We start from the raw sequence: 288,358 nt of genomic DNA, 5'->3' as shown, positions 1-288,358 counted from the left end.
TTGGCAATTATTGTGACGCACACGAATGCATGCACATTTTCAGGTTGCATTTTCTTGAAAACATTTTCTTAAAAATAAATGTTTTTCCATCTGGGTTCAAATGCGGCCTACCCTGTGTGGAGTTTGAATGTTCTCCCTGCGCCTGTGTGGGTTTTCTCCGGGTACTCCGGTTTCCTCTGACATCCCAAAAATATGCATAATAATAATAATAATTGAAGACTCTAAATTGTCCGTAGGTGAGAATGTGAGTGTAAATGATTGTTTGTCAATATGTGTCCTGTGATTGGCTGGCAACCACCTCAGGGTGTACCCAGCCCCTTCCCTGCAGTTAGCTGGAATAGGCTCCAGCATACCCGCAATTCTAGTTGAGGATAAGCGGCGTAGAATATGGATGGATGGATAATTTTTTTCCCCTTGTGCTACGAGACGTTAGCTTCTATATTAGCCTGGTTTAGATGGAGTCCAATGTTCTGATTAGAACTGGGTTAGAAGCTCAAACTGAATAAACATGCTGCGTATAAACACCACAATAAGAATAAGCAGGCCGTAGACAAAAATAATTTAATTCGGTTTCACAGGGTTAGAATATTCCTTTCCCTAAACCCATCCAAAGTAATTTTTTGTCATGTAAATGGGGAATCGGAATGTTGTGAGGTTGCGTTCTGTCAGTGCATGCTGGGTCTTGATGTAAATGAGCAGTTACATTGTCGTTTACCCACTTAAATGTCGCGGCTTTCAAATGGAGCACACAAGACAGAGAGCTTGTTTTTGATACAAACTCTTACATAACTAAACATTATTGCACGCTTAGGTAGGAAAACAAGGAATATCAAGCTATTTAAAAAAAAAAAAAAAAAGTCCACGAAAAATTCAGTGAAGCCGGATAGACTGAAATGTTGAACAAACTCGGAACCCCTAAAAAAACTGAAGACTAGGTACTATAGGACAAAGCAGCACAACAACAAAATTGTCCATTCCGCACAACTTTTTGAATGAAGAGTGTGTCATCCGAACGTTTTGCTTTTATTCATTCGGAAAACTCCAGAAGTACAACTCGTTCCCACCAGTCTTTGTTGCGGACCGTCATCTTTCTGTTCTTCGGAGAGGGCATGGGCAAGAACAGGCAAACATCGCAAAGCACCAACAAAAAGGCCCACGTCTGTATGCCTTCTCCTCTTCAGTGCTTCCAGTAGGAATGCTTTAATATCAAGATATTGTCAATAAAAGTAAAAAACAAAAAAAAAACTTTGTAACTACTGTGCATAGATCTTCACATGTCACACGTATGTAAAATGGCTCATCTGATTAAATGTAGTGCCACATATAAACACCAGATCGGAATAGATCACATCAGTTGTAAACAGTTGGCCAGACAAAATGAATGACAAAAAAAAATGCATATAAACCTGACTACAGTCTACTCTAGGTGAATGGTTACCTCATTTTTTTTAGGATGCTATTTTGTTTTTGGATTTGTTGGGTGTTGGATTGACATTGTAGAACAAATCAAATTAGGAAGCATTTATTTCCTAAATGGTGATTAAAACCTAATTGGTATTGTGTGTCTTTTTAACAGCAATGAAGCTGATGACAGCCCTGGTGAATGTAGCTCTAAACTTGAGCATTAACATGGACAATACCCAGCGGCAATACGAGGCAGAGAGGAATAAAATGGTGGCTAAAAGGGCCAACGATAGGCTGGAGCTTCTCTTGCAGAAACGAAAAGAGGTATGGTCACTTTAATTAATAAAAATACAGTTTTGCACGATCAAAACGAAGCTGATTTTCAATTATCATAAAATATGGTTGAATATCTCAAATGCACAATATTTTCACTCTAGACTGCTGAGCAGCAACATGTCATTTGATGGATGCCATTTCAATTGTACCAAATTGTGATAGTAATATTCTCCCCTTGTTATTGTTTACCAATTGGTTGGATGTGTCAGTTCTCTGCTGTACTTCCCTCATGTGTTATTTTATGGAAACTGCAGAGATCAATGTGTCTTCTGGGTTTGGAAAAAAATCTGCTCTTTTTTTGTCACATTGTGCTATTGTAGCAACTTTCTCCTCATCACAAATGCTGGCTGGGTTAGCATTACGTTTTTCCCCTTAAATTAGTGACAAGCATTTAAGTAGGCTTTACATGATCAGGATTTTTGGGGCCGATTACCGAGCGAGTTTAAAAAAACGATAACCGATCCGATCACAAGATGGAGCAATGTGTCTATTTACATGAGTTGTTCATTTACTGTATATACTTGTGTACTTAATTGCTCCAAAAATTATATTTACAATGAATAATGTATCTTTGTTTGTCTATTTATGCCAGTGAGGCATAGTGACAGACGGAACAAATGAATGGTCTTCTATTAGATGGCAGGAAGTACATACAGTAATTAATGTATCCACTTTTTGTGACATTTTTGTTTGTTGGTATGCCGTGAGATTTTAAATAATGTATCTTTGTTCATGCCAGTGAGGCATAGTGACCGACAGAACAAATGGTCTTCTATTAGATGGCAGAAAGTACATACAGTAATTAATGTATCCACTTTTTGTGACATTTTTGTTTGTGGGTGTGCCGTGAGATTTTTCAATTGTAAAATATGTGCCTTGGCTCCATGAAGGTTGGAAATCACTGCTCTAGTCAGATCATGTATTCTAATCAGTCAGGTCAAACCAACATTACAACATGACAGAAATAATGGGTGCTAATTTACTCTAATTAAATTATTGTAATTAAATTACTTCACACATACCAAAACTTTAGAGCATGGTTTGACAGAACACCTGCATATTCGCTTACAACCGTTAGTGCTAGCACTAGCTTGCTAGGCTACATAATGTTTTGTTGCCTGCTTGCGAGGGGTACCGTATTTAAAGTACGTGAACATACCTCAAGCAATCCTTAAACGAACGTACTCTCCCGAGCACTGGTTACCACCAACACGTTTTTCCCCATTTTGTTCTTATAAACACAGTGCGCAATCCATTATTGTCATCGCCATGGTAACGAGTGTATCCGGTCGCGTTTGAGTTGACACGATGAAGCCCAGTGATCGTAAAAAGAGATGCGGTGGTATGGGAGTACAAGATTTTATTGCAGTAGTCGGACATCTTGTAATCGTGAAAGACCAAATTTGTCTTGTCGTCTGATCCGGGCATTACGTGTTGTCTATCTCAGACGTGTTGTCTGTCTCACACTGCTGACATGTTTTTTTAAATAACTTTATTGGTGTTCAGATATTTACAGTACTACATCAAAAGATACGCGACAAGCCTAAAAATAAACTAGCTTTTGTATTTGAATATACTGTACACGACGGAGAAGTGGAGTAAATGTCTTTTGCGGAGCCGATCAATGATGTCATTGATCAGATCGGCGAATTATGACATTAAAGCCGATCAGCATAAAATGCTAAATATCGGCCGATACCGATCAGACCGATTAGATTGGTGTACAGTCTAGATTTAAGTAGGAAGGATGTGACAGTAAATATATACTGTTTGGCATTGTCATTTCAGGTGTGTGTTTCGGCTGCCATGCATAACAGTTAAGCAGTGTGATTGACTTTATCTGGGTAGAAAATATGTGCCTTCCTCTTTTGAGGGTGTAACAATTGTTGGCGATTGAAATGATTGCATGATGTTAGTACCTACTGTTTTTCAGCTAGCATCTTCTGTTAACTGGGTTATATACCAGCAGGTCTCACCTGCCCACCATCTGCATTTTCACTGTGCAGCCTTACCACAGTCTAGTGGCATATTTGGCTGCTAACTACACACACTGGCAATTTTGATTGTGCTGTTTTGATAAATGAAGACAAACCCGTAATGGTCACTGAAATAACTGACGGGACTGAAGTGTCATTCCACAAAGCTTGGAGAATGTCCTTTGGACAGTTGAGACAACTGGTGCTTTTTGGCAAGTCACGTCAGCTCAACGCAAACATGATTCATAAAAAGGAAATCCATCATGCATATTGTGAACCTTCTGCTGCAGTACTCTCAAATACTGACGCTTTGTTTTTTTCAGACAATATTGAGTAATGTACTCATGTTTCCATTTCAGCTCCAAGAAAACCAGGATGAGATTGAAAACATGATGAATGCAATATTTAAAGGAGTCTTTGTACATCGATATCGGTATGGCACCACCCAATGAACATAGTTTTTTTGCTGCTGTACAAGACATATATGTTGTATTGTCTTTTTACCAATTATCATACTTTTTCAACAGGGATTCAATAGCAGAAATCAGGGCCATCTGTATAGAAGAGATTGGCGTTTGGATGAAGCTTTATAGTGATGCCTTCCTTAATGACAGTTATCTAAAGTATGTGGGATGGACAATGCACGATAAGGTGGGTTAGGTAACAAATTTACCTTAGCTTCTGATTTTCCTACAGCACATTATTTCTTTCTTTGCACTGGTAGTGTGGTGGTACATGTAAACGGTGCGGGTTAGATTCCCAGACAGTGCTGGTCCCAATCCCAGAGAAAAATGGGTAGAGCGCATCAGGAAGGGCATCTGGCGTAAATACTGTGCCAAACAAATCATGCAAGTGGCTCGCTCTGGTGACCCCTCACAGGGAAAATCCAGAAGTCACTTCTTCTATGTTCTTTCTTTTGCTGCATGAAAACATTGGCCCCTTAATATTTTAGTCAGATCAAATGGATAAATCAGACTACTGTCGGGCATAACTATGTAAATATATATTTTAGCAACCAAAAGTAAAAGTATTTGCAGACGTGCATTGTGGGACAGTACACGTATCCCACGGTATGGTCTGTACCTCAGTTTTTGGGCCATAGTTTGATACAATTTCGATAGGTTTTTAAGAGAACAACTTTTTTTTCGATTGCAGAATTATCTTTTAATTTAATAGTGAATTGCCTCTTATTCCTTGACTAATTTTATACGTGACAATACAGTAGTATAAAATATGTATAACAAATTAAAACACAAATGTCAACAACAACAAAAAAGCAGTACTACAATTGATAATGCATGCATCCCATTCTGCAGGCACGACCAACCGACCCACAGTTAATGCAACTGTTACACTTTAGTGGTGAAATATAACATCGCTGAAATGTGCACAGCAAGTAGTGACCAAACCACACATCTTCGAACACAGAGAAGGGCTGCAAAAATGTAACAATAAATGCTCCGAATGCACAAGTTATTTTCTTAGGTTTATCTTAAGTGGCACGGTAGGTGTGTTCAGAAATATTTTCAATAGACACTTGTTGTTTTGCCGGTGTTACCTTTTGAAGTCAAGTGTGTCCAGTGAGCATTAAATAAGGATACAAATACAGGAGAAGCTTGTGTTTCCTTAAAAGTACGGGACATTTTTCAAGCAACACTTGCAGACAGTAAAACAGTTTACCTCTGTCGTCATTGTATTCAACGGTGAAAACCGAAATTAATGAACACACAACAGGCATATTCACACACACTGCGTCTGTGAGTAGCAAACCAAAAAACTTTGATCTATAAGGCCGCATTATCGTTTCGCCCAATACTGTCCCATACCCAATTCAAACGCATGGTTGAAACCATTATCATTCATTGATGATACCAAAATATAAACAGCTTGATAATTTTTTTCTAATGCTTCAACTACAGTGGAACCTCGGTTTAGAAATGACTCGGTTTACAAACACTTCGGCTTATGAGATTTTTTTTAAAAGAAAAATTACCTCGTGTTACACACTTTTCGGTTCATGAACATGCAGAATGGTCTTGGAAGAACGTGGTCACGGAACAAATTAAATTTGTAACTCGAGGTTCCACTGTGTAAGATTTTTATACCATTTTTTTATTTTTATTTTGGCCCAAAACTTGCTCCAATATTTGTCTTCTTTGATGTAAATATATGTGGTTACTGAATATTTTAATTTTTTTATCCAACATTTTGCCGTTTTCAAACTCTTGATTTTAGCAAGGTGAGGTACGACTGAAGTGTCTGACAGCTCTACAGGGTCTGTACTACAACAGAGAGCTCAATGCAAGGCTGGAACTCTTTACCAGTCGCTTCAAGGTGAGCGCCACCTGCTGGACAACAGCTTAAACACAACATCTTTGCTACTTACACATCTTTACTAAAAGCTCAGGCACCATTGAAATGTCCGACATGGCTGACAGATTTTCTCAGATGGATCATTTTACTGAAAAGCTTAATTTGTCTATCCTTTCCCCCCCCCCCAGGACCGCATAGTCTCCATGACCCTTGATAAGGAGTATGATGTTGCAGTACAAGCAATTAAGCTGCTCACTTTAGTTTTGAAGTAAGTTCTAAGTGGTTGTCTCAGACGTCTATACCCTGTTTACCATTTATCAGTGGAAAATAACCTTTTCCAAATGGCAAGCCCCTTGTTCGCATGCACGCACACACACACACACACACACACACCACACACACACACACACACACAGTATTACATCGCGCAGCACATGCGAGTAACTTGTAACAATTTTGTATGTACCTTTTACTTGAATGGGTCTTTTTGTTTGTATCTGCAGTAGTACAGATGAGGTGTTAACCCCTGAAGATTGTGAGAGCGTCTATCATCTGGTCTACTCAGCACACAGGCCTGTTGCTGTTGCAGCAGGAGAATTCCTCTACAAAAAGTATGTCAGATGTGACAGGATTGAGCAATTCACTGCTGCGCTGACTTTCTTCATTTGGCGTGTGTCGTTAAACTAGTCTCAAGTTTTATTGTGTCCTACCAGCATACATGGAATATATTTTATGTATGCCCTGTTTACATTAATGGCTCATAACTCTCTTTTATAACTGTTTGGATTGCATTAAAGTTCAAAGGCTTTAGTTTCCTGATGCTACTGTAATACAGCGATTCCCCACTAGGTAACGCCAGTACACCAGTACAAGTTACAACATAAAAAAATTACTAACACAAAGTGCAATTTAAACTTGTGGTTTCTTTATTATGAATTTACGTAACACAAGCTGTGACATAACTGTAAAAAAAATGTCACAGGATTATGTGTTCTGCGGAAGAGTTTACAAAATTCAAACAGAGACAGTGACCTATTTCTACTTTTTACGATACCCTATCTTTTATACAGGCTAAAATGTATTCCTCAAATAGAGGATTATGTTGGAGTTTGTTATTTAAGATAACATACTACTCTATATTTTCAAAGATTGTTCAGCCAGAGAGAACCAGAGGAGGAAGGTGCCCCTAAAAGGAGAGGCCGACAAAGTCCCAATGCCAACCTCATCAAGACCACTGTTTTTTTCTTCCTGGAGAGTGAGGTACACACTTTATTTGAGTCTGTCTTCAATGATTACATGCAAACCATTAAGATACTCATCCATACTGTTTAAAAATCTCTTTAGCTCCATGAACATGCAGCCTACTTGGTGGACTCTCTCTGGGATTGTGGTCCTGAGTTACTGAAGGACTGGGACTGTATGATCAGCTTACTATTAGATGACCCATTGCCAGGAGAGGAAGGTACGTCAAATACCTCATCATCACATGTTACTGACAAGTGGCTCCAAACAAATGCGTTTATTTATTAACCAGGATTTCATCATTGTCTTGTAGCTCTTACAGACAGACAAGAGACAGCTTTGATTGAAATCATGCTGTGCACTGTACGCCAGGCTGCTGAATGTCACCCCCCTGTGGGAAGAGGCACAGGGAAGCGGGTAAGTTGCATGGTGGATAAAGATACAATCCAAGGTTTTGCCACTTATAACCTTGTGGTCATTTATATGTATTTGTATGGAATTGAATGGAACATTAGAGCTTAGATGATCACTCTAAGTGTTCGGCGCCTCCATGAATTGAATGAACCGATGACTGTTACATTAAACCCTTTCTGGGTTTATCAGTATCAGAATTTACATCATGATTTAAAAAAATATAATACAGTAGTTTGCGAATCCAGAGTCACAGAAACAGAAATTTCTTTCTTGGGCCTTGTAAGTGAATTATATTTATGTTTATAATATGCATTAGGTGTGTATATCTTAAATGGATCAAGATAACAAAGCATAGGACCTGGAACCTGTTAACTATTGCTGGAACCGGGTTGTTCTGTCTAATGCCTAAATTATTAGATGCTCTACCATGCTATGTTGAAGTTGTCTAGGACCATGTATTAATAGTTGCTAGTGTATTTTTAATCAATAAATGAATAGTTATTGTACATTTGTGTTTTTATTTGACTTGCGTCTATGTTCAGGTCATGACAGCTAAAGAAAAGAAGACTCAGCTTGATGACAGAACCAGAATGACTGAGCTCTTTGCTGTGGCTTTGCCCCCTCTACTGGCCAAGGCATGTCATTACTTAGATATTTTGGCTTGTATATTCCTCAGAAAAGAACATTTAGTTTGTTTGCCCAACAGTATGCTGTGGATGCTGAGAAGGTGACCAACTTGTTGCAGCTTCCACAGTTCTTTGACCTGGAAATTTACACCACAGGACGTCTAGAAAAGGTTACCCAAATTTTCTTGGATTTGAATTAGATCATGATTAAATTACACCACTCATGCATACAATACAAGCCAAGCTCATCCGAACCTCTAGATGACTATGAGCCTAAATGTTATAAATTTATATTATTATTTTATGCTATGCTATGTTATATACAGTGCGGTCCAGGGCTTTCCAGCGCTCACCTCCAAAATCACGCTTAAGATATTCACTCTCTCCACAAGTCACTTCCAAACATTAATAATTTTTTATCTACATTCTTTGGCTTTTTTCACATTCATTACTATATTTTGTAGGATTCCTAATTGCCATTTTTGTATTGTGTTGTACGGTGAGTTATCGGGAAGATGCCTACAAAAAACGTTATTGTTGTTGTTGTTATTGTACTGTAACCAGGGTCTGACATTAACGGTGGACCGGTGGCCCGGGCCCAGTATAACTCTGTGTCGGGCCACCATGTACCTGTCAGATGCTTGCCTGACCAGGCTAGTACAAATTCCATAAATGAATTCTAGGGGTGTCGCGATCCGATCTTTGAGATCCGAAATCAATCCGATGTCTGCAAAAAAACAAGGATCGGATTTTACTCATACAAGCAGTCCATTCCATGCTCCGAAATCAACACATTCTTGTATACGGGTGTGTGGTATATAGGCTTTTCTCAGTAGAAATTAGGAATTTGACCAACAGTGTAGATTTTGACTATACCGACCAATCGCTATCATGCTTGTCGATGATGTCATCACATCTGCATCACTTTAAATATGGCTTCAGGCACGTCTGGCCATGGAGCTGCTAGCAGTTTTCGTAACCAGTTCCGAGCTGATTAAAAAAAAAAAATGGTGCGTCCACATAAAACAGTCACTCATCCCCCCTGTTTTCCCGGCTGCTCTGGAACTACAGTAGGAATGCTATGCGGTACGCTATTATGTGTCACTCCAGCTAGCTACTAACTGCGGCTGGCTAGCTAGCGTGGCTAAACACGGTCGGTACTGCATAAATGTTCTCAATATTACATTTCACTGCGGTGAAAATTTATTTCCCACCTTTCTCAAATTTATTTATTTATTTTTGCTTATTTTCCCCACTTTCAAGTATAAGATCATCAAGCAAATGTAAATATCAGACAGAGATAACCCAAGTAAACATAAATGCATTTTTTAAATGGTGACTTTATTTATTAAGAGAAGAAATTTCCCCCAAAACCTAATAACTGTTTGGGCCACCCTCAGCAGTAATAATTTAAATAAGGACTTTTCTAAGTGACCACAACCTGCCTCCTGGTGGCTGCGAAGGTCCACCAGTCCCAAAGGGTTAAAGTCAGATCCCGCTGTATTTATAATGCCAATGAATCAGTACAAATTTATCAGTCCCACCTGTTAAGACTTTGTTGACTATCATGTCTGTTTACTGTTGAGTGCAGCACCTTGAAGCCCTGCTCCGCCAAATCAAGGAAATTGTGGAGAAGCACACAGACACTGAAGTTTTGGAGACATGCTCCAAGACCTACCATGCCCTCTGCAATGAGGAGTTCACAATTTTTAACAGGGTCGACATTGCCCGCTCCCAGCTGCTGGATGAGCTGGTGGACAAGTTCAACAGGCTACTGGAGGATTTCCTACAAGAGGTAGAAGAGTCAAAGTTGCCTTATTGTAACCCCTCTTGCCAGTTGTTCCTTTTATGCTTGTCTCTGTACAAACTCACGTTAACTAATAATTGAATGGTAATTAATGGGTTAATTGTCATTCCCTACGTTTTAGGTCGGGATGTGGCGATACCACTTTTTTCAGATAGAGTACGAGTGCAAGTACTTATATTTGAGTCTTAGCCAATACCAAGTACCGGTACTTGATAATGGCATTGCGTCTTTCAATTGTGAAGAAAATGTGTTTTATTATTTTAATCAAATATTGTTCAAAAACAGACAACAAAAGTTTTTCTTGACGTCATCATTACTGACATTTTAACGTCCAACAGCATGTTTTTCCGTGCCTAAGATTTCTTGGCTGTAACATGTAACACAAGGCATTTGTCTTAGTCTGAACACTAGGAAGCTCTCTATGTATAAGATGTCCATACAGTAGATAAGAGATGAAGAAGAAACAAGAGATGTTACCTCTGTGTGTTAACTGCAAAATAAATAAGAAATGAAATACTTCTTGAGAATACCACAAATTCAGAAGCACAACTGACAGGGCAACTGAAGTAAGACTTTATCACACCATTGCTTACTTCTCTACTTGTCATGCTGCGGTGCATTGGCTTTGTGACGGGTGCGTGACTGGCTTGGCTGGGGCCGAGCAGTGTAAGGCAGAGCTGGCGACAGGGCTCGAGAAACCTGGTGCTTGCCGGATGACCGCTGCAGCTCACAGGTGGCGGTCTACATGGCTGCCCAACTGGTGTTTATCATCCATTTTGCAGAGCATAATTTTCAGATATCAAAGTATATTCATCCATGTTTACCTTTAAGTATCTTCACATGGCTCACGTGTCCTACTCTACTGGTCTGGAACTTAGATGTCAGACTGGTAAAGTAGTATCAGTGTGTTAACATCTGAGCTTTTTTTCATTTCTTCTTTGGAAGTGGAAGTCCAAGTATGAGGACAGACATACAGTATCTGTGAATCCTTAGGCTTAAGCATTTTTTTCCTTAATAATTTGTATTTGTATTTTGAAGTTTAAGATGATCAACTTCCTTTGTTCATAGCCATATTTTACAATATGAATGTATTAGAATTATTTTCTGTAGAACAAGAATGTTTTTTTATATGACCATTGTTTTGAAAAGGTACTATATAAGTAGTAGTGTTTTGAAAGGTACTACATAAGTAATTATTATTACTATTTTAATTACTATTATTATTGGTGATGATCATAATAATAGTTATTATTATAATGACAAATACAATGCGACCATATGGACATTCTACAGTACAAAGGGACATTGGTTTACGACAGTACCAACCTACAACATTTCAAGGACACAAACTGCATACAATGAACTAGTTTGCGAACCGGCGTAAGTGTGTGATCACGTCAGACTCACTGACCGCCGTTGTTAGCATTTTTCATTTGTTGGTTTGTTTGTTATGGGCTGTATTTTTCATACAAATATTTACCTTAATCATGAGTTTACTATTGAGTTAGTTTAAGTTAACGATGCATTCTGATTTACAAATTCGTGTTACGTCGCTGGCATAGGAAAGGACACCCTGTATTGGTTTGAGACAAAACTTCACTGCTATATCGTTCATTGAACTAAATTGCTCCTTCCAGGGTGAAGATACTGACGAAGATGACGCTTATCAGGTTTTGTCAACTCTAAAGAGGATCACAGCTTTTCACAAGTATGACTTCTCTTTTTCGTAGTCCACCCTCTTTCATGTCTTTCCAGATTACAGGGGGTCCTTGGTCCGTGACGGTACCAATATACAATTTATTGTTTTTACTTAATTGTTTTACATTAATAGTTTTTCATAAAAATACTGTATTTACTATAATTATTGACTTTACTAATGTTAGTCTTAAACCGAGTACAGTGAAATATTTAATGTACTGACCAGGTCAGTGTAGTAAGTGTGTGTCTGTATGTGTTGTGTCTTCTTTTGACTTTGTCTTTCTTGTATGTCCTGCAGTGCACATGATCTCTCTGGATGGGACCTGTTCACCAGCAATTTTAAGTTGCTCAACACAGGCATAGAGAATGGCGATATGCCCGAGCAGGTTATTTAAAAATACTTTAAGATAAATTGAATGCATCGATGAGCATGTCTTCAGAATGAAATTCACTCTATGGCCGTTATTTTGTTAATTTCTTTTTTGAGCAGATAGTCATCCATTCACTGCAGTGCACCCACTATGTAATCCTGTGGCACCTGGCCAAGTTATCTGAAGGCAGCTCCCGAAAGGTGAGGTCCAACTCGGCCAGCTTCAGTGTATGTCTGTGACGCATGGCTATACCACTAAAACCCGTCTGACCTTTTAGGATGACATGGTTACCTTGAGGAAACAGATGAGGGCCTTCTGCATGATGTGTCAACGGTACCTCACAAATGTCAACACCGCTGTGAAAGAACAGGTGACATTTTAACCTCATATTCGTACCTTGCATTTAAATTATGAAAAATCCTGTACAAATTTGCTGATGTCATTCATTGTTATATTTGCCAAGAGCTGTATTATGTATAGAAGTGTATTTTTTCTTTGCTTTTTACTGCAGGCATTCACCATCCTTTGTGACCTCCTGCTCATCTTCAGCCACCAAATGGTAGCTGGAGGCAGGGAACACCTAGAGCCCTTGGTCTATTCCCCAGAGGATTCGCTTCAATCTGAACTGCTCTCCTTCATCCTAAATCATGTCTTCATAGACCAGGATGATGACACCAACAGCACAGGTACAAGCAGATGCGCATCCACTGAGACCTGTAATCGGCTTGTATGACTATCAGTTCACATTATTTTCAATGTTAAGCAGTTAATCTACTCGAGTGCATACAACTAGGTGAGGAATGTTTATAAACCAAGTGTGGATTAGGATAACATTGAAGAAACATATTTTTTAGGGAAGAGGTTAAAAAAAAAACATTGTATTGACACCACTGTTAATTGATTTAGAGTTCAAGCACTTTGCGGGACGGCCTGCATCAGGTGGTTAAAAAGTATATTTAGATCATCTTAGGTTGTTTTAAATACTGCTATTGCAGGTCAATTTATGCAGCTGATTGACAGACCATTCATAAAAATCGACTATTTATAGACAAAAAAAACATTAATTCGGGGTTGAACAACCAGATTTTTTTTTTTTTGTAGTCGACGCCAAAGTGATGAGAGTCGAGTCGACTTGGACTACTCGGATGATATTTTTTTCTCAGTCACCAACTCACTGTGTGCGCCTCCAGACAAACTTGCTTACTCACTCGCTGCCGTCCTCTGTTCCACAGGACCCACCGACTCGGTAATCCAATTACATTCAGACACTCGCTCATCCAATCATATTCAGATACCCATATGGCCTCACAGACGGTCAGAACTTGTAAAACTCAAACATCATCAAGTCACGTAACACATCTACAGGGTTGCTACTCGCTACAGTATATAATACTATATAAAAAAAATAAAATATACAGGAATGCTTGCTTTGCGATAATGTATTGTGGCAAACTCGCAGTTGTGTTCTGAAGAATATTATGAGAACCCACTGTCTGTGAGACCCCGAAGTTGTCTGTGATTTGTGATTGGAGGAATGAGTCGGGAAATTGGGCCAAAGAGCTGATTGATCGACCACTACAGTATATTGTCTCTTTTCACTGTTACAGGAGGGCGTTTGGTGGATTTGCTGACAGCTGACGTTAGGATTTAAGGCTGCTCGTCACTTAATGTTAGTGGATGCCTTTTCAGATAGGCGTGCATAGCACTTTTGCTTTTTCTTCCAGGATAGACTTGGATATTTATAGTTTATATTTATATAGTGTCTGTGCTACCGGTCTCACTTTTAGTAAAATATTGCCACATGCTTGAGGCACCGCTGCTAGTTTGCTGTGCAAACTAGTCATCCTTTTTGTTGCCGTGTGATTGGCGATAAGTCAACCTTAAGATTTAACCGTCATTGTGCAGTGGTCAAGTCGACGCGTTGACTAGTTGACTCATCAGTTCAACCCCTACCGTTTGTAGATATAGTCATAGACATTTTTCACTTTCTTTTTTGTGTTAATGGTAGCATGTATGGCACGGTGAATGACTGCTGAGCACATCTGCCTCACAGTTCTGTGGACCCGGGTTCAAATCCTGCCTCGCCTCTGTGGAGTTTGCATGTCCTCCCTGTGCCTGCATGGGTTTTCTCCGGTTACTCCGGTTTCTTCCCACATCCCAAAAATATGAATGATATGGTTAATTGAAAACTCTAAATTGCCCGTAGGTGTGAATGTGAGCGTGAATAGTTGTTTGTTTCTGCGATTGGGTGATGGCCAGTTCCGGGTGTACCCTGCCTCTTGCCCAGAGTCAGCTGGGATAGGCTCCAGCACGCCCAAGTTATTACAATAAATGCTTTTCACATTGCATTTTACCTTGTTTATGCCATATTACTTGTCAAGGAATAGTTTTTTTTTGGTTTATGAATATTATGCGTCTATGAATCGTGAGTATACCATTGTCTGGGGGCAAGTGATATTGTATTTGACATCAGTTTTTACTTTTACACTGTTGTATACAATCAACACTTCCTTTTGAAATGCCTGCATAACTTTTGGGCTTTTTTTTTTTAGGCCACTCTTTTCAAAAGTGTAAAGAAGCCTTAGCAAAGGTCTGAGCTAAGTGGCCTTTTAGTTTTTCATGACTTTTCACTGGCTGGCAACAGCCATGGCCAGAGGCATTTTGTTTTTAATTTCTGTATCCATCCTATTCTTCTGAAAATGATATGTACTACTGCCTTCAAGGAATTTCTCCAAAGAATCAGGGAAGACATGATTAGATTTTGAAAAGACCAAGGTCACTGTGACCTCCCCCAGTTTAATCTTTTTCCCATTAATTTCTAGAATGCCACATGGAAAGGTCATGACATCTGGAACAAGTGTAAACTCAAAGGCTAAATAAATAAATTGGCTACAACAGAAGAACAAACCGTCCTGATAAATCTACCAGTAATTTCTAAGAAATTGGTAATGTAATTGACAGCATTTATCTAAAAGTTTTATTTCACGTCACCCATTGGCCACTATTGATTATCATACCTGATGTAAAAGTGGGTTACTTTAAAGCTATAATCCACAACTTTTTTTGTATGGCATAATGCTAATTAAGCCATTCAGCTCCTCTAACATCTTGGTGTATTTGTCAGTATGTTTAATTTTTTTATATTTAATGAATGCCCTATTAATTTCTCACTGGCCCGGTTGCTGGTGCACTGCAAATGACGGCACGGAAATGACACATCCTTCAAACCATAGTAAAAATGTTCGAGAATCACATATAAGGGTCATAACATACATTGCCTACGTCATATTGAAGCGACGGCTCTGTTCTTTTGTTGAAATGCAGAATTCGAGCTTAAGGCGGCACCAAAAGTTACATACTATTTCTTTAAGGTGTGCTAACTGGTAATTAAAGAAAAAATAAATAAATAAAAGGAAAAAACTGTCTAAATGTGTGTGTTGTTTTCCATCTTTAGATGGGCAACAGGACGACGAGGCAGTGAAGATTGAAGCTTTACACAAGAGGAGAAACCTCCTGGCTGGCTATTGTAAACTGATCATCTACTGTGTGGTAGAAATGAAAACCGGAGCTGACATTTTTAAACAGTACATGAGGGTTAGTTTGTTTTTTTGTTTTATGACCATGTCACCACAATTTTCTCAACAATGTACATTCTTTGAAGCAGGAGCCCCACAGCCAGAAAACTACTTCTGTTACTATTTAGCATTTTAGAGTCACGTGTAAAGTTTTTTTTTTTTGGTGTGTTTGTTTCCACAGTATTACAATGATTATGGTGACATCATCAAGGAAACAATGAGTAAAACCCGGCAAATTGACAAGATTCAGTGTGCCAAAACCCTCATCCTCAGCCTTCAGCAGGTCAGTGTTCAGAGTTTTGCTCAGTTTCTTAGGCATTCAATTGCTTCCAATTTGTTTGTGCCGAATGCAAATGTCTCCTTTCTGTCTCTGTTAGCTTTTCAATGAAATGCTGTCAGAATTGGGCCATGGGTTTGATCGCTCCTCCTCTGCTTTCTGTGGAATCAAAGAGTTGGCTCGTCGATTTTCTCTAACCTTTGGCCTTGACCAAGTGAAAACCAGAGATGCCATCGCCATGCTACACAAGTACAACTTCACTCGTTTGCTCAACTTACACTTTTCAACTTGAAAACACTGTCTATAGAAGCAGAAAAAAAAGAAAAAAAACTTAATGTACAGTTCCACCAGGAAGTATTCGCACCCCTTCACATTTTCCACATTTTGCTGTTACAGACTTATTCTAAAGCTGATTTGAGTATAGTTTTCTTTAAAAAAAATTCTACATAATATCCCATAATGACAAATTTAAAACATATTTTCAGACATTTGTGTAAATTTATAAAAAATGTAAACATTCAAACATAATAGGTACATAAGTATTCACACTCTTTGCTATGGCACTCCAACTTAAGCTCAGGTGCATCTGATTCGCACTGATCATCCTTGAAATGCTTCTACAACTTGGAGTCCACCTGTGATAAATTTAGTTGATTGAACATCATTTGGAATGGCACACACCTGTCTATATAGGGTCTCATAGTTGGCAGCGCATATCAGAGCACAAACCAAGCAATGAACTCTAAGGAATTGTCTGCAGACCTTAGAGACCGGATTGTGTCAAGGCACAAATCTGGGGAAGGATACAACAGCATTGAATGGTCCCGAAAAGCACTGTGAGCTTGATTATTCGGAAATGGAAGTCTGGAACCACCAGGACCCTTCCTAAATCTGGCCGCCCAACCAAGCCGAGTAACCATGGAAGAAGGGCCTTGGTCAGAGAGGTGAACAAGAACCCTATGGACACTAAGACGGAGCTCCAGTGTTCCCTTACGAAGGTAGAACCATCCAGAAGGTCAACCATTGCTAACGCACTCCACCAAGCAGGCCTTTATGGTTGAGTCGCTGGACGGAAGCCACTTCTCACTAAAAGGCACAACATGGCGGCCCGTTTGGAGTTTGCCAAAGAGCACCTTAAGGATTCTCAGACCTGCAGAATTCTCTGGTTTGATGAAGCCAAAATAGAACTTTTTGGTCTGAATTGCAAGCATCATATCTGGAGAAGAAGAGGCACTGCTCATCACCTGGCTAACACCTTCCCTACTGTGAAGCATGGTGGTGGCAGCATCATGCTGTGGGGCTTTTTTTCTGTTGCAGGAACTGGGCGACGAGTCCACATAGAGGGTAAGATGACAGCTGCTAAATATAGAGAAAATCTTCAAGAGAACCTTCTCCAGAGCGCTCTGGAACTCGGATTAGGGCGTTGATTCACCTTCCAACACGACAATGACCTAAAGCACACAGCCAAGATGACAAAGAAGTGGCTTCAGGAGCAGCCTGTGAATGTCCTTGAGCGGCCCGGCCTGAGCCCGGACTTGAATCCAATCGAACATCTCTGGAAAGACCTAAAAATGGCTGTCCACCGACGCTGCCCATCCAACCTGACTGACCTTGAGAGGATCTGCAGAGAAGAATGGGAGAAAATGCCCCAAAACAGGTGTGCCAAGCTCGTAGACACATACCCAAGAAAACTTGAGGCTGTGATTGCTGCCAAAGGTGCTTCAACAAAATATTAAGTGTGAATACTTACGTACCTATTATGTTTATATTTTCAATATATTTGCGCAACTGTCTGAAAATAAGTTTTTACTTTGTCATTATGGGATATTTTATGTAGATATATTTTTTTTAAAGAAAACTGTACTCAAATCAGCTTTAGAATAAGCCTGTAACGTAGCAAGATGTGAAAAAAGTGAAGAAGAAGAATCACCTTTTATTGTCATGAACATGCATGCATGTACACGAAATTTGTTCTCTGCATTTAACCCATCACAGTGAACACGTTAGTTGAACACACTGGAGCAGGGGGCAGCTGAAGCGCCCGGGGAGCATTTTGGGGTATCAGTGTCTTGCTCAAGGGGACCACAGCCGTGAGTCCGGGGGATGTTGGTGGATGGTCCAGTCGGGGTCTTGAACCTAGGTCCCCCACGGTGGAAGGCGATGATCTTAACCATTGGGCCCAAGGGGTGTGAATACTCTCTGGTGGGACTGTAAGATGTATAATACTGCCACATAGCTGATTGTTGAATGACCAATTCCTCCATTTTGTAGCAACAATCTCCTATTTTTAAGTCAGTGAAACATTCCTTCTTCCCACCTCATGTTTTCATTTTCTTGTCCCTCTCTGCTTGTTTTCTAGGGATGGAATTGAGTTTTCTTTTAAGGAACCAAGTCCCCAGGGAGAAGGAGGCCCTCCCCTCAATCTGGCTTTCTTAGACATACTCAGTGAATTCTCCTCTAAACTGATGAGACAAGACAAGAGGACTGTGTATGTTTGATTTCTGTTGTGCTGTGGGGTGGGAGGGACAGGGCAATAGGTGTTTGAGACAACCTTTTTTTTTTTTAAATTTATTTATTTATTCTTTATTTTTTTTAAATGTGCCTTGTTTTGAATTTTTGGTCTTTTTTGTGTGTTAGTCTAATCTATATCACCTTCCCATTTTTCCACAGCCACATGTACTTGGAGCGTTTCATGACGTTCCAGATGGCACTGCAAAGAGAGGACTGCTGGCTCCCCCTCATTTCATACAGGAATTCCCTACAGGCTGGGGGTGATGATGACACTATGTCGGTGATGAGTGGCTACTCCAGCAGAGGCTCCTCCGTTCGTTCGAAAAAGACCAAGACTCCTGCTACTACAACTGGAACTTCTGCAGCAAAGCGGAAGCTACCAGAAGGTAGCAAACGTTTGGGATTCAGTTTAATCATAAAATTTTAAGAGCTGATTTTGCTGCATTGTTTAACACCAAGAACAAGCTCCACTTTTCTGTTACCTTAAATCTATAAACAATCCAGTTATTCATGAGAGGAGCATGGATTAATACATTGCTACAATAGCACAGTGAAAGCCCAGAAAAGCAAAAATGTCTTCCAACCGTTCTAATGTGTTCCAAGCATCTTGGCTATAGCAGTTGAGTTGGTGGGCAAGGAGATAAAACAGCAGATGGTGGAAGCCTTCTAATTATCTCAATTTCCACATCATTTCATCAACAGCAAGAAAAATTCATTTCAGAGCTGGATCACCCAAGGTGGTGATGGTAGTGAAGTTTGGATCAAGTTGCTGTCGTTACAGGAATGTTGATTGAATTGTCCACAAACACCTAAAGCCATCTGTGCAAAGTCCAGTATATGTAACCGCGATATAACTTCTGTTTGTGTTAAGTGTGTAGTTTGTCTAACAATTTGTCTCTGTCCCTTCCAGAGGAAAGCAGTAGCAGTGATGTGTGGCAGCAGGGTATTCAGACCCCAGTCATGTTGCCATCCCCCCACCTCACCTCCACTGCCATGCGAGACCCTAAACGGGGTCGTGATGACAGCTACATGGGTGTCTATGCCCTCCCTCACGACCAGCCTCAGCCCCACCAACACCCACAACAACACCACCAACAGCCACCTCAGCATCACCAGACCCCCATGGATTACAAGTATGGATATCTGTAGATAGACTTCACTGTCTGCTATAAAATGTCACTGTAGTCATTGAAATAGTTAGCAATTCAGCAAAACATTGACTATTAATTCCTCTTAGAAGTAAGTCAGTCCGTATATCCTTTTTCTTTTTTTTTCTTTTTTTATTTACCAGTTTAGTACAAAAGATATTGACACAAAGGCTACTTTTGGCTTAGGGCAGTCAAGATCTTGTGATGTATTTGTTTGTTTATTTAAGTATATATTTAAATGAATGCAACTTTCGCTATCCTACATTTGACCATTAATATATATATATATATATATATATATATATATATATGTATATATATATATGGATATGGATATGTATATCCTGTACTTTTAATACGCTACGGCTCACAAGCAGGCAACAAAACGTTATGTAGCCTAGCAAGCTAGTGCTAGCATTAACGGTTGAGCGTTAACATGCTGCTGTTCTGTCGAATCATGCTCTAAAGTTTCGGTGTGGGTGAAGTAATTACAATAAAGTAATTTAATTACAGTAAGTTAGCACCCATTATTTCTGTCATGTAATGTTGGTATGACCTGACTGATTAGAATACAGGATCTGACAAGAGCAGTGATTTCCAACCTTTATGGAGCCAAGGAACATATTTTACAATTGAAAAATCTCACGACACACCAACAAACAAAAATTAATTACTGTATGTACTTACTGCCATCTAATAGAAGACCATTCATTTGTTCTGTCTGTCACTATGCCTCACTGGCATAAATAGATGAACAAAGATACATTATTTATTGTAAATAAAATTTTTTTGATATACAATTATATACAGTAAATGAACAGGTCATTTAAATAGACACATTGCTCCATCTAGTGATCGGATCGGTGATCGGTTATCGTCTTTTTACACTCGCTGATCGGTGATCGGCCCCAAAAATCCTGATCATGTAAAGCCTAGTAACTGCTAATTCATGTCATTTATCTAGTTCCCAGGTGACGTGGATGCTGGCCCAGAGACAGCAAGAAGAAGCTCGCCAGCAGCAGGAAAGAGCCATGAACTACGCCAAGCTCAGGACCAATCTGCAGCATGCTATGTAAGATGTCCATCCAGTGGCTTGTCGGGGTGATTTAATGTCTCAAAAAAAAAAAAATTTCCCTAACTACATTTTGGTTCATTTGTGCAGACGTCGCGGTACCGGCCTTATGGAGGAAGATGAGGAGCCGATTGTGGAAGATGTAATGATGTCTTCTGAGGGTCGTATGGATGACCTTAATGAAGGCATGGACTTTGATACAATGGACATTGACCTGGTGAGAACCATTTACCGTTGATTTATTCAAAATTCCTTAGGTAAGAGCAACAAAGATTCCATAGAGATCTGTAATTTTACTTTTAGGTTTAGCTTTTGTCTGGAGTTTAGCAGTAGTGCTACAACTAACGAATGAATCGATTATGTTAATCGATTCATCTGTCGATTATTTTTATTTGATGAATCGGATAAAAAAAAAAGTACATTATTTTACATTTACAGTGTAGATAATGCACAAACATAAATTGATTATAATTCAGTTACTTTCAGTTTGGTCCATAACATGTCAGAAAATCGGCGAAAATGTTGATTATTGTTTTCCAAAGTAAAAACAGATTTTTGAAAATGTCTTCTTCAACACAAAGATAATCAGTCTGCTTTCATGGACGACGAAAGAAATCTGAGAATATTTTCTGTTGAGGGGATTCCGAGGATTTGGGAAAATTCACAGGTCCTGTATTTTGGCTCTTTAGACCTCCATAGAGTGACTCTCTAACATGGACTTAGTATAAAAGTGTCAATTTCATTTAAAAAAAACACCTTGGTTTTGTCATGCGAGTGTCCAGAAAAGGCCCCTCTGGCAGCTACTTCTGTTTGACCCAGTTTTGTATCACTTTGTTCATATTTGGCTAAAACCTGATTGGTTGCCTCTAGAAGACCCACTTGTGAGAGCACACGTGTTCATTATGTTGACAGCGCTGGCTTGGGAGCGAAACGGGAAGGCGGAGATCTTCGCTAGTGACGTAGGCAAATAAGATATATATATATATATATATATATAAAATGTAAAGAAATTTCTTTACATTTAAGCAGAAGTAGCGTTGGGCATCGAGAATGGAGAACTGATTGGAACCGGGACTAACGTTCCGGTTCTCCCGGAATTGTTCAAATTTAAAAATGTCGGTTTCCAGTTTCGATGCCTACAGTCCACCCACCCCGAAGAAGAAGCGGCAAAAACCAACAAAGAAGGGCCCGCATGAAAACGTGCTTGTGCAAAATGGCGGCGGCAAACAAAAGTCTGTCTTAACTTTGTTAAAATGAATGACCAGTCGCCTCAGTGCAACACTTGGAATAAGATTATATTGTGCAAAAGAGGCTTTTACGATGTGTAGCGTCTCACGATCTCCAAGCCTCAGCCTACACCGCGCGGAGCGTCAGTGAAGTCAACTCTGTCAATTGGGTGAGTGAAACAATAAAATACGTCTATGCCAACATTAAGACAGCTAACAAGGTAAACGGTTAGTTGCACTTTTGCACTTTTTAGCTTTTATTTTTGTCTTCAAACCAACGTAAGCACCGATGACAGAAAAAAACAGCTTAACATTGAGCTAAAACTTCACCGTAACAACTTTACATCACAATGAATTGAGACAAAATTCACATAAACGTCTCACAGTATCACAAACACTAGCTTTGTGCCTCATCGTGGGTAGGGAAAGGAATCAGCGTTTTATAGAATTTGGTTCCATCCATTAAAAAAATTAATAAATCACCGGTGCCGTGTGAAGTTACTTTTCATGCCAAAATGCTGAGTTCCGGTGCGTACCCTTCAAAATATAGGGCTACAAGCTTAAATCAGGAAGTCAAGTTAAAACTAGCACATATAAACCATTTGACGTGATGAAACAATCCCAAATAAGTATTTTAACAATGTTATATTTAACTTTTAGCCGAAACATTAATGAATATTAAGTCAATTGGGTTACTTCCACACACATTGCCTTTTAGTTCATAGGTTTGATGTTGATACTGGTTATAAAGAACCCCGTGTCAAATGTTCATTTTAGTCTATGCTGCGGGCTGATAAGAAAATGGATGTTCATAATTTGGACACCCTTTATTTAAACGATGCAAACTTTTTTGTCCCAGAATCGTTCGGAATCGAAATAAGGAACCAGAATCGCTCAAATTCAAACGATGCCCAACCCGAGGCAGAAGGCAGCAAACCTATAAGCTCTAACCATTTACTAATAGTGGTGCACATTATTCTTTTATTTAATCACCTTTGGTCTCATGCAAGGCTCAACTAAAGGCATCTATGCAGAGTAGGGGTGGGCGATATACAGTGGGTACGGAAAGTATTCAGACCCCCTTACATTTTTCACTCTTTGTTATATTGCACCCATTTGATAAAATCCTTTATTTTTTTCCTCGTTAATGTTAATGTTCTGGTCGCCCCAAACGTCTTCCATTTAAGGATTATGGAGACCACTGTGCTCTTAGGAACCTTCAGTGCAGCAGAAATTTTTTTGTAACCTTGGCCAGATCCTGTGCCTTGGCACAATTCTGTCTCTGTGCTCTTCAGGCAGTTCCTTTGACCTCATGATTCTCATTTGTTCTGACATGCACTGTGAGCTGTAAGGTAAACACAGCTGGACGCCAATGAAGGTATAGAACCATTTAAATGATGATCAGAAGAAATGGACAGCACCCGAGTTAAATATGAGTGTCACAGCAAAGAGTCTGAATACTTACTATGGCTGTGTGATATTTCAGTTTTTCTTTTTTAATAAATCTGCAAAAATTTCAACAATTCTTTTTTTCTGTCAATATGGGGTGCTGTGTGTATATTAATGAGGGAAAAAAATAACTTAAATTATTTTAGCAAATGGCTGCAATATAACAAAGAGTGAAGAATTTAAGGGGGTCTGAATACTTTCCGTACTCACTGTATATCAACGACACAATCGTGAACGTTGCCTTTACGATGTGCAATTTTACATATTGAGTATTTATACTGTCTCGAAAAGAAAACAACTGAACAAGTGAATTGACTTCATAGGATTAAGAGAGAAAGGAGGAAGTACATAAAGTCCTCATTTGCCGAATCAGCAGACATGATTCAGTCATGTGACTCAGTGGCAAGCAAAACAAACTCTCTCTCTCAAACTAGTGGGCCAACTCCGAACAACCGTCTCAGGAGTTTAGCAGCTTTTACAAGTGGTGAATGGTAGCTCAATGGAACGCATGTATAGTTTTTTGTTAGCCAATAGGAAAATGACACAGGCTACTCTATGTACGTGCTGGCTTCCCAAACACGGCCAGTTTAAAAGTGAAACGGAACAGTTCACTCCTGACATGAGCCAAATAGTTACAATTGTCGTGGTCTTAAATGTTCTTACATGTGTAGTCTGCATGTTTACGTGCAGCGCCATCACAAAACGGGCCTTTGAGGTCACTGCAGTGGTGGTGAATGGGCAATACAAATACAGTTGTTTTTATTTCCATCTCATTCAATTTATCGTCATGTGGTATTACATTTGAATGTTGCATTTTACACACATAAATCTGAGCATCCCAAGCAACAACTTGCAGTTGCCCATTTTCCTTTGGCAGCTGTTTCCCCAAACATAACCATTTCATCACCACTTGTTTCCAACAGACATCTTTCTTTCACGCAGACGTCACGAGAGGTTTACTGAAATCCTCAAAGCTCTTGGTGACTTTGAGGATCCAGTCAGTCAGAGAAGACTGATTTTTTTTAGGCCTGCAGCACTTATTACAGAGCATCTTTTGTTGATTGTTTTTTCTTTTTCAATGTCGTTTCCAAATGGAAAAGAAAAGAACCGTAATCATCAAAAGTTTTCTTTTGGCAAAGTGTAAAAGGACCTCTGTGTTTTGTTTAATGAAACATTGTGTTGACAGTGCATTGCAACATCATGACCAATTTATTTGACAATTTACACCCGCTCCACAAAACCATGCATGATGAGCGCAAAACCAGAACTAAATGTAACCTCAGACATATGTCGAGACTGCATACCAAATGTCAAGTTGATTTCACTAGAAAAGTACCTACAGTACATTTCTCAAGTCATTCCACCGATTTCCCATATTAAGACACACAAACCCGCCTATCCATGATTTTTTGTTGTTGTTTTTTTCCTCTAAAGTCACTTTTCAACACACTGCTCCTCTCCTCTAGCCCCCGTCTAAAAATCGTCGTGAGAGGTCTGAGCTCAAGCCGGACTACTTTGACCCTGCCTCTATTATGGATGAGTCGGTAAGATTGAGTTACTTCTTACACGCGTGAGACATTTTGCATGTTGACAACCAAGTTTCCACCCACGCGCTAACAAAAACTTGGGCCAGTGTCAGCAATGGTTCATTTGAGTTGCTGAAATGAAGCTCATGAAACGTCTTTGTACAAGTTCAGCTATTCGAGCTGTGTGTGCACTGCAGCCAAATTCCTTTAGCCTCGGCCTTGAAATCCAAATCAGACACCAGACGCTGAGCCCTGAACAATGTTCATGGAGTGCTTTGTGTCAGCTACACATGATTCATTACCAACATTTCTCATAAATGTTTCATTTAATATGTATTGAGCTAACAAACAGTCTGCCACAAATTACGTTTCACACTATAGTTTTTTTTTTCTGGAAAAATTTGTACAAAAATTAGTTTCTTTACTTTACTAAATATATAGAATGTTGAATGAAGATCTCTCTAACAGTGTCCGTTATCTTTGTAAAGGCATTACAGTAAACCGTGAACATTCGTCGCTTGGGATTCACAGATTTTTTTCAGGGAACCTATCCTCCGTCACTCAATGGAAAACTTACCTCTTTGCTGTTTTTGTGCTCAGACCAAAGCAATAACAGTATTTCTTTGGCGCCATCTGGGAGCTTGGTTACAAGGAAGTATGTTGTAGTATGAAGTCTGTTGAAATGAGTTGAGGTGTTGCATTTCGACATAAATAGTTAGGGCTGTCACGATTACAAATTTTCTAAGACGATGTATCTATAATCAGAAATAAGTTTTCACCGTGTATACCGTCATTCAGAATAGAGCTGGGAAGTGCTCTGTCTGTGCATGCTACATCTCGACGTGAATGCGCCGTGACATCATCGCACGCTGGCTCACCACAACAATGACCATTTATTGAGTCCGGAAAAGCTATCGTCCATTTTATTTATTGCACAATAAGTCGACATAGTAATTATGGTGACAGGTCTATAAGTAGTGCTTGGCCGCTATTTTGTGGAATCTATAGGCAATTACGTATCTTTTAGGGAGTGTTAATTATCTGTTGATTTTCACTATTCGTGACAGAGCTTGGTCCCTATCCCTTGCGAGAAGCTGAGTCTGTGTAAGGTTTTGTTAAACTCAAATACATAATATAAAGATGTTAAATTTAAACAATATAAATTATTCTGTCTTTACAAAGATCTGTTATAGGTATTAATTTAACATTATGTTCATTATTGTGGTTGTAGCTTTGCAGGGGTTTAGCACTCTGAGAGCTGTTCCTAATGTTTTTGTCTTGCTCATTTAACAAAATTTGAGGTAACCAAAATATGACACTGCTCCTGCGATCTACCATTCTACTCCACTGCAAACTACAACCACAATGAGCATATTGTTAAATTAACAACTCTCTGACAGTGTCAGTCAACACTGAACATGATGATGAAAAATTGATAGTTATCTAGGCTATCATTAGCACTTTGTGCTGCATTTTTTTATGGTTGCAAAGTTCATTTGAATAATTGTTATGCAAATGCTCCTAATGTTGTGGCTGGTTGGCATATAAGACCGACCTGCTTTTAAATTACGCAATCAAATGATTGCCTCTGTACCATTGGTATGACTATGAAATAATCATAGTTTGCTGAAATATGACCTTGAAAGAGCCATGAACCCTTTTAATGTTATGCAACACCCTGTATTTCTTGCCTTGCTATTCTGATGAATATATATAACTCTCCTAAAATCATTGTTTTTTGCCTGTATCTTAAATTACCTGCATCCATAGTTGGACAGATCGTGCAATTCTACCCATGAAATGAAATTATTAATAAAAAATAATCTGTATTTTCTTTAGTTTCATCAATATTTTTCTTGCATTTTAGATTTCATTTCAGTGCAGCTTTTTTTTTTTCTCTCTCTCTCTTCTAGGTCCTGGGAGTGTCTATGTTTTAAACTAATATCCAAATTATTTTGAAGCTGGGATACGAGAAGAGGAGCTTTGTATTTAAAGAGAATTTTAGATGCGAAAACAAATGTGTTTTCTGTAAGAAAAAGCAAAAATTAAAAAAAAAAAAAAAAGAGGTTTTGGCTTGTACTCCACATGGACCAATGATGACCCACACTCAGTGTTGCTTGCTCAGAGAGGACTTCAAATATATACTTTTATAATCTTGGTTCAGGTCTTCCTGTTCCTAAATAGTCAATCAGGCCACTTGCAAATCTATTAAAGACGATACGTGTCTGAGGAAAAATCCATAATAGCATTTTCCCTGTTTTCTTTTCTTTCCCAGCGGGGATGGATTAGTGTGTTTTAACTTAAGAAACATTGTTTTTTTGTCTAACCCTTTTTACAATTGTAGTAAGTTACCAGGTGTGATGTAGTAATTTATAAACAGACTGTAGTAGCTTGCCTGTACCGTGTTAGCCAACTGGATGGAGGTCTTTCTGTTCTTGTATCCCCCCTCCCCTTTTCTCTCTTTAGTTCATCTCCCCGCTTTGAGATAACCGCTGGTGGTTAAGATTGTGAGATGTCATGTGGAATAGGTCTCAATCCTTGTTTATGCTGTGAAGAGTCCCACAGTCCAGTAATGTCTTGGAGCTTTCCCCGAGCTTTGGACCACTCCTTGAACGCCATCTGTTAAGAGAATTGTTCCCCTGAACAACAAGTAGCCCAGTCCAAGGAAATCATTTTATTCTCTTTCTCAGTCTAGCAGCATCATGTCAAAATGGGTATCTACATTTTAAATAAAAATTATATATGAATTGGTGCTGATTTTTATATGTGCTTTGGTTTTCTTATTTTCAATCTTCAGTCACAAATGAAAGAAATGTGTAAGAAACTGAAAAAATGAAAGCATGTAAATTGATGCAGCGAGAAAGATTTTTAGATTTGTATTTTTACGTTTTGATTTTGTTTTCTTCCTTTTGTCTTGATAATGTCTCCGGGTTTTTACCTTCTTTCCTAATGTGTAAATTAGTTTGGATAAAACGAATGAAATTCAGCTTTAAGAGTTTCTCAGCTTGAGTCATGAAAATACTTAGAGATTTCAAATGTTAATAAACAGGAGGTCATCTTTCAGAAATTATTGAACACAAGTTATTCAGCAGCGCTGTGGCAGCTAGACAAAGCTTAGATTTTGACATATTTGTCACACGAGTTTGAATGAACTGTTTTGTCTACTGAGTTTTATTTTTTTTTTTGTAGTCATTCCATGCTAAAGCCTTAAACATGCTTCTTCTCTCACTCTAATCTTCCATGTCAGCAGATTGGTCATGTTTAAAGGTGGATAATTGGCTTCTTAGAACATGAAGTGGTCAAATGTAATGTGATCATGTAGATGAGCAGTCTTTGTGTTTTGCCTAATTTTATGAAAGTAAAAAGAAAGTTCTTTTAATGAAAAAGTACTGTTTATTGTTTGTTGCTTACCACTACATTGGTATAAATCCTTAATAGATATCGTGTATATATTCAAATTTTAATTTCTTTCCTTTTGGCCATTTTGTGTTCTTCACGCTTGCCTACACCCTGAGTTGTCTATTCACCCACCCTCTTTCAGTCACTTTGTTTTCTGATTTGTACTTGTCTGGAAACAGTAACTTTTGAATAAAAATCAACACACAATTTCAACTGTGGTAAATATTTACTCAATTAACTACTTAGTACCCAAACTATGAATAGATGAAGTGGATTTGTTTTATGGCTATTTTCTGGCTGGAAATAAAAAGATTGAGAAGCCTTTTTTTTTTATTTTTTTTTTTTTTATTTATTTTTTTACTTTTTCACATTCAAATGCCTGACAGTTGAAATGGAGACTACAACAGTCTAATACACTATAAATTTTGAACATTAAATATGCCTGAATTGAGAAATAGTATGTATATCTAAGAAAATAATTTTTTAGCACAATGTCTTGTATGCCCTTTCCACCTTCTCGTTTTGGTTTCCAAGTAATCTATACCCCCCCCCCACACACACACACACATACTACACACACACACAAAAAGAAAGAAACGTGTACTTAAACTCAGAATTATCAGAGTATGAAATATTTTGGACTTTGAAGTCCAGTACAGTTGGTCGATCCAGGCCTCACTCCGACGCCCCATTGAGGTTCACTTTGTAAACGCAAGGGGGCGATGTAAACCAGGCTGTAGTCAAACCACAGTCAATCCTGAAATGCTACTGAAGTGCTTTTTTTTTCCTTTTTTTTAATATACAAATGATGTCATTTGAAATCTTGAATTGTTTTCACTGTCCCTTCCCAGAGATAATAGCCTATTGCTCTGTTATGATAGCTTGTGTGGTATTTATTTGACTCGTGGTTGTCCCGTTGTCTGCACGATACTGAGAAGGGTTATATTTTGGTTATCTTTTGAACTGAGAGTGCAAACAATTACAAACACATTCTGTTGCTTTGCCGTTCTAAACTATGACGGGCTACCACCACAATGAAAAACATCAGTACCACTGACAAATTGTGAACATTATTACATTGGTTACATCTTTTTATTTTATTTTATTTTATTGGGTCTCATTACATTGTGCAGTGTGGATGTTGAAGGGTTCACATAAACTAGATCGCCAAAAGAACAAAGTGCTGCGTTATTGACAATGAGGATGGCCAACAGAGTTTGACTACTATGGCATCACCCCTCACGTTCTGCATGCAAAGGGTGTCTCATCCCTATCTGCTATCAGAATTATGTGCAGAAAAATCCTTATCACCCCCTTGGTCGTTTTTGTAAAAGTGAAACCAGTTCTTCATGTAGCTGAAGCTGGCAAACCAGTTTTCTGATAGCTGAAGGACTACTTTATGTCCACATTGCTGCTGCGGCAAAACAAGTTACACTTTCTCTTATTAGATCCTATACAGCATTTAATATGTTGGGTTGGGTTGAGCTGGAAGGTGGCTGCAGACCTAAATCTGAGCCTCTTGAGTGGCCTCTATTTACTCCTGATAACCTCTAGCCCTCCACAGGCCTATCAGCATAGGCCGTGTTAAGACCTCAAGAGGGTCAAGGAGGACTGGGAACCATACTTCACACATGTAGAGAGTTCACAGAGAAAAGGCATCTTATTGAAACAGCACTTTATGAAAATGTAAAATACACATAGTGTATGTTAAACATTGCCTCTCCTTTCATGTACTGGAAGTAAAATCTCAGGGGCTTCTGAACACAGAGGCTGAGAATTCCAGGCGTCTGCATGAAGATAAACCCTGAAAATGTTGAATTCAATGGATAAATCATTAATGAGAGCGCTGGTGTAATCTGCTTGTAAAGGCAGAGCAGCTGATCCTGGAAAATCATTCACTAGGACCAACTCCAGATTAGACACGCACAGAAACTCAACTGATTGCACTTCAAAAGTGTGTCACTGTGCAATAGGGTATTTCTATTCTCTGTTCAGGTTTCATTTTTGCATGTCTATTCATTTTTTTTTACTATTATTACATGGTTTTTGGAAACCCAAATGTATTTTAAGGGGGGCTGAAGACTATACAACTTCGGCATTAAAACATAATACAAAATATTTTTGGTGGGGCTTGAGAATTTTTGGGCCTAACAACGCAAACGGTTGTTGGAGAGATGCTAGTCTGGTTCTTGACCAGACCTTGGGCAAAGCACAGAACAAAACCTCTTTCCCTAAATTCCGCTCATGGGTGCCCCGCCACTATGCGGCAGTCGGCAGATGTGCTAACCACTACTCAGCCGTGTTGCCTAGATATACGTAACGTGCAATAATTTGTATAGGGTGTCCTCAGTTTATGATGGTCCTGACATATGCACTTTCGAGGTTACAGACTGCTTGTAATGAACAAGTTTGCGCAGAAGAATATGTTGTCACATGCCACATGAACCCAAACTCAGTCACTGCCTTACTGTTTTTTGTTTTATTTTTACAAGCTAGAAATGTTTTTTCATAGAATGTTTACTGCAATTATGACTTCACTGCAGCATTAGCGTAAGTTAGTGACAGACTACAGCACGACTTGTCTATAAATTCGGGTTATGTCACCACCATAGGGAAGGAATTGTCGGGAACTGAGGAACGCCTGTGTTGTTCTTTTGTTGATGCATAAAGGCCAAATTCAATGTAACCAATTTCTTGACAGTTTTTGTTGGGGTAGAGACACGATACAAGAATTAGTTTTCACTTTTCACAGTTACAGTCCACATGAATTGGGACCAAGTGGGGGAAGTAGAGAGAGCTGCACATGTAAGGAGTTAAACAGTACGACCCAATCAAAAAAGTCAGACGGACAGGTTAAAATATTTTGGCCTCGGCGGAGGTTTGCAATCTGCTGCTGCTCTTCAATTGTTTTGTTTTTTTCCTTGTTTGACATGGATCCAATCCAAACTCTTACACTTTAGGGGTTTGGTGCCTTGCTTAAGTGGGGTGCACACATACCGATGATTAGGCCAAATTTAAAGATTTTCCCTGACTTGGGAGCAAAACACGATTGCCCAATTTGCAGATGTTTGAATGATTACTTTGAGCAATTTTTTCTTGTGTGGTGTGTGTGTTAAGAGGAATTTTCCCTCCCCAATCTGCTCGGAAAACAGCCAGAATATTTGTATTTATCTTTCAATATTTACAATAGTAAATCCTTGTGTGTGGTCACAGAGTTTGGCCGAGCCACTAACTTCATGATTGTGATGTGAAACAGAAAAATTGTACAAGAAAAAAAAAAAAAAAAACATATTTTAAAACAAAACAACAATACAACGCTATATGAAGCCCGACACAAATAGAGGTGCAACTGGTTGAGTAGAGTGTTCGTAGGATGTCTCACAACTCAATCACAACAATAAAAATGACAAGAAAAAGAGTTTGCAACTGCAATGTAGTTACCAAATAAGCTAACAGCCTAGCAGCTTTTTGTATTCCTTCAACTACTATTTCTTCAACTTCGCATTTTTGGCAGTCTGGTTCTCACAAGTCAGTCTTGGTATTACAACAGACTTCTGGTTTGGGGGAGGAGGCTTGTGATTGTCAGTGTAGAGATCATTTTGTGCGATGTGATGTCAGTCAACTCTAGTAGGCTACCTCACAGACTGTAAGAACAGTAGGAACACACAAGGCAATATTTTCTTCCTGTGTGGGCTCTCACATTTGAAAGATCAGTTGAGCTGTTAAATCTGCTTGAAGCATACCTCAACAGTGCAACCAGTACGTGTCCTTTCTGCAGCTTCTGGCACAGCTTCTGTGGGCCCTTGACTGCAACAATCCAGTAAAATATGTGTTGAGCAAATAAAGTGAAGGAATGTGCTTTGGATTAGGGGGAGGAAGCACTGTTAATGTGACTGTAAAGTGAGTAAAGGATCAATGCCCTTCAATGACGAGGAGCAGCTTTCATGAGACAGGCCAGAACAGGTTGGAGATAATGAATAAGAGCGCCGTGGGAACTTCCAAACTGCGTCTTGTTGGTTTGCTATGCGCCGACACACAGGCGTCAACGCAGCTAAAGGTGTGCACGAGTGATAGCACTATTGACCTTAGAGCGCACAAGCAGCAGGATTAGTGCTGAGGTCCTAGTGTGTGGAGGGAATCTGTCATCAGCAGAGCTGCAGGTGGTCCAAAGGTCCAAGTGGGCCATTCAGCCCCACCAGGCGAGAAAACAAGAGCACTTTTTAGCCGGGACTACACGGATATTTACCCTGGAATCGGATTCTCTACAGCTTCTCACCTCACATTACATTATTGTTTTCGGGCCACCATCCCTCGTCCCAGTGGGTCTGAACTCGAGCAGCGAGGATTATAATGGCTTTTCATACAGAAAGAAGAACGACTACAGTCATTTTACAGTGGAAATCTTGCATGCGTGCGCACCTTCACTTGTACGCTTCCCTCTTCCCCAATCCCTCAAAGCTCATTCAAAGGTGACCCGCAGATGACTGAATGCATTGCTGGGCCAAGCTGCTCGGCTAAATCATGAGTCTCGCTAAGTTTGGATGAGTGTCTTATAAGGAGCGATGAGACGGGTTCCATAAAGATGACGAAGCGCTCACAGTGTCACTAAGCCCCTGCCAGGAAACCCCAGTGATTAACGAGAGCCGGGACACCTCCACTAATAAGACTCGTCTCTTTAATTGGCTCTATGGATGGTGTATGTGTGTAATGATGCAGATGTGTGTTAATGCAATGTCTCTGTGTGTGTGTGTGTGTGTGTGTGTATGGGGGCAGGGTGTGAGCTGCCCATGCACGTGCCAGTGATTAGCTTTTCACTTGTGTGTGACTATGAGCCAGCGACGAGGTAGGCTCGCCTCATTAGATCGAGAAGCTTTCGATGGCTGGCCGAGATTTAACACCCCTCCCAATATGAATTCATTCAATCTATTCTTAAGTATTGCATGGACTAGCAGACAGGGGGTAGATGATGCAATAGTCCAACTGTACTTGACTGTGATATGATGATGATTATAAATCCCTGGGAGAGGACAGTTGGTGAGGTACTTTAAAGGTTCGAGCAGGTATAACGACTCTGCAGCCGGACCCTGGAGATGAGGAGGGAGGGGCGGGGTCGAATTAGCCGGAGCCAAAGACAAGACGAGAGAGTGCAGGCACAGTAAAGGGAGAGCTGGTCCTTGTTAGCACACAATTCATCAGTCCCGTGAGGTCAGGGTTCACGCAGCCCTGAGGGGGCAGTGTGTGACCCCTCACTTTTCACCCATGACCCCAAGCCCAGCACCTGGAGCTGAGGTATTTCTTCATAACATTTACTTGTAACATTTTGTCTGCAAAAACACATTTGTGACCCAGGGGGCATTTTTGGGGCTGGTGTTCGCTTTGAACTGGGAAGTAACATTCTACAGTCTCATACTACGACATCATAGTGGGTACTGGTTTCCACTCGGGCACTGTGTGGCGGGGAGAGGAGGGAGGTAGTAAGAGTGGGGGCGTGATAAAGAGGTCACAATGAAAGACGCTGCTCGAGTGTGAGCAAAATAAACATCCCCCCAAAATAGTTTGGAGACTTGCTCATCTGTCACCTGGGTCGTTTCTGTCACGTGTGAGAAATGCGGCGCTTGATCACAGAGCAGGAAACAGCAAACATTGACCATCCAGCAAACTGGGTTAACAATGTAAAAAACGGTCCAGGGGCACTGATGGCAGTTGGTTGACACGTCATCAAGTCAAAATAAGTATTTTCGTTTGACTTATTTGTAAAGTGCAGCATTGTGAGCAAAGCTGAATGAGTCTGTTAGAGAAAGAGCTACTTTGTTGTTGCAGTGTCGTGGTGAGGATGTAAGTGATAATCCAACCTGGAGAGTAGTTTGCTGAGTGATCTCTGGTCCCTCACTGATTCCAATATTTCCATCTTCAGTCCCGTGATGTCATCAGCCTTAATGAGTTTATTCATTCTGTTTGCATCTCTGGCACTAATCTGAGCCTCCTGAGGAAATACGCTCTGCTCATTCCCTTCTTATAAACATCTTCCACGTTGGTGCTCCAATCCAGTCCATTGTTTAAGTGTACTCCCAAGTGCTTAACAGTATAGCACAATCTCAATTTCCTGCCCCCTGATGGTGATAGGCTGAGTGGTACTGGTCCTGGTCATCTTAAAATCCACAACTAGCTTCTTATTCTTAGTATTGCTCGTGTTGAGGACCAGATGATTCCGGATGCAGCAGTCCACAAAGTTGTCCACCAGCTCTCTGTACTCTATTTCTGCTCTTTCCCTAATACACCTCACCATCGAGCAGTCATCGGAGAACTTCTGCAGATGGCAAGATCCAGAGTTGTATTGGAATTCTGAGGTGTACAAGGTGAACAGAAATGGAGACAAAACAGTTCCTTGTGGTGCGCCAACATCACTGATCACCACATCCGACAGGGTGCTCCCCAAACGCACAAACTCGCACCTGTTTACAGGTAATCACTGATCCAGTAGACGCTGGATGATGAGACACTCACCTGAAGCAGCTTCTTACCCAGCAGAAAAGGTTGGATTCTACCGAAGACGCTGGAGAAATCAAAGAACAAGACTCTCCCAGTACCTCTGCTATCGTCCAGGTGTGAGTGACCAGATAGGTGACAGCATCATATCATATCCACGGCAACATGGGTCTGGTTGGCAAACTGCAGGGGGTCTAGGGCATGTTTCACCTGAGCGGTTGTCCTTATTAAATACATTGAGCTGGTGATAAACAAACGTGACTTAAAAATGTCCGGCAAGCTCGGTATCTGTCTGCCTGTGTCCCAATCACATTCACCATAATCAAGTTAAACCAGCGGTCAACCCTGCGCCAGGACTTGAGATGTGGTCTGAGCTTGCACAAGTTCAGAATGACTTTTCTGCCACCAAATTGTGACTCCGCCAGGCACATCTCCAAGGACACTCCTTCTGCTGTGCCAGAATGCCCAGCTTAGTGCAGACCGGTCTGCCAAATTGGCAAACAATAATCAGGATCCGCCAGCATTTTACCCCGGCCGCCGATGTGCTGTCATCAAAAATAGAGCCCTTGTTGTTGACATGGAAACAATGCCTGTGTTGTTGTCCAAAACTTTCAATCTTAGGCACCCTTTCAAATGTTTTAAGGCTTTGAAACTCTATTGTTGTATAAACAAATGGTCAAACATGACTTTTGTTTTCCATTTTCAGTAAAAGCGTTGTGTAAGCAGTTGCTTGGAAAGCAACTTCTCAGTTCAGCTCACAGATCGTCTTAGAGACAACCATTAGCTCAACCCCTCTAAAAAATTTGACACTGTGGCCTTCGCTTGCATATCTTCTTCCCCCATCCACTAACTGTTCAACTCTGACCTTTTACCTCAACCAAGTTTGTTGACCTTTTCCTTCATACTCATCCTTATTTCCTGTGAAGACTTTATTCACCTTTGCTGGCTGAGTCACAGATAACAGTTTGCGAAAAGCAGCTTTTAAAGTATTCTTTCTTGCTGATTGACAGATTGCAAAATCAACGAGTCAAAATGCTCCGGGCAAATAAGACAAGCAGGGGCACACCCTTGCGCCTCCCTCTGCCTATCTTTCTTTCACTGCTCCTTCTTATGCTGCCTTCTCTTCTTTCCGGTGCCCCTCCCTCCTTTATTTATGCCTGCAGAGCCACTTTGTTGTGCTTTTAGAGGCTGGGTTTGTAGTTTGCGCAGATGCTGAGGCTGATATTCCCAGATCCTGCAGCAAGCGGAGATAAGAGCAGATTTATGCCAGAATGAATGAGCATGGGAGTAATTGCTAATGCTTTGATGAGGAGGCCGAGTGTGCTTGTGTCGCCTCAGCTGCTTGCTAACAAGGACACCTTTAGATTTTAGGAGTTTAAAGCTTATTTTGGTCTCTATCTCTTCATCCCAAAGATGTGTTCATAGCCCAAATCTTCTTCTAAAGCAACACATTGCTCCTTTTTCCATATAAAATACAATGAATTGTATTTTTTTTAAACAAATAAACATGAGGGCCGTTAATCAGTGAACTAGCTCATTAATTAGTTGATCAAGGGCTGGGAGACACCCAATATCTTGTGGAAAGTCCACACAGAAAAGTGGAAGTTGATGTACAGTAGCTGCAATGGGAGGAAAATCCATACAGTGGTGCCTGGTCTGTAAAAATAATAAGTTAACACCAGTAAACTGTAATACTTAAAACCGTTAAGCTTTAACAACAAACAACCAGTGGTGGACCATGCTTTTGGTACCTGGGCCTTCACTGGGGACTTCATAGAACATTTGCTCTGGGAAAGTTATTTTTTCTGTGATATGTTGCCTTTAATTTAAAATTCATGATCATATTACTGCTTTGAATGTGATTCCACTTTGTTCACTTAACCTCTCTGTACAGTTTTTCGTCTGCGTTTCTCATACGTTTCTTCTCCTAACACCTCTTTAATCTTCTCCTTTTTGGAATAGATTACCTTGCTGCACTTACAACATAATTTGATATTTGACAATAACTAATAATTAGTGATTTGTCTCTTTCAGGTTCTACTCAAGGAAGTTTGGACATTAGCTGTGTTTCCCCCTCATGTTTAGCCATTTGCAGCGTGTGGGCATTGCTTTCAGGAATGTTTATGTCCATTGTATTTATAGCTGCACTAAAAACACATGACATCATCAGAGTGACGGATAACATATCTTACGATAAGGTTATCTCGGTGGGTATTTTCTATGGCTCAAGTACATGTGTATTTTCCCAGAAGCAGCTGACGGCTGCTGGAAAGATTCGAAAGAAAGGCACAATGGTAGGATTTTCTTTTTAAAGGAACATATATTCACGCACAGCCCTCATATTGCAGGTTGGTGGATAAATAATATGATCAAAGCTGCTGTGGGCCTCAACGCTGCACCTGCCAGGGTAAAATAGAACTCTGATAAGGCTACTTTATTCAGTCCTCAGATTAGAGGTGGACTATAATGGCTCTTGAATTGAGTTAAGAAGTGAAGTGAGACGAATCATGTGCTCCTGAGTGATGATGTCAGCGAGGACGTGTCGGTGACACCAGGCAGCAACAATGACATCCTAATCCCATGAGCGTTGGATCCTGACCTGACTCTTGACTGGTGCAAGTGGACTGGAGCTGGACAGATACACACACGCACGGTCTTGCATTTGCACGAACACACACACAACTCACACAAATCTTATCTTCCCTCTTTTGGCTTGCCCCTCACCCTCTGGTCTTCCTGTTTATTACCGCAGCCACTGGCAGAGCAGTGGGAGGAAACATTTTGAAGAGGAGAAGGTGGAGATACAGTAAGTGGATGTTCATCAGAAGCCCACGCTAGATGGAATAATTAGATGACTCACACCACAAGATCTTAAAACACAAGCCAAAATCAGTGAGGCGACCAAGATCAAATTAGATGCTAAATCCCTCTGTAACATTTAGCAGCAATCATGTCTTCAGCACGTTAGCTCTGTGGGCTGCTTTTTCTTCTGGTCCTGCCAAAGAGAGCCAAGCGCTCAGTTCAGAGGGAGGGATGTGGGGGGGCTGGGGGCAATGAGTCAGATCCTCCGCTCCAATTATTTCTGCATCCTGCAACACGCTCTTAAAAGCATAACAGCTTCATGAGTAAGAAAAATACAAATCCACAAAATAAGCGACACATTAAAATGCATGTTTCCCCCCCCCCCCCCCCCCCAGTAAATGCACGCGTAGCTAGAAAAAAGAAAAAAAACATGAGGATCTCACATACACGTGCGCACGCACGCACACAACACTTGATCAGGAACTTGTTGCCCATCACACTGCCGAGGGACCATGATGATGAAGAGGGGGGGCTCCGAGAGGTCGCTTTGAAGTTTCTATTCGGGTCTTTGTCCCATTCAGGCTGCTGGCAGTAGACATCTCTACTAGAGATCGACCCCTCCCGTCGTCACACCCTTCCTCCACACACACACTCGAAAAGAATAGCAGACATGTCTGCAGGTCCTGTCCATCACGTAGGGCGTAATTAGAGTGGATTCAAATGCACCCCTTTTGTACCCTTCTCACTCTCTCCTCTTTCTTTCACCCCGAACTCCATTCACTTCACTCTCCTTCACCAGCTCCCACCCTCTCTCTTTCTCTCTCAATCCTCCCTCACCCCCTTTTCTCACTTTTGTTGCCTTCTTTTCTTGGCAGGGAGCGAGGCACCTCTCCAGACATTTTCTTCTCAGTGCCTTCCATCCCCCTCTTCTGCGGGCGCCCTCCCACCCGTCTTGGCGTTTGAGTGTGACCTAATGTTTGACAGACAAGTAGCCCTGGAGAAAAGACGCATCTATCAGAAGCTTGTAATTCTATTAGAATGGACAGAACATCCCCCGGGCAAGCATTTGGCATATACTCTCCGTCAATTTAGCTCTTCCCTGTAAGCCCTCCAGGCCACAGACCTGCGAAATGCAGTTTACGTTAACAAATAATCAGCAAGTTAATAAAATGTGTTGGTTTGCCTGTGCGGGAGTGCATGCCATAACTGCCGCTTTTGCTTCATCGGATTTGTGATATTCAGCTTCAAAGGACTATTTCTCTTTTTGAAATCTCATCTGAGCCCTTTTAAGGTGTAACGGCGAGGAGCTGTGGTGAGCTAAGATTAAAGGATCACACCTATCTACTAATTAGGATTGCTATCAAGAGCACCCGTACGTTTATATGTAGACAAAAATGGTTACACAGAAAACATGTATTGTCTGGGCTTGCTATCAGATCTGACTCGTGATATGACGGGAGGAAAAGAGGAAACGGGTGCTCCCATCGCCTGCTGGGATGTTCCAACGAGCACATGTTTATCAGAGGTGATTATTTGTCTGTAATCAGCACTTCACCGTCACTCCTGAGATGATTGATGGGAAAGATGGAGAAGGAAGTGAGCGACGGAGCGAGGAGGAAGATGTCTGGACTGCAATCAGGCGCTGCACAAACAGGAAATGTACGTCTGCGGATGGCCCGGCTGTTTTGTTTGGCCTTGCTGCTGTTCCAGTTGAATCAAAGCGGAATGAAACAACTCATACAACAGTACCCGAAATAGCCCGTTTACATCAACAGAGTTTTTTTTTTTTTTCCCACCGTTTCAATGCCTTAGTGTTTGGAGAGAATCCATGTTGTTTATGGGCATGCGTATCCGCCGCTATAATAGAGAACACTTAACTCTGCATGAGACAGATGGCAAATGTGTGTTTAAGCGTGTGTTTTTGAGGATGTGTTGTCTCAGTGGTTAATGGCTGTTCGATATTGATTACAGCTGGAACGTTGGAGTCACATGTTCCTTGTCCTCTCCCAGATAACGAGGGTTAACCACTTGACCCCGTGCATGCCGAGGGGCTCGGCTCATACCTGCGTCCACACAGTCTGATAAAAGCCCGGCTCGCTCCGAGCCTGGCCCGTAGATCACGGCGGTGTCACGGAGCCACACCAGGGGGAAATGTGCCAGACTTCATTAAGAGCAGATTAAAAGCAAGAGAAGGCTACTTAAACTGTGATTTATTTTCACTTTGAGGTTGCTAGCCTGACTGTGGGCTCCCTTCTGCAGAAATGATGTCATGGTTTCTGTGTTTGTTTAGTGCATTGTATCAGATTGGACGGGACTTTGTCCTTGGTAGCAGAGTTCATCTTGAGTGAAACAAAAGACTCAAGAAAATTGCTCTGCTTTCATTTGATTTATGTTGTTTTAGTCACCATTATTGAAGTCATGGAAACACATTTTCAACACATTAACACCCGATTAAAATCATGTCGAGTTGTTGCTGCAGCTTCTAAGTTAATTCTGGCTATTAATAGAAGCACTAATCACCACCAACTACACATTAACATGATGACCTCATTACGGGGAAACGCCACCAATTTGTAGGTGACTCTTGCGTGTGTGTGTGTGTGTGTGTGTGTGTGTGTGCCACAGTGAGCAGCCTGAAAGCATTATTCAACACATTTCTTTTTCCTTATAAGCACAACATTCTCCGTTAAGATGTGTTTTTCTGTAGATCTTTCACATTCTTTCCATAATCCCCAAGAAATGGATACAACGACTTGTTGTTCTTGCCCCAGTGCCACACGTCATGGTAAACGCCGCTGCTTCGACATTCATTTTGATTGCTTCCCACAGCAAATCTGTGTAATATTGCGCTTGGCGAATAAAGTGCTTCTGATCCCTAGCTACGGCTTGATCATAGTAGTGTAAGATGTCGACTATTAACGCCTTTGAGTCGTATTCCTATTGGACTGTTAGCACTGGCTGTGGTAGACCTCAAGCTCTTCTACACAGGCTGCTTTCTGGAAGATCAGGTGTCAATCTGAGGCTCTGTGCTGCAGACGTATCAGGTTAAGCCCAAATGTCTAAGTCTTTGGCGGCAGATATAATTAGTTCCTGAGGTATTTGGATAATGTCATTTTTTTATTTTTACTTTGTTAAGAAACAAACAATATTCCATTAATTAGCCTTCAGAAAGTCTTGTTTTGCTATGACAGTATGTTTAGGGCCGTTACCCAACTACGCTGCTCTGTTGCATTTGGCAGCATTTGAGCCAAGCCCAAAACACCTCCCGATTGATCTTGTCACTTCTGTCACTAGTCACACCACTAATGAGCACAAGCCATTAGTTGCCATACATAGATGGCATGCCTCTACCATGATGCCGTATGCTTTGGATCATGAGCTGTTCCTATCCTCCTCGTTTTTTAATTTAAAAAAAAAAATGTTTTTTAGTAGAACAACTACATGTTACTAGTGAGGCAAACCTGTGCACTAGTTGATATCTGTTTGCAACTAGTCCTACTACTGAAATGCTAGATGTTAACTTGTAGAATTGTATAATTCGCTAGTTATACTAGTAGCACCCAGTTGTCAAATAGTGCAGTTTTGCCTCATTAGTAACAATTAGTTACTAGTGTGCAGAAATGTCATTCCGTAGTGGAAGACATATTTTTGTTACTAGTACACTGGCTGAATTGTCTTACCAGTGAGGACAAAGAGCATACTTCTATTACAATAGTAGCTACATGGACAATTCAGCAGACAAGGAGGATGTTGAATAAATGCTCAGACGGCTTTCCAGCGAGACAAGTTTAACAAACTCTGTCTTAACACAACCAGTAAGGGTTTCCGATCAGAAATACAGAACACGTTCACGTCGTGAAGGAAAAATGGGAATAATGAATCAGGATAATCTTTTAGAGCCCTTTTATAATCAGTCATTTGCTGACTTTCATCTGAAAGGGGGAAATTTGTTTCTAAATTCAGATTGATTATCTGTATGTGTCTGCTCCGCTTAAGACCGATGCTTAATTCATTTAGAAGAAAAAGAAAATCTAAAAAAATGACTTATCTTGCTATGTTTACAAAAAAAACAAACTAATTTCTTGAATCTGGATTCCTCCCAAAATGTAATTGGGTCTTTCTTGGCCCATCACTAGTTGTTCAACTGAAAGTGTATCAAAGAAAACAAACAAAGATGAAAACCCACTCGCCTTGATGAAGGTAAATTATGAAATGTGTATTACCTGAAAGCACGTGTGAGCTAAACGTGTTTACATTACTGTGCTCTGAGAGATCAACAGGTGTGCCTATGGAAATTCAAAAATCGAAAATTTCAAATCATGATTTATTTGTATCGTTGTTCTATGCCAACGGCGTATGGTGACAGGTAGAAGAATAACACGCTCTTCCATTAGAAGGCAGAGGGCCATCATTTTTTAATTTTTTTTTTTGGTGACAGTTTTGTTAGGTGGTGTGCCGTGAGATTTTTCTCATGCAAAATATGTGCCTTGGCTCGGTCAAGGTTCGGAAACGCTCCTTAACAGCTGCACGCTCTCCTCGCATTCTTTCCAACGGTCGCAGCCGTTAGGGGGCAGCATTGCTTGAGCTGACCACTTCAAAACGAAAATGAGTCGAAACTTTCTCCGAACTAAACGCACTCACAAAGGGGGCACAGACACGGACATGATCAATTATGTGTCGAGCATTTCTTCCTCAGTGAATGAATGGCCTGCAGTGACTGTGGGCTACCGGCCCGCTATTGTCTTGGAACACTGGAGTATAAGTTCTCATGCAGTTCATTATCCCAAAAGGGGACAACTCGAAAGAGATCCAAAGAGGCCATTAATCACCATTCCTTTCAAAGAGGAGAGAGACAGGACCAGAATAACTACCGCACTGTAATACTATACTGTCACTTCGAAACATTTGAAACACTCCCGACTGATACAAATTTAGACGTTTTGTTGACATAGAAATGATCGTAGTCAGGTAGATTGATTTCAACGTCAACACTGGGGATATGTTTATGGGCGAATGTTAAAGGGCTATTCCAGCGAGTTTTAATTTATAGGGGCCATAGTTGAAAGTCCACCAGGCTGTCGCATGACGAAAACACACAGCAAAGTCCATTTTGAAACACCCCCCCACCAATGCCGTGGCTTCCTGCCTGCGAGTGGGGACGGAGCGATGCGATTGGCCGGTACGTGCGCGGTGGGCGGTCCCCAAAGCGCATCTCCGGTTGCAGTCGCGCTGGAGCCGCCGGAGCGAGTGCGAATCGGACACGGCGAAAGAAACACACCGGCATGGAAGGAAGCGGCTGATGTGTGAGTCACTGGACGAGCTGACCTTACCTTGCTTTTGTATTCTGTCCACCCGCACAGGCACATACGCAAAGTCTTTTTTATTTTTTTTTGACCAAGCAGCGTGTCCGAGTTGCAGCACATAATACCCGGCGGGAACGCACGCCGAGCAGCCCCTGGAGACCGGAGGGATATTTACAATAGAAACTCAATTCATCCCCAATAAGAAAAGCGGGGAGTGAAAGGGAACCCAGGAATGAGATTTTGGATCCCCAACCGGACTTGTGACTGATGGACGGATGTGGAGGCAGCGACAGGTACCAGTAGAACCTCCCCCCCCCCACCCCCCAACCCCCAAAGATTTAACAAAGCTGTCTGACTGAGCGCCCCGTCCCTTTCACGTCTGCCATTTATTGCCGTTGAATTCTATTGACCAGAAGGTCGCTGGTTGTGCGTCAGCCACAGGTCAACCGGGACACTTGACATCATCCACCGAAAGCGAGGGTTCAGTCAAGGGCGAGTGGGCCACAAGGACATGTATGTGATAGCGAGCTCACATGCTCCCGACTGACCGACGCTCGCCTTCCCACCGGCCCGTAGTCTCCTAAAGGCTGTCCAGCTCCCCGCGGCCGTGCTGGGCTTTCTGTCCCGACCTTCTCGGCTCCCACTTTGTGTGCGTGTACATTTGGCAGCATGGCGGGTCTGGCTTGTTGGAAGTATTACCTCTGGATCTTTATCTTGACCTGTCGAACGGTGCGACTTTCAGCCAAATCCTTGGAGACCATCACTTGGAGCTCGCAAAATTCCAAGTAAGTCTCTTATTTCATTTATTTTTTGACTCGTTGGGTACGTGCGTAATGGGGGAAAGAAAACTAGCCAGTGTGCAGTTTGGGTTTTAATGTTCTGTGAAATGTGGCAATTATTCACAGCTCAACTGAAATATAGTTTTTTTTTAGTGTTGATTAATTTCACCCAGGCGCCATGATACACGGATCATTATAACTAATTGTAACATGCACATTCATACGCTACATTAAGAACATTTTTGCTTTAATAAAGACTATGTGGGAGTTCGAAGAATTTTTCGCTCATTTCCTACCATTTATCCTAATTGTTGTAATCAACAGGATCTAGATTAAAAGTAATGCCAACCATACAAGTCGAGCTAAATGGATCAAGTCTGGTCCAGGTGTTCTGAACACTGGCTCCTGGGAGGGCAACTTTGCACCCTTCCAACACTGACCCACAGAAATGTGTGAAGCCACGGTTTCAGATAACAGGGGAATAAGTGTTTTAAACGCTTGGGAGCTGAATTGCGCTTGGATCCAGGCTGACGTTCTGGTCATCAAATCAGGGAAATCAGGGGTTAGGTTCTCAAATGCACACTGCTGGGAAAAGATCCTATTATTCTCATCAATGCACAGTGTGAACCCAGACTGCTTATAATAAAATACATTCTGGTTGCAATTATCACTCTCTCAGTCTCGACTCCCGTGTTTGCGTGGTGTTGAATCGCATACGCTATGTGGGGAAATGTAGTTAAAAGAAACAAAAAAACAAAAATGGCGTTCTGTATTTGTGGGGGCTTAGAGCCAGAGACTGACCTTCAGCGGCAAGTGAGGCCAAAATTGATTTATCCCCCAACTATCACGTCATATAGGATCTTGTTGTACAGCTAGTGGGTAGGAATATTACAGTTGTGTTCAATGTGTATTGACTGTATGTATATGTGTACTAAATGTGTGTGAAGTCAGAGTCAAACACTAATGGCCACACGACGGCCAGTCGGCTTTTAGTCGCCCACGCCATCAGAAGCACTACAATCGTCGTCAGATATGGATACTGAAGTGAAACACATTAAAACAGCCTCAGCTGGTTCTAGACAAATAAAAAACAGTCTGACATTTATTACATTTATTGATTTATTGTCGATGTCACCTGAAGGGAATATCTTCAAAAGTTGCCACGGCGCTTTAGGGAGTCAAAGATTATTCCTCCATCTGTTTCTCCACTCTGCTCCGCATCAATTCCCCATGCTGACCGAATATTTCATAAAGTTCACAGTGGAACAATAAGGCGCTCGGCAAAGTGTTCTCCTCCAATCTAATTATCCCGCTGCTGTGTGCTTTGAAAACAATAGACAATTATCTTGCCGTTTGCAGGCTCGGGAGTAACAACAGACAAACCTGTTTTTCTTCTGAAACATATCCGTCAGCAGTGCTGTCTGATGACCAATAAAAAAGGAATACTTGTACTGCAATCAGAATTGTTTTTTTCATTTTTATTTTTTTATAAATCCGTCTGTGTCAGTGCCTATGGCGCTCCGCTGTGATAACACAGCAATGTACAATGCAGTACACTATCAGGTGACGTATCTCGATTTATGATGTCTTACTTTCTGTTCCCAGTTTGGGAAGAACTGCTGTCTCGGCTATTAAATTAATACAGCCCTCTGCTTGCACACTGTACCACACAGACACCAAATATAACAATACCAGTACCTCCCTGCAGGCCATGAGTTATGAGCCTAAGTATAGGAAACCAGCAGGGCTGGCCCTGTTATTTTTATTTAGGAGTGTGTCTGCATTTGTGTTCATGTTGCTTATGGGGCGCCATTAGTTATGGATTTTAATGTGGTAGAACACAGGCGCCAGTCTTATCAATAACTGAAGTCCACTTAATTGATTTCTTTCCAGAGTGTTTGAACAGCCAAGATACATCATGACAAAAGTGCATTGTGGGAAAGGGTCAAACAAACTTTTACTTCAGGATAAAGTCAGTAATCAATTAACTGATCATTAAAAATTCTGTTGACTCTATGGAATCGTTTCTGAATTAATCACGACGGCAACCGAGACAAAACAAAGTGCACTGGGTGGCCCAAACCAGCAGGGGTGCTGTTGATACAGTGTCAACTAGATTGTGGTCTAAAGACGAACAACCTGACGTCAGCTATAGGAAAAAATGAGTTAAATCCATGCTATGGCATGACTCCGTTGAGCAGAATTATTATGCTCCACACAACACTGACATTGAAGCAGGCGTTCACAACTTTCTTCCATCCCATTAAAAGTAAAGAACTGTATACAAAAAACTATTGAGGGTTAATTGATCATTGATTTCACTCACATTTAATGAAGGAAATTAAAAAAAAAATGGCCATCCCTACTTCAGGATGGATAGTTGATGTTTAATTTGGGCCAAAATGGAGGAGAGGCTATACAGAAGGAGGTTGGCTGCTTCAACGTCTTGGCTGGTTAAAAAAAAAAAAAAAAAAAAAAGAAAAGAAAAAAAACCTGTAACATTTGATCAGTGCAAATCGGATTAACTCTCATTTAGCTGAGTGGGATTACTCCAGAAAATGTCACTTTGTTATGACTGATCACGTCCTGTCGGTATGGCTAAAATCCACACAGCAAAACGCACGCACACACACACACACACACACGCGAATGCTTTACTGATGCCACTTTAATGATAATCTGACAATGTTGCTACGAGTGGCTCCTGCACGTCCTCTCGTCCAACCCTCCCGAGCTAATATTTACCTCATGACCCGCAGGCATCGCGGCCTGTTTGCCACAGCTCAGGAGGCAAACAGCATGATGGGAGAGGCATTCTTGCACACCTCTGAAATAATAAAGCAAAACAATGGCTGCAGGCTGGCCAACAGTCTGGTGCGCTGATGTTAAACTTGCATTTTGCTGATGTTTGGAAACATGTTTTTTTGGCCTTCGACTTGCATTTAAAGGCCACAAAATTAAAAAGTAGCATAAGAGATTTTTCTTTAGCGAGCCTCCCTTGCTATGACTCTCTTCCTGCGTAATGTTGCTGTCTATTGACCTTAGCTGGCTGACTCACTTTAACAGTTGACTGCCTTGGTTTAGAGCATGCTTTAATGCTTCACTAAATTTCATGACTGATGTGGATTTGATTAGCACTGGTGTTCAACAACTTATAAAAAGTAGCATTTTGATAACAGTTGTTGAAAGTCAAAAGAGAAAAGGGTGATCATTTTGTGGTTCGCTTTCTTTTCAGATAGGAATTCTATTTAAAGTTCAAGTTTTGCTTCCCTAATTAGCTTGATAAGGTAAATGGGGAAATGTTTTTTTACAATGTGGCAATTAGTTTTAAAGAACCTCTCTGTCTTATCTTTGGTTTTTGTCAAGCTCTCTTATTAAAGCACAATGTTTCAAGCCTTAACTTGAGCGAATCAATGTTCAAAACGCTCCTGTGTGCTGGCAACTTCGGGAGGAGCTTTCAAACAAAAAAACCCAACTTGTTCGCTAAACCCAAAACTGCCATAACCTGCTGAACAAGAAGCAGAAAGAGCACAAGCCCGGCAACAGGATTTGGTTCGTTGCATGGAGCGCTCCCCTCTGCTGCTCGCTGCGGTGTGGGTCACTGCTGAGAGGGTCAGAGGCCTGCTTGCCCCCTTTATCCCAGCGATATGCACCTTAGTGCCCCCACCTCACTCTTTAGACTCTGATTGTGTTTCCCTCTGATAGAGATCTTATTACATGCAGAGAGGACTTTAGAGCTTGAGCCCCATTCCGAGAGCTGGAGAGTGGCTCCAACCAATAAGAAATACTTTTGCAAAGCAACTGGTACACACTTCTGTAAAAGCACCCTGTGTCTCGGTAGGACGACAGCTGCATTTGCTTTTATGTGCGTGCACTTCTGTGTGGACACGTCTGTTGTTTCAGGGCCGCGTAACGACAGGGACACCTGGGCCTAGAAAAGGAGTAGCAGCTCCTCGGGATATTTCGGGAAATAATGTTTTCTTTTCCTTCATAGTTTCAATCCAGATGGAGTCACTTTATCCGCTGGCGGTTTGGCTGCAGCGTCACTGAAAACTGATCATACTGATTTTCTGTGCTATTGATGAATCATTTCTGTTTATTCAAGCAGTTGCACATTCCCAACTCAGCTCAGCTCAGTTCTGTTCTGTTCTGTTCTGTTAAATGAGTTGCATTTGCAACTCATTTAACTTTGTTTCCCCCTTATCCTCTGTACATACTCCATGTGTTCCCGCCTGGCCAACGTGACATGGTTTTCTTTGAAGACATATTAGAAGACTGATTCACAACTGGAACAACGGCTGAATAATGACTCAGAAAGGCAGACCTCTGCTGGCATGATTCATTGCACATGAATTACTTGATGGACAGAACATTAATTGAAATGATCAAGGGCCAATACTGAAGTCATTCATGATTTTGAGACTTGTTTTTTCCCTCAAAACACAGCAAATGGTTATGCAGTTGTTTAGGAACCAGAACGGGTTGCAGTGTTTGTCATTTAGCTTATTCTGTGATCATATGACGTCTGCAGGAAGCAACAATCCGGTTTACACGAACTGAATCCTTAGAAAGTTGCTACAGTGGCCAAGTTTAAAAAAATGTTTTATAATTTAGTCACACCTACATCTGGAATTTATACTATTACAAAAAAGTGTTTCCAGATTTTATGAAATCATTTTTAAAAGTTTAATGCAACAAATATATTTTTTATTTTTATATCAGAGAAGATTTAGATTGATTCAAAAGACTATAAATGGGTATGATTCATTCCATTTCTTTAATAAAATGATACACGATCTTGTAAGGTAATCACACCAAAGAAGATTCTGATATATTCACTGTCAGTTTGGTGATCGTGGTGCGATAAAATTTTAATCAACATGTTTTAATATTAGGAAGCCCTGAATGACATTGATAATGTTATGACAATTTCCAGTCCTTCAAATGGCCTTTATAGAGACTCCAAGCACTGATACTGGAGCACTTATGGGTTGGCTGTTGAATTTAACACATAAAACTACACCTCAACTCTTTACAATGCAGCACATTATTGAGAAGGTATAATTACCACCCAAAAATGGCAGTTTGATTTAATTGCACTTGGAGGACCACTTGGAACGACTGAAGTCAGTACAATTTCTGCTACTGTGCAAGTTCACACTCTTGCTAAAAACACGAAGGCTGCATCTGAAAGGGGCAAGTGTAAGCTTATGGCAGGCAGCAAACGAGTGCTTGAGAATGTCACCGTGCTATTGTTCTTTGTTCAGCCACAGTGGAACATTAAGGAAGTGTGAGGAGTGTGCCAGTGTGCCCCTGTGAAAGTGTTAAGGAAGAGTGTGGAGTGGCTCAACAGTGGCTGCCTTACAGGCTGTTAGCAAGCGGCCTTCATTAGACAGCAGCCCAGCTGGCAGCGAGTGGGAGAAAGTTCCCGTCAGCCTCGGCCGTGCCAAGCACCGGCACGGCCCCGGGAAAATCTTCCTTGAAGACTTTTACTTGTCTCCTTGTCTGCACTTGGGCTGAATTAATTGAAAATGTTGGTATGCAGAGTTACAGGAAGTAGGGAGAAAGTTGAATGCGCAAAGTCGGTCTTTGTTTGCCATTTTAGTTCTTTTTTTATAAGAGCAGATGAAAATGAAGGGGATTAAGTAGCAGAGGAAAGGAAGCTAATATAGAGCGTTGAAACACAGCCCTGGGCTCAACCACACATCCTTTCAGACCAGCATACAGCTCCCAGATTACTTCCATGTGTCAGTGCGAGGTGGAAGGCGAGGGAATAAAGAAGCAGGGGGACACGGCGAGAGAAGTTGAGCGATTGAAAAGCGAGCAGCTTTGGATTGCTGGAGATCAGTGCTGGTGTTGGACAGTGGAACGGATCTGTGTGACAGCCATCTCTAAAACCATTACCCCTCCGGCTCCGACTGGAGAACTCGTAACCTCCTCATTCGGACTGACTTCATCGACTTTCTCAGCGAGCCCCTCTGTGCGGCCGAGGCAGACCTCATCAGAAGCGGGGCAGGGCCGGCAACCTTCACAGGCAGCCGCACTGCACGTCCTTTAAGACGTCATGACTTGTCATGGGCATGCAGGCGGGGACAGATGTGTTTTCCTCAAGTTTGTGGCACCGCAAAGACTTTTGTGGGGACGCTGGTATTCGCTGTGCTTGGACTTGGGAGAAGGGGAAGTACAGCGCCCAGCAAGGAAGTATTGGAAGGACAATTTGTTTTCCAAAATGTTAACTTATATGGCCCTTCTCAGAAAAATACCACTGTCGTGGGAAAGCACATTCTTAACCTTTGGAAACATTGCAGTTCTTTTTCAAGGTCAGAAAGTTGATGTTGGAAAGGACTCTACATGCCTTACTTTAAGGCTTTTAAGGGAGATTTCTCCCAGGCGCACAATCAGACATGAAATAATGCAAAATTTCTATTGAAAGTAAATTATACAGAATTATGCTAGTAAGTTATTTGAACGAAATGCACATTTTGAAAAACTTACCAAAGTACAGATGAAAAGAGATGAAACGTTCATATAAAGACTATAGTGGACAAAATGACCACGGTTATCAGTATTATCAAGTACAGTACATAATTGTAAAAAAAAAAAAAATTATCATTTGTATCAGAATGCTTTAGTTAAAAATCTTTATGTCACACTGTCATGATATGGAATTTATTTTGTTTTGTCATATGAGAATAGATAAAATATTTTGTTAATATAGTCAGCCAGAGCTGCGAGGAATGCAAAGTTATCAATGTCCTTTCACCATCGTTCCTGTCATACTGTGTTGCGTGTTTTTGTTTGCACATTAAGGACAAAAGTCCTCTTTTTAAATTTGTTTTATTCTTAATTCCTCATTTTAAATAATAAACAATTCAAGCAACACGTTTTTGACATTGTAGGGTGAAAGCTGCAGCTCGCTACTAGTGTGGAACGAATGGGTGGCAACAATGGGAAAATGAAATGCCAGTATTTTAAGGGGAATAGCCCGTCAGCAACATTAAGAAAAAAAAAACAAAAAAACTATGAAGAAGTTCATTTTTGGAATGGTGAACTTAATTCAAAATCGGAATTATGACCTATGAACTGAACTCGTTCATTTTTGGAATGGTGAACTGAACTTTGAAGTACGCATAGAAAATGAACTTTCCCAACGCTGGTTATAGTACATTTTTGTGAGTTGACAAATTCAAATGTTTTTGTTTATCTATGTTTCAAACCAATACAAATATGTGCATTGTTTTTTTGTCTTGCAGCATAGTCTTATTACTCTATTTGTGTAGTGGCCTCTCCTTTCCTCTATTAAAAAAAAAAATACAAAAATGTGTTATTGTATTTATGCTATTGAGTACAAAATAACACAATGTACACTCATTGGGAAAACATACTATGAGGCGTCGCTAACATTTTAATAAGTAAGCTAAATGCATGCATACAGTACGTATATGTCGCAATCTGGTTCTATACCACTGCAACTTCCACACTACTAACCACACTAATGAATATATGGTTCAATGAATAGCTCAAAATAAAAAGACAGGATATTCAATACAGCTGTATTGGATGTCATTAGTTGTGCAAGTGATCATTTTGTTCAGAAAATATAATATAATGTAATATATGGAGCTTTTCTTGGTGCTTGTGCAGTGTTGAAGAGAAAGAGAAAGTAATTAGCACCAAAGCACTTCTACTTCAGATATGACTGTAAGTATTGGAAGACTGGATGAATCATGGCCGCACCAAACGAGCTCTGAACATCTCATCAATGATCATCATGGAGCTCTTTGTTCACTGTTATGAGTACACTAATGGAGTGACAGTGTAATTGAATGGAGTGGTAAGATAATAGAATGATAGAAGGATAATGTAATGGAATAGCATGGTATAGAAGCCCGCCTTTCCGGAGGGATCCCCCAGAAAAGTGTGTCAGCATGGCAGATGGGTGGTCTGTGATAGCCCCCCTCTCTCCCGCAACACACACCCACCCGTGTTAATTATAAAGCATCATAATCCATCTACGCCATACAGAGGCTGGAGACTATTAGGGGGAGCGTGGAAATGGTACAGTATATAATCGTCAGGACTTTACCACCATTAGGCTTCCCGGGCCCCCAGCAAAAAAACAGCCATTCCTTCAGTAATTTAGTGCCCTCTCGTTCGCCCTCTCTCCCTCTAAGCTCATTCGCTCTCACGGGCATGTGGCTAGAAAGGTTTCCCAAATCTTTAGATGAGATTTGTCCTTCTCCTCCACCATGCTCACAGGCGACAGCCCCAAAAGCTTTTGAGTGTGTGTGTGTGTGTGTGTGTTGTGTATATGTGAGCGTATGTATGCATGCCTCCGTTAACCCATTCTGCCAGGTCTTGGCTCAGCCTTTTCTAAGCAAACTCCCAGCATGAGGCCGCTCCCCCTTGTGTTGGCGAGGAGCTGGAAGAAAAGGCCTCTGGGTCTCCTGCCGCTCCCAGGCCCGGGGCCGGCCCATCTACCCGCGTGGGCCGGTCCTGGGATTTGCTGTGCGTCGGGGCCCCGTGTGGCAGCTGTGACTGACGCTTCAATCGGGGCTCCCCGGGACACCACAGCGCAAGGCCGCATTCCCTTTCACACCTCGGAAACGGCACAGAAAGACAATTACACACATATTCGGCAACCTCCTCCTCTCTGTCTCCCTGCAAGCATGCATCTGTGATATATGCCAATTTAGCAGACCTATGAGAAACATCTCTCAAGTTTCTTACGTTTTGCAAATAAGTCTTCTTCCAAAGAACTTCCAAAGAAAGTAGTTTAACTGTCCTGGCTGCCTTTCTGCAATTTCATTAAAGTTGTTCTTGTTTACTTTATCCCTTGAATTGTCCCCTCTCTGAGTAAACAGTATAACTCAACTATTTCCTTTGTATGTCCCTGGATATTTAGAAAATGTAAGTAATGGAAAAACATTTGAGCCTTAAAGTCGAGTTAATGCTATCATGTATGGATTGTCCGTAAATTGAGTTTGTCTCTGGCCTGTTGGAGCAGGGACTCGCAAGCCAGCAGGATTTAAGTCTCTTAATTGAATTATTTTGATTGCTGACTTGATTGATGGAGTCAGATGTGGAACGTTTTCCTTGAGTTTTTGTCCCACTAATTCTTCTTCCAATACAGCCATACCAGACAGATACAATAGGAACCTGCTATCAATCACAACGACAACCCGGAACGTTTTGTTTATAGAGAAATGGGCCTGCCATGAGGTCCGAGTTCCACAAGCCTTCCAGACAACGTAAAACCAACAATGACATCAGATAGCAGAGCACTCTAAAGTCTAATCTTCCCATAATGCCATGCTAAATCCCACAGAGACCTACGGCAGGGAAAATGTTTTTTTTTTTTTTTTTTTTTTTTAATGCCCCAGTGTTGTGCTTCCTCTCATGGCCTTTAGCGCCGTGTGTGTGTGTGTGTGTGTGTGTGTCCTCGCTTGTTGAGAGGCGCGACGAAGAATTCAAGAGTGAATGGAGATGTCACTGTCAGACACCGGCCTCCTCGTGAATCCGCTTCAGAATGCCCATATTGGCAGCTGTGTGTGTTGAGTGAGAGAGCATGTCGGGGGTCTGATGCTGACCCACCCCCCCCGCCCCCCTCTCCCATACCACCCTCCACCCCCTCACCTCCCACGCCAAGGCGCTTATGGCGGTGATTGCTGCGCAGTGGGGCACACGTCTATATTTCATCCTATTCATATGAGGGGAGGCTGCTTCATCTCTTGGACATGTGCTTCCCATTAGATGGGTGTTTATTCTCCCCCATGATGTGCACAGCCATGGAAGCCTCGCATCGCTCCTATATTGGAAATAGCAGAGAAGGCTTGCTAAAGCAAAAACAATATCTGCAATCCTTGCACCCGCCAAATCAAATATGCAGAGGTTTTACATCCAAAGTTGTTGCCTTGACTTGACTGACTCAACTGTGATAGTAATATACACACTTTGATTTCAAATAGGTATCCTATTATGTGGTGCTCTCTCCCTGCAGTCTCATCTTCTCCTGCACTGAAAACGTTGACTGCTTTTAACTGTTCTGCTCATCTGTTTCCCACTGTGAAACATGACAAGCCGCACCGCCACATCACTCCACTCCTCTCCTCTGCTCCTCTGTCTGCGAGATGAAAGCATTTCTCTGCAGATGGTCACTTCGTGCACGCTGGCCCTGGACCGTGTTGCTGCTTTTTGAAATGCCCCTTTGCTGCATTTTCTCATTTATGTACGCCGGATTTTTGCAGCTCCCGCATGTCAAGACTTAGTGTGTGCTTGAAGATCTGTTTTGAAATACAACCCCAATTCCAATGAAGTTGGGACGTTGTGTTAAACAAATAAAAACACAATACAATGATTTGAAAATCATGTTCAACCTATATTTAATTGAATACACTACAAAGACAAGATATTTAATGTTCAAACTGGTTCAAATTGTGTTTTTTAGCAAATAATCATTAACTTAGAATTTTATGGCTGCAACACGTTCCAGAAAAGCTGGGACATGGTCATGTTTACCACTGTGTTACATCACCTCTTCTTTTAGCAACATTCAATAAACGTTTGGGAACTGAGGACACTAATTCTTGAAGGTTTGTAGGTGGAATTCTTTCCCATTCTTGCTTGATGTACAGCTTCAGCTGTTCAACAGTCCAGGGTCTCCGTTGTCGTATTTTACGCTTCATAATGTGGCGCACATTTTCGATGGGAGACAGCTCTGGACTGCAGGCAGGCTAGTCTAGTACCCGCACTCTTTTACTACCAAGCCACGCTGTTGTAACACGTGCAGAATGTGGTTTGGCATTGTCTTGCTGAAATAAGCAGCATTAAAAAGACGCAGCATATGTTTCTCCAAAACCTGTATGTACCTTTCAGCATTAATGGTGCCTTCACAGATGTGTAAGTTACTCATGCCATTGGCACTAACACAGCCCCATACCATCACAGATGCTGGCTTTTGAACTTTGCGTCCATAACAGTCCGGATGGTTTTTTTCCTCTTTGGCCCGGAGGACACGACGTCCACAATTTCCAAAAACAATTTGAAATGTGGACTCGTCGGACCACAGAACACTTCTCCACTTTGCATCAGTCCATCTTAGATGAGCTCGGGCCCAGAGAAGCCGGCGGCGTTTCTGGGTGTTGTTGATAAATGGCTTTTGCTTTGCATAGTAAAATTTCAAATTGCACTTACGGGTTGCACTTCCGGCTGTAGTGCCGAATTGTATTTACTGACATTGGTTTTCTGAAGTGTTCCTGAGCCCACGTGGTGATATCCTTTACACATTGATGTCGGTTTTTGATGCAGGGCCGCCTGAGGGATCGAAGGTCACGGGCATTCAATTTTGGTTTTCGGCCTTGCCGCTTACATGCAGGGAATTCTCCACATTCTCTGAACCTTTTGATGATATTATGGACCGTAGATGATGAAATCCCTAAATTCCTTGCAATTGTACGTTCAGGAACATTGTCCTTAAACTGTTTGACTATTTTCTCACGCACTTGTTCACAAAGAGGTGAACCTCGCCCCATCTTTGCTTGTGAATGACTGAGCAATTCGCGGAAGCTCCTTTGAAACCCAATCATGGCCCCCACCTGTTCCAAATTAGCCTGTTCACCTGTGGGATGTTCCAAACAGGTGTTTGATGAGCATTCCTCAACTTTCTCAGTCTTTTTTGCCACCTGTCCCAGCTTTTTTGGAACGTGTTGCAGCCATAAAATTCTAAGTTAATGATTATTTGCTAAAAATAGCTAAAACGTTTATCAGTTTGAACATTAAATATCTTGTCTTTGTGGTGTATTCAATTAAATATAGGTTGAGCATGATTTGCAAATCATTGTATTCTGTTTTTATTTATATTTAACACAACGTCCCAACTTCAATTGGGGTTGTATAAATAACTATGTATTGTGGAGGAGCCCCAGTGTTTCCGGGCGAGTCTCATATCCTGCTGCTGCCCTTCTCTGGAATGGAGTGTCGTGATTCTTGGAGACGGCCCACATGTGGCCACCAAATAGAGCTGACTGCTGCGCCCTTTACACAAAGAAATTGCAGCGGGAAGGGAAATGATTTCTCTCCTATTGGAGCGAGTGCAGCAGTCGCTTCAAAGCAGCGTATCTGGCCGAGGCTTTAAGCGGCCTTCCCTCTGCATTAGATGTGCGTCCTGTGATGAGCCTTTGAAGGAAGTGAGGATTCCTGGCGCTGAGATTGTGCTGCACGGGTGTCGAGGTTCAAGATTGCACCCTTCGCTCCACTAAGAGTAAACGTGTTGACCCGAAAGCTGCAATGTGACAACCGAACAGTTCCCCTGTCACGTTTTGGATGTACACGCGGACTCGTATCATAGCGGAAGGTGGTGTGGATGCGAGCGCTCGCTCAGGAGTCAGCTATGGTTGGCTTGCGGAGATTAACATTTGAGTGTGCGCTACAGATGGTGGTAATAACGATCAGATAGCCCTTGTAATGGAGACGGCCCAGTTTGTAATGGCTTCCTAAAACAACACATGGAGCGTCTTTACGAGGCCACAATCCGCCCGACTATCGCAGCGCAAACGAATGGTGTGAAAGTGAATAGCGTCGTGTCAAACAAGCTATTTATTAACACATACACACTTTTCATTTTCATACCGACAGCCTGCTGAGTGTTATCAGACTACAGCAGTCAGGCCACCCGCCCCCTTTTGCATTCACTGTTAATGAGCCTAATGATGTGTGTCTGCGTGATTGCATCAGTCAATATGGTGTTCAATAAGGCTTGTAGAAACCCACTGACATCTTATGTGTCTGCTGGGATAAGATCTCTCAAGAAAAGATCAACTATAATTTGTATTGCATTGGGTAGGACATGTGTTAACTGTCTTTTACTATCACGAGTTGAAAGTAAACAGAAAATAGACCTGTCACTCAAATTTTCTGATAAGAGATTTCTTTTAAGACACACAAGGCGGCTGTGTATTAAAACAGTGTCCTAGTTAGAACACAGCCTGGCTATCTCTCATCTGCAGATTGAGTTGTTTGTTTCATGTAGTTTGTGGAAATAATCCTTTTTTATTTAAAATTGGCCTTTTATTTGTAATCATGTCAAGAAGTTTGCTTGAAAGTATGAACCTTTAGTTTAAGTTCTTTGTTGTGCTTTATGAGTCTCACAATTAAAGATTTTAACACACGCTTCCTTTATTTGTATAGTTTGCTCTCTCGACCAAAATAGGTCCCTTCCCACAATAAAAAATAGCGAGCAAATACCCCTGTGAGTGTGATAAAAGCCACTTCTATTATAAAGCACACAGCATTTGATTGATCTGTCCCATGGTCTTGATCCCTGGGCTCGCCTGATTAAACCTATCCATCAGCTTCTCTTATCAGCGTACTCACAGATCGACCGCAGGACACTGAACTAAACCCCCTCGTATTGTTGTTACACAGAAAAAGTCAAAGGCTAAGGACGGGGAAGGGAGAGGTTTACCAGAACTCTTCTCTTCAAGGCCAGAACAAAGCAAAAAAAAGTCATTACGTTGTTTTAAAGAAATGGCCTCTGTTAAAAGGGGTTTTAGATAAGTATCTGTCATGAGTGGCACACTCACATGCACACAGACGCACTTAGCTGCTGCACATATTGGAATAACCTTTCAAAAAGAGGTTGAACAGCAGCACTGCACATTGTGACAAGAGTGTTTCCCCTCTAGAGGGAAATCAGAAAGTAATGTTTCCTGTCCACAGTGTCAGCTCACCACGAGTGATGTGACCCTGCACCTGCTCGCCACTCACACACACATCACACAGATAATAACGTCTCTTTCACTGACAGGCTGTCATTCACACGACTGTGCGCGCACGGACACACTCGCACACACGCAGGTATTTGCTTGAAAATGAGGGCAGACAGTCGGTGTTATGAATCATCAGAATGATTTGCAAGTCAAATGCCAGTTTCATAAGACGTGCCAGTTATTTACTGAAATAAATTTGAATTTCCCATCTTCTGAGTGACTGTTAAAGCAAACACATCCAGGCTACTAAAATTGGGATGATTGCATGTCGCTTTGCTCTCATTTACGTGTGAAAATCTATTCCCATCATGTTGTCAAGTAAATGAAAACATGCTTTAAAAGCCTGCAGATGGTCTTTTATGATTTGTAAGGGTTGTTTTGGAAAAGATAAAACCAGTGGCATTGAATTCCAATCTGAAAAGCCAACAATTTCACAAGGGTCAAATCAGAACTTTATGGCAGATAACAATCATGTTGCATCGTGCATTAAATCAGATAGTAGTGGCACTAGTTGACAGGTTGCTTCCTCACAATCTAAACACTTAGTTGGAATCTGATGTTGACAGGAAATGGTTTATTGAAATGAAGTTGCAGCATGCCTCGCACAGGCAGGTGGGGACCTGCCCGTGAATTTGTGGGAAGGGGGGCAGTGTGTGAACTTTCCCCAAATGCAAGTCTAGAGAACTTGCCTGCATGGCACATTCATTAACCTGGGAGCCTAGCTAATCTCTTAGCCAATTCATTTAGTCCTCAGAGAACTCCTGTGTATTAATATCCTCTCTGTGTGGCTGCTCGTGAGATGCAAAAGAAGCGTAACCATGGCGATGATTGTGTCATTATTTTGCAGTCAGATGAGTGATATCCCAGAGGGTTGAAGCTGGGTTGTCCAGGCCGGTTGAGTGGGACTGATTAGAATTGCAAATGTCCGCCAAGTGTTGTGTTTATTGTGTGTCTCAATATTGGAGACAATCAGGCGAATCAAAGCCCTCAGCTGGAGAGATGGGACTGAGGCACGGTGGGCCTCTCTGGTTGGCACCGTGTCCTCACTGCTTCCTCCCCTTCCCCTCCCTCCCCTCCTCTCTTCACTGCTCCATCATCAGGGTCGTGTGTGATGGTTCTGAAGTATGTGGACACAGCTGGAGAAAGACAAGGAGACGCAGAATGAGCCGCTAAATCTTGCGTGCTCAATCACTCGTGGCGTGGCCGCCCTCTCACACGGCTCGGAAATATTAAATGCGTTTTATGATAATGAAAGCGCCAGCAATAGACATAAATATTCCCAGCAAAGTGCTAAAGAAATTTAATGTCTTGTACATTTGCTCAGAACACAAATTCGTCATTGATTTCATCGCTTTCTGAATCATTACAGGCGTAATTATCAGCTTTTCATCAGTGCAATTCCTTTTCCACCCCTCATAGGCCTGCTTGCATTCAGGAAAATGGAGTGAGTAGACATACAGACAGTATTAGGGGCTCAGGACACCTGTATGCAGTTCTGGAAATGAATCCTATTGGCAGGGTGCCCTTGTTAGGCTGGGTGACAGGCGGTGGTGCAAAGTGTCCCAAGCAAATCACTTGTGAATGGTTCTTCCTCAAGGATCGGCCATTACCTCATTATTGACTCAATGTTTGTAGACGATTCGACCAAATCCATCTGAAAGCTATCCAGCAGTGTTGTGTGAGTCAGGAAGCCCACTGTTTGGCTCCAGCTGTAATTGCCTCTGTCAGTTCCACATTTAGAGGCCCATCCTCTCTTGTGTTGCTACTGTTGGATTTTAATAAGAATGGAACTGTAAAGTCAATGCTTGTGCAAGAACACGTGTGAGGGTATAGGTGCACATACATGACTGTAGCCGTGCAACAGGATAGGTCCTCAGGTTATACACGCTCCTCTTAAAGCACTGCATGACCAGTCCCAACCGGCAAAGAAAGGTCCAGGTACGGGCATGTACAGTGTGCAGGTATGGCTACAGGGAAGTGACTGTTCAAAATATGTTTCATTGCACTTGTTCTGCTTAACGCAAAGTTAATGGAAATGTGTTTGTATTGCATAGAAATCATACGACCTTGAAGCGATATGATCAAGAGTCAGCAGTCGTGAAACACAGCAGCAACTGTAGCTTTTGGAGCTTGTGGCCTGTTTTGTGCCTTTGAGCTTGACAAGCAAAGAGTGAGTCTTATAATTTGCTCTGTGTGGGTGTTAGTGTGTGTGTGTGTGAGAGAGAGAGAGGAGAAAAAAAGAGAATGAGAGGGAGAATTGTGTTGGATCGCAGACGTGGCGGGTTTGCAAGTGTGTGAAACCGAGGAGAGAGTTCATGAGGTGACATCTCGTCAGCTGTTTGACTTTTCCCAGTTTCCCAGGGAGGCACTTTTAAGAACAATGCTGACGGGGGGGAAAAAACACCAACAAGCGACAAATCAAATGCCACAAAATGCCAGTTTGTCGTTCGGCTGAATTATTGGCATCCCTTAGGATTACCGGCAGGGGAAATGGGTGAGCGACTAGCCTGTATGTGTAGCAGTTACATATCACAGGGCAGACTCATCCAGCCATCTATCTCCTAGTGCTCCTCACAATAGCCGGAATACATTAAAAATAGTGTTTGTCTGTAGAGAAAGGCATACAAGATAAATATTGTCTTTTCCACCCTTATGCTGCTGTCCCTCACACTGACAGAAGAACAATGAAAGCATTTTGAACTTTGCTCTGTGCTGTTTTACATCTATCTTCAGTACAATGAAACTGATTGAGTCTGTGCACCTTGTCTTCCCTTTGGTATTAAAAGTAAACTTTGTTTCTCTTTAGTATTCCAGACATATTGACTGAATAGCAAAGTAACATGTCCCACAGTTCCCTGACACATTTTCACATTTGTTTTGAAGATTTTTTGGGGGATTTGATGAAACCAAAGTTGAACTTTTTGGCCATAATTCTAAAAGGTATCAAAAACAAAACACTGCTCATCACCAAAGAAGACCATAACTACAGCGAAGCACGGTGGCGGCAGCATCATGCTTTGGGCTGGCTGGTGCTCTAGACAATGTGAAGGGAATTAAGAACAGTTCAAAATAGGAGTCCGTGTTAGCGCAAAACCTTCAGGCAGGAAACACCTACAAGAACAACTGAATTTGTTTGGGATTAATCAGAGGCACTTTACATGATGGTATGGTGTACTGGCTCCCATGTAACATGAGTTTGAATGTGATTGGTTAATTCTGAACACAGCCACATTCCAGTTATATGAAGCTATGGAACATTATTTCATTTTTTTTTTTTTTTACTTCACCTCTGGAAAATATTAAAAAGACTTGAGGTGCACAGTTTATAGGTCACATTCCTTCGTGGAAAAAAAGTCATCAACATTGTGTGGGTTTATTACATGTAATGTATGTATACACACTAGTGCTCTGACAGTGACGAATGACTAACGAATCACAATCAAATTGTTACTCCTTGCACTATTCCAAAATAATAGTCCAACGAATGAAAAGTCCAACTGATTAATTGAAAACTAGACTTGACTGACGCATTTTAGCTGCCGTGTCTCCGTACAGAAAAGTTTTTCTTTTTAGTTTAAAATGGCTTACTTTAACGAGGGAACCTCGGCATACCTTGGCCACAGGTAGAATGACAGGTAGACAGGTGCGGTCTGTTTTGCGCTAATCAGGGCCATAAATCTTCACTGACCGGACCGAGCTGACACTTTTCCAGCTTGCCTGGTGCTACTAAAACCTTCTGACTACCTAGCAGCTCTAGCTGCGCCGAAAAGGAGCCATCGCTGGCTCTTTTTCAGCTTCCGTTGTTACACTTTCATGGTGTCCGTGCAGCTCATTGAAGAGCCAGGCTAAACGCAAGCCTCCTTCAGCGGCGTGCTTGTTTTTTTTAAATTTTATTTATTTGTTTTACACAAACTTTATGGAGAGTTTGGTGAAGCTACAATGCGTAAATGCGCAGAAGTCGTAATGCTAGCGGGGGTAAACAAAAGCATTGCAGCTCTTCTAGAATAAAATACGTACTTTGATTTGTTTTCACTGGAATGCGAAAATTATGATTTGGAATTTTTTTTTCCATTTTGATTTGCAATTCAATCCGAATTCCCACTGATTCGTTTGTAGCACTAAGACACACTACTGTAAATGAACTGTATGCATCTTTATGCTGTACAGCACAGGTGTCAAACTGGTGGCGAAAGCAAATCAAAATTGCTCATTGTGTTCTGGTGTAATACCATTGAGATATTTGCAAGCATTTTTTTGTTACCAATCCCACTTTGAAAAGAAATGTAATAGTCAAAAAACATGTTTTTATAGGCTTCTGATTTCAAAACTGGTTATTCATCAATGTATACTGTATGTAATTACAGTATATGAGGTAATCTTTCATTTATATGGGTTCACAGTTGTAGCGGCCCTCATAACTACGATGTGGCCCGTGACAAAAATGAGTTTGACACCCCTGCTGTAGAGTATCACATGCCATTCTATGGTGGAGAACTGACACATTCCAACAAATTACAGAACGTTAACTTCAAACTGTAGCTTTCTATCATTTTGCCCAAACATTACCTCATTATTCACTGTAAAACTGTGATCCCATGTGTTTGAATGAGCCATGCTGAAATAGCAGGGCAATTGTCAAAAATTGAATTAAACCGTGACTGGCCCTATTGAAGCCTAAAACAATTAAAATAGCTAGCACAAACGTGTGTGTGTGTGTGTGTGTGTGGCGGTGTGTCTGTACATGAGCGTGGGTGCTTTTAATAGTACAGTGATGTGCTGATTAGGTTGCATCATTTAATGGCTGGTTGCTGAGAGGTGGTTTGGTTATAATGGAGATACTGAGAAGAAAATGGCTGCTGGTTAACGGCCTATGCTGTCTGCTTGGCTTTGATGATGGTTATGATTGTTCCCCCCCAGGTTTCTTCCCTCAAGTGCGAGTGAAATTCAATCTTTTCGTACTGTGAGGTGCTATTGTTCATCTGGGAGGTCTTCTTGCCTGCTTCCCTCGTGCTGTGTTCAGTGCTGATTACAAGCTCACATGCACATCCAGCTCTTGACTTGGGCTCTGCGGCTCTTGGTCCTTGGGGGTCTATCGCTGTGTGACTGTCAAGAAAAGCAAACCTTCTCCAACCCCCCCCCCCCCCTCTCTTTCTCTCTCTCTCTCTCTCTCTCTCTCTCTCTCTCTCTCTCTCTATCGCTCTCTTTCAAACACATCTCACACGGGTGTGGGGCAGGCTAGCACAGAGCTGCTCAGACATGTTCGGGCACACGTATATCTACAAAGACAGTCACACATTCAGTGGGTTTGAGCCAGGCGGGTATTGGCACCCACTGTAGACTGGGCCTGTGGAGAGATCTTTACGGAGCAAGCAGAGCCCATCTGTGGCTGCTCCTCAGGGATGGAAGGCAGCTGGCTGTATGTGTGTGTGTGAGAGAGAGAAAATGTGTGATGACCAAGCTTATGTGTGTGGGGGTCACAGAGGAAGCTCAGAATGAGGCTAAACTTTCAGAGGAGGCTTTTGCATTGAAAGACAAAGAATACAGTGAACCCCCTTTTATCGTTGCGGAAATGTTACTGACCCACCTGCAAAAGGTAAAAATCTGTAATACAAAGGGACTATATAAAAAACATTTTTTACCGAGGGCTGCACAATTCAATGAATTTTTATCGTGATTGTGATTTTGGCTAGTAAGTCAAGATTTTTTTCCTAACATGAGGAATGATCGTGATTACAGTATTGAGCAAAATAATCATATTATTTTGGTCATAATCGTGCACCCCTACCCCCTGACATGCTTTGTGGGCAGCTTGGCAAAGAAAATAAGTGTACACTCTACAACCAGATCTCTGGCTGAGCGCATGTTGCCATAACTCTAAATCGTACTTGCATGTACAGTGTATAAACCCATTAAAAAGATCACTCACAAATCTGCGAGAGGCACGAACAACAAACTGCCATATAGTTGGGGTTCATTGTAGTTGGATAAATAATTACATTTTTAAATGCAATTATGTATCCAACATTTATATCCATTTTTGGGGATCTACAAGAAGCATCCATTCGCAACTTCTGTTGTATTACATGTTTTTGGAACGCGGGTACTCTGAGAATACCCAAACAAGTGAACATACAAATGCCACACAGGAAGGCGAGAGCCCAGAGTTGAACCTCAAACCTCAGAATTGTGAGGAGAATGTGCTAACCACTCAACCTCCATGCCGCCACATTGTAATGTATTCAATTTAAATGCAAAGAAAGAGGATAAAATCTGTTGTGTCATCTAACTTATGTTCAGGAATTGGTAACAGCATGTTTGAAAAAGTGTTTGCATCATTCAAAACAATGCCAACAAATGCTCAAGCTTTTCTTTCCCAATGGACTGAGGAACTTTGATGTTTGTTAACTGTAGAATCTTTTTTTTTTTTTTTTTTTTTTTTTATCTTATAAAGACGAGTTGAAAAATGTTGTATTTGCGTGACTGCACGATTGTTTCTTCATTTACGGAAGTATTCAGGGTCAAAGGTCTCACGGGACCGATGGATGCTAAGTGGAGACGCAGCGAGCGAGCGTCTGGGCCTCCTCCTGCTGTCACCGATACTGACGATGACGTTCAATCATGACCGCACCCGGCCCGTGTTTAACTGGCATGCTCTTAGAGAGGGATGGGCTCGGCTGGGAGGAAAACCACAGAGGCCATGAGAAGAACCAGATTATGATCCTTGGACTCTGTAATGACTCCTGACACTCGTCTCGCTCAGCAGTCCTCTTCAGCCTGTTGGTGTACAACCCGGTCCACTTGTTTCCTCCTTGTGCCAAGGCCATCTGGGTGTCATCTTGTTAGCTCATTACGACGCCATGCTAGCCCCTCCGTGTGACAGTGATCGAGCGCGAGCATGTACTGAGCTTGTTTGGTGAACATGGGAGGTGTGTGTCAACCCAGGCCTGTGTGTGTGTGTGTGTGTGTGTGTGTTGCTTGTCTGTGTGCAACTGTTATGAGTCACACCGAATGTGATTTGCTCTGCGTGCCAGCCTGTTGAATAACTCAAGTGTGTGTGTGTGCGTGTGTGTGTGTGTGTTTTTGTGTCTATGTGAGAGAAAGAGGGAGGGTGTCTGCCTTCACACGTACAAAAGCATCTCTCTGCAGGGTGGAAAGCGATTCAGCTCCTTGAATTCATTTATGCTTTTCAGTCGCTGTGGTCACAGCTTACCCATAATGCAGTTTTGGATAGATGATCCAATTCCGCTGCTGAGTTGAGTCTACAATAGGGATCTAGACGTTCCTGCTATGCTAAACAATTCCGGAGCCACATGGGGTTTTGTTTTCTTTAATTTGAGGATGCTTGTCTTTGTGGCCTGCTTCTGCACTCCCATGGAGGTGACTTGTTTACTGTGTTTAACGTGAGGAAATCTGTCTGTGTACGCTGAAGGCTGCGTGTTTATATATGTGTATGTGTGTGTTTGTAGTCCATGGGAACATCTGCCCCTGCGCCAGTGTGACACAATCCAGTTATGTATACAAGCTTATACAAGGTTGAATTTCTGGTTCTGAGATTGATGACCGGCATGCTTTCTTAAGTCTGTAAACACTAGAGGGAGACACCTTTGAGACTGGCAGCTCTCAGGACTCTTTAGCATCCACTCAAGCTTCCTGACACCGTTTGTATGCATGTCTTTCTCCCTAATATGAATTGATCACACCAAGTCAACAACTGTCAATGCATCTTAACCTCACATGAAGAGTGTAGACAGTACAGAACACTACCGCTTCAATGTTTCTTTTGTGTGAGCATCACTCTATCTTTATCTGGATCTCATGACAGTTTTTGGCTGAAACGGCCCCAACGAGGAGATAATTATTTCACATTGATCATGAACGAGAAGAGGCTGAACCCTGTGTACCTCATTAGAGCTCCCATGCCATCAAATCAATTTTTTTTCTCCTGTTTGATGCGTAACATAGGTCCAAATTAGTCTGTGACATGGTTTAAGTTTGATATTGATGTGGTTTGTCGATTGAATGCAAATGGCAATAAATGGCATAAGGCTTTCAAAACAGGTGGATTTGAAATCGCCGTCATTGTGACGTAGTTTTGTCAATTAATATTCAAGTACCTACCCACTTCATGGTTGGTACCCACCCACTCAACTCAGCTGAACGGCAACACGGCATTTCCGGGTGAGTCTCAGCCATATAAATGCTATACTATACATATGTTGTGTTTTACAACAACACTTAACTATATTTGTAAGTTTTAATGGAACTGTGGATGAAATAGTGAAGCTTGCATTCAATTGTTGCCACCGATGATTGTCGCGGCAGTTTCAATTCAAATGAATGGGAGCGGATGACGAACATAACCTCAATATCTCCCTCTCTTTTAATTTTCACCCACCTCTCCTTTCAGATCACGTTCCCTCTTAGTTGGCCAACATTCCAAGGCTTGTTGAATTGTGCTTCACAATGATAGTAGAACACCGAAGGGTCCAAACGCGACGTCGCTCTGATCGCTTGGCTGCCACTAGACACCGTGATATCTCCAATGACCAATCAGAGCAAAGCTGTTTTCCATATTTGGATGAAGAATAAGAGTGATCCAATCAGAGCAAAGCTGTTTTCCATATCGCAATTGCCAGGCGCAAAAGACCAACTAGAATAGCTTGAAAAAGGGCATCCTGGGCATTACCAACGCAAATTATCTTGCAAACCCAATAAAAAGGCAACAAACATTATGATTTATTTATTCTTTTGATGGTATGGGACCTTTAAGAAAACCCCTGGCTGCCATAAGCATCGTTTTACAACACTCAAGATGTGCACTGCAATGCACAACAGGGGTTGATGTGCTCTAAATACTGAATTTCATGATCTGCCGTAAAATAAATCCATACTCTGAATCTATGGAATATTGATTGAAATTATATGGTTGCCCTATCTGAGGGGTCTTCAGTGATAATGTGCAGGGCAGGAGTCAGAAGCCACACTGATTGTGTATGTATAATGTGAAAGAAAAATGGTAATTGGGTAGGGAAGACTTTTCCTGGCGCGATAATTACCACACTGATAGGGAGGGGAATGGAGTACCTGGTGTGGCGTTGATTGCGTTTGTGTGTGTGTGTGTGAGTGTGTTTTCACACTCTCGGGTTCATTTTAAAGGTCATGCAGTAATCCTGAAGCCATGTTGGAGAAAGTGTGATGCTTTTTTTTTTATTTACTGTACCTGCATCTGAGCTGTTTGTTTATAACCCTCTGGATGTGTTGTTGTGGATAATGGATTTTTATCGATATGTGTGACATATTCATGCTGCTGCTCAGGAGGAGCAAATCAATTAGATGCCATTTTGTTGATATGGAGTGTCTCTGGCTCTTCCTCTCCCAGTAGTTCCTGTCCATCTATTCAAGCAGCGAAGGCTGCCTGCCAGCGTGGCACTGGGGGCACAGGCTTGAGTTGACTGGACAGGGGCGGGGACTGGTTTGAGGCTCTGTGAGGGGTTCTGAGTGGGTCTTGCGTGTAGGCGCTGTTTTATATGAAAGTCGGCGAGGGCAGAGTGAATGAATAGGGGTGGCTGGGAAGGTCCAGGATGCACCCCACAGTGCTTTTGTGTGCTCTCCCATCCATGTGTGTGTATGGGAAAGTGGGAGGGTGAAGCATATGTGAGCTCATGTGCTCATATTCTCCAGTGGAATGTAAAAAAATATGTTTTTTGGGGGGGTTTAGAGGCAGGGGTCAGCTCTTTTCCTTTGCTTCGTTGTTTTCTGTTCTCTGTTCTGTGCTGTTTGTATAAGCTCTTTACAGGATTGAGCTCACATTCGAGCCATCCAGATGAAACAAAACCAGCTTTGTTGGGTTTTTATGAAAATAATTCTTTCTGTTTTGTTTGGTCCAGGAAGATCCACCTAATTTGACATTAGGGGATTAGGCTTGTCTCACATTGAGGGATCCCCCCCCCCATGAACTTTAGTTTGTATCTGGTCGTTGTTCCGCTCTGCACCAAAGCTCTTTTCATCAACATCTCTTATAAAGTCGGTCGACATCATGAATGAAAGATGCAATTCAACCTCCCTTTTTGAACCACTTTCCCTTTTGACCTCTTCAAAAGTACAATAATCTTCAGTCTCACAGCCCCTCCTCTCCACTGGGTGGTTGTTTGTAGCAATGGAGTGCTGCTGATTAAGCCAGCTGAGAGACAAACAGGAGACAAAGTCGCAGCCCCACCAGTTTAGTTTCACATCCTGGACACGAGATGGCTTGCAGTTTGCCAAGTGGAGGGCTTTTAAACTGGGCTAAATACTAATTGCTGCCCTATTTCTTTTATGTTGCTTCTTTCCCATCTGCAATGGTGCTTCCAGACCTCCACAGCAGCCAGAGCCTCATTACAGCAGACAGTTGACAAAGGCTGGGAAACAGAAGCAGGATAGCAATCTAACCGCCAACTAGAAGACTTGCTCGGAAAATTGAATCAATGACATGGGCCGGCTTGTGATTAAATCCTTCGGGGATATTAAGACATCCACATTTTGGAAATCTTAATTATTCATCTAAATGGGTTGTGGCTATCTTTGGTATGGGAACAAATGGTATGTAAAACTGCGTATTGGTGGCCTTTTGAATGAGGACACTTTCAAAAGGAATATCTTACACAAATGATTAGAAAGGACCTACTTGTTGAGGGAAACAATTCAAGGTATAATTGTGATAGTCTTTCTTTTCTTCCCTCTGGTTTCACACGTGTTTGCTTTTTTTGTGTCTGTACAAAAAGGGCAAGTGGGGGGGGGGGGGGGGGGGGGTAATGAGAGAAATGTTGAGAAGGTGAATGGGTGAAAGGATAAAGCAAGAGAGGATGGGATTGGGGAAAGAAATAAAGAAGAGAAAGCGTGAGGAATAGAGGGAAGGCAGGGAGTAGATGGGATGGTCAGCAACAAAGCCCAATGTTGCCATGGAAACATGTTTAGGCCTCACTGATGCATTTTGTAGATCCAGTTAGAGACTGATTGTGTCCATGTCTGTATAGACTCAGGCACGTGAACCTAGGTATGGTGTGAGCACGCACACACACACAAACACACACACACACACACACACACACACATGCGCTTAAAGGCCGGGTGTTGCTTCAGAAATGCAGAAAATTCTTAAAAGACGTTGGACAAAGGATTCCCTGTATTCTCACTCTTATAGGCCCTTGAATTAGCACAACCCCTCCCCTCACCCTCATGAGCACCGGACAATAGTGTCTCACCCTTCCAAGTTTGTGCCCTTATATCAGCCAAAAAAACAAAAAAAAAAGAACAAAAACGTAAGGTTGCATGCCCCTGTGTTGAACCATTTTGTCAATTCCATTTTGCATTCATCCTTTTATGTGATTGAAGGCATTTATTTGGTAATGTCCATCGAAGAGGGATCCTTATGAATGGTGAAAGGCTTTAATCCGATCATGTTCATTTTCATGGGGCGTTATTCTGTGAAGATGTGACTTTTTAAATGATTGGTTTTTTTTATGGTGGATCCTCTGCCAGTGTTAAACACAAGAGGAGGTATAATCCCATCAAATAGTGCTCACAGGCTCCTCTGTCTTTCCCATATTAAAAATACTATCCCCAAACCATCTGAATTGTCAGTTATTTAGTGGTACATGATGAAATATGGGATGTACAGTGGGTACGGAAAGTATTCAGACCCCCTTAAATTTTTCACTCTTTGTTCAGCCATTTGCTAAAATCATTTAAGTTACATTTTTCCCTCATTAATGTACACACAGCACCCCATATTGACAGAAAAAATGCAATTGTTGTAAGTTTTGCAGATTTATTAAAAAAGAAAAACTGAAATATCACACAATTTCAACAATTCCGTTTTTTTCTGTCAATATGGGGTGCTGTGCGTACATTAATGAGGAAAAAATGAACTTAAATGATTGTAGCAAATGGCTGCAATATAACAAAGAGTGAAAAATTTAAGGGGGTCTGAATACTTTCCGTACCCGCTGTAGATAAGGTAAGATTATGATCTCAGAAATAGACAGTGAGGGGCCCAGCCCCTGATGTCTTGTTAAAATGTGAGGGCTCAGAAATAACAACAAATGCATTGCACACAACTAAATCCTGCTTAAATCCGCTGGCATGGGCAGATCTTGCAGATAGGCTCGCTGCTGCGCTCACTGTCTGCGACCACAACACACACACACACACACACACACACACACGCACACACACACCCGTGGTCAGTCCGGCTGTCTGGGTTAATGCTTGGCTAACTGGGACAGCAGAGTTGAACCGTGTTGACATTTTAAGCCTCAAACAAGTTCAGAACAATGATTCAGCCCAGTCTGTCCCACCCCCCCTTCCCATCAGACCGCAACCTCAGCTGAAAAATTATCTCACACACACACACACACACACACACACACACACACACACACATGCACACACGCTGACCTGCATAAACATACACACCACTGCCCAAACACACTGAAATTCCTCGGTGTACCCCTGCCCCCACTCGTCACACACACTTACACACATACCCGTCTCCTGCTCACAACCTTTTGTGAATAAATGAGAATTGAAGCTGATCTGATTGAGTTGGCAGAAGTGAGCGAGGTGGAGTGGTACAGTAAGGCCAAATGGATTAATTTAATCCCCTAGCAGATGATCAGCCAGTGGGAAGATGAACCAGGAAGCCTGACCCCGCACACTGTTTGCTATCTCATAGTCGGACCTTTGTTGTCAAATAGATATCATGTTCACCGGCCTTATACTGTATGCAAAGGTGTTTACAGTATATTTTATACATACACACATATATATATGCCACTCATCCTCTAATCCTTTTTATGGCCGCCATTTCGTGTGTGGCCATGTTGTTTCTGTCCTTAAAACATTCGGTATGCTTTATTTCAGACCTGTGTATGAGGAGGAACCTCTGAGGATTTGTGTGCCTGAACACTGTCAAGCCGTAATGTGTCATGTGTTTGTAGGCCCAAATTAACGGCTCTGCCTAAAAGCCAAACCCAGAGAACATAAAAAAACATTAAAGCCCAAAGTATTAGGACTATATAAACTGTTTGGAAATTATTTGGCTCCTTTTCCAGACTTCCTTTATGATGTGTTACTTACAGTCTCTTTTTTTTTTGCCTCACAGATTTCTTGCTGGCAAAGGCCTGATTATATACCCAGACATCGGTGACAAGCTGGATATCATCTGTCCCAGAGGGGACCAAGGCCGAGAGTATGAGTACTACAAGCTGTACTTGGTGAAGAGGGAGCAGGCGGAGAGCTGCAGCACGGTCCTTGATCCGAATGTACTTGTTAATTGCAACAAGCCGGAGAAGGACATCAAGTTTACCATCAAATTCCAGGAGTTCAGCCCCAACTACATGGGCCTGGAATTCAAGAGGAACGTCAACTACTACATCACCTGTAAGTTTCCTATGAAATATGATGTATTGTTGTCACGGTTTAACATTTACTTAACCAGAGAAGCTTGACGGAACTAAACTCCGCTTCACCTTCTGTTGAACGCCGACATGTGTGGCCGAGGGCTCCTTAGTTAAACTGTCCTATAATAGTGACTGCAGCATCACCGTGGCAACAGTCTAAAGTGATGTACTTGGCTAATGTTTAAGGTAAAAGTGGAAGTGGACTTTCAGTTAGTTTTCCTGACATCATGGGAATGGGAAGATGAGTTTAAAAAATATTTTATAATGCTTGCAGGTATACTTAAATATACTGAGGTACTTGTAGCATTTAGGACTTTGCAGGAGGAAATATTGCAGTGTTTTTACAGCACATAAAGAAAACATGCATTCCACCACTGCCAGCGCCAGCATTTTATTACTGCTTACATTATAACCCACTCGTAATAAAAGCAATGAAATCTTACACAATGTTTTACTGAAAATGTCATGAAACTCTTGATTTATCAGCATTTAAGTTTAATGAAATCTTTAACGACTTGTTGTAAAAATGGCAACTAGTTGTTGGAGAAATGCCTTTCTGACCATTATCAGAAATCCCCCCCCCCACTTCCTCCCCCACTAACCACCCCCCACCCCCACACACACACCCTGCCACAAAACACACACACACATACACACAGACACATCTCAAGTGCAGCACTGTTTGCGTGCCCCTATACTCTGATATCTCTCCTTGCATGGATACATATGTGTGTGATCTGGTTCTCTGTAATATGTATAACACAAATATAGAGCAGTGGGTAAGTTGAATTTCCCCTTGAGTAATTATTATCACTAAAATAAAATTTAAATTAATAAGAGACTTGATAAAGATAATTGTTGATTAGTGAGACATTGTGCAATGGTACATACAGTATGACATTGGGGAGAAGGCGTGGGATGCTATGGCTTTATAGACTCATCGACAGATATTGTCAAATTCTCTCACACTCCCAATCAAAACTTAGCATTATTATCTTGATACATGCAGGCAAGTTGCTTCATGTCTGCATTTAATAATACTAAGAGCGGCTGAAGGATCTCTCCCCCATGGTGCATATATGTAGGATTTTATCACTGTTGAGTTGTAGAAAGTTGGATGAGAACAAATGTTTGAATTCTGAGAAGCAGTCAGTCAAGGCGGAAGGAGGAAGAGTGGCGGTGGGTTTTGAGGAGAGGTAGAACTGGGTGTCATTCGTCTAACAGTAAAACTTTAAGTTGAATTTACAGAAAGTATTGCCAAGAGATAAGATGTATGTGATAAAGAGGAGTGGGCCCAAGACAGAGCCTTGGGGCACACCAGAAGAAATAGGGGAAGGATGGCATTTGGTCGAGTTGAGTGGAGGACTTGGAGCGACGGATGATAACAAATGTAACAAAAATAAAAGTAACAAAACTTGAGGAAGGCGGTTCATAGTGGAAAAGTGATTTTTTAGTTTTAATACTATGTTCATTTCAATGTTATACCAATGATAGGACAAAATAGAGACTAAGAGGTGCATTTTTCTTTTTTATAGAGAATGTCAGTAATTAGGGCAGTACGGTGGACGACTGGTTAGCACATCTGCCTCACAGTTCTGAGGACCCGGGTTCAGATCCGGCCTCCCCTGTGTGGAGTTTGCATGTTCTCCCTGTGCCTGCATGGGTTTTCTCCGGGCACTCCCCCCACATCCCAAAAACATGCATGGTAGGTTAATTGAAGACTCAAAATTGAGGTGTGAATGTGAGTGTGAATGATTGTCTATGTGCCCTGCGATTGGCTGGCAACCAGTTCAGGGTGTACCCTGCCTTTCGCCCACATTTAGCCGGGAATCGGCTCCAACATACCCACGACCCTAGTGAGGATCGTGGGTATGTTGGATGGATGGATGATTTATATTTATCAATAATGAATAAATAATAATTAAATGTAATAATAGTTGATACAAATATAGATTATGTAGTATAATATTGTAATATATGTTCCTGATTTACCCATACTTTTGTTTAAGTAACATTGCAATAATGGACATTTACTCTGCAGGGCAGTAGAAGAGCTTTCAGACAGGTGAAGGATAAGAAGAAATAATTTATATTTTGTGGACTTGATTTGACAGTAACAACTTTATTGGAGATCTCTAATGTCTCTGCTGTGCAATAGTGTATTGATGTTAGCAACTAGGTGTACTTGTCTGCAGTGTTTCAGCAGACATGCAGGCTCCATTCAAGTGATGGTGCATCATTATTAGCCTCATATACTCTACATCTCTCGTGTCAGCAATAATCAGATGCTGTATTTGTCTTTGTTGTATGTTAATGCTGTTGTCCTTTGCAACAGGACTAGCTTGCTATATTTATTACACTGCAGCCTGTGCATACACCGTGGCTCACTTCATCTATCATGTATACTGTATAATGGCTGTCAGCCATATGTACAATATACATTTAAAGCCCTAGAGGCAGACGGTGAGAAGTGAGCACGTCTGCAGCTTTTCCTGTAGAGTAGAGCCCACTGTATGTTTATGAAAATGTGGTCCACACGCTCTGCAGTAGGATGTAAATCCAAATCTAAAGAGCCTGATTAATGATCAAACATGGCAGACACTGTGCGACAAAAAGATGCAATGGGAGAGCACATTCCGAAAGTCCACCTGGACTTTGACCCGGTGGCTCTGTATGTCTTTTCCTTGATCAACTCCACTACCTCCTTCACTTTATGCTCCATGACGAGGGCTGAACAAGCAACAAAAGGTTTGAGGTAAAGTAGGCACCAAATGGTGCCTGTTTATGTGGCTCTCTGGTGCCCTTCTGTCACTGCAGGGGATGTCCACCACTGGGTTCCGTGCATCCCAGGCAAGCTCTGACAGATGTGTGTGTGTGTGTGTGTGTGTGTGTGTGTGTGTGAGAGAGTGGGTGTGAATGTGCATGTGCAGGAGCTAGGGGATGGTGGCGGGGCTAAATGTCAGAACCCACTGACAAAGGGTCACAGAGGCACAACAGGGGTTAGTAATGATAACCCTGCGCTGATTTAAACTCCAGACCAGCTCCAGCCTGTGCTGTCCATCAGCAGACGAACACACACGCACACAGACACACACACACAGACACACACACACACACACACACATAACCAAACAAACTGGGTGCATTTCATTGTGTTGTCTAAACATGGGATTTGGAATGAGATGTTTGTGTGGAAAAGAGCTGTGCTGGGTTTAGAGGCTCAGAGGTTAGTGACTTAAGAATACATAGGCTTTCAAACTAAATTAATTAGGGTGGGGAAGAGGGGAGGACGTACAGTATATGCACGCATACACACCAGAGAAGCATCGCAGAAATCTGTATTTACATTACAGATATAATCCAGGTCACACGCGACACGACTGAGGATAAGCAGTATAGAAATAAGATGGATGGTCTACAAAAAATAACTGCCATGTCATGCACCATCTGCCTAAAAATGTCAGCATTTCAGCCAACAAGAGAAACATGCAAGAGGCTGTCTCCATCTGGGTTTGTAAAATGTAATCCTCTGTGGAAGAAAACCAGCAGGTCAACGACATCGCGTGAATGTAAATTGTAGCTCCTCTGACACAATCAGACCCGATGAAGTTCTCTGTTCCTCGCTGTTGAGAGGGTTGAGCTGATAAAATTGCAATCCGCAATGTACTATATGCACAGCCCAGAAGACAAAAATCGCATGTTATTTTTAAATAATTAAACAGATTTGAGCATTGCTGGTCACTGTGGGTTCCAGCTGCAGTTCAATATAATCAAATTATATATAGTAATTGTATGAATGTAATCGCAGCCTGGTGAGCCTATTGTGGTCTTTCATTTGTGAAGAAAAAAAAATGTTAAGGCAATTTCTTGTGGTGGAATTTGTTCTATAAAAACATTTTTTTAGTAAGATTAGTGGGCAATTTCTGAACTTTCCCACAAATGTAACCACCACATGTTTTGTTGTCTTCTTTATAATCTAGCCCGAAATCTCTTTTTACACATATTTAATGATATTACCCAATTGCTGTACAGCAGGTCTCTATAAAAAGTCAGCATTGGTCTGGTCTCAAACTATGTTTGTGTTTCTAGGAAGACATTCACTTTTTAAAACCATGACTGTTCTCATAAATCTTTTTTTCTTGGAAAAATAAAACTTGATAGGAATTAATTCTCTTGTGACATTGCAATTTATTCCCCCGCCACTGGAATTTTTTTCCCCTCATAGAGCCACACTCAAACCTCGAGGGAACTCACGTAGACTCCTTTATAGTATTGTGGATCATTATGAACGTATGGATCTTTGAATTTCATTACTATTGCTACGAAAATAGTATTCTCGTTTTCTTTAATATTTAATTGAATACTATGTCAATCTTGCCATGCCAGAATAATTTACACTATTAGATTGTATACAGCGGCACAGTGGACGACTGGTTAGAGCGTCTGCCTCACAGTTCTGAGGACCGGGGTTCAATCCCCGGCCCCGCCTGTGTGGAGTTTGCATGTTCTCCCCGTGCCTGCGTGGGTTTTCTCCGGGCACTCCGGTTTCCTCCCACATCCCAAAAACATATGTGGTAGGTTGATTGAAGACTCTAAAATTGTCCGTAGGTGTGAATGTGAGTGCGAATGGTTGTTTGTTTATGTGTGCCCTGCGATTGGCTGGCAACCAGTTCAGGGTGTGCCCTGCCTCCTGCCCAAAGATAGCTGGGATAAACTCCAGCACTCCCGCGACCCTAGTGAGGATAAGCAGTTCAGAAAATGGATGGATGGATGGATAGATTGTATACATGTGAGGTCACTTTGTTCATGTACTCTTTCATTGAGTTCTCTTGTAATAATAAAGTAGCATGAGTGCTGGCTATGACTGTGTGTTCTGAGGCAGTAAACAGGAGCAACCAGTCCTCTCCTTAGATTCCTTGTGTTGCCGGCAGGGTAAGCCTGATGGTTCCTGACAGCTGTCACTCCCCATCTCAGTGTGCCGTCGTGGACTCAGACATCCACAGACTCCCACACCGGAAAACTGCTGCAGCGGGGCACATGCTCCTTCACCCTCAGAAGACTCCCGCCCTCGTAATGACTTGCAGCAAAGACCAGAGATGTTTGTGCTCTTGTCACTCAGTGGGTTTGACGCTAAATCCCGGCAAACTACGAGCAGCGAGGGAGAGATAATGTGTGTCCAAGAACAAACCCGTTGCGTAAATATTTAGATTTACCTTTTTGTTTTTTCTGTAACCTACGCATGGTTTCTCAAGCCGTCTTTACACACAAGAAGACATTTGACAGCTGTATATGACACTGTGGGATGATCTCAGCGGTGCTCACACCTGACAGGATTAAGGTTACAAGTCATGTTGTTCATCACCAAACGTTATTTTCTTTAGTGTAGTTCCCCCCCCCCCTGTATTTATTTATGCTTAACAACCTACACAAACACTCTTGCCATTATTTCTCTTTCCTTGTCATTGGATTGTAGACATCCTACACAATCTTTTTTTATTTTATTATTTTTTTTTTTTTTTACAAGCGGGCTTGCCTTTGGGTTGAGGTTAAAGGTCAAGTTTGAAATCCCTGGCCAGGGTTACGGCAGATCACCAGATCACCTTTTACCCTACATTTACCAGGACGCGCAGTATATGCATGCGCTCACACTTACATGCTTACATGCACTTTCCACGCTCACATTCTGTTTCATACAAACTATGTCAGGCTTTTACTCCGATTCTGTAATAAAAGTTATTTCTACAAAAAAAATGTGAGCTGTCATCTTTTAGAGTTAACATGAAATTACCATAATCGAATCACAGCTCCCTATTCAAAAGACGTGCGTTTGTCAGCTGCGCTCTTGAAAAGACAAAGGCATTTAGAATGTCAGATTATAGAGATGCAAATGACTCACACATTTTCCAACTTGCAATTAAATGGGTTTTTAACATCTGGTAACCTCTCAGTAAAATCACGCAAAGATTTGAATTACAGCAAAGAGATGTTGCTGAAGTATTTTCTTTTTGTCTAAATGGTTGAGCGTCATGCATGCTTTTTAACAATGTAGAACAAAGGTCAGACTCTATTATTGAACATGTATCAGACTGTAGACATTTAAAATCCTTTACAGAGCCATCAGCATGATCAGAAGTTCTTACTTTTCACATAAACGCTTAGTAAATGGATGAAAAACGTTGTACTATACCTCCTATAAAAATGATTAAATGCTGTTTTATAGTCATCATCTTAGCGGCTTGTGTTTGGATATGAGGTTCAAAACGTTTAATTATCCTTCAATGCAAACATCACCTGAAGAAACTCCAAGTTGCTCATTGACTTGGGGTAACTGTCATTGATGTTACCGATTAGAGTTTTAAGCAGCTAATCAGTAATACTTAACGGATTTCCTTTTCAAAGTAAACCCCGCTAACAGCTCAGGTTAGCCACGGCGGAGCAGCACGGCCCGGGATAAGGAGATTTAACCCCCCCTGTCTGCGTGTTTATGGCGCACCAGTGTAATATGTGACTTTCTGCTTGCTTTGCAAATCTATCCAGGCTGCCTCTGCTACTTCTCCTTTGGATATTTCATCCGGAGGGGGTGAGCAGGCACAGCATTATTGCCTTTCGTTTATTACAGTGGAGTTTGTTTAGAGTGGGGTATGGTGGGGGCTGGGGGGAGGTAAAGAGGGGGTGGCTGTCCACGAGGACTTTGTTGCAAAGGCTCACGTGGCCAGACAAGTGAATGGTCGTCAATGGTTACGACTGAACCCTTCTCTCCTAGCTGATATATTCATGTATTCGTCTCAATTAGCTGGTTTTGAACATCTCCTAACACAGACACTCAGCCAAGCTCCACACTTTACCTTATTAAAATACCCCCCCTTCCCCCCCCACCCAAACTGAGGTCCGCCTTCTCCGTCGTGATTCAGCCGTTAAGATCTCTAAATGTGTTTGTGTGCCTTGCTAAGATTGTGTTTGTCACTCTTTTTAACTGATAGCTTGGATCTCCTTTCAGCGCAAAAGCACACAGACAGTACTCATATTCATTTTTTGTTTTGTATTTCTTCTCAACCACATTTGCCAACCTCTTACACAGTGTTCCTTTTCTCCGTGAGCACTTCTCAAAAGTTGAAAGTAAGCTTCCTTGTTTCATTAATTTCCATCTGCAATGTCAAATCCATCTTAGTGCTTTTAAAAACTCAAAATAGCTCCAGGCAAATAGAAGAGGAGACATTTCAAGACTGCTGGAAAGATTAATGTTTGGGGTGGTGATTGCGAAGAGTAAATGTAAGAGATGAGAATCGTGTTCCTGGATAACAAAATATAAGCACGATGAAACAATGGCAGCTTCCTTTCTTTTTAACAAATGCAAATAGATGTTTCCCTTTCCAGTTCAGATGTCTGAGGTTGTTTGCGCTGTGCTTTGCCAACAACATATATTCTTTCTTCGTGGGCCAATGGCTAAGCTGAAATCATAGCCCTCTGTCAGATGGGCCTCGCTTCCCCCCCTTCGAGCAGCCATAGAACAGCGGTTTCTGTTTTCCAAGGCGTACTCTGAAATGACTTTGTTTTCCAACAGCCACTCTGTTGCACTCTCAGACGGCTCCTGCCAAGAAGTGCTCCTCCTCGAGCTGGAACCTGAGCTTCTTTGCACAATCTCATCGGAGAAATATGGATTTATAATTTTGGTGACTATTAGTTTTAATGTCTTATCCTTTCTGAGGAAAACCACTGCGTGCTCCATATACCCGCAAATGAGGGGTGGTGTGAACATTTCTGCAGAAAGACAATTTTGGGGGGGGCGAGAGAAAAGACTCTCAGTGATGAAATTGAATCTGCTCTGAGCAAAGCAAACAAACATGAATCACAAGGCGGTGATAGAGATTGCTGTGGTTCTCCGACGGATAAATAGGGAGTATAAATACTGTCCTGCCGGCCAGGACCAAGCCTGTTTCTCTGAATTCAGCTCAGTGGCAAAATGTCCGTGCTCCATTCCAGAATGACCGCAGGCACACAAACGCAGCAACAGGAACAGACAAACGTGTGCGTGCAAACATAGGAATACATATCCTCAAAGCCACGATAGCGAATTCAAATCTATATAAAGTCATAACCTCACACTCACGTGCAAATAGAGATCTGGAAAAGAAAACAACAAACACCAAGTGCGCATGCTCTTGCCTATCTTCACCTGAGACTGCTGTATACATGTTGATTCAAAGCAAGTGTGGCTAAGAAAAGCTATTTTCAGTCTGATTTTGGGTGTGAATGCTGGTGACCACAATGTTTTCATGTTGATGGATGGATACTGTAAGTGTCATCAAATAAGTATGTGCGATATATCTCAGCCTCTCACATGATGATTTGATTAGAATCCAAACCCGCTAGTCCAATTTCTTTTCCTCCTTCTCTTCCTTTTCATTTTTTCCTGCAACATAATCTTGCTCAACTCTCCCCAGCCGCTCCACTCTTTAGATCCTACCCACCTCTCCTCTTCTCCTGCACATTGACAGATCCTTCAGGAAATTGTTTCCAATCTGCCAGACATTTTTGTGTTGTAGCTGTTTATTTGCATTGGGGGGGCTCAGTGGATCGGGGCCCCCGAGCCTCCTTCGCTCCCTCCTGTATTGGAAGCAAGGTTAAACTCCCAAACTCTTTAACCTCCCTGCGCTAAAAACACTGATCCTCGATCAGCATGGGTTTACTGTGTAACCGATACCGGGGATGAGGAGAGAAGAGCATCGGGCAGGACGTAATCAGTGTGTGTTTGTGCACCAGCTACTGGCTTTGTGTGTATTAGGATGTAATCAGCAGCATTTTCTCTGTGGTCAACTGCACTCTATGATTGAGCTTTTGTCAAATACCAAGCGAAGGGAAGAAAAATATTTTTCTTTTCACCCTTGTGTCACTGCATGGCCTTAGAGCCTCACGGATGTTCGGGTGCTGTGGTCCTACTACATCCCAACTTCATCATTGAATTGCCCCTCTGCTTTGGCTCTCATGTTGGCTGCAGTCAGCTTTGTTCAGTTTGTGCATGTTAGCAGGTACATGAGCATCACCTGGGTTTCGGCACTACGGTCGCATGCACATGCACGGTGACAGGGACCGTTACACGCACGGCCACACACATCTCTTTTACTCTGTCTTTGTTCTACCTCTCTGGCTATTCAAAAAAGTCTTTCTTATAATTCACACATTTTTTCCCCAAGTGCTGTCACTTCCAGTTGATCCCATTGGATTTTTAGTCACGCTCGCAATTATCTCTGGTCATACAGAGCAGGATTAGGTGCACCTTATATAATTAAAGAGACCTCTTGAGTGTGCATTTGGCGATGATGGTGAAGGAGAAACTCCCCCCTCCCAACACAAAAACATCTTACAGAACAAGACTGAGAGTGGAGTTAATGAAGCAAATATTTACTTATAATTTCAGCCTCCCAAATAGCTTTTTCTTATTTCATATGTTGGTCCCACTTTTGAAAATACCGTTCATTGAAGGCGTCAAACAACCAAGCATTGATATTGCCTATCTGTGGCAATCATACTCACAAGTATAGACAGTATTAGCTTGAAATACACTCTGTGGGACACACTTCCTAATCAATCAATGAATGAATCAATCATAGGTTCGACTGGACATCTCAGCTCTCCTTGAATTTGAATTCTTTATTTTACCACGACATTTTAGACAAATGTATGCTTCCAACATGGTCATACACGCTCCAATATCTTGGAGAAAGGAAAGTGAAAACATTTGCTGCAAAGAGGAGAAAAAGTTTGGATTTTCTTCTAGGGTTAGGAATTGCACAATTCGATTATGCATTCCACATTTTTTTGCTCTTCTGGTCGCCATACGTTATTTTATAACTGATTATTGAAAGGAATAAATTAATGGTGCACCAAGATGAAAATTCTTGACCGAAACCGAAAACCAGAAATGAGGAACCCAATGCCGAAAATCCAAAGCTGAAAGAAATTACTATGCCAATTATTATTAAAATTGCATTTATGGCTATGACTGCTGAGCTGCAAACCTATAGAAATTCCCCTCCAGAACAATTTGTGTGAATTTCCATAGTTTTAAAATTATGTCAAGAACATTACCACGGGACAGTTATTGTAGTATTGTGTAATAGGATAAAAATAATTCTGCATACTGTTCAAATGCACATTATCATTACTCTTTAATTGTAATCATGAATAGGTTATGGCTTCAATATTTGTTATTTTAACGTATTTATTGCATCAACCTTGTAATGGTGGATGAGTTGCAGCCAAATGTCTTCTCTTGCATGCTACTTTTGTATTTCTATGTCCACTACAGTTGCTGAAATGATGTAAAGTTCCCCATTGTGGGACTAATAAATGTTATCTTATATACTTATTATATTAATGTACTTTTAACCTTATAGGCCCATATTCTCATGTGATGTAGCGGACTGGCGGTTACGTCCTAATTCATTCCCTTCTTGATGACCATACTTATTAATAGTGTAGCTGATTAGTAGTTATGCTGCGTTGACAACGGACGCGAAGTGAACGTAGGCCCCCACGGCTCGGCATCACATTTTGCCACGTTAGCTGTAGCTCGCAGGTAGTTGGCGCGGCACATAATTGCGTGCAACAAGCATTCCCCTTATTACCTGAACACGGAAAGCAGCGAGGTTGGGCGACTGTTCAATGTGGAGGCGCCGTTTTTTTAATTCACTTATTATTATTATTTTTACAATATAGTGTACACGACTACTCGTTGGCCGCAGTTTTGGTTTGCATTATAACAGCATCCTCTTTCGATTGTCTTTTTTTCCCTTTTTTTTTTTTTTCGGCGACAAAGTCTTTCGGCCTGAATCCGAAAATGCATTTTTGGGCCATTTTCGGACGAATTTTGGTGACCGAAATTTTGGTGCATCACAAGTATATTTGATTACAAATTATTTAAGAATAAAATAATCTAAGAATGAATTATTCATCCCACCCCTATTTGCTTCCATTCCATATCAATGTGTGTTGTTGTTTACTTGTTTGTTTGTGTCCCATCCTTGGTGTGTGTTATTGCGGCGAGGATGTCCCGACTCGGTTGTCATAATTCAGGCTGAAAAGGTCAGTGACGATGAAGCACCCTTCTCCTCCGTGCATGAACAGACACAGTCTTGGAGCAGTGCACACAGATGAGTCATACACATACACTGACATCCAAGCACATTTGCATAAATGCACACACCACTGCATTCTTTTTTCATGCATAAGCACTTGTGGCGAGTGCGGATATTTTGTCTTTGTCTCTTTGTTAATGTCTTCCAGTCCCTCAGCTCAAGTTGCATTCAGGGGACGGGGTGTGGGGGGTCTTACTGCTGTGCTATTGCTCACAGATGAGCTCTTTAGTGCGATACATTTTTGGAGCCTTGTGGCCTTTAACATGTCAGTACTATCTCCCATCACATTCCGATCCATCCCACAGCTCCTTTTATCAGCAGCATTGGCTGATTTGTGGCTCATGGACCTTCAGATTAGAGGAGGGTGACTTCTTTTTGGAGTCCAGAATCCTAAACCACCTTTTATTTTGATGACAACAAAGGCAAGACAAAAGACCACGAGGATCAGTTTTATCATCTGGTGGGATTTACTGAGTGAACCAGCATTCATTTCACGGCATTATCAGTGCAAATGAGGCCCAAAGAGCAAAACTTCAGTTAGCCTCCTGCTGAGAACAAGCTCACCAGGAGACCCATTGTCTGCATGGAACTGCTGATTACATAACCAGACACAAGAAAGAAGGTTCACAAATCTGTAGTTTTGTTGTTGCAGAAAACAACATTTAGGGCCTTCAAAAGGAGCTTAATAAAATATCCATCCATCCATCCATTTTCTGAGCCGCTTCTCCTCACTAGGGTCGCGGGCGTGCTGGAGCCTATCCCAGCTGTCATCGGGCAGGAGGCGGGGTACACCCTGAACTGGTTGCCAGCCAATCGCAGGGCACATCGAAACAAACAACCATTCGCACTCACAGTCATGCCTACGGGCAATTTAGAGTCTCCAATTAATGCATGTTTTTGGGATGTGGGAGGAAACCGGAGTGCCCGGAGAAAACCCACGCAGGCATGGGGAGAACATGCAAACTCCACACAGGCGGGGACGGGGATTGAACCCCGCACCTCAGAACTGTGAGGCTGACGCTCTAACCAGTCGTCCACCGTGCCGCCCCTTAATAAAATAATCTGTGGCCAAATGAATTGGATAACCTAAAAATGTGTCGTGCATACAGATAGATAGATATGGATAGCGAGACATAGATTTATTTAATCGGGTGGTCTAATTGAGATGTAATTGCAAGATAGATCTGGCCAACATAGTAGCATGACATTTGAGACAATAACAATATTAAAGGAACATAAAGGTAACCAGTTAAAAATGAGCAAATAAAGGTTTTAAATCAACATTTCCACCCCTAATAGTTTTTCATACATCATGTGCCACGATTGGACACAGTAGAGATGTCAGCCTCTTGCCATAAGCGCCTGTAATGGAAGGTTGTCATAAGGAAAATAAGGATTTTCCATTCGACAGGAAGGCATCGTAAAAGATGAAGGCCTGGATTTATTCATGCTGCAATAAGAACCTGTCGCCTGCAGCCTGTCATCTCATCCTACGCTCACTGATATGCGCGCTAAAAAAAACGATAAACATCTGCATCGCCATATAAATCAGTGATTACTTTGTCCGAAGCATCTCCTGTGTCTGAAAGGGAATGTTTAAAATCCATGACACCTTTTTCTTACTTTTTTTTTATTCTTCTTAGAAAATGAGCTGCATACCTTTGTCTTCTTAACATGAAATAATCTTGGGGGGTGGGGGCATTCTTCAGTGAAACTGCAGACTCATAATACGTGGCAAAGGGTCATTTTGGATTTATTTTACGAGGTGTGCTAGTATCACCATGTAAAAAGGAGCACTTCACTTTACTGTAGCGGCTTTGTAATAAAAGAAGTGCATATGCTCGCTTGAAGAGCAGCACTTGAAAACCAAAATGTTCCTTTGACACAAAAAAGTGCTCCAGCTGAAAAGTGTGACATAGTAGTGTCAAGAGACTGCTTTCCCTTTCTCTTTAATAATCCCCCTGCTAAATTTGTTATATCAAGGCATTCTGTTTTGATTGGTTTTGGAAATATTTACTGCAGCCGCTACGAGTGGTTTAATTTCTTGAGATGACTCGCTCAGTTTTCCCTCAGTGATACTTTCTTTGGCCATCAATTTTCTCCCCACGAGCGTGTTTTTATGTTTAATAGAGAATGAAAATATAATTATACGCTCAATTTAACCGTGTTCGCCTTTTTATTTGAAGTGAGAGGGGGAAGATTTTAGGAATTTATTAGAATGTCCAGAAATGGTGCCAATGGCGATGACAAGCCAGTGAAGCTGCTGGAAGTAGAGTGCAGACAGGAGTAGCTGTCAGATAAACTCTTGATAGACTAACGTCTCCCTTTTGTTTGTTGTAAGGGATACACTGGCCATGCGATTGGATTATTAGGAACCCTATTTTGGACCCCCCTCCTCATCTTAAGCAGGGTGAAACAGTGTGTATTTACAGTTTGCTACACGTTCTCAGAAACAAGCCCTGTGCACACACGAGTTGAGACCGAGATAAACAGTAACTCAGCAACACCCAAATGAACAATATTAACCTTTTGCTCTTGAGTGTGTGTATACGTGTGCATGTGTGGGAGTGTGTGCCTCAACATGCCTCTTACTGTTTGCTCCAACCAATTGGAAGGTAAAATGAGTTTTTTTTTCCCGTGACCCAGTTTCTCCTCTGCTTATTTCTCTGAACACGCAACATTTCTATTGCCATTAGTTAAACCTTGTCACTCTCTGAGAAGGGAGTTTGCAGTCAAGTGTGGGCATTGGCTGTATTTTTGTCTTTTAGTGTTTGTTTGTGTGTGTGTGCTGCAGTCAGGGTGCGTTTGTTCACCTGAAAGTTTTATTTATTCAGGGGTACTAAAGAGGTGTGTTCTCACTAGGGCTGCGCCATTTAAAGAAAAACGAAATGCTGGCCATGTTGTTAGCAAGCAAAGAAAAAAAAAGGAAGATCAGAGGATATGCGAGGCCTTCTATTTTGAGGGTGTCCCGATCTTTCGGACAATTTGGGGGTAGCGTCATTCCAATTTGATATTGACAAACATGCAAGTTACATTAAATTTTGATGATATATACTCGTGATTCCTCACATCAGTCGCTAATGTATCATTTAACGATTTATGTGGGTGGCAGGTATGTAGATTATTGTCAGACATTTGCATAACATGGTCGCATGTTACCTGGTGGCGTAACCTCTCCACAACTGTCTGAAATGTTGTTTTTTTCCCTGACAAGAGACACCTTTTAGCTGCAAATAGATAATAAAATGGTGTTATTTTGGCTGTTCATTTACTTGACAAAGTCCATACACACGACGTTGTAGTATTTGCACTTCTGAAACTTCTCCAGTAAAATGTTTACTACACTGCTACTAGCAACGTGACGAAAGATTTCCCAAAAATCACAGCCTGTCAAAATGCTGAAACTGGTTGGAATGGCCACTTCAACCTAATTAGTACAGCCTAATAAGAATTTTGAAACACAGATGATGTGTTGGTTTGTGTTGGAAAATTAGCCCTTTTGGGGAATGTTTACGTGTGCCATCGTCTATAAAAAATGTGGTTAAAAAAAACTCTTTCAAATTAGAATAAAACAGTTTAACTTGATTATTTCTCAATCTGTCTCCTCGACCCTTTCATATGATCTGCTGTTGTGGGAACCCCTTGTACGATTGGCTCACATATTTTGGCTAAAAATATCCACCAATAAGCTTGAACAGGTTGAAATTCCGAGGGGTTCTCCAAGTTGATGCATCAAAATTACTGTCACATTTCAAAACACGTCACTTGTCTTAAAAGCCTGACTTAAATAGCGCAAATTGAACACAATTGGTGAGAAGAGCAGTGTGGGCAGTGGAATAGGTCATGTAGAGTACATAAGTAAGCAATAGTTTATTTCTGAATTTATTTGTTATGGAGGACTTTAGAGGCATTTGAAGTGCTCAGTCCATGTTTTTTTCCCCTTTTCCCTTCAAAGACGGGGGCCACATGTCATGTGGCTACTACTGGTGTATCCCTTATATACTGCACATCAAACTCTAAACTTTCTTGACTTTCTAAACCGACAAAGGTTTCGTCAAGCATTTTGTCAATTACTGTAATGGCCCGGCGTGCACATTACAGTGTTGAAGTGTTGTCAGTCATTTTCGCAGGTCCAGTTGAATTGAGATCATTTTGCCAAAGTCATCTGTATGTGAAACCTGACAATGCGTCGAAAATCCCTTTTTATTAGGTCATTGTCAAGTAAACGTACCCTTAAATTGCAAAGCACATTAGTGCATGTGAATCAAAATATCACTGCAAGCCTGAAAGCCTAGTTTTAGGCTGCACATGATGTGGATAAAAATGCTAAGGTTTTCTGCAGCTGGAGCTCAATAGTACTCAAATGTGCCATTATAGACAATTAGCTTCTCTGTCATTAGGGAGGCTTGCGTGGGCTACTGCCAATAAATTATATTATTGCTGAAAAAGCTAGTAAAGGTGAATTGTGAAATGTTCCGTGCAACACGGCCATGATGGACTTACATTTCACATTAAGGGTGATTATAATATTAATAGTGAATATTTCAGCAGCTGTCATTCTATTACTTAAATATTATGCACAAGCATTAAAGGATCCACACAGCCTCCTACACGATTTTCTGTATTATTGTGCCAATCGAGCATAATCAGAATTCCACTATCTTAACTCCCCTTGGTGCATTCCTGTCAAATTATGTGGGTATCAGGTCAGAGGCATGCATGCCCATTTTGAGCAGGTCTCATTTTGTGTGCTCGTGTGTGTGTGTGTGCGTGTGTGTTTGTGTGTGTCTAGGGGGCAGGCACGCAGGGGAAAGCTTGAGGATGTGATGTGCTCTAAGATGAGTGCGTCCACATCTGTCATATTGGAGTGGGCTCAGTCTGCTCCTATTTGAGACAGACGACTTATTCTACTCCCTGTGGTCCTCCCGGTATTCTGCATCCTTTATCCCCTACTGATCCGACAGGCGACCTGTGCCGTGTGCACATATTTTGTTTCCTTGTAGGCGTGCATGTGGAAACTCCAAATATGATATTTCCTGTGCCCCGTGCCCGTACATGCAGGACAACGCTTTCTTCAGGTGTTTGTGTCACGGATGCTTTGTGCGATGAATGAGAGCGAGCAGGCTTTTGCAGCATGCTGAGTTGGGTAATGGAGAGTGGAGTGTGCAATGGTGTTAAAGCCTCTTCCCTGCTGGATTCAGCACAAGGTGACACAAAGACACCCGCGGCTAAATGATGCAGAGTCGCTCTGTCTGCTGGCTGATTCCTGTAGTCACAGGCACACACACGCACACGCGCACAGATACACTCTCAGGCACGTTGGGAGGTGCTGACAGGTCCTCTGCAGCGGTTAAAAAGCTTTTATAGGCAGTCTTGAAGCACCAACCTGATGGGACTGACCCTGGAAGTCCTTACCTGCAATGCAGACACTCATGTAACCACTAAGATGAAACCATTACCAAAAAATATATATATAGAATACGCGCATATACACAGACGTGTCTATGCATAACTTGAAGTGCGTGCACACGCACTTGAACATACCGATGGATAATACACACTAGCACAACTGAATATAGCAACGTGTAAGTACACACACTTGTACACAGCCCAGAGTGGAGCCTAAGAAAATTGGTTAGTGTGAGAAAATCAAGTTGGCAGACACTTGTTTTGCACGCGCACATGCATGCGCAGACACGCACACGCACGTATGCTACCTCCGCCTCACAGAGAGATCACCTCCCTCTTCGTTTTCATTCCAAACTGAGCTCGCCTCCTCTCAACTCCTCACTTCGTCACCTCCTTTCAAATTTCCCTCACTGCCATATGCATGCACACACACAACACACACACACACACACACACACACACACACGCAAATGCTCGCACAAGCACACTTGACAGACAGATCAAGTCTCACTCCTCCCTGACTTGCACACTCTCTCATGCTAAAAAAAAAGAAGAAAAACAATTGCCAGCTTCCTCTCCTCTGCTGACGATTCTCACCCAGCTCTCCTCTTTTCAATCCATCTCCTCTTTTAACACCCCCAGCCATCACCACAGACTCACCCTCCCTCACCCTTCCACAGCACCTCCTCTCATCCCATAGTGCTCTGCTGGGAGGATTTCGAGGTACCCTGTAATTTTGGTGCCAGAGGGGCTCTAAATCCTTCCTGATCTTCTGGCTACACAGACAGCCAAGCCTTTGGTTGTGTGCATGCGTGGGTATATTTTACCCAGTTTACATTTTTGTTGCTGTTGACATTTCAAGTTAAGTTATGTCTGTGTGAGATGTTCATGCCATTTAAGTTGTGTGTTCATGCATGTGAGAGCGAGAGTCTTAATTAGGAGACCTCAAGAGTGGTGGGCACCGTCTGGCTGTATATTGAAGCAGTTTGCAAGCAACAGTTGCATACTTGTTGTTGATGTAGTGCTTTGTATGTCCCAGTATTGAGTATATGTGTGTGTGTGTGTGTGTGTGTGTGTTTTTTTAAGCCACTGCCAGGATTCATTATGGAGAAGAAACACAATAATGAAGTATTGGTTAGGCAGCGCATTCCTAATTTGTCTGAGCTGATATGAAAAGTCGAATGCATTTTCTTTTCGGGTGCAAAACCTGTGGAGAAGGCGATGGTAGAAGAGGCTGTAGGTTGATTGGATATCTCCATTTCTGTTTCTAGGACAAAGAAATGGAAGGCTGATAGGCTGGGACATCTATTTAGATCCATTTCATTCAGGCGTAATCAGGCTTCGGCCCCGCCCTAATACTCGGGATTATAAAAGGTTCAAAGTGCAAACATCTAGATCCTTTGTATTATTCCAGTCTGCCTACCCCACTCTCGACATGTCATGTGTGTATGTGTGTGCGTACATGCTTGTATGCATGTCAGGGCTGCAGAGGGGAGGGTTATCTTTGGAATCATGCCCATAAACCTAATCTAACCCTCTCTGTGCTCATTCATGAGTGAAATATTTGTGCAAATAGCTTCTATTTCCCTCCTCACCCGCTCCTCTTTTGCTTTGTGAGCGTAAATAAGAATGAGATGGAAATATTGCAGGTATGAGAAGTGGCCATTTCTGTTGTGATGCCGTGTTTAATGCACACTCCACACACCTGAGAGCGCCGCCTGCTATGCCTGAAATGTTCGATGTTTTGCTTTTATGCTAAGTGTGAGTGATCAGATTGGGGTTTTGCCTACCCCACTTGCAAATATAGACATTATAACTGGCAGTGGCTATAGCCTGTGACTATGGGGTGCCTGCATGGCTGGTCTAAGTGGAAGTCTGAATGCTGGGCAGGGTAGCACTGGTGGTGATGGGAGGGAACGGGGGCACTGTGTGAAAGGTAGCCAATGAATGTCACCTCTCATCCGCTTTCTCATTAAACAACCTGTTCTATGTCTGTCACATGGGCTGTCTCTGTCCTCTTATTCTGTGCTTTGGGCAGATGCTACACACACAGGCTCACAAGAGTAGATGTACACACCACACACAAGCACCCACACAGACACAGCCGACTACGCTGTATGGAAGTGAGCCCCTTGGGCTGGACAGGAATAATAAGCAGCAGATGATTCATGATGGAGATAGGGAATGTATTCAGCAGGACCACCTGAGTGACCTCATTTAGCAGACCTGAGAATAAATATAGAGAAGTGCGTCGCACTCTGGCCTTAGCTGGTGTGGTTTGGGTCAGTCGGCACAGCATTTCTTGCACGTCGCCCACTCTTCTGCTTGGAGCGCCCCAGGGAGCAGTCCCCCAACACCCAGCCTAAATATCTATGTGGAACATATACAGTACTACTGTGCCTTAAGCTATCATCCCATGTGATGTTTTAGCATCGGCAAAACTAAAATGACAACAAATTGCAGTACTATGTCATGTTGTAGTAAACTCAAATTAATAAAATTGGTAGCATTTGTATATTTCCTGCCGTTTTACGATAATGTCAAATTTACTGCTGCGAAAACATTTTTAAATATTTTTTTATCGAATTTATCATGTTGCTCCGATGTATACTTTGTGTTGCACCCCTCACAGAGAACCAGCTTACACACATGCTGGCATGTAAGGAGAGATTCAGAGTAAAAGAGCTGCGTGAAGAATGCTGCACTTAAACTGGGCTGGTGAGGATGATGCCTGGCTCAAGGGCACCTCGACAGTAGCCAACAAGCACACTAGCATCTCTCTGACTGCTAGTTGCCATTTTGGCATTTTTAGTGGGACTTGAACATGTGTCCTCCGACTCCAAAGCTCAAGTCATTTGACTGAGCTACAGTACTAGAGTTTAACTTTATGGTTCAAAACTAGCCATTGCGAAAGGCTAACTGCTTTGACGTTCTGGAAATGTACATATACCTTCTGATGCATATTCATCTTTTCTTTCTTCCTCTCAACCTTGGATGTGTAAAGGTCCTTGTTTTGGAATATATAAAAGCCACTAAAACAAATCAAAAGCAAAGTAGGCACAAAGCTAATCCTTTGATCCTCGCTGATCTGAGATCTCGCTCGATATGCTGACAAATGCCAAATGTACGACCTCAGGGGCGTTTGCCTTTACAAGTTCCACTGCACATTATATGTATGCATGTCAATCCAAAGTTATGTGTGTATGTGTAGTGTTGGAACAGAAAGCTTTGTTCAAAGCCAGCTTCCCCCCCTGTAAGGCTGTCTCTTGGCTCCAACGTGACTTTAGATATTTCCCATCATCGACATTTGGCACCTGGTTTCTCTTATGACTACAGCAGCTGTAGATCTTTTGTTCTCCCACCAGTCACTTTGTGGCTAGCCGTCCACACCCACAAAGAAGGCCTTAAATCATACTTGCATAAACAGCTTTGGAGCCCACTGCTTTATTTTAAAAAGCAATATTTCTTCACTTCTTTCACTATTCCGGGCTGTTGATGTTAATCCGTTTTTCCCTGTCATTAAATCATTAGCAGAAAGCTGGGACTTTCTTTGTTCTTCTCTTTATCCCCTTGTGTTTTTATCTCCGTGGAGACTCAAGAAGACCCAATTCCCCACTTTCCACTTTCCAATGACCAACGAACTGCTAATATCTGGAAATCCCGATTTGGATTAACATCAGTGTGCACGGATGAAATGAAAGAGCGAGAGAGGGTTAGACGGAGAAGAAAAAATGGAGTGAGAGGAAGAGGAGATGGAGTGACTGAGAGGCTTTCAGATTAAATGAAAAGCTGACAGCGTGTCCTTGTTTTGTAGTCGGGTTGGTGTATCTGAGAGCTGTGGCTGGCAATCATCTTTTCCTGCGCAAACTTTTGACATGATCGATGTAAATAGTCTTATATCTGACAGGTTATAATGACAAACACTGTTTTAACAGTCAGTGAGTTTTTGTTTTTGTTTTTTTCATGTAAGCTTGTGAAGGGTGAGCATGCACTGTTTCTGCCTCCTACCATCTTGAATAATACTCAAAAGGGGCTTCACATGGAATAACGCACAAGGAAATGTGGTTAAATTTGGACACAGTTAATCAGATTATTATTTCCAGCGGCACGACTAAAGCCTGGAATTATTTGACGTTTGAAATGGTCTGAACACCAACAACATATAAAGTGATCATCTCTTCATAAATCTGCCCTGCCTCCAGCTGTTGGCCCAAAAAGAGGCCTCAAAGGGCAAAGCTATCATCATGCCATATCAGTAATGATGGAACCTGTTCAGCCAGCCTGAAGGAATAGTTAATTTAGATGACAGACGCAAGTTAACACTGCAAAGATTTGCTCTCCCTGAGTGGATATAAAATTCAGAGCATGACGCTCAACTCTTAGTTTGATTATTCAAGTGCCTTTGAGCTCATTCTTCAAAGAGCTATTTTTTTTTGGACTAACTTGGCTCGTGAAATGCAAAAATTTGAAAAAGCCGAAATGGGTTGGAAAATGGATGACTAAGGTCATGGATGACTAACCTGTCGAACCGTCTAAGACATTAAGACTGTGTAGGAACCTCACTGTCTTTATCTGTTGTCCTGACAGGCTCTCTACATGGCCTTGAAACAAATCATAAAAATTCCACACACAAAACAAACAAAAAAACAACTTTAAGGGAACAATGGCTTATCACTCCTGTAGTAATCTTGACTTTTTCTACAGCAAGGAAAATTACATGTATCTTTTTAGCCCTGGAAAAGCTATGAACAGTTAACTTTTTTTTTTCTACCAAGAAGTGCAGTTATGGTTTGTTTCAACATTGTACAGGTTGGATACGTAAATCCCATTTAGGTACATTTTTCAGACAGCGTTTAACTCAACACTTACATTTGATGCGGTAGTCACGAATAAAGCACTAACTTAGATGTGTATCTTATATTCGGTCGTGGTTCAATTAGCGTTCATACTGGCATTTTTTAATCATTGCACCAAAGGCAGCAGCAAAAGCAACCCCACTGGACTGGGTTTGAGACAAAATGTAGAACTTTCCAGCCAATAATGCCATCTGCTGTGTTGCAAACTCTTTTTATATGGTGTTACTTTAGAAACTGAGTTGTCAAGAAGCATTACTAAAGCGTAATCTCACTAACCTGAAAGAGGTTGTCTCTATTTCCTTATTTGGTCTACACCAGAGTTCAGATAATAGAAAAATAACAGCTAAAGGGTAAATCAAATGCAATATCAGTTTGTTTGAACCGAACCCAAATTCACAAGTGTGAATTTTTTTCATGCCACTTATTTTCTTCCCATTTTATCTTACAATCCATTATATGTTTCTGATTCTTTGTTGTCTCCCTGCTGTCTTCAAGAGAGAATTTGCTCGTGATGTGGTGTTAATGCATTTAGTTGCACACATTATCACACACTTTGGCCACACTAATAACTAAATGTTGTGGCTCTCTTCATAATTTAGTGGCTGAGTTAAGATCTGATAATGTAACACAATAGTCCTCCATTTTGCTGGAGCCCAAAACAGAAACTCATTGGAGGAACAAAAAGTCTACACGAATTGTACTTAAGAACGATGAGGCATGAATTAACTGGATATGTTTTTTTGTAAAGCAGCAGAGGCCCATTTGAACCCTATTTCATACAACTCTCGTTAAACTGCCTGTAGATGCAATGACGCGTGTGGGAGTCGAGTGTATTGACCAAGCCTACAGCCCTTCTGTAGCTTAGGCTATGTTTACGCTACGTTCCCGGCCGTTTGCCCAAAACGTAGTGTGCCGTGTGATATTTGGCCATTTTTTTCTCCATATTGAGGTCTCGCTATGTTTTTTCCAGGTCTATCTTGGTATTTGTGATGGGCCGAGGGAAATGGGGCTCGTTGAGTTCTGGAGGCTCAAAAGCGCATTATGATCTACCACGAATGCCAGTATGTTTTCTCCTGGTGCGTCACGTTCTGATGAGGTCCCCTCACATTTCTCACATTCTGTCACGGATGAAACGTGGGCACCACGCAGCTTTTGTGCACATTTGTGGGCAGGGCAGAGTTGAAGGAAGCTCCTCTGTGGGGCCCAGCTCCAGAGTCGGCGTTAGCGCATGGGACACATATACTGCCGCTCAATAAATGTTTAATAATACAGCGGAACCTCGATTTAACAGATTAACAGGTGGGAGTGGTTGTACCTTAAATCTGATTGTCCGTTAAATTTAAGGACTTTTTTTTGTGGCCTAAAAATACCAATACAGTACTAAATTATTGTTTTGTCCTTTTGTCATGGGCTAGTAGAACCCAGTACAGTAGAGAATTAAATAAATATTTAAATAAGCTTGAATTTTTTGGGGTTTTTGAATTAATTGAGGTTCCATTCTATTAGTTTTCTGACTAATACACTAATCTATCTCTCTCTCGTGATCTCCTTAGTCTTTGTCTGCTCAATTTCCTGTTCCTGTCTGCCGTCTGTCCAGAATCCAGAGGCAGGGTACAGTCATGCTTTCGTTTCAGCCCTATGAGCCCAGCCAAGCAACAGCTGTCCACACAAGCACCCAGAAAAAAAATGATCTAAACTACATATTCTAGATAGCTAAGATTTTTATTTTAGTTGTGAGATTTTATAATGAATGACACTTTTTGTCGTATGATTTTTTTTAACACACTTTTGGTAAAGAAATTAGTATTACCCACCTCAGACAGTAGGTAAGAGTACTTAATTTTTCTGTTGTGTGTGCCATTAATTAGGTGTACCCCACTTTTTACGTACTGTATATCTTTGCTTAACTTTGGAAATCAACAGAAGTGTGTGCAAATTTTTCCTGTGAACATTTTTTCAATATTTTGTACTGAAATGAACCAAACTACGCTGCTGGATGGCAACATCACCCTCTGCTTGTAACAATGCGGTCATCTAAAGTCCCTCAGGGAGATGACAGTGAGGGAGGGATATTAAAAAAACAACAAAAGAAATAATTAAGTGGACAAAAGGGAAGAAGAAAAAAATCCAGAGATGTTGAGGTGGAAGAGGAAGAGAAACAAAATCATTTCAAGGGAAGGGAGTATGTTTAAACAGCAGACTAAATGGAGATGGAGATAATTTGGGGAATTCCAGACTGAGAGCTTCCATGGCATATCACACACACACACACACACGCTATGCCTTGGGCATAGCCGCTCAGTGTTAAGGTCAGCGCTGCACTCCGTCTCCCATGTCATTATCATGGGTCCTAAAATAGACAGCCAATTGTGTCACAGTCTGCGAAGTCAGCGTGACATTGAATAAACAGCCCTCAACCCTGAGCCCCTCGCTCATGTCAGCGCAGAACACACACTTGAAAAACAAACGGCAAAGCTGATACTCACGATCGGCACAACTGGACACACATGTCCACAGACAAATATTATTGCACGCATTTAGTGCTCAGCGCTACCAGCCGGTCGTAGCACATGTGGCTCCGAACGGGGACGCTGGAGGAGCTGGAACTCTGGCTGGCGTGTCTCACGGCTACAAATAGACAACCCCGTCCGCCAACACCACTACACGCACACACACTATAGTCTGACCACGGCCTCCTCTTCTAGCTCCCATCCACTGTCTCTAATGTTGTTCCATTCATTTAACTTCACTTTATTGTGTTAATGAGAGATACGGGATAGACGAGCTGGCACTTGATTGAGAGTGAGAACGGCTAATCACTGAAACAGCTAATCAGTGCTTGTTGTAAATATTGATCAGTGCTGTGCGTTATGGACGTACTCATTAACCAGTGTGTCATCTTCTCTCCCCTTTGTCAATCTTCTTTAATCCCCCCCCCCAACAACTATCCCTTCGTCCCCGCCCTTGCCCTTCTCCTTATCTCCTTCTCCCCCGTCAGCAACTTCCAACGGCACAGTGGAGGGCCTGGAGAACCGCGAGGGAGGCGTGTGCAAGAGCCGGGCCATGAAAGTCATCATGAAAGTCGGACAAGGTAAACGTGTGCTCACCTCCAACGTGGAACACAATGCAGCGCTGACGCCTTACAGCCATGTTTCACTTTGCTGTGACATTTTCATTTATTGCCACGTGTGTGTCAAGCGTGACCGCCTGCCGGTGGCCTCCAACAAGACCTCTCCTATTTTATTTATTTTTTTGTTTATATGTCAGTGTGCACACTTCGCCTGTTGTGACACATACTCAATAGCTGATCTATCAAGCACAACCAGGTAAAGATCATAAAATATAATACTCAACAATAAATAAATAAATCTAATCTTCCATAAATAATGCATAAAATGTATAACATTTAAAATACAAAGAGCATAATTTATAATACACATGTACTGTTTTATTTTACAGTATACTGTATATATAACCTTCTATATTGCTTGTATTTATTTTTCCATTTTAGTTGGTATGGGTTCTTTTTTAATTGGACAGACACGACACTGCATTATTTTTAAACTAGTTTTAACTAATTAAATAATTTGAAGGACTTATATGAAAACAGACAGAATTACAAGAAGTATTTTCAGAAAAATGCCATTAACAAGTAAATGTCAAGATATTGTTGTTACAAAACAATGACTCCTTCATTGTTTCACAGACTTATTCCAAAGTGATTACACTGTCCTCTTCTTAATTCAAGTATATGCTGCAGCTTGTAAAATTAAGTATTTTTGTCCCACTTATATTATATAATCATAATATTTCAGTTTCATTATTAAAATTTACCTATCTCATGCAAGACCTTTTTAATAAAGAAAAAGCTATTTAATATTTGTGTCATTTCAAATAGTTTGTTTGATCAAAATGTACACTAAATGCAACATGTCAGAAGACGGTGTACATTGTTATGCTATAATACCGGCACAAACATAGTATGTATACTCAGTAAATTTGTACACATTCCATTCTGTGCAGCAATGAAATGTAAAATCACGATTTATTAGCATTTAAACCCAAACAACGCTTTGTTGCCTTCAAATTTAATCACACATCATTAGACAAATGAACACTTACTTGTTGGGACAAAGTAGGATTCATGATTGCATGCAAGTCACCCAAAATAACACAATTTATATTAAAATGTGCATGAATATGATGAATAACTCCAATTACACAACAATTTTCTGTAAAACACAACATATATATATATATATTATATATATATATATATAATATATATATATATATATATATATATATATATATATATATATACACAGGGATCTTGTTTGATGGGCATCCTGAGTCTGAGACTCGCAAAAATTAGCAGGGACGCATAAACTAATTTTAATCTGTGTCTGTAGACATATGGCTTAAAACCCCATGTTACGTATGTGTGTGTGTGTGTGCGTGTGTGTGTGTGTGTGTGTGTTAGTGAAGAGCTTCCACACACAGCGAATCAAAGGAGGAATACACTAAAAGTACATGTCCAGTGTTGGTGCTCGCCAATCAGAGGCAGAGTAGGGGCGGTTATCGTTCGATAAATACAATAGACAGAAGATTTTCTGGACTCGATACATTTTTATTGTTGTGGTAACACCCATCGTGCCGCTCACGACGCAGCAAGCCGCTGGCAGAACCAAGTTTGCCCCGCAAATGCACACAACTTGGAAACTTTAGGGAAAGTTAACTTTTAAAGTCACTAGCTTGCAAGATAACAAGCGAGCAAGCTAAGGAGCTAAACAGCTCACTCGACTGGAGCGACATCGTTTAAAATGTCAGCGATTGGACTTGGGTGTGTATTCCCCACATAATACACACACACACGTATGCGCACACACACACACCGATTGGAAAGTTAACTGTTTATTTCCCATTAGCGGCACACATTATTAATATTCAGGCAGTAGTTGACTTCAGCGAGCTCATTTTTAATGTCATTTGATTTCCACGTAAAGGTCTCACAGTCCCGCAGCTCAAGGGGGCGGGGGGAGGCCTTATTTTGCATTTTATTGAGATATAAAAGGCCGCAGAAAGTATACATGTAGCAGAAATTACAGAGTACATAACACAACAACATTCATAGAATAAGTAAAAATAACAGTGATATTAAAATGTATGACATCTGATTTAAAAGAGATGACAAAGCCCGACTGCTTTCGAGTACATACATTGTTTTTTGTTTGTTTTTTTTTAATTCTAAGAGTTTTTTGGGGCCTCTTTGGTCGGTTAATGACTCTGTACTTCTGTGTCAAATATTTAATATTTATTTAATTGCAATTTTGGTGAACAGAGCCTGGGTCTGTTTTATGTATATCTTTTATTCATCTAAGATATTTTATTTATTGTTCTACATTATTGCGAATGTTCAATATTCTTTAGAATTCAAAGTTAGTTGTTCTTAAAAAGGATGTACTTGAATTATTATGCTCTAATATCATTATATCAGTGGCATAAAAAAAACCATCCATACTATCGTTTATCGTGATAGTTTTTGTGAAAATGTAACTTCCTAAAAAATGTGCTGTCATGGCAGACCGAGACACATAATATAGACCGGAGACAAATTCCTTGTGTGTTTTGGACATACTTGGCAAATAAAGATGATTCTGATTCTGATTCTGATTCTGAGGTAATCAGGCTTGGGTGTGGTCATTGAACCAAAAAATGTGATTAGCCACTGTGAATTCATGATTTAACAAGGGGGAATTCCTTTTTCACACAGGGCCAGGTATATTTGAAAAGTTTTATATCCCTTAAGAAATAAAATCACCTTTTCAACCAGCATTTTATGTTTACTTGGGTGAAATTTGTCTGATATTTACATTTGTTTGATAATCTTCAACATTAAAGTGGGGAAAATGAGAATTTTAAAGGAGGCAAATACTTTATATATATACATGAATAATTATTGTATTGACTAATTATTAAAAATGACTTAAAGGAATATCTTTGTCCCAAATCTAATAAACCAAATGCAGATGCAACTGAACTTGATTTTTATAAAGTGATCTCAAAGCTAAGATGTGTTTGTGTGCAAGTGGCCAGGTGAAGCCAAGTAAAAATACTGGACGTAAATAACTGAGTTTTGTTTGGCTATGTTTGGACACATTTGCTTCGCACAATATTTTACTTACTCAGCACATTCACATATCCTGAATTTGACAGGGTGCTGTACTCAGATGTGTAACATGAACAGTCTTCATAACACACACACACACACACACAAGCACACACAGTCACACTAATGTCTATCTCAGGGCAAGATCTGCTGGCAATGATGATTTGGGAAAAAAACAAAAACTGAATAGAAGTTTGAGTGTGCGTGTGAGTGTGTGTTTGAAAATTGATATTTGAATGCTGGATAGCAGGATGAGAGCAGCATATCCTGGCAGTCGATTGGAAAATAGAACCTAACGAGCTGCTGATGTTAGCAAGGTTGGAGTCGGAGCAAATTCAGCCAATACAGTGAAAAAAGGCCCACAATCATTTCACAAACAAGCAAGGCGTTGCATTATTCTTCCATATAGGTCACTTCAAGCATCCTGGAGGCTGCGCTCTCACCACCAAAAGACAACACAGCTGCATGAGTGCAGGCGAGTGTCAACTTTAGGGCTTTAGCAAGGGGAAAACAAATTTGTGAACTTAATGGGAGTCGAAAGCAAACATCTGACTCAAGGAAAGTTTTAAGAAACTTTTTCACAGTTCAAGTGTGTTCATGTTGCTCCCGGCTGTTCCTCATCTTCGGTAGAGTATGCGCTTATTTCACAAAAAAGAGTCTGAAGCGATCTGTCACTCACAATCACTGTGCCCTGAAAACCTGGTTAAAAAAGATGCAGTCTTATTTAATTTAAAAAAAAAGTTTTTTTTTTTTATATACAGTCGATAACGTGCCTATCCAACCCAGAAACAATTTGACAATGGCCTGTAATTTCAGCCCTTTTACTTGGTTTAGTTTAACTTTCAGTGAACCAATATGTGGAAAGTAAGTAGAAAAATACGATACCATACATTTGTTAATTTCCCCTCCTTTTATTAGGCAAGGAACCATATACTTACTTACTAGATATATGAATGAATGTTGTAATATATATATATGAAATTGTATTTACTTTTGATAGTAACTAAACAAAAATCTGAATGTGAGGCTGCATTAGTTAGTGCTTACTGCTTCACTGGGCACTACTTTTCTTCTATATGTGTGAACAAATATGAAATACGTTCTTTATTTGTAAGTTTTCACATTTCTAAAAAATATTTTGATAATCAAACTGAAGTTTACTTCATTTCATTCATTTGGTTTAAAATTATTTTAAAAAATAAATGCAAAACACAATTGCCTGCTCTCTGAAGGGATAATATAAGAATTTGCCTGAGTTAGTGTTTGGGTGCACTGTACTTGACTCTTTTCCATATGTAAAAACTAATTTAAAAAAAAAAAAGAAGAGAGAGAGACATTCACTATTAGATCATTTCATTAGTTGTGTAATGTTTAATTGTCAAATGTACAAGGCAAGGTAGACAAACAGCTCCTCCCCATTGCTTCAAGAAACTCGGTTGCCCTGCGGCCAATTCCTGCTATGTGGTCTGACGTGCTCATTAAACACTGAGATAATGTAGTTTTTGAGTCAGGGTCGTCTTCACTGGAGATGTCAGACTGTAAAGTCTAACCCACTTCCTCAGCCATGCATCTCGTTGGTGTGACATTGAACATTCATAAATACAGGTAGTTAAAGGCAATTGCACAGTTTGGAATATGTCATTAATCATTCACTGCATTTTTAAGAAAATTAGTAGTCGACCTGTCGTTGCTTTATATCCAAACCTTAATTGAGCAGCATTATTAATGTGTGAGGCAGCACACAATTGTTTAGATGCCACAACTAATGTGGATGTTTGTTCCAATTTTTCCACTACAATAAAATCTGTTGTCAAAGACAACAAAGAAAACAAGACTTCAGTAGTAAATCCTAAAAAAATTGTGCATTGGCATGTTGTAAACGGGAAAAAAAAAATCTAATACGCACATGACATGGCTTTTTGACAGATTTTTGTCACGTTCCTTGATAAAAAAAAAAAAAAAAAAAAAAAGAGGAAACCAAATATAAAGCATTTTCTTCTAATTACAAAGTGTTACTTGAAGTACAAAATCCATCTTAATTCTCCTAGGATCGGGCTCCACCAAATCATAGCAGCTATCTCAAAGCACGTTTGATTTGGGCCATGGTCTGAACCACACTTCTATTTTTGAAGCAGGCCGACTAAAAGTAAGTAAGAAAAAAAAGACAAACAACAACTCCTTTTTATCAGGAAGGAAGAAGCAGACGAACCCGGGGTGGGGCAGCCTTCTGCCTCCACCGGTTGGTGGACAATTTATGAGCTTTGTGTCATCTGTGTTTTCTATTTTGTTATATGATGGAATATAAATCAAACTCCAAAATGGTGGGCCCTGCTTGGCTCTGACCCCAGATGTCATTGTGTTTAATCCACATTCCCTCTGTCTCTGCAGCCTGATGCCAACACTTCCTTTTGCCAAATCTCCGAGATCTCCCATATGTCCGCTCCTCTGCCTTTTGCACTTTGCTCTCGGCTTGCAGTTTGGTGACCCGTCACAGCGTACAATATGTGCATTGTTTTATCATGGGCCATATGACGGTGAATCATCCATGATTAAATGAGTCATCCTCTCGAGTCATTTTACCTCCAAACACTTTGTTTTTTCCGTCTGTTGTGTTGTTTGGAAGAGGAGGTGCCCAAATTGTGGACTTCCATTGTAGTTCAATTCGCTTTTGTCTGCCACCATCACGCCGCCGCATTCGTTCGAAATGTTGACTCACCTCCTTGCATGCAACTCATTGCCTATCGCTTCCTTCCTCCCTCCTTCCTAGCCTCTGCAGCTTTATCATTGTCTCCCTCAACCCTCCGCTCCCCTCCCCTCCCCGCTGTCTCCCTCCTTCTGGCGGCTTGGCACTTCTGAGGTAGTTGCTGTCTTTATAGCTAAGGGAAATGTCAGCGGTACACACGGAAAAGTGGGTCAGAACATGCACCGACGCAGGCTGCATATGCTCAGTGGGTAACAAACAGTATTGGGCCGAGTGAATCGGATCACTGTGTCGCCTCATGTCGACGGTGATGTGCGAATGTTTCGAGCCCTTACCGCTGTCTTTTCTCATAAATTATTGACAGTCCTCCACGGCTCACGGCAACGCTCACGAGTGCTGCTCTCACGGTGAAGTGGTGGCCAGAGCATTAGGAAGACAAATGTGTTTAATAGTGTGATTGGGCGTGTGTGCTCAAGAAAACGGAATATATGCTGCAGCAAGCCAACGTAACTGTTTTTCCTCCTTTCTTGCTTTCCACACTATTCATTACAGGTCGCACTGGGTCGGAGACAGAAAATACACGCATCCTCGCTACACACATGCAAAATCTGCCTCGAGGGAGTTGCCTGCTCACAAACACTAGTCCTCACACATATCCCCTGAGCAGGCCCGGAGGGGGCACATGCAGATAAAAGGCCACATAAACGCGAAGCATCAGATATTGTAGCGTGGAACCCGTGCGAGCGGCCCGGCTAATAGTTTACAAGCGTCTGCCGCCCGTGCCCTCGTAAAAGCCACACTGCCGACCCGCCAGTGCTCACCGCACAAAGACTTCAAAGTGCGTGTGTTGAAATCACTACAGACAGACTGATAAACTATCTGTTTCCCTCACGTTCCCCTCGGAGCGACCCCTCCTCTTCCTCATCTCCCTCTCGTCTTCCTGCCCTCCTCCTCAAAAGTGTGCCTCTTTTCAGGCAGACTTAAAGCCAGTGCAATAAATAAGACATATTATGGCCTTTTAACGTGATGAATAATGTAAAGCAATAAAAAGTTAATATATAACTACTTCACCCTCATTCTGCCATGCCTAAGTGTATCATAAGTAGAGTCTAGGATTTTGCTTTCGTGTTTACCCGTGTGTGCGTGTGTGTCTCAGTGTTAGAAATGTCTGCCGATGTAGATGTGAGCTCATTTTTTACGACAGGACAGGGATTCTGCTGTTTCGCAGACGCTCGCTAACTCGTCCTTCCTCTATTTGTTCTTTCATCGTGACTTGTAAGACATTCTCAACACGTGCAAAGATAACCTTGTCAGTACATGAAAGATATATCAAAAGATAACACCAACTATTCCTTTCTGTAACAGAGGAACATGTCATCGTAATGCAGTATGAGAACTGCCAAAGACTGACTTTTTTTTATTTCCCGTTGTTTCCCACAGTCCCAAATGCAGTCAACCCTGCAGTGCCAGAGGATACAGAAGATAACGCTCTACCAGAGTCCAGTCCTAAACCACCAGACCAGGATCGATTGGGACCTGAGATCCCGGGAAACCCTGGTAAACACACCTTTTGTTCTTTAAATAATGCGCCAATGTAAACATTTTATGAAAAGAAATATTTTGACAGAATACACATTTTGCTCAGATTTGAAAGGTTTATTTCATGTAAAAAAAAAGAATGATTGCAGATTACAGGGTATTTATTCACATTGGCTTCAAAAGACATAAGACGTTAAGTCTCTCTATGTACATATTCTCTCATATTGTTTTTTTTTCATGCCGTTGGCAATTTCTAGGACTTCAAAAGGTTAATACGTCTAAGAGCTGTTGAACATGTGTAGATAATAATAATTATTAAAAATACAGCTTACATTTTTTGAAATCTATTTTGCACATAAAGGGTGTGCCACATCCAAGAGGGCTGTTGCATGCATGCATAAAATAATAACGCTTGATTTTAAAAGCCACCATAACAGATTTTTAGTTGTGCATTGCAGTTGTGCGGAGCTACACTGCATCACACTAAGTGCCTTATTTACAAAGATCCCAGATAGTGGGAACTAAATTTTGCATGTTCACTCACTAACAAATTGTCTACTGGAAACCGCCATTTTAAAAGCTTTTGTACTTTATGTAGAGCTGATGGTTTTCATCACAGAAAATTTGGAAAAAATGAAGTTGGAAGTGATGGAATTAGTAGTGTTAGTGGAAAATGCAAACAAACACATTTCTGAGTTACAGAAAATAAATCGATCGTGCTAACAATTGTGGGGAGGCTAGCAACTGCATGGTTTTTTTTTTGACATAGCTCGGCGGGAGTGTGTCACAATTGGATGAACAGGTATGTGCCCATCTTGCCTAATGTTGGGTTTAAAACTTGGAACAAGAACACCTGGAAAACTGCTCTGGGAGAGGCCAGCACTATTGTCGCAGTGCACTGAAATGACCCAGACGCAAAGAAATGCAAATTTGAAAGGAGTTTTTTCGTGATACCGCTTCTCATTTAGAGGAGGTATTTCAAGACGCAAAATTAGCCAGCACAATTCTTCTCAGCTATGCTAAATCACATTGCATCTACTAAATTAATGAATTTGCATATACCGGTACTCCTCCCTCAATGCGTCACATGAATTGCGCGGCAATTTAGTTAGCAGATGCAATCCTGGTTGCGCCCAATTAGTATACCGGTATCAGCTTCCACATCAGTTTGGCGCCCATTCTTGCACGCGCAAAACTTTAGTCAATCAGAACCTAATTGTTGTTACTAATAATTACCTTATTTGTCTACATGAGCGAGGCAAAAATAAATAAATAAAAAACATAAAAAAAATAAAAAGAGAAACACCCCATTAGATTTTACTTTGTATTGGAGCTCATTAGATTGTGCAAGTATATCCATGAGAGCGTATATATTATTAAATTAATGAGAACTGCAATTAAGATTGCATGAAGGGTTTGTTGAAGAAGTCGTTTGAGCCTCCACGGCTGCTCGGAGCCCTTCTTGTTTGCCTTTTGGCCTCTTTCATCAGATGCTGCCCTTTTAAGATCACTACCACTAACTTTTTGACCTACTCCACAACTTTCAATGGCAAAAAAGAAAGGGGGAAAAAAAATCATATACAGTTTATTCCAAGTTCAGACTGTTCCATCTGGGCCAATGTGATAAGCCACCCCATTCAATAATTGCTTATTTGACATTAGCTGCTCTATAAAAAGATTTCCTAATATCCCATTTCCGTATACTCAGGCTTTTACCTGTCTACCACTGTTAGATCAGTGATTATGTCAAGTGAACAGGTGAAAGGTGGAATGAAGGAAGTGTCACCGCGGCTTGAAGAGCTGATATTTCTGGAATGAAATTTCTGACAGCCTCTTTCCAACATTGCCGTGTGCAGAATGTATGAAATTCCTCGTGCCTGTGATTGCAAAGATAAGGCGAGGGATGGCTAGCTTTCAGTCGTGTCATTTACTTGTCATTAGCTCAAAGGCGTGGTGTTCGGCTTCTCTGCCAATGGTTAAGTGCAGAGCGGTCAGTCGAGTGTGCAGACAGAACCATTATGTAGGATGGCAATCTGCAGCGTTATCGCTGGAGAGGCACCTCGACATGTTGCTGGAGCGGAGGCTCGTGGACAGTGAGGAGCTGGTGCTCGTGGTAATGGGGTGGGGGGTTTGCCAGCAGCTGCATGCATGCATGGAAAAGAGATTTGCGTCTCAGATTTCAGTCACCGGAGGAGCCAATCATTCTTTCTCATGTCCAGTAACAACCCCCCCATCACCAGGTTCCCCTCCCTTTTGAGGTCTCTTCCGCACCCCCCCACCACCACTACCACAAACACCTCTTTTAAAATAAATACAGAATACAAATCCCCTTCTCAATTTGTCATAATACATAATACAAATTTTTGTGGCTTTTATTCAATGTTTTTTTAATTTTTTTATTATTATTTTTTTTTAGCAGAGGCAAAAATAGTTGTTTTGTTTGGTTAGTTAGCATGGTTACACAAAAACTACACATTAACTTTTGGTGAACATCTGTTTTAACACTTTTTACTCTTCAGAAGATTATCAGCCCCCCTCAGCTTTCAATAAAAATAGTTATTCTTATTTATGAGTTATTCTCCCCAAATAATGAATTTACTTCAATTAAAAAACAAACAAACTATTTACTACTTAGTTTTTTTTTCATCTCTCCTGTCAAAGTTGGGAATTAAACTAAAATATCTGGCCCAATGTATATAGGGCACTTATTGAATTAGTTAAAAACCTTATAAATTGATTGTAGTACATGACTATATTGTAATCTTTAAAAATTTTAAAGATTTTAATTTTAAATTTTTTAATTTTAAAAATTGTTACTGTATAACAATGATATACCAGTATGATATACTTTTTTTCTTTAACTTCATATTTATCATTACTATTTTTATCAGTACATGCCTTCCTTTGTTGCGCTCTTAAACTCTTAAAATGTTTATTTTTTTTTGTCATGGTTGCATACTTGATTATTGCTAAGTTACAGCAGGTCCTGCAGATATACCATAATGTCACTACCAATCCTCAATAGGATTTTTTATTTTTTTTGATCGTGACTTTTGTTTTGTAAATGTTTTTACACATGTAACCCCTCTCTCTTTCGTTCTCTCCTTAGACACCATGAACCAGGACCAGTCTGGTTCCACCACAAACTCGGACGGCATCCTGAGCTCCAAAATGGCCGTGTTCTCCGCCATCGGAGCGGGCTGTATCATCTTCCTGTTGCTCATCCTCCTCCTGGTCATTCTGCTCATCAAAATGCGCAAACGGGCCAGGAAAAATGCCCACTCGCAGCCCCGCCCCTCCGCACTGTCCCTCAGCACCTTGTCCAATCCCAAAATGCCCGGAGGCACTGCCGGCACGGAGCCCAGTGACATCATCATTCCGCTGCGGACAGAGAACAACTACTGCCCTCACTATGAGAAGGTGAGCGGCGACTACGGGCACCCGGTCTACATCGTCCAGGAGATGCCCCCACAGAGCCCCGCCAACATCTACTACAAAGTCTGACACTCAGCAGCAGAAGCAGCCCAGAGGAAATTCAGATTTATGTTCTTGGAAGAACACTGCTTTGTGTTTTGGGGACTTGATTGTTGCTTCAAGCCCGTGCTCTTTCTACCACCTGCTGCACAAATCTGGAGAGATGCGCCCGGACCAGAATCCGGTGATCAGACTGATGAGAGACGTTTATTCTGTGGGTTGTTATTCTTTGGGTTGTTTGGAAATCCCCACCCTTCCTTTCTCCTTCCTTCACCTCCCACCTAGAACGTCTCCCTGCTGTGCTCCGATGAGGGCTGCCGGGGGTGCGGGTGGCTGGAGTGAATCAAAAGACAGAACTTCCTGGTTTGCTGTCCCCTTTAATGGACCGGATATAACACTAACTGGCTCCCTGACGCTACAACACACAAACCTTGCACACTAGCCAGGAACAGGCAATTTGCGTTGCACGGATGAAATTTGTGTGTGCCCGTGTGTGCCCGTGTGTGTGTGTGTGTGTGTGTGTGTGTGTGTGTGTGCGCGTGCACCTGCGTGTCAGAAGGGGCTCCATGCGTGGCCGGGAAACTCTCCAGATAGCTCAGGTATCAGACACAGTGTATGACATATTGTGTTCCTCTCCCTTCGCACCTCGGATATTTGCCTTACTTCCCTGACTCAGTTCACAAAGCAGTTGTATTTTGTTAGACTTTTCCTACAAGTGCACAATGTATAGAGTTGAATAGATGATCATTATTATTACTCATCATACCACTCATGTCATCGATTACAGTAGAAACCTGCACTGGTGGTATCAAGGTGTGTCTTTGCTCCCTCTAATACGCCGTTACTTTGGTATTTATGACCTACCAGGGTGTGTCCTGTCTGTGTATGCGTGTGTGTACGTTTGGGCATGTTAGGACTTATTTGCTTGGAGAGTTAGAACAGCGAGTTACTGTATTGGAAGCTTAAAAAACAAAAAACGACAACAGAACACAAATGTTCTCCAGCATTCCACATCTATTTGGAGATGTCATTCTTTCTGGTGAGCGTTAAGGATTTTTCAAAAGGCAACAGACATGTTGCAATGTGTTTGCTGCAATTTGTGGTGCAACAATGTAAGTAAGCAGTTTGGGATAGACGGGAGGTTGGCCTACATAGTTAGGTTATCCTATATAAGTCAAATGGCTTACCACAGATGGATGCACTATTGTCTGTAAATGGCTGCCATCTGTAGATGAGTCAGTGGAGTTCACACTAATATGTGCCATCTCCATGCCCACATTGCCCACATTCACCAGCCGGGAAGTAGGAAATGTCTCTGTGAGTTGGCTTTAATGTGCGAGGAAGATGGTAAGCTTTAGGTATTTTTTTATTTTTACAGGCTCACACTGGTTCTGATGTGAATTAGGGAGAGGGGGGCATTAAATTCCACAGTGTAGGTGCGAGGATTCTGCAGCTCACTTATCAGCAGCACCGGGAGCTTGGATTTGTGCGCACTGCAGCTGTAGATCACATGTTGTGTGACAGCTAATTGCTTATAGTTGCAGTTTGTGGGTGTGACTTTGTGAGTGTGTGTGATTGCTTTTGTGGTCTAGCAGACCAGTTTCGGGACAGGAAGTAGGTGCTCCACACAGTGTGGCTGCCAAAGTAAGGTGCAGTCTCACGTAATGATGTGTAAGAGGAGAGGACAGCCATTCCTCAGCATGCAAGCTGACACACACGCACACACGGCACACGCACACACATAAAGACTGACGGGTCCAGGTTGCTCTCCAGGTTAGACTGCCGCTTGGTGTTTACTCACCGTCAGAGACACCTATCATCTCCAGTCACATCCATGGATGTTCGCTGCTGAGTTAAAAGGCAGCTCCGCTTGAGGAGCTCGGGAAAGACTCTTGCGTGTCGTTAACCTCAGAGTTAACAACCTAAACAGCTGCCTGAGCTTTCGTGGTCCTGCGTTTTAACTCAGCATGCAGCCCTCATCAGTTCCTCTGCGATAAACGTCGACATCAAATATTTTGCTTTCGGATCAGCGTGCCCCCACCTTCACCAACCAAGGGAGTCATTATCACATCACCACAAAACATATTTCATTTTCATCCATTCTTGTGACCACTTAATGTTATTCAAATTGGGGGAGAAACATTAAGAGAGTAATGTAAATATATGCATAGAGCGCAATTTAAGATGTAATTTCACCTGAACACTGCTCATAAAAAAAAAAAAAACAACAAAATTAGAATTTTTTAATGGAGGATATTTGTAAATAGCTGTCTTTATAAGGTGTTTTGTATCAATCCTTTTCATCTCTGTTTGCAATATGTCTATTTTCATTTCTTTCAAAGTCCAACATATTATTGCAACAGAGCTGTCTTCTTTTGCAGTGTCCAGTATTGTGTTTGTTACCACAAGTGCTGCAAAAACCGGGGTTCCAAGTTTTGACGTTGCCGTTCAACATGCTTCTTGTTGTCTGCGACACTGAGCGTCTTTGAAAAGGAGTATTCATTCCCACGACGAATGACAACATCCTCCCTATGTTGGAAGCAGCACTTCACCTTGCAAAGGATTTTTTTTTTTAATCCACTCTTTCTGAGTAACCTACACTTCCACCACTGGTATAAAGTAAGACAAAACAATGAAAGATTAAACTTTTGTCTCACACACACACACACGGGTGCGAAGAGGCAGGGGAGGAGAGGAAAAAGAAAAGGGGCCACGTATGACAGTGTGACCGCTCTCCAATAAATCATCCGCTTTACACCACTCATTATCTCCCAGGCTGTCCTTTGTTTTACTTTTTCTTTCCCGCCACCTCCCTCAGCCCCTGTCATCCTTCTAATTTAGCACGTGGACGTTGCTCGCGCTGAGCCTCGCCGGAGGGGGATTTCTGCCATTGTTCAAAGCCACAGTATTATTTTTCAGTGTGCATGTATAAGCAAAGTCTGTTCAAATTGTTTCCCTATGTTTGAATCATTACTGTCACGTTTTATTATTTGATATCAGTTTTTATTTTGCCTCCTCCTTTTTTCTCGCCGCTTCTCAGCGTAACCTATCGGCACCAGCTACAATGGAAATACAACGTTCCACCAGTTTGGAAAATACTGCATATTGATAAATAAATTTTTCCCATGGAACTTGGCCTTTCTTTGTTGTGTCTTTTGTTTTTCCAGCAAGGTTTAAAAACATGAGATTCTTTTCTCGTCTTGCTGACCACTTCATAGTGGAGGCAGGAACTAGCCCGCCCACTCTCGCAGTGCTTCCCGCTCAACCAAACTCCCTTCCCCCCCAGCTAACCTCAGGGGTCAGCAAGACACAGATGGGTTCGTTCTGATTGATTAGTCAGATTGAAATCACAAACTGGCTTCATACATTCATATTCGCCGGGTGTAGACACGCTTTTTAGCATAGTAACTAATATCCGCATCGAGCCGCTCTGCCGTGTTGTCTTCCCAAATTACATTTCTTCATACATGATTACATCTGATTGGCTGCACTTTGCCTTTCCATTGAGTTTGTCTGGAATTACAGTCTGTGTTTATCTGACCGAAGAGCGAATTCTCCGTCCTTGGTGAAAGCAGAGATGGCGTGAAATATTATTAAAGCGATTGGGCATTATTTTCTGACAAACACATTAGTGTTGGTGCATATATTATTTTTTTGTGGGGGTCTGATGATGTGATCCAGGACAAGAGTGGGCGTAGAAGAAGAAGAAGAAATTGATGGCCGGAGAGCAAAAGAATCCGGAGAGAAGAAATATGACATGCCTGTGGCTCCAGTGCCCCCCAACACACACACACACACACACACACACACACGCACACACACACGCACACACTGTTGCTTGCTTTCATGGTGCCTCAGGCCAACTACATTCATCTGCCTTCCTGGCTCAGTCCTAAGACGCCCCAATAGATCCACATTACTGTGTGTTTATTAAAACCTTCCCCCCACTGAGCTACTGTGTGTGTGCTCGTGCGTGTGAATGTGCGTGTGTGTTTGTGTGTGTGTGTGCATTTGCCACAGGCTTCCTCTGTTGTTCCACTCAATGTCACATAAACTAGGAATTTTTACTGCAAAAGTATACACTGGAGTCTATTTTTTTCTCCTTTTTTTGGAACAGGAATGTATTAGATCATTTTTGAATTAACTTACTCCACATTGACTTGTCCAGTATGTTTAAACCGTACAAGAATTTGATTTTCTTTATATTTAAATAGTATTGTGTCATTGAAATATTTTAATGATTAACAAATGTTTTCTCTTCCGTTTTCAGCATTTTCATATTTCAAAACGTATGTATTTAATAAAACCTTTTTTTTTTTTTACACAATTCCCTTGTGAGTTTTCACTTGATGTGAGCATGTACAAATCCCCAAGCAGTTTTTTGTCTTTGTCGTGTAACATGTAGCTTCATGCGTCTTTATAGCTGGAACAAGTCACCTGGGAGAGCAACAGCTGCCAGGAGCTTGAAGTGGCTTGGGAACAATTTCATGTTTTTTTTTTCCCCAAGCATGTCTTTGAATACAAATTGTGATAGAAGCTTACTTTACATTGATAATGTGGATTGAAAAAACAAAACAATGTAGACTATGTTTTAAAGCAAACAGAGAAAAAAAATGCACTTTTTATTGTAAAATAATAGTCTAACAATGGGAGTTGTAACTATGAATTAAGTGGGCTGACGCAATAATCACAAACTGTTTCAAGCCAAATGTTTATCAAGAAAACAAATAATGCTATTTAGAAAAGTAATGATGCAGTTAAAACTATTATAACTAACTTATTTGTGTACACTGGCCACATTTTGAGTTGCATTTTGACAAAAAGAATTTATTCATCCTCTTTTTCAATACAAACATTTTCAACCTTAAGTTAATTAGATTGCTCTAAATTGTTAAGTATTGCATTCCCTTAAAAGTAGGGTTACAGTTAAAGATTATGGATATGACGTACTCTCAAAATGTAAAAATAAAGTTCAAAACTATAAATGAACTTATAATATATATTGTTAGATAGTGTTTATTAAATACATTTCATTTTCAAAAACTACGTCAACTGCTATTTCAAGCTTCTATTAGCATTTTATTATTACTTTCCTTAGTACATAGTTTAATTTTGGCTGCCATTATTATCCAATTTCTGAAATCTGAAAAAGAACAAAACGGTTGTTGGGCGTACATATCTGTTTCTGCTAGTAAGCGTGTACGTATGGTATAATGCTGAGCAAAAAGGCTTGTTATTTAAGAAAACAGTATCACAGTACTGTGGCACAAGGTTTGAAGCATACAGTTGTCCTGAATTTTAAGAATGAAGATGTGGGGATAAATAAAGGGGTCAGCACAGTGTTTAGTGGTACTGTGTCTCCCTCACAGTTCAGAGGTTCGGGGTTCAAAAAAATCTTGCTTGCAGCCTTTCATGTTCTCCCCGTGCTAGTGTGGGTTTTTGCCGGCTTCCTCCTACATTCCAAAAACTTGCACATTAAGTGAACACTAAAATTGTCCTTAATTTAAATGAGTGTGAATGCTGTATTGTCTATAGTTACACTGTGATTGGCTGGTGACCAGTCCTAGGTGTACCCTCCTTTCGCCCAAAGTCAGCCGGGAAAGGCTCCAACTCACCCGCGACCCTAATGAGGATAAGTGGTACTGAAAATGAAGTTGAGGCCAACTCCTGACTGATTCATTATCTGATTAAGAAGTGTTTCTGAATCGTTTTTTTTTTTTTTTTGTCTTCTTCAGTGCCTGCAAGGCGAGTTGTTTTCACGTTTTGTGAAGTGCTGCCAATGTAGGCTGTAGGGAAGCCACAAATGGAAAATAAAGTTGTCAGATGAGGGTGTAACATGATAGCAAACCAGAGGTGGGAAAGAATTCAATAACTGGTAGAATTCCTTTGACGGTGTTCGTTGGCTCAATCTTTGTGTTTCAACACTGTGTGTGTCTTTGTGTTATTTTACACAGTCGGCTTCCCGCGCAAAATCTGCTTCATGCGCACACGCTCTCCTTGATCTGTTTCTGCTAGCAAGTTCAAACTGGTCAACTTCCCTACTGTGACCCAGAGAGCGAGGGCGTCAATAGCTCTTAAACCAGTTGGTGCACCATCTCCAAATGTTTTTTCATATGGATCGTGCGGGAGAACTGTAACTTACACCGGAATCAACGTGACATGCCATGGGAATTGTTCTTTGCCATGTAATGCACATATACATATTTAATGAGTTAATGCTTCCCTTACCGTTCATAAATAATGCACAAACGCTAATGCCTGGCATCAAATGCTGCTCATCAAATATCAAGCAGATTTTAGGTCGGTTCTTCAGCTTTACAGGAAATAGGAGATGACACAATGGAGCTGAGAGAAGGGAAGCCACAAAAGGAGAATTAATTAATCAAGGACTAACATTCGCACCAAAACAAAAATCAAATGGTGTGAATGCAGAAATTCTCAACTTTACTAATATTTCTGCCAATTTTTGCCTTTGTACCCCTTCCACATTTCTCCACCAATCCAAACCATTCTTAACTGCCATTGACGGCTTTAGAAGTCCAATATACATGTTAACTGGGAAGGCTGGCAGTGAATGAGTTAATTTCAAAGTATTCACCTCATTCAGGACATGCAGAAAACTGTTTTCACATTCCCCAAATTCCTACTTTTTCCACAATTCCCACAAAAATACATTTCTTAGATATTTTACACATTTAAATTCTACATTTCTCAATGGATTCAAACCATTGCAACTTCAAATTGTTAAGCTCATTCAGGCATCCTGGATACTAGTAATCACATTTCCCAAATTCCCAAATTTCCAGTCTACAATACATTCCTCAAAAGAAGTGATATTTTACTCATTTACCTTCTCTTTCCACATTATTGGTCCGATTCAAACCATTGCAATTTCTAAAATATTCAGCTCATTGGAAATAATCGGGAACTATTCCCAGTTCCCAAATTCCCAAATGTTCACATACAATTCCCAAATTAAGAGATATTTTACATATTTACTTCCTCCCTCCACATTTGATCGATTCAAACGTCAAGTCTCGCATCCTACATTTCAGTAATTCCATTCATTCCACAGCATTTCCGTTCAGTGTCACATTTTCAGCATTCACACACAATTTCGACAGAAATTACATTCGCTAATTCAGGGCTCACCAACATGGTGGTAGCCCCCAAGGACCATATGGGTAGCCCGGTGGGCTTTTCTAAAAATAGTTTACCCGTGATTGAGCATTGTGATTTGCTATGAACGTTCTGCAAGTAATCATTTGAAAAATGTAAACACTTTATCAAAATAAAGTGTTCTACCTTGTTTAATCATTATTGAGAATTATTGTGAGAAATCATTAACATGATTAGTGTCTTCACATTGATGATTATCATTATCAGTAGCAACATAGTTAAATGTAATTTGAGCAAATGCGTTAGTTCAGAAGTGTGTGCCAAACTGGTAGCGCTTCGAATTAATCAGTACCCAAGAAGTAGTTTTCAGTTTCAAAAAGGTTGTTGACCCCTGCTCTAGTGACTCTATTGGGAATTAAACTCTAAAAGCAAAGCAAATGTATTCATATAGCGCAAGTCAAACACAGGGTAACGTTACATGATTAAAGGCATTGGCGGGAAAAAAAAAACGTTTATAAAAATTTAAAACAATTAAAACAAAAAATTTTTAAAACAATAAAAACAGCGTACAGTGTAAGCAAGATAATTTCAAAATGGAAATGCTCTAAAAAAGCCTGAGAACAAAGAAGAGTTTTTAAACATTCACACTTGGGGCTGACGTCACTTCTGTTGGCATCTTATTCCATTTGTGTGCAGCATAAAAGCTAAATGCTGCTTCACCATGTTTGGTTTTGGACTCTGTGCTCCACTATTTGACCCGAGTTTGTAGATCTCAGAGCCCTGCTGGGTTTATATTGCATTAGTAGTTCTTATTTTATTCAGGACCTAAACCATTTATTGATTTATAGGCTAGTAGCATAACTTTAAAATCTCTTCTAGTAAAGTTCAGCGAAGGAAATCTAAAAATGCTAATCTTGGAAGATGCAGGAAGAGAAATTTCCTGAGGTTAAACCCCATCTTCTTATGTTTTATTCCATGCTCACGCACACACACACACACATTCACACACACACACACACACACACACACGCACACAAATGTCAACCGCAAACTGATGTCACTGTTATGGCCACAACGTGACGGATCGGGCCTATAATGCTGGGGCACTGTTCTCAGATTCATCAATCATACATCGAGTGACAGAACTTGAAGAGACCTAAACACACACACACACACACGCGCGCGCACACACACACACACGCACCCACACACAGTTGCATTACAGGTGTGGAAACCGCAGATGGAAGTGGGAATAATTCCATCTCGTTCTTCCGCTCCACCCCTTTAAGAAGGAACAGCTTGCTCTCAGGCTTCCTCCCGCTCACATCCCATTTCCATCCACATGCCCCCCCGCCAATCTACATATCTTTCACCCCACCCGCCCCAACATCACCACCTCCCTCCACCTCCATCTTCTACTCTCAATTAGGCCATGTCTGGCATCATAGACATTATCTCTGCTGGCCATTTATATAATATGACTCCAAAATGCATTTGCACAATTTTCCAATTACAGTATTATGCCTTGAAGCTTTGCTTCCTTGTGACTTTCTCATTTCCCTCTCTGACTGAAACTGCTCTTCATGTTTGACACCAGCAAAGAGTCACCTTGCCAATAAAGTCGTACACAGAGGAATGGGAGTTTTCCTTTCGCACATTGTTGATGTTACGCTAATAAAAGGTTTGTCTTGATAAATGGAAGCGAGGTGAAGGGCAGCGAAGATAGTCGGGATATCTGGACCGCACCCGTCATGAAAATGTCGACTTGTTTACAGTAGCATCTTTGAGTGAAACAAACTTAGGGAGACTAGATAATAGGTAAACTATAAAACTATAGTACTATGTGACTGATTTTTTTTAAAAATTCCAATTTGATGAAAAACTTATTAATCACACACACAGCAAAAATAATTTATGATTCATCATCAAATTGAACTGGAAAGTGAAATAATGTTCTAGCAGCATTTGGGTTTAGTTATTGCTCTGATTCTTTTTTTCTCTCCCAGATCACATTAGCCCCGCCCTTTCTGGCCAAGCAAAGTTAATTGGGATGGACCTTAAGTGTCCCGTAAGCCAATATAAAAACCTTAGCCTACTTAAAAAACATGCTTATTGTAAGGCATATTTATGTATACGAATTAAATTTCCAATGAAATCACTACTCATTCTTTTATACAGCATAAAATACATATTGGAAAGAAAATATGATGAGCGGGTCTGGTGCAGCACTTACTCACAACTCTTATATATTATAAAGTACAGTTGTTATTTACTTCTGAAATAAAAGCATCAAAAAAACAAAAAAAAGTCAAGAATATCGATGACTAACGAATAAGTTTTAACATTCATAATTGAACTTACAAATCATTCTCTCATTTGGTTCATTTAGAAAAATCAGATAAATAGAGAGCTAGTTAAAGGAGAAGATTGTGAAGATTGTGTCAATTGTCACAGCCACTGGCTTCTCGAGTAACCTTACCTTAGACCAGGGGTCACCGACCTTTTTGAAACTGAGAGCTACTTGTCGGGTTCGGACTAACGTGAAGGGCTACCGGTTTGATACACACTTCTAGAATAACAAAGTTACTCAAATTACCTTGAATTATATGTTGTTATTAATCATCATATTCATCAGTGTGAAGACACTGATCATGTTCATGTTCTCTCACAATATTTATCAACAATGATTTAACCTGGTAGTAAAATAAATATCAATGTGCAGCAAGTCAAGTCAAAAGGGATGAGAGAACAATTGGCTCACCAACAGCGGTATCAACAACAGCAAACATTTACAATTTTTAATGATCACTTCTACAACATTCCTAGAAAATCACAGTCAACCCTCCTTTGACTAGCATAGCAAAGTTGCACAAGTCACCAGTAGTAACATAAATAGGCCACAACCTTTTCTCTACAGTTACAACATTCATCATCACATTACATTTTCCCCGCAATCCAAAACTCATAAGCTTTGTGTTAGCACTGTAATGTTGACGGCGTCTGTTTGGATTATAAAGAACTGTGCTCCGGGGTGGCCCGAATGCTGAGTGGCCTATTGTATCAATTCCTGGAAATCCAACCCAACACACAAGCACCGCTGACCACCCATCTGCAAAATAACTGACCTAAATACTGGCAAACATCTGTGGGGGCAGAAGTGGCGGATGCTAAGAGACAGCGAATGTGAGAATCTGAGTGTGCATGCTTGTCTATTTGACAGTGACGGCATCAGAATAATATTGTGTACACTAACAGAGCTTTGTAAATGTTTGAGGCCTTTTTGCTGAGCTGAAAAAAGTCACAACAAAAGATGTTGAAGGTGAGAAGAGCACTCAGTACACCAGTAAGGACATTTGTCAGGTTGCATTAGACAACGCCTCACTTGGGTGACTGACCTAAACATGGGAGCCCAGGGCTGCCCTAGATTCAAAGGTGCCACATAAGATTGGCTGTGTGTGGGTACTCTGCCCAGAGAAGAGCAATTTGTCCATTGGGAATCAAATATTGTACATTTTTGCAACAGCAGAAAAAGCTTTGGGGGACTGTTGTTACCAAGGCGACTACTTTTTCCACACGCAAGAAGCTGACATCAGTCGAACTTGGGGATGGGGGGATGGGGGTGGTCGGGTGGGTTAACTGAATATTCATGAAGGGCAAGGACTCATTTCAGCCCAGTAATCACACACACTTATTCGCATACGACACACACATGCAAACACACACACACACACAGATGCAAACACACACTCAGAAGAAGCACACAAAAAGTACAAGGACTTTTTCCATTCCAGCAGGCACATATTCATCTCACGCCTCACTGCACTCATTCATATCAAAAGCGTGCGCTCGTAACATACAACAACTGAACACGCACTCACACACAAACACACACCATCTAACTTAACTTCCCTCGTAAAGATTACGTCTGATAATCATGAGAATAACATCTCGGTGGCAGTTGTTTCTGCACCCATAAGCTCAATTAGTGTGTCTCTTGTTTCGTTACCAAATAAAAACGTCTCCGGGCTAAATCTGCCATATGCAAAAGAAGCAATGGCAAGAAGTAGCGCTGCTTTGAGCAGATGGTTCCTAGATGCATCGACAGCTGGATCCGTGTTCACGCCGACATTGTTATACACCATAATTATTAAGCAGACCAATTACAGGATTTTTCCTCCTCTCCATTATACTGGTACTGTGGAGGCAGAAGTGGTTGCAAAGTGGGAGGAGTGGGTGGCGTGATGAGAAGATGAACTTGGATGGGATGAGGGCAGTCAGTCAGTCTGGACGTTTGGCACCGAGACAGCAGATTCCATTTCCATGCCAATCTGCCTTGTCTCTCGCGGAATCGGACTTGACCTTCACAGGCTGATGACTCTAGAGACCTGCGCCTGGGCTTTTTACCTCAAACCAGAAATGTTGCAGCAGCGCACAAGCGTGCACAATGGGAAAAACATTTGGGCACTCTGCAAGATAGAATGCACGCAAACTCAAAAAAGTCTCTTTTAATTTAGTGTAAAGGAGTGATACAAAGGATTGAAGAGACCAGATTGTCTTTAGAGAGCCAACCCTCGGCGCAGATGGCTCTGTTTTTCATCTTTGCTCTCATGAGATCTAATTTTCTGAGCTCTGTTCAGCAGTTTCCACCATTTGAGTTTGTTTCTATAAAACACCAGTGCAATCCAGTTTTAAAAAACAAATAACAAACAGAACTAATTACTCTCCGGGGCTGTTTTTTGGTCTTATTCTCTTAGTTCGTTTGAAACCTCCCCCCGTTTTTATGCGGAACAGAACTTTAACCACTCTAGGTCCAGGTACCCAGCCCCCATCCTGTCAATTCCCCGTCACTCTGTTTAAAGCTAGACTGAAATAGACCTTTACAAGTCCTCTAATGAAAGTGACTCCGGGCCCTCTGGTTAATTGACCACCTTTAATGAGAGTCAAACTGTGTCGGTCTTTAGATTGGGGGCTGCTAGGGGTCACCGCTGAGGTGAGTTGAGAAGAAAGAAAGCAAAGAAGACAAAAAAAAAGAAGGCTGTGAAAATAGCAAAAAGGATTCATGTTGTTGTGAGCTCTGCCATGCTTCATATTCGTGCTTCTGTGCCTGCAGTGTGACGGATGGTGTGGCAGGATTTGTTCATGTGCGCTGCCTCAGGGCACCACCTGTCCTGCTAAGTATGCCTGACATAACAGTAGCCGTGGATATGCTTTCATATCTACCACATCCAGATTTGCCCTACTTCATCATCCCACCAGCTTCATTAGTTTTTCTGCCTCTGCAGCAGCTGGCTGCTGCTTCGAGACAAAATAAATCTAATAAACAAGTCAGGGGAAATAGAAAGAGCTCCAGTCGTTTGCAGGACCCTGCTGGGCCTTCTGTCATTTTCCATCTCCCCCTCAGTCCACTGATTTCAAAACCAGCGGCAGTAAATGACCAGGATCATCGAGTCTGTCATCGCTGATGACATTTTTACTTTCTGATGATCACGGCTCCCTCCTGAGAGGCGTGCATTTAGAGTCTAATTTCCAAAGCATATTGCAAACAAACACAACGTCCTTGTCCCTGGATTTGGTGTTCCGTGCAAAAGCTCCTCAAGGGTACGTGCACACTTGCTCATACGTGTGCAGGCACGTGCACACACCTAAAGCCATGTTATTGGATTGAAATGGAGCTCACAATTCATTTCCTTGGAGTATTGATTTAATCAACAGCGTATCATGTTGGGGCCCGTATCATTTGATGAAACACACACTGAAGGCGGCCAAAAGAAGCGATCCATCACCATTTAGTCGGACAGGCCTATGTAGTCTAAACACGGAACCATTACGCATGGTTTAACATGGACACTTTGACCTCTGGGAGGTGACAAGGTCAATGACATCATTAGAGAGGAGCCAGTCCGTGTGCTGGAGTGAGACTAATTGCTATCAGACCTCATTCACTACTAATAACTTCTGAGATTTGCTTCGATACTCATATTAACCACTTTTAATGTCCAGACAGATTTGTTGTCCCTTCCAAACTGCCAGTGCAGTTTTCTGCTATACGGTAGCTCGGCGGATCCCTTTATCCTAAGGCTATGTTAATCTATTCAAAGGTGGCTAAGCTTACAAAATAGCTCCAGGGTGATTTCCCACACACAGATAAAGCCTACACTTGAAAATCACTTTGAAAGCAGGCGCTCCTCTCCAGATGCTTTGAAGCCCAGAAGAAGAGCTTGAAAAAAAGCGGCACATGGGATCCAGACATCTCTTGGGTTGGACCAGAAATATTAAGAATGAGTTATCCCTCATTGGCTCCTGATTCTGAGCTTCCATCTCTTAACTCAGTCTAGTGACACCAACCTGAGCTCGCCCAGGAGGCGCCACACGCCTGCGCACGCACACACGCGCACGCACACACACACACACACAGCGTTGTCAGCGACCTCACTGGACCATGAACACAGTCAGAGCACCAGAGCACTCCGGAATGTCAGCAGGGTCAGTATTGACTTGGTGCTCAAATGGACGTAGACGAGCGCACGCAAGCATACGCACACGCACGCACACACACATGAGCAGAGGAAACTTGATCCAATGACACAAGAGCTGGCCCAGTGTGCAGCTAACCGCCTTATCTCCCTCTGGCCGCACTCTTCTTTCCTCTCAACATTCTTTCAGGTATTTGGCCGAGACCTTTTCTTTTTGTCTGCCCTTTTCAAAGGCCTACTTTATGTTCGGAGTCTACCAGCCGGCGTCCTCGCTGCCCCTCTCGTTTTCGTTCCCTCCGTATCGCTTTCTCTCTCCACAAACTTGCTTCCTTGCCATCACATCTTCTCCCCCCCCACACTCTAATTTCCTCCCACTATCCCATCCCAGGACTGAAGAGCATTGCCACCTGTGTTATATCCAAGCGGTGTGTGTGTGTGTGTGTGTGTGTGTGTGTGTGTGTGTGTGTGTGTGTGTGTCCAAGAAAAAAAGAGTCACGGGCCTACGCTCCACCACAGCGTGAGGTTAGACTAATGAGACCTCTGATTGGTTGTTTGTAATGGAGTGAGAACATCTTAGTTTGCAGAGGCAGGTGGAGTGTTCGCGGATACATATGTGGGCGGATCACAATCAGCTTGCATCTGTGGAGGGCTGCCCAGTGGCCTCCAAAAGCCCCGCAGTAATCTGCCGAGGGATAACTGCGACTATCGTGATCACACTTCAGAAAGCAATTGCACCCTGCTACCTACACATATGCTCTTTGCTGAGATGATCTGGAGATTTTTTCTCCATGCTGTCCTACGTGAATACAATCAACACAATACCTGTGCAAATTTTGGAGAGCTTTTGGACTAATCATCTCTGACAGGTGGAACAAAACCATTTAATACAGGGCTGATTTCACATCTGAGCGGCTCGTCATTTACATAAGCCTTCACAGTCTGCTCACTGAGCTGCAACAGGCATGTGGTGCACCCAGAGAGACCGGAAGGCTGTTCCAAATATTCTACCCCTGACCTCATCAAGAAGGCTACGCATGCTGCAGTACATGCAAAGGCTCATTAGGGTACACGTGCATGTCTCAGCTCACACTCACCCTGCTTAAATATGTGTGTGTGTGTGTGTCTATATATATATATATATATATATATATATATATATATATATATATATATATATATAGACACACACACACAGTCTGTGTAAGTCTTGAGTCACCATTAAATTTCTTGTAGACCTTAACGAGGCAAGAATCATAGAACATGCCTCACGACAAGAACCATGGAACCACATGATTACTCTCAGCCCCTGAGCAAAGAAAAACAATAATAATAACGATAATATGTTATAATTAAACAAATGCCATCTAACTATATTATTACTATAATTAAAAACAATTCAGATCTTTGTCACCACGTTCCTTCTGGCATATTAAAACAGGTAATATTGGGAAAGCTATGTTAGCAGCAATTACAAGGCTTTCATTGCATTTAGCTTCGAAAGAGCAACTTTATGTGGTTGTGAAGTATTGAAACGTATTGTTTTAACAACACCGTTGAATGATCTTTTCAACTGAACTGCTATATGGCATTCAAATTATAAAATGTGTTTCTTACCCTTTTAATTTACCCAAACTGAGATATTCTTACAGTGTAAAAAATAAATACATAAAGCAACTTCAATTAAAAATTGAAATAAATATATAGCAATTCCATCACATGGCGAGTGAATTTTGAATTTCACCGGGATGTCTACATTTCAACGCAGAATGCCATTTTCCAATGTCTGTAACACTGCACAATTTGACTAATTATTAACTCTGTACTATGTATCCTGCTCATCTAAAATTACATTGAAATATTTGTATTATAATATTTCATTTTCATTGTTCAATTTTTGTCTTATTCAAGGTGGCTCAGCTGAGTGGAAGGGTGGTGCCCTCGTGCACTATATTGACCAGCCGCCACTGGTGTGTACCACTGTTGTTGCTTTTTCTCACTGCAACATTTTCCATTTCTGAACTGTGGTCATCATCACAACACACTGTGTTATGGTTTCATTTCCAAAACAAAAGCCCAAGCCACATCAAGAAAAAGCAAAACACACTGGTACACTTAATATATCACGATATGCAGATGTCTCACATGATTGATGGTTTTATACGTCTGTGACTTTTAGGGTGTTCAAATTTTGAGGTATTGGAACAATAAAGCAATGACATACAACTATTTGGAATACCCTGAGGAAGAAAGAAGAAGAAGAAGAAGTGTACTAAGTAACAGAAGCAGTTCCTGACAAAAACATTGTGAGAGCTGTTAAGAAGGCCCAAAAACTATTACAATAAACCACGAGTTCAAGGTCAGCGCTGTTCGGACAAAAATAGAGCCATACCCACTCGCAGACTGCCTATCACGGCATCATTCAATGTTGCATTTCCTAACCCTGCAATTCCAAACAACTCCTACGAAAAACCAAATAAAGGTTTCATTTCAGAGACTGACAAGTGCCATACACATTTGACTACAGATTGACTCAACTCCAACAAAGGCAATCACTTGCCCATATGTACAGTATTTACATCATCATTAACTCGTCCTTCCTCACGTACATCCTCAAACATGTTTACGTCCATTATTTCTCGTTAACTCTATGGTAATATAGGTTTGAATTTGTTTGAAGGTGAATGTAAAATATGATACCTGCATAAAACAGTCCTATAAACAGTCCAATAAATAAATAAATACATCTATGAAACTTAATGAAGGCTTGCATGGCTTCTTCTGGGACTGGCTCATTAATATTCATTGATAATATGTCACACGATGGCAGCAGCAACATGAACTCAGATGTCTTCAGAAACAGTTTGTCTGCCGATTAAAAGAAAGATGTTGGTTATGGCATCATCATAATGACCCAAAAATAACAAAGGAGTTCATCAGAGGCCAGAAGTTAAAAGTTGGTGACAGGTCATTTTAATCTCCAGACTTATACCCTATAGGGCATGCAGTTTACCCAAGAGGAGATTGAAGGGAGTAATGTCTGAAAGCCTGGAAATTCATCACAAAAGTTTGGTGATTTCAGAGGGTCACAGGTTTGATGCAGTTGATTTGGGTTGGCAGTAGCTCATCTGGAAGGACGGCTTCGAGTCCTGATATGGACAAAATGTAGAAATGGCAACTAGTTGTTGGAGAAATGCTAGTCTGCTTGCTGGCTACTTTCGAGGTGCCCTTGAGCAAGGCATCGTCCCCACGCTGATATCTCTCCTTGGATTCCTGCATGTGTTTGATCTGGTTTTCCGTATACAGTATTACCACAACATATACAGCAGAGAGCAAGTTGCATTTCCCTTGGGGAATTACAATGATTATAAAAATAATAATAATAAACTAATGCACGATAAGTTTGCAACATAGGAATTTGTCTTATTCATTTCATTATATTATAACTCTGTGTTCCACTGCTTTTGTTCCATTAAAACTTGTAGGCCTACTGAAAATTGGTGTTTTGTTATAAGTAATGCTATCTGCTAAATTGCATGTCAGATCTTCATGGAAATACCTGGAAAAAAGCTACATTGTTGATGTCTTATTTTCATCTACATAATTTTTGTTTGCCTCACTTTCATATACTATTGGAGAGGACTGTGTGAAACCCAAGCGTATCGTAGGGGGGGTCACTTTCTGCCAATGATAAAAAAAAATTAATTCTAATGAAGACATTGAGAAATAATTAGATGTGCTCATTATAGCAATGCCAAAACAACGAAAATAATGATGGTCTTTTGCACAGCACTGCAAGAACACACACGCACGCACACACACACACACACAAACACACAAACACTCACAAACACACACACATTCTAGTGTCCTGTGGTTAGCGGTGAGAGGAAGCAGCGGTGCGTCTCTCTGCTGACTTAATGTCTTTTAACAGTTTGGCTCCTGGACCAGGGCTTGGCCAGAGCTGAGCTGAAGCCAAAACTGGGCCTGATCATCTGTGACGGCAAAAAAAAAAAAAAAAAAAAAAAGCCTGGAGGCGGAATCTGTGAGCGAATGTGTGTGTGTGTGTGTGTGTGTGTGTGTGTGTGAGCGAGATGTCCTTTATCTCACACTACTTCCCTCATTTTCTCTTTTTCAGTCTCTCTGTAGCTGCACGTGTGTGCAGATGTGTGTGGGAGAGTCTACTAGCTGGTGGAAGCCAGAGGGGACAGAAATACCAGCAGAGTGAATTTCACCAGCCAAAGCCATTGCGGGCAGCATTAAAGTGACAATAGAATATTTACGACTCACACTGCTGATTCACTGTAATCTGTAGCACATCAATAAATATCACACAATAGCACACTGCTAGCACAGCGCATTGGGGAAATTAGCCAGGCGCACAGCCATGCTGCTGACACACATTTGCACGCACACATAGTAGAAAGTCCTAACTGGAAGTGACTTGAAGGCAAACATGGAAGGATTGGGAGCAGAGCAGAGGACAAGCAAGAGTGGGGAAATAACTGCTTCTATGCTTGAGTAAGTTCCTCGCAGTAGTGAGAAGAATAGATTGCTGTGTCCCCTTGTGGAGCGCTACCTCTCAAGTGACCTTGTCTCTTAATTTCACAAGAGATGCACCTTATGAGTGCTGGGGATTAGAGGTAAGAGTTTGTTCTTCTGTGTGCTCAAGTATATTTGAAAATCATTTCAAGTTCATAGCCCAAAGGCTGAGGGTTACTTACTCCCCCCATCAAAGGGTCACAGAAAAATCTGCATCCGATCACACAAACATGCCTTTGGGTTTGCTAACTTTCCCTTCCAAACCGCCATTCACAGCCAGTTAGATCAACGCTCACATGCAAGACAGACCTTTCGTCCTGTCTCGCTTTCACAGTGCAGAGCTGCCAAAATGGCCAACATATGTTTGAAAAATGAATGTGCTACAAAGAGGTCAAACAGCTATGCAGTGCACAGCTTTGGGTTCCTTTGGTTAAGTACAGACCACCTCATATTCACCCCGATTATGGGCTTCTTGCTGTAGTTCTCTGCTGCTTTTTAAATATTTCATATCATTCATAATTCACCAGCTCTGGAAAGTTAAGAGCACTTACAAAGTTTGTAATTTGAGAGAAGAAACAAGTGGAAGTGGGGGGCTGGATGGCGACAGTGATAGATTTAAGCAGTGCTGATTAGAAATGTACAAATGAATGTTACTTGCATTAGAGACGAAATGGAGACAGATATATTATGTGTTGCTCTACAACCCAGTTCACCAGAGAGTTGGAAAACATTGATATGTAATTAATTACGGAGTGTGGCCTTTATCAAATGAGTCACATTCTTGATATTTGGCACACAATGTTAGGATCTCAAGAAAAAAGCATGGCGTCTTTCTACAGCTGTGAGTTAAAGTACGTGCTATAGATGGAAAGCTCGACAGACAGACGTTATTGACTCCATGTGGGAAATTGTGGTTAGAAATGATGAATGTAGCTCAATACACAGCAGATATTCATTCTCATAACACAAACAAGCAAAAGTCATAAAAATCAGCAAATAACAAGACAACAACTTTACAACCTTACAGGTCAACAGTGACTCAACAGTTAGTACACAACAGATACAGATGCCTTTTGGAATTTGGATTCCCATTTGTTGAATAAAAAGTAAAAAAAAAAATATATATATATATATATTGAAATGCTGAAATAAAACATGGAAGACATCAATCATAGTTATACAACAAAGAGCGACAAAATGTTTGAAGACGGCATATCTATAAATATGTTTTTGTCATGTCTTTAAAGAACTACACTACATCTGGCAAACTTCAATCCAATCAATTTCTTCCTCTAAACAGAGCAAAGCATGAAAAAGTAATAGCATGATGAATGAACTGAGATTTTGTTGTTCTGGTAAGTCCCTATTATAAAAATATTCTTATTATAAAAATAAAATAATATTTGAACATTTTGAAAAAAGTTAATTAAATTTTTTCTGTATTTCACTGAGATCATTTTAATGAATACTTCAGTAGTAGTAGTAGATGTTTTTTTTCTCTTGTGTTCATATCAGATAATAATGAAATCACCCTTGCAGCTGAGTGTGAAGTGGCTGGGATGAAAAATCAGCACCTCCAAATCTGAGGCCATGGTCCTCAGTTGGAAAAGGGTCAGGAAGGAGATCCTGCCCCAAGTGGAGGAGTTCAAGAATCTTGGGGTCTTGTTCACGAGTGAAGGAAGAATGGAGCGGGAGATCGACAGGCGGATCGGTGCAGCGTCTGCAGTGATACGGACTCTGTATCGGTCTGTTGTGGTGAAGAAGGAGCTGAGCCAAAAGGCAAAGCTCTCGATTTACCGATTGATCTACGTTCCTAATGTCACCTATGGTTGCAAGCTGTGTGCGAAACATCGCGGATAGAAGCGGCTGAAATGAGTCAGCGGGGTGTCCGGGCTCTCCCTTAGAGATCGAGTGAGGCGCTCGGTCATCTGGGAGAGTGTCACAGTTGAGCATCTGGTTAGGATGCCCCCAAGACGCCTCCCTTTGAGGTGTTCTGGGCACGTACCACCTGGAGGAGGCCCCGGGGACGACCCCTGACACGCTGGAGAGACTACCTCTCTCCACTGGCCTGTGAACACCTCAGGATCCTCCTGGAAGAGCTGGACGAAGTGGCTGGGGAGAGGGAAGTCTGGGCTTCCATGCTTAAACTGTTGCCCCCGAGCCCCGAAATACATATATATAAACAGCATTATTGTTGAGTAAGGGAAAACAGCATCCGAAACAACACTTCTTCAAATACAACAGAAAGAGAGGGTGGAGAGAGGGTAGGAATAATTATTCCTTTCTGCATGGGACCGAAACAATAATGAGGAAATGTGAATTGTTCGAAGCATAAGTTGAGTGGGCACTGTGGCACAGTGGAGGTGTGGATATTGACCAACAATGCATGACACATGAAAGAATCCAGCCCGCTGTCTGCTGTCCTTCATTAGAACTTGTCCGGGATGCAGATGGCTATACTTACCTTTAATAGAGATGATAATTAGCTCCGCCATTCGACATTCTCCTGACGTAAACACACTGCCACTCACACGCACACAACCACCACACACACACACACATACACACACACAGTCATCCATCCACCCACACATACACGCAAGCACAACCACACGCACAGACACGCACAAACACACACCAGATATTTCTTTTTGTACATGGAAGGGAATCATTATCAGGGATAATTTGAACACAATTTTGAGGCTCACCTATTACCTCTGTTTTGGTTCCTCCTGGTCATTAGCAGAGCTGTCAGGAAGATTGAATATTACACATTTAGAGGGGGGTCCCTGACTCCAGGTGTCAAGAGAGGTTAGGTAGAGCAAACGCAATGACAGACTATCACACATTGTAGCCACTGCCTGTCTCCTCAAGTGCAACCACATTTAAGTTTCTGCTTGAAAAATGAGTTTGGTTAGTAATTTTGCAATTTTGTCTATTTATCAGCAGAAGTTTTATGGTTCTGGTTGCGATAATTCTCAGTTCAGTGAGGTAAAGTAGGCAGTTCAGCACGTCTCGCCAGTTCTTTTTTTTTTTTTTTTTTCCCCATCAGCAAAATATTAATTACTGTTCAAGGAGCTGCACTGAGAATATCAATAACGGGACCAATTATGAATTTGAGAGTCAACCATTGTCTGTGCAAAACTTTCTCTTTACAGGATTAATTATGCAGCTGCCTTTTACCTGCTGATTTTACTAAAGCTTTCATGTCCCAACGTCTATCTGTTCTTTAGGTATTAATATGCAGATCAAAAAAGAAAGTGATTTTCCATGGCAAACAGCGAGGTCATACTTCTAATTAGCATATTATAATTCTACATAATCTACATAAAATTGCTCCAAAGACACACACTGCAGTCTCGTTGAGTCCACTCGGCAGTGACAAGGTTGATTAAGCTTGTTGTTATAAATGCAACACGATTAATTTTACAGTGTTACATTTCATCTTTATGACACCCTATATTTTGCCTAAAAGGTAATGTGTTCACAGTTTGGGATTTACAACATTTTCATTGGATATCAGTCTTTTTTTTAAAAAACAAAAAACACTTGCGTCACTCATGTTGGCTATTAAGGTGAAATTGAAAGGCACAGAGAGACATCTCTGCCAATGTCTGAGGGCTCACAGAGAGATAGTGATGGAAAAGATAAGACCGGAGCAATGAATAATATGCCTGACTGTTGTTGATATTTACAAGATGAACGCGAATGGCATTGTCTCAATAGATCATCTCTGGTCCTTCTGTGCCAGCTGCTTGGGTCTGTTTTGTATTCTCTGAGCATGTTAAGGGTAAAGCAGAGGAAATTAATCATGAAATCATTATGGAGAAAGGTCAGAACATAAATATTTCATAATCTGATATTTTCTAGATAAGATTGAGTTTACGATTGGTGATTTTGAGGGTGTCTGAATAGAGAAACATCAGGATGCTGAGTTTTTATCACCATTGGGAGCAGTCACAATGCCGATGTTGCACATAATCTCATACAAATGTTTGGCTCTTGATGGCTGTGCTACAGTGGAGCTGTCTTGAATTTATTAATATTTTTTAACCCTTCAAGCAGATCAATCGGACGCTGTATAACTTTGCATAAAAGGTCTGGTAACCCAAGTGTTCGCAGCAAGTCTTGCGCTGCTTCTGCGCTCTGGTTTTCCACACCCTTTACTCTCTTAATGATCAGGATTAGAGAGGCTGGGGCCTCTACTGTAGGAGGAAGCAGCTGCTTCTATGCTCATTATAACCTCACAACTCCATAGAGTAGGAACAGCTGGAGCACACGTTTTGGAGTTAGAGAGCTGAATTCGACCAAGTTCTCATGTGGGAATAAACATTCCACTGTGCGCTGCAGCAGATGACAAGCGGAATTTGGGGAAACTGACTTGTGCATTAGCAGAATCATTGGTTTGATTTTTTTTTTTAAACCCCTGCAAGCACAAAAGCATGTGAGGGTGAGGTAGTTGTGAATGTCTTATGTCATTCTCCATGAAGCAGAATGTAGCCTGTTAACTAACAAATGCAGAGACAAAAATATAGCACTCAAGGACATTTTTCATTGGCATCAACTGTGGGGTGCTAGCTCATTTGCATTCCCTAACCCATGCACCTGCACATGCACCTCTTATCAGTGCAATATTGAACACTGTACTACAGCTTAGTTAGCAATGTGGCTATTTTTAATTTGTGTTATTAGTCTTGTTTTTCATTGGACTATCACACATTTTCCCACCAGCGGTTGGGAGATTTGAAGTGTGATTTTGCAAAATTTTTGGCCATACTCCCAAAAGAAATATTTGGTGCAAACACAACAGTGCTCATCACCAAAAGAATGCCTCCCTAAAGTGAAGCATAGTGGTGGCAGTATCATGCTATTTTCAGTTGGGACTGGGGCCTTAGTCGAGATTGAAGGAATTATGAACAGTTCCAAATACCAGTCAGTTATCACAAAACCTTCAGGCTTCTGCTAGGAAAGAGAGAGGAAAAAAAACAAACATGTATTTGGGGTTTATCAGAGGCATTTTAAATGGCGGCTGGTGTGCGTTTACTCACATTTAACAGTTTGTAGTTTGATTTTAATTGAGTTGTACAGGTTACAGGTCATATTAATAGTGGAAATAGGTTTTAAATGATTCATCTTAGTCTCATTTTCTTATATGAGAAAAACCTGACAACCTGAACAGGGGTGTGTAGACTTCACATCCACTGTATGGCTGTACAACCTTGGTAGAGGTCTGCGCTCCACTGAGTGCTATTCTAGTTATTTCTGTTTTCATCCGATTGCTTGTCATTAATTCTGCTGAACCTTTGATTACTTGCACGCCGGCCTCTAATCAAGCGAATTCTCTGAAGAGGGCGAGGTTGATTCATGGCCAAACAACATCGGCGTGTCACCTAATAGGACACTTTAATCAAGGGCTTAGTGGTGTAGCTGCATGACAGTTACCTCCATCGTGACTCTCTCGGCAGCTGATGATCCAGGACGAAGTGGTGAGAAAGTGGCGTTGAAGGCGGGCAATGGACTGATAAAGCTGTTAAGTCGGAGCTCCAGATCCCAGAATTTCTCTAATGACTTTGATCGTCCTTTGAATTCTAAATGTATTCACTGGCTTGATGAAAGGATCGGTGTATGACAGGGGCAGGCCATTTTCTAACAGAGCTCTCACCTGCACCGTGCATGGGGAGCTGTGGCAGCAGTGACACAGGCAGACATTAGGTTTGACTTAATAGCGGTTTAAAATGTAATAACCACAGCTGTCTCGGTGGACATTCTTTAAATATACGTAGAAATTGAGTTTGCACCCATTTAAGTGCTTTGGAAGCTATCTGCCTGCAGGCGGCATTGCAGGCCCTCTCCCCCGCTGTGAGAACGCAAAATACCCATGCTGCCAAGCGAGGCCAAGACGGACTCCGTAAATTACCCAACACCTTGCCTTCCGTAATTCTCCACTAATTGTCTGGAAGGCTCTGCATTCAGGCGTGGAATAATACTGACCGGGTGGCGTATTGAAATTCCACTGCTCTGCTCCCCCGGGGCCACATTTACAATATCCAGCTCTACAGGGCTGTGAATCTTGACTTCAGCCTTCAGCATGAGGTAATGAACCGCTGTATGCATTCAGAAGAGCTCTTCCTCCACTCTGATGAGGCACTGGCACCTTTGGGACCATTATCACGCCACTGCTATGGCAGGTACAGACGCTCACAACAAGACACCATGAACTTTCATTTCAGAGAACCGTTGAAGAGGCACCAGAATCATAACAAGGACTTTTTATGTCCCTAGATAGATTCCATCAAGCTTGAGATATAGCTCCAGTAATACGGTGAGAGGGCATAATGAGTGAAAGAAAAAGAAAACAAAAGCAAGTCAAAGAAATGATGGAATAAATGACTGTAAGCGTGGATAAGGGAAAATCAGCAAAACAATGAGTGAGAACAGAAAGGAAGAGGAGGTTTTGCATGATAAAATAGCACTTAACAAAAGCTCCACAGTAGGCCTAAAGCAACTTCATTGGAGTCCCCTCTTCTTTGTAACCCTTCTATTGAAGGGATGGGCACCATGTGGACATGCATATTTCCTGTACCACAACCCCCCTTTACAGACTAATGAAGTTGACACAGAGCTTTCAACTATTCATGACTTGAGGCTTAAATTATTTGTTGGCTTGATGGGACCAGGCAAATAGTATTTTAGGCCATCAAGCCATGAAAAGAAGAAGCCGCTTTCCTCTGTGGGAATCCTCTGACTAGGCAGGACTTTGATTCCAGAAATGTCTGTTTCCTGCATCAAGCCCAAGACGTTTGCAGCGGCTCCTTGGGAGGAACGCTTCATGCAGCTGTGGGCATGAGGGATGCTGAGACAGAGAAGGAGAAGCAAAGCTAAAGCTCATTATGTCTCTTGCTTACAGGCGTTGTGAGGATATTCTATTAGCAATATCTGAAAGAATAATTGTACCATTGGGGGGGTGGCATTGTCGGGGTGCCAAGCTTTCTCTCAGCGACCAGCGAAGTATGGTAATCTCACACACCATCTCATTACAGTTTAAACCCCCAGCAGCTGCTCGCATTAGACTTTTATTACATGCTGCTGCACACAGCTGTGCCCGCCGTAGACCTGGACAGGATGGCGAGAGATGGCAACAAAGACAGACAGAGAAACAGACAGACACAGAAACAGACTCTGGGATTCCAGCACGTCATTTGGCTCCCTCTAAACAAAGTGGAAATATTGAAGCAGAGGGTTATAATGACCATAACAGCCTCGCAGTGTGATAACGCCGCAGTCCCCTATAGTTTCAACCTGGAAACGAGGCCAAGGACAGTCGCACAGATGGACTAAGTCAGACCCGCTCAGACTGGGGTTCAATCAAACCTGCTTGTCCCGTGGTCATGCTATGCCTCATGCAGGGACACCTTCCAGAAGCATTTGTTTCATTCTCAGCACTGCATGGGGCAAATGTTGGATATCACATCTGTTTTATGCGACTGTGTATGACTATGTATTCATAGAAACAATGAACCAATACATGTAGTAATAAACCCCCTTACTACTTCATTAGGTACAATGTTAAAATGCAATCCATTTGTAGGGCACTGTAATGAGTTCTGATTGTCTGTACATATCATAAACATACTGTTTTTTAAAAATATTGTTTCTGTAAACATGTTCACAAACAGTACTACCACATTAATACAAAGGTCCATATTGATTATGTGTTGTTTGGACTACATTATATTGTAATAGATTGTTACATGCGAAACAGCTCTCAGTATGATGATGCAATAGAGTTCTACATCAGTGCAAACAGCAAGCAGCAAGCACAATGATATTATATGTTGTTAAATTGCTACCCCTCCATCGGTATTGATCAAAACTGAGCATTATCTTTAAAAAGGCACGATGTTTATCACAGCTCCCGTATTGCATATCATTTGATTGTGTAGGCGTACCTCATATTGTGGTTAGTGAGTTCGTACTGAGTTTTTGTTTCATATGAACCAGTAAATAGTGCCAATGTGAATAGGAACCGCTGTGATAAGTGTTTTGTTTACTGTGCAAATGTCTTAGTCACCATTAAATTTGTTCTTTTAGCAACGCTATAATGATTGCAGTACATCAGTGATTCCCAACCAGGGTGTTGTAAGAGATCAACAGGGCTGCCAAGGGAAGTCATCAAATATCACTTCATTTTCCTACATTTATTATTTATTGATTCAAAATATGTCCGTGTTCATCTGTCTATGCAAGCAATGTATAGTGATACGCAAAACAATTAAATGCTCTTCCATTACATGGTAGAAGGTATATTAACGCTTCATATCTACCTGTTGCCATTTATACAACAGAATAAGCCGTGGCTTCCTGTTAATTTATCATCTTTGTATTCAAACAGGCCCAGATTACACATTGAGTAAGTAAATTGCAGAGTTTGGGGACTCGAGTCACATATGACTTGACTCGATTCGGCAATTTGAGGACTTGGGCCTTGCTTGGCTACAATTATGAAAGATTTGACTTGAGTTTGACTTGAATAACATGACTTGACAAGTCGTCCTTTTACATGAGAAAATCTGAATTTTCAATTTGGTGTGCCTTTTGTTTTTGATAGAGAAGTGAATTTATTTATTCATTTATTTTTTTGTGCTATGCACCCTGCAAACCTGGCAACCTCGGCAATGCTGAGGCCACCTCATTAAGCGATTATCACAGGATCCAAAGATGATTACATTTAGTTTCAAGGAATATGTTTTTGATAAAATTGGGAGAAAGACAATGTTAACATGCAAGGTTTGCAACTCAAGGACACAACAACTATGACATCTACTGTAACGTCATCTGCCACTATGAAACCAACAGATGCAGGTAAACTAGGTTAGTGTCTCAGTCTAGCTCACCGATAGCTGGTCAAACATGAAGTAATCTTCATGACAGTTGGGCATGTCATTGAGAGGACAATAATGTGATAGAGAATATGAAGACTGAAACTGGAAACTATACCATTAAAAAAAAACTGATTGTGAATGTTTGAGCATAGATATATATACAGCACGTAGATGCTGCGTTGAGCGGGTTGACTTGTCGCTGCACTATGTCAGCGCGTCCGCCATATTGATGTGGCAGATCCACTCGTAAACTAAGACGAGTAAACGGACTGAATTTCATAACGTGACAACTTGCCAAGGGCACAGAGGTAATGACTTTCATTCACATACAGACTAATATATTTGGGGAACAGGTAGACACCAAAACAATGTACATTGGTAGCTGTGAACACTCATGCAAATGATCAGAAAAAAGAAAATATATATTCTTCTAGGTAAAAGTACTTTTTTTTGTGCAATGATGAGTGAAAAAAAACATTTTAGTAGCATCCGTAATATGTTGTGACTGAGCAAGATTGTATGACTTGACTGACGACTTGCTTAAACCAAGTAATGACTTGTCTTGACTTGCCTAAAATTTAGTGGTGTCTCCATTTGACTTGCTTGACTTTTCTTCTTTTTTTTTTAACCACAGTAACTTGAGACTTTTGATATTTGAAGGTTAAGACTTCAGACTTGCACATACAGTAAATAGCTTTCTCCCAACTCTGATAAATGGAAACAAGGTCATCATTATTTTAGTATTAACCCTATCTTTGTTTCATGGTGGGCTATGAGTTTGTTTTTTTTTAATATAAAATGGGTGTCCTAGCTCAAAAATGGTTGGGAAACACTGCAGCACATAATGAGAATGTCATTCAGTAGAGTAGAGCCCTCCACCAAGGTCAAACTTCTGGCTTTGTTCATTGAGGATGATGAACAAATTGTTTTGTTTTTTTTTTGAATTCCTGTATGCTCCTCTGCAAAGTCCCTTGAAAATCACGTTTGGATTTCATTTCATTTTTTACTATTAATACATATTTACATTATGACCAAAATCCAGGGTGTAACCTGCCTCTCACCTGAAGTCAGCTGGAACGCGCTCCAGCCCACCGCGACCCTTTAATGAGGATAAGTGGTAACCACTAGACCGTGGTAAAGTAAAGTACAAGAAAGGAAACTAGAGCATAGGACTGCAAAGCCAAATATTCATCAGAACATCACAAGCCTGTGCTGTGAATTGAATTAAGGGCTCTTTGACGATCAGAACTGTGAATTACAAGTAAATTCATGTTAATAGGTGGTGAAGGATGATTGAATTAAGCTTTGTACAGCTGTTCATATTATTGTGTCTGCCTATATTAATTTGCCCATGCATATACTGCGTGGCTGCCTGTCGGTGTGTGTGTGTGTGTCTCACCTTGACTTGAGTGTGAATGCGGCGTGCTGGCAGAGGACACTGGGACATCGAGCCCAGCTGGGGAGGGATGAAGCACAGCTGGGGATAATTAAACCCAGCACTGTCTCTATGAAGGAGCTGGACAGGCAGGACAGGCTGAACCCGTCCGATGCGGCCCAGACGGAGCAACTTGGATGAACTCCCCTGCCCCCCCCTTTGCTCCTTCCTACTGCGTCTCCAGATCACGGGAAAGCCATGAGTCCGACTGCTGAATGTTTTTTGGATACCAACCCAAAGAAACAGGCAGACTTTGTTGTGGCTCCCTTAGAAGAACAACACTTTGTGATGGCCTTCAGACCCTCTCTTGTGTACATTGCAGTGACACACAATGCACTCATGGAGGCATCTGAGAAGCAATTTGGCCAAGGGAGGTTAACCTGTAACAGACCTGGCCAATTTCAGCTCAGAATTTTCCTTGGCTCCATATGAGACGTGGATGGCGGCCATATCACAGCCAGGGCTCGCCTGCATCACGCTGGGGCTGGGGTTTGTACAATTTGAGGAGTGCTGTTTCCTGTTTCTCCTCCAAAAGGCTGATTAATTTACAATGGCACTGCTCTTACTCCCTCCCTTCCCACCCCTCTCTCTCTCTCTGCCTCACTGGTTCTGTATCATTTGAAATGAAAAGGTTGACTTTGGATGCTGCTAACAGTCACGGGAAAGTGAGCCCTTCTCCCAGTTGCCTAAATATCTTTTTAAAAAGCTCAACAGCCTGCCAACTCAAACAACTTTTGACTGGATGAATTGACCTGTCCTATAAAGACTGCACTTGCTGGGATGATAAAACGACTCTTTCCAAGAATCATCAAACTCCGTGCAGTTGCCAAATCTGCTGGGGTGAATGACCTAGAACGAAAGAAATTGCAGTGTGATTACACGGGAAAAGGCCTGAGGGAAGAGCAAGCTGCTGGATGTCTACCTGTGCAGTAAACACCATTTTTACTCCCCACCGTTAGTTTAGACACCGATGAAAACCAAAAATTTGATTACAGGAAATGCATCAGGTCATCAGGAATTCATTTAATGGCATCTTTCATCACTGCGGAATCAAGATGTTGCTACAGTCAATACAGCAGTCATTCCAACTGCCTTTATTAAGTTACACTTTAGTGGTCTGTAAAGTTTGACTGCAGGCATTTTATTTGCCACTTCTTGACAGCTGTCTTTAAAATATGGTCTGCTTGGATCACCGAGGGATGTCCATCTTGCTCTTCACTGTAAGTTTATCTTCCCCTCTGGCTGGTAAATAATGCAGGTGTCCCACCTCTTTATCTTTTATGTTGAAACCTCATATGCCACTGGGGTCATACAATTGGAATTCGACGAAAATCGGAAAACCAAAGATAGTCTCCACATAAAACTGCCATCATGCACAATGTCTGATTGTTGTGTAACACCAATGACCATATAAATGATTTATGAAGAAAAAGAATCATCATAACATACAAGGTTTGAGTTCATCATTTATTTCCAACTTTAATTAGCAATTAGACATGTTGACTGTTTTTTACACTAGTACAACGGCTAAGTCAAGTAAAATGTTCCTTAAAATGTGGACTGTACATTTAATTAAAGACCCTAATTTGACACACCACAGAGAAGAGGGTTGATAACAACACTGCCAAATTTCGCTAAGTATATAAAATGAGTCTTAAAACTGAAAAATCAAGGCCTTGTCTCTGCTCTCCAACGCTGTGGCCATGTCCGCTGAACGTGCTGAAACCACGCCCCACTCAACTATCAACTGTCAATCAAATACCACCACTGAAGATCTGGCCTGGCCGAGGAAGACGCAGACGCCCGCTTGGGCTCGCACCTCCGCTCATTAGTGGGACCGAGTCAGTCAGCTGCGGACCTTGCCGCGGGGGCGGCAGCAGAACTCTCCGCGAGGCCGTGGCCAGGTCCGCCGCCGCGAGGTCCGCCACCACCACGCTTGATGGTGATTCGAAGTTTTGCTTTTCAATGTATTTTGATCCTCTTATTTCGAGCCTCGTATAACGGTACATCCAGTAATGGCGGCTCTGTGAATGAAAAAGTAAACGCCTGCAGAGGTCTGTCAACCAATCGACGTTCGTCAGCACAGCCTGACCCCTTAAAGAGTTCCTGGTAGCTCTCAGAAGACCCTACCTGCCAGGAGGAACGAAATAATCCAGGGGGAACCTTCCGTATCCTGGTGTTTTTTTCGGTGGGTACACAGGAGGAACTCAAGACAGCAGGGTAGCGAGGGAAGTTCCTGCAAAGGTTCTGCGGTTCCTGCAAAGGTTCCCCTAAAGAAATCCATCCACACGGACTTTAAAATTTTATGGTGACAACAGTTTGCTTGTGGAACAGATGAATTCTATTTGTGTTATTTACTATGGGAAACATATATAAACAATTTCAAAACAAATCCGAGGCGGACCAGTGTGTTGTCCTTCTGATCCAATTAATCTGGCTACATTACTCCAAAGTTTGCCTATTAGTACCTTCTGTTGTGGGGAGTTTGCAATAAAATGAGCAAACAAGGCCAATGGGATGCTATTATCTATGGTTAGCTCAGTCATTTTTCTTATATGCTACATCAGCCGCTCGTTGTCTAGTCTATGATTGTGCAATACATCTTCATTACTAAAATCATTTCAATGTATCCCTAAGTAGTAGAGGGGATTTCTTAATAAATCCCAAAGTGCAGACTTAAATGAAAAGCAGTTCATTGGCGGTGATCTTACTGTCTGTCCCTTCACGTGGAACCGTACTTTATCAATTTAAAGCGTCTTCTTCCATCACAGTACATTTCCAGGATGAGCGCCGATCTTGCATTAAGCTGTCAGCTGTAGCGACGCTGCTAGAAACACGCAGATAAAGACACGTGCACAGGGCGTAATGAGTCAGGCACGCATTTGCAAAATAGACTGTGGGTGCATTACCGAGCGGATTAGGGGCAAAACTGATAAAGCGTGTTAGTAGAGCAGCACACTGTTTGTTCATTTGCCCTTTCCTGTTTGCTCAAGTCACTGTAAGCGACACAAAAAGCAGCAATGACACTCATTTCATATTAGATAACTATTGAGATTATAGTTCTGGCAACGCAGGACTGATAATGCCTCAGGGAGACACACTCATGAACGCATATGCACGCATAAGCCACACATTTTAATTTCAGTGCATCTTCATGTCTGTAAATGGAGGTTGCGGATGGTAGTGCCTGCCATGCTTTATGCACTGTGACATCTCATGTTAATGAGGAAGGAGGGAGCCCCTCTCAACGTTGAAATCCATCACACTTTTGGAGGATGGCTCCGAACAGCTTGTTAGAGTAACACGTATGAACATGTAAGCGCACTAATGAGTGGAGCACTGGCTGGGAGAACAGAGTCTGGACAGCGGAGAACATAAATCTCCTGTCCTGCTCTGCACCCTGGAGACTGCACCAGTACAAAAACTGTGCTATAGGCGGCCTGAATGTGCATAACGTGTGTGTGTGTGTGTTTGTGTGTGCTGTTTGTGTCTGTGTGTGCAAATGCACAACTAATGGAGATGAGCAGCGTTGTATCCTTCTGAGGGTCTCATCCACCACTGTTGAAAGAAGCAGGTTGTGTGAATTATGATCCAACAATCGTGTTCTTCTTGTGCTCCACATAGATGAATCCAATTCTGGCTTATACAGTATATCATTACCACAGGACTTGCTCCCGGTTGCCTTTTTTTTTTCATTTGGACCCAGTTTGCAAATCAATCCAGTCACACTCCGCTTTGCACAAACTACCCTGCAGGTTATGATAATTTCTTTTCAGATTCCCAGTACATAAACTGTAATTGAGTGTGTGGCATTGATCTGATTTAGTGCATATCACTCCCTTCCTTCCTTCCTTCCTTCCGTCCTCATTCCAGAGAGAACTCTTATCATCTGTGCTTGATTAAATATAGGCTGCTCGTCTGTTTTCCAGTGACATGCCGCTGGACAAATGTCTGCGGTAAAAGGGGTCAAATGAGGGTTTGAAACTACCATTGACTTATGTGTAAAGGCTACCTCTTACCTGTGTCGCTGTTTATACTATAGAGTACAATTACACGAAAATAATAATAATAATAATAATTGGGTTTTTTGTTTGTCTTTGAAAAGTTCTGCGAAACGTCATTAAGTCTCATTCACTTACCGTGCATATGCACACATTTGTGCGTACCCTCGTTTGATGCACAAATCTGTGATTCATCAATATGTTCGTACTTGTTTTTGTTCGTACTCTGCAAACAAATTTAGAACCTCCTCAGATCACAGATCACAGTAAATCTACAATTTGGTCTTTGTTCGCGCATGACATTCACATGCATGTAGGGTTGGGCATCGAGAATCGAGAACCGATTGGAACCGGTACTAACATTTCGGTTCTCCCAGAATCGTTAAAAAATGAATAAATAAAAAATCTGTTCCCAGTTTCGATTCTTACAGACCGCCGACCCCGAAGAAGAAAGTGGCAAAAACCAACTAAGAAGCGGAGAAAACCAACGAAGAAGAACACGCACAAAGACATGCTTGTGACCGACAGCAGCGGCGAACAAAAGTGTTAACTATGTTAAAATAAATGACCAGTCACCTCAGTGCAACACTTGGATTAAGATTACTGTACATTGTGCAAAGGAGGCTTGCACTATTTGTAGAAGTCTGACGCACTCCTTCCCGCTCCGAGCCTCAGCCTACACCGCGCGGAACTTCAGTCAAGTCAATTGGGTGAGTGAAACAATAAAATACGTCTATGCCAACATTGAGGCAGCTAACAAGTTAAACGGTGGGTGGCACTCCTGCATTGATGGTTTTTAGCGTTTATTTTTGTCTTCCAACCAATGTAAGAGCTGATGACAGACACAAAAATAAAATATATATTAATTTCCCTTACTGGAAAGAAAGTAGTGACAGTCACATTACAAGCTTAATATTGAGCTAGAACTTCACCAGAGGTCAAACTAGCAACTTTACACCACAATGAATTGGGACAAAAACCACAAAAACATTGTCTCACAGTATCACAAACACTAACCTTGTCTCTCATCGGTGGGTAGGTAAAGGAATCAACGTTTTACAGAGCATTTGGTTCAATACATTACTCTTTTTCTTGCATCTCATTTTAAATTTGTTTTTACTGGTGTCGTGTGAAGTTATTTTCCATGCCAAAATGATGAGTTCCGGTGAGTAGCCTTCAAAATAAAAGGCTACATGATTAAAACAGGAAGTCAAGTTAAAACTTGCACACACAAACCATTTCATGTGACAAAACAGTATTATATTATATCCATCCATCCATCCATCCATTTTCTGAGCCGCTTCTCCTCACTAGGGTTGCGGGCGTGCTGGAGCCTATCCCAGCTGTCATCAGGCAGAATGCGGGGTACACCCTGAACTGGTTGTTAGCCAATCGCAGGGCACATACAAACAAACAACCATCCGCACTCACATTCACACCTAAGGGCAATTTAGAGTCTCCAATTAATGCATGTTTTTGGGATGTGGGAGGAAACCGGAGTGCCCGGAGAAAACCCACGCAGGCACGGGGAGAACATGCAAACTCCACACAAGCGGGGCCGAGGATTGAACCCAGGTCCTCAGAACTTTGAGGCTGACGCTCTAACCAGTCGGCCACTGTGCCACCTATTATATTATATATATATTACATTTAGGCGGCACGGTGGACGACTGGTTAGACCGTCAGCCTCACAGTTCTGAGGTGCGGGGTTCAATCCCCGTCCCCGCCTGTGTGGAGTTTGCATGTTCTCCCCGTGCCTGCGTGGGTTTTCTCCGGGCACTCCGGTTTCCTCCCACATCCCAAAAACATGCATTAATTGGAGACTCTAAATTGCCCGTAGGCATGACGCTGAGTGCGAATGGTTGTTTGTTTGTATGTGCCCTGCGATTGGCTGGCAACCAGTTCAGGGTGTACCCCGCCTCCTGCCCGATGACAGCTGGGATAGGCTCCAGCACGCCCGCGACCCTAGTGAGGAGAAGCGGCTCAGAAAATGGATGGATATATTATATTTAACTTTTAGCTGCAACAATAACTAATGAATATTAAGTCAATTGGGTTAATTCCACACACATTGCCTTTTAATTCATAGGTTTGATATTGATACTGGTTATGAATAACGCCGAGTCAAATGTTCGTTTTAGTTTATGCTGCAGGCTGCTAAGAAAATGGATGTTCATAATTTGGTCACCCTTTATTTACATCTTGAAAACTTGTTTGACCCAGCCCCCTAAAGGAATTGGAATTGAGAATCGTTTGGAACCGGAATCAAAATAAGGAACCGGAATGCTCAAATTCAAACGATGCTCAACCCTACATGCATGCCAGACACTTCCTCCATTTTTGGAAAATTGCATTTTTCAGTGTTTATACAGGAACAATAATGCTCTATATATATATATATATATAAATAAATAAACAACCACTTCACATTTTCTGTCTACAAAATGCTATTGTTACCTAAAGTGGCACCCAAAACAAGTTTTTCATTTTAGTCTCAAAATGTCTTTTGTAAACGACTCTGTAACTGTTCAAGTCTGGTTGTATGCACTTAAGGGTCCATGTCTGGACAGTTTGCATATGTGCTACAGGAATGCGGAGCAGAGTGTGTGTGACAGTGTGTGTGAGAGTTATATAGCCCCAGGGAGCTGCTATGGTCATATTTTAATAACTCACACTGTGTTGGATTATGTACTGTGGTCTTGTAATATCACACCACCAGAGCAAAGCCCGAACAGACTCTGTTAGTTGGTCCATGGCAGCAAAAACATCGAGGGACTCACCAAAACATTGTTTCCAATTCTGCAGTACTTGTGAAAAAAGCAAGTTCCCAAATTATTCCAGTTCAAAGGTATGCTCGCCCCCTTTCTGTCTGACTCAGCATTCACTTTCTGCTGGCTACAATAAACAGAGCTGCAGGTTTGATGGGACTTAAAGTACATAGCACACCCTCTCTATTGCCTTTTGAAGAGCAAACACTTACACACAAATGCAATGCATAGATGTTACGCTGTGTGTGCAGTAAACAAAAAGTGGCTCATTCAGTCACATGAAAAGTGGAGGTGAGGGGAGTAATGTGTGGAAATTGTCTCAAGGTTGGGACGCCATTCAAGGTTGTGTCGTTGCGGTTATAACTGCTAGAACATTGAAGGCTATGGCAGGCAAACACTTTTCTACTTTAGTCCAATATGCATTGATGTTTGTGAGGGTCAGTTTATTCAGAGTAATTTGCTTGTGTGTCTTTTCTTTGAATTTTAAACAAAGTATATGCATGATGTCATGTGCTTAGGAGAATGTCAGGAATATCACTCATAAACGCTCCATCTATAAAAGCAGTAAAGAGCAACATCCTTTTTAAAAGGGAGTGAAAGAGAAAAGTGTGCACACATCATGAGTGCATCAGCGTGCATGGAAAGACTCATGCATGTTCATTTCTCAGACTACCAGCTATCAAATAACCCAGTCACTGCAGTAGAAGGGGAACATTGCAATTAGCCCGCTGCCGAAAGCATAGCCCCATTCGCACGAGACATGTTTACTCTTCAGTCACGCTATAATTACATATGTCGTCTTTTGTTTTCTATTTCCCCATTAAATTGGGAACATGATGAGGGGGAAAAAAACTTGCAACGAAATACTCTTTTTCAAGCTCATTTAGGCCTCAAAGGACGTCTAAGGGCGAGGACTGTAAACATTACAGAATGATGCAAGCATGCTTGACAAATGCTCCTGTTTAGAATATGAACCCTGAAAACATTACAGTAAGTTTCTCTTGCCTGCTATATTCTCCACACTGTATAACATCCATTTCAAAGTGTACCTGGAAGCGAGGTATATTTTTGAAATGTCCGGGTTTCCATTTACCTTCTTTTAAAGAGAAGAACAGGCAAGTACAAAAAAAAAAAAAAAAAAAGCAGAGACACAGAGGGCCGGCTGTAAATGGGACAGTTTTCAGCAGCTGCATTAACAAATCTGTTTAGGTTCCGTCTCCTAAGTAAAGTTGTCAGCCTGTGTCCAGCCAGCTATGTTTAGGAAAGCTAAAAGAGTTGTGTTTTCTGGCAGGGGCACATAATAAATGCTAAAGCAGTGACCTTACGTCTCTCTCCCTGATGTTGCTCTACCTCCATTCTCAAAACAGACTGTGAAATCCTCCTGAGCTGAGGTCAAGAATCCATCACCGGGGATTTGCAATAACACACATTTCCATACTGGCTCTGTGAGAAAGGGCCTGCGGGAACAGATGAGAGCCAGTGAACTTCTTTTGAAAACATCAAAATGCAATTTATACAGATTACTTTCAGTTTAATCTCCAACGTGATAACGAAGGTTAAAATGCTCACACCTCTCGCAGTGTAGTTCTTTACAAATGCTAATGTGGCTATACCGTATTTGTCTGTTGACATTTACATAATGTGAGTCATGAATGTGAATTAGAATCGCTTGGTTGATTTCCAACGACGCTCAGAAGCAAAATCCATATTTGGCACTGCGAAAAAGAACCAAGATTGGAGTTTTGTGACTGATGCCAGATTACACACAATAACGCAGACATACAAAGACACATAGACACACACACACACACACACAAACATTTGCCTGGTTGAGCGCGTTGTGAAAGACTCCCATGATTATGAATTGCTCTACTGTACAAGCTCTTCTGATGAAAATGTATTGCTTTGTCCTTGGAAACGATGCACAGCAGTCGATATAATTCTGCAGACTTAATAATCCTCTCCACGAAAAGGGAAACTGACTGAAGTTGCTTCTACTGGTGAAACAATAGAAGAGGGTGTGCATGTGCGTTGAGGGGGATATTTTTGCACACTCGGCATTATTGGATTTGGATTGTAACATGGTAAAATCCAGTTGGGCTGAGAGAATGATCATGTTCGAATCACAATAGACATGGCTGATTGTTATTGCAGCGCTCTTCCATTAATAATTCAATCATTTGACCCATGACATGGTTTCCCGCAAAACAATCCGATCCTCTGAGGGCTGGTAGAAATATGTGAAATCTTTAAGTGCGTGCATTTCTTTTGACCTTCCTTGCATGACACACATCCCATGTCTGAGGCAACAGCTACAAATACAATTAGGAGATTTCGGGAGAAGAATGATATATAGTCAAGACAATATCAAGTTGAATTTACAATTGATGTTGTCACGTTTGACATTACATAGGCATTACTTTCAAGCTCAGAAGTGCAAATTACGCTCAGTGACAAAGCTGCAGAATTCCATTGACTCAGAATCACATTTGAGACATTTTCCGAGCTAACACTTTGCAATCCACCTACATACTGTAGCTTCCTGATGAAAATGTATATTTATTTCAGAGACATCTGCAGAAGCGCTAACTGTTATTATCTATGGCTACAATCATCAGATGATTTGATTTATGTTTGGTGCAAACGTTTGTTGCCAATGCAATATGCAGCTTGCTAGCTATAATAAGAGATAGCGTTTATGTCGCTAAGATCTTGAAATTCTACATGCTTCGTGATCTGTGTCCAATTTTTGACATTGTTGTAATTACTTACTCGGCATTTAATGTTTGTTTTACAATTGCAGATGTGTTAAAATAACATGCAAAATGTGCGTGTTACTCTTCAGTGGTCGCTGTAAAAGGGCCAGAAGTTTTACTTGAAATGTAAAAACCTCTAACTTGGATGTCTTGGAGTGTGACAATGAAGAATGTTGAAATGCTATTAAACAAATTGCCTGTACATACAACCCCAATTCCAATGAAGTTGGGACGTTGTGTTAAACATAAATAAAAAGAGAATACAATGATTTGCAAATCATGTTCGACCTATATTTAATTGAATACACTACAAAAAATATAAACTTTATTGTTTTTAGCAAATAATCATTAACTTAGAATTTTATGGCTGCAACATGTTCCAAAAAAGCTGGGACAGGGTCATGTTTACCACTGTGTTACATCACCTTTTCTTTTAGCAACATTCAATAAACATTTGGGAACTGAGGACAATAATTGTTGAAGCTTTGTAGGTGGAATTCTTTCCCATTCTTGCTTGATGTACAGCTTCAGCTGTTCAACAGTCCGGGGTCTCTGTTGTCTTATTTTACGCTTCATAATGCGGCGCACATTTTCAATGGGAGACAGGTCTGGACTGCAGGCAGGCTAGTCTAGTACCAGCACTCTTTTACTACCAAGCCACGCTGTTGTAACACGTGCAGAATGTGGTTTGGCATTGTCTTGCTGAAATAAGCAGGGGCGTCCATGAAAAAGACGTTGCTTGAAGGGCAGCATATGTTTCTCCAAAACCTGTATGTACCTTTCAGCATTAATGGTGCCTTCACAGATGTATAAGTTACCCATGCCAGTGGCACTAACACAGCCCCATACCATCACAGATGCTGGCTTTTGAACTTTGCGTCCATAACAGTCTGGATGGTTCTTTTCCTCTTTGGCCTGGAGGACAACGACGTCCACAATTTCCAAAAACAATTTGAAATGTGGACTCGTCGGACCACAGAACAGTTTTCCAGTTTGCATCAGTCCATCTTAGATGAGCTCGGGGCCAGAGAAGCCGGCGGCGTTTCTGGGTGTTGTTGATAAATGGCTTTTGCTTTGCATAGTAGAGTTTCAAGTTGCACTTATGGATGTAGCGCCGAACTGTATTTATTGACATTGGTTTTCTGAAGTGTTCCTGAGCCCATGTGGTGATATCCTTTACACATTAATGTCGGTTTTTGAGGCAGTGCCGCCTGAAAGATCGAAGGTCACGGGCATTCAATTTTGGTTTTCGGCCTTGCCGCTTACATGCAGTGATTTCTCCAGATTCTCTGAACCTTATGATGATATTATGGACCGTAGATGATGAAATCCCTAAATTCCTTGCAATTGTACGTGGAGGATCATTGTTCTTAAACTGTTCGACTATTTTCTCACGCACTTGTTCACAAAGAGGTGAACCTCGCCCCATCTTTGCTTTTCTACTCAATGATGCCACCCACCTGTTCCCAATTAGCCTGTTCACCTGTGGGCTCTTCCAAACAGGTGTTTGATGAGCATTCCTCAACTTTCTCAGTCTTTTTTGCCACCTATCCCAGCTTTTTTGGAACATGTTGCAGCCGTAAAATTCCAAGTTACTGATTATTTGCTAAAAACAATCAAGTTTATCAGTTTGAACATTAAATATATTGTCTTTGTAGTGTATTCAATTAAATATAGGTCAAACATGATTGGCAAACCATTGTATTCTGTTTTTATTTATGTATAACACAACGTCCCAACTTCATTGGAATTGGGGTTGTACATGTTTTATGATGTGTGACCTGCCACTGAAGTGAATGTGTCGGATCAAAGATGTATCGCGGCAATGAGCATACCACAGGAATGGAAGGCCTCATACACACACCATGCACTTCAAAACCCAAGTAATAGTGACTGTAAGAAAAAGCAGAATATGTTTTAAGAGTGTGTTAAATGTAAAAACAGTGCGAGGGAAGGAAAGCAGTGCCCACTAATATTATAATTCATTCGTTTTAGGGAGCACTACTGACAGAGGAAACATTCCACTTCCAAGCACACACACACCTGCAGACAAACATAGATGAATGGGGAAAGCGAATAAGGCCTGGGCAGCTACACAGACAGAAAACAACAGCGAAAAAGCATATGTCCCATCAATCAAGCTACACACTGGAGCCTTGGAAGGGGAAATCTGTCCTGTGATGGCTGTAAATGAGTGCTGTGGCGCTGCTGTCACATTGTGTTTGGCTGGTACACGGGAGCAACGAAGGGTGGAGCACAGACACGGTGTACAGAAATAATGAAGTAGAAGACGGCTGCAGCGCCATGAAGGCACACCTTAAAAAAAGGGGTCGAAGGGAAGAGAGAGACGGCGTATATTGAGTGCACAAGCAAGTAGAGAAGGTCAGCTAGTAAAGCTGAGAATGGATACTAAGTCTGTGGAAAAACACATGGCTAATCACTGCTAGCTCGGTGAGGAAATACTGGAGAGAAACATTTACACTAATTAGAGCCTGCTAATGTGTCTCCTGGTATGAAGGCTGTTTCTTGACAGCAAGACAAAGCACAGGGCATGCAATGTCCATGAGAGCGCTGTAGAGCTCCCTTCGTAGATTATTAACACTTCAACGACAAAAAAAAAAAAAATAATAATAATAATTAATAGAATATAATGTGGTGCTTTCACACATCCTGTTGTTCAAATGGTCATTAGGGGAAAAGTAGAACATTCATTCCTTCTGTGATTTCACCCAAAACACAACAAGGCCTCAAATTTCCCATGCACTGGCCTCTATCCAGAGGTCCTGCCTCCATGTTCTTCTTCTTTTCCCTCGACAAAAACTTTTTTATCCACTGTCAAGCACATCAATATGATAAATGTAATTTCATGCAACCATACAATCATCACTTGGTAAAACACACAAAATCCCCTAAAAAAGACACATTGCGCCTCAGACAGAGCCAAATGTATGGATTTACAATTGCACTGTCGACTTCCCAACCATGTTTTAATGCATCATAAACACTTTGGTGTTTTTGGTCTCTGGTCCAATAAAAACAGGGAGCGCGGGGGTGTAATATCTGGAGCTGGGGGAAATTAAAGCTGAAGTTCCTCTCCTCCTCAGTGCACTCCCTGCACACAAAAACACACACACACACACACACACACACACACACACACACACGCTTAATCAGCCAGAGAAAAATCTAAGACTACATCTACACCCAGTGGAAGGAACCCGATACAACCACATCTCCCCCTTCCCACATTCCCCCTTTCCCCTTAATCATCCACACACAGATGCTGATAAATTACAAGCAAGGTTCAGGCAACATATGATTAACTGGAGTTAATGAAGACTAAGAGAGATCTTGAACAAGGAAACCATAGCACTCTGACATAAAGCTGGCATTAGAAAACCAGTAGACATTCTTTTCTCTCCCTTTCTGCTTCTGCTGCTATTTCCAAAAGTCCTTTCAGTGTGCGGTGACAAACATAACCCTTCTGACTGGTGGAAAAATAAATCATACTTTCAAGCGAAGACAAATGCCTTATCCGCTGGGAGTAGCCCGAGGCTGCAGGCACATAATGGCCTCTCTCCCTATCGCTTTCTCTCAAGGCAGGGAGTTTCCCCGGACTGGCCCGGAACATCCAGCCACACAAGCCTAAAGAACACAGTTGGTTCACTACAGAGCACCAGAAAAGTGGAGATTATGCTTTGGAAGGGTTACTTGAGAGAGGATGGTGGAAAGCCCATAGGGTAAGACTGCTGTTCTGCTCCAAGAAAACAAGACGAAACCCATCAGTCACGTCTCTAAATATCAACACACATTTATGTTCAACACACATGACATGAGGTCATTATTCATGCCTGATCCTGTGACCGAGCCATAAAAGTCAAGGATTTCCTAACACTGCTTTGGCCCGGGCTCTGCAGGCTTGGCTCGGAGCGGGCCCAGGCCAGCTGCAGGAGCCTGTCTCCTCTCCTCTCAGTGCTATCAAGTTGCCACTCCTCCTCCTCCAGCCCATTACACAGGCCTCTTTATGCTGCGCTAAAAGCTGCTCATGTTCAAGCACTCCTGGGAAAAAGCTCCTTAAAACACATCAGGATGAGAGGGCCTGTCTGGTAAAATATTAATAGGAACTTAATTGGTTGTTAATGGACTGCTACTTGAGTAGGAATCACCTTGCATTAGACAGGCCAGCGAAACAAGCCGTTCAACAGTGTCGTCTTACCACCTTCACATTCTAATTGTGTCGTCCACTCACTGTAACTGCAAATTGAAGGATCCTGAGGCTAAATACATCATTAGTTTTCCTGAAAGTGAAAATATGAGCTTAATATTGTTTGTTCTGTTATTTCTGCATGGTAGTTGAATCTAAACCGAGCTCTATTTTCATACTTTTCGGTCATTTTCTCAACAAACACGTTTCTTCTGTTCCAACATAAGGAAGTAGTTTTAACTTTTGTTTGTGACCATTGTGTTTGTGCTCTCTGCGGTTCACATTAGCCAACAGGAAAAATCCCTCTTCTGCTAGAGTAGGCATGTAATATTGATGCAGAGCAGACTAGGAAAAACACCAAAATGAAATGGAATCTAAACTGAGTTCAAATGTCGACATCAACACATACATTTTTGATTATTGCATCCCGACAAGACGCCATTCCTTTTTGAGAAAGCCACAAGGACAAGAGTACCAAGGAATATATTCACAAGTAACCAATGTCCACATCAGACTTTCCAAAGAATTTGATTTGGATGGAAGTTGTTTAAAAAGTAAATAAAAAATAAAAACATTGAAAGTGGTGGCTACTGAAGAGTAAGTCATTTTCAACCTTACTCTTTTTCTGCTAACAATTATTGTAATTTGTGCTACTTCTGAGAGATTTCAACGAGTTATAATTTATATTTGCAGTACCACTTTTATGTGATTGACACTTGTCACGTGACTGTAGCAACGCAATGGCAGCTTCCTCGGTGAATACGTGTCCAGTTACTTTGCAAGGCAAATGTCAATGGATCCAACAGATGGCGACTTAACAGTCAAGTATCATTCGGCCATTGCACTTCCAGCCGCCACCACTAGATGGAAGTAAAATTGTAGATATACGGTACCGGAGATGAACCATTTTCTCCATTGACAAGATCTCACAGGACTCAGGATATTGAGACACGTGGCATACATGAACTAACATGGAATATGCAGTTTCCACTGTTCTGTAAAGACTTTCTGCAAGATGTTGCAGCGTGTCTGTAGGAATGTTTTTTCTCTCGAAACGTCTGATCGAATAATTCATATACAGTGGGGGCAGTGGTGATGTGAAATGTGAAAATATAAATATACATTGTTTTTGTTGTTGTGTTTTTGTGCCACAGCCCCCCGGTTTTACCCTGCTGTGTTTAATGTTAGTCATAATTATGGTACTTGGAGAGCCAGGTATTTTTTTTCACGTAGTATTGGAGCAAAAGGTTTAAGAATCACTTGCCTAGAGGATTTTAAATACAAAGAGGTCGTAGCCAGATATTTCATTGACATGAGGGCCTGTTCGTGAACTAACTGCTTAGAACTACAATTTACAATGTCTTCAGCTTCCCCTTGCTGAATCTCACAGTCCTACGTCACTGCCTGTCCTCCTTGGCTCAGGACTGGGGCGAACGTTCCGAGGTGGTGTCTCACGAACATGTCAAATGTTTTCTAACAGGGATCTGGAAACTTGCCTGTCTTTGGAGGACGCGGCATTCGACTTCCTCGAGACTCTTTGCACAGTGCACTCACTGGACTGCTCTTGGCCGGCTCTTAATAAACTGACGCACAGATATTAATAAGTAGATACGACGTGCCTCTATAGAGCTACGTGCCGACGTGAACGCTAAGCTAGGGAGGTCAAAGTCGTCAGCGTATTACAAGTGTGTGGACCGCAAAACAGCCAAAAGAACAACGATATCAGCGCATTGTGCTGCATACGGTCGCGCACAATGCTGTGACCCAGCAATGGAAATGGGAATAACCTCTTACAGGTGACATTTAATTTGTGATCATAAAAATAAAAAAAATAAATGATAGCACACTCTTTGGCGTTCGCAAAAAAAGTAAAATCTCGTGAAAATCAGTAGAAAATTGAGACTTATTTTCAATGTCCATGCATTGCCTTTAATGGGAACGTCGACCGCCCCAACATGGCTGACACGTGGGCATGTCACATAGCCGGGCTGCTAAAAGCACACTGGTGCATCTACTCTTCATATCTATTATATGACGTCAGCGGTTAAACCATCTAAAGCGACGTGATTGGCCCAGCAGATAAAGTGTTGTCCAATGCACTGCTGTAATCGGAGGGAGTTTTCCTCGTGGTCCTAATGCTTGTGGTATTGCCGTTCATTATCTCGTCCCACCCATAAATTACGACTATGATTGCGGGACATCGGCACCAGTCAATCCGTGGAAGCCAGGATTTAGACAGGATTCTGCACTTTCTTAATGCAGCCCTATAGGGGGCACAAACCAGTCCAAACTGTAGGCCGGTCCCAAGCCCGGATAAATCCAGAGGGTTGTGTCAGGAAGGGCATCCGTCTTAAAACTTTGCCACACAAATATGAGAGTTCATCCAAAGAATTCCATACCGGATCGGTCGTGGCCCGGGTTAACAACGTCCACCCCCGGCGCCGTTAACCTGCAGGGCCCCGGTGGAAATTCAGCTACTGTGGGTCGAAGTCAGAAAGAGAAGAGGAAAGCACAGAGCCGAGAATTGAATGTGGGGACTTTTACTGTTGGGACCATGACAGGAAAAGCTCGGGAGTTGGTTGACATGATGATTAGGAGAAAGGTTGATATATTGTGTGTCCAGGAGACCAGGTGGAAAGGCAGTCAGGTTAGCTGTTTAGGGGCAGGGTTCAGATTATTTTACCATGGTGTAGAGGGGAAGAGAAATGTGGAGGTGAAAAGAGAATCAGATCGAGTGTTGAGGCTGAAACTTGAAATTGAGGGTGTATAATGTGATTAGCGGCTATGCCCCACAGGTAGGATGTGACCTAGAGGTGAAAGATCAATTCTGGAAGCAGCTGGACGAAGTAGTTCTGAGCATCCCAGACAGAGAGTCGTGATTGCTGCAGATTGTAATGGACATGTTGGTGAAGGAAAAAGCGGTGATGAAGAAGTGATGGGTAAATTCAGGATCCAGGTAAGGAAACTGGAGGGACAGATGGTGGTAGACTTTGCAAAAAGGATGGAAATGGCTGTAGTGAACACTTTCTTCCAGAAGACGCTGGAACATAAGGTGACCCACAAGAGCGGCGTTAGAAGCACGCAGGTGGTTTACATTTTGTAATCTTGTGCAGACAATGTAATCTGAAGGTTACTGACTGTTACCTAATGTGTGTGACTTCCCCTTACACTACACCTTTGTCACATGCAGTAAGTACAAAGTTATACTTGTATACTGTATCATAAAGCGAAATGTGTCTCAGAGCTACCTTTTAGACAAAATGCACCCAATTTGCTCAACAGTGTGAAGTTAAAAAAAACCTGCCTCTCTAAAACCCTAAATGAAATGGAACTTTAAATGTGATTGCTAACCTTTAGCTTGCATACTATTTACTACTGTTTTACTAGATCAAAACACAACTAAACCAAGAAAGCTAGTAGTAGCCTCATACTTTTGCATGGTACTGTATGTTGCCATACTGTATGCACAATTTCCCTCCCTCTGCGTCATCCAAACAAATACACTTTCATGATCCTGTTTTTATTACGTTGTCACAGAAGAACAGATTGTTGGCTGGATCTTTATGCCGCAGCACCTATACTTCACAATCAGAAGCTACAATGAATACATGGTGTTTGACAACAAAGCACTTGCAAGGAACACTTTAAGAAAGCACACTTGTAGAAAAGTTTCAATAGATAAAGTCTAATTACATTCAAAAACTAGTCAATTGTAAAATATACCTCGTCAACTAGTAGTCATTGTGGCCCCCTTATGTTTTTTCTTAACCATCAAAATTATACAAATGCATGGACAAAACATTGCCTTCAGACATGTTTTAAAAAGCTTTAAGCCTCTCAGCATGTTTGCTGATCCATAAATGTCAGTCATAAATTTTCATTAGATAAGGTGCACACAGGAACATCCAGTATGGGAGGGGGGGAAAAAGCTAGTGGGTAACGCAGTGTACACAGATGAGTTAATTCTGCAAACAGTATCACTCACGACAACTTATGTACCTCTCAAAATTAATGATTGTGTTGCTATGGTAGGCCACAAAAAACATTTGATTCACTTGACATAGAACAGCCACAAAGAAGAGTATGTATGATTACATTACATTGGACAGGAAGAAGGAGCTCAATTCCCAGTTTTTATACAGATGTGGTACCTTTGTGCACCACTACCATCCAGTGGGCTACAGCAGGCTCTCAATTCTTGACATTTTTACCACAGCTGTTCAAAGGAGGGTGTGTCAGAGCTCAAGTGACATATAGCACAATCAAAGAGGCTCCTCTCTAGGTGGAATTATGGAATAAAATGGGTTTGACCATGCCTGAGAGGATCTTGGGCACATGGACGCTGACAATCTCTGAGATCATCTCCGGGAAGTTAACACGAGTTTGCAAGGACTGAGCTTCGATGAACAGCTCATAAGTGAATTGATGCAACTTCCTCACAACCTGCAAAAGGAAAGGCAAATAGTAACGTTGACTATACAAACTGTTTCAATCAAGAATTAAGAGTGTTGCCTGTATTGTGACGTAGGGTTTGGGAAAGGTAGGTTCGAGAGAATTTGTGAACTGTCAAGTTTTGATCAACTGGGCTTCACTGCCCTGTCAGACAATGCAGTGTGTATAATGCAGCTCATGAGACTCACTCGACGAGGTGTGCAGACAATGACATCATTGAATCTTTCGGCATAAACTTATGATGAAAGACAGGAAGGTATTCATCATACTATCAAAAAAACCTTTGTTCTTCAAGGTAAAAGCTACACAAATGTGGACTAGTTCATCTACAAGGTAACTTTTTTATAGCCGTTTTCTGTAGTTTGAAATTTTCTGTAGTTTGAAATTTTTTTCATCTTTGGAATAGTACTATAACTCAACTTATATACAAGACTGCACATTCTTACTTCACTACAGTATTGCTAATAACAGTAATAAATAATAATACATCTAAAATGATTTATTTTTCATTTAGCTCCCTAAAAATCTTTTGGGTTATTAAAATCCAACATTTACTCAACTCAATTGTCTTTATATAAAACACTTTCTCTTTGTTCCATAGTATTTTAAAATAAAAAACAATGGTCACACTGTTACTGATTATTATTAAATAAGGTAATGTAATATAACATAACCAAGATTCTAATCTTGATACACTACTACTACTTATAATGATAGGAATAATAATTTCATGCTATAATACGTAGTAGCAGAGAAGGGGATATTTGTCTACATTCTTTTCTCACTAAGGCTGTTCAGTTCGTTGGGTGAGATATTGTTGATCTTCGTCCTCTAGTGGTGGCATCTTCACCAAGAATTTCCATTCCATTTTTCATGCGAAAATACCGTGTAAACATTCACAGGACAGGGAGGGGAAAAAGTAACTCTTGGATTTAATAACAGGTTGACCCTCCTTTGGCAGTAATAACCTCAACCAAACGTTTCCTGTAGTTGTAGATCAGACGTGCACAACAATCAGAATGAATTTTGGACCATTCCTCTTTACAAAACTGTTGCACTTCAGCAAGATTCCTGCGATGTTTGGTGTGAATAGCTCTCTTGATGTCATGCCGCAGCATCTCAATGGGGTTGAGGTCAGGACTTCATATATACTGTAAACTTGTATAAAGCTGGAGGTTACAAAAGTATCTTTAAAAGTGTGGATGTTCATGAGTCTACTGTTAGACAAATTCTTTATAAATGGAGAAAGCACTGTTTGTCTTCAGAGGAGTGGCACAGCGCAGAATACTCAATGACTGTCAATTAACTGTCTGTTGTCGTACTAGTGCGGCTCCAACTAGTGGGGACAAATTCCTTGTGTGTCGTTTGGATATGCTTGGCAAATAAAGATGATTCTGATGACGTAATAAAGAACCCTACAATGTCAGCTGAAGACTTACAGAAATCAGTTCAAGCAGACTAGTTTAATTAATTAAGATTAATATATAGAAACCTTTGCTGGACTCCTGAAGATACAACTGTATATTGCAATTAAAGGCCTATTTCTAGTACTAACTGGCATTTGAAATAGCTTAAGATCTGTTTCATTTTTCTGAAAAATTATTTGTTGCACAAAAAAAGTCCATTCTCTTTACCACTCTATCAACATTTTGATTTCGTATACATTAAGCTATATAAGAGGGGTAAAATAAACGCCTCCTAATGTGATACTGTATACTGTAGTGCAGGGATTCACAAAGTATGGTATGAGTACCACTAGTGGTATGCCAGCTCTCTGTAGTGGAATGCAAAAGAATCACTAATTTAAATACAAATAAAACATAAAATGTTTAAAACATGAAATACTGTTGTACATATTAGAATGAAGCTACATGTAGCACCACATATGGCCTGTTTTTTTTCCCAGTACAGTACATTTTTTACTTTAACTGCAGTAAATTTTTCAAGTACAGTTTAGTTATATTTTACTTTTTAGTAAATACATGAGTATTCAAGCTTTAAGAAATCTTTGTAAAAAAAATAAAACATTTTAAAAAATGTTTTTTTTGTTTAACTATTATGTTAAATACTTCTTAATTCAATAATTAATTGTTTTTTATGTTATTATATTTCGCCGGAGTGTTAATGTTCAAACTGTGCATAATTTGACAGTGGCTTACAATAATACAGATTTTACTTTTTAGGAATGAAACTGCTGCCTCCTTTTTTTAACACGTAGGCCTACTACATTACTGTATTTTAATGTTGGCCATTATGTGGTACTTGATATAAAAAAAAATTATTTGAGAACCACCAGTGCATTTGTACACCATTTTATTTTATACTGAGCAGCTGTACCTCATGTAGGGGTCAGTCAGCTTATACTTGATCCTGCTACATAAGCATAATAGAAAAAACTTGGAGTCACATGAACTGTTTGTAATTGCTGGCGGAAGATTTTCTGAACCATGTGGAGTTGTATTCCAGAATAAGCAGCAGATAAATTACAAGCTGAGAGTTTTTCTTCAAGTTTGGCTGTAATTGAACAAGGGGAAATGTAATGATATAAAGACTGGCTATTAGGGATAAGGCACTGCTGGTGGATGTTAAAACTTTGATGCACTTTGATATACACAATTTTCCACTAAGGCAGCTTTGTGACACTATCTCCAATGACATTTATACATCAGTTCAAAGTCACAGAATGGTGTGTTTTGGTGTGTAAAGTGGAGTTGTGTGTATTACCGACTGGAGGTAGTCCAGCAGCTGCGTGAGCTGAAACAGCCGTTGTGTCCGGGTGGTCTCCCCACGGTGGCTGGCCAAACGGTCCAATTCCTTGATGTAGGAGTTCCGCAGATCATCAAAGCAGCGCTGGTTCTTCAGGCCCTCCACTGGCACTGAGACCACAGATCCATAGCACAATAGCTCAATAACTCTCAGAAACTAAGTCCTTTCAATCACTTCTCTCAGGAAATCATTTCAGTTGCTGAATTGACATTTTCTTGTACTATTTTAGACTTTGCCGGACTCACTGATACTGAAGAGGACCAGTGCCTTCATGCACAGGAACTCCTCTTGAGTGACCTTCAGCATGCAGAACCGTTGGGACAGAACCTTCATTCGCACACAGTGCTCATACATACTGGATACCTGCATCCGCTGGCTGCATGGAAAAATAAATAAATAACGCAGGATCAGAAAAAGGAGCACAAGATATGAGAAAAGAAGATGCATGGTGGATCAGGTACAGAGAAATATTTATAAAAAAAAAAAAAAAAGCACCTTTAAGAGAACGGCAGAAATGAGAGGTGAGAAAGAGGAGCGAGATGGATAATGGAAAAATACAATGGGAGAGAAAAATAGAGGTCAGAAACAGGGGCAGTCGTATCCATTACCATGCAGGTTAGAGGCAGCCCAAAAGATTTGCACCAGCACAATGACAGTGTCGTTGTTAAGGTTGACAAGTGAAGGCTGCTTGTGGCAGGCTTACGGCCTCTGAGCCACATGCACCTTCAACACGTTCATGTGGATTGTGTTCACAAAAGAATACACAGGTCAGGAGAAAACTTGGCAGAAACATTTGGACAGAAATTAAAGTTGTCACTGTGCAAGAAAAGAAAGCATTTCCTTTGCACTTATGCTGGGATTTAAAAGATGAAAAGATTTAATCAGAGGTGATCCCTCTGTGGCCACAAGTACTAGATTCGTAGCTGTGTAGCAAGATCATAAACATGTTTAATGTCTCATTTAAAAATCTGATCCCCCCCCCGATGCTTTGTGATCTCCTAAACAAATCTGTCGCCAGAAGGATAATGCACCAAGCAAAACTTTGTATGAGGGTCTACCTGCTTTCACAAACTTCCATTCATACATTCTGCAACAGGTCTCTGCAATGTGTAAGGGTGACTTACTCATTGAAAACAAGGTCTGGAGCAAAGTAGAGCATGGAGCTGTTGGTTTGGGTGTAGGACCTCCAACCCAGAGCAAACACCATCACGCCCATCCAGGACAACTGAATAACTGTCATCTGATCATCCACATGTAAGTTGCGGAAGCCTGTTAAGAAAACTCAATTTCATTACATTTGTTGTTTTAACAATGCTATAATGGCCATATACTGTATATTGTTCAGTTATCATGTTGTCACTCAGTATGCCACTACTAATAAATAAAGTGGAGATAATCTGATTCTTAGTCAGCAGGTTACTTGCTGGTTCAGAATGGGCTGTGCTATTATTATTACGGGAGCGGGGTTAGTCATATAGACAAGAAAACATTCACACTCAAATTCACATGTATGGACAATTTAGATTCTTCATATAACCAGTTGGGTATGTTTTTTAAACTGTGTGAGGAAGGTGGAATGGTGGGAGAAGACCCACGCAAGCATGAGGAGAACATGCAAACTCCACGCAGGCTGAGGTTGAAGCCCCACCACCTATGGAATGTGAGGAAGGAGTTCTAACTGCTAGACCACCATGCTGCCAAATCTATTTTGAAACTGTATCTGTCTTACTCTTTATTTCAAAATCACAATAACACAAAGGTAGTGGCCTCCAAAATCTTCATTTTGTTTTTTAAGCCATTCAAAAGTTGACTTGCTGGTGTGTTTTGGATCGTTATCCTGCTTGAGGTCACAAACTGATAGCTGAACATTGTCCTTCAGGATTTTCTGTTAAGGAGCAGAATTCATAGTTTCATCAATTACAGCAAGTTGTGCAGGTTCTGAAATTGAAAAGCAGCCCAAGACCATCACATTACCACCTTCATGTTTGACTGTTGGTATGATGTTCTTTTTCAGAAATCCTGTGCAACACTTACACTAGATTTAACGAGACACACACTTTCCGAAAAGATCCATTTTCATCTCGTCAGTCCATATAATATTCTCCCAAAATAATTTTTTTGTAGTCCGGCCAATCCTGGGAAGGTACACCACTGTTCCACGTTTTCTTTATGTAAGGATAATGGCTGTCCCTATGGTTCGATGGAATCCTAAATCTTTAGAAATGGCTTTTGTAACCCTTTCCAGACTGATAGATGTCAATTACTTTATTTCTCGACTGTTCTGGAATTTCTTTGGATCGTGTCATCTTGTTGCAGCTTTTGTCCGACTTGATTTTGTCAAGACAGATTCTGTTTAAGTGAGTTCTTGACTGAACAGGTCTGGAGGTAATCGGACTTGGGTGTGATCAGTGAAAATGAACCAAAAATTATGATTAGCCACAATTAATTCATACTTTAACAAGGGGGGTAATAACTTGTTCACACAGGCCCAGGTAACTTTGTTAGTAAGTTTTTTTTCGCTTAACAAATGAAATCATTTAAAAACTGCATTTTAAGCTCACTTCGGTTATATTTGTCTGATATTTACATTTGTTTGATGATCTTAAACATTAAAGTCGGCAAACTATGCAAAATATAAGAATTTGAGAATGGGGCCAATACATTTTCATAGCACTGTTCACTCAGTGTGCCTTTCTTTGCTTAAACATGAACACATTGCCCTCTCGTGGTTAATATTTGAAGCGCTGGATTGGTTTAGAATCATGTGGCACCAACTCCACATGATGAATAATATTTGGTCTGTCAATGGCTAAAATCAAGTCGTATTTTGCACTAATAGTTGTTCTGAGTTGCAGTGAATTACCTGGAATCGCCTTGGCCCAGCGGACAACCGTGACAAGTTGTCTCTCCCCGAGCTCATTGAGGCTGGTTAGCAGGGAGGCGGCACTGTCTGGGACGGCAGGGTCATGCCCCGCATTCACGATAGCAGGCTCAATGGCCTGGAGCACATTGAGCAGGGATATGCAGGTGCGTAGAGTTGGAGGGATGCTTACAACCAGACTGTCGGAGGCTGGATAGAGGAAAACAGCAATATATGACAGGCAGAGAGAGAGAGAGAGAGAGAGAGAGAAAAAAAGAATTCCATCGGCAAACGTGAGTGTGGCACTATTTGGAACCACCTCCAGCTGCGGCGACTGCACTTTCGTGCGCCAAGATCACGTCGCTCATCCCTGGCCTCTTTCCTCCTCCTCCTCCTCCATGCCCCCAGGCAGCTGGAGGTTGCTCCTCTTCCCCGCTCCTCGTCTGGCTGACTCCCTTCAGCCGGCGACCTAGAATCCGCCACAGGTAGTCGTAACAAGCAACAGAAGAAACAATAAAAGGAGGTAATGAGTTGAGGTTTTTGGTCTGACTGCACAATAAATAGCTTCTATATGGCACATTTTCAAACACAGACCACTTCTTTATTACAACCATGTGGGAAAGGTTCTCCGTCCTTGGCTGCTGTGCAACAACAACAAAAGACACTTTTGGCCCATTCTATAACAAATTTACAACATTTTATGATTAATTTCTGATCTAATGCACGTGAGGTACATTATCTACATACAATTCCTCTCCTCTTGCTTTGCTCTGTGCTGATCTCCAGTTCCTCACCTTTGAGGCTCATTCCTGACATGAAGCATCGCTTTAAGCGACACGAGGCGCAGTTTTTCCGCCTCAGCTTGTCAATAGTGCAGTCATTCCGGCTGGCACACAGGTGGTTCTGTTTACCTGAAAAATGGCAGGTGGGGGGCACACAGATGTCCAATGGGGGATGAAGCAGCCAGTTCAACAATGCCCTTGCTTAAATGGCAAGCAACAATTACTGTATATGGATGTTGGCTGATAAGAAATGGCTGGCTCTCATAATGTCAGGTCGTTGTGCCCTGGTTTGCCATGAGAATGAGTGGGTGTAAGAAGTGGAATATTGTGTGTAAGTGTGCGTGTGTGTGTGCGTGCGTGTCACACCCACCAGCAGCTGCCCTCTTGAAGAATACTTTGCAGCTGCCGCAGGTGACTGCTCCATAGTGGCAACCTGAGGCATCATCCCCACACACCTGACACACCCGCCGGTCTGACAGGAACACACCTGGAAACAGGTCTTCAGGCCTGAACACACACATAAAGGTACCGTTTAAACACTGGATTTCGGTCAGCGTGCTTGACCTCTACCGAGATTTAGTATGCTAATCTGATTATAATGAAAGACAGCCTTCTATTATTATTGTGTATATAGCAACACATTGTATTCCAATGAGCAATGGCGCTTTTGGGAGCTTAAAAAAAAAAAAAACACCGTACCAACCACAGGATGAGCAGCAGGTGCTGTATCTCATGTTTACTGGGACACTGATATATTAACCTGTTTTCCACAAAGAACACTGCAAACGTTAAGGAAGGGGTGAGCTTTGACTCACGCAAGCACACAACAGGGCCAAGGCTGAGAGCTGCACATGGTGTTTTGACACAAATTGTGTAATACTGATAGGCAGCTGAACTGAGCCAAGTACAGATTTTGGAGACGTGTGCGTCTGCGTGTGTTTGCGTGGTTGTGCTGCACGACACAGCAACTTTAAAGCAGTGACGAAACAGAACAAAGCGACCAAGTTCAAAAGGACAAACCAGAAGAAAGCAACTCATTAGGATTAACTTTGAAGTCCCCAAACGAGCCGTTCACGCTCAATTTCCCCTTTTGTTTCCGATTAGGAGAAACTTGGTGGCGGAATGCACAGTAGACTCAAATTCCGTCAGCGGTGCCCTTCAAACAAAATAATTGCCGCGAGTGCGTTATTGCGGTTACCTGAAGCCCCTCTCCGTGCAGTCCATCCACGCAGGGGGCTCGGTCTTGACTGCTGGATAAGTGAGTTGCCCGTTCAAATGTTCACTTTGGTAACGCTCCACTTGGCCGTAGCCCTGCGCCATCGTTGCAGCGGCTCTCACGGCTTCTTTGGTCTGCCACACGCAGCGGCATTCCCGCATGCGCCCAACACCGGCTTGCCCGCAGTTACAATATTTACACTCCAAATGGTGTCCACCTGATTCAACCCGACCCGGCACGCTGTACAAGCGCTCATTCGCGCGTAACATCCCCGGGATGTCTCGGTACAAGTTCGGGTCGCCAGAGTAGGTGGAATAGGGTTGGAGTGCCACGAGACGGTCCATTTGGGAGGGCGGTTCCGTGGGCGAGTTTGCAAACAAGTTGGTCTCCTTGCTCGCGAACGTGGATATCACCGAGCCCCGGCTCGCAGCCGGGACGCCGTCAGCTTCGCCCGACCGCAGCAGGTCCATGCAGCTCACCTGCTGGATTCCGTGGCGCACGTCTCCGAACTCGCCCCCTCTCGGGTCCGTGTCCGTGTTGCGAGCCGCCGGCCGGGAACTCTGACACACAGCCGACTCGCAGTCAGCGAATGCGCCGACGGCACCGTGAAGCGGCGAGGACAAGGCGTCCAAGCCCAGGGACACGGACACGGCTTTGCTGAGCTCGGCCGTGGTCGGACATGCACAGCTGTCGAAGCGACCGCGCTCGTTTCTTGTTCGGGAGTTAGCCGGATCCTCGAAGTCGGACAAAGTGGAGCGAAAATCCATTCCGAGCACAAACGTCCCAGTCGATGAAGAAGTGTTCGGGTTGCTCGGGACGAATTTACATCAAAAAGCCCTCCCGATGACGCGAGACTACAACGGTCATACCAGGGGGAAGGAAATCCAGATGGGCCGCCGACGACCGAGCTCAGCTCGCCACAGGGAAGAAGGGAAGTCCTGATGATCGAGTCCGCGGGTTGGACAACTTTTTCCCCCCACCCTCCTCTTCCTCGTTTTTCAGTACAGCAAATCCTGGTGCAACACAACGCGTCAAACGTCAACGGAGTCGCCCAGCGCAATTTTGCAGCCATTCGCCGAGCAATAACTCCAAATGATATAATAACGCCGTTATTTTGCAGCTCGTTACTTTCCCAGATCTCGCGAGAGAAAAAAGCCCTTCTTTGAAAGAAGTCACTGAAACTGCCACCTAACACTTTGAAAAAACAGAACTGCATACTGTATTCTTTTCATTCTTTTCAACAACACAGCTACACTGCAAAAAAAAAAAAGTCATTTGAATTCATTAAATTCAAGCATTTACACTGGTTGCACATGATTTTAAACCTGTTAAACTGTTTTGGATGTCGTGGTCTGTATTTTGGTTTGGGTTGTTTAGTTTTGTTCCATGTTTGTCGTGTGCTCATTTAGTTATTGTGTCCACCTGTTCTCGTCAACCCACCTGGTGCCGACCAATCAGCTCCCTCCAACCATTCGTGTTTTGTCCAGGTGTTCCTCGTTGTCTCGCCAATCTGTTTGTATTTAGTTCCCTGGTTTCTTTTGTTTCTTGTCAGTTCATTGTCATTGCAGTGTGTCATTGTCCCTGTCTGGTCCACGTCTTACTCACCAGTCATGTTTTGTTACCATTTTTTGGTTTATTCAAGTGTTTCTTTGTTACTTTGGTTATCTGTTGTGGGACTTTGTTTAATTTGCTCTTTCCATGACACTTGTTTACCTTTGATTTGGAATGAAATATTTTTGAGACTCCTGCCTTGCCTCCCTGCTTCCCTGCACTTGGGCCCTCCACGTTTTGGCCTTGCCTTCCTCGCTTTCGAAAACCCCAATCGTGACAGAAAGTGTAGTTCGCTATGTCGCAAAATAAATACTGCTTTTTAATACAGTTAAAAAGCCAGTATTTTGAGAAATGCAACAAACATTTGAAAAGCAACACAAATCGCCTGTGAGGAAATGTCACAAATGGCAACCCCACAACTTTACAACAGAGTGAAAGATGAGCTATTAAAAGAAATCAAAACATGTACATGTGTAAAATTTGAACTGATATACACAAGACCAGCGTTATCAGACATATCTTGAAATAAGTATCATTTTCCAGTGACAAATATTTAAAAAAGTTACAAATCTTTAAAAGAATTACCCAAATTAGTCTGGACATTGTTATACCCCTTTTTTTGTGGTGTATTATAATTTTGAAGATAACATGGAATAAAGACAGATGTACATGAAAGTCCATGTCAGTAAGGAGGTCAATGTGGTTAAAGCAGTACCATGTACATTGATGAGTTATGACTTTAAATATGTAATAAAGCATCCTTGCTCTAAACTATGAAGAGCCCAGATTGTGAAAGCAATTAAAAGATATATTGTATTCTATCACCAGTAAAATCCAGCACACGCAGAAAAGTAGCTGCAACAAAGTGCCTTTTTTTGCCTTGAAGGAAAGGAAAGATTTAGTTCTATAATAATAATAATAAAAAAGCCAGTTGGAGTTTCAGCTTTGGACGAGACAGGAATGTTTTAACCATCCATCATTTTTATTTTTATTTTTATGTTGGAACTTTCACCTTGACTCAGAATAAAAGCTTCAACCACTAACATATGAGAAAATATTGCACACATTACACTAAAATAGACAAAGCATCAAGGTTAAGATCAGCTGAGCAATTCCACTGACCGACTACAGGAAGTTACGGATGCTACAACACCCCTAAACCTGATTTTATTCTATTCTAGCATTCACACTTCAAAGCAGGCTTTTAAATGAAAGCAACCCCTTCATTGTATTTCTATGATTATTTGTAGTTTGTATTTTGCATCTGTCTGAGAGGAGATTTACAAATGTAATAAGGTTGCAAATCAGGCAAAAGTTTGAGCACCCACATACGCCCATCCGCCTGCCCACCCACAGACATGCACGCACACACAGCGTTGATGTGATGTTGGGGCTGCAGGCCTTAGCTTTCTTTCACTTGGACTTGACATGCGGTGACCTAATGCAAGCTGTCTGCTTGAGTAATGACATTTTGGAAACTTAATTAACTGGAAAACTATTGTTGAAAATATGATCCACAGTTAAAAGAACTAAAAACAAATCCAAGCTGCCTTAAAATGTTATTTACATGGAAACCCAATGGAGGAACACCTGCTGTTCTGAATGGAGTACTGCTTCAGTGACCGTGTATGCATGATTCCCACTCACACTTCATCAAGAAATCAGTGTCTTCATTTTCAATTATTACATATTGTAAAAGTTTAAATGAGGACAAATATCAGTTGAAACATCATGACTAAGCAGACAATACCAATATTGTGTGTTGAGTGTGTCATGATCACATGGTTGTAGTGTCACACAAGATTTATTATTTTTTGCTCCAAATGTTTTCTGAGCAGATCTGGGATGGAAAGAAAATAAAAACGATCTCAACACACCCACACCACAGGATAATCGTTGCAGATAATCTTTTAGACACATCTGAAAATCTGGCCATTGCTGGCTTTGATCAGAAGAGAGCAAAAATGCTAAAAATTAGGCCCAATTTTCCTTGCGTGTGTACCCTGGTTTAGTTAGCATATTTTCCCTTAAATCATTACAATTTATAGCATTATTAATCTTACCAAGACATTTTGGACAATTCTATTTTTCCATCTTTGGCCCTTTTATTTTCCAACATAACTGGAATGGAACTGCATGGGCCACAATGTCATGCGTGAATGAGTTTTGGAGTGAAAAAAAACATGAGAGGCCAGACCTCAACCCCGTCAAACACCTTTGGTATGAATGAGAACAGAGATTGTGAGCCAGGCCCTCCCACCCAACATCAGTGACCTCTCATCTCACGTTTTTTGAATGACTGGACAACACACTCCAGTTCCATCCTGCAGATAGTCTTCTCAGAAGGGTAAATGCTGTTAGTCGACAAACTGTCTTCTGTGAGTGGAATGGTCAAACACCCCAACTCTTTTGACAGTATTTTTTGTATTTTTTTTATTGTGGTAGCACTCTAATCCTTTCTGGTGGTCTGTAAAAAACCCCAAAAACATTTCCTGTACTTTAGCAAGTTATTTATTAACACTCAATGAAGCAGCTTTCTTTGCTCTTCTCCATGTTTCTCTCTTTAAAAATGTTTGACTGATGATTTGATAAGACAAGACTTTATTTATCCCGCAGCGGGTGAATTCATTGGTTACAGCAGCAAAACAGATTTACGAGGTGCACATTATATGAGAAAGAATTTTGGTTCATTATCAATGAACCACATGAGAGGAAGAAAAATAATCATCTCGAAAAGATCTTTACACCATTAATTTAATAGAGCAACATTATGTTACACAAGAGAGGACATATAAGATATATCCCTCATTGACCCTTATGTCCTCTTGGTGAAGTGGAGTTTGCAGGTCTATGGCCACTCTTCAGTGGGGAAAAATAGGATATATAGCAATGACATCAGAATGTCATTCGGACAAGATAAGTTTGGGCACATGACTCTATATGTCAAGGGAAGATGATCACAACCGAAGGGATTGAACTAGCATAACAGATGTGCAGGACAGGTACAAATACCTTGGAATTCCACAAGCAAATGGCAACCACGAGGAGGCAGCTCGGAGTGCAGCTAGATCCAAATACCTAAAGAGGGTGAGGCAGATCCTGAATAGTCAGCTAAACGGCAAGAAAAAGATCCAGACCATTACCACTTATGCCCTGCCAGTAATCAGATACCCCGCTGGCATAATACCCTGTCCACTGGAAGAGATGCAAGCTCCTGATATCAAGACAAGAAAGCTCCTTACAATACATGGAGGCTTCCACCCTATCTCCAACATCCTGAGACTGTGCACAAAGTGGAAAGATTGCGGGTGAAGACTAACGAGCGTCACAGGCACTATCCAGGAGGAAACAACTTGGGCTTGTGTAGTAGGTATATTCTGTAGTTCGGTGCTGGTACTTTTCGAGGTGCAAGGTGGAGGTGGCGAAAATTGTTTACTTTTCAAGACAAAAAGATTGCTCTTCCAGCCAACACTGCAGTGTGTCACTTGTTATGTTGAGCGATTCAACTCGGCTTTTTATTTGACATTTCTCAGTGACCCGGTTCTCCAAAGGACATGGTAAGTTAACATTCACCGAGACAATATTACCATTGCAACAACAAGAGTCGGCGGTGGGCGAAGCTCTCTCACCTTCCTCTTTCTCCCCGCTCAGTGCTGCTTTTCTGCGGCTGAACGAGCAATTGCTGTTCACAGGTGTTGGAGAAATTCTCAAGCTATGAGAAACATTGATCAGCCGATATTATATGCTTGTTGTGGTTATTGTTTTATTCTTGGTTGTTTTTATGTTTTCGTGACTCCAATTTCATTGTATTTGCACCATACAATGACAAAAAAGGGTTTCTATTCAAACATACTCAAAGTATGTTCACTAATTATGTATAGCACTAACTAACAAAGTTGAGAGTTGATTGTCTCAAAGATTAAGTAAGAGAGTAAGTACACATGAACATGTACATGTATATATGTACTATGAAACTGCAAATGACTCATAAAATCAGATGGATATGGATCTTGCAGGATCTACTTGGCGTTGCTTTCTGCATCCACTTCATAAGGACCATCTCGCCGTCCAGTTTCAAGGTACAGTGTTCCCCCGCTGTTTGCGAGGGAGAGGAACTGAGCCCTGCCGCAAATTGCGCAAGTAATCGAAGCCCAACTGATAGGGGTGCACACTATATCGTTTGAGCATCTTCAGCGCAATGTATGTGTGCGCAATAATCACATCGCTGCGCAATGGTGGTGTATTAATATGCAGTCAATCAACTGGTATAATAATAAGTGACCAGCCGAGGGAGCTTGTTGGACAATGTTATGGTAAATTATAACTCATGAAACAAAACACACAAAGCAGCCCAGTGCAATGACAGTAAAGGATAGTGTTTTCTGTTCTATTCCTCTTCAGAATGTGATGAACGAATACATGTCGAAACAGATTACACTTGGAGGGAAGGGGGAGAGTCACGGCATTATTGGAGAGACAAACTTCAGTTGTACATAACGTGTTTTGCTTTACTAATGCACTCAAATATAGAAATACTCATAGATAATAGATCAATACTAATGCATATATTAAAACAGGTGTAAAATAATAGAATGTGAATGTGATAATGACTGGTAGGGTGGTCCCTATTTTTTATTTATTTTTTTACTTTTACAAGTTCATGCTCTCACCCCACCAATATGTATGAATATATAAAAAATAATTGGGAAGAATGTTATCTATATTAATCAATATTTGGAGGTTGAGCAAGACCTTTGAAATTATGCAATATAGTCAGGATTCTTTACCATATCATGTGATGCATTGTGCTAATGCAGCCCTATGGGGGGCAGAAGCCAGTGCAAACTGTAGGCCGGTCCCAAGCCCAGATAAATGCAGAGGGTTGCGTCAGGAAGGGCATCCGTCTTAAAACTTTGCCAAACAAATATGAGCGTTCATGTAAAGAATTCCATAGCTGATCGGTCGTGGCCCGGGTTAACAACGTCTGCCTCCGACGCCGTTAACCTGCAGGGTGCCGGTGGAAATTCAGCTACTGTGGGTTGGAAGACGAAGGAGAGGTGGAAAGCGGGTTCTTAGGCAGAAAGAGAAGAGGAAAGCACAGAGCCTACAACTCCATGTGGGGACTTTGAATGTTGGGCCTATGACAGGAAAATGTCGGGAGTTAGTTGACATGATGATTAGGAGAAAGATTGTTATATTGTGTGTACAGCAGGGCAGATGGAAAGGCAGTAAGGCTAGAAGTTTAGGGGCAGGGTTTAAATTATTTTACCATGGTGTAGATGGGAAGAGAAATGGAGTAGGGGTTATTCTAAATGAAGAGTTAGCTAAGAATGTCTTCGAGGTGAAAAGAGTATCAGATCGAGTGATTAGGCTGAAACTTTAAATTGAGGGTGTTATATATAATGTCATTAGCGGATATGCTCCACAGGTAGGATGTGACCTAGAGGTGAAAGAGAAATTCTGGCAGGAGCTAGATGAAGTAATTCTGAGCATCTGAGAGTCGTAATTGGTGCCGTTGTAATGAACAAGTTGGTGAAGGAAACAGGGGTGATGAAGAAGTAATGGGTAAGTCTGGCATCCAGGAAAGAAACTTGAAGGGACAGATGGTGGTAGAGTTTGCAAAAAGGATGGAAATGGCTGTAGTGCACACTTTTTTCCAGAAGAGGCAGGAACATAGGGTGACCTACAAGAGTGGAGGTAAAGCACACAGGTGGATTACATCTTGTGCAGACGATGTAATCTGAAGGAGGTTACTGACTGTAAGGTAGTGGTTGGGCAGAGTGTGGCTAGACAGCATAGGATGGTGGTATGTAAAATGACTCTGGGGGTGGGGAGGAAGATTAAGAAGATAAAGGCAGAGCAGAGAACCATGTGGTGGGAGCTGAGAAAGGAAGAGCGTTGTGCGGCTTTTCGGGAAGAGGTGAGACATGCTCTCGGTGGATAGGAAGCGCTTCCAGGAGACAGGACCACTAAGCCAAAGTGATCAGAGAGACAGGCAGGAGAGTAATTGGTGTATCTTCTGGCAGGAAAGGGGAGAAGGAGACTTGGTGGTGGAACCTCAAAGTACAGGAAATCATACAAGGAAAGAGGTTAGCTAAGAAGAAGTGGGACACTGAGAGGACCGAGAAGAGGAGAAAGGAATACATTGAGATGCAACGTAGGGCAAAGGTAGAGGTGGCAAAGGCCAGCGAGACAAGAGGCATATGATGATATGATGGCATGGCATGTGGTGTAGGTGTGACAGAGGAATTTAAGGTGGAAGTGGGACTGCATCAGGGATCAACCCTGAGCCCCTTCCTGTTTGAAGTGGTGATGGACCAACCAGCCCAGGAACTTTGAGTTCCAGGTAACAGGAATTCCTGGTAGCAAAAGGTTCCCATGGCCCATCTGGTTTGTTTTTCCATTGCACTAATTAGTTCAGGGAAGCTTAAGCAAATGAGTCTGATGCTGCTTATTACTGACACCTACTGGAACTAAAAAATACTGTTATTTCAAGTTTTGAATGTCTTATTTTGTATATTAATCTAAATTTCAAATCTTTTTGATACATTTAAAACCTAACACTTTATCCAGGTGAGGCAATTGAGAACTGATTCACATTTGCAATGCCAACCTGGCTGCAGACAGTCTTTGAGGTAGCGAGTTTTATTATATACAGGTACATTTCAATAAATTAGAATATATTTATTCTATTTTACTGAGATGATATACCTAAATAGAATCAGAATCAGAATCAGAATCATCTTTATTTGGCAAGTATGTCCAGATATGCAACAGACGCTTACAGATGACTATAGATGTGATTTCTCAGCTGTCTGTATAAATATATATATATATATATACTGTGTGTGTGTGTGTCCATATCGTGTCATATCATGTGACCATAGCAACTGCGCTAAAAAGTTTGGTAAAGTTAGGTTTTGATTAAACTTTTCACCTCAAAGGTCTGCCACTGAGGTACACGATATAAACCAAGCCTGAGACACAGAACACTGGACCTTTCTATAGCGCCGAGGACAATCTGTGGCTCAAAGGAGGAACAGAAGACCCATTCTACAATTGATCTAATAGTGCAAACATCCACGCCGTGATAGTGAGCATAAGAAAGGTAAGAAACAATATATTTTTTCTTTACCTTTTGCCATCCATATAATGTAATGCATCTTTTGGAAGTCTCTCAAAGTTTCACATTTTTATGAACTTTATTAGGTTCATTTATGGCATGTTATGTTTTTTTCACCATTTTTATTCCAACACCTGGCTGTTTGAGGTCTCCCTTGATGTGTGCAAAAAAAGTGTTTCACTTGGTAGCTCTTTTTACGTTCCGAAGAAGACATCTTATTTGTGCTCACATTCAATAAGCAATTTAAACACTTCTCTAAGTATATGATTTGTGTCAATAAATCTTTTTCTGATCATCTTCCAGTGTGCAACCTCAAGTGCGCAGCCTCTTATGAATTTGCAGTAAATAAAATTAAAACTGACATTTTGCACACAAAAATGGGAATACTCAACATGCTTTGTACAGAATGACCAGGATTTCAAGAACTTTATTTACAGTACTTTATTTAAGGAAAAATTAAATAGTGATATTAGTATATTATTACATTATGGGCTCAGTTATTACATTTGTAAATATTATTTTTTCTTTTTTCTTTTTACCAGGCCAATAACATAATAACTAGCTAATAACGCAATAAGTTATTATGTTATTGGCCAAGTTATTATGTTATAGGTTCAGGACTTTTTTTACGTGACATTTTAAAAAGGGCAAATTTATTAAATTATGGGCCATTATTACTTTATGGGCTGTTATCACATTATGGGCTTCTACAAGCGGCCTGTGGGAAATACTTCCTTTTTTTAACACCAATTGACTGACTTGATCTGGACGTGGACCCCCGCCTGTCATTTGAAGATACCCAAGTAGCAGAACTAAGAAGATGCTTTATTAGAGTAGTACATTTTTTTTTCTATTCAATAAATTTTCATTACACCATTTGCCTAGACTCTTCTACTTTGCTCACTTCAGTGGTGCAAATTGAAAATATTATTATATTGAGCCACTGTCAATCACTGACCCTTAGAATCATCATCACTTATCTCCCCCTAAATGTGCCCCTGACTTTACTGCTTTTGGGCAATTAATTTCCAAGTTTCTTTTTCATTTTGTTGCGACCAACTGTACCTATATCAGGTCTGGAAAGCACAGCGGCAAGATGTGCTCATCATCCCAGTCCCCAAGAAACCTGGAATCTCAGGTCTGAATGACTACAGGCCTGTCGCCCTGACATCTGTGGTAATGAAGTCCTTTGAACGCCTCGTGCTGGACCACCTCAAGAGCGTCACAGGTCCCCTGCTAGATCCCCTGCATCTGCCTACCAAGCAAACAGGTCTGTGGATGATGCAGTCAACATGGGACTGCACTTCATCCTAGAAGACCGTGACGTTGCGGGGACCTACATGAGGATCCTGTTCGTGGACTTCAGCTCTGCATTCAACACCATCATCCCCAAACTCCTCTCCCCCAAGCTTCTCCAGCTCAGCGTCTCGGCTGCCATCTGCCAGTGGAATTACAGCTTCCTGACGGGCAGGACACAGCAGGTGAATCTCTACACGAACGACTGCACCTCAACGCACCCCGGCTGTCAAACTCCTGAAGTTCGTTGTACCTTGTTGTCACGTTCCAACATTCCTTGTTTTTACGTCACCGACTCATAGTAAGACCCTGTTCTGATTTGTACTGTATTTGTAAAATTTTTATGTCTCAAAAGTATTCTCTGTCAATTGACTGTTGTCGTACTAGAGCGACTCCAACTACCGGAGACAAATTCCTTGTGTGTTTTTCACATACTTGGCAAATAAAGATGAGTCTGATTCTGAACTGCAGGTTTCAGAACTACCTACAGTAATACCTAATCATTAAATACACAGGCTGAGAAGCTTGATCATCTGGGAGGGGCTCAGAGTAGAGCTGCTGCTCCTGCACACCTACAGTGCCTCTGCCTATTGAGGCTCTGAAATTAGCATGGCAGCAGTGAGTCTCTCACAGGATTACAAAAGTAAAAGAAAAGCAGTGAGGAAGGCCTCGTTGCAGGCAAATGGCTCTCAGTGGATTATGGGAGCGACAACAAACCCTGTGGGGGATGTGACAAATTTGCTGTAATTGTCAATAAGTGTGAGCTCGCTTCATTTATAGTAGATGTGTTAAATAACTCACCACTGATGGACAGAGAGACTGAAAAGAAAAAATGACAGTGAAATGAGATGGGAGGCTCTTGGAATGAAAGCGGCAAGCTCAGTAACATGAGCTGAAATTAGGATCACAGTACCAAGTAAGGCTTCCAGCTTCTCTTCGTCATCCTTCACTGGAATGAAATGCGTTATTGCAAGCAGAATTTGAACAGTTCTGTCCCAGACTCACAGAACATGTAACAGCTGTATAATAGTAATAATAATAATAATAAAGGTTTGAAAAGAAAGAAGCATAATGACGACCTATTAAAGTGACCCATCAAACATGCTAAGCTTTGCAGAATAAAGGTGGACAGTGTTTATTGTATTTCTTATAGAAAGGATACTACATTACACATTGTAACCAGATGAATGAGATTTAGACTTACTTATTGTTTTTTTTTAAAGCTTTGAAGCAGTCAACTGTACAAAGTTATGAGCAAGATCGGAAAAAGATACATCAACGATGTGGGGAGCTCAATGAGAAGTAAAAAATCAAAACAGAAGGGACAGACTAGACAGAAAGAAAATGCATACCAGACATATACTACCAGTCAAAAGTTTGGACACACTTTCCCATGCTATTGAATGACACACCCAGTCATGTTCTCTTAACACTTTTCAAAGGCACTGAGCATTTTCCTTCTGATTGAACTGCAGCCGTTTTTGTGAAGCATTGTTTTGCACGTGGGCGGCACGGTGGCTGACTGGTTAGAGTGTCAGCCTCACAGTTCTGAGGTGCGGGGTTCAATCCCCGTCCCCGCCTGTGTGGAGTTTGCATGTTCTCCCCGTGCCTGCGTGGGTTTTCTCCGGGCACTCCGGTTTCCTCCCACATCCCAAAAACATGCATTAATTGGAGACTCTAAAATTACCCGTAGGCATGACTGTGAGTGCGAATGGTTGTTTGTTTCTATGTGCCCTGCGATTGGCTGGCAACCAGTTCAGGGTGTACCCCGCCTCCTGCCCGATGACAGCTGGGATAGGCTCCAGCACGCCCGCGACCCTAGTGAGGAGAAGCGGTTCAGAAAATGGATGGATGGATGTTTTGCACGTTGAAGGTGATGATGCAAACCATGAAACAGAACCATGCACAGTCAAACAAATGGTGTCTCTATTTTATTTGGATAAAGAAAATAAAAATTTGCTTTTGTTGAAAACAATATGACAAACCTAAATGCAATGACTGCAGTTGTATCATTTATAAGGATATAAAAATAAGAAGTCAATAAACCAGAAAAGACTAAAGAAGATACATCATATACCACACACCCATGTAAGCTAATGAGATCCAATACAAGAGCTGTGTTAGAAATTCCGTCTGCTCAGTTTTTTCTGACACTATCAGAATAATATTTATTTAACAATGTGTTTATTGTTGGCGGCACGGTAGACGACTGGTTAGAGCGTCTGCGTCACAGTTCTGAGGACCGGGGTTTAATCCCCGGCCCTGCCTGTGCGGAGTTTACATGTTCTCCCCGTGCCTGCGTGGGTTTTCTCCGGGCACTTCGGTTTCCTCCCACATTCCAAAAACATGCATGGTAGGTTAATTGAAGTCTCTAAATTGCCCGTAGGTGTGAATGTGTGTGCGGATGGTTGTTTGTTTCTATGTGCCCTGCGATTGGCTGGCAACCAGTTCAGGGTGTACCCCGCCTTCTGCCCGATGATAGCTGGGATAGGCTCCAGCAGTCCCGCGACCCTTGTGAGGGTAAGCGGCTCAGAAAATGGATGGATGGATGTTTATTGTTGTAATTATATCAGTCTACCCCTGAAATTTGCTAAATAAGGAAAAACAAAACATAATAAACCCCCTACGTTGTAGTTTGACAATAATAATCCAGTAATGTAACATTAATTAATTAATACCTCTCTGATACTGTCAAATATTTTATTTGAAAATGCAGAATAAATTTGATGAAGATCTTGTATTGACTCTTATTAGATTGTGCAGGTGTACCCAATGTTATGGTAAATGTATGTTTGTAGTAAGTAATGTAATGTTCGCATAGACATCTCAGATGAAACATTGAAATTCAAGAACAGTAACAGTATATTATTTGTTGTTATATTAAGTCTCTTCATCCATTCTTAGATTCAATATTGGTATCAATTAAATATTGCACTACTCTGTTTCTCTATTTGAACTAATTTAGTTAATCATTCAGTCTGTCTGCAGTGGATTTTTCTCACATGGACTCAAATTCATCAATGCGCTGTTTGGTGTTGCCCTGACGAATCTGACGTAGGGTCTTGTATTTGTCACGGCCGGCCTTTACATTGTCAGCATGGATCAGGTCATTTGGGGTCTTTTTGCTTTCGTCTATAGCTCGAGCAAGCTCAGTGCTCAGGAACTGAAAGAGAACACAAACATACAGAGAATGAAATCCTCATAGCTGAGACTATTCAGAAGCCTCAGACCTCTCCCCACACCCCTGTTCTCCCCTCAGTCCCAATCTCAAATCATTTTGTTCATAGTTATTAAATCAATTTTTTTCTGTTGGAAATTCTATGCAACATCATATCGTATCTTGTTTTGCTTGGGAAATAAAGTCCAATTTTATTACAGGAGTAATAGACTTTGTGGATGACAAATGAAAATAAGCACTTGAATGGCAAGGTACCTGCAACAATGTTTAATTATGTAGAGTGCACTTAGTTCCTGGAAAAAAACAAAACAAAAAACCCCATCCTTTTGGGGGGTAATTAGGCTGTCAATTAACCAGCACAATCAAAACCATATACAGTGTGTATTAAAAGAAAACCCACCAAATAGAGCAAACATAATGGTCACCAGGAACTGCATAAGAGGTGGGATCAGAGCGGGCAAACTAAACTACTTGACATCATAGCATCTACTGAGACTGAATCCAGTCAGGCATAAACCATAGTAAATTGCACAAATTATCATTTGATTGCAAATATATGAAATGTTTAGAACACATTGAAGTCAATGTGGTCTATCGGTTAGTAGTAGTAGCAAAACCTCTGTAAAAATCCATGAGATTGTTGTCAAAAAGATTGGTAAATTTTATGGGTACGTGCACGGATCATCGGGGAAACATAAATAGTTTACCTCCAAGTTAGTCTGGAAGTCCAACAATTATTTTTGAATGGGTTACATTTTGAGTGGAAAAGATTAATTCTTTTTGTGACAAATTTCAGCGATGGACAGACATACTATATTTAATTATCAATAGATTGGTGCCAAACCACTGGAGATGGTTCTATATTAATTTACCGTACCTTTAAGTTTTTCTGCAGTCTCTGGTTCTTCTGTGCCTCTGTTACTCTTTCCTCTTCACTGCGGTCGCGTACCGTGCCGGGAGACATTAACTCAGCACTCGCCTCCGCGCTGCTCTCATCTGTCTCGTCATGATCATGCATGTGAGGGTGGACAGAATCCTGAATGTGGATCCCCATTATTTTAGATTTCAGCTCTTCTTTGGTTCTCTCTAAATCAGCTTCTACCATCATCGCCTGTCAACAAAGACATTTACATATTTAGTGGAGATCTGTTGTAAATTTTTACACCCTCAGCAGCCATTTATGCAAAATTGTTACAGTAGGTACTCAATGACACAATGTTACAGTACGTTATTTTTTGACAATTGTTTTTAAAGTGTTATTGTTTTTATATATGTTTAAAGTTTAAACAATTACTCGTTAAGTGAATATTTTCTTTACAGATAAAATTGTTCTCATTTTAGTTTGTATGGTTCAAGAGTCAATTTAAGTTTTGGAAGTTATTAAGCACATGTCAAAAAATTGAGTGAAAACAATTTCTAGATCTTTATGAATTGATATCATCGAGCTAACCCTTCGGCGAATGTGGGAGAATGGCAGAATATAGGAAGAAAACCCACACAACAAGAAGATGCAAACGCTAAAGCTGAGATTTGAGCCCTAAATCTCAGAACTCTGAGGCAGACGTATTAACCACCAGGACACTGTTCTGCCATATAATTAAGTTATACAACCCCAATTCCAATGAAGTTGGGACGTTGTGTTAAACATAAATAAAAACAGAATGCAATGATTTGAAAATCATGTTCGACCTATATTTAATTGAATACACTACAAAGACAAGATATTTAATGGTCAAACTGATCAACTTTATTGGTTTTAGCAAACAATCATTAACTTGGACTGAATTGGGAGTAAATTAATCTTCTGGTATATCAAAGATGACAAATTTCAATGTGAGCATTTGAATCAAGTAGGGCTGTGAAAAGAAATCGGCTAACTCAGCTAACACAAAAATTGGTTGATGCAAACATTTCTGCCTCGAGGCAATAAAAACTATTAGTATAACCATATTTGTTCCACCCGGAATAATTTGGCCACTGTCCATGTTTACCACACGGACATTTATTGCAGATGGACGCAGTGTTGGACCACTGATAAACTTTGCCAAAAATGACAGAGGAGCGTCTGTATGTGATTTTTAAGACACAATTAGACGTGTCATGTACACATGTGATGGTGTAGTGGTACACTCGCCTCAGTTTGGTGCGGGCAGCGTGGGTTCAGTTCCCACTCAGTGAGGGTGTGAATGTGAGTGCGAATGGTTGTCCGTGTCTATATGTGCCCTGCGACTGACTGGCGACCAGTTCGGGGTGTGCGGTGTTGAAAATGGATGGATGGATGGTAATCTCTAGCATGTGAATGCTAACTATTTAGGAAAGGCTGATTTTCTTGTCTCATATTCTTTACAGAGTTCATACCATACAGTACCAACATATGCAGTTTAAGGATAGAAGTTCAGCCCTCATAAATGAGAGTAAAACAATAAATAAATAATGTATTTTTTTTAGGGGTCGGCGGCGATTACTCGACTCGACTAAATATCTAGAGGATAATCGATTCTAAAAAGATTCGATAGTGACAGCCCTCGAATCAAGGGTAACGTTAAATCCAATATGTAGACTTACGAGGCTTAGGTTCATATTAAATGCCAATAAATTCTCAGTCTTGTGATATTCTTGCCACTGTTGGATTCTTTGCTCCTATCTATCTATCTTGGCTTATACCCTGTTCACTTAGTAGTGTCAGACATCCCTCTGAGCTCATTTTTTATTCATCCTTTATCTGGCTCTTGCTTCTTCCGTTAATTCTCACCCTTTTCTGCCATCTCATTGCCTCCTCGTCCTTTTTCTTCTTGGCATCTTCCAGCTGGGAGATTTTCGATGTAAGCTCTGCCAGCTCAGTGGCCTATCCACATGGGCACACAAATGGGGAAAGAGTTAAGAGTGCTCCTGATCTAAGGTCACTGTGCTCTGTTTGTCATGACAATAGGTGTGTGCGTGTGTGTGTGTCTGTGTGGATGCAATCTCGTCATTTCTATAATGCTGAATCAAACTTGGATTCATTTAGTTTCATTTCATTAACCAAAAGTAATACCTACTTTTTGCCATTTCATACAATAGCTCTATTTTAATTTGAAACGAGTAACAATAGTGAAGTAGTACAAGGTAGAGAGACTAGTTAGACACGTTAAGGTGCTACATGCTCTCAAAAGAGATGCATTTTCAAGAGATTCTTCAAAGTAGAGACAGACGACCTTTCTCCGACCGATAGTAGGAGTTTTTCCACCATCGGGAGCAACAAATGAGAACCACACGTGTGGGGGAATGACATACATGAACCAGCGTCATTATGTTTACATTAAAGCAGACATACTTCAAACCATAGGATTCCATAAATGAAGGTTTGTATATAATCCACTGTTGGCCTACTGCTGAATTGTGTACATGTACCAGCTCTTCCTGACTCTTCATCTTGGACTGGGGATGTTGTAGCAGGGCTTCTTTTGCCTGCATGGCAGCCCTGTGGTCATTTTCCAGGCTCTCAGCCTCCTCCTGCGCAAGTGTCTTCTCCTTCTCTAACTCGAGCGCCCTGCGAGTCTGCTCCTCCAGCTCTGAAACACAACATTCAGCACACACAATACAGAAGACAGCATATACAGTACTGTTACTGTAGACTTTATTGGGGGAAATTCCCAAATCATGAATATTTCAATATGTTTGTAAGCAGAAAGAAATATTGTATTCAAAATGTTGTCATACCATCTTGAGCTCTCTTTGTCTGCTCTTCAATCTGTCGCAATCTCTCCATCAACTCCATGGTCTCACGAGCGATCTTCTCTGTTTCCTTCTCAGCATTTTCACGCTTTTTTTTCTCACTCTCAAGCAGAGCCCTGACAGGAGAATTGTGCATAAGTACACATCTGGAACAACTCCATCCCCTGACAGTTCTTTCTTAACTACAGATCACACACTGTAAACTGTAAAAAATAAAAATAAAAAAAGAAGAAGAGAGAAGTCCTTATCTTTGTCTTTTACCTCTCTAGCTGCCTCTTGTTCTTCTCCTCTCTCGCCTGGGCCTTCATCTGCTGCACTTCGATGGTGTCCGGTTTTCGTCTGCGCATGTACAAGTCGTGGTTTCCCATGCATAGTGCCAGTATACGTTTGTTGATGCGCAGACGGGGTACATAGAAAACAAAGTCCTTTAACACAAAAAGCATCAATTAACTATGGTTTGATTGATGAAACCACATTTTAGCATCTAATTCATTGTACCGTTCTGAGATGTGAATTTCCTGGACATGTGCCCAAAAAGTAAAATTAGTGATCATCACTGAAATGATCTAATTTCAGTATAAACTGGGATTTATGCATTTAGGAAAATCATAATTTACCCTAGTATCATGCTACACTTGTTTACAAGCACAGTGAAGAGATCTGAATTAGCATGTCTGTGAAGTAGTCATTAGTTTCTTGTTTGTAGTTGTGAAAAGCTATTTATATTAAAAATCTCAATTCTCAAATAATGAATACTAAACATTCAGTGCTGGGCATTTAATAAAAAGCTATCTATGAATTCAATCAAGCTAAAACAGCTAACATTTTGACATTCAATTTATCTACATAAGACCAAATCCATTTCCCCTAAATAAACAATGAACTGGCCTGTCAAGGTGTACATAAAGTTATTTTTAAGATATTCCATACCGGAGATTTCTTGTCAATAGGTTTGATGACAAACTTCTTGTCATTGAAGGAAATATTTCTGATCTCACTCCAGGGGAAGCCAATCTTTGGGGTCAGCCTGCAGAATATTGGAATACTTTGTCACAGCCCAGACACAAATACATGAAGTAAAATAATACACAAATGTGTGTACTGTATATCAGTATGCTAAAGTAATTATGACAGGTCGTTGGTTTCCCTTCCGATCTGATACTGAGTAAAATTCAAGCTGGTATCGGCTATAATTTGTGCAAATACACTTACTTTCTCTGCTAAATCTAAATACAGTAAAGTAGTGCATTTTGAATCCATCCATCCATCCATTTTCTGAGCCGCTTCTCCTCACTTGGGTCGCGGGCGTGCTGGAGCCTATCCCAGCTGTCATCGGGCAGGAGGCGGGGTACACCCTGAACTGGTTGCCAGCCAATCGCAGGGCACATAGAAACAAACAACCATTCGCTCTCACAGTCATGCCTACGGGCAATTTAGAGTCTCCAATTAATGCATGTTTTTGGGATGTGGGAGGAAACCGGAGTGCCCGGAGAAAACCCACGCAGGCACGGGGAGAACATGCAAACTACACACAGGTGGGTCCGGGGATTGAACCCGGGTCCTCAGAACTGTGAGGCTGACGCTCTAACCAGTCGGCCACCGTGCCGCCTATAAATCATGGCGGAATCAATAATCCCTCCATCCATTTTCTGAGCCGCTTCTCTTCACTAGGGTCGCGGGCGTGCTGGAGCCTATCCCAGCTGTCATTGGGCAGGAGGCGGGGTACACCCGGAACTGGTTGCCAGCCAATCACAGGTCACATAGGAACAAACAACCATTCGCACTCACAGTCATGCCTACGGGGAATTTAGAGTCTCCAATTCATGCATGTTTTTTGGGATGTGGGAGGAAACCGGAGTACCCGGAGAAAACCCACGCAGGCACGGGTAGAACATGCAAACTCCACACAGGCGGGGACGGGGATTGAACCCCGCACCTCAGAACTGTGAGGCTGACGCTCTAACCAGTCGGCCACCGTGCCGCCCATTTTGAATCATAGCTTGATAAAGAAGAAAAGGCAGCAGAGTAATTAATGTACAGTGTTTATTCATCTTAAACTTGTATTTTATCTATCTATCTATCTATCTATCTATCTATCTATCTATCTATCTATCTATCTATCTATTGTCAAAGGCAGCAGAGTAATGTATTTATTTTAGACTTTTAAATTTTTAACTCCTGCCCGATGATAGCTGGGATAGGCTCCAGCACGCCCGCGATCCTAGTGAGGAGAAGCGCCTCAGAAAATGGATGGATGGATGGATGAGAAAATTTGTGTAATTTGATGGAATAACAAAATGTGTTCCTAGCACTTGGGTCCTTCAGCGGGTGTATTACTTGTAGGTTCAAGGAAAAATCAACTGCAAAAGGGTGATTGTAGTTATCTCTCAGCATTTACAACTGCAAAGCAGTTTTCCCCAAACATAAAATAATGAAATACTGGTTTATCGCTACAGGTGGCAAGCACCAAGCCCACTCTGGGTAATATGTGGCGACAAGCTAGGAAATTAGGTAACAAAGCCTTCAAAAATAAATAAATAGATAAATGAATAAATAAAATCGGGTGACAGATGTGTTCAAAATAGTTGAAATCCAATTTGGTTCTAAATCTGACATCATTTTGTTTTACTCTGCTGTCTGCAGCCAGGCATTGCAAATGTGAATCCGCTCTCATTTGCCTTACTTGGACAAATAAAGATTAAATAAATAAAAATCAAATAATTCAGTAACTGATAAGTAGAAATGTGCATTTTATATGACAAAGACTATGGCAGAGATTTGAGCATTAAAGATGGATTTTAAATTCACAACTGTCCCAGCTGGGAGTTGAAGACGTACTTGTCCTTTTTGTCATATATGTTGAGCCCCAGGGCATCCACTCCCAACCACAGCTCAGTTCCTTTCTTGTTCTTGATGCTGAAGTAGTTGACCCCATACATCTCTAGATCCTGTGCTATCTTCAAGTACTCCACCATGGCATCCTCCCTGTGACAAAGAGTCATGTCATATTTTATGCGATGAAACACTCATTTGCAGAGAATAGTGCTAGGGTTGGGTCTTCGAGTATGAGGCTCGATTGGGATAACATTCTGATTCTCCTGGAGTCGTTCAATTTTAAAATCTCGGTTCCTAGTTTCGATGCCTACAGACCACTAACCAGAAGAAGAACACACCGAAAACCAACGAAGAAAAATTGGCGAAAACCATCGAAGTGTGTGCCCAACAGGGGCTGCAGCGATTAAAAGTGTTTCTTAACTTTGTTAAAATAAATAACCAGTCGCCTCAGTGCAACACTTGCTATAAGATTATAGTGTGCATAGACGTTGCATGATGTGTGGTAGACGTTGCATGAAGTAACGGATGCCGCCTTTGACGTGCATAATGTGTGCATAGACGTTGCATGAAGTAACGGATGCCGTCTTTGACGTGCTCCCCCTCGTGCCGAGCCTAAGCCTACAGCGTGCTGAACTTCAGTGAAGTCATAGTAGTCTGAGTGAAACAATAAAATAGTTCCAAAATTGAGGCGGATAAGTTAAACTGTGACTTAAACAGTGCAAAGATTGAGAACAAATGTTTTCTTCTCTTCTCCTTCCTTGTCACTTGCTGTAGAACATAAGTACTGTAGCTACCAATGCAGGCAAACAACACAGGCCATATCAAATGTTCATTTTAGTCTATGATGTGGCCTGCTAAAAAAATGGATGGCCGTAGTTTCGACACCCCTTCTTCACACCATGCAAACTTTTTGGACTGTGCCCCCTAAAAGAATCGGAATCGAGAATCATTTGGAAACGGAATCAAAATGAGGAACCGGAATCAGAACCGGAATTGTTTAAATTCAAGCGATGCCCAACCCTAAGGGGTACATTGACTTTGGGTTACCTTAGCGTTCCCTTGTGCTCTCGATGCCACACTTGAATTCTTTCCTCCCACTGATTCGTATTCAGTTTGTGTTGCTCTAAAACCCTGGGTTTATCATGGAAGATGACACTCCAGTTAGAATTCCGATGACTGAATAAAGTTCAAGTTTGTATCCAGAGGATGGAACGTCTACCTCTGGGGAAGCAGCTTCTCTCTTGTTAGGTAGCCCGGTACGTGATAATCTTTCCTGTAGTCTCCATGTTTGACCTGAACCACATATGAGGCCAAAAGCACGGCAGTCTCAGGTGGACAGTAAATGTCGTCATTTAAGATGCTCTCTTTTACCTAAAGCAAAAAGAATAGCAGTTGCTCATTGTTAGTATTCATATTATTATAGCGCAACCTATAAAAAGCCATGTAACTTCTGAAGTTTATTTGATGCACATGGATAAATGTTTTAGTGCACATGAACTCCCTTGTGAAAAACCTGTGAAAATAACCTTTTGCCTCAGTCGTTGGGAAACCCCCAGAGGTTTTTGTGCCATCTGTTTTAGTTGTTTTCCTGGTTTGTCTGTGCATCGGTACCACTATAAAATTTAGACTTGTTAGTTGAAAGTGTTTTTTTTTTGTCAGTGTTGAATTGTAGTTTTAATGTGGATTTAAAGTATTTTAGCCATACTAGTCATTTGGAATACCATATAAGGTAGGAATATTTTCAAAAGATTTTTCCAACTTTATTGAATTATGAAATAGTGAAGTTCAGAACCTCCATTTTATTGTTTGCTTTATGCCATTGGTTGTGTATTCGCTAACCTGCAGAAAGAAGAGACGCTGCGTTGCCTCCTGGATGAGTTCTTCTGCAACATCCTCAGGGTAAAACCTTGCTCTGAACTTAATCAACAGAGGATTGTCCCTCCTGACATCTTGAGCGGTCACCTGTGATTGGCACCCCGCAACAAAAAGCAAGCAGCTAATTAACCTCAATGGATCGACAGAGTCACGTTCATTTGTGAGCATCTATCAAGGGTGCGGGTTGGGCGGGTCATTTGAGAGATATGTCAACAAGTTGATAAGTAAACTTTCTTTTCACCCTTTTGTTGAGCTTAAGCCAGGTGGAGAAGCCTTTGCTGTCCTGGTACTGGAGACCAAAGAACCAGGTTTCCCTGAGGCCGATTGTTTTCACGATCTAAACAGAACAATTAATGGTATGATATTACTGTTGAAAAACGGTCTATTACCACGTGTTGTACAGTGTACCTGATCAAAAAGCTGTTTGCCAGTCGTGCTGGGCAGGATGGCAAATTCCAGCTCAGCGTCCATGCTCGTAACCCGAACATTTATCTGTCGGAAAACACAAGTAACAGGAGGAAAATATTGTGGTTGTGCAATAATCTGTGTCACTGCAGAAGCTTTGAGGAACATGACAAGCAACAACTGAGTGAAAATAAACAGTACTTGCTTTCTAATATCTTTGTATGTTCTTTGAAACTGAGATCAATTTGTTGGTTCTTGGACAGAAAAATTACCAAAAAGAGAGTTCCTTACATTCTTCTGTTCAACCAGGAGCATCCACTCACAAGAGGTCGGTGGAGGCTACAATCAAAAAATGAAGCCCACAGTATAATGAATGGGTCAAAACTAGGGGTGGGACAAAATCTAAGTTGCGATGTCTTATGATCCCATTTTACGATACAATTTCAATGCACCAGCATATAACACATTTTGATATGATCCGGCGATGTATATACAGCTGTGCACTTCCTGACAATTTGGATATGATGTGAATCGTATTGTACTGTACTGTAACTGTGAATATCTATCTATCTATCTATCTATCTATCTATCTATCTATCTATCTATCTATCTATCTATCTATCTATCTATCTATCTATCTTTTCATCATAAAACATTGTATTTGATTTTATTTCCTTTTTTATTTATCAGTTTCCTCGTTTTTAGTTAGATATCATGATGCATAATATACTGAAGATTATTCTCGTCCAGAATAAAGATGATCACACAATTGCTGTATTGTGATACTATCGCTATTATTGGCAAAATATCATGATATCATCAGCAATTTCCACCCCTTGTCAAAACAATGTTGCCAATTCAACTCTGTATATGTACAACTTGTAATAGAACAATGTACAGCGGAATAGAAGAAAAAAATTTTGCTCAAAGCAAGACACTTCTGTCAATAACAACAATAACATCCTAAAATATATTGCAAAATCTACAGCTACCATGCAAGTCTTGGCTAGCACGAGCATGCATTATTGCAATGTATTCTACCTTGCTCCATTTTAGATTACAGGGCCTTATTTTAAATCCAGCATGTGAGTGTGCTAATTCCTAACCATTGCTAATACAACAAAAACTTCCTTAAACATATATATGCACAATATACAGTAGATATAAACAATGAAGAGTTGCTACTCACAGTTGACATCTCTCTTTTTCTCTAGTCAGTAGTAAAACAATTCTTCACAGGGACGCTTGTCACCTTTTCTCTGTGGAGTCATATGAAACTGCTTGCAATACCAACAAGGATTAGACGGAGTGAGAAAAGACCATTGTATTGTTCCCAAGCACCTCTCTCTCATTTAATCCATTGGCAGCCTGGGGCCCGAGCATTGCTCAAAGGCAGACTTAATCTGAGAATACTTCTCATCATGTTTTGATCATACATCACTTCAGGGCTGCCCCTGACCAAATTTATCGCATAATTCAGACCAGTGATTCCCAACTGGTGGGTCAGGACCCAAAAATTGGTCAGGGACTCATTTTGGGTGGGTTGCCGACAGTTAGTATAAAAATTACATTTATTCTTATTCAGTTTTTTTTTCAGTACAGTACAGAGGCGTACCAAGTTCCCACACGGAACATAAGATGAGAGTCACAAGAAATGCTTTTCTTGTGCTCTAGCCACTCGTCTACTCTGTAATCAAATACAGTGCAGCTCAGCCTTTGGTTGGCATTTTGGAAAGCAATACACCTTTGACCGTACAGCAAACACATTTGAAACGGCATTTTAAAACAATATACTGTACATGTGTTTTCAGGTGCTATTTTTAAACAACAACAAAAAAATGTTTCCTCTCAACTTTTGTGAAAGTGGGTCACGACTCTGCAATAATAGGAAAATGCGCGTTCCAGGGTGACAACAGTTGAGAACCACTGATTGTTTGTTTCCTAAAAAGAAGACAAACTATGCATGTTGCACTTTCCTTAAAGGAAGAGATCAGTGCCAAGATATAAAATGTACAGTTATGTTCCTCAGTTTCCTTATAAGGTGCGGCATCTTGGCGCAGACTGGTTTGCCAAATTGGCAAACACGCCAGTGAGCCTTGCGCTTGCACGAAGCTCATGATGCAACAGTTTTTACGGTTCAGCGCACGTTGCACAGTCTATGAAGATAGAGCCCCCCGCCCCCCTCCCAGTGCTTGAAATTAGATTGCGATGCACTTCTTGACCGAAACTGATTGGTTTCTCACATACTAACTTTATTTATATATATAGCACCTTTAAAAACAAGTTTACAAAGTGATTTAAAAGATGCCACTGATTTTGCATGCCTCAGCTCCATAGGCAGGTGGAGACGAGTCGCCCTGATGGAAAATGTTCTGTCAACTTTAGTTAAGTCTCGACTTTGGAACAACCAGAACGCCCTCACCCGAGGATGTGAGACCGTGCGCTGGTTCGTACATGGTTAAAAGCTTGGTTATATACCTCGGAGCCAGGCCCATACGTGCTTTAAAGGTAATGAGTAAAATCTTAAAATCATTTCTTAAACAGACTTGGAGCCAATGAAGTGAAACTAAAATTGGAGTGATGTGGTGCCGTCTATTTGAATCACTGAGTAGCCGAGCTGCTGCATTCTGAACCAGATGTAGGCGAGATAGCGATTAATTTTTTTATTTTTTACTAATACTGGGGAGGATTGGGTTGCACTAATCCAGTTTGGAGAAAATTAGGGCGTGAATCAGTCGTTCAAGGTTGGGCTTAATAATTTATTGTATTTTGGCTATCGTGCATATATGAAAGAAAGATGACTGAACAACTTTATTGATATGTGTTGTGAAGGTGAAATCCGATTCGAAGATGACTCTTTTAGGTTTCTTGCGGAAGTGAAATTATGTGTAAAGGGCCCAAGGCTAGATTTAATAACGAGGGTAGTATTTTGCAGGTTGAATAGAATTATTTCCGATTTTGAGTTATTTAGTTGGAGGAAGTTTTGTGCAGTACAGCGGCTGATGTCAGAAAGGCAGTCTTTTACAGCAGCTAGGCTTCTAAGGTCCTTTGCTCTCAGTGGAAAGTATACTGTATCTGTGTGTCATCTTATGTATTACTTATTTACTTCTTCTCAACCTCTATTTGTTGTACTTTAATGTGTTTATTGAGCAAACAATGTTTTTTCAATTTTTATTACGGATCTGTTTGGGTCTGTTTTTATTACTCCTCCATTCTTCCTCTTTTATTTCCACTGTATTTTATGTATCTCTATTTTGTATTTTTCTCGCTACATATTGTTTTATCAATATTTTTTTAATGTGTTGATAGTTTTTTTTATTACTCTTCCTAATGATTTCCTTTCTTATCTCTTTTTTACTCAGCAACGTTTTTACTCTTTGGGGTCAGCCGTGGCCCGATGGTTAAGATCATCATCACCTGCCACCATGGGGACCCACGTTTAAGACCCCGACTGGATCATCCACCAACATCTCCCGGACTCACAGCTGTAGTGTCCTTGAGCAAGACACCGATACCCCAAACTGCTCCCTGGGCGCTTAAGCTGCCCCCTGCTCCAGTGTGTTCCACTAACAAGTGTGTGTGTTCACTGTGATGGGTAAAATGCAGAGAACAAATTTCGTGTGCATGCATGCATGTTCATGACAATAAATATAATTCTTCTTCTTCTTCTTCAAATTGAGCCACTGAGAACTAGAGTGGGCTAACACAATTTTTTAGATGACTTCTGAACTAAATCAAGGGGTTAAGTCCAATTTTGACATATAGAGAGCTGTCCATTATTGCATTCAGCACTTTTCCTGATTCATCAGTGCAACGACTAGGCCAACTCTTGTATCCAAGAAGGCCACACTCATGAAATCAGGCTTCACCTCCTGCAAAAAAATCCCATGTGAGAAAGTGCAGTTCAGATATTGATAGACTCAGAAAGTGAGTAGTGCTTTGGCTTGGGTGTCAGTGCATCGGCATTTAGTATAAGTAAATGTTATTGATCATCTTTCATAAAATATTGATAGATTTGATGGACGGGCGGCACGTGGAGTCTGGTTAGAGCGTCTGCCTCACAGTTCTCCCCGTGCCTGGGTGGGTTTTCTCCGGGCACTCCGGTTTCCTCCCACATCCCAAAAACATGCATGGGAGGTTAATTGAAGACTCTAAATTGCCCGTAGGTGTGAATGTGAGTGCAAATGGTTGTTTGTTTATATGTGCCCTGCGATTGGCTGGCAACCAGTTCGGGGTGTACCCCGCCTCCTGCCCGATGATTGCTGGGATGGGCTCCAGCGATCCCGCGACCCTTGTGAGGATAAGCGGTTCAGATGATGGATGGATGATGGACGTTTGGAATAAACTACAATTTTAGGAAAACCACAAATTTCTGTAAAAACAAGCAACCAGAAGTAATCATTGCTGTATAAATCACCGAGATACAAATCGACCAGCTTTTATTGCAGCAATAAGAGCTGTCAGGTTCAAGGCACATCTTTTGAGATTGGGATACTTCTGCTGTAGTACACCTGTAATTTCCAGAATATGCCAAGCATGCCAATGCCCGCGATCCTAGTGTAGATAAGTGGGATGGAAAATGGATGGATGGATGTTAGTCAGTTCAAAACATCAGTAAAGCTATGTGAATATGTAGTTTTGGTAGCATGCCAATGCTTGCTAGCAAACCTATATTGTTTGATATTATATTATCAAAACAGGCACTGTGTGTAATTTGCAGTAAAAATGAATTTTTGCTTTTGGATTTATACGTACAATCAAGAGTCTGTACTATTTTAAGTTTACTTAAAGGACTCAAATCACTAGGGTACTTTTACTTTCACCAGTCTTCACCAGTTTTTTTATTTTTAAGTATCTGTACTTTCAGTTCAGAGTGTGACTTTTGCCACATTTTAATGTTTTACTTGCCTTGTGTTTAATCTGTAAAATAGACTAGATTATAGTAGTAGAACATCACAACATCACAACATGCATTCCCTGTACGAGCCATTGTGTATGTTTACTTGGGTGCAGACTACTTACTGAACCCTTCAGCCACTGCCTCACCTTGAGCAAGCGCGCTCGTGTGCGCGGTCACGTCGACTATTTTATTTATTTATTTATTTTGAATAATCCCAAGAGGAGACCACCGGGCAACACGGCGGCACCAGCTGGTCTACGATTCAAGTATTCATTCAACATGACGGACGAACAAGAAATCATGTGCAAGTTAGAAAACATCCTGGAAGTACGGTAAGGCTTTTGAAAATACGTAAAACAATCAACAGCCTGATGTTTGAGAGAGGTCAGCGAATGCAACACTAAGCAGCCAAACGAACCCCCCGCTCCCCCCCTTGGCTGCTTTGTTACCCAGCTAGCTAACATTGGCTAACAGCGTCTATGCTACTACTTCGCTAAACGAACAAAGCTAGCCTTTGTTATTTTCAGCACGTCTTACATAGATGCACATAGGCTGTAGCTGACGTTTGTCATCATTCTTGATGTGTGGGAAAATTCCAGTTGTGGGTTGCGAAGCAGTGCTGTGGTCGAGCTAGCTAATTAGCCAGCAGCAGTCTGTCAGGTTGTAACTGCACATTCACGGCTGGCCGGTTTATTGGTGCGCTATATTATTTTTTACAATATATATATTTAAGAATATTTGCAAGCAATGTTTATATATGGACAGTACGATACCAAGACACCTTTACCTGCATTTCATTTTTCTAATGACTGCCTAATACCAGGCTAAACATGACAAAGCCAGAATTGCAATAATCTTTTTGTCTTGTCTTATTACTGTATAATAAAGCGATATAGTTTGACCGATCCATATGCTGGTGAACCTAAAGTTTTGGCCAGTAAGTTTTTGTAGTTCATATCTACTCTAGATCAGGTAGGCTATCCTCAATTAAAATTCGTAGGGGTCCGGTTTCAAAGGTTTTCCAAGGGCGAAGATCCGAACAGGCGGCACGGTGAACAACTGGTTAGCACATCTGCCTCACAGTTCTGAGGACCTGGGTTCAAATCCCGGCCCCGCCTGTGTGGAGTTTGCATGTTCTCCCGGTGCCTGCGTGGGTTTTCTCCGGGCACTCTGGTTTCCTCCCACATCCCAAAAACATGCATTAATTGAAAACTCTAAATTGCCCGTAGGTTTGAATGTGACTGTGAATGGTTATTTGTTTCTATGTGCCCTGCGATTGGCTGGCGACCAGTTCGGGGTGTACCCCGCCTTTCGCCCGAAGATAGCTGGGATAGGCTCCAGCAGGCCTGTGACCCGCATGAGGATAAGCAGAAAGGAAGATCAATGAATGAAAAATCCGAACATCATAATGTTTTCCATTTGCGTAGCCGACCTGTCAAACAAAATGGTACAGTTCCTTTTCCTTTTCCTTTTCAAAACATTTGGCGTGACAGTAGCTAAGTCAGTTTTGGACCTGGGCTTTGGAGTCAGAGAACACGGGTTTGAGTCCAGCTATGGACAAAAATGTAAAAATGGCAACTAGCTGTTGCAAAGTTGCTAGTCTGCCTGCTGGCTACTTTTGAGGTGGCCTTGAGCAAGGCATCATCCCCACTCCCCAGCTGAAGTTGTACAGCACAGTTTGCACACACTGAAAGTCTCATTGTATGCTTGCATGTGTGTAATCTGGTTCTATATGTGGAATGTGTGAATTCTTTGGCCAGTCCCCCAATAGTCATGGTAACTACAGTATGTGTGAATTCTTTATTTCGTCTAATTCTAATTCATTTATTTTTGCATTAACTTACATGTTGTAACGTAAACTACAGTCTGCTTTAGGTCTCCCTTCCAAGCAGTTTCAAAATTAGCTTTATTGGCCAAGTACTTTACGTTACAAAACAAAGAAGGAATTTGTCTCCGGTATATGGAGCCACTCTAGTATAACAACAAACAGGCAGTATGATGAAATATACATTTAGGACTTAAAAAAACCTGTTTACCAATAATTAGCATTTTATGCTGTTCGACTTTAATGTCATAATTTGCCAATCTTGATCGGCTCCTCAAAAGACATTTACTCCACGTCGCCGTCGTGTACAGTATATTCGAATCCAAAAGCTAGTTTATTTTTAGCCTTGTTGTGTGTCTTTTGAAGTAGTACTGTAAATATCTGACCACCAATAAAGTTATTTTTAAAAAAACATGTCGGCGGTGTGGGACAGACAACACGTAATGCCCGGATCAGACTACAAGACAAATTTGGTCTTTCACGATTGACTACTGCAATAATCTTTTATTCCGATACCACCGCATCCCGTGTTTTACGATCACTGGGCTTCATCTTGTCAACTCAAATGCGACCGGATACACTCATTACCATGGCGACGACAACAATAATAGATCACGCCGTGTGTTTGTAAGAGCAAAATGGGGAAACAGGTGTGTTGATGGTCACCGGTGCTCGGGAGAGGACTTTCATTCAAGGATTGCTTGAGGTATGTTCACGTACTTTTAATACGATATGGCTTGCAAGTAGGCAACAAAACGTTATGTAGCCTAGCAAGCTAGTGCTAGCACGTTCTGCCGACTCTAAAGTTTTGGTGTGTGTGAATTTAATTAGAATAAAGTAATTTTATTACAGTAAGTTAGCACCCATTATTTCTGTCATGTAATGCTGGTTTGACCTGACTGATTAGAATACACGATCTGACAAGAGCAGTGATTTCCAACCTTTATGGAGCCCAGGCACATATTTTACAATTGAAAAATCTCACGGCACACCAACAAACAAAAATGTCACAAAAAGTAGATACACAGTAATTACTGTATATACTTCCTGCCATCTAAAAGAAGACCATTCATTTGTTCTGTCTGTCACTATGCCTCACTGGCATAAATAGATGAGCAAAGATACATTATTTATTGTGAATATCATTTTTTGAGCAATTAAGTACACAAGTATATACAGCAAATGAACAAGTCATTTAAATAGACACATTGCTCGATCTTGTGATTGGATCGGTGATGGGTTATCGTTTTTTAAAACTCTGTGATCGTCCCAAAAATTCTGATTCTAATTCAAACAATGTCGGTGGAGTGTGTGGAAAATTATAAATATCTGAGGACAATTTTTGACAGTAAGCTAAACCGTGAAGCTGTGTACAAGAACGGGAACCAGCGTTTACATTGTCTGAGAAATTTAGAACCTCTTTTCACATTGACAGCAAACTGCTAACCATGTTCTACCGCTGTTTCATTGAATCTATTATATGCTGTAGCCTGGTGTCTTGGAACAGCAACCTATCCCTTAAAATTATAATAATTTAATAATAATTATAATTTCCAAACTCCTCTATCAATTTGTTGTGTATATGTAATAACATGATGAGGTGATTAAACATTTTATGTAGGTTTCACAATCATATACTCCCTCTGAGGCTATAAATATAAAGAAATCCCATAAAAAACAGTAAATGGTGTTGACTGACTGGTTACATGTAACCATGTATTCTTACACCACTGTGCAAACTAGTTCATTACGCACCGTTCGTAACCTCAATACGTCATATGTCGGTAATGTCATAAACTAATGACCCCGTGTAATTTGTAAAACTACCTGTCTGCGTCCCACTTTTGGGCCCGATCCACCTGTTAAGAATCCCTGCCTTAGAAGGTGTTGTTTACTTGTTACCGGTCCATTGATTTTCTACTGTGAATAAGATGAGCTAATTAGCTTCTTCTTGTGCCAACAGGAACAAAACAGTCCAAATGCAGAAGATCAAGTCTCGTCTGAAGATTGAGTTTGAGGCTCTGGAGTCTGAGGAGAAGCATCTAAAAGAGTACAAGCAAGAGATGGATCTCCTCCTGCAGGAGAAGATGGCACATGTGGAGGAGCTACGGCTCATCCATGCAGATATCAATGTGGTGAGTGTGTGGTACAATTACAGAGCAGCACCATTATTATCACATTTATAGCATGTGCAAGTAGAATCTTTCATATCTTTTATATGGGTATACAAGAAAACAAATTATTTTGTATAAATAATTTAGATGCAAGGGTTTATTGCGGCGTATTCAGACAAAAAATTTCAAAATATACGTCTTGCTGATTATTGAGTTAGGGTTTTTAGGTGTATTTTTGTTTTTCCCCAAAGATGGAAAGCACAATCAAGCAGTCTGAAAATGACCTGAACAAGCTGTTAGAAACAACTCGCCGCCTGCATGATGAGTACAAGCCTCTGAAGGAGCATGTTGATGCCCTGAGGATGACTTTGGGACTACACAGACTCCCTCACCTCAATGAAGAAGAGGAGAAACTTTCCTTGGAGTCAGTATAAAATACACACACAAACACACACACACACACACCCTCCTAGACAATTCTAGTTTACACTAGCACTGTCTAGGCGGAGACTTTGATTATAGGATTAAAAAGAAAGAAGTACAGGGAATGCATGTTGTGATGTTCTAACTTGGGGTGTCCAGATCTGATCTTTCAGATCAAAAATCGGTCCGATGTCAGCAAAAAAACGAGTTTCGCATCGGATCTAAAATCTCCAATTTTACTACTCTTGTACAAGCAGTCCAATCCATGCGCCACTCCAGCACTTGTATCCAGCAGCGCCCTTACGGCATGCAGAGCCCACATGCTCACAACAACAGCTTGCTAAGTTGGTAACATAGTAATAAGCAAGGAGTAAGAGTGAATGTTGCTTGCTTAAAGTTGTTTATTGACATTCCAGTTGAAGTTCACTTTAAATCTAAACTTGCATCACAAAAGAATCACACCTATTGAATGTGCAAATAGATTACAGATTTTGTTTCTTTCTTCGTTTATGTTCACAAACTCGCTAGCTCAAAGCTAACACACAATGAATGCAAAACACCATTGACAAGCTAACAAAAATTAGCATTGAACTCACAGCACTTATATCTCTCAAAATAATGAATATTGGTACACAAACACTGTATAAAACATAACAAATAGGCCATATAACAATGCTCAGGACAGGAGAGGACCTTCATTTAAGGCTTGCTTGAGGTATGTTCATGTACTTTTAATACGATACGGCTCACAAGCAGGCAATAAAATGTTATGTAGCCAAGGAAGCTAGCGGTAGCACGAACGGTTGGATGTAAACATGCCGGCGTTCTGTTGAATCAAGCTCGAAAGTTTCGGCGTGGGTGAAGTAATTTAATTAAAAATAAAGTAATTTAATTACAGTAAGTTAGCACCCATTACTTCTGTCATGCAATGTTGGTTTGACCTGACTGATTAGAACACGATCTGACTAGAGCAGTGATTTCCAACCTTTATGGAGCCAAGGAACATATTTTACAATTGAAAAATGTCACGGCACACCAACAAACAAAAATGTCACAAAAAGTGGATACATTAATTACTGTATTTACTTCCTGCCATCTAACAGAAGACCATTCATTTGTTCTGTCTGTCACTATGCCTCACTGGCATAAATAGAGGAACAAAGATAACAATTTTGAGCAATTAAGTACACAAGTATATACAGGAAATGTACAGGTCATTTAAATAGACACATTCCTCCATCTTGTGATCAGATCGGTGATCGGTTATCGTTTTTTTAAACTCGCTGATCGGTGATGGGCCCCAAAAATCCTGATCGTGTAAAGCCTAATGTGAATACAGTTGAAGTCATGCTAACTTCCCTAGCCTGCCTGCTACCTTGGTTTGCCCAAGTAAACTTATTGTATTCACTTCCTATTAGTGTGGAGGCTTGCAGTCAAGGGGTGAGAGAATCTCTCTTCAAGTGTTCTGAGCTCCTGTTTCTACGCCAGAGTTGTATTGAGAAGATCAATGCTGTCTGGACGAGTTGTGCCATACCGGATGTCTGTGTGGTTATTGGATGGAACAGTTTGTTTGCAGTCTGATTATCTCAAGATTTTGGTTGTTGATTGGCTTAATTAGGAACATTTCAACGAAACATCTCCTGCAGAGATGCAAAACAGTAATTGAGAGGCTGTCGAACAAATCGGTGATCTTTGCTTACTTGTTGACTTGTTGTTTGTAACAGGGCAGCTGACCATTACTCTTATTCTGTTCTACGTGCCACAACGCTGTCAGACTCCTCAGTGGCACAGCTTACTGCTATAAAAATAATTCTGCAGTCATTTTTTTACCTTTTAGTAAGTGCCTAATGAAATTGTATTTGAAGGTGTGATAGAGCAATCTTCAAGCAAATTAAATCACACCTCATATGCCTGTTGGGTGTTAGGAACATTTTCAAATACTCTCTTAGAGGGAGTGACGCTTCCACATGAGATGAGCTCTCGTTCAAAGAAAATCAGCTTGAAATATAAATTTAGACACGAATACAGACACATTTAATGAACATGCATTGAACATAAAATATTAAGATGGGTTGTGTTAATGGAATGCATTAATATGTGGTACGTTGAGGGATGGTTTACAGGAAAGCCGAACCATTAGATTTGTTTTGCAGTGAATTGTACTCCATAATAAAACTATTCTTAGAGAAATCTGAGCGCATTATGAAATAGGATATTATTTTTTTTTGGGGGGGGGGGGGGGGGGGGGGTGCGCCAGTCAGACATAAAACCAAGGCAGATTTTTTCCCCCCCCCCTGCCTCTGCACAAAGACACTCACATTAACTCAGACAAACACTCTCACTATGACTGTACTTTGGCCTGGAGTTGTACATTAAAACAGGGGGAAAAAGAATGTGAGCTTGTTTTCTTTGTCTCGGTGCTCCTGATGTGTGATGGGATGACATTTGTAAGATCCTGCAAATGAGACTCACAGCCAGCCCTTTTGTGTCTGTCATGTCTTTCCCTTCAATAGTTACTTTGAGAAGCAAAAAGCAGAGTGGCAAAAGGAGCCACATGAACCGGCCATCCCAGAATCCCTTGCTGCCGCCGCAGCAGCGGCACAGCAACTTCAGGTGTCCCGGAAACAAGATGCCCGCCAGACGGCCACCTTCAGACAGCAACCACCCCCCATGAAGGTACACTTTAATCTAGGATGTTAGGCGATGCTTTTAATTTCAAATACAGTGGTGCCAAGATTTACAAGTTACTTGTATATTAAAACAATAGTCGCCATTGAAATTATTTGAAATGCCATTAATTCGTTACAGTCCCTCAACAAACATGTTTTAACAAAGAAAAATAGCACTGCATTGTATGAAAACATAATAAAAGATTACAAAAGAAAATAAATAAATAAACAAGGTTTTAAAAATTAATCTACGTTGGTATGTTTTTTCCCCCCTGTAATTAATTAATGTCAATTGATGCATTGTCCCAGTTCAGGTTCTAAACACCGGTTTGATTACCCTCTCAATTAGAGTTAATTGGCTTGTGTCATTCCGGTTAACAAAAGAGAACTCACTGTGATTTGCTACATTTCAGCAACTTGTGCTATTCATTAAAAAGACAAAGTAGATGTTAGTAAATAATTAAAACTAAGAGTACATTACACAACGCTGACAATTGTTTTTGAAAAGTTTCTAATACGGACAACACCAAAATTGATTTTGGTGATGAACAAGGGTAATTCTTTATTTACCAATAGCTCCAAAAACGGATTGATATTGTGACTTCCACGCTGACTCTTTTTCTCTCCCCCCCGCTACGTCTCTCTTCATTCTTTCTGTTTGGTCTGCGCCCAGTCAGTGATTATCGCCTGAGATGAAGACTTGATTGCCTGAGTAAGGTCACGTAGGATGGCTTAGCTCGCATGTGATTGTTCTGTACGTTTATTCACTACCGTCAAGCCTATAATGCTGCGCCGCTTAAAATAGAAGTGCCCCGTATGTCTCGAATCATACCCTTTATTTTTGGGTTATGGGTGTGGGTCCGTATGGGACTGCTTCCACCAGTTAGTTACCTCTGCCTTAGGGTTGTATTGCACGACAGATGTTTTTATATAATACTACGAATCACGTCGTAGTATGATCGTACAGCACATCAACATCGGCACGGGAAGGAGCAAGCTGTGCCTTTTGTGCACGATGCTGAAGTGGGGCTCCGATACTTCCGAAAGATGAATATCTGAATTTAATTGCAAGTTAGAAACTAGATCAGACAGGTAAAAGGTACAAAAAGTAGATCAGAGAGGTACAAGGGGCAAAATAATGTCCATATAGCTTAAATAAGTATGAGTAATTTCTCCAATACCGTTAACAGAACTTATCGTTACGCCAGTCTTTAATAATTTAGCCCCGTGACCATCCCTAATTATAGGTCCAAAACACAGTTGTTTTCCATTGTTGTTTTGGTCACCACATAGTTGTGCTAACCTGCACTGAACATAAAACTTATCTGTTAGGGTTTTACATGAAAACGGATGGATAATGGTGTTTTGCATTTTGAGTCCCATTTTCAGATGTCTGTGTTTATAGACTAAACACTGTCTCCTTTATTCTCACTCCAGGCTTGCCTGTCGTGCCACCAGCAGATTCACCGCAATGCTCCCATCTGTCCCCTCTGCAAGGCCAAAAGCCGCTCGCGCAACCCAAAGAAGCCCAAGAGGAAGCCGGACGAGTAGATTCTTTACTCTATTTACTGCAAACTGGCCCAGTGTGCTGATCCTGAATCAGTCATACACACAGAAATGCCAGAACTACGTGTTAGGAAGACTCCCACACACTTCGACTATACACATTACTAGTACTGTACCTTATTCGATATCAGTCTACCATTGAGCCAGGATTGGGTTATATCAGTACAGTACGTTGTGTGTTCCTCCTATCTGTGCTTTTGCTGTGTTAATATGTAACTGTGTGACTTCCTCATTAGGTTTATTATCCCTCAATCGTGTTCCTGCAATAACATAGTTAACCAAAATCGTTTGTATTCATCATGATTATTGCCTTAGATAATGTACTGTAATATTGTTTTTTTTTTAAATTCAGTGCATGCATGCTTCTGTGGTTGTCAATTGTGATTTGTGCCAAAAAAATTAAATACAGTAAGTTTAATGGCTACATTAAATGAAATAGTGTTGTTGTAATGTTTACAATGTTAAGCGTGACCACTGACTCATATGGAGAAAAAACAGCCAGACTGACTTGCTTTAAATTGTGTCATAACTTTTAATACAATGATATGAAAATAAATGTCTTTTGTACTAAAATGTACAAGGTTGTGTTATTTTTAGTCAAGGTAAATATTCCCATCCTCAAAATCTCTGAATCAAACCTTAACCTTTTGGACTCAGGTGCATCGTGTATTCTTTTTGATATACATGTGGCAGGGCCACCCAACCAAAGTTCTTTTTCGAGTAGCAAAGCACCAAGACACGTTCTGTCTGCAATGCTAATCAAAGGTAGAGTGACTTAACAGACCCATGTTCTGTATGCTCGTTTCATCAGCACTGAGCAGCTGACAAAATTTAGCCACGTTAAATAGGATGGTCACAATATTGAACAAATCTGTCTACATTTAGGTTATATGCCTGTTACTGCATTTGCATGTTTGACCTGTTTTTATACTTCTGTTATAACTAATGCATGCAGTTCTGTTTTGAATGGGCATATTTTTATGTAGCTCTTTGAATGTTGGTAGGGGTGGGTGGGGTGACTCATATGGAGGCAAATTAGTTTGTACGGATTTGTCGTGTTGTTTAACAGGTTGTGTTTATTATATCTGTGTGTTGGACCCTCTTTTAAAAAAGAGAAGACTCTTAAGGGGTCAACCCTGAACAATAAAGTTTTTTTTTTTATGTGGATGTAAAAGAACAATGGTCTGTGAAAATCAACAACTAGAAGGGTACGCTTGCAGAAAGTGAACCTCCGCCAAAGCCACTTCCTTTCATGGGCATCAATAACTGAATTTAAATTAAGAAATAAAAAATCCTTACAAAGTAAATCTGTATAATATATGCTGCCTGGTGAATCAACACTGAAAGTGCATAGGACATTGTGTGAATAGAATTTGTGAAGTCAATCCTAATTTAACAAAACTGCTCTTTGATACTCCTCCACAATAACAAGTGTGTATGGGGCTCCATCCTCATCACCCTTCAACCAATATACTCACTATCTCTCCTCTGGACGTCTCCAAACCATTGAAGTCTGCTCTCTCTAACTTTGTCTCCAAAACATATAACCTTGGCTGTCCCTCTGATGAGCTCATTTCTAATTTTATCCAACCTGGTCACTCCGAGAGCGAACCTCAACATCTTAATTTTCGCCATCTGCAGCTCTGCTTCCTGTTGTCTCTTCAGTGCCACTGTCTCTAATCCGTACATCATAGCTGGCCTCACCACTGTCTTATAAACTGCCCTTTATCCTAGCAGAGGTTCCTTTCCTGGATGTTGTACTTACCCATCACTTCTTCATCACCCCTGTTTCCTTCACCAACATGTCCATTACAATCTGCACCAATCACGACTCTCTCTCTGTCTGGGATGCTCAGAACTACTTCATCTAGCTCCTTCCAGAATTTCTCTTTCACCTGTAGGTCACGTCCTACTTGTGGGGCATAGCGGCTAATCACATTATACATGACACCTTCCATTTCAAGTTTCAGCCTCATCGCCTGATCTGACACTCCTTTCACCTCCAAGACATTCTTAGCTAACTGTTCCTTTAAAATAACCCCTACTCCATTTCTCTTCCCATCTACACCATGGTAAAATATTTTAAACCCTGTTCCTAAACGTCTAGCCTTACTGCCTCATCATCATATGATAATAATCCAGCCATCCATCCATGCTCCTGGAGGTGGGGCTCGAAGGCGAGCACCTGGTGGGCGGGCCTGCACCCAAGTGGCCCGGCTGGGCACAGCCCGAAAGGGTAACGTGGGTCCCCCTTCCCATGGGCTCACCACCTGTGGGAGGGGCCATAGGGGTCGGGTGAAGTGCGAGCGGGGACCTTGGCAATCCGATCCCCGGCTACAGAAGCTGGCTCTCGGGACGTGGAATGTCACCTCTCTGGCAGGGAAGGAGCCCGAGCTGGTGTGTGAGGTTGAGAAGTTCCGACTAGATATAATCGGACTCGCCTCCACGCACAGCTTGGGCTCTGGTACCAGTCCTCTCGAGAGGGGTTGGACTCTCTTCCACTCTGGAGTTGCCCACGGTGAGAGGGGCGCCAAGCAGGTGTGGGTATACTTATTGCTCCCTGGCTCGGCGCCTGTACGTTGGGGTTCACCCCGGTGGACAAGAGGGTAGCCTCCCTCCGCCTGACTGTTGTTTGTGCCTATGCACCAAACAGCAGTTCAGAGTACCCACCCATTTTGGAGTCCTTGGAGGGGTTGCTGGAGAGCGCTCCGGCTGGGGACTCCATCGTTCTGCTGGGGGACTTCAATGCTCACGTGGGCAATGACAGTGAGACCTGGAAGGGCGTGATTGGGAGGAACGCCCCCCCCCCGATCACAACCCGAGCGGTGTTCTGTTATTGGACTTTAGTGCTCATCACGGATGGTCCATAATGAACACCATGTTCAAGTATAAGGGTGTCCACCCTATGTCGCAGTTTGATGATCGACTTTGTGGTCGTGTCATCGGACTTGCGGCCGCATGTCTTGGACACTCGGGTGAAGAGAGGGGCGGAGCTGTCAACTGATCACCACCTGGTGGTGAGTTGGCTCCGATGGTGGGGGAACGTCTGGCAGAATCCCTTGTCAGAAGGAGTTTCAACTCCCACCTCCGACAGAACTTTGCTCATGTTCCGGGGGAGGCGGGGGACATCGAGTCCGAGTGGACCATGTTCCGGGCCTCCATTGCTGAGGCAGCCGACCGGAGCTGTGGCCATAAGGTGGGTGGTGCCTGTCGTGGCGGCAATCCCCGAATCCGTTAGTGGATACCAACGGTGAGGAATGCCATCAAGCTGAAGAAGGCCTTTTTGGCCCGTGGGACTCCTGAGGCAGCTGATGGGTACCGGCTGGCCAAGCGGAATGCAGCTTTGGTGGTCGCTGAAGCAAAAACTTGGGCATTGGAGGAGTTCGGTGAGGCCATGGGGAAAGACTTCCGGACGGCTTCGAGGAAATTCTGGTCCACCATCCAGCGTCTCAGGAGGGGGAAGCAGTGCACCATCAACACTCTGTATAGTGGGGATGGGGCGCTGCTGACCTCGACTCGGGACGTTGTGAGCCGGTGGGGAGAATACTCCTCAAGACCTCCTCAATTTCACCGACACGCCTTCCCGTGAGGGAGCAGAGTCTGGGTTCTCTGAGGTGGGCTCTCCTATCTCTGGGGTCGAGGTCACCGAGGTGGTTAAAAAGCTGCTCGGTGGCAAGGCCCCGGGGGTGGATGAGATTCGCCCGGAGTTCCTCAAGGCTCTGGATGTTGTAGGGCTGTCCTGGTTGACACGCCTCTGCAACATCGCGTGGACATCGGGGACAGTGCTTCTGGATTGGCAGACTGGGGTGGTGGTCCCCCCTGTTCCAACTACAGGAGGAAGTTGAATCTCAGATTCAGGAGGAGGAGTGTGGTTTTCATCCTGGCCGTGGAACAGTGGACCAGCTCTACACCCTCGGCAGGGTCCTCGAAGGTGCATGGGAGTTCGCACAACCAGTCTACATGTGTTTTGTGGACTTGGAGAAGGCGTTCGACCGTGTCCCTTGGGGGGTCCTGTGGGGGGTGCTTTGGGAGTATGGGGTACCGAACCCCCTGATACGGGCTGTTCGGTCCCTGTACGACCGGAGTCAGAGTTTGGTCCGCATATCCGGCAGTAAGTCGGACCCGTTTCCGGTGAGGGTTGGACTCCGCCAAGGCTGCCCTTTGTCACCGATTCTGTTCATAACCTTTATGGACAGAATTTCTAGGCGCAGCCGAGCCATAGAGGGGGTCCGGTTTGGTGGCCTCAGTATTGCATCTCTGCCTTTTGCAGATGATGTGGTTCTGTTGGCTTCCTCAAGCCGTGACCTCCAACTCTCACTGGAGCAGTTCGCAGCTGAGTGTGAAGTGGCTGGGATGAGAATCAGCACCTCCAAATCTGAGACCATGGTCCTCAGTCGGAAAAGGGTGGCGTGCCCTCTCCAGGGATGAGATCCTGCCCCAAGTGGAGGAGTTAAAGTATCTTGGGGTCTTGTTCACGAGTGAGGGAAGAATGGAACAGGAGATCGACAGGCAGATCGGTGCAGCGTCTGCAGTGATGCAGACTTTGTATCGATCCGTTGTGGTAAAGAAGGAGCTAAGCCGGAAGGCGAAGCTCTCGATTTACCGGTCGATCTACGTTCCTGCCCTCACCTATGGTCGCGAGCTGTGGGTCGTGACCGAAAGAACAAGATCCCGGATACAAGCGGCCGAAATGAGTTTCCTCCGCAGGGTGTCCGGGCTCTCCCTTAGAGTTAGGGTGAGAAGCTCGGTCATCCGGGAGGAGCTCAGAGTAGAGCCGCTGCTCCTCCACATCGAGAGGAGCCAGATGAGGTGGCTGGGGCATCTGATTCGGATGCCTCTCGGACGCCTCCCTGGTGAGGTCCCACTGGGAGGAGACCCCGGGGACGACCCAGGACACGCTGGAGAGACTACATCCTTCGGCTGGCCTGGGAACGCCTCGGGATCCCCCCGGAAGAGACGGATGAAGTGGCTGGGGAGAGGGAAGCCTGGGCGTCCCTGCAAAAGATACTGCCCCCGCGAGCCGACCTCGGATAAGCGGTAGAAAATGGATGGATGGATGGGTGTCAACTAAAAGTATTATTTCTGATATAAGAGTTGTACAGAATCTCATGTTTGCCTGATGAAGCATCCAGTGAGTATTTGTAGTATGCAACATAAGGATTGGTTTCCATTGGACAATCAGATTGGTGTGGCCAGCATATTAAAAATGAAGACATAGAAACATTTGACTCCACCTTAACATTGTCCCTCACATTGTACAAATGATGTGCCTGTCATGCTGCGATCTGTCGGAAAAAGGACAGTGAGGTCCTGCTAAATGAGTTCCTGTAGTGTTTTTGTCACGGTAACCTCTCATTTCATCTGTTGCCAGGGCAACTCCACGTTCCATCGTAGTTGCTAAGGCGACCACAGGTTGCTGTGACCCGCATATTTCCACAAAATAGTTACTCCCAAATCCAAAGAGGGGCATTGAAGGGCGACGAGGCGTTTTCGGCAAACTACTAACATGCACACAATTCCTGTGAAAGAATTGTTCAAAAGGTCCAACGGCATCAGATTAAACACTTTGGTGTCTCCAGGAGACATCAATATTAGAGATGTTTGGACCTAGGCCATAAAGCTCATGGGTGTATTTAGTCTGCCTTGCAGTGTCTGGTACTGCAATTGTGTCTTCGTTCTGATAAAAGTTTTCAAGGCCACAGAAACTGTTACTCCTCACACTGACCACAGTGCAAAACAGAAAGCATATACACACATGCATTAACACGAACCAGCGCACACAGAACATGACGAAAAGGCCGGACACTTGCTTTCTGTTGGCTTGTGTGCTACACATGAATGACTCCTCACCCTTCTCATCTTGTCTGAGAGAATTTTTACCCTCAGCTGTAAAATGAAACAAAGCGGGACGGGCTTGACCTTGAGAAGGGGGTTGCCAAATCTTAACCTCCCAAGAGGCCTCACGCTAACGTTGCTGGGCTTGGTCAAGGACACGCACACGAAAAAAATTATCCTACCAGTGGCAGGCTGTGCATTTGGTACACAACAAAAGCATTATAATGTAGTTAAATTTGCATCCTACTCACCAGAGATGCTGATTATTAAGTGTTTTAAAGCTTGCTGATCGCTACTGACGTACACTATTTTGCTTACTGATCTTTGCTCTAACTCTTTTTGCTTGGACCGACTTATCAGAGGACAGAAAAATGTCGATGCTATTTTGGATGTGCGGCGAATTCGAAATCGGATTGGTTCAAAGAAACAGTCGTGATTTGGCAATATAAAATATAAATCAATATAAAATAATCAAATTAAAACGGTATGAAAAAACTAAGCAATTCCTTACCTTTATGCTTGCACACAGGAAGAAGCAAGGACACCAATTAATTTCAAAATACGTGCCTTACCAACTACAAATGTACGAATAAAATATATATATATTTTTTGGCAAGCAGTCTTCTTTTTGTGTTTACAAGAACACTCTATGAAATCAATGTATCACTATCGCCATCAAGTGGAGAAAAAACGAGGATGCAAATTCAATATATTCAGTTTTTTATTTATTTATGATAACGATGAGAGATTGTTCTCATTATATAAAGCAAATAAGGAAAGTTTGAATCAAAAACAGTTACCCAAGTTTTCATGTAATTATTAGCCTATATACAGTACGTTTATTGTTGAGGTTTTAAACACGTGCACTCACTTTTTGACGACAATGTATCTTACTACAGTATATAGGGTTTTATGGACATGTATACTTTATATGTTACACAAACCTCAATTCCAATGGAGTTGGGACATTGTGTAAAATGTAAATAAAAACAGAATACAATGATTTGAAAATCCCTTTCAACCTACAGAATATTCAATTGAATACACTACAAAGACAACATATTTAATGTTCAAACTGATAAAAATCGTTTTTTTTTTTTCCAATATTCTCATATAAAAATATTCATTTTGATTTTGACTCCCGGAACATGTTCCAAAAAACAAAAGACTGGGAAAGTTGAGGAATGCTAAAAAAAAAAAAAAACACTTGATTGGAACATTCCACAGGTGAACAGGTTAATTGGAAACAGGGGAGTGTCATGATTGGGTAGAAAAGGAGCATCCCCGTAAGGCACAGTTGTTCACAAGCAGGTTCACCACTTTGTGAACGACTGCATCAGCAAATAATAATGTAACAATAACAGTAATGTACAATTGCTAGGAATTTAAGGATTTCATTATCTACGGTCAATAATCTCATCAAAATATTCAGTGAATCTGGAGTGATTCCTGCATGAAAGCGACAAGGCCGAACACCAACATTGAATGCCCCTGACCTTCGATCCCTCAGGCGGCACTGCATGAAAAACCGACATCATTGTCTAAATGATATTGCCGCATTGGCTCAGGAACACTTCAGAAAACCATTATCAGTTAACACAATTTGTTGCTACATCTGCAAATGCAAGTTAAAACTCTAACATGCAAAGCGAAAGCCATATATCGACAACACCTTGAAACGCCGCCGGCTTGTCTGGGCCCGAGATCATCTGAGATGGACTGACGCAATGCGCAAAAGTGTGCTTTGGTCTGACGAGTCCACATTTCAAATTGTTTTTGGAAATCATGGATGTGGTGTCCTCCGGGCCAAAGAGGAAAAGGACAATTTGAATTGTTATCAGTGCACCAAGTTCAAATGCCAGCATCTGTGATGATATTGGGCTGTGCTCGTGCCCATGGCATTGGTAACTTGCACATCTGTGAAGGCATAATTGATGCTGAACGGTACATACAGGTTATCACTCTCGCACTCTCATACTAGTCACTGGGTGTTCAATATACACCTCATGGGAGTCAAGCACTATCTGAATACCTGAAAAAGGAATTGTTGATCGACTAAAATAAGCACTAGGCTATAAGCAGATTGCAGCAGAGAATGATCCCCTCCATTGGAAACAAACACACCTTCAACAAAACCACTCAGGTGATGGACTGACCAAGTGTTCTATGTCCCCTGACCTAAATCCTAGTGAGCATCTGTGAGGCATCCATAAATGGAAGGTGGAGGAGCACAAGGTCTCTAACATCCATGAGGTCACCGATATCATCGTGGAGGAGTGGAAAATAATTCCAGTGGCAACCTGCTGGAAAATAACGGTGGCCACACAAAATATCTACACTTTGGGCACAATTTGGACATTTTCACTTAGGGGTGTACTCACTTTTGTTGCCAGTGTTTTGGACGTTAATGGCTGTGTATTGCATTATTTTGAGAGAACATTAAATTCACACAGTTAAGCAAGCACATACAACTATACATCATAGCAAAGTGTAAATTCTTTAGTGTTGTCCCATTTTAAAAATAAACTAGAAATATATTTACAGAAATGTGAAGCACGTACTCACTTTTGTGACATACTGTAGCATGTGTACATGTTATCAAATAATTGAAAACTTCTCCATGGTGTATTCAGTGAATGCCAGCAATCTCGACTATTTGCCATCTGCAGAAAGAATGTGGTGTTACATTCTATTATGAGTTAGGCTTGGCAAAAGAACAGCTGATTGCTGGCTTCACGGTGGAAATGTCTCGCAGTCACGCAGCTGACACTTACTAAAATGGCTTCTGTTGAGAAACTGGGGATTGGGAGAGTGAGGAGGATAGCAGCGATGCCAGGATTCTTCTGTGATTTTTCAGCTTTTATTCACCTGTAACCGTGGCAAATATGTAAATGAAACTTAATTTGCATACTTACTCTGCCAGGACAAAGTGGCACAACGGTCGTGCTTGATAACATTCTACACGCCTTTAATTCTGGCATACAGACATAAACACATCTGTTCCATTTGTGTTTTTGTCCTGGACATCAGTGACACATACATGCGCACACACTCAGACACACACCAATCAAAGAGTGTCACTGGTCTATCACCTTTCTAATTTTAAACCTGCGCTTCAACTCTCCAAGAATGGAAGTTCAGCCAGGCCCATCTGTGGTCTAAATTTAGCCCCCCCCCCCCCCCCCCCCCCCCCCCCCCCTCCCCCCAGACGTTTTAGCCCCTTAAACTCACACACAAACACACTATCGGGCACCTTTTACAACTCACAAGTTTCTCCATGCATCACACATTCACAGACACGCACAGGTTTTGCCCTATGTACCTACTTATTTCCTTTCCTGAATGTAACTTGAAGGTGATTGCGTCGTTTTTGCTTGGAAATAACCTCAGCCGAATAAGGTGAGTTTTTGTTTTAGGAATGTGTCATTTTCACAATAATGTCGGCTTTTAAAGATGTAATGATCCATTCGTGTCCAACAGTTTGTGGCATTACATATGCACAGTATAATCACAGCTGTCACATAGACCTGTGCTCAAATAGACACAAACAAACGACAGATATGTTTGGGTGCATTACCATCCCCATTGTCTGCATTTGCAGATGGCAGAGCTTTAACTCGCACCGGCCTGGAGATAAATATGCCCGTGGGTCGAGCTGTCGACATGAGTTTGATGGACATCTCCAAGATCTTCTCACTGCTGCAGCCCAGGGAGGACGATGAGGACAACGCGCTGAGTCAATCATTAAACAACGCCGTGAGCAGCGACAACATCTTTCTCCTCTCGCAGCTTCTTTCTCAGGAGAGCTACAGGAGGTCTATCAACAGTCGAAGTGGCTGGGGAGTCCCCGTAACCCCCTTACGGACTGCTGCTGCTTTGGGACACCTGAAGTGCCTGGAGCTGCTACTGGAGCACGGTGCAGAGGTATTTGTGATGTGCAGCAGTGTGGAGGTAGAGGGGTCACCTGTGACTCTCGGGCTGGTTATGTATTCAGATTAGAAATCAAAACATGTTGTGCCTTCAGCATTTTACACGCGTTGAACATATTATGCATTAAAGCTGCATAATTACAGGACGCCACCTTTCATGTTAGATCAGATAGGCTTCACTGAGCTCTGAACGATCTTCACTGATCTTATTTTAATATGAACCACTGTGATAGAAGCAGTCTATTTTAGACCAAAACAACACTGACACCCAAACAAATTAATTAAATAAAAAGCTAAAAAAAAAATATCAACATGGATCCCAGCACCCAATTTATTTCAGAATTTGATTATTTTATAAAAATAACGCTAGTTGGATAGTTTTAGAGGTACAGTGGTGTCGAAGAGCTCTTTAATTTATTGAGAGAAAATTTGACAGCAAGATATATGCAGCCATCCATCCATCCATCCATCCATCCATTTTCTGAGCCACTTCTCCTCACTAGGGTCGCGGGCGTGCTGGAGCCTATCCCAGCTATCATCGGGCAGGAGGCGGGGTACATCCTTAACTGGTTGCCAGCCAATTGCAGGGCACATAGAAACAAACAACCATTCCCACTCACATTCACACCTACGGACAATTTAGAGTTGTCAATTAACCTGCCATGCATGTTTTTGGGATGTGGGAGGAAACCGGAGTGCCCGGAGAAAACCCACGCAGGCACGGGGAGAACATGCAAACTCCACACAGGCGGGGCCGGGGATTGAACCCCGGTCCTCAGAACTGTGAGGCAGACGCTCTAACCAGTCGTCCACCGTGCCGCCCAGCATGATATAAAAATGTGTAATACGTTTCGCTTGGAAATAACCTCAGCCGAATAAGGTGAGAAACTTTGACAGCATGTGCAAAACTGCACTGCATCAAAGTTGTTTATATTTCAATGACCTTTTTTACATTTCAAAAAATAGAAATGCCTCTCAGAAATATAAGTGGAGTTCTACATCATTGCAAACTACAAACACAATAAAATACACATAATAAATTAACCTGCAGGTCTATATGCTGGTTATTTGTGTCTACCTCGCTTGTTTCTTGAACCATTTTAGCTGTTTTAATGAAAATAAAATGAAACTCCATAGGGGAGTGGATTTTTGTTTGATAATTGAAATACAGGATAAGTGATTTGGAAAATGAATGAAAGCATTATTGGTGTGATCATGTCCAGGTAGATAGCCTGGACGTGAAGGCCCAGACGCCATTGTTCTCGGCTGTTAGCGGCAAACATCTGGACTGTGTGGTGGCTCTCCTGAAGGCCGGAGCCGACCCAAACGGAAGCCAGCACAACAACTCTTCGCCGGTGCTGACAGCTGCTCGAGAAGGGGATGTGGACATTCTTCAAGAGCTGCTCCGCTTTGGAGCAGAGGTGGACGTTCGACCCAAAGGACCAGAGTGGGCATCTAACGCTACGGCATGCCGAGGGCCTCTTTATATCTCAGCAGTGTACGGACATCTGGACTGCTTTAAACTCCTACTCCTCCATGGAACTAACCCTAACTATAACTGCACAGATGAGAAAATGCTGGCCCGAATAAAGCAGCCGAAGACTGTCCTGGAGGTATGTTTGCGTTATGGTTGCGGCGTGGAGTACATCCAACTTCTTATAGACTTTGGAGCAGATGTATATCTGCCGACACTCATTGTTGACAAGACAACAAAGCAGAATGAAGCCTTGGCTCTGCTGCTCAAAGAAAGGGGTAAGACCCCTATGACTGTGATTTCATTTTGTCACAAAAAAGTTCAACTGTTGCTTTAACTTTTTGTGTCTTTCTGCCCCAGTTTGTCCCAAACCTCTGATGTCACAGACTCGCCTAGCATTCCGCAGATACCTTCATTTTGCTAACAAAGATCCTGCCATTGACAGTTTGGACGTTCCTCTTCTCCTGAGGAACTACCTGAAGCACAACACCTCTGAACACGTGGGATGTTCCAGTTAGCATCAGAACAAGCAGCAATAATTTTTATGTCAGTGTTGTTTATTAAGTCCTCTTCGAGTTAAAAAATAAATAAATTGGATTACACATCTATTTATTCATTTTCTGTACAGCTTGTCCTCATTATGGTTGCGGGTAAGATGGAGCCTATCTCAACTAACTGAGCAAGAGCCTGCACTGGTTGCCAGCCAATCGCAGGGCACATATGTATTTGTTTCATAAAATTGTATGAATTTATTCCGAGCACTCTTCATTTCGTAGCGTTTCTCAAGGCTCCACTGTTCGCCTCCAGTACGTGATTCCAGACAGATTTCAGAACTAGATTTAAGCCTATATGTGCTGCCATGTCAATCTAATCTGGGCCACAGAACTTCAGAATCAGTAGTGTTGGCCGATATAACTTAAACTATGTTAGCGATGCTGCTGTTTCTTGATTCAGATTTCAAACTCACCTCAAAAGGCCTGCTAGCTGACCCGCAGCAACGTCAGCATTTTTTTGTCATTTGATTGGTTGGTCAGAGAAAGTCAGGTTCAACGAGCAAAACTCCTCTATAACGATTTGCACACTTCAATACATTTAATAATCAGCATCACTGTGAGTGAGTATAATGTATTTTTTCATGTTTTAGTCACATGTTATTAAATAACGTTCCTACATGGGTTTTCTCCGGGCACTCCGGTTTCCTCCCACATCCCAAAAACATGCATGGTAGGTTAATTGAAGACTCTAAATTGCCCGTAGGTGTGAATGTGAGTCCGGATGGTTGTTTGTTTGTATGTGCCCTGCGATTGGCTGCCAACCAGTTCAGAGTGTACCCCGCCTCCTGCCCACAGTTAGCTGGGTTAGGCACCCTTGTGAGGATAAGCGGCTCAGAAAATGGATGGATGGATAGCTGCTCCAGATGATGTACTGTTATGTTGCATTTGTGTATAGTATAATTGCAACATGATAACAATGGTATTAATGACTCGGGTAAATCCCCACTGAAGGCTACAAAATGCACATCAGCGCCACTGTGTTTTAGGAACGTGTGAGGAAGCCAGCGTAACTGAAACAACAACAACAAGCACGGGGAGAATATGCAACTAACTCAACACGGGAAAATTGGAGCAAACTTTCCCCCCCAAAAATCTAAAATTTAAACATCAAACCTCATATTTGTGAGGCAGACATGGCAATCACTAAACCACAAGCTGCTACGTAAGTGGACAATAGTCAACGAAATGTCTGTTGTTTCAAAGGACATATGAGTTTCTGGTGCAGTAAAATGATTTAGAATTATTTTTTAATCAATGTTTGAATTGTAAATGAATGTATGACTTTACTACAATTACTGTAACTGATCAAGGGTTGTGTTGGACTAAGTTCCTCGGAACTCGGAATCGGAATTATTTTTCATACCAAGGTATGTTGGACAGTTCTTTGTGGGAACACTTCAGGGATGCCATGATTTGACGGGTTTGATATTAAAGAACCAAAGAGGACCTGGATCTCATACGCATAGAACAGATTGGGAGACAGGTCTGCTTGTCCAACACAATGCTCTTTTGGATGAATGGGCCGCAGACAATCTTTCTTTTGTTTTGACTTTCGTTTGGTGTCAAAGCCTCAAGGACGTCCCAATACTTTAGTCCTTGACAAACGCTTCCATGTCCTTGTTAAGTGTAACATCATTGATGGGCACTAGAGGCCGCAGTTGTGCTACTCATTGATCTGACTCAACCTTGGGCCTGGCCAAAGGAAGTTTAGCTGAGCTATTTTTGTCTTCAGTCACGCGTAGCGTGTCTTTTGATTTTGCAAGTATCTTCTCCCACATAAAGAGTTCAATGCCTTCATCTGAAGAGTCACAACTGGAGCAAACCTCTAAAAAACACACACCCACACCGCATCACGCCAATGAGTCTTAACAGCTCGCCGGAAAAAGAGGAGCAGTATTTGCATAAATCTTATTACTAATTGACTTATTACTACATCTCCCTCAGGTCCTCAGTTCTGATGACCCAGGTCCAAAAACGGACTCGCCTGTGTGGAGTTTGCATGTTCTGCCAGTGCCTGCGTGGGTTTTCTTCGGGTACTCCGGTTTCCTCCAACATCCCAAAAACATGCTTGGTAGGTTGACTGAAGACTCTAAATTGCCTCTAGGTGTAAATGTGAGTGGTTGTTTGTTTATATGTGCCCTGCGATTACCGGGCGACCAGTTTAGGGTGTACCCCACCTCTCGCCCAGAGTCAGCTGGGATAGGCTCCAGCACACCCACGACCCGAGTGAGGATGACAATGACAGTAAATAAAGCATTAGTAGCAAGACAGTTGAAAGTCCAATGGCAACACTAAACACAAAAATTCAGTAAGACATAATTCTTGCCAGCAACCTTATTGCAAACAAAATGGAAAGGTTTGACATTTTTGTATATATTATTTTGAAAAAGTCAAAATACTCTGAATTCAGTCTCTCACAAATGTGAATTCTTTTTAATTGACACTAGTTTGGGGGAAAGATTCAGAAAGACGCACGTCTCTCCCCAACTACGCCGCTGCTTTCCAACATTTCCCCCCAAACAATCTCTTTGAATTCATCATTAATTAATCCATGTGCCAAATATTAGAAATGCCACAAAATGTCCCAGGACAGGAAATCTAAACCAATGCACTCACTCACACACAAACGCCCGACACCAATCTGGAGAGGTTTTATTGTCAACAAAAGTACAGCTATATCAGATATGGATTCTTTTTTTTTCTTTTCTTTTTTTACAGCGAAGTACAACATTTTCCCAGTGCTTCGGAATACACCAAAACATATAATGTACATACAGTTGACTTCCCCAGTCTCCCATTCACAGTTTCTGGATTGAATAAGCATTATTTTTAATTTCTACATCAAATCATCAAACTCAAAATACCAGCAATAACAAAAATGACAAATGTTTGCATGTGGAGACAAATGATTTTGGGCAGTGAGTTAATTTTCTACGGTAGGCAAAACCTAAACCTTGGACTATATGGTATTATACAGTGAATCGTCTGTTTCTAAAAGTGGGATCACATTGCAGTCATTGAAAACCACATCTAATATGGCTCATTGTACTCTGCGGTACCCTGACTGTTCAGATGCAACCAAGAGGTCTCTAGTGGTGATGTGGCAATGCTCTATATGCAAGTGTTTTGTATACACATTGGAATAAAAAGCAGCCTCCTATGCACTCTGTTCGCTAACTTGGCTGTCTCAGGACATGATTGGAAAACCAATAGTATTAAAATGACCTTCACTGAAGGCCATCGTCTGGGCCTTGAATAAACGATCAGAATGTTAACCTTATGAGATCAACAAAACCAAGATATACATTGTTTGAACAATTTGGCTCCAAAGTTACAACATTGAACACTGGCTACTAATTAAATAAATACAAGTGAGAAAATGATCTTTACTGTCAAGTTGTTATACTTCAGAGCATTATTTTGAACAAGAGCATGATACGAATTGTAATGAAGTACTCTGTGTGTGTCTTCAGGATTAGGATTATTTTTAGCACATCCCTACAGATGCATTCGGCTCTTCTGATCGACTAAAAATCTACACACAACAGCCATGATCAGTGCTAACTCCTATTTGGTTGTCATAGAAAACCTATACCCGTTTTGCGTGATCATCTGAAGCTCAGCGCTACTGGTACCCATAAATAACCAGCGATTAGAGCTGTGCCAGTGTAGATTGGAATAAAAAAGAGAGAACATCTAATATTTGGCACACAGAATGCCAGTTTGGCAAATATTTCATTTGACCTATCAGGACCTCACTCTGACTCTGTGTGAGGATAAGTCCCTCTCCAATTCCTGACATAGAATAAGAACAAAAGCTACAAGCGTAAACATGACATAAGCAAGGAGACAGGTGGACAGAGACCAGAACTCCCTCTGGTGAGATGACAGTGGGTTCACAACTGAATGCATCATGGTGGAAAAATCCCATTAAAAGTAAACAAACCATAAAGAGTTGTTTTAAGTCTCATGCAAAGTATTGGATGCCACAAGCATGCATTTACCTGTTACTGAGCTCTACCATACGCTAGAACTGGAACAACATTCGTCTCCAACGCAAAATACCAATATCCAAATATATGATCTGTTCTTTTTACACTATTTACAGTGTGTAGCTGATAAAGTTAAAATAGATGACTTTTCTTATTTAATTCATAACCCATTGCTTATAATATTATTTCAACACTACAACTCCACTATGCAAAACTAATGATTTCTAATATATATTCCAAAGAAATCGTCTTTCAACAATAAAGGAATTCCATGTCATTTCTAAATAATCTATCTGAAATAAAAATAACTTATAATTGTGCAAGATAATTGCTGCTATGTAATATAGTAATAACAAAGTAAGTGTTTGGAGTGTGCCGTGTGCACAGAAACGACTCATGTGGAAGAGATATCTGTCCGAGTGGATCTCGTGCGAGAGAAAGGAAGAGACCGTTGGAAGTCCAACACTGAAGGGAAAATACGTGACAAATTTGAATCTGCCTGTGAAACTGAACAGATAATCACTAGTGGAATGCTGGAAGGCACTGTTATATAGCATCTCTCTTCTCCGCAGCACAATGGGCCAGTAAGTGCGCATGATTGTGTGTCTCTGTGTGCATTTGCATCTGCGGGGGTTAGGAAGTGGGGTGGGCGCAGCACTGGACCTGAGGTTATCATTGTCTAGGAACCGTATGTTGTTGGTGAAGGGAATTATCTTCCAAAGCAATCGGACTGGGAGCGACACCACTCATCCATGTCTCAACTTTCTTTACTGAAACAAAACACAGATTGTACAACATACTGTTTAAATAAATTCTATGCTGTTTTCCCAGGAATTTTAAAGGCCTTTTTGAAGGCAAACAAATTACATAGAACAATATCGTGAATAACTCTTTCATACTGAGTAATAAAGTAATGATGGCACATTGCTCAGATACGTACATGTACTTTCCAGTGAATCCAAACGAAATGTGTCTGAAGTCAAACTATTCTCACAAACCTTGGACAGATGTTTTGCTTACATTCCTGCAGTAGCAACGAACACAAGCCTTTTCAAGAAGATCTTTGTTTTTCTAACTGCTATACTGAAGTCTCTTGTTCATTGCGGGTGAAACAAGTCTTCAGAAATTCAGTTAATAGTGTGGAACTCTGTGCCAGATCTGAATAAACAACATGATGGGGGAGGCAATGCCAAGCCAAGATTTTAAACTGCAATCTGTAGAGATACATGAATCACAATCAGAAAATGCCAGCATGCTACACATTATGTTCGTCTTTGTGCCTCCATACTCATATCAGACGAATATATTCTTCTTTTTCTTTATATCTGCCTGTTTTGACCTCCTTGTGGTGGTTAGAGGTCTACCTACAGCCATCCGTGCACATCAATCTTCAACAAAATGTAAAAAATAAGTAAAAAAAATAAAATAAATAAATACAAATAAATCATGAGTTGACAAAAAAACCCCAGACATTTTAAAGATCAACCTCAATGCTAGCTCTTGGTGTATTTGCAGAAGTGGGCCGTGGTCTTTCTAAACAGTCCGTAAGCTACCAGCACAGTGCTACAGGGGTGGTCTCTGAGGAGAGAAGGGGTGGGCTCTGGCACTAGCCGGCTGGAACGTAGTCTGCCTATCTCCTGCTCCCAGCAGGTTCATCTGACCGGCAAGCTCTCCACAACCGACAGCCCTCGATATTTTGCGTGATGGGATATGAATACCCTGTCAAAACTGCTTGGTGAAAGAATGTTAATACACTGTACTGAAATTCCCACTATTGATTTGTTCCTGTAGCGGTCATATCATGGCCGGTGGCAGGTTTCTGAAGGAATGAAACACTTCCTCTAAATCATATAGGCTGAACAGGTGAGTAACGAGATGAAGAAGGTAGGATGACGAAGAGAGGGCGACATTACGACGAGAGGGCTACTCCAGACCGAGTAGAGAGGCGATCCAAATGAAGACGTGAGTGGAGCAGAGATGGTCTGTAAATAGCGGTGGGGGAGGTGACGCCCAACAGAGTCGCGCTTTTGCAGGTACTTCAGACACCTTGGCGAGTAGCATAGGTCTGTCGTTATTTGGCCACACATTCACAAGAATGCACCATGTAATCTCACATAGTGTAGTAGCGCAGAAAGATCTTGGACACAATCATACAACCACCTGGCTCTCTCTGGTGTGTGTCTTCAGACAATGGATTTAAAGAGAGTAAGACAACAATCTCTACGAATTCCAGGACATTCAGATGGTGTGATGATACAGGTAAGTGTTGCAGAATCTGAGTGAGAGTGCAAGTGACGGTTGACTCAGCTGGAGAAGCATGATACCTAAGAATGTTTTCAACAAGTATGAATTATTATGTTTTATTCCTCCCCTTGATTCTGTGAAAGTCTTCAGTCCTCTTGCTGCTTTCAACCACACCCAATATTAACATTGGTCCTTAGCTTTGAAAGTCTCAAGTCAGTATGTTTTTGTATTTTCTTCATTGTGGGACACGATCATCCAGTGTTTAGTGCTTCTACGAAAAAATAGGTGGTCCTTCAAAAGAGTCTCTATTTCTTAAACGGAGCTAATCTACTAAAATTCTGCCAGAAAGGAGCCTGGCCTCGTTTGGATTGACTGAATTCAAAAACCTCTCCTTGTGCCATGTCCTCCGTTACCTCATACTGCCCCGCACTGAGGGGATCCTGGGGGGGCGGATATGAGGGGGGCGTGCACCTATTTACACCTAGAAGAGAAGCAGGCGCAGAAAAGCAGGAAAGGGGTACAGGGGCAGGGGGACAAGGAGGCAGCATAGGCACAAAGCAAAGAGAAAACAATTGTTAGTATTGTCACTGAATTGCTTGATAGCACAACATCTATTCATGCTACCACAGCAAACAGGTGCACGCATAAAAATGAAATTCCGTTGGTAACATTCCTGCATGTTAAACCGGAAATATGATCATATGATGATTGCTGAAGAGGATGGGAAGTGGAATTCAGCTTTAGCAATGACACAAGGGTGATGAAAGATGCTATTCAAGCAAAGTCTGTTACATGTGAACAAGAGAACACATCACATTTGATACAATGCTGCAACCAGGTTTTTGGACAACAGACATTGTTCCTGCATGTTTCTTGACAGCATGTTTGTTTGAATAGCACCCTCAACACTTGAGGAACACAAGGGTGGTGAAAATAGAGGCCAACAGAAAGCTGTTAATATGCACTGAACTAGATTCTACCATGTCATTTAGCAAGTCTACAAGCAACACAAGTATACTGGCATAATAACAAACTAGTATATTTGGAGATGAAAAATTCAAAAGTTGCCATGGCATCTCAGAAATAAACATAAAATGATAAAAAAAAATTGTGTGCTTTGTTACAGGTATTTTGCCAAACACCGTTTTAGCAGTGAGAAGAGTTTGGTCTATTTGTGACCAAAGGAAACTGTTTCTCTGAGATACTGAGATGTGATCGTGCTCATCAGAACATTGGACAGTGACTTAATGCTCCAGTGCCAAGGTTAATGACAACACCTCCCAATGCTGTTTTAGCAGTTGCCATGGCATCTTATTGTGCTAGCTCTAAAGAGAACTGTTATGCATATACCTTTATCATTTTCAAACCATGTCCATACAACATGGCCTTCTTTCTCAAGAGGAAATCTATAAATGAATCTGAAATTCAAGAGAGTACTTCACCTTGTGCCAGCCATGTACACATACAGCACATCCACAACATTTATTTTGACAGACATCTATGAGGGTTGACACCAGAGAGAACATTCAGAAGTGGTCATTGGTTAATTCATAATTTAATGGATGATCATGCTTATTGTGCCACTGGCTATGGCGAAAATATCAGTCATGGTTTAAAAAAAAACAAAAACACAAAAACATCTAGACTAACACTAAAATGGCTAAAATACAAAGGATGACACCAGCAGTTGTGACATGTGGGCCCAGTGTTTGTGCTGATAGGTGCGAGCATCTAAGAAACAGGTTTCTCTTTTTGTCTTTTGTCTTCACTTAGTTGTAAGGCTGTTGGGTTTCACTGGTGACTGAAGCTGTGGTTTCATCAGACTGAGTTACACAGTGTAAAGTAGATTATTTTAGTGTCACTTGTCATATTGTTTCAATAGGGCCTTAGGTCTGACAAAGAGAACAAAACAGTTCTGGTTTAAATAAAAAGACATACTCTTTAAATCGTTGAAGAACTTTTGATAATTACAAGCAGCAGAGAGGTGGAAAGAAAGCGACAGATCTGACCTTTTACCTTTTGTTGGAAATTGTGACTGACCGTTACTAGCCTAGGCTATGGCTTTCAGCTATCTTTGTCATCTTGTGTTGGACCTTATTAGCTTGTCCCAAGCTCAGGTGCTAATCCTACGCAGGCTCCTACTACCTAAAACTATAGAGACAACTGTGAAGTACATGATGAAGTACTGGATAATAATGTTAAGTTAAAACCAACCAACGTTTGCCTTTGCTCAGTCAAAAAAAAACAACAACAACAAAAAAAAGTTGCTAACCCTAACCCAAACAGTTTTTGGAGGTAGGAAATGACACCGGATCCAGATGCCATGAAGACGTGTGTCATCTCTCAAACACAATACTTCATGCAAAAAGTCCCTCTGTCTTTTCATTGATGCTAAACAGCCGCTTTACTACATGTGGCGAGTCAGCTTAATGGGAGCAGACAGAAAGTTAACTCAAATAAAAAGACCGAAAGTAAACCTTAATCAACTGTACTTTTCCAGTTTACTCAGTACACCCTTCATAAAATGTGTGTTTGTTAAAAGTTATTGAAAGTAGATATGAAAGCAGGTTGAAAGAATAATAAACAACAATGAGAAGACAGAGCACACCAGCGAGGAAAAGAAAATGGAAATCACCTGATATCTTCTTGTTGCCTCACCTTTCTGTTTGGTCACCTTTCTCACTGTCATGGCTGCCTGTCGCTTCTGATACTCTGAGATCTCAAAACCTAAACGGTATGTTGTGAAAAATAAGTGGTCAAACTAAAGATTGCAGTACAGAAAAGAACTGAATTAATGAGTATCATATATCATATCATTTCATATCATAGTGTCATAATACCATACAAATATGCTTGTCTGAGGCTGCAGGGGTGACATCCGAACTATCTGATTGGACACTCAGCAAGTGCCTTTGGCAATGCCGTAGCATCACTGTCACATCATTATTTTCTGTCAATTGTTTTCTTGAAGGTTTAGTTTTGTGTGTGGGGGGGGGGCTGATATGTTTTTAGGCTCAGAAAAGTAATTTGACGGTGTTTAAATCAGTAGAGCAATTGTAATACTGAAAAGCTTGACAGATAAGGGAAAGAAAAATGTGATGACGAGCAGCGTAATTGCTTGCTCAGTATTCACACAATTAATAAAAAGGAAGAAACTCTGAAGTTTACATTTATCATTTCACAAAGAAGTTGTAAAATACATCCCACACTTAAACATGGAATTTGAACCAATAGCATCTGGATATAGAGGTAAATAGTTTTGTTTTGCAAAGAAGTTGTAGTACATATGAACCATGGATGCTACCCTTCCCATGGTGAATGAAGCAAACGCTGTTGTGACTAACCGATTTTCTCATCCTCCCGCACCATCTTCCTCTCCTCATGGAAAGCCCTGAGCCAGCGGATCTTCTCCTCGGGTTTCTTGGCCAGGAAGATGTGGATCTCGTCGCTGTCTTTGTTGCACAGTTTGAAGGCGTTCTTTACACTTACGTTGAAGTCATCGTCTCTCCCATCAATGGCATCCCGCACCTCGTAGCGATCCATGTCGATCCGACCCTTATAGTACAGGATGTCCCGTCGTATCAGATCCTGGTGAGGTGCACAGAAAGATGTGTAGCGCAAGTATTTAGTGTGTGTGCGTGTGCTTAAATCTCTCCGAAGCGTCAACAAGCCACCTTCCATTGACAACCGGCCGTCTGTCTTATTTAATCCTTTACATCTGCTGCCCAAACATATTAACAACCCCTTTACACATAGAGGGGTGCCAGTTCTTCAGAAAATATGCTTATCAACATTATTTTAACACTGGCATTGATAAGTGTATTGTAGCAGCACTTGTACAAGATAATGCAGTTACTTAGTCATTCAGTGTTTATTTTGACAAGTCTTTTGACGCAAATGTAATTTAGTTTTAGTCATAATTTTGTCAATGAAATTGTTTTAGTTTTAGTCTAGTTTTAGTTGATGAAGTACCAAGAATATAGATATAGATTACAAGATTATAGTCGACAGAAAGACCAGTAAATGTTGTCGACTAATATGAAGTGTGTAAAGGGTAATGGGTAAACTGTCCCTTCACATTCTGAAAGTCATTACATTCAACCTTGATCAGTTCTCAAAATGTGATAAAAGCACTAACAGTGATATGCGGGGTCCTCTAGTGGTACATGAAGTAATCACTGAATTAAATGTGTAAATGTTACAGTGGTTTAAGCTTCTTCATTTTTTAATCTAGTAGAGTACATTTTTAAAATAAATATAGTTGTATTTAACTTATTTCAATTCATGTACTATTAATATTTTAGATGTGTTAAAATATTTATTTAGGTACAGTTTTAATTTAACTTTTGTGTGCAATACATTTTTAATTTACGTATAGTTTATTTTTCTATATTCAAGCACAGTTTTAATGTTCACACCATGCATGGATGTTACAGTCCCCTACATTATTAAATACAGCTTGAAGGAATACAACTCCTATGTTTTTTTATGAGCACCTGGGCCTAGTACACTTCTGTAGTTTAATGTTGGTCATAATCAGTGTTGCCACACTTACCTTGAAAAGGTAACTTAGTTACTTTACTGATTACTTGAGCTTAAAAGTATCTTAGTTACTTTACTGAATACTTGATTTCAAAAGTAACTAAGTTACTTTCAGCAGCTACCAAGTGGCAGGAATATCACTTATCCACAGTACCAAAAAAGTATTAGCTTAACTGTACCCATTACTTGGTAACCACCCAAGTTACAGAATGATGTCATCAACTTAATTATTTGTGTTGTTGAAGCCACATTAAATCAGTAAAATCGTGCGGACTTGACATGACAACACAGTACAGTAAGTACCTAAACGTAAACAAGCACACCATTCTCAGTACACTGCTCTAATCTTAGCTGATAGACGTAAACGTGAAAGTGAGTGGGGGTTTGATATTGGGGGACATACAAACACACACGCACGCGCGCACACATACACACCATTTCTCCCACCATCGTAATTCTGACACGAAGAGCGAGAAAAGGTGACAAGATTACGTAACTGTTTAACTAGCAAAGCTGTGGGTGATTGACGGGGGGGAGAAGCATTTACTTACGTGACATCAGCAGTACAGTGCGTTAAACCAGCTCACAGTCTGGACTACAGATGAACTTGAAACATCTCACTTTTTACTGTAAATATTATTTATATTTAAGTCCTTCAGTGCGTCAGTCCTTAACCTCCATGACCGATTTATGACCGCGCATAATGAATAATTAACCCACAATGCATTGCGCACTTAACACGCCAGTAAAACTCTATTCTTAATGTGTACATAAAAAAGTACCAACAATCAAATACACTTTTTACAAAGGAAAATAACAAAAATAGTGTGGCGATAGTGGGATCGTGCATTTCTTTGCACTTTTATTGTACTGCACCGTGCATTGTAGAATCAACAATCGCCTCCCAATTGCTTTCTTCCGCTTATTGTGAAAACAGCGGTCTGTGTCAGCGGTTAAATGCTACTGAATGGCTGGACTGCGTTTTACCAGCCACAAATCAGTACTTAGTGAGAGACATTGATGAGTCCAAACTATTGCTGGTTTGAAAAAGTAACTGTAGTCTGATTACTCTCCTGGGGAAAGTAACGTGTTACTTTGCTCGTTACTCAAAATGGCGGAATTTTGGAGTAATGCACTATAAAGTAACTATTCATAATGGTGGTACTTGGAGGGTAAGTATTTTAATCGTTGGTACTTGGTATAAATGTTTGGAACCACTGACTAAGACGAAAAGAAAACCCTATAAATGTTTTAAGGAACGTTAAGGTATGCAGTTCACACACAGACATGGATCTAATTTATTTGGACAAAATTTATCTGCACGTAAAATTAGCAGTGCCATTAGTGCAAAAATACAAACATTTGAGTGCATCAGGCCTGCTCTTTCTGTATCAGTGAAACTCAAGTATTACACTAAAAAGAAAAAATATAATCAACTCTCGTCTGTGGTACTGACGCAAGTGCCCCGTCACCCGTGAACTCTTGGATAACTACACAAACATGCGCATTGTAACGTGCAAATAATTAGTCACCTGTTGAAGCGCAGAGGCACACATGGCTATAGATTTGCCTTTTTAACATCAGCTTTATTTTTGAAGTCCAAATATGCACATACAATATTGTATTGGCTCTTTTTGTAACTGCCGTGGATGAACTAAAGTTGCTTTCAAAGCACACGCCTGGACATTAAGGACGTCTTCAATTACAATTTGGAAACACTGATGACCAATGGAGCTCAAAATTTAGTAAGAACTGCTAAAAACAAAGTATGTGGGGTGTCTGTGGAGAAACAGCGACACAATAACTTGTTTTATGAAAAGTTAGACGACAATTATTCCTATCTCCCACACACCGATGCAAAAAGGAGTGTTAGCAAAACAGCAGGAAAGAAACAGGACTTATATAAACTAAATAATCAATTAAAAACATTTTTATTTACTTAACATTCTCACCTGTGCGTGGATTGTAGAATGACCGGCTTGTAATTGTCTTTTCCAATGGCTCGTGTCTCTAAAAACGTTCTAATGCACTTGCGGCCATAGATAAAGTATAGTTATTTTTAGGCTTTACACAGTCAGGATTTTTGGGGCCGATCACCGATTAAGTTTAAAAAAAAAACGATAACTGATCCGATCACAAGATGGAGCAATGTGTTGATGTTGCTCATTTACTGGATATACTTGTGTACTGTATACTGAGTATCTTCAAAAGGCCATATGCCATATGCAGGTCTAATCAGTCAGGTCAAACCAACATTAGAACATGACAGAAATATTGGGTGCTAACTTACTGTAATTAAATTACTTTATTGTAATTAAATGTTTATGTACAACCATTAGTGCTAGCACTAGCTTGCTAGGCTACTTAACGTTTTGTTGCCTGCTTGCAAGCTGTATCGTGTTAAAAGTACGTGAACATACCTCAAGCAATCCTTGAATGAAAGTCCTCTCCCGAGCACCGGTGACCAACAACACTCGCTAATTATCGGCTGATAGCGAGCAAGCACATCAGATCGGTGTAAAGTCTAGTTATTTTATACTGTATATATGAACTCGATGCTCGCTGCTCCTGGATTCAATCTCAAACTGGTATGTGTTACTTCCTAATCACGTCGTTGTGATTGGTTCTCTTGTCAATTTCTCCCGGCTCTTCAAAAACAAAATTATTTTTGATTGGATCTCATCGCTGGCAGGCAATTCTATCTCGACTTTAGTCCTTGACAAAAATGTCAATAGACAATAATCGGCGTAGTCCCCACAAATGCATTTTTATGTACGTAGTCATAATTTCGTTTCCGTCAGGAAAAAACATGGTTCGTTGACTATAACTATGATGCAAATACATAAAATATGACTAAATACTGCCATTTTATACTAGGGGCGTCCCGATCTGATCGTTGAGATCGATCCGATGTCAGCAAAAAAACAAGGATCGAAGTGGACTGGATCTAAAATCTCTCATTTTACCATTCTTATACAAGCGGTCCATTCCACACTCCGCTACAGCACTTCTATTTAGCAGCTCTAGGATGGCATGCAGAGCCTACGCAATCACAACAACAGGTTGTTAAGATGCTAACATATTTGCATGGAGTAATACTGAATGATGCTTGCTTAAAGACATTTACTGACACTCCAGTTGAAGTTCACTGTAAAACAAAACAAACATAACAAAGGAATTACACCTATTGAATGTTCAAATACGTCACAGACTTTGTTTCTTTCTTCGTTTTTCTTCACAAAACCCACTAGCTCAACACTAACACAAAATGAAAAACACCATTGACGAGCTAATGGAAATTAGCATCAACATTGTGACACTTGTAGCTCTCAAAATAATGAATATTGATACACAAACACTGTATAAGCACACACAAACAGGCAATATAACAATAGTCTCTAGCATATATTCTTCAAACTCTGTGAAAAATGAGTTGTAATAATATTCAACCGTGACTTGACTTGGATAAAGCAAAGCAAAGCAAAGGCTTGGTCCCACCCCGGATTTATTGTATAGTACATTCCTTTTTCTATGCTGGCTATGCAGTGAATTTGGTTTTCAAAAGATGTTAAATTATATTTCTATTACACTACTACACAATGGTTGTATACATCTACAGATTCAATTAACATAGCAGAGCATTACAGTATATAACACACACATTCGCAATTTCCGAAAAGGCCGAAGGCTAGATCAGACCATGCCAACAGTCCAGGGCATCCAGCACAAATAACCTTAGCCAACCTAACTTCTATTTACTTCCATGTTCTGTCAACATAAACTAATTGCCACATAACAACACTAGTGCCTAAGGAACTAATAACATCCAGTCAATGAGGTCAGCGAGGCAAAAAGAGAAAGAAAACCTCTAATGAGCATGCAGAGATAAAACCACATCTATGTAAAATACTGAAAAGAACAATGATGGAGGGCCCACACCCCCAGAGGCCTGTCGCTGGATTGAGAATGCTAGAGAAGGAAGTATAGGAAAAATAAAAATAAAAAAGAGCCTAAATTCTTTTGATTTTTTCCCCAATGGCATTGCAAAAAAACGAGATCTGCACACATCCTGGAATTTGTGGTGCCAGAAATGATCAGAAGTGATAGATAAAGGGTGAATGAGGTCAAGAAATGATCAATGATTAATTAATGACATCATTACAACCTATGATCTGGACTTTTTGATACTAAATGAAACGTGGTTAACAGAAAGTAGCTGTAATACCATTTTAAATGAGGCAACACCAGGAAATTTGTATTTTATGAACAAGTGTCGAATAGGGGAAAAAGGCGGCGGTATTGCTGTTATTTTTAAGTCATTATTTCAGTGTAAAGAAATTATACTGGGTGATTTTAGCTCCTTTGAATAGCTCTGTTTTTTAGTTAAAGGTTACTCAAAGGTTATTCTTTTCATAATTTATAGGCCTCCAAGATACAATAGAAAATGCATGGAGGACTTTTCAGAACTGCTGTCAGTTATTTGTACTGACTACAACTATTTTGTCATAAGACTTTAATATTGATGTTGAGAATAACATTGAAAAAAAATCTAAAGAATCTCTCCTATACTAGACACATTTGAACTCTCTCAACATATTAAGAGTCCAACCCACACTCAAGGTCAAATCTTAGACCTGGTCATCTCTAAGGATGTTGAAATTGACATCAATTGACATTAAGGATATGGCTATTTCTGACCATTTTTGTGTATACTTTTAATTACAGATTCTTCCAAAGGTTCAGACAACCTCTATGTATATAAGAAAAGGTATATAAATGAGAGTACCGCCACTAAGTTTATGGAGACCATTGTTGTGCTACAAACTGTGAATGCTGAGACAGTTGATGAACCTTTGGATAATTTAACCTGTAAAATCTCAAATGTCAGGAATGCTGTCACTCCTATTAAAACTAAGACAATCTTGAGGTGACCTAGAACACCGTGGAGGAGCACAACGATGGTAAAGACCTCTAAATCAAAGTGTAAGAAAGCAGAACGTAAGTGGAGAAAAACTAAACTCCAAATTGACTATGACCTCTACAGACAAAGTCTTTGTAATTTTAACCAAGAGTTAGTCAGGGCTAGACAGCAACACTTTTCTGAACTCATCAGTAAGAACTTCAACAATACTTGCACTCTGTTGGCTGTGGTTGCCAAGATCACAACCCCCCCGAATCAGATCGCTCCAGAACTCCTAACACCAGATTTGCTTGTTATTTTAGTGAAAAAATAGAATCCCTCAGGTTAAATATTAGCACAAATCAGCAAAATGATAAAACGATACTACATCTGAAGCCACCCAGGAAAAACTCTATTACCATGTCAGAATTTGATACAGTTGACCAAAAAACTGCAGAGAAAACGGTTCAGCAGCTGAAACCATCAACGAGCTGTCTTGACTCAATACCATCTGACTTTATCAAAGCTATTATGAAGTCTGTACTAGCTGATTTGCAGCAAATAATCAATTGCTCACTTCAGTCAGGCGAGTTTTCTAAAGCTCTTAAAGTAGCTGCCATTAAGCCTCTGTTAAAAAATAGAACGCTGGACGCCCATGTTAGCAAGCCATAGACCCATCTCAAATCTCCCTTTCATAGCCAAGATTGTTGAGGAAGTTATTTTTAATCAACTCAGTAATTTCTTGAACTTAAATGGACTTTTTGACAAATTTCAATCAGGGTTCCGAACTCATCACAGTACAGAATCTGCTCTTATTAAAGTGCTAAATGATATAAGGTTTAATACTGACTCGGGAAAAGTGTAAATTCTGGTCTTGTTGGACCTCAGTGCGGATTTTGATAAGGTAGATCATAATATACTGCTGAACAGGTTGGAAATGTGGGTGGGACTAAATGGAACAGTCCTTAAATGGTTCAGGTCCCACCTGGAGGAAAGGAGTTAATTTGTAACCATTGGAAGTGTTCAATCTCATCGAATGGCAATGACCTATGGGGTCCCTCAAGGCTCAGTTCTTGGACCCCTCCTGTCCAGCCTGTATATGCTACCCTTGGGTAAAAAATCTTCAGAACTTGAATTTTGACGATCATAGCTATGCAGATGACACACAGTTATATCTAGCAGTGTCTCCAGATGACTACAGTTCAATTGAGGTTTTGTGTCACTGTCTAAAACAGATAAATATCTGGATGAGCCAAAATTTTCTTCAAATAAACCACAACAAAACTGAGATAATCGTTTTTTGGCAATAAAGAAAAGAGGATTGCTGTTAGTAAATACCTGGAGTCACTCTCTTTAAAAACCAAAGACCAAGTCCGAAACATTGGTGTTCTGATAAGATTCCGACCCGACTTTCAACAATCATATCAAATCAATTACTAAAACTGCCTTCTATCATCTGAAGAACATATCCAGAGTGAAGGCTTGCATGTGTCAAGCAGACCAGGAGAAGCTCATCCATGCTTTATCTCAAGTAGACTTGACTATTGTAAAGGTCTTCTGAGTGGACTGAATGTTGCAGCTCGGGTTCTAACCAGAACAAAGAGGTCAGAGCATATTACTCCATTTCTAAAGTCTTTACACTGGCTTCCTTAGAAAAGGTTTTAAAGTTCTGCGAATGGTCTATAAATCACTAAACGGTTTAGGTCCTGAATACAAGAATGAAATGCTAATGGTATATAAACCCAGTAGGGTTCTGAGATCGACAGACTCAGGTCAAACAGTGGAGCACAGAGTCCAAAGCAAACATGATAAACATTTAGCTATTATGCTGCACACAGATGGAATAAGTTGCCAACAGAAGTGACGTCAGCCCCAAGTGTGCATGTTTTTAAGTCCAGGTTAAAAACTCTTTTTTTTCCCCCATGCTTTTTAGACCACTTCCACTTTTAAATGATATTTCGTGCACTGTATGCTGTTTTAATTGTATTTTTATTTAATTTTTTCTCTCTTTGTTTTAAATGTTTATAAGCTGTTTTTTCCTTTGTTTTTAAATGCCTTTAATCATGTAAAGCACATTGAGTTACCTTGTGTATGAAATGCGCCATATAAATAAATTTTCTTTGCTTGGCTTAATTAATATATATACTTTAGATGAACTAACAGCATATACATAAGCCGAACATGAACTGTGAACTGTGTGTAAGTGGTGAGATAATTGTTTTTGGTTCACATTTGGATGCATGTGAGAATGCATTTCCTCAGTCTCGGTGAGACACTGTCTCACCGCATTCGTGCCTGTGCCTCTGTGTGCATGTATGGCTGAGTGTAGCCAAGCATGAACATTCATCTGACAGGGGAGCACAGCCTCAGTGCATCGAAGCTCAAACTACCGCAGCTACATTTTGAGAAATGTGCTGAGTATTTGAACTTAACCGAGGGCTCATGCGTCTTGCATTGGGTAATATATTTCCAGCCTAAGCAAGAAGTTGCATTGCCTTAAAGCATCTTTGTCGGGATGTACAACTTTCAAGGAGCAGACTCGGTTTGTGTCTCCCTTATTGGCTTTTTCTCAAGCAAACAGGAATCAAAATGAAAGGAAGAAAGTGAAACAAAATAAAGACATTCTACCTTCTTACAGAGAACCAGCTGGTGATCAAAGAGGAAGAAAACTCGCTGCTGGCTGCGCCCATATGGCTGATAGATCCATGACAGCTCTCCAGTGTAGATGAGCTCCGAGCTTCTGTCCAAGATATCATCCCCCTAGACACATTAAAACAGACACAAAATCAATAAATCAAAGGTTTACTCATTGAAAGAATCCCTAAATCATATATTAATTTTTGCCTTTATCTTTTTAATCCAGGACACATAACAATGTGCTTTCCAAACACAGCATAAAGATATATTACGGAGTTGAACAACATACTGTAGCGTCGATGAAGTTGACGGTACCCCAGCATGCCTCACGGCTCAGGTTGTAAATAGTTCCCCTTTTATTTCATGTGTTCCATAATGTACAGTGTAATATCTGAACTCTGACTTTGGGCGGTTAAGACTGTTGATTGGCGGTTGTGAAGTCACCAAAGAAGAAAGAGTAAAGGACTATTTCAGCTTGAACGTTGGCTCAAGTCTGGGAGTCTGTGTGTGGATTGACTGGGCTGGTTATGGTGTCACCCCCTCAAAAGGTTTCCATATGTCACTCAGAAAATGATTGTTCTAAAAAACAATTAAACATGAGCTTAATTGAATTTTGACCTTATCTCACTCTGAAAGCCAAGCCATTATATTAAAGACAAAGCACATAAAACTGACCATAGCTCTTTTTGCCCAAATAATTTTTTGGCCTATGAATGATCCACACTTCTTTGGGACTTTTTTTTCTTCATCTGGGCAGTGCACAGAATCTGTAGCTATTAATAAACCCTTTGTAAAATCCCGATTCGCCAAATGTTACAATACTGACTGTTGAGGAAAGGTGAAGCAAGATTAAGTTATATGATATTTAAAAATGAATGGGTTTCCCAAAATTAAGGATGAAAAAAAACTAGTGATTTATTTCAAAGTCATAACAAAATTAATTGAATGTTTTCACAAAATTGATGTGTAAATCTGTAGACTTTACACCGATCTGATCAGTTTGATTGGTATCGGCCAATAATTAGCACTTTATGCTGATTGGCTGACCGGCTTTAATGTCATAATTCGCCGATTCGATCTCCGCAAAAAACATTTACTCCGCGTCACCATCGTGTACAATATAGTTGAATTCAAAAGCTGGTTTGTCTTTTGACATAGTACTGTAAATATCTGACAACCAATAAAGTTATAAAAAAAAAACATGTCGGCAGTGTGGGATAGACAACACGTCTGAGACAGACAACACGTAATGTGGGGATCAGACTACAAGACAAATTTGGTCTTTCACGGGCTTTATCTGGTCAACTCAAATGTGACCAGATACACTCGTTACCATGGCGACAACATCGCGACGCATGTATTATAAGAACAAGATGGGGAAAAACGTGTACTGGTGGTCACCGGTGCTCGGGAGATTACGTTCATTTAAGACTTGCCTGAGGTATGTTCACATACTTTTAATACGATACCGCTCGCAAGCAGGCAACAAAACGTTATGTAGCCTAGCAAGCTAGTGCTAGCACTAACGGTTGTGCGTAAACATGTTGGCAACATGTTGGCGTTCTGTCGAATAATGCTCAAAATCTTTGGTGTGTGAGAAGTAATTTAATTACAATAAAGTAATTCAACTACAGTAAGTTAGCTCCCATTATTTCTGTCATCGGGCAGCACGGTGTACGACTGGTTAGAGCGTCTGCCTCACAGTTCTGAGGACCGGGGTTCAATCCCCGGCCCCGCCTGTGTGGAGTTTGCATGTTCTCCCTGTGCCTGCGTGGGTTTTCTCCGGGCACTCCGGTTTCCTCCCACATCCCAAAAACATGCATGGTAGGTTAATTGAAGACTCTAAATTGCCCGTAGGTGTGAATGTTAATGCGAACGGTTGTTTGTTTATATGTGCCCTGCGATTGGTTGGCAACCAGTTCAGGGTGTACCCAGCCTCCTGCCCAATGATAGCTGGGATAGGCTCCAGCGCTCCCGCGACCCTTGTGAGGAGAAGCGGCTCAGATAATGGATGGATGGATTTCTGTCATGTTGTAATGTTGGTTTGACCTGACTGATTAGAATACATGACCTGACTACTAGAGAATGAATACTTTTGAAGATACTCAGTATCCAGTACACAAGTATATACAGTAAATTAACAAGTCATTTAAATAGACACATTGCTCCATCTTGTGATCGGATCGGTGATCGTTTTTTTTCAATTCGCTGATCGGCCCTAAAAATCCTGATTGTGTAGAGCCTAGTCTTCTGTTAACGGAGAAAATGTATTCTTATTGAATTGTGGGATTCAAGGAATGATGACCAGTTCATTTATGCAAAAATGAAACTGAACACTGAGTCTAGGGACTTGGTGATAACTAGATGAAGAGGATGAAGAGAGACAAAACAGAATTACCATGATCAATAAAACAAGCATATCAGGACACCATATAGTCAGAAATAGGGGTCTCGAGCAGGAGTACATTTTATTTCCTCAATGTGAATGCTACACAGATGTACCCGACTGTTGTGTTAATTAATATTCCATGGTGCCAAAGCTAACAACGTCAAGCATACAGGACATAAAACCTGTAGCTTACATACACACCCAGAAGCGCGCGTGTGCGCACACGCACACACCCAGCAGCGCGCGCACACACACACAGACCCAGAAGCACGCGCACACACACACGCACGCGCGCGCACACACGCGCACACACACACACACACACACACACACACGTACGTACCTCCCAGTCCAAGACGGATGCTTGCCACTGGGCAATTTTGTCAATGTTTTCCAGCCTCCTCTTCCTCTCATTGATCTGCTGGGTGACGTTTCGCATTACTGCCAGGGCTGCTGCCACGTATCGATAGTCACTACAGACACAGTGCACACATAATGACTCTTGGGGAATTAAAGGGTAAAGTTAAGCTCTTTGAAAACTAGCCACTCTTTTAAAACATTCCATTGATGTTGCAGTAATGAAAGACACAGTCTACCTTATAAAACATGGGATGTATACTGAAGTAATAGAGGTAAGCCCTTCTGGAACACGGTCCGAAGAGCATTGAATTCTAATTAGCCACTTTGTAAATCGCCTGTAAAATACGACTGCATAAATCTGAGTAGGATTTTTTTCCCTCTTTGCCTCTTATTGCAATGGATCCAAATACTGTATAGTTTGTTTTTGACAGAGGAATGGCCTATAGCTGGCAGATTCTCAAACAGTGTGAATTGGTAGGCTTCGCTGGCAGAGCTGGCACCTGTCCCTATCTGGCTGAGAGCGCCTGGTTTGTGAATGACCTGGAGGTGGCTGAGTTACGCTAAATCTCTTACACTATGCTTCTGTGGACTTGCACGAATGAGTATGCACGTCTGAATTTTTATATACAGTACACATCTGTGCATGAGATAGCCTTTTCAAATGCTTTAGAATAGAGCTAAAAAGCATTGATCCTGTACAAATGTACTAAAATGAAAAATGAATAAAATCCAAATTTTTCATATTTTCAGTGGAACACAGTGTTAATTCACTATAAATTATTTTATATTGACTAAGTAGTACTAATAAAATGCTGTTAAATGTACAATCTGTCATACCTGTGCTCTTGTGCAGTGTATTTGAGAAGCTCGGCCAACTGGAGGGGATATTTGCAGATCTTCTGGACAGGGGTGAGCAAGAAGCCATCTATGGCAATGTCAATCATTTGCTGGAGGAGTCGACAGGCCTCAAAGAAGTGCTGGTATCTGCCATCCCTCATCAACTTGCTCAGCTCCATGCAGGCGTCCAAGTGGTTATTACAGTATTCTGAATAAATCCAGAAACCATCTTGCTGTAACAAAGAACATCAGCAATATCACATTAAAAAATAAATAAATTTAAGTGATCATCTTCCAAGCTTAAACATGCAATTCAAGAGTATTGATTTTCTATTTATGATTACATACAGGACTGAAGTGAAATACTATTGCCCAATACACCGATTTTCCATTCAAACAAGATGTTCAGGATTGTACAAAAACTGTTTCCTTAATTATGATCTTGAGGGCAAACTTTATTGTTGCTCATAGTGTCATATACAAGTAAAATAATAGAAGGTTTACATCATAATACTAAAATGGCTCATGCATCAGGGACAAAATGACAACACACACATTCTAAAAAAAACAAAAACAAAAAGCGTTAACAGAAAACACAATCTGAATAAAAAAAATTGCTCTCTCTCTCTCTCTCTCTCTCTCTCTCTCTCTCTCTCTCTCTCTCTCTCTCTCTCTCTCTCTCTCTCTCTCTCTATATATATATATATATATATATGGGAAATGAGTAAAGTTTGAATACAGACAGTTTTACTTCTTCCTACTTTTCAGACTAGCAGTACACGATGGTTCAGTATCGGACAAAATTTACAGTACAGTATATTGTGCATTTTTTATTTTATTGTTTTGCACTGCATGATCGAAATTAATGTTTAATCAATCAATTAAAAAAATTGTCTAAAGAGCAGTCCTTAAGGAGGTGGAACAACAGGAGAGGCACCACAGAGTGAGCCTATGTTAATAGTAAAAAAGTTTGGGGAAACAAGTAGTTTTTCATTCTGGTGGTGGATGTTTAAGTCTACTAATTTCCGTTTTAAGTAAAAATTATATCATCGAATAGAGCACAGTGAACTCACATGTTCTAAAAAGCAAGGTCCAATTTCAGAAAGGTGGGGCTCCTCGGTGTTGTACTGTTTCTCCAAGTCTCTAACAAATCCCATCTGGAAGCGGTAGATGTCCTCAATGTTTCCAAAGATGACCTTCAGTTGGTCATCATTGAACATGTCCACACGCTTCCTGCACTGACGCAGGTAACCCTGCAAAAGAAAGGGTTAAAGTTCCATCATGCTTTCAAAGGTGATGTAGCTGGGAGCCAGCAATTGAATGACCCGAAAGAAGGGCGACAATAAGTCTCAAGAAATTAAAACACAGACTTTGATGAGTTCACTGCCGTTACTTTTTAGAGTGCTTCAATGTCTAATTCTTGAATTCTTGTCAGTGGCGGGTTGTCAATACAGGGTATAGAGCGCCACCACACCGCTGCCGACTCACATTGAAAAAGACAAAAATGAATGAAATGAAAGAAACTAAAAATAACACAGTATTGTAAAAACATTACAAATTATGTGTATATTTTTAGATAAGTAGGATATATGGTATTCAATTAATAAGTAACATTTATTTGTTTACCACCGTCTCATTACATGACGTCACTTCCTGTTTTGTTTTCTTTTGGCTTAAAAAATGCCTTTCATAATTCAATTGTCATGTAATATTTTAGTTAATATTCAACTCAACTTTATTTATATCTCTCATTGCTTTTCTTTGTGACCGAAGATCTTATGAAGGCGGCTGTTCACATCGTTGCAGGCGCGCTGATGAACCAACTCAGTGGAAGACAGGCACATTTTAAGAATACAATCATAAATTATTTATTTATTTATATGTAAGCATGTATGTATGTACAGTAGGTATGTATGTATGTATTAGGGCTGCACGATATTGGAAAAAAAATTACATTGCGATTTTATTTTATATTGCAATGTGAAATAATACAGGATCAGTGTTGGGAAACTATTTTCTATGCAAACTAGTTCAAAGGTGAAAGTTAGTAGTGGTTACTAGTTTTTAAAAAAAGGCAGCAGTGTTGCTGTCTCAATTGATGACTTGACTGCAAGTAATTTTAATGGGAATGCAACAGTCTATGGTCCGATCCTGGTAAAATCCCCAGTAAACCGACCATGGCTGAACAATGTGAACAACCGGCAGCCCAGTTATTAGTAAGTACAATAAAAAGAAATCGCCTTCCTCATCTGTCAGCAAGATACAAAAACCAGCCTATTACTACAGTGTTTAAATAATTTTTCATGTTCATGTGGCTGCCAGGCGGGATGACAGTGGCTAGCTCTCAATCATCTTTTCTATAGTCTATGCTCTCAACGGAGACAGCAACACTGCCGCCTAGCGGATGGAGGGACAGGACTTCCCACACGTGTGAATATTCTTAACATGGGTGTGATTATCTTGAAAACTGCATTGCGTTTGTGAATGTGTTCCAGCCATAAAATTCCAAGTTAATGATTATTTGCTAAAAACAATAAAGTTTATCAGTTTGAACATTAAATATCTTTGTAGTGTATTCAATTAAATATAGGTTGAACATGATTTGCAAATCATTGTATTTTGTTTTGATTTATAACACAACGTCCCAACTTCATTGGAATTGGGGTTGTAAATCGGGGCAATATTTGTGTAAATAATTTTGAGACAAATCTCTCCCCATATGCCTATAGCTGTTTCATTCTGAAGAGACAAATATCTTATTAGCATGTTCAAACAGGTCCCTCTGCTGGTTACTTTTAATATTACCGTTAATTCACTGTCTATTATTACAGTACACAAACATCGCAGCAAAGGCTCATCCATCCATCCATCCATTTTCTGAGCCGCTTCTCTTCACTAGGGTCGCGGGCGTGCTGGAGCCTATCCCAGCTATCATCGGGCAGGAGGCGGGGTACACCCTGAACTGGTTGCCAGCCAATCGCAGGGCAGCGTTTCATTACATCAGGCGTAAATGTAACAAAGCATTTCAGAAAAAGAACATCATACCAACAACCAAACATGGTGGTGGGAGTGTGACGGTCTGGGGCAGATTTGTTCCTTCAGGACTTGAACAACTTGGAATGGATGGAACCATTAATTCTGCTTTTTACCAGAAAATCCTGAAGGAGAATGTTCATCCATTAGTTTGTGACCTTCAAGCTGAAGTGTACTTGGGTTCTGTAGCAGGACAACGATCCAAAACAAACCAGCAAGTCAACTTCTGGATGGCTTAAAAAAAAAAAAAAAAAAGGTTTTGCAGCAGCTTAGTCAAAGTCCGGACTTGAATCCGATTGGAATTCTGTGGCATGACCTTAAAAAGGCTGTCAATGCTCGATAACACTCCATTCTTGCTGAATTAAAACAATTCTGAAAGGAAGAGAGGCCCAAAATATCGCCACAGCGATGTGAGAGACTCATCAACAGTTACAGAACCGAATTTAAATAAAAATGTAACGCTTGTTTTTAGTTGTTGCTGCTGAGGGTGACCCAAGCAGTTACTAGCTTTAAGGGGGCCATTACTTTTTTTACACAGGGCTAGGTAATTTTTTATTTCGCTTAATAAATAAAATCAGCTTACTTACTTACTTACTTGTTTACTTGGGTTATCTTTGGCTGATATATTTGTTTGATGATCTTAAACATAGTGGGGAAAGTGCAAAAAAATAAGAATTTGAGAAGGGGGCCAATAGTTTTTTATGGCACTGTAGTTACAGGTTAAAAATAAGTAATACAATAGTCTTGGGTATATTTAAAGGAGACATTATCTATCTACAATTTAAAACAGTTCCCAGGTGTCTTTATAACATGTCTGTGGCAGGTGTTTGTCAAATTGGGGCAGCTATAGCTCATCTGTAACAGTGGGGCAGAAGTGCAAAATGGGCAATTCACAGACACATTTTCAGAAATAGGCAGATACCGGTAACTACAGAATTAGTCAGTGGTTAATTTCAAACTTGATGGGTGGGCAGGCAACCCAGACACCCAAGACTATTTGTATACAAACATTACAATGTCAATTGTCCCCATATTTTCCCCTTTAAAGCTGTAAGTACCAGTATATGCTGGCTAACAGCTAATGCTATTTAATCTGTACCTATTTGCTAGCTGATATGCATTTTGTACCTCACAAATGTCCTTGAGGTGCTTGATGTAGTGTCTCTCTGTGCTCATGATCTCGTTGATGACATTAGCTCTCATCTGGTCACGGTTTTGGAGAGGCGAGCCCAGACACAAACAGTCGTTGGCTGGGTCAAGGTGGCCATTTTGAACCTCGCTGGTCCCTTCGGCTGGTTCTCCTCCTCCATCCTCTTGATTCACCCACAACTAAGGAAAAATACATTCATACCCACAAACACATACGTGTGATGGCTGGGTAAGTTGTGTGTTCAATGCATTTGATGAGAAGGTATTAACAAACAAATAAAACTACTGACCGACCCTTATGCCTAAATCTAATGAGACTTACTTCATCAAAATGCACACACCCAAATAAGACACAGACACTACGGCACACGTCATAGCATTTCTAAGACTCGTTCCCAGAGTATTTGCGACCTTGAGTGTGACCTCTCCTTTTACTTATGCAGACATACTGTATACAGTGGATATGGACTAGAAGTAACCACACCAATGTTAAAAAACCAGGTTTCCAAAGAAAAAAAGAGAAGTAGATATAATTTAAAAACCTTTTCCACCGTAAATGTGATCTATAATCTGATGAATTAATTTAAAAAATTACATCTGTGGGAGGAATGTGAAAATAACCATACTCAACTTGATACTGTGGTTTATTGAAAGCAAATTTGCTTCAATTAAAATATTTGTTTTTTGGGTCGAAAGCTATCAGCATAGCACTTATTGAATAATGGTCCACTCTATCTTGCCGAAGCATTCCAATTTTGTTAGCTTGTAAAGATATCTCTTGTGCTTAGCCTAATGCCCACATACAGTATTTTCAGTTGGATTTAGGTCTGGGTTCTGCCTGGGCCATTCAAAAACTTATGCTGTCTTCTGGTGAAGCCATTCTTCTGTTAATTTGGACATACCGTATTTTCACGACCATAAGGCGCACTTAAAAGTCTTAAAATTTCTCCAAAATGGACGGGGCGCCTTATAATGTGGCGCGCCTTATGTGTGCACAGAGTTCCAAAATCTGTAAATGTTGTTGTGTGACTTCGATGAGCGCTCCGCTTGACTCACTGGGAGCGTTTCCTGCCAACACGCTGCTTATATAGAGGAAAAGCGGACGTGGCTGAGGACAGCATGCGGCCGTTAAAGGGGGAAGGGTGCGCGTGACAGAGGACGCGTGACAGAGGACGCTAAAGGTACGCCTCCATGGGAATGGGAATCGAGCAGCCACAAGAGAATTCAAGATCAATGAATCCATGGTTTGCAAGTGGAGGAAGCAGGAAAACGAGCTTCGCCAAGTCAAGAAGACGAAGCTGAGTTTCCACGGAAACAAGGCGAGGTAGCCCGAGTTGGAAGACCAACTCGAGCAGTGGATTAATGAACAAAGAACAGCCGGGAGAAGCGTCTCTACAGTCACCATTCGACTGAAGGCAATAACTCGGAGCTTGCCATCATTCCGGGAGGCTTGACGAAGGAACTCCAACCGCTGGACATCGGTGTAAACAGGGCGTTTAAAGTGAAGTTGCGAGTGGCGTGGGAGCGATGGATGACAGATGGCGAACACAGCTTTACTAAGACTAGGAGGCAGCGAGTTACGCCACAATTTGTGAATGGATTGTGGATGCTTGGGATAACGTGTCTGCTTCCACTGTTGTTCGAGCTTTCGTAAAAGCCGGCATCATTTCTGAGGAGCCGCACGGCAACGAGACAATGACGAGTGGGAACCTGTCATCTTTGATGGAGAACTTGCCCAGCTGTTCATTTCGGATACAGAAGACTGCGCCTTTTAATACGGTGCGCCTTATGGTCGTGAAAATACGGTATACCTGAAGTAATTGTCATGCTGGATAGACCATCACCGTGCAGTACTACACAGGCAGGCCTTTCATGGAACTACTGCGGCGCCGTTAATGATGCTGTTGGCTTCTTGGTATTCTAGCCTTTTAATCAATTTGCACTGGTACTTATTCCATAGTTCTGGACTTAAAACGATGTCCGCAGAAAAAAATAGGTTGAAAACAATTTTCAAATCATTGTATTCCAATGGGCGGCACGGCGGCCGACTGGTTAGAGCGTCAGCCTCACAGTTCTGAGGACCCGGGTTCAATCCCCGGCCCCACCTGTGTGGAGTTTGCATGTTCTCCCTGTGCCTGCGTGGGTTTTCTCCGGGCACTCCGGTTTCCTCCCACATCCCAAAAACATGCATTAATTGGAGACTCTAAATTGCCCGTAGGTGTGACTGTGAGTGCGAATGGTTGTTTGTTTGTATGTGCCCTGCGATTGGCTGGCAACCAGTTCAGCGTGTACCCCGCCTCCTGCCCGATGATAGCTGGGATAGGCTCCAGCACGCCCGCGACCCTAGTGAGGAGAAGCGGCTCAGAAAATGGATGGATGGATGTATTCCAATGTATGTCCCAACTTCATTGGAATTGGGGATTGTACATTCTTTATGTGTAAGATGCACTGTACAGTATATAAGAGTTGAAAATGTCACAGTGTTTTGGGATCCTGGTTTGTGGTATATTTACGGTTCAAACTATTAATATGAGTATTTATAAAAAAAAATGTGTAGCCAAAATGAGTGAAAGCTGCAATTAAAGCTAAAGATAGTCTGGTAAAGTATTACTTTCATTGCATGTAAACTGGTGCAACCACATAATTGTATGTATTTTTATTTACTTGTCAGTTGAATTGCACTTCTTATAGGTCTTATAGATGGGGAAAAACACTTATTGTGGTGGCATCTTTTACTGTATATCAGAAAAAAAGTGATTTTAACAGTGGTGTATTCACGTTCTAAACCCACTGTAGAGCTCTTCAAACGTCCTCATGTGCACATTTGCTCCCCAACATTCATACTCACAGGTTCACACACATACGATAGTAAGGGTATAGTAATTGTGATTTTAAAAGCCCAACAGCCAACACCTGATGACACACACTTTTCCAATATAACATTGAAGAACTGACGGATAGAATGCCAAATAAAAGATGAGAAATGCAGCGCCACAGACAAGCAGAGTGACGGGTGGGAGAGCACTGACTGCAGAGACGAGAACCAGTAGCACAGCCTTAAAACTGAAAAATAGTCAGAGTCAACAGTAAATAAACTGCACTGAAACAAGATTTAAAAAATAGCAGTAGATATAAATATAAATGTGAATATTAATATATTAATAGGAGTTGTCACTCAAACTGAAAATCTTAAATATTTTGGTTAGAAATCTTGAGGAAGAAAACTAAGAGCTTTACTTTTGACTCATCGGTACTACCTATCTATGACACCTGTCAAGGGTGACTGGATGAGGTTAATGTCTGGTAATGTTGAGGGTGCGTTGCGTGGAAGGTGGGACAGGCTAAATGGGTGGATGAGGCTGGAAAAAAACGCACCTTTGACGTAGTGTTTTGGAACCGTGGAGTTGCTATGGGGTTGATATAGAAAACCTGTTTTGTTTGGGGCTGAGGAGGGTGGGGTTCCACCTTGGAGAGAAAGAATGACACAACAGAAAGATACTTTTTGGTAGACAGTCCTGGCCTCTTGGGAGTGACAATGGAAAGGTGGACAGGTGGGAATGGGAATGAGGGGTGTCTGGAGGGGGCTGGGTGTGGGGGGTGGGGGAGGTTCTGCTGTGACTCTCCATCTACAAGGAAGCTACAGTAACTCTTCCATCAGTGAGCCCTCAAGGTAATAACACACAATACCTTCATCAGACATCAGTTCAAACAGAGTTCAGTTAGTTCTGTTCAGATATGGGTAGTTATATCATCTTAATGTAAAATGACGATGTGGTGAGTGTATTTTAAGACCCAGTAAACTGACCAACAAAATGAAGTGTGAAACAGTCTGTCAAATTGGAATAAATAAAAAAATTCCACAAGTACCGGCATATGAAATAAGGTTCCAAAATCATGAAAAATAGAGCCTGCCTTCCAGCTGCAGGGCTGTGTGGGGGCGTGTCCGCTAAGTGCGCTCAGCTGTCAGTCATGTTTGTGTCTGTGGCTCTTTGCGGTTCACACAGCCACACACAGCCATAAGCTGACTGGCGCTGTGTCTATTAAACAGTAAACTTTCCCCGATGCATTGCTGTTGTGTAGATGCACACGCAACACAAAACAAAATGAGGCGGTGACATGACCCGTCCCTGTACTGTCGAACTCGCTGGCTCGTTAGCTTTCTAGCAAGTTAACTTGTTAGCTCGCAAGCAAACGCACGAAATAAACAGTTATCTTTCCCTGAAGTGTAACTGTTGTGATGGCCCACGCAGGGCGAGGCTGTGGCGAGTTGGACCGGCCCCATCGCCGGTGCTCTGGTCCTCGGGTGGCTACTCTAGCCTCTGGCGGGCTTGGCGGGACTGCAGAGACGTCCAGTTCGCCACTGCCTTGCTACGTGTTGCATATGGGGGCACACAACAATGAGCTTGATGGCCAACTACACGCTATGGTGGTAGAAATGGCCCAAGTCACAGCCACTGCATGGAATAAGGGCATATATAGTGGGGAAGGGGAGACTTACGCCAGAGGCCTGCTTGCGTTATCTGGCCTCGTTTTTAACCCCGCCCCATAAACCTGATATACTGACAAAGTGAGGTGTTTAACACAATATCTCAGAAATTTAGGACTTAAATTGTTCTCAGTCTTTGCACATTCTCAGCAAATATCTTAAAAAACATAATTAATGAATTTGAAAAGAAAAACACAAAAATTTGTTTATTAGGTCTTTAAGATTGAAATCTAGCCTTTTAATCAATTTGCACTGGTACTTATTCCATAGTTCTGGACTTAAAACGATGTCTGCAGAGAAAAAGAGGTTGAAAACAATTTTCAAATCATTGTATTCCAATGTATGTCCCAACTTCATTGAAATTGGGGATTGTACATTATGTGTAAGATGCACTGTACAGTATGTAAGAGTTGATTTAAATGTGATGCCACACAATAGGGGCACACTCAGCATTTATTTTTAGTAAGGCAATATGTATTATTCAAATAATTGTTCACCATTGTGTATATGTGTGAAGAGCCAGCATATCAATGTTTGTTTGTTTGCATATGTTCATGCCTCCAGTTCTGTGTGTGGGTGTATGTTGTGTCTGTAGTTGTGGGCCAGCTGCGGCTGCATCAGACTCACCCGCACGAAGCTGGCAGGGAACCATCCCTCCTCCTCATCAATCTGGCCCCACCACCAGTCCTTGTTGGAGGCATCCAGCACCTTTATGACATCACCGGCCTTAAATGCCAATTCCCGGTCTGCCATGGTCACATGGTCCCATACCGCCTCAGCGTTGACGATTGACCCGCCACTTATCAACTAGAAAATATGTAAGAATATAGAATATATCTCAATCTATACAGTTTTCAAAATTGTGGGTCCTACTGTGTTGACAACACTGACACAACATTGGAGAAATAAAATAAACCAAGATCCATTTCACCTGAACTCATTACAAACTAACGTCTACACTGTGTATATTATATCATAATCCTTTGCACACATATCTGCTCTATTATGAACCTTTTCTAACTTCGGTATGGTATATACAGTAGGTTTGAGTTACTAATATATGACCGGTATATCTTTTTAAAAAGATTATTAAAAAATAATTACTATTTGAATTGTGTTTCAATGTAATTGAAAGATCACATTAAATAAATGTGACAACAATTAAAATACTTATCCTTTTGTTGAAACCACTCAGATTACTTCTTCTTTTCCTTTCGGCTTGTCCCGTTAGGGGTCACCACAGCATGTCATCCTTTTCTGTGTAAGCCTATCTTCTGCACCCTCCTCTCTAACACCAACTGCCCTCAAGTCTTCAATCACTACATCTATGAACCTTTTCTTCCTCTAGCTCTCTTGCCTGGCAGCTCCATCCTCATAAAACCTCTACCAGTATACTCACTCTCTCTCCTCTGGATGTGTACAAAACATCAAAGTCTGCTCTGTCTAACTTTGTCTCCAAAATATCTAACCTTGGCTGTCCCTCTGATGAGGTCATTTTTAATCCTTTCCAACCTGGTCACTTCTAGAGAGAGCCTCAACATCTTCCTTTCCGTCACCTCCAACTCTGCTTCCTGTTGTCTCTTCAGTGCCACCGTCTCTAATCTGTACATCATGGTTCGTCTCACCATTGTATTATAAACTTTGCCCTTCTTTTTTTTTTTTTTTGTGGCAACCAACACTGACATTAAAAAAATAAACTTTGCCCTTCATCCAAGCAGAGACTCTTCTGTCAAATAACACACCTGACACCTTCCTCCACCCGTTCCAACCTGCTTGGACCCATTTCATCACCTCCTTACCACTCTCACCATTAATTGATTGATTGATTGATTGATTGACTCAGATTACTAAATCATTCAAAAACAAACCCTCAAAGCCCACTGGTAACATGAAGCACTGCAAACAGCATTACACAGTTGCTAACACAAACCACAGCACTGTACAACAAAGTGCACAGACACAAAAAGGGCAAAACTATGACAGGAGAACACAGTGTTCAGACATCTAATCGGTCAATAGGGGGTGAAAATGGCCTGTGAGCTGATTGGCATTCTTTTAGGGATTTGTGCAGCTGAAAGTCCTTCTTATGAAAGGACAAGAGACAGCAACATTGCTTCTAAGTAGGACCTAGAGCTGAAATCATCCATTTAGTGAACAGCAATGTTATCTATCACACTGTTTTATCACCGAGAGACTAACATCATGTCCACATTAAAGCTGTGCACGTTTGTATCTTTTCCAGGTCTCTTCATCAGAATGTTACAGCCCCAACATAACCATATATTCAATTGTGGGCAGCCCAGCCAGTTCTACCCAAGTCAGTCAAGAGCTGCTTTGGCTCTAGGTAAGGAGTTTACAAAGGCTAAACAATAGGAACTATACAGACGAAATCTAAACTATGTTTTTATATTCAGCATATGTCTCATATGTGGAATAATGTGTTTGTCCTCTAAAAACTAATTTTCTTAAAGGTCCCGCACGTTGCTAAACCAACTTTTTCTAGTATTTTGGATGTAATATTGGCTTTATGGTGCCTCAGTAAACATGTGAAATATGAATTAAAATCATCCACGCATTCCTGAGTTCCAGACATTTTTTTGCTAAGAGGCCTGAAATTGGGTCCTACGAATTTCTTAAGCTTATCTACATCACTAGCGCAGATCTCCGTCTACCTCTCCACTCCCGAGCCAGTGTGGTCAACATAAACACATGTGCTCTCTCAAGTGGGGCAACCAATCAGAGGAAAGGGGGCAGTATTAGCCAAATATGGACAAAGCAGATAGAAAACTGGGTGAAACAGAAGTCGCTGTCAAAGATGTCTTTACTGGACACTCCTATGACAAAACTATGATGTTGTTTGTTGTTGTTTTGAATTAAATTGACACTTTTATACAAAGTCCATGTTAGAGAGTCACTCAATGGAGGTCTAAATAGCCAAAATATGGGACCTTTACAATTGTATTTTTATTGCCCTAACATCCATCCATCCATTTTCTGAGCCGCTTCTCCTCACTCGGGTCGCGGGCGTGCTGGAGCCTATCCCAGCTATCATTGGGCAGGAGGCGGGGTACACCCTGAACTGGTTGCCAGCCAATCGCAGGGCACATATAAACAAACAACCATTCACACTCACAGTCACACCTACAGGCAATTTTTAGAGTCTCCAATTAATGCATGTTTTTGGGATGTGGGAGGAAACCGGAGTGCCCGGAGAAAACCCACGCAGGCACAGGGAGAACATGCAAACTCCACACAGGCGGGGCCGGGGATTGAACCCCAGTCCTCAGAACTGTGAGGCTGATGCTCTAACCAGTCGTCCACCGTGCCGCCGCCCTTAAACATTTAAACAAAAAAACAAAACAAAAAAATCCACATTTCTGAAAAAGTGACAAATATGTGCGAGTCAGGGTTCGAACAAAAAGGAGAGAAGACTTGGAAGACTGAAATAGATGGAAGACTGGATAAAATTGGAAATGGACACAGGGCACTGCATTCAAACGTGCAAAGAAGGCAGTTTGCCTTGAGCAATCCCCTTTCTTTACTTTTGTGTTTGCTCAACGTGACGCATCATCAAAGGGTGAATAATTTTACTTTAGATATTTCAACAGTCCAGCTAAAACATTTCATATTAGGGCTGCAGGATATTGGGAAAAAATGACCAATGGTATTTTTTGTAACCCTGCAATATGTATTGCAATGTGAAAAAAATATAGGATAACATTGTTGTGATATGAAAACCAGCACACATTTCTCTTTTTCCCCTATATGTATTGTTTGGACAGTTTATAATATACAGTAATAACAATAATAAAATAATAAACTATCCATCCATCCATTTTACATACTGCTTATCCTCACTAGGTTCGCAGGCGTGCTGTCTTCCGGGCTATTTTCGGGCAAGAGCCGGGGTAAACCCTGAACTAGTCCCCAGCCAATCGCAGGGCACATATAAACAAACAACCATTCACCCTCACATTCACACCTACGGGCAATTTAGAGTCTTCAATCAACCTACCACGCATGTTTTTGGGATGTGGGAGGAAACCGAAGTACCCGGGGAAAACCCACGCAGTGACGGGGAGAACATGCAAACTCCACACAGGCGAGGCCGGGATTTGAACACTTGTCCTCAGAACTGTGAGGCAGATGTGCTAACCAGTCGACCACCGTGGTCACCTTTATTAAACTATAATCAATAAAATATAATAAACTATGCTCAATAGAGGACAAGTATACTGAGTTATTTGTGTGAAGTCTACCTTTTAGTGCTGCCAAGATTAGTCGACTCGTCACGAGTACGTCGAATATTAAAATTGTCAATAACCACAATTGATTTATTAGTCCATGTTAAAGCTTTGTTTTTCTCTAAAAAGTGTGATGTAAAACCTGCAAGACAGACAAAGACATTTGCCTTTGATGGCAGCACAACAGTGATACACGTTGCTGATTCAGTTTCTGATGAAGAGGAACGGTCATCTTGGGAAACTATTTAGCTAGTTAGCTGCTAATATTAGCGTCAACGGCTGTGAGCTACTTGCGTGAAGCTGTAAATGTTAACATTATCTTAAGGCTAACTATGTCGATTTTATTAACTTCAGCACACGTTATGTGTTTGATATAATGTTATAACCACATATATGAATACAAGATCGATATAGTGTAGCAGGCCAGCTAAGCGTTGTGCCTACGTGGCAGCCACATTGGCAGGAGCAACGTTGCCACGACTGGCAATGCATGTACATTTAAAATAAATCAGAACTTTTTTGTCAACATCAAAGCATGTGGTATTAATCCAGAACATTTGAGAAAAAGTGCCCCAAAAAATCTTGCCAATGAAATATTTTTTTTCAGTTCCCATGTTGTGATTGTAGATGATTTTACATAGTTTTTGGTTCCATTTTAAATTGCACGAAACATTTACAGCTAAAAATGTTAAAGGCCAGAGTATCACCATTTTAATTTGCACTACCATATATAACCGTGTCAGGAATGCTGGGACAAGCTGCAAAGTTTATTAAAAGTCGACTGTAATATTACCAGATCAACATTGTAAATAAGAGACTGTTCGTAATGAACACAAATAAAAGTTACAAATTATCTTAATTATCTTCTGCACACGGCGGCCGATTGGTTAGAGCATCTGCCTCACAGTTCTGAGGCCCAGGGTTCAATCCCCGGCCCCTCCTGTGTGAAGTTTGCATGTTCTCTCCGTGCCTGCGTGGGTTTTCTCCGGGCACTCCGGTTTCCTCCCACATCCCAAAAATATGCATGGTAGGTTAATTGGCAACTCTACATTGCCCGTAGGTGTGAATGTGAGTGCGAATGGTTGTTTGTTTATATGTGCACTGCGATTGGCTGGCAACCAGTTCAGAGTGTACCCCGCCTCCTGCCCGTTGATACCTGGGATAGACACCAGCACTCCCGTGACCCTTGTGAGGATAAGCGGCTATGAAAATGGATGGATGGATCTTCGGCACATACCTTGCATTATGGCACACGGGCCACGCGTGGCCCGCCATCCCTTTTTTGTGGGCCGCGGCATGTACTAAAAATAACACTGAACACGGCACACAACGCTAGTTTCCCCTGCTTCAATATATATATACCCTGTGGTTTTCCTGGTCTCTCGGCTCCAAAGAGACTGGAGGACAAGAGAATTCACTCTGCGCATGGATCTCAGCACGTGCACGTTTCCTTAAAGCGGAATGAACGATAGGGATTTCTCTTGTCAGGTATTGACTCATTGTCTTTGTGGGGGCAGGGAGGCGGTGTCAACACTGCGGAGCCACTAGCTTACACACATACAGTTGCTTTCATGAGGAGCAATGCAAGGAGAAAAAGGGCAATTGCAATTTGCAAAGCACAATGCAACAGACCTCTGGGCAAATATTTCAGCTTCAAACCGGTTAGAAAGGTGAGCCCGCACGATGCTCAATTTGTGTTTGTCTTGATAGTTAAACACTCGCTGCTTCATGAAGCGTTTTGGTCGACAAAGAAAGAAGGATTAGTTTGATACGTTGCACAATACTGCCTTTTAATACAATTGAAAAGCCAGCATTTTGAGAAATGCAGCAAACCTTGGACAAACAGTACAAATCGACTATGAGAAATCACATTACAAATAGCAATCCCACAGTGTGAAAGATTACATAAAAGAAATCAAAGTATGTATGTGTGTAAATTTTCAACTGATATGCATGAGACCAGCATTATCAGACAGATCTTGATATAATTAGAATTTTCCTGTGACAAATATTAATAAAGTTATGAATCTTAAAACCAATGAAAATGCACCAATTTCTGGCTAACGTCTTTATACAAAGACAATATGGGCTGAATAAGAGTTTAAGTGTGACCTTTTTTTGTTGTATCCGAGTTTCAAACTTTCATTCATTCATTCATTTACTGTACCGCTTATCATCACTGGTGTCGCGGGTATGCTGGAGCCTATCCCAGCTGAATCTGGGCGAGAGGCGGGGTACACCCTGAACTGGTCACCAGCCAATTGGAGGGCACATATAAAGCAACAACCATTCACACTCACTATCACACCTACGGACAAGTTAGTCACCAATGAGAGTCGCATGCATATTTTTGGGAATTTACCAAATTTGGACATAGGAGGTTTCGGCCCGATGCCAGCGATATGATACGATTAGTCAACTAGTCACAAAAATAATCGGTGACTAGTCAAAGATCAAAATAATCGTCTGTGGCAGCCCCCACTACCACTATTTAAATGCGAGTCCAACCACACAGCAAGTTAAAATAATTTATTTTCATGCCCAGTTACACTCTTATAGTAATTAGCACATTCCTAACACTATTATTGTTTCTTAATCAATTTGTTATTCTACACGTTAACATAATATGCATTAGTATTTCTATATTTGAGTGCATTAGTTTAAACAACACCCATTGTTGTGTGCACCTTAAGTTTGTCCCTTCAGTGTAGCCGTAGGCAGGCATGAAATTATTTCCCATGTCCTCATTACTAGTTATCGTACAAGAAGTATATAACACTCTGAGCTCCTGCATGTTGTTTGAAGGGTTATAATTTTCCATAACATCTGCGCTAATCTTATTAGCATGTCTAGCTTTTCTTATCACTGTATGCTAGGACTTTTACATTTAACTACAGCTAGGAGTGACAAATAAACAACTTGAAGCCAGAATATTTGGCCTGTTATTTGCAGAATATTTTGCTACCACAGTACAATTGTGATTGCTGGAATGATGCACACAGTGCGTGTTGGGTACCTGAGGTATTTGCCTCCTACATTGAAGGACCTTGCAGTCTGACTACTGTGCATGCGCATATTGTGATGACGATGTTTAAACAATAGATCGTGCAGCACTGTGGGCTCTATTGGACAGTGCATCTGCATTTTCTTACTGAGGTCCACACACAATCACTTACATTGTCTTTTGCCACAGAGCAGTGACAATAGCAGCGATTACGCAACCTACGTCGAGACTGTCAATGCACCACATTTAAAGGGAATGAGAGGAGCCGCTTTGATTGGCAGTGACTTAAGTCAGCTGTTAAAACACCCACAGTGGTGCAGCCTGCTCATCGGCAGATCCACTGGCCTTCACTGCTCTATGAAATTACCAGCACCAGTCTAACATGCCCATGGTGGACAGTTGTGCCGTCCGTTGTGCCGGATTTACACCGGTCACGAAAATAGGGCCCTGTATGATGACACCAGCTTGTTGCTGGAACTCACACAATAGAGCATGTATATACTGTATTTCCACTTCGGGATAAATGAGTAACCACTGCATACTATTGGTTTTCTAATGGAAAGTAGTTTATCACATATTTGTTAAACTAAGGCAATAAATCATGAGAATCTGCTAAATTCTTCCTTTCATGCCATGCAATGCCCCCATTCCAAGTTTTTGCTCAAAGATGTCACTGAGTAGGTTGATTACATTGGCAATCACACAGGGCTGTGAGCTGCTACAACAATAGCTCTACCATATATCTCAAAGCTCTTCACTTCAGGAAGAGAGGAGGATTACTGCAAAAACATGTGTCATGCTGCCATGGAAACAGCACGGATGGAGGATGCTCAAAAAGATTTAAAATTTGTGTTGATTCAGGAAGAGAAATTAGATTTATATAATTGAGACTGAGATGATTAAAATGGAGAAATACACCAGGGAATAATAGAGGAGAGTTCTACCTGACTAGGCCAGAACATACAGAACAGAGGTCAGCCTTGATGCTCCCCTATTAAACCTTATTAGGTCCCCACTGCTGCACTACACCATTTTCGGCCCAATTCATCACAGTGCAGTTCCTATCAATCTGCTGTAATACAGGCAACAGAAAGCAAGAACAAGGGTGAGATAGCAATCCATCCACTAAACCCATGTTCCTCATTACTCTTCTCTCCTTTTCCTCTTTCAATAATCCTTAAGATGAGCATTCTCCAATATATTGTGTTATTTTTCCTGCATGTCTGAAATAATTAAAAGCATTACATAATGAGTCTTAACAATTGCCCTGCCTTAGCTATGCTCAGCCATAGCCAGATCAAATAACATCAGAAATCTCTTCCGCACAAACACTCATAACCTGCGTATCTAACAGCTGTAATATGACCTATACAGTACCATTAAAGACCAGAGGACCATCTTCAAACTGCAAGATTTGTATTTAGGTCAAAGCAAATGAATGCAGAGGAATGTCTCTCTTACCATGGACATATGTGGCATGTTCAAGAAAAATATATTAAACAGACCTACAAGAAATACAAAAACAATGGCTTGAGTCCTTCTGTTTTTGCACTACAAAGCATCAGGATTCACTGCACTGGCAGCCTCACCGCATTCCTCCTCTATTTGTAGTGGTAGCATAGCTGCACAAACGCACTAGTAGCATTATTAAGCAAATACATATGTTTCAACAAGCCTTACCATTTTCGTAGCATTTAACTGTAAGGAGAGCGTATGCATGGAGGAATCCAGCTCATATGATCATGATTGATGATCCCTTTCTAAAGAGCTCAATTTATGGTTATTCACGAGAGCTCAGCCCAAGATGTCGATTAACAGGGTGCTATATTCCGGAGAGAGGTTTCTCTTTCTGACGCACAGAGTGAGTCTCGCGGTCCATCCTCCCTGCGTCTGCCAACCTTGTTATGTAATACACATATACCCCGAGTCTGGGAGCCAATCAGAAATAGCTCTTCCTAAAACCAGTGAGGAATAGCAGCACATCCCTCACAGACATGGTTTTCTCACTCACATGCACCATACGCACATTGACACTTTTGTTTGCACGACATATAACAGAACTCTAGAAGAAGGCACCTGTCCTGCAGGGATTACAAATGTGTGGAAGACATGCATGCTTTCAGAGACAATAAAAGACTACATACCCGATACAAATACTGTATGCTATAATACAGCATAAAACACGCCACTGCAGACTTAGAGTTGCCAAAAAATTAACACGTGCTGTGCCGCTTACTTTGAGATTGTTCCATAACCACTACAGTATACGACATCATTATGCTTTTCTTAGAGTAGCAAAATGTGACAAGATCACCCAAAAATGGCAGTCTGGTTGGAATGGCCACTTCAACCTGATTGCAAAGCACCAATAAGTTAGAAAATTGGATGATGGGTTCCGGGGAAATTTATTTTTGTATCAGAAAGAAAATTGCCTTTTGACGGTAAATCTTTGTGTGATATCACCTATAGAATGCCTCCTCAAAAACACCTTCAAACTAGAGTAAAACAGTATAACTTCATTATTCCACGCCATAGCTCCTCAACCCTTTCGTTGCGTCTGCTACTTGGGAAACCCCTTCTCCGTTTGGCTGTCAAGTTTCAGTTCAAAAATATCTACAGTACTGTAACTCATACGAGCCTAAATTCCAAGGGGTTCAAAGCATCCAAATTACAGTGACGTTTCAAACGACACTTACCCTAAAAACTCTACCTAAATAGCACAAATTGAACATTATTCCTAAGAGCAGTGTGGATAGTAGAATAGATATTGTACTTTAGAAAAAAAAAAATAAAATCCTGAATTTATTTGTCATGGAAGATATTGAATTTATCATTCCATCCATCCATCCATTTTCTGAGCCGCTTCTCCTCACTAGGGTCGCGGGCGTGCTGGAGCCTATCCCAGCTGTCATCGGGCAGGAGGCAGGGTACACCTTGAACTGGTTGCCAGCCAATCGCAGGGCACATAGAAACTAACAACCATTCGCACTCACAGTCATTCCTACGGGCAATTTAGAGTCTCCAATTAATGCATGTTTTTGGGATGTGGGAGGAAACCGGAGTGCCCGGAGAAAACCCACGCAGGCACGGGGAGAACATGCAAACTCCACACAGGCGGGGACGGGGATTGAACCCCGCACCTCAGAACTGTGAGGCTAACGCTCTAACCAGTCGGGCCACCGTGCCGCCAATTTCTCATTCCATATATATATATATTTTTTTGGGGGGGAGGCTGGTAAAATTCCACAATGATGGCAGCTACTTGTTATGTTACTTCTTACTGTACTGTGGCCTCTACATGGACGTAAACTCAAGGTTTGTTCTGCAGTGAAGAGAACATCGGCCCACATGCCATGACAAGTGGAAGAGTTACCTTCCCTTGTAATACGTCGCTGCCAAGTATTTGTCTACACATGCAGTGAAACCGTTCCACCTTCACTAAACAAACACATACCGTATTACTTAGCCTACAGGGTGAGAGAGCAGTTATATCTAAATAAATTAATAAATAAAAAGTCAAAGCAAACTAGCCTGCCACCATTACTAATAATAGGAATGTCATGGACAACTCTGAGATGGGCTTTTAGCATATCTATTTATGACATTCATTAAACATTCATGACACCTGCCTCCCATCCTTTATTGGCTTATGCTGCATATGGAAGAAATGAAACAGGCATTTCCCCTCTAACAAGCCTTTTCACTTGGCGAATAAAAAAAGACATATATATATATTGCAATGATCAGAGAAGTGTGAGCCTCAGAAACATGTGCATTGTTGAAGTGTGAATATTCTAGCATTGGAAATGGGAGCCAAGTTTAACTGCATCTAAAATGGGGGAAACCTCAAGTGGAGGCCCTCCTTTATTAGGCCCAGCCTTGTCCACAACTACTGTTCAACTACCATAATCATGCAGCGTCTGAAGCACACATCGCACTTGCAAACCTATTCGCTAAGAATATCACATGTAGCGAGATCACCTATTAGCTGCCATGTTGTGAATAATATATAATAATTAAAAATTAAGCAGCAGCAGGGATGAGGTTAAAAATGATCACCCGTTTCAGTCTAAAAATGACATAATTGAATCACTCTCATGCTCATAAACCATGGACTACAATATGGAGGAGAGAGAAGAGAGGAGATCGACGAAGGGGACATGTTTATATGCGGGGATAAATCTAGTGACCGCAGAAAATGGTTAGAGCATACAGATCTAATGTGTACGCTCCACCACCATCCATCCATGCATCCATCCATCCATTTTCTGAGCTGCTTCTCCTCACTAGGGTCGCGGGCGTGCTGGAGCCTATCCTAGCTATCATCGGGCAGGAGGCGGGGTACACCCTGAACTGGTTGCCAGCCAATCGCAGGGCACCCACCACCAAACAACATAATCTATCACAAACGAACGGTGAGAGGACACAATACACAACGAAGGATCGGGGAGTGGGTAACACAAAATACATGATGTTGTACCAACGTCATTCATTTCAACGCGTAGCCGTGAAGGAGCGCCGGGTGTCCCCGCTCTCAAACACCGCGCACCGCCTGTCTCTCCTCTCCTGTGTGCCAGCGAGGTGCGCTGCGAACCGGGCCCCGACCGCAGATCCATTAACGAGTACCGAGGATGAACATCAACAGCACGTTCACAAGCACCAGCAACGCGATCACCGTAAACACCGCGCAAGTCTGGACATCCAAGGCCATGGCGCAGCACTGCGGGCCGTGAGAGGCGTTCTCAGTCGGGCGGTATTCAGCGGTGAAGACCCCAGGCGAGCATGTAATCCACCTTTACGGTTGGGCAAAACGTGGAAAAAAGATGCCGATACGCCTCTTCACACTGCGTCTGGTAATTCATAATGGCACAGGAGGGGATGCATCATCCTCACCATCATCATCGTCATCAGTCTGCACCGCGATTTCTCCCTGCTGATCAACACCTGACGGTGTTTTGCCTCTTCCCCTGCAAACCAGCGACTCTCCGGGCTGCAGATTAAAACGAGCGGGGGAAAGGCGGCGTGCAGGCTGTTCGCAGCTGCAGAGCTGCGTTCCGGTGAGCGGCGACCAGCCAGAGAAGGGCTCAGTGTTTCAGAGGCGGTCCTGAATTAATACTCATCAGCCTCGACTGCTCGACTACCGGCATCCGACATCACACCAGGCGGGGAGGGGCACGGCCAGCCCCTCGCTGACTTCACTGACCAACTAGGCTCAAATCACAACCTTTCTTTCCACCATCCCTTCTAACAACACCGCCTTGCCGAGACTATGTGGCATTAGTCACATCGTACGGGGAGGATTTCATGACGAGTTCATTTTATTTAGTGTTGAACACCTTGTAGTCACATTGGCATGATGTCAGCATTTTTCACCATTCTGTCTGATGCTAGTACGTCTAATCGATCCAGTATAACAGCTGAGTCTGCCGCATGGGGAAGACAAAACAATCATTCGAATGAGTCTTGTGCAACATTCTGATGCTCACACTCGCTGACTGTCCTGTCATTCTTGTTTCATGTCAATAGATACAATATGCCCAAATAATCAGTGAGAAGTGAGATAATAATAATAATAATGGGCATATAAGAAGCCCTGTATAGTGACAACGTGAATCGCAAAGATATTACAGTGGCAATACTGCAATATTACAAGCTTCACAACTCTCTCATAAATCTGCCATAGACAGCTTTTGAAGTCAAAAATCCACGTTAACTGGGAGGGCTGGCAGTTTAAATTTCATTTTATTTTGAATATTTAAATTTGTAGTATACAATATCAACAAGTTTTTATAGTGCAATTAATGTTATTGGTGCATTGAATATGATTTAAATGTTTAGCTTAAAGTGATGTGCGCCTTGTACAGAACTCCAAACATTGAGGTAAATAGACACATTTGTTTGTCTGCCATGTTGAGTCAAGATTGGGGGGGATAAGCTAGACACACGGAAAGAGTAATAGACTGACTCCTGTTCGTTTTCCTTTGGTCGTTTCCCCCCCCGATTAACCCTAATCAGTTCATATCAGCTGTTATACATTTTCCAGTCTCCTTAGATGTGCTAAAATGAGGGATAAAATGTTAACAGACTATAGCGAAACTTTGGATCAGTAGCAAAGACATGACAGGCTAGCATTAGCCTCAAGGCTAGATAGCGGTTAGCATGGTGGGAGTCAGGTGTCATTCTGTTATCCAATATATCCTCAATTTTTTACGTGTATGTACGTTTAATATAATACCATGGCAACAATCAACCGATATCCAACGTAAGAATATTTTACAAATCTGTGTTACTGAGAAGTACTGAATTGAAATGTAAACATGTAGATTGAGATATGTACATTTATCTACACTATGTAACGTGTTTTCTAACATAGCTAAGCGTTAAAGCTTACCTTCAGAACAAACATGGATGTATGGATTGCGTAGATTGGGAAGTATGGTTTTGTCATGCGTGTGTGTTCCGGGTTTTGTCTTCCCCCCTGTTTCACACACACCTGCTCCTGTGAGCATCTTCACCACCTGTGCCTCGTTCACCCTAATTACCTATTGTATTTAACCTCGTGTCTCATTCCCTCTCGTTGCCAGTTCGTTGTACCTTGTCGTCGCGTTCCAGCATTCCTTGTTTCCACGTCACAGACTCACAGTAAGACTTGACCCTGTTCCGATTATCGACCTTGCCTCTTTGCCTCATGTTTTTGGATACTGTTGCCTTTCTTGGATTGCCTGCCTGTGTACCGACCTATGCCCGTCTATTAAACCTCTCTTTTTGGAAACTGTCCATTTGTTTTGGAGTTGTGCATTTTTGGGTCCTATCCTCTGTTCGGTTCATGACAGGTTTACTTCCATTATCCATCCATCCATTTTCAACACCGGTTATCCTGGTTAGGGTCACGGGACGCTGAAAGCCTAGCCCAGCTGACTTCGGGCGAAACTACACCCTGAACTGGTCGCCAGTCAGTCGCAGGGCACACAGACACAGACAACCATTCACACTCACATTCACACCGTCACTGAGTGGGAACTGAACCCACGCTGCCCGCACCAAAGTCAGGCGAGTGTACCACTACACCATCAGTGACCCCACTTCCATTAGATTTCATTAAAATAAAATGGAAGCCGTATAAATGTGAGAACTATAAAATGAAAAAAGTCAACAAATGTTTCTCAGCATTGCAAGAAGCCAAGTGGTGTTTTAATTGTGTGAATCAAAATTATTGGTCAACAACATGAATCAAGTTTATAGAAAATAATTGTTGCATTAGGCTCAATTAACTTAATTAACCAATTATTTATTAAAAAAACATTGTTAAACGTATGTACTGATTTTAATTGTATTAATATAAAACCGATCAACCAATTACTGTATCAGAGAAAATATAAAAAAATAGATAAAATGAAAAACATAATTTAATCTACCCATTTCAGGAAAATATATTTGTGACTCTTGATATTAGCTGGGTTTACATGCAGACTTTTTTTGTCATTCCGATTGAACAACAATGGTCAAATATTTACATGTGACGTGATCTATTCTGATCGGGTGGATACATGTGCACTTCATTTAATCAGAACATCCGTGTGACATGCGCACATCGACGTAAACATTACGTCTTTTATCAAGATGGGTGTCTATTTAGCGTCTATTTAGCACAGTAGATGGGATTGTTTTTACACAGAAATCAACAGCTTGATAAAAACAAGTTACAAGTAGTTAAAAACAGGATCTACGTCGCATACGAGCTCTGGGTGGGAGCTGCCATATTTACGTGTGTAAATGATGATGTCACCGTGCATTTATGTCAAGACAGAGCATGCACAGACAGAGCGCAGCCCGGCACCTTTCCGATTCACGGTTTACATGACAAAAAAGTACTTGTGATCGGTTTAGCAAAAGGAATATTCCACCCCTGTGAAACCAATTGAAATTCCATTTGGATTTGGCCCATTTATTCCGACTGAGGTATTTATATGGAGCATTTTCATTCAGTTTAGGCTTCTAAACCGATTATAATCGGAATAGAAGGCTCCATGTAAACCCCCAGATGTAAATGCCTGGACTAGATTACAGTACATAGAAAAAGAATAAGTTTAAAATCCATTGTAACTGTAACTCAAATCAACAGCATAGCTGCTATCTTGGGAATGATAATTCTGTATTTTCCGAGTACTTATGTCTTCATTGTTTTGAAGATTATGATGGGAGCTCTCTGTGATCATAAATAATTTCATAGGCTGCATTTGGTTCAGTTCAGTCACCACAATCCCAAAAACAAGTTATCCAATCTACCACTCAACACAACTTCACATAGAGCTTCGGGTTTCTATCAAAGATCTAAGAATATTTTTGAAAGATGATAACACCAAAAGGAGTGCACCAGTATTTTTAAAGCCATAAATAATTTCCAGGGTACTTTCTGCACATATATTCAGATAAAAGCGAAGGCTCATGAAAGTGAGGCTTTCAGTGAATTGCAAAGAGCTGTACGAAGCATCACAGCTAAGATATGACAACACTTCTCAAACAAGAGCCTGCTCTGTGCTAGTATATGTGTGCATATACGTGTGTGTGTGTGTGTGTGTGTGTGTCAATGAATGTGTGTGAAAGGCAGAGGGAGCATATTACATAAGCGTGCCCTTCCACTGTGGGCTCACTCTCCAATCTCTCTGACATTTAGACAACAAAGGTCACATCTGAAAGTCTAAATCTGCACAGACACAAATGCTAATTCAGTCATACATATACAAAAGACAGTTAGTTTGTGAAAACAGTACAATTCCTCACAGTATTACATCTGATAAAATGCTGAGCTTATTTTCCATGAACATTATGCATCGAGAGCCGACCCTACTGCCTGACAAGCTGTCATCATGTTCAGGCACATTTTCATCCTACTTAAAACTTGATGGACCAGTTTATCATTTATTTAATATACATTAGTTGAGAGGAGAACTTGCAAAGGAGTATCACCAAGGTATTTTAATAAACAGTAGCTGCTGATGCAGGTCTATATGTTGAATTACTACTAGAATGGTTTTTCCACAAATTTGTCTGTGAAAATGAAAAGGCTTTCCTGAAAACAGCCCTTATGCCAAACAAGACTTGCCTGTACATGATTGGTCTAGCATGGCACAACAATGGTCTCATATTTCTGCAGCAGTTATTGTTTAACTGTAAGGTCGATCAACATCACATCTCGGTTAGAAAGCAAGAAAACATTGGCTTATAATGTGAAGACTTATTTTGGTTAAAAATCATGTGCATCATTACATCTGCAATGAGGAACAAAAATAGATTAATGCCAAATTAACTGACCTTTTTTTGTAATGTGGTCTCTAGCCGTCTAGGAATCAAACCATACTTGGGAACGTAAGTGGATGGTCAAAATAGAGGCCACGTCTCACAAAGAGACAGTGGAACTGTCACTTCTCCTAGCCACTAAGTGAATAAAGTTTATTATACTAATGTCAAATTCATATTCAACAAAAGCATTCATAAAGTGCAGACCTCTGTCAAGGCAGCAATGTTAGCTAGTTATATATTTCTTAATCATTTTTTTATTTGAACAGTCATGAATTGCAGTACATAATGTGTGGATAGAAGTAACAAAATTTAAACGTTGGTCCATAGCTGCTCCAGTGAAATTAACTAGAGGGCAAAAAAATAAAATAATAACTTTCATCGAGGGTTGTCTTTTATAGTATTTTACGATAGTGGCCCAAAATGCATAATTCTAACCCTGGAATTTTCTTGAGTAAATCTGTATGAGACCACAAACATTTTTAGACTATTATTCTCTGAATAAGAATTTATGTGTGATCAAATCTGTTTGTGGCCAGAGGGCATTTGGCTTATTGAGGCAATGACCACCACACCCATTTCCACTCCAGTCTGCTCCTGTTCTTTTGTTTCTCTCCTATCGCCACAGCAACCACACTGATGTCCTGCTTTCTCCCAGGACCTTTATGCCACATAATACCTAAAAATATGCATGTTCTTGAACCCAGGCCTTTGACCATTGTTAAAAAAATCAGCTGTTTGGTTCAGATTAATTGTGTGAGCAATTAGTGGGTTAGAAAGAGGAGCAAGTACCAATAGTCATTGAAAGTAAAGGTATGAAAGTATGCATCTCTGCAGCATTTTTTTTGGTCACATATTCATTCATTTAACTACGGTCGCGGCATGCTGGAGCCTATCCCAGCTGACTCTCGGCGAGAGGCGGGATAGACCCTGAACTGGTCGCCAGCCAATTGCAGGGCACATAAAAACAAACAACCATTCACACTCACATTCACACCTACGGGCAATTTAGAGTCTCCAATTAACCAACCAGGCATGTTTTCTGATGTGGGAGGAAACTGGAGTACCTGGAGAAAACCCACGTAGGCACATGGAGAACATGCAAACACCACAGAGCCAAGGCTGAATTTGAAACCGGATCCTCAGAACTGCGAGGCAGTTGTGCTAACCAGTCGTTCACCGTGCCGCCATGATATTTAGCATCCACCACAATTTACAGATGATCTAATCAGCAATTCTAATTTCGACCCTCTGAACAATTTCACCGAAGTCACATTTTGAAGAAAAGATAAAGCATGTTATATATCGATATTTGTATATGAAAAAAAATATGTAGCATGTGTGTTTATGTGTACAAAACCCCCAGAAATAGACAATTATAAGGAAAAATGTGAAAAAATGTATGACCTGTTTCAACATTGATTTGTTGCAGTCAAGTGCTGCACTACTGCACTTGCATTGTGCCAGTTATGAGTGTGTTTACTAGTGTCACAACTCATCAGAGCACTGGCAGCCACCTGGGGCCTTAAACATTGGAAGCCTGGCTGTGTTTTCTGGTTGCATGCAATGTCTGTTAGAGTTTTGTAAAATGTCTACTTCAGAGCAGTATAGTTACATCCCCCCTGTTTATTATAGCTGAAGTCATTTTTTGTTATGGTTGATAATAAACAGTCTTCTCACACACTTGACCACAACAGTATGCACACTGGAGGCCCTATATTTAGGCTGTTTCAACAGGCCTGTCTATTGACACCAGACCTGCATGTAAGTCTGTTCTGTTCACACTTAAGATGCTTTTTTTGCAGTTAACCCGGACCAGTAGAGTGCTCCTGCAAATTTCAAAATCTATGATTGTCACACCTGTGCATTTTTAATGACACGCCTTTTCGTACTGGTACTTTGCTACGAGTGTAGTCATTACAAAAGACCAAGCAGTGGAGGGAGTTTACAACAAAACACCCATTTATAAACTTTTGGACAGTGCATTGATGCAGCGAAACTATATTTGATAATTTGATGCACCTTTACAGAGTATTTGACAAAAACCTCTTGACTCTATGCTTACTTATTCAGTATACACCTGTGAATCCATAAAATATTGTTGTTGACAGTGTTTGTGTCACTGTTTGTGCATTGCTTTCACATTATATGAATCATCCTTCTTTGCAGCTGTTCGCTCAATTGCAATCCCTCAAATCAGTAGCATGTACTAAGTTTTGTTATAATGTAAATGTGATCTCTGTTATTAACTCGAGAAGAAAATTAGACACGGAAATGTCACAAATTTACAGACCAGCCTTTGCCTACCAAACCCCCGAAAGAAAATGACCTCCACATTTGTATTATTTTATTTATAACTCAGTTATGCCAGCCCTAACCCTAAAATATGGCAGAGTGACATTATATCCATAATAACAATAACAGTGTCCAAACACAGAAGTGGTCCTTGGCCCCATTGTTTGAAAATGTGCCCCCCATGAAATGTCTTGCTGAATCGCCTTACTGTATATTAGATGTTTGTATCTGTTCTCTGATCCAAACGGATTACACAGCTTCACTGGTGCACACAATTCTTCAGTGCAGTGATATTTAGGTTCAAGACTGCTTGGTCTGTCTTCAAGCCTTAATTCTTTATGGAGCTAATCACACCATTTTTCTCCACTTATTAGTAGGGAGACATTTTTAAGATTTATGATGCATGCAAGTCCCAATACCTTCTTAGGTTATCAAACACAGTTCCTTCCCCAACAAAGGTATTGATACCCATCAAAGACTTGGGAGACTTAAATGTTGAGTTGCACTGCAAAATAACAATGAAAAAGCAGTCAAAATAAAAGAATGCTATCATCCTCACAGTCCCACAAGAAAGTAGAACGGCCCCCAAGAACCAGGTACTGTACTCTCACATGCCTGGAGGGAGGACCCCATGGAGAGAATGCAAGTGAGGTGAGCAGATGAAAAATAAACATTGGGGAGTAAAACTCAAGTTAATGGCAGGGGAGAGGGAAAGAAGACTGAGGTCTAGCTCTAAAGGCAGGGTGAAGAACAAAATACTAGGAGTGAAGTAGTTGCATAATACTGTACATGATTGTGATGGAGGGCTTTCTCAGAGGCTGCATTGGTGTAGCAGGGAGCCTGAGAAGTCAGAGAGGAAGTATAATAAAATAATGTACACAGGAAGTGTCAGCTGCCAGGAAAATCTACCCCATCTTTCACATGGCCCTGCAGGACACAATTACAACTAGAACGCCTTACAGCCAATTATACTTGTCTCATTTTAGAATAGGGTCACCACCACCACTTACTGTATGTGCCCAATCCATTGAAGGTTAAAGGAAGCTAACATCTGTCAGACTTTAAACTACTTGCTTGAACTCCACTGAGCATGTTCGGCCTGTATGTTTGTCCAGTAAGATTTGCATGAGTCAGTTTGAACAGTTTTCATAAACCTAATACACAAACCCTTCTGAAAAAAACGTTCCTGGAGTAGCTGAGTTGTTTATGACAGAGTTAACAAACCACTTCTGATAGGCCCAAGCAGCTTGTTACACAAGAGTTTGTCACAATTATAGGCCCCACAATTATAGGTCCTATTCAATGATTCTCTTGTGTGGGAGGTTTATATAATAAATTAGCTTATACTGCCATGCCTTAATGGGATCACTACAGGAATGAAATACATTTGCATTGTATATTTGTGTATACTGTAATCAAGCAGATGAACATAGCATCAGGGATGCTGCGAGTGATAAGACAATCTAAAGAAGCTGCGACGAATACCCAAAACTCTTTGGTGATGCAGACATGTTCAAGTGATCTTTATACTGTGTCTCTCATCCCTGTATGTGCAAGAGGTCAGCTTTTGCATAAGTGCATGAATAGTCTAAATTGTCTTTCCTAAAAGATAAAATAATTTTGTCCTCTTTTTTGCATGTTTTTTTTTTTTTTTTTTTTTTTACAGTTGCTTGCTGATCATTTGAACTACATTGCAAATATCAAGCACAAGAAAGACTAAATATGCTTCCAACTTTAATTCTGGAAGATTGAGTATTCAAGTAAACAAAAAAATAAACCCCCCAAAAAAATCAATCACTTGGATATTTTATTAACTGCTAATTATGTTTCACTATTATCTTATTCACATTTTAAGCTCAGATGGAATTCTGCCAATAAGGTAAAGTTTCAGTGTGTAAGATTTTGGCCTGAGGGTGACCAGGGAGAAAGCTGAGGGTGCATCCAAAATGTCAAGTACCAAGTACTTTGTGCACTGTCAATAAAATGAAAACTTTTCAGCTGAAGACAACATTATTGATATATTTGCATATCCACTTCACATTGGCAAGACCTGTGGTACAATATCCCCTCAACAATAATAACTACTAGTAATGAGACTGTAATTATGTTGGAAAATAAAAAAATAAAAAAACGCCACTGCAGTACGGAGAAAAATATGGTGACACTTGGCACCATTATCGCAGTCTTCAGATTTTGGAGTGAGTCTGTGGGAATCTTTGCCATTTCATACAATCCCTTTTGTAGTTCAGCGTGTTAAAGTTGTAATGTGGTTGGGGCCAAGGCTCTGTGTGAGTTAATCCCAATATTTCACAGTAAATACATCCATCCATGCCTTTATGAACCTTGCTTTGCGCTCATGCTGGAACAGAAAAGGACCTTCCTCAATCTGTTCCTACTCAGTTGGAATCAGATAAATTGTCCTAATGACTTGATAAAGGGGAATTAAGGAGGCTACAATAGAAAGAATACAGTCAAGAATGAGGTTATCAGTATAATTATTGATGAAAATTACAGAACCAAACAAAATGATGACTGAGGTACAGATGATGCTGGATAATAAGTACTGCATGGTCTAAACCTGTCCCAAAAGAAATATTACATAACACATTTGTCACACCATCTACTAAAATGCCCTAACTGTCCTAATCTAACATCGACATATGATTGCTTCAGAGATGATGCTGAAAAAACAAACAAATAGCACTATGGAAGTATGTAATACAATGTGCAACAACAAAGCACAGATATAAATCTGCACGAGCACAGACATACAAGGTCTGGAAAGAGACAGAGAATTAATTATAATAGAGTAACAGTAAAGCAGGCTACTCCAGTGAGTCAGATCAGAGAGTTACCACATAGTCTCTGGGAGTATGCAGCCACATTAAATAAAAGTGGGAATGGCTTTTATAGTGAGCAAAGGAAATTCTCTTGACTATTATATAAGAAAAAGGCCCTGAGCCTCTCTGTTTCCCACACACACACACACACACGCGCGCGCACACACACACTTAAATACACAACATAGGCGCACGTGCATGCACCAACAATAACACACATGACCACACCTGACAGGCACAAACCCAGTTGGTAGAAGAAACAACCTCAGGAGGCTGTGACACAACCACCTGCTTAGATTCCATCAGCAGCACTTAATCAGAACTGTTACAGCTGGTGGCTGGAGAATTTCACAGTGGATATGAGTTTGCACCTTGGTAGAGTTGTAGTGCTGAATAAACACCAATGACAGGTTCGAGAGAAGATAGAAATGAAGATGTTGGCAGTTCTTCATTGATACACCTTCAACAGTAGCTGGGTTTATATGCTGACTTTTTTTCTGTCTGATTGAAATCATTCAGTTTGAAGATCTCAGGTCAACTGTTTACATGTGATGTGATCTACCGTATTTTGCTTTGGTATTTACATATGCCACTACATTTAATCACAACAGCCGTTTTACAGACGTGTGACGTGAAGATCTATGTAAACATCATACGATTTATCAAGATGGAGGTCAGTAGTCTGTTTAGCAAAGTAGTTGCGATTATTTTTCCTTTTATTGAAGCAGCAGATTGATAAAAACAAGACACAAATAGTTAAAAGCTCTGTCGTAGACGAGCTCTGTTTGGAAGCAGCCATATTTTCGAGTGCGTAAACAATGAAGTCACTGCGGATTTACGTCAAGACAGAGCCTGCGCAGACAGAATGCAGACTGACAACATTCCGATTGACCGTTTACATGACTTTTGATTCGTTTGGAGAAAGGGATATTGTACCCCTGCAAAACCAAATGGAATTCATTTGGTTTCAGTCTGTTTCTTCCAACTGTGGTCTTTATGTGGTCCATTGTTATTTGGTTTGGGATTCTACCTGATTCTAAGCTGAATATAAGGCTCCATGTAAACCCCGCTTGTGTTTGACAAAGACATCACAACCTGGTTCTATTTATTCTTCTGAAAACAATGATACCATGTTCTCTCTATCTGAGTGAGTGTATTGTGCGAAGGAAGTGTCAGTAAGGCTGAGGGTTAAGTGCCAAGTATTGTACATACAGTCAAGTTTATTTGTATAATCATAAAAGACTCTCAAAGTGCTTCACAGGCCCACATTTGACAAAGACTGACAACATCCCCTGATCTAAACGCCCCAGGTTATCAAGGAAAAACTCAAAACCCCATTTGAGGAGAAATAAGAAATCTCGAGAAGGGACCGCAGATGAGAACTGGTGCCCAAGCATGTGTCTACAGTTGCGTGCACAAGTAGCGCGTTCCATAACTGGCCTACTCTTTGCCCAATTAACCACTGCCTGCTGACTCATGCATTCATAATTAATAAATAGCGTTGCGTAATATGATTATGACCGCACATACCCGCCGGTTGGTATTACACTTAATCATGTATAATTTTAGTTTTAATCTACATTAAGCCCTAAATAAGTTTTTCCTTTTCACAACTGGTCAGTCCAGATGCTATCATCACAGCATCAGTACCAGACTACAGAAAACTGTCCCCTCAATCTGAAGAATTAACAGAGAAGAGGAAAGGAAAGAAGAGGAGGAAGTGACTGAAGGAGAAATCCATTTAAATAAAATGAAGAAGAGAGGCGTCAGCATTAGCAGTTAATCCACTGCAGTGAGAATGCTTTCTTTCTGCCTGCGGCCTCAGGGCGCTAGTAGTCATCCTAATAGGAACTGTAACACACACTGCAGTGTACCTAAAAACATTCGGTCAAAGCCTCAATCCGTGTATCCTGAAATAAGACATGCAAAATGTGTAACATCTGCCGATGCTTCACATAAATGTCTTTCACCATTCAGCGACTTTTTCAGTGGTTCACGTCCCTACCCTAGGGCAGGCTACGACGTAAACATGCACACAAAACAGGAAACATCTCTCGTTCTCTCTCCCTCTCTTTTTCTCTTCCACCCCCTTTTCTCTCCCTCACCCACACACTGTCTTCTTTTAGCCTTGCCTAATACGGCTGCCTCAAGATAGAAACAAGTAAATGAACGCAAGACAGGCAGTGTCATGGCAACATTGTGCAGTGGTTTGCGAACACCATGTAGCATCAAGTGCGCCAAATGCTTAATTATTTTGAGACTTCTTTAAAGAAATCAAATTCTAGATTGAGTATTAATGATACTGAAGAAAAAAAAATCAAATAATTTTTATAGTGGGGATATTGTATAGACCACGTTGCACTTCTCCAAATTCTGAATTAAACACAAACACTTAGATATCAACCAGTAGATTCAACTTGAAATGTCAAATAGTATGTTGCATTGAATTCTTCATGCATAGGTTTTACAATGAGAACCCACCCATCATGCCTCCCACATTGATCATACCTCTCCGCACCAACCGCACCAACACCCTCTCCACCCCTCCAACATACACCAACGCACCTATACCCACTTTGTAACCACTACACCAATAATTGCCCCAAGGCTACTTGCATATCAAAGTACCTATGCTGTTGTCAGACTGTTTGGTCCTACATCTACAGCGGTAAGTTAAAATTCAAATGCTCCAAAGGTCATATAATTTTGAATTTGACTAAAGTATTTGGGGGTAGGGAGGAATATCTCAAATATCACGCAAACACTTGGAGTTGGAAAAGTCACCATGCATAGCTAGCCTATCCCAGCTATCTTGGATATACAGTGGGTACAGAAAGTATTCAGACCCCCGTAACCTTTCACTCTTTCTTATATTGCACCCATTTGCTAACATCATTTAAGTTAATTTTTTCCTCATTAATGTACATACAGCACCCCATATTGACAGAAAAAACAGAATTGTTGACATTTTTTCAGATTTATTAAAAAAGAAAAACTGAAATATCACACAGGCGTAAGTATTCAGACCATTTGCTCGGTATTTAGTATAAGCACCCATTTGAGCTAATACAGCCATGAGTGTGTTCCACTAACGTGTGTGTGTGTTCACTGTGATGGGTTAAATCCAGAGAACAAATTTCATGTACATGCATGCAGGTTCATGACAATAAAAGGTGATTCTTCTTCTTCACACCTCGGGCAATTTAGAGGCTTCAATTAACCTACCATGCATGTTTTTGGGATGTGGGAGGAAACCGGAGTACCCGGAGAAAACCCACACAGGCACAGGGAGAACATGCAAACTCCACACAGGCGAGGCCGGATTTGAACCCAGGTCCTCAGAACTGTGAGGCGGATGTGCTAACCAGTCGTCCACCGTGGCGCCCAATAATAATAATCATAATAATTGTTATTATTATTATTATGATTATTATTTCTATTTTGATAATGCTAAAGATGGACCAGCGTCAATATGCCTTGTGTAGACAGATGAGAAGAATATACACTGGAACTTATGCAATGTACGCGCACTTCATTGCTACCTTCATTCGTCATTAAAGTTAAGAGAGTTTAAATGGAACATATTTTGCCAAACCAACTTTTTCTAGTATATGGGATGTAATATCATCTCTATGGTGCCTCATTAAACATGTGAAATCTGAATCAAAATAGTCCACGCGTTCCTGAGTCCAAGTGGGTCTTCTTCTAGTGGGTCTTCTACATGGAGGCAACCAATCAGAGGAATGGGGGCGGTCTTAGCCAAATATGGACAAACCAGATATAACATTGGGTCAAACAGATGTAGCTCTCAGAAGGGCCTTTTATGGACACTCATATGACAAAACCAAGGAGTTTTTTTGGAATTATCAATTTTATACTAAGTCCATGTTAGAAAGTCACTCTGTGGAGGTCTAAATAGCCAAAATACGGGACATTTAAATAAATATGAATTTCAGTTTGCGGTTGCCATTAACTGTCATTAACATCTCACACACTATACTCATACTTAATTGATTAATGTAGCAGTGCCCCCGTAATACAAAACAGTAACATCTGTAAACATCAAAGCAAAAGCATCTGGATGACAATGAATCCCAATCCTCAAATAAATAATACAGTGTTTTTGTTTTTTTTAATCAGTGTTGAAAATATGTTTAGTGATCACATTGACCACATCAATATTTCCTCCTATCAGCAGCGATCATCAAATAAAAACCTGAGTTTACTCTGTGGTTGGTGTGTAGCCAAGTGTCGCCATGCTGTTCAAATGGCTTATTTGGTTTACTGCCTCAATAAACATTCATTGTTTAATATTCAATTTGATTTATTCTTATGAAAAAAAAAAAGAAACATTTGAAACAAAGCGTAAGGCGTGTGTGCTCAGCCTTTGTGGTTTCACTTTAGAGCTGTTCCATAAATCGATGGCTCTTCAAAACTTCAGAGACAGCAAAGCTGTGAGTGTAAATGCTGGGTATGCTCGACTTACAATGTTGACTTGCAATGGTTCTGACCCAGGTCGTAGCAGCCTCTTCCTCCTGCAACTACTGCCTTCAGACCGCAGACGTACTGATGATGAGGATGACTGACCCACAGCTGTTGGACAGGCATAAGTAAGTTAGATAATGCAATTTAATCAAACAAACATATTCATATGTGGACATTGAAATATATGTGTGATGTAGTACCTGAATGAGGCAGGAGAAGAGCCAAAGCAGTTAAAGTGCTGGGGGGCAGAGGTAGGGAGTGGCACCGCTGCAGAGAAACCCTTAGTGGTGGCTCTAATGGAGATCCACCGGGAGGACGAGACAAGGCCTGGAGGGTACTCAGGAGTTAGGACAATTCCTATATTCAATACAGGGTTGCTTTGATATACTCAGGCTAAATGTACACATCTATTGAAAATCCTGTTTCTCTGCCTGTTCAGTAAATTCCAAGTATTTTGCATCCAGCATGCCAAATGAGGTGGTGTGTTAGTGGTGCATGCCTGGCTGTAAACTGTCAGACTATACAGTACAGTACATCAAATCAGCCAGGCAGCCTCTTAGCTTCAAACAAAGTGATTTTGAGTGAGGCCAATGAGAAGTAACACTTATGGGAGCAATGAGGCAGAAAATTGGACATGGAAAAAAATGGTGAGTGGTAAGGGGAGATCACAAAGAGAAAGACAGAAGAGTGAGAGGCAGATGTGTGCTGGTGGAAAAGAAGCATCATCCTGAAATAAACGCCTTCCTTACAAACAGAGAAGAGCATGCTTGCATTGTTGCAGCTAACACTGAGTAGTGTATAAATAATGTGAATGGGCTGCCCTTCAGCACCTGTAGTGTGTTCATTCATAATGGTCTTGTGTTATTATTTATCAGTAAGTGGGATTCAGACCTCCTTTTGAATTTTGAAAAAAATACTTAGCTCTCCAAGCACCACCATCATGACCAAGAGTAAAATACAATAGCGTAATAGGCCATCAAAAACGAGACAGCGATTTTATTATTAAAAGGTATACTGTATTTAATATTATTGTAAGCCACTGTAACATTATGCACAGTTTAAACATGAACACTACGCTTAAATATAGGAAAATTAAAAAGCTGTACTTAAATAATGAGTAACAATTAAAAATGTAGGGCACCTAAAAGTTCAATAAAAATTGTACCTACAATAAATAAATGTTTGAAAACAAACAGTTCTACAACATTAAATGCAAATGTATTGTGCTTTAAAGTTAAATACAACTGAACTGTACTTAACCAGTAGTTCTTTTGCATATCACTAGTGGTACTAGTACCACACTTTGAGAATCACTGATCGAAAGGAAGGAGGATATAATTACTTTCTATTACATTGTTTAGGTGAGAAATACTTTATATTACCTTTTGAATATTGAAGCCAAATTCAGTTAATTGATGTACAAATGCCTGTGTGGTAATTTAACATCTTACTCTGTGGTGCAACTCCGTGGACTGCATCTTGCTAGTAACACTGGCTTCAATGACAGAGCAGGGCCTGGGACGAGCAGGCATCCATCTAAGCCCCAGTGAGTGTTGCATGGTGGGATTAGGTCTGTGCCTCCGTCGGCATAGTGAGCCAAACTCACTATAATGGTTGTTGAGATCTCGGTCTGGGTTTGGCCTCCACAGATCCAATACAGCTGATGCCGGGCGAGGACGAGGGCGCAGCAGCTTCTGAGGTACAGAGATCTTCTCTGTGTTAGAGTGGGGCAAGGCTGGGCCTGGCAGTCTTACACTGCAGCCTGTCTGGCTTGCAATCTGCTCACACAGCTGGGATTGGCAAAGATTCTCAGAGGCGGCTTGGCCCACACACAAGGTGCAACAATAAATACTTACAGGACACTACATTAGGTACACCTACATCTGAAATCAAGCGAGACCCAATACAAACACTGTGCTTTTACAAATTCTCAATCAACTATATTTTGTATGTCCTTTTTATTATTATTGGCCAAAAACACTAAGGAAAGTGGGTTTTAAAATACAAATATCTATTTAGTTCAGGTGATTAGTGGTATAGTGGTACACATGATTGACTTTTGTGTAGCCAGTGTAGGATCGAATCCCAGTCACTAACCGTAGGTGTAAATTTGAGTGCCAGTGTTATCTTTTGCGATGCCATTCAGAGGGTAGTCTGTCTGGCGCGCAGTCAGCAACTATAAACAGCATAAGCAGTGGGAAATAGTAGATGGATGGCTCTTTAACTCATGTCAATCAAAACTGATCTTAGAATTAATAATTAATGATATAACTATCTGTCCTTCATAGGATAGATCATAACTACTTGATATAGTAACAGTAAATAGCACTCATTTAATTATCAGGATTGCACAAAAAATATGAAATGAAACTGAAGAAGGGTATTTGCATGGGCCAAGAAAGAACCCATTACATTTTGGTAATGATCTAAAGGTGATCTACCAATACCAAGGAACCTCTGTTATTTTTTGAAAAAATAATCTCAGGTGTACTTAATGTTGTGAACGATTAAAGGTAGAATTTGCAGTTTTCACTGCTCTCTCTCCCAGCCCTCACGTCTCTGACTAAAGCCACACCCCTCATTAACGTGAACTGCATGTTACATGTTTACTCTCGCTTTGTCTCAGGATCTGGCAAATTCCTTCTTTTTAACTTTGGTTGCTAACCGAGGGGAAAAAAATCCGACTCCCCCCAAAAAGTAATGTGTGCATGCTCTCTTTGGTCACTCCTTCTGTCTCTCCAGTCTGTGATAAGGTGTTTCTGCCCCACCATGCCAACTTGTAAAACAATAATTAAAATGACATTTGAGGAATTAGATTGGGCCAGAGAGGGATGCACCCCCCCAAATCTCATTTCAATAAGATTGTACATATTCTACTGTCAGGTCATACAGACAATTTTTATGACAAAAAGTGATTGTTTTTCTAAACTGCAAACCCTACCTTTAATGTGCAGTACCTTTTGAAGGATGCCCTTCAAATATATCCGATAAGAGAAAATACATGGGCAAATTAAACCAGGCAGCCTAAAGTATTGTATATGATTCCATATACTGTATGTCTACCTAACTATTTTAACGATGCAATGACCACAACAAAGATTCACAGCACATGCAGTTGCATAACTAACCCTTATGATAGTGTGCTGAGTATTGCAATGTCATATCTCATTTTGTCAATAGGATTTGGGCTACTGTGTCCTGACTCAGTGTGACTGGCAGGGACATGACTAATACCTTCACTAGAGTAAAAACATATAAGGCTTGCCACTATGAAGCATCAACATCACCATGCTCAAGGGGCAGTTACACAGCAAGCTTCATGGGAAAAAGATTGTCCTTGCATGCTACATGAGGTTGGCAGGGCTGGAAAGAGCAAACATCTTTGGTTTAAAGTTGTAAGCTTCTGCAATTACTACCGCCTTTCGCCAACAGATGGTGCTAAATGATAACTCTACCATAGGTGCCATATTTTTGTCAGCCCAAGACTGGTGTATTGAATCCATCCATCCATTTCCTGTACCGCTTTATCCTCACAAAGGTCGTGGGCGTGCTGGAGCATATCCCAGCTGACTCGGGCGAGAGGCGGAGCACACCCTGAACCGGTCGCCAGCCAATCGCAGGGCACATAGAAACAAACAACCACTTGCACTCACATTCACAGCTACAGGAAATTTAGAGTCTTCAAGCAACCTACCATGCATGTTTTTGGGATGTGGGAGGAAACCGCAGTGCTTTTATTATTCCCAATATTTATACCACACCTACAAGGACTAAATAATGGGGAAATGACAGATTTGATGCTATTTTTCCTACTCTGTTGCTGTTACAGGAAAATGGATGTATCTGGTTAAAACTGTTACATGAACCACATTTTCAATGTAGATAGTAATAGCATGCCTATTGCAGTGTTAATGATTAGGAAAAGTCTGCGATGGAATGTGGTTATGGCATCACTGAGAAACACGATATTACTGAGATCCTACTCATTTACTTAAATTGTGTTAAGGAGAATTAATGTTAAATAAAAACATACTTTGTATACTATAGCTTCATTTAAATGACATACATTACCTTAAATATCTCCTCTGTGGAATCAGATGATGGTATGCTATTGGTCATGCTCTCTTTACCATTTATTTGTAATTTAATATTCGCTTCCTGTATCTTCTGTGAGTCAGGTGAAGCATCCTTGGAATCCTCTTCATTTCCTGTGTCTTCCTTTACCTTTTCTCCTAAGTGCAGACAGTTTAATGGATTCATTTCATGCTCAGCACCAGTCTCAGTGTTTGTAACTGAGTGAGGAATATGATTCTCTACAATGGTGGACCTGTGGTTTGTTGCTGTATCCATATGTTTGCCTGTACTGTCTGAGGTTCCAAAGCCATTGACACTTCCAGACACTGAGCATGACCGAAAAGCTTTGAAGACAACCACAGGTGATACCACACCTGTCACAGGTGTGGGGGCCTCACGGTCAAAGGTACTGGGTTTTAAGGATTTAGTGGTCAATGGTGAGGATGGAGGATTCTGACATTGTGGAAGTCCTTCACTGTGGAGGGTTAGGGACAAACTGTGAACTTTGTGTACTGTGCGCTGATGAGCCTGAGGAGAGTTAATTGGGGTTTTCTCTTCCTCAGAAGGGGAGAAGGAGCGGGATGTTGTCCGCCATTTTCTGGCTGTTTCTGCTACATTATTAAAAAATTTAAACAATCCACCAAAATGTCCCTTCACATCTGAATTTTTGGGAGGCAGTGCTTGGAAGTCTTTGATATTCTCAAGGTCTACAGAACCATAGTCCGAGTCAATCGTCTTGTCAAAAGAGTGAAGCTCAGAATCAAAACTCCTCTCTGAATAGACAGGATTGGCCTTTCCCAAAAGAGAGATCCTCCTCAGGTAACTCCACACATCTTTGTGTCGTCTTCCTGCACCCTGGGTGGTATTTTTGCCAGCCTTAACAGAAGCCTCCTCACAGCTTGCAGCTTTGTTACAGTTAGTTGAATTGATGTGGGTTCTTTTTGAGTATGAAACTCTTTCTGATGGTTTACAACCATTCTGAACGGTAGTTTCTGGAACAGCAGTCGGCTGATGGTCATCCATCGGAGCTGGGAGGTCAATGTCTTCAAAAGAACAGTCAAATTCTGCTGTGTAGCCAGCATACGAGTGCCTCTTGCCACGGTGTCTAAGTGTGCCCCTGCTAGATTGCTGTGGAGTGCCGATGTCTCGGCAGAAAGAGTCCTCATCCACCAGTGAGCTGCTGAGCTTGGCACTAGACAATTTCCCAGCCTTCCCTCTGAACACAGAAGGGGATTTAAGTTTCTTAAAGGAGCGAACTTTATCAGCAAATGAGAGTTTAGGGATGGAAGCTTCCCCAAAGAGGATCATGGAGTGGGGTCTTCGGTCCAGCTCTGAGACACCTCTTTTCCGGTTCAAGATCTTCCAGATTCCTCCAGCTGCACGGGGTCTTCGGTTGACCTCCTGTCTGTCCTTGACAGGGGTCTGAAAAGACGAAGCCTGGGCCTCAACCTGCATCTCTGCAGGCCCTGACCCAGTCTCTTTAATATAAACACTGCTGGTCTCATTCTCCACATCCAGAGAAACATTAAACACTCGGTTGACAAACCCATTAGGGTTGTTACTCTGGGGGGCAGGATTGTCTATTTGCTCCATAATCTCTCATTCCACAATGTCAGCTATCAGCTCCAATGATCATCATGTCTTGGTCCGCTCTCTCACATCAATACCTATACAACAACAACAACAAGAAAACAGATTTGTCAACAACCATAATCACCCACCACTTCCTTCCCCTCATATTTGGCCCATCTTATCCATTTGAACAAGGAAGCAGTGTTGTCATGGAAACCCTCAAAACAGCTACCGGATGACATCGTCATAATAAACTTCTTCAGAAAACAGATGCCAAGAAAATGAACAGCAATGGCCAATGTATGTATCACAATCCCTTTAATGTATGCATCATGTGCAATGCAGGCCTGTGAAATATTTCAAACCAGCTAGTCTTTTCAGTGAATGTCTTAAGTAATTGGGTTACTGATTTAATCTTTGAGATAATTCTGTACACTAGCATTTTAAGTATAAAAATGAGCTTTTAGTATAAAATATTTACAGTTAAGTATGCTTTTGTGAATATTAACATATAAATGATCAGTTATTTAACAAAATTGTGACTGAAATACATTCATATAAAAACATTTATGCAAGACGAGCAATTTGTCAGACACTTTGTGACACTCCCCAGATTAATGGAGACACGGGCCAGCGTCCGATTTAAAAACGCAGGTTCTTCAACACAGCCACCTCAAACAAAACATGAACAACAATGAGATTTACAAATAGAAGATAAAGTCGTTCGCTTACTTCCCAGTCGTTAGTGAAGATGGCATTGTGGTGTGAGTCCTTAAATGAAACAAATATATATAATAATAAAAACACCGAATTTCACACGAACGCTAAACTTTATCCGGCCGACTTTTAGCGGCTTAGCCGACATCTATGAGGGAAGTGGCGGGCGGCGACTCGCCCACAAGATCCTGTCCTGCTCGGTTTACACAACAAAACCTCGCCCGATGTAGTCTGTGCGAAGGCACACGAGTGTGATTTAAGCCACACACCGGTGAACTATTGGCCTGCGAGCACGCGCAGCCGCCGACTGATTTCAGATGAGTGCACGCGCACACGAGAGCACACACTGTTACTGGCGACCCGCCATGACACTTTTAATACAAAACTACACGAGTGCCGAAACAACACGGAATTGACGCTCGTGATTTAGTTCTTTGTGGTAATCAAGTCGTTGTAGTTGGAGATTATAAAGTTAATGTATTAGTCAGTGTTTCTAAACACCAAGTGCTATTACGGTTTCCGTTTTGTTGAGTAGTGTTTATTAAGTAATGCTTGACAAACGTATTAGACCACCACCACCTGTTTTAGTTTTTAATTTCTGTCAGGAATGTAAGTTTATCCTACTTTAATTTACAAATAATAATAATGTGCTTTACTATTTTCCATTTTTAAGGGGAAACAGTAAGTTTGAAAATTCCTGGATAACAATAATTAGGCTATATTTTCCCAATAATTATATCATTTTACATTGAAGAGTCTCTACATATAGAATAACTAATACAGAAACAGAAAAACACAATTCTGGTCTCAAGTAAACACAGACAAGGGGGCGAGACAAATCTCTGTCACTCTTCTCCTCTGCATTTTGACATATAGCCTACACTCATCATTATAGTGCACCACAATGTAATGCATACAACAGCAGTATAAGCAATTGTTGTTCTACACCTTTTCTGAACTACATTTGAGTTATTTTAGTCAGATAATTACCATAAAGTTACATATTAGAATACAATTCTGTTTCATCTAAATGGAAATGTCTGGGACTGAGAAAATGAACTACTCTGACTACTATTCAATATAAAATATTGCTGGCGTTGGACGGAATCCTCATATTTCCAAAACTACCACTTTACAGGAACCCAAAAAAAATAACATTTGTTGAGCCATTAGCATTGCATCGTCTAAGAGAGCAAGCCATTTTCAATTTTGTTTTGGTGAAAAAATGTAGACATATGTAACATATATTATACCAATATTACACTGCTCTGTGTGTAACATTTGTCCAATCCATCCATTCTGTGAACCGCTTATCCTCATTATGGTCATGCGTATGCTGGAACCTATCCCAGATGACTTTGGGCGAGAGGCGCGTGGTAAACCGTGAACTGGTCACAAGTCAATCGCAGGGCACATGCAGTATAAACAAACAACCATTCACACTCACATTCACACCTGCGGAAAATTCAGAGTCTTCAATCAACCTCCCATGCATGTTTTTGGAATGTGGGAGGAAACCGGAGTACCCGGTGAAAAACCACACAGGCACGGGGAGAACATGCAAACTCCACACAGGGAGGCTGGATTTGAACCCAGATTTGAGGCGGATGTGCCGACCAGTCGTACACCTTGTCGCTGTGTAACAACATAATAAAAGAATATGCAGTTGTACTGTTAAGTCTATAATATATACACTATAATATGATGACACTATGAACACTTTAACACAAAGCCAGTATCCTCTATGCTGGTTTGTGAGGGTTACTTTAAAAATGTATTCCGATACACTCTCGTAATTATAATACGATGACGGCGATACATGACGTCAACCGCGGAAAAACCTTTTATCCCCAGTAACAAGTTTAGCAGCTGGTATTGGTAATATGGTGTTTAAATAGTAAAGGTGCGGGCGTAGGGCTCCTGGGCTAGCTGGCTAGCTCCACCAACGCCGAAGTCACCAGCAGTCCGTATGACTTTGACAGCTCACAGTTTTCTTTGTAAATGTTATCCAAAATGAATACGTCCTCAAGTGAATACGATCCAAACAGTCACCTTCCATTCCCTCAGATTCTTTTTTTTTTTTTTTAAACGGCCACTTCTGGGAAGCCAACACGGCCATTGAGTGGCTTGTGTCATTTTGGTTGGAAAACAAAAAACTTTCCCTGTGGTCCATTGAGGTTCATTGTGGGACAATATATCCACTTGCAGCGCTGCTAACTCTGGAAAACATTGCTTTACACATTACTTTGAAAGTGGCTATGGCCTCTCTCTCCCCACATTAAAACTATAAATGTACCTGTAATCTGATTAAGTTTTTTTGCTGTAACTATTCGATTACGGTTACCTTTATTTTGTAACCGGATTACATAACGCCGTTACCTGTATTCCGTTACTTCCCAAACCTGCTTCTACGTATAGCAAACACTATGGAATATAAAAACAATAACACAGAACTACAAATAAAATTACTACAATAAGAAGACACAAATAGTATATGATCAATGTTATTATATTGAACGTTATAATGTACCTTTCAATAAAAAAAGCATTATTAACTCCATAAAGGCGGAATCTTTGGTAAGCTAATGGATATTTTGAAGGTATGTACTGTATGTTATACCATATACTTGTACAATAAGTATTTTCAGCAGCAAATATATTTATGGTAAATGCAGACTGCTTTTATTATTTTCTTCTAAAAAGCATGTGTCAACTCTTATACCAAGATTGTCTATTGCCTATTTGTGAAACCAAATTACACTAAAGCGCATTTGTCAGTGAAAACAAGTAATTGACTGCACTCTGGTCTCACTGGCTGATCCTCCTTTGGGATTTGCTTTGAATGTGAAAATCCTTCCATTGAAAGGACACAATGGGGAGAGGGAGCTCGGGGGGTCGGGGAACTGAAGGAATTCACAAAACCTAAACAGCTCCAATGCTACATAGCTGATAGAAAGAGGAGATGGTGGAAGAAGGGGCCTAAATTTAAACATTTCCTCTCTGTCCTGTTTTGGGCCCATTGTCATTTCACGGCGTTCTCCCTTCTGCACAGGAAGGAGTGGATCTGACATCAATGCTCTCAGGCTGACAATGACAGGAAGTCTGTCTGACTGTATGTAAATATCTCAATGTGTCCATGCTTCCCTTGCTGCACACGGAGCCACACTTTGCTCCCTGGTCCTCGAACTGCTACAAACGTTATAGCAACATCGTGATATACATGCTACACCCCACCATAACTCATCCAGCAAGAGTCGTGAGAAATTATAGCAACCAAATCTTTCAGCTAAGCCTTCACTTCTCATACAGTACATGCATTAGGTAATATTGACTCATGTTTTGTCTTTTTGGTCCTTGTGCTGCCCATTTTCCCTCATGACACTCTTCCAATCCCTCCCTTCCCTCACTCCACATACTCAGTCACTTCCTCAAGACCCCAAGCCGTCTTCCGGCTGTCTCTTCCCCATTACAAGACATCCTGGCCCACATCATGAAGTAGTACTCTGGCTCATGCACACATAAAACAGTTCTCTTAAACACAATAATGTATATATATACTATAAAATAAAGTGAGATGTTGTATTGAGTGGCAGAATGTATTTTGACGGAAAGAGAACGTGGGTGTTGAAGGGAGATAAAGTTTAGCGATGTATGGACCTTTGGCCAGCTGGGCTCGCATCTGCAATGATAAGTTTTGTTGATGTTTGAGCCGTGTACATTCCCGCCAGTTGCCTATTTATCCAAAGTGTTGAATACTCTCAACAGATTAAGAGAACGCTTTGAAATGATGTCATTGACTTCTCATTGTCAGAACAATCAACCTCTTCCTCCTCTTCCTATGACACAGTCCTCACTGGTGGAGATTACAGTACACAAACACTGAGTTTCAGCCCAGCTGTAATTATTTCACCAGTCTTTGTCAAAGCTGTTGAGTGAAAACAGGCTGCCTTGAAAAAAGTTGGCTAGACTGGGTTAGTGGGGGTGGGTGTATGGCAGTAGATATGTTGCGATATCAAATGGGAGGCTTACTAAAGCATGGGAACTGGATTCAAGAGGTGTCTTCTGTGAAAACGGCTGGGAGTTTTGTATTATTTTCAGGACAGGTGTTTGGGAACACTGAGTTTCAAGCTGTCCGGATTGCTGAGTTGAAGAGGTCTCGAGGATGACGGTGTTGAAATCGTCTGTGTGTGTATTCATTGTGCATCCAATGCATTTAAAAGATCTGTGCCAAATGATTGAACACTAATGGTAGTTTTCTTCATAATTTTTTATTCTTTTATTATTATTTAAACAGGCCCAGGAAGCAGTTTTCTCTAGTGGTCAAAAAGAGTTTGAATTATCCTGACATTCCAGACATTCCCTTTGTTCTGACCTGAATTCTACCCTGGCCAGGCTGCACATGGCACATTGACACACACACACGCGCACACAAACACACACACACACACTCACGCAAGCAAGCACTTGATTTTCAGTCCCCCATCAACTCACACTTTTTTTGTGATGTTTACTGCATCTTCATATACTTAGTCATTTTTAAAATTTATTTCCATAGTATACAAGACTGTTATTAGAGAGGACATGTCTGATAGTCATTAGTGATGGGAAGATCTACTCAACAAAAAACATCTTATGGGAAACAAGACGTAAAGTAAAAATGTGTGCGAATGCATGGGGGGCCTTCAGCTGGGGACTTCTAGCCTTTATCAGGGCGAATCTGAAAACAGGAAGGCGGGTTCCAATAAACAAGGCGAACGGAAGACAACCACAGCTCTACTTCCTGTTTCAGAGCAAGAAAGGAAACAGCAGATTTTTTAGGAATTCAAATCTGAGCTCTGTGGTCCTCACTCAAAATGTGCTCTTGTCAGTAATTAGCATTCATGAGTCATACTTGGTTTCTTTTTTTGTCTGTACACTTTGGAGTGTTTTGGACTTGCATATGAGAAGTCAAAAGTAACAGATTTTCCATAAACCCCAACCTGTTTATTTTTTATCTGGTGTGCTATCTTCCTGCTCAAGCCTTGGGCTGAGCTGGACTTGGCTTCGTTTATGGGTCAGTAGCAAAGAGAGAAAGGCAGCCTGGCACACAAAAAATGTTTCCAGTCTTTTGAGTGCATCCACGTCTTTGGAGAGCAGAGCTTCTCACTGAATCTCACAAAAGAAATGGTGAACACACGCTGCAGATGAGGGATATTTTTCTAAATATAATAGTGCAACACAATGAATGTGGCTTTGTAGTGAGAGGGGTCATCAGAGGCTACTTTGTACATAATAAGTGTGTGATTGATAGAACACTGGCATTCCTTTCACTGATTGTTCATTAGGAATGTTTGTTTAGAGATGACTGTTTTATCTCTGTGATGAATGCTGACCTCTGACCTCCGGATTGTTTCTGTCCTGTTATAGTTCAGTTGGCAAAGCGACATTATTGTATCAGTGTAAGGCTACAATAAGATGTGATGCCATCCCGTGTCGTGTGTAATGTTCCTATCACTGTGCCACCATTTGAGGAATATAGTTCTGCTGTTAAAATGGGTAATCCCATTCGTTTCTTACATGGTTTTATCACGAAGGGAAGTACAGAAGAGGGAGGGGGGATGTTCTTCTGCAAGTTTACATTGATCCCCAAGCAACCCTCACTTTAACAGTGCTGTAAGGGAACAGAAACAATAGAGAGGTACCAGTTTGCAGGGCATTCACCATGAAGCTTGTAAATAATTTGTCTTCAAAACATCCTCTAATGTAGACTTTCTTGTCAAGAATAAGCACCTGTTGCTCACATTTGCACATACACAGCTTCTGGACAATAATGACCCCAGGTGTTTATACCCTCCACTTTTTCATTGACGGCCACTTTCCTTACTGTTCCGGTGCAATTTATTGCAAGGACGGGCTTTTAGAGGAGGCTTCAGATTTAACCATGGGTGAAGAGAGACATCTAGAGGAACCATCTGAAACTGCTATCTTGATTTATTTGCGATCACACTGAGTGAATGTTTTGTCATGTCACAAATGACAGATGTCAGAGCCATTGGCAAAATAGTGGTACACAATCACTCTGTCTTGGGTGCAGTCTGTCTTTCGCACCAATTCAGCTTGGTTAAGCTCCAGACCTTGCTGTGACACCTGAAAAAGATAAGAAGTAGAAGAAAAAATAGAAGGGTGTAAGTGCTGGATATAAATTAATAGAATATGTAATGTATAAAATGTATATATAGTATACCTTATATTCGTAATTTATCTCTTTATCTATCTGTTTGTCCGTGTTTGTGTCTATCTATACACGAAAGACTAAAGATCTTGGCATACTGCATACTAATGTGTAGTGAAAGCTCCTCGCCACATGATAGCGCTCTGCTTCTTCCAAATGAATAATGGTTGCCTGGTTTACAGGTCGATCCTTTTATTACAAATCAGATAGAGTGTACGTTTGAGCATTTTTTTTTCTCCCCCAGAAGCCACACAATAGAGGCACATCCAGGTTTCTGTGGGATTCACACAGATACACCGAAACTACAGCAATTAATATAAAATGATGAAATGATATAGGAGAAGGTTTTAATTAACTGCCTGAGTAAATTCTGTTCACTTTTTCATTGAATAATTGCTTTGTATTAGATGGTTCCAGTAAGACACTGCTCCCAAACCTGATAAAAGGGCTGCGATTGTCCTCTACACACCAGTCTGCTACTGAGATCTGTCATACATAAATGGCACCCTGAGGCTTCTAGCTCGCCTCCCTGTAATGACGGTGTAGTTGTACAGGTACATGTGCAATAATTCCAAACAGCATGCCACTGAGACCTATCTGTGTCATTCAGTTAATCGTGGTTGTTATACTAAAGCTGTGAGTGACCACAGTCGTGTGTGTGTGTGTGTGCGTGTGTCTCACCTAGGGCTGAGAAGTAATTTTACCTAAAAATAAAGTATTATACCCGGGGGATGTAGCTAGCATTAAAGTTAGATGTGATGACAGCCACAGGCATCTACTGGATCTCCACTGTTAGGTTCCAATCGTTGTAATGTTCTGTAAAATACTTGAATTACTGTATTAACTCTCGTGATATTCACTGTAGCATTATTAGGCCAACATGATTGCATTGGCCTTGCACGTTTCCTAAAATGGTTAATTTAGGGCGTGAAAAATACTCCTCATACTTTTGCAAGGAAAAATATATATCATAAATACATCATAAAATCTGATGATAGCTAATTGACGCAAGTTAGGTAATGACTTGGTCTAAATTAAAAGCTACAAGTCAAGTGGAACTTTCTCATTTATTATTCAGTGAAGCATGTCATCCCCGCTAAAGGCTTTAAGAGGAGCGATAAGAGCCTCTTTTAATCTGCGTATATGGGAGACATACATCTGTCGCATCTCTCTTTTGCTGTCAGTCACGACAAGGTCCAATCATTGAGTTTATGCATCATATTTCCACCTTTTAATCCATTTTCCTGAGTGCACATTCACACATTCAATGGAAGTATAGGTACAAATAGAAAATGTGATTATTAGGGGAAAGATTGTAGAAAATGTTTCAGCACTCCTAGCCAAAGCCTGTTGCCTTCATGTTAGCAGCTGCCTGAGCCAAAAATGGCCAATTACCATCATTTTCCTGCTGGTGTTGGTAATGTTAGCGGGAGCATCAGACAGACAGAAAAGACCCGACGGCAGATGAGGTAAAGATAGCAGAGTTCAGCGACAAAATGAGACCATGTAAATCAGACAACATCCACCATGACAGGAGGTGAATCCATCATCTGCAAAGGAAATGGATTCAATTAAATGGATCCCTCTGGTATGTGACTACAGATATGAATTGTTTTTATGATAATAATATTATTGCAATCGTATCCCCTGGTCTGCTGACGTTGATTATGCAGTGTAAATAAGCAAGGCCTGAAGAAAGATAGAAAAAGTAAATATGAAGTATCAGCATACTGTTATTGAGAGTGAATTGAATTCTGAGACACTGGCACTGATCTGACCACTGAATACTAGTATAGAATATGTACCCTGAAAAAAAATGGTGTTTTTATGCTTCTGCATATTCTATAAAGTTGAGCCTGAGTCAATAAAAGATATGGAGTATGCTAAATGTCTAAAGAGTAATTGTCATGATCTTATTTCCAACATTTTCTATTTTGATAATTCCTTAAAGGATATGTTATTTTAAAACCAGTGCAACGCTCTCTGAGTTGATGAACAGACGCTTAAACAGCATGAGGCTCTTGGACGGTGAAAGGGAGGATATTTTCTCATCTGAAATATCTGTGCCTGACTTTTCATCAGGATTGATATTGTGGCTCAGAGTGTCACATGTGGGTGGCTTTAGTTGCCTTGCCTTTGAAAAGGGACGCCGAAAATGTTTTATTTCATTCGCTCAACTACGGTACACGTTTGCAATGGACTGACACAAATATGTTTTGTCAAAGACAGCTTTTATTCAAAGTAATCAGTTGGCAGAGGGTTAAAAACATAATCCTGATACTAATGATGCCCTGATGTGATGGAATGTGTGTGAATCTGTTTTAGTTTTTAAAAATACCAAAATGATGCTCATTCTAATGGTAATAAATGCAGAAAAGTGCTTTGGGATAATGAAGCACGACAAACTTCTTTTTGATACACATGATTCATCTGATTATTTCAGCATATTACATCTTGAATGGATGCCATGTTTTTTGTAATATAATTGTACTACAATGTTTTGGTGTCCCCTGATAAAAGACGAGATCTGCACGATATTTGCATGCACAATCAGTCCACTACACTTGCTAATATTGACTTATAATATTGAATATGCAGTCATTTTGCACATCCCATACATGCAAATACAGCCTTGTAGAGAACATTCATCACTTTGTTTATAAGCTTATTCCATGGCTTGAGTGACAAAGTGCAAACGATCAACAGCATTCCACCATTACAGCCCCATACAAAAAAGCCTACCTTACTGCTGCTAAGGTAGGCATATTATAGTGGGAGGTATTGGAATGAAAATGGTGGATGCTGATGAAAACTATTTTGGAGAGCAAACTGTATACAGTCGTCTTTGTATCTTTTTTTTCTTTTCTTTTTTAAACATCCCTTTGGTCTTAATGTGATGACAAAGTGTACACTGTTTTTAAAAGCAAGCATGTAAGTTATGTGTTAGGAATCTTGGTGATATTATCAGCATCCATATGCCAAACTGCTTGACGTATGTAATAAGGCCGCCTTTAAATTTAAATAAATAAATAAAATAAATACATTCTAAAATGTTCTGTCTGCTGTCCAGTACTTATCAACAATGCATTCATGCTACCATCCATACAGTATATTCTCATTTGGGCACTGAGAGAGACCCAGTCAACAATGATTGAAAGCCATGCAGTTATAAGTTATTAAGATGTTTGATTAAATTTCTCAAAATTACAGGCTGTAATTGGCTCATGGGAAGTGGTTATGCTAGTAAAGTAAGTGCAGTTACAATGTTTAAATTACAGTTGCAAAATGGATTCAACTACACATAAAGTTTAATAACAGATGTTGGAAATGAAATGTCTGAAGCTAGAAGATCACCTACTTTGGTTCAACTTTCTGTTGTTTAGTTTAAGTGTTAACAAGATACACTATCCATATGTTTGTTGTCATTGTCTAAATGTAGTGGTAAAACAGATAATTAATATCTGGGGTCAAATAAGAGGTCTAATCCAACCCCTGTTGAACTCCTTATTCATGACTTGTGCAAGTCCACCGCTATGCTTTCCGTAACTCTACGAGGAGGGGGTGAGACCGGGTGTTTGTAACTTTGTAGATGAGCCAAGCCGGCATATTTAAAAAAAGGGCTGTCTGCGCCTCATGTGTATGAATACAATTGACTTTATTCACCGCCAATCAAAGCGGCTTCATCCATTCGTTCCCTTCAAGTGAGGCACAATGATGGTCTTGCATAGAGAGAGCGATCCGTGCGTGACTGGAGCATTATCACTTGGCCGGTGTGGCAAAAAACAATGTGATTAGATACAGTATGAACTGGGGATAAACGCGGGTGACTTAAATATAATGTATCGATCCTCACTCATGCATTCCATAGCGGGGTGCCAGCCAGTGGGAGGATTTAAAGAATAAAAATAATTAACTCTGAACATGGAAGAGCTAACATAGATTTAAACGTAAAGCAATGCTCAGTTAATATTAGCACAAATAATAATACCAAATGCTCCCTCCTTCGGCTGATTGGTGCTTGCTTGCTCTCTGTGAGGGGAGGGTTGAATTTATTGATATGACCCAGAGAACCTTTCAAAGCACAGAGAAGAAAAAAAAGCTGAGGGAAAATGGGAGAAAGAGAGAAAAAGTTGTTGCAACTTTTGTTTTGTTTTGTTGTTTTGTCACTCCACAGTTTGTTTGGCAGTAATGATGCAGTAATGGAATGCAGAAAATGTTTTCTTTCATATTTTAAATTGTGTGACGTTATAAATTAAAGACAACGGTAAAAACCATGCTATTTGACTTTTTGCGCCCCATAAAATAGAGCCCATTTTGTCCAAAAACTTTGGTTCATGCAGTGTAATGATCCTCACTCTTATTTTGTGTGATTAATTCTAATGTGCCTTTGCCCATTCTGTGATAACGAGGTTTACATGTCTCACTGCCTCCATCTGTCCCAGTAGAACATGTCTGGGAACAGAACATCACCAGAACACCAGAACAGTTAATCTGCCTTATTGGCTTCTCCCAATATGGCAGCTTTGTCGCACACATTGTTTGTTCTCCAAAATAAATATTTCCACACTGTTGGTGCACACTAAATGTTGATTTATCCTTGGTCTGTATATCGGCCAAACTTCATATGGCATGTTTGTGTTTTGTCAGGTTGCCTCCACTGTGACAATATACTGTATACTACAATTATCAGCAAAGTGTGACAGTGGTGCTGGAGTCCATCCATTGGATAGCAGAGACCTGGGTGTTTTTGAGTAGATTTGGCATAGTTCACAATATATTGACAATGTCATAATAAACAAAACCATGATTTGACGGGAACTGTGTTTTAGGTTATTTAATTGTAATAAAGATAATGATGAGAATAATATTAGATGTGGAGCCTATTGATAACTGATATGGAGAATTTGGTGCAGTCATGTTTAACAAAATGCTCTCTTCTTTTACAAATAGCAACCAAAAGTGAAGAGAGTATGGTACAGTATTAGTCTCATTGTGTAAACCTTGATTAATCTACAGTCCTTTCACTGCTTTTGGGATTGCAGCATCAAGATGACATACAGTATAAAAAACAAATACCAACTCATATCAGCGATGCAGTGAAGTTATTTTAAAATGAAGGTTTGAAAAAAAACATACTGTCAAATTGGATCCTGTAGTGTCCTAATGACACAGAGGTAAGACTGAATTAAAAGGCAGGAACAGGAAATTACATTGTAAGATTTCCCCGCAAGCGTGCAAATGGTAATTTGTAGCATAGACAGATTTTTTGTTTAGAGAGACAATCTGAATATTTTTAAGTTAAAAAGACATTTATTACATATTATCAAACAAAAAAGTAAATACTACTGACTGACTTATTTACTAGTCCACAGAATGACACATCGATGGAATTTTTCATTAATTGACTTGTTTAATACGTATGTAATATGTATTTCACTGTAATGCAGTATGAGCGCAAATCTACACCACTGAAACTAATGAAGTCAATGTAGAGTACATGAATAACAGTACACGAATAACAGCAACAGCAATGTTTAATGAAGCATTGTCCACAACTCTAAACATTAATATGCTTGATGACGTCAGCACTGTTCCCCCACTATTAAGACTTATTTTCATCTGATAGAATCAGCATTTTAAACAATGTATTACCAAGCTGTGTGTTATATAATATTTACCTATTGTGGCAACTCAGATGATGTTGAACAAAATTTTTTTTCTGCATCTACTACCTATGTTTGACCTTTATTTATCAAATATATGTGTAGTTAAAATTACGGTTTCAAATGTCATCTATCTATCTATCTATCTATCTATCTATCTATCTATCTATCTATCTATCTATCTATCTATCTATCTATCTATCTATCTATCTATCTATCTATCTATCTATATACGCTGTATGCTATGAATATTATAATATTAAATAGTCACATTTAACTTTTTGAAGTAATAATTTTACAGTCCCCTCCAAAAGTAACATGAGCATTATACATGGGTCATTTTCATCTTAAATTTTGCTACAGCTTTGTTGACAGAACCCATTGACAGAACAAATGGCGGTAGCCCACTGAAATAAACTTCTTGCATAACGATAAAGGCAATAGTGCATAACGCTGAATACAATAACAACATCATAGCAAAGATGTGAGTAGCACTCTTAATATGTGTTCCTCTTCAAACTCCACAGATACAAGTGCGTAAATGATGCTAACTACTCATTAAACCATTACACTCTTGTCTTTATACATTTATAACTTGCAATTGTTCTGCACTTTCACAAATTCATACATACCTCAGAAATAACACCATCAATTTTGCTGTCTGCTATTGCATGAATGCAAAATGGCTGCCACAACCTGGCACTTGAGATCACAGAAAAAACATAATGAGGCTCCCTCTAGTACCATTAATGGTAAAGACAGCCATGTCTTTGTGTGACATAGAAGGACCATTTGTAAAAGAACCAAACAAAAGCAACAAGATACATTTGTGTTAGTTTTCATGGAAAAGGCATACTGAGCAATGGGGAAACTAATCATATAAATAAATAAAAACATCAAATATATATATATACAACCCCAATTCCAATGAAGTTGGGACGTTGTGTTAAACATAAATAAAAACGGAATACAATGATTTGCAAATCCTGTTCAACCTATATTTAATTTAATACACTACAAAGACAAGATATTTTATGTTCAAACTGATAAACATTATTGTTTTTAGCAAATAATCATTAACTTAGAATTTTATGGCTGCAACACGTCCCAAAAGAGCTGGGACAGGGTCATGTTTACCACTGTGTTACATCACCTTTTCTTTTAACAACATTCAATAAACGTTTGGGAACTGACGACACTAATTGTTGAAGCTTTGTAGCTGTAATTCGTTCCCATTCTTGCTTGATGTACAGCTTCAGCTGTTCAACAGTCCGCGGTCTCCGTTGTCGTATTTTACGCTTCATAATGCGCCGCACATTTTCAATGGGAGACAGGTCCGGACTGCAAGCAGGCCAGTCTAGTACCCGCACACTTTTACTATGAAACCACGCTGTTGTAACACGGGCAGAATGTGGTTTGGCATTGTCTTGCTGAAATAAGCAGGGGCATCCATGAAAAAGACGTTGCTTGGATGGCAGCATATGCTTCTCCAAAACCTGTATGTACCTTTCAGCATTAATGGTGCCTTCACAGATGTGTAAGTTACCCATGCCTTTGGCACTAACACCGCCCCATACCATCACAGATGCTGGCTTTTGAACTTTGCATCCATAACAGTCCGGATGGTTCTTTTTCTCTTTGGCCCGTAGGACAGGACGTCCACAATTTCCAAAAACAATTTGAAATGTGGACTCGTCGGATGACAGAACATTTTTCCACTTTGCATCAGTCCATCTTAGATGAGCTTGGGCCCAGAGAAGCCGGCGGCGTTTCTGGGTGTTGTTGATAAATGGCTTTTGCTTTGCATAGTAGAGTTTAAAGTTGCACTTACGGATGTAGCGCCAAACTGTATTTACTGACATTGGTTTTCTGAAATGTTCCTGAGCCCATGTGGTGATATCCTTTACACATTGATGTCGGTTTTTGATGCAGTGCTGCCTGAGGGATCCAAGGTCACGGGGATTCAATGTTGGTTTTTGGCCTTGCCACTTACATGCAGTGATTTCTCCAGATTCTCTGACCTTTTGATGATATTATGGACCAGAGGTGATGAAATCCCTAAATTCCTTGCAATTGTACGTTGAGGAACATTGTCCAACTATTTTCTCACGCACTTGTTCACAAAGAGGTGAACCTCGCCCCATCTTTGCTTGTGAATGACTGAACAATTCAGTGAAGCTCCTTTTATACTCAATCATGGCACCCACCTGTTCCAAATTAGCCTGATCACCTGTGGGAAGTTCCAAACAGGTTTTTGATGAGGATTCCTCAACTTTCTCAGTCTTTTTTGCCAACTGTCCCAGCTTTTTTGGAACGTGTTGCAGCCATAAAATTCCAAGTTAATGATTATTTGGTAAAAACAATAAAGTTGTTCAGTTTGAACATTAAATATCTTGTCTTTGTAGTGTATTCAATTAAATATAGGTTGAACATGGTTTACTAATCATTGTACTCTATTTTTTATTTATGTTTAACACAACGTCCCAACTTCATTGGAATTGGGGTTGTATATATTTAATTAGCATCTTCAGAATATATGTTACAAATCATGACATTTGATTTTGGGCTTTAAATGTGAAAAATTAATTAGAAACAATTATTATTTTTTGGAGAGGCACGGTAGGCGACTGGTTAGCACATCTGGCTCACAGTTCTGAGGACCGGGGTTCAAATCCCGTCCCCGCCTGTGTGTAGTTAGCATGTTCTCCCCGTGCCTGCATGGGTATTCTCCGGGTACTCCGGTTCACTCCCACATCCCAAAAACATGCATTGTAGGTTGATTGAAGTTTCTAAATTGCCCTTAGGTGTGAATGGTTGTTTGTTGATATGTGCCCTGCGATTGGCTGGCGACCAGTTCAGGGTGTACCCTGCCTCTCGCCTGGAAATAGCTGAGATAGGCTCCACCACGCCCGCGACCCTAGTGAGGATAAGCGGTACAGAAAATGGATGGATGGATGGTTATGACTTTTTGACTGTTAACAATTGCCAATAATTCAAAAACATCAGTAAAATTAATTTATTTTAAAAATGAAATTCATTGTTGTATGTCTTTACCATTATTGATCAAATCCCATATATATTTTTTTAATAATCGATATAGAGACACCTGAGAAACAAAACAGACATGTCACTCACGTTCCAATACTTTTGCTCATGTTAAAAAGTGTTTGGATTCAAACAAAAAGTGTAATATTTTGTGTAGTTGGGAATAAGATTTTGAGGTACAGAAAATCCCAAGAAATAAAAGATGAACTGCTGCTTTCTTGTCTCATGGTATATTCACTTTTCAATGTCAAAGTTATATCCATCCATCCATCCATTTTCTGAGCTGCTTATCTTTGCGGTCGCGGGAGTGCTGGAGCCTATCCCTGCTATTATCGGGCAGGAGGTGAGGTACACCCTGAACTGTTTGCCAGCCAATCGCAGGGCACACATAAACAAACAACCATTCACACTCACATTCACACTTACGGGCAATTTAAAGTCTTCAATTAACCTACCATGCATGTTTTTGGATGTGGGAGGAAACTGGAGTGCCCTGTGAAAATCCAAGCAGGCACAGGGAGAACATGCAAACTCCAGACAGGCAGGGCCGGGGATTGAAACCTGGTCCACAGAATTGTGAGGCAGACGCTCTAACCGGTCGCACACCGTGCCGCCCAAAGTTAAATCTTTGCAGAAAAAATAAAGGAATTGACCAGACCTTTCCAATACTTTTAGAGGTGACTGTTGTAGTCATCTGCAAGGTAATATTTTATTTGTGTGAATGAGTTAAATATGCAATGTCAAGTGATGATACCAGTCGCAAGTGCCAAAATGACAAACTGTCGTCAAATGTGTACAGTACGGCATGTGGACTGTACTTTTTCAAAGTTAAGATACTGAAATGGCATTGAATAATTTATTCACTCCCTCCCACCTTATGAATCACCTGTTGCAGCAAAATAACAGATCTTTAGGGTTCAGCCTCGATCAAACAAGAACAACATGGTGAGACTTGAGAGACAGCAACCTTGATGGGTTTCAGACTTTGTTAAAGTCTACTTTGGTATGTCTCTATTCATGAAACTCTCAGAAATGACAGCTCAAACTAGCCTTCACGCTTCCTCTGCTTGATGATGGAAAATTAGAACTAAATAAAATATGAGGAGGCTCTGGGAAGTCTGGGTGAGGAGTTCATTGTCAGATTCATGAGCATAGACAATTGCGGAGACAGCATGTGCCTATTTGTAAAGTACAAATGAGGGCTACTTTAATATTTCAGTCATATTTGATTTTTTATAGTAAAGATGAGGCCGACTGGTTAGAGCGTCTGCCTCACAGTTCTGAGGGCCGGGGTTCAATCCCCTACCCTGCCTGTGTGGAGTTTGCATGTTCTCCCCATGCCTGCTTGGGTTTTCTCCGGGCACTCTGGTTTCCTCCCACATCCCAAAAACATGCGTGGTAGGTTAATTGACAACTCTAGGTGTGAATGTGTGTGCGAATGGTTATTTGTTTGTATGTGCCCTGCGATTGGCTGGCAACGAGTTCAGGGTGTACCCCGCCTCCTGCCCGATGATAGCTGGGATAGGCTCCAGCACGCCCGCGACCCTAGTGAGGAGAAGCGGCTCAGACAATGGATGGATGGATAGTAAAGATGAAGATGAAAAAGTTACACCAGTGTGTTGCAGAAATCACTCTTCTGCCACACTCACAGGAATGGAACACTTCTTTTAATGATGAGCTTTAATAGGCCACTTGGCCACAGGATGCATGTGGGATCTGCATATTAAGAAAATGGTCTAATGAGTGACAATTATCATTATTCCATATTTACTAGCCCTCAAAACTCATCAGAACAAATTTTACCATGGGGGATAGCATGCTCCTGCAGATGCTGTCATTATGTGCAATATCACTCTTTGGTTGCATATGCATAATTCAGCTGCGCACGTGTTCGTGTGCATACATTTGTATATGTACATACAGTATGTGGGTGTGTGCCCCTCTGAGACAGGATTAAGCAAGAGTTTTTAGCAGCAATCTGTTGGAGAGACAGAGGTCTCTAGGCTCTATGTGCTGAGCCCTGTTTTTCTCCTCCTCTGCCTTTTGCTTGCATTCCTTTTAGCACCATGCTTGAATATTGTTAGGCCTTTAGATAAAACCTGGATATGACAGTGAAGTTTAGTTGTTATTCCAAATGAGAGCCAGCTCAGACTCTTCTTACAGATGCTGTGCACACAGTTCTGAGGACCGGCGTTCAAATCCCAGCCCTGCCTGTGTGGAGTTTGCATGTTCTCCCCGTGGCTGCGGGTACTCCGGTTTCCTCCCACATCCCAAAAACATGGGTGGTAGGTTGATTGAAGGCTGTAAATTGCCCGTAGGTGTGAATGTGAGTGTGAATGGTTGTTGGTTTATATGTGTCCTGCGATTGGCTCGCGACCCGTTCAGGGTGTACCCCGCCTCTCGCTCGAAAATAGCTGGAATAGGCTCCAGCACGCCCGCGACCCGAGTGAGGATAAGTGGTACGGAAAATGGATGGATGGATGGATGACTAGATGCAAACTGTCCTTGAGTTTCCCTCTTTTCCACATCACATGCTGTTGTTTAAAGCAAAAAATACCATTTTGGGTAGGTGGCAGGAATGACGTGGGTCAGGAA

General features: G+C 41.2%; 7 protein-coding genes and 3 long non-coding RNA genes across 25 annotated transcripts in view; 7 read left to right on the top strand and 3 right to left on the bottom strand.

The window, feature by feature from the left end:
* Positions 1-28,583, top strand: part of stag2b (STAG2 cohesin complex component b) — a 35,548-nt gene extending 6,965 nt beyond the window's left edge. Inside the window, exons 8-34 of the mRNA XM_061786915.1 lie at positions 1,577-1,728; positions 4,076-4,149; positions 4,244-4,367; positions 5,952-6,050; positions 6,218-6,297; positions 6,533-6,640; positions 7,178-7,289; positions 7,374-7,491; positions 7,585-7,688; positions 8,228-8,320; positions 8,392-8,481; positions 9,903-10,106; positions 11,756-11,826; positions 12,115-12,202; positions 12,307-12,387; positions 12,465-12,557; positions 12,699-12,873; positions 15,642-15,781; positions 15,944-16,045; positions 16,140-16,288; positions 18,399-18,527; positions 18,710-18,936; positions 19,461-19,683; positions 20,663-20,770; positions 20,861-20,987; positions 24,912-24,989; positions 26,885-28,583. Of these exons, the coding sequence (XP_061642899.1) occupies positions 1,577-1,728; positions 4,076-4,149; positions 4,244-4,367; positions 5,952-6,050; positions 6,218-6,297; positions 6,533-6,640; positions 7,178-7,289; positions 7,374-7,491; positions 7,585-7,688; positions 8,228-8,320; positions 8,392-8,481; positions 9,903-10,106; positions 11,756-11,826; positions 12,115-12,202; positions 12,307-12,387; positions 12,465-12,557; positions 12,699-12,873; positions 15,642-15,781; positions 15,944-16,045; positions 16,140-16,288; positions 18,399-18,527; positions 18,710-18,936; positions 19,461-19,683; positions 20,663-20,770; positions 20,861-20,987; positions 24,912-24,989; positions 26,885-26,908 (3,173 nt within the window). The 3' untranslated portion in view covers positions 26,909-28,583. The remainder of the gene's footprint in view (positions 1-1,576; positions 1,729-4,075; positions 4,150-4,243; positions 4,368-5,951; positions 6,051-6,217; positions 6,298-6,532; positions 6,641-7,177; positions 7,290-7,373; positions 7,492-7,584; positions 7,689-8,227; positions 8,321-8,391; positions 8,482-9,902; positions 10,107-11,755; positions 11,827-12,114; positions 12,203-12,306; positions 12,388-12,464; positions 12,558-12,698; positions 12,874-15,641; positions 15,782-15,943; positions 16,046-16,139; positions 16,289-18,398; positions 18,528-18,709; positions 18,937-19,460; positions 19,684-20,662; positions 20,771-20,860; positions 20,988-24,911; positions 24,990-26,884) is intronic.
* Positions 28,584-42,880: 14,297 nt separating this feature from the next.
* Positions 42,881-109,363, top strand: efnb1 (ephrin-B1). Its single transcript, XM_061788682.1, has 6 exons — positions 42,881-43,254; positions 43,397-43,746; positions 70,648-70,925; positions 95,344-95,436; positions 102,656-102,772; positions 105,864-109,363. The coding sequence occupies exons 2-6, from the start codon at positions 43,631-43,633 to the stop codon at positions 106,256-106,258; spliced, it is 999 nt and encodes a 332-aa protein (XP_061644666.1). The 5' UTR covers positions 42,881-43,254; positions 43,397-43,630; the 3' UTR covers positions 106,259-109,363.
* Positions 109,364-148,844: 39,481 nt separating this feature from the next.
* Positions 148,845-156,844, top strand: LOC133484765 (uncharacterized). Its single transcript, XR_009790487.1, has 3 exons — positions 148,845-149,002; positions 155,853-156,080; positions 156,720-156,844. It is a non-coding gene; the product is annotated as an uncharacterized LOC133484765 (long non-coding RNA).
* On the bottom strand, positions 151,910-161,870 carry LOC133484762 (progesterone receptor-like). Of its 2 annotated transcripts, XM_061787802.1 has the most exons (9): positions 160,464-161,869; positions 159,636-159,772; positions 159,278-159,394; positions 158,803-158,952; positions 158,487-158,693; positions 156,748-156,892; positions 155,869-155,999; positions 155,582-155,733; positions 151,910-152,848 (listed from the first exon to the last, which is right to left on the bottom strand). In XM_061787802.1, exons 1-9 carry the CDS (start codon positions 161,246-161,248, stop codon positions 152,684-152,686), a joined length of 1,989 nt encoding a protein of 662 aa, XP_061643786.1. In that variant the 5' UTR covers positions 161,249-161,869; the 3' UTR covers positions 151,910-152,683. The 2 variants fall into 2 exon arrangements, with proteins under 2 accessions (XP_061643786.1, XP_061643787.1); XM_061787803.1 differs by lacking the exon at positions 159,278-159,394 and having other exon boundaries at positions 160,464-161,870.
* A 3,162-nt stretch (positions 161,871-165,032) lies between these two features.
* On the top strand, positions 165,033-170,940 carry LOC133485274 (uncharacterized). Of its 2 annotated transcripts, XR_009790650.1 has the most exons (3): positions 165,069-165,589; positions 166,049-169,140; positions 170,230-170,940. It is a non-coding gene; the product is annotated as an uncharacterized LOC133485274 (long non-coding RNA). The 2 variants fall into 2 exon arrangements; XR_009790649.1 differs by having other exon boundaries at positions 165,033-169,140.
* A 1,429-nt stretch (positions 170,941-172,369) lies between these two features.
* Positions 172,370-188,030, bottom strand: LOC133485271 (moesin-like). 3 transcript variants are annotated; one of them, XM_061788717.1, is made up of 16 exons: positions 187,896-188,030; positions 183,648-183,717; positions 182,750-182,797; positions 182,462-182,545; positions 182,295-182,390; positions 182,018-182,140; positions 181,398-181,549; positions 181,226-181,309; positions 180,182-180,328; positions 178,274-178,370; positions 177,605-177,768; positions 177,329-177,459; positions 177,020-177,180; positions 176,382-176,474; positions 174,507-174,740; positions 172,370-173,614 (listed from the first exon to the last, which is right to left on the bottom strand). In XM_061788717.1, exons 2-16 carry the CDS (start codon positions 183,654-183,656, stop codon positions 173,450-173,452), a joined length of 1,788 nt encoding a protein of 595 aa, XP_061644701.1. In that variant the 5' UTR covers positions 183,657-183,717; positions 187,896-188,030; the 3' UTR covers positions 172,370-173,449. The 3 variants fall into 3 exon arrangements, with proteins under 3 accessions (XP_061644701.1, XP_061644703.1, XP_061644702.1); XM_061788719.1 differs by lacking the exon at positions 187,896-188,030 and having other exon boundaries at positions 181,398-181,471; positions 183,648-184,605; XM_061788718.1 differs by lacking the exons at positions 182,750-182,797; positions 187,896-188,030 and having other exon boundaries at positions 183,648-184,605.
* Positions 187,494-196,176, top strand: zc4h2 (zinc finger, C4H2 domain containing). The gene is made up of 5 exons (XM_061788721.1): positions 187,494-187,690; positions 191,147-191,318; positions 191,549-191,721; positions 194,234-194,396; positions 195,827-196,176. Exons 1-5 carry the CDS (start codon positions 187,638-187,640, stop codon positions 195,938-195,940), a joined length of 675 nt encoding a protein of 224 aa, XP_061644705.1. The 5' UTR covers positions 187,494-187,637; the 3' UTR covers positions 195,941-196,176.
* Positions 196,177-204,995: 8,819 nt separating this feature from the next.
* asb12b (ankyrin repeat and SOCS box-containing 12b) lies at positions 204,996-208,144 on the top strand. The gene is made up of 4 exons (XM_061788720.1): positions 204,996-205,189; positions 205,392-205,714; positions 206,943-207,471; positions 207,554-208,144. The coding sequence occupies exons 2-4, from the start codon at positions 205,430-205,432 to the stop codon at positions 207,709-207,711; spliced, it is 972 nt and encodes a 323-aa protein (XP_061644704.1). The 5' UTR covers positions 204,996-205,189; positions 205,392-205,429; the 3' UTR covers positions 207,712-208,144.
* A 2,238-nt stretch (positions 208,145-210,382) lies between these two features.
* On the bottom strand, positions 210,383-271,125 carry LOC133485269 (rho guanine nucleotide exchange factor 9). Of its 12 annotated transcripts, none has more exons than XM_061788704.1 (15): positions 270,860-271,125; positions 268,553-270,222; positions 265,933-266,271; positions 264,682-264,808; positions 264,483-264,589; positions 238,944-239,123; positions 237,206-237,295; positions 233,810-234,010; positions 230,722-230,901; positions 229,649-229,881; positions 228,795-228,924; positions 226,054-226,185; positions 217,328-217,571; positions 216,642-216,710; positions 210,383-214,464 (listed from the first exon to the last, which is right to left on the bottom strand). In XM_061788704.1, the coding sequence occupies exons 2-15, from the start codon at positions 270,146-270,148 to the stop codon at positions 214,289-214,291; spliced, it is 3,804 nt and encodes a 1,267-aa protein (XP_061644688.1). In that variant the 5' UTR covers positions 270,149-270,222; positions 270,860-271,125; the 3' UTR covers positions 210,383-214,288. The 12 variants fall into 12 exon arrangements, with proteins under 12 accessions (XP_061644688.1, XP_061644690.1, XP_061644693.1 ...); XM_061788706.1 differs by having other exon boundaries at positions 265,933-266,175; XM_061788709.1 differs by lacking the exon at positions 270,860-271,125 and having other exon boundaries at positions 268,553-268,713; positions 268,809-269,003.
* LOC133485275 (uncharacterized) lies at positions 237,437-240,696 on the top strand. The gene is made up of 3 exons (XR_009790651.1): positions 237,437-237,500; positions 238,912-239,134; positions 240,559-240,696. It is a non-coding gene; the product is annotated as an uncharacterized LOC133485275 (long non-coding RNA).
* Positions 271,126-288,358: the final 17,233 nt, after the last annotated feature.

The sequence above is a fragment of the Phyllopteryx taeniolatus genome, chromosome 10 (assembly GCF_024500385.1).
Source record: "Phyllopteryx taeniolatus isolate TA_2022b chromosome 10, UOR_Ptae_1.2, whole genome shotgun sequence".
Taxonomy (NCBI): domain Eukaryota; kingdom Metazoa; phylum Chordata; class Actinopteri; order Syngnathiformes; family Syngnathidae; genus Phyllopteryx; species Phyllopteryx taeniolatus.
Note: the sequence above shows the minus strand (reverse complement) of the source record. Positions and strands in the feature narration are given on the sequence as shown.

Coding starts and splice junctions, on each gene's coding strand:
- efnb1 (XM_061788682.1), top strand. CDS start 43,631: ATGGCGGGTCTGGCTTGTTGGAAGTATTACCTCTGGATCTTTATCTTG. Junction 95,437..102,655: donor CATCATGAAAGTCGGACAAG/GTAAACGTGTGC, acceptor TGTTTCCCACAG/TCCCAAATGCAGTCAACCCT. Junction 102,773..105,863: donor TGAGATCCCGGGAAACCCTG/GTAAACACACCT, acceptor TTCTCTCCTTAG/ACACCATGAACCAGGACCAG.
- LOC133484762 (XM_061787802.1), bottom strand. CDS start 161,248: ATGGATTTTCGCTCCACTTTGTCCGACTTCGAGGATCCGGCTAACTCC. Junction 158,694..158,802: donor TGCAGTCGCCGCAGCTGGAG/GTGGTTCCAAAT, acceptor TCCTCTATCCAG/CCTCCGACAGTCTGGTTGTA. Junction 156,000..156,747: donor CCAGACCTTGTTTTCAATGA/GTAAGTCACCCT, acceptor TTTTCCATGCAG/CCAGCGGATGCAGGTATCCA.
- LOC133485271 (XM_061788717.1), bottom strand. Junction 176,475..177,019: donor TGAAGAGTCAGGAAGAGCTG/GTACATGTACAC, acceptor CCATGTGGATAG/GCCACTGAGCTGGCAGAGCT. Junction 173,615..174,506: donor GACTGCAGAAAAACTTAAAG/GTACGGTAAATT, acceptor GTTCTCTTTCAG/TTCCTGAGCACTGAGCTTGC.
- zc4h2 (XM_061788721.1), top strand. CDS start 187,638: ATGACGGACGAACAAGAAATCATGTGCAAGTTAGAAAACATCCTGGAA. Junction 187,691..191,146: donor GAAAACATCCTGGAAGTACG/GTAAGGCTTTTG, acceptor TTGTGCCAACAG/GAACAAAACAGTCCAAATGC. Junction 191,722..194,233: donor GAGGAGAAACTTTCCTTGGA/GTCAGTATAAAA, acceptor TCCCTTCAATAG/TTACTTTGAGAAGCAAAAAG.
- asb12b (XM_061788720.1), top strand. CDS start 205,430: ATGCCCGTGGGTCGAGCTGTCGACATGAGTTTGATGGACATCTCCAAG. Junction 205,715..206,942: donor TACTGGAGCACGGTGCAGAG/GTATTTGTGATG, acceptor GATCATGTCCAG/GTAGATAGCCTGGACGTGAA. Junction 207,472..207,553: donor TCTGCTGCTCAAAGAAAGGG/GTAAGACCCCTA, acceptor TTTCTGCCCCAG/TTTGTCCCAAACCTCTGATG.
- LOC133485269 (XM_061788704.1), bottom strand. CDS start 270,148: ATGGAGCAAATAGACAATCCTGCCCCCCAGAGTAACAACCCTAATGGG. Junction 234,011..237,205: donor TCCAAAACACTACGTCAAAG/GTGCGTTTTTTT, acceptor ATTTTTCCTTAG/TTGTGGGTGAATCAAGAGGA. Junction 214,465..216,641: donor AAAGGTGACCAAACAGAAAG/GTGAGGCAACAA, acceptor CTTCTCTTCTAG/GTGTAAATAGGTGCACGCCC.